This window comes from Bufo bufo, chromosome 4, assembly GCF_905171765.1.
Source record: "Bufo bufo chromosome 4, aBufBuf1.1, whole genome shotgun sequence".
NCBI classification, from domain to species: Eukaryota; Metazoa; Chordata; class Amphibia; order Anura; family Bufonidae; genus Bufo; species Bufo bufo.
The window spans coordinates 287,855,889-288,144,246 of NC_053392.1; the positions used below are offsets into that span (position 1 = coordinate 287,855,889).

General features: G+C 43.1%; 1 protein-coding gene across 1 annotated transcript; it reads right to left on the bottom strand.

The window, feature by feature from the left end:
- Nucleotides 1-19,627: 19,627 nt before the first annotated feature.
- Nucleotides 19,628-152,824, bottom strand: IMPG1 (interphotoreceptor matrix proteoglycan 1). Its single transcript, XM_040430042.1, has 12 exons — nucleotides 152,767-152,824; nucleotides 152,081-152,247; nucleotides 113,018-113,046; nucleotides 106,534-106,604; nucleotides 84,253-84,341; nucleotides 83,263-83,412; nucleotides 72,511-72,582; nucleotides 65,112-65,170; nucleotides 43,632-43,864; nucleotides 24,670-24,752; nucleotides 19,713-20,120; nucleotides 19,628-19,645 (listed from the first exon to the last, which is right to left on the bottom strand). Exons 1-12 carry the CDS (start codon nucleotides 152,822-152,824, stop codon nucleotides 19,628-19,630), a joined length of 1,437 nt encoding a protein of 478 aa, XP_040285976.1.
- Nucleotides 152,825-288,358: the final 135,534 nt, after the last annotated feature.

A 288,358-nucleotide genomic window follows, 5' to 3' on the forward strand; every position in this document is an offset into this window, starting at 1 on the left:
GTGCAGAAGGTCAACCATCACTGCAACACTCCACCAATCTGGGCTTTATGGCAGAGTGACCAGAAGTTTGTAAAAAAAAGCCCCTAAATAACATGATTCTCTGGTCTGATGAAACCAAGATTGAACTTTTTGGCCTCATGTCTGGAGGAAACAGGCACTGTTCATTACCTGCCCAATACCATCCCTCAGTGAAGCATGGTTGTGGTAACATCATGCTGTGGGGGTGTTTTTCAGCAGTTTGGACAGGGAGACTGTTTACGTAGGGTTTATAGAACACTGTATGTAACAAAGTACAGCTTTCTGTCAATTCTGAAAACCTGATTCAGAGTGCTCTGAACCTAAGACTTGGCTGAAGGTTAACCTTCGAAAAGTCACACAGCCAAGACAACACAGGAGTGGCTTAGGGACAACTCTGTAAATGTCCTTGAGTGGCCTAGCCAGATCCCTGACTTGAACCCAATTGAACACTTCTAGAGAGAACTGAAAATGTCTGTCCACCGACAGTCCCCATCAAACTCATCAGAGCCTAGAAGGATTTGCAGAGAAGAATGACAGAAATCCCCAAATCTGGGTGTACAAACCTTGTGATATCATATCCAAGAAGACCTGAGGCTATAATCTGTGTTAAAAGTACTTCAATTAAGTGCTGAGAAAAGGGTTTGAATGTTTGTGAATGCAATTTTTCCGTTTTTCCTTTTCAATAATTTAGCAAATATTTCAAACATTCTGCTTAAACTTTATCATTATTGGGTACTGTGTGCAGAATGATGAGGAACAACTTTTTTTTTAAATTTTAGCGCAAGGCCGGAACACAGCAAAATGTCAAAGTCTGAAGACTTTCTGAATGCACTGTAAATACTGATGCAGCAAAACATAGAAAATGCTCCTCTCTATTGTTTAGTCTTTTTAGATGCCACTTTTAATATTAATTGTGGCATTCAAAGGATTAATTAGCCAGATTCTGAGTTTTGCCTTGTGAATGCAGTTTTCAATCATCTCAATCGCTCTACAGTGTTTGATCACATAGGCATGACCACCTGCTCCATTCGCAAGACTCTGCTAACATCTAGGAGAAGAGTCTATGAGTAGCAACATTTCAGCATCATCCAAATGGGGGTTAACCCTTCTACTTACTGGTCACTTTAACCACATATTATATATGTGGTTACAGAATTTGTAAATACTTTTAAGGTCTTTAACCTGGAGAGACAAGTAGGTAGGACAATGTTATACCTCGGTGCCTTAAATGTAACACTTACTACAATTAACGAGATATTAAAAAGATAATAAGGGACAAGAAAGACAACCCTGAGCCGAAACTTAAAGGGGTTGTCCATATTGCTTCCTTTGCTGGCTTGATTCATTTTTCCATCTCATTATACACTTCTAGTTTCCATAGTTTCAACTCCCCTGCAATCCAGCAGTGATGGTCCTGCTAGCCCATTATTGGAAAAATCACCAGCCTATGTGCATTCCCGCAGTCCCAGCCACCAGCCCAAGCATGGCCACCATTGATGGATCGCCAGGTGGCCATAACTAGAAATTAGCGAATTTATGAAAAGTTCGATTCGGCTGATTCGCCGAATTTTACTAAATATTTGCTTTGTGCCGAATAACTTCGTAAGTAGCGGGTGCAATGACAGGGAGCTGTGATAGTGCGGCCCCCCATCATTGTACCCCTCAGATGTCGCGTTCATACATGATCTGATGACATCTTGCTTGAAGATCTGTAGCGAAATCTCGCGCGGCGCGAGATTACGTCACCATGCACAGGATTTCGGCCAAGATCTTCAATCAAATGGAGGCTGGCGGCCCATCGTGAGCAAATAGGGGAGGCAAGTATGAATTTTTTTAGTTTTTTACACTATTTCAGGTTAAATCTATTTGCTAACACGAAGCACGAGGAAATTCAGCTTCGAGGCGAATCGAATTTATCGTGGGATTTGATTTGCTCATCTCTAGTCATAACCATGGAAATGAGAAGTATATAATAAAATGGAAAATCATAATATATTAAGTGGCTTGTATTAACTTTCTCTACATGATAAATGCCATTTGTTGAAGGGAGACAACCCCTTTAATAATGTACTTAGATTAACCTAGTAGTTCCCCTATATTAACTCTATCTACTTGTGGTTGCAATGCATACCATCAGGAAATTTAGACTGACTGATCTGGGAGCAGTATAACTTAGCATTCAGAAGGTGTACATGATAAATAAGCATACTTTCCCAGCTTAGTGTAGGAGTCTCATCCTTACGTGCCGTTCCTTCTTATCATGATATTTCATGGAAGCCTCAGTATTTTCTCTGTAAAGTTATATTCTATTACCTTTGCGTGTAAATGTGTAATGTAGAGGAGAAAATACTCATCAAGCAGACTGTATACCTGGTGCATTAGCCAGATTACAGCCACGGCTTCCAATGTTTTGTGACATATTTTCACTTGAGTAGATTTTTCCTCCCAAGCTTGCAAACCCCTGACAGATCAGTCTGTCAGATGCAAAATACAATCTGTCAGTTTCCATCTTGCTTATAGGTTTGATGAATATAATAAAACTGATCATTTCCTTCAACATCTTATGGAACCAACATCACATATTCTCATTTACTTCTGGAGTCAGATGAGATTTTTGTGCTATGCATTTCTCATGCAGTTCGGTCTTGTGGCAAGGAGAGCATCCTTAACGTTTGCTCGCCACGGCTACAGTTACATGATATTGAATTCTCTGAATGTATATTATTTCCAGGCTCCTATATATTCAGGAAATCCACAAGTCTCTGTGTTTTTATCAAGGGTTCATTCATTGCGTGATTTTGGAACTGGACTTTACAAATACACAACCATTGATAAACAGATTAAAATACGGTAAGTCACAAATTGTGTCAAAAAGTGGTGGAATTTGGTGTATCTAGTGTGAGACAGTGACAGATCTCACACAGGTTAGAGGCAAGGAAGGGGTGGATAGTGTGATCCACACCCCTATTCCATCACAGGTGAGACCAGCTGGAGGTACTCAGACAGGCATAAAGCACCTCCCAAGGTGTCAGTAAGGAGGGAGTGTGTTACCCGTGGACCTAGGCCTGGAGGCTCTGTGAATGTGGTCTCAGCTGGACAAGGCTGAGGGACCAAGAGGCTGGGAGATAGCCTAGAGTTAGACTGACTTTGTTACAGCCTGGAAGTGAGTTGGACTACTGGCTAAGAAAGCCGCACCTGAAACAGTGTGTGAACTGTTAAGGTATACTTTAGGTGAGTCAGGTTATTATATATTTAGTTAGAGCCCAGCCAGGCAGGGGTTTGTTTTGTATTATGCTTTGTTTTTGCTGAGGTGCCAAATATAAGCAATGTTTGGACCTTAAAACTTGGTGTCCGTGAAGACACGTGTGTGGTTGCAACCCCCGAAAAAGGGCTAACCCCCCACACTAGGTTTAGAGTAAGTTTCTGTATCTGGTCTCAAAAGGGGTGTACCTTCACTGGAAAAGGAAATGGCCCAGGATGTGACTTTTGCCCCCAAATTTCTCCAACTAAAAAAACCAATAGTTAATACAGAGTTAGACAAAAGTGTCTATCCTTGCACCACGTCTATAATCCAGCCAGCCACTGTGATTAATCTGGTGCAGGTCTAGACAGCCTGCCTTACTTTATCTATAGGATTCAAATATCTGTCCCATGTTATCCAGGTTTTAAGAGTTGATGGCCTATTAGGGTAGGCCATCATTATTACATCAGTGCTGGTCTGACTATAAGTGCCCCCACCGATCTGTTGTGTGTAAGCTGTGCTGCTATTTAAATTATTCCCTTGGTCTGTACTACACAACTTCATACTTTTCATAGTGGAGGATCTTAGTATTGTAGTTTCTTCAAATTCACTGCAATTATTAAAGCATGTAATATTTCTATTATATTACAAAGTCCACCTAGCCGCAAATTCATTTTTAATTTCCCAGCGATAAGAAGGATAAAAACTAGGAAATATATTATCTCTGCCATAAACAGAATTCATGATAAAGTGCGAGAGGCATCACAAATTGACACCGGTAGCGACGGACAGATTCCACTGACTCATAATGGGGTCTGCTGCAGTGGTGTCCATTCGACAGGAAAAGTAGGGCTAAACAAAATGCTATGAAATATGAAATAATGGAATCCACAATGATGCCAACACAGATGGGAACTACAGCAAAACTGACTGTAGAATACATAAGAGAGTGTCTAACATATATCAGAAACATACACTGTTGATAATACACTAAACACATGAAAGAAAAGATTCTCTTTTTGAATTATTTAAAGGCTTCATGGAGATGATCTAACATGTTAAAGAAGGCATACATAGCTGAGAGGTAAACTGAAATACAGGAATTATACATACAACAGGACCTCAGAGGAAGGATTAGCACCTGCTAACTAATCATAGTACATTTTTAGGTCAAACTGGCAAAGGTGAAGAATAGTTAACAGGAGCTTAGTTGTTTCCAGGCATTTCCATCGTGAAAAGATGAAAGCAGCAGACACCATATAACATAAGGCTTTTAGTTATGCCCAATACTCAGAGATTGTAGCAGCATCTACTGTTAATCCAATGCAACTCCCATGGACAGTACAGCTTAACTTCATTTTTATAGCCAAAAGGTTTCTACCTAGAGAAATGCTAAGAAAGTGTGGATGATCCATCATCTACATAAGATGCATGGTATGTCCTGATAAGAATAAAACTTGATGGTGAACAAATACACAAGTGTAAAGAAAGGATAATGAATGTGGAAATACCTACAGAGTCAATGCAAGGTTACTGACTGTAGCTACTGTATGTTAGCATAATTATGAGTTCTACATAGATATTGATAGCTATTGGAATGGATATTTTATCAAAATACTCAATTAAAGGGGTTCTCTGGGAATTAAGAAAATAAAAATACTTAAATATTACTTTATTATAAATATATTCCCAAATACCTTTCATTAGGTATAATGGCTTGTTTTGTCTAGGGAGTAATCATTAGGAGAAATAAAATGGCCGCCTTTCTATTAGTACACATAAAACATGTGCACACAGGACGACAAGTTACTTCCCAACACTGAGGTAAAGAGCTGCCTCATCCTCCTCTCCTACTTGTCAGGGATTATGATCCTGAATACAGATCCATCTCTGCAGGAATGGAGTTTATGAGGAGACATGAAGTACAGAGAGGAGGTGGGGATGTTGTCATGGCCTATGGTGTACGCTGTGACACTGTTGCCACACTTGCAGTTGCCTGCGGCAACGTGTTGCTGTTAGAGCATGCGATGGCAGTGTCTCGGCCTTCTGGATGATTGCCGTGACATGTTTGCCACGCATGATGTTGCCGGTGGTAACGTGTGGCTTAGTTTGCTTGTGTGTGCACTTCCCCTTTAAGTGGCTTCCTTCCTCTGTCTGGTGTTGGAAGGGTTAACTCCCTTCCTAGTGTTTTGTGAACACTGGGTTTTTGTGTTTGTGGGTGTGGCTGCTTGGGCTATTTAGTCTCTGCTGGAAGCCTGTAGCTCATTTGTTCCTCCAGGCTTGGTGTGTGCTGGTGGTTCACTGCTCCTGGCTTTACCATCTTTCCAGTGAGGGCCACCCTTGTGGTCATAGATGTTCAATGTTATCCCGGTGTCTCCTTCCCTTCCTGTCCTTATTTGCATGGAGTGGGTTATGTTCAGGGTGTTGGTATGTTTAGTTTGGTATTTCATGTCTGGTGATGTTTGGTGTCCAGCATGTTTGGCTAGACATTCCCCTGTCTTATGTTTATTGCAGCTATGGGTGTCCTGGGTCCCTGTGTGGTTTGTGGTGTGTGCTGTGTCCTCTAATGTTGGTGTGGACACGAGCACTTGTAAACGGGTTCCAGTCAGTGTGTCTGTGGCAGGTAAGTGTGTTATAGGTTTCGCTTACCTGCCATCTCCATAGCTGTATGTGTTCCCCTCTCCTTGCAGCCTGGCCTCAGATAGAGACTCTTGTTCCTCCATTACTGGAATGAACAGGTCGTCTCTTCCCTGCTCCTTGGTGAGGGATTACCAGGGCGACTTAGGGTCTCTAGGAATCCTGAGTATGAGTCGTCCTACCATCGGGGTCCGCTCATATGGTGAGGAGTCAGGGAGAGGATTAGGGACGCTGTAGGAGGTGACCTGCTCCCTTATTACTCCTTTTGGCCAGGCTGATCCCCTTTTACCCTTTGACAACGCATGGTTGGGGGTTTCCCCCACTCCCCACTGTGTCAGATGTGACTAATGAGCAGCAGCACTTGTATGCAGTCTCCATTACCACAGCCCCAGTCTGTCCAGTCCTTCCTCTCTCTACTTCATGTCTCCTCATGAACTCCATTCCTACAGAGATTTATCGGTAGATCAGCTATATTCAGGATCATTTTCTCTGACAAGCAGATCAGAGAGGAGGATGAGGCAGCTCTTTAGCTCTGATTTAATTTGTCCTTATGTGTGGTTACGACAGATTTTGTGTTCACTGGAAAGCAGCCATTTTATTTTCACTAATGATTGCTTCTTAGAAAAAACGACCCATTTTAACTAATAGAAGGTATTTGGGAATATATTTATTATAAAGTAATATTTAAGTATTTTCATGTTCTTAATTCCCACTTTAAGCTTTGCTTAGGATAAGGCAACATAGCTTGATTTCAAGTGAATGAGGCATATACATTTCGAGTATTAGAGCAATTCTTTTAGTTCCCATGGTAGAAAAGTAATACTACATGCAACTATAATGCTCAGATTTATTATCAAGATGTCAGACTATTAGGGGCATATATTTGGCATTGGTTATATCAGATCAATTGTACATTTTACTAATCTATCAGCTTTGATCTCTAATAAGATAGTGGGTTTGTAAATATTTAAAAATAAGAAATTCATGACCAAACTTCTTGTTGAATTACAAAGATATGAGATTTGTAATAAAAATATAATCCATTTCTGTATAAACAGGTGGAATGACAGATTTAAAGTAACAACGTAATAAATTGAAGTAAATCTGCCATCTTAATGCAGTGAAATTCAATTTTCAAAACAGTCACAGTAACATCAAATATATATGAGTCATGGATAGTTTCTCATAGCAGCAGCTTTCTTTATAATCAGGTAGCCCTAGAGGTCCCACATTGTACTGATTGCTCTTTGTATATCTACTGCCTGTTTACCCTTTTATGCTCATCCACAAATGAAATCTAGCCTAATCCATCACTGTCATTGGTGCTCAATAAATAAGATCATCCTAAGATACAGTCTTAGTAGTGATTTGAAGCCGTCAATTGTAAGTTTCTTAAAGGGCAAGTAAAACATCCATATGGAATGCAATTAGTGCCAACTATATTTCTATTGCATTTCTGTTATTGAGCATTTTCACCGTAGCATCACCTTTATGTAGAAAAGGCAATTACTGTTACCTAAGTCTTACTTAGCTCTTCTTGCATGTCAAGGAAACACTGTTATTCCCGTTGTCTTAGGACTCAATGTTTGCCATTCTATTGTTCCTATGAGAGGCTATTATTATTTACTTTGATGTATATGTATTTACTGCCCAAATGACTTTTAAAAATTAAGAATTAAAAAGCTAGAAAGTTTACATTTTGCACTGGATATATTGAGTAAATGAGTAATATTTTCCCTCAGTAAGGCACCTTTAATGAAGGAACTTCTGTATAACAATGATTAGCAACATATTGTTTGGCATTCAACACTTGTGGCAAAGAATATGAGTTTGGATTTGGTACTGGAGAAGTCAGAGAGACAGAGATGGACTGGTCCATCTGGTGGGCCCTGTCTCTGAAGCCATAGTGAGCCCCAAAGGTCCAGGAGAAAAATCCCAAAATTTGACCTGCCTTTGGAGCTAATCATTTAGGGTCTATTTCTTTGATTCCAAACCTATTAGACTTTATTGATGATATAGGTTTGGGCCCTGAGAATAATTTCCTCTGGTGGGCCCAAGGAACCCTAGTCCAACACTGCAGAGAGGGACTGCAGACTGAGCTGTCACAGAGCTCATCTGACAGATTTAGCACAGAACAGTAGTCTGCATTGTGTTGCATTACCTTCAAGCTCTGCAATGATAGAAACATTTTTATAAAAACTTACAGGGTCATTTACTAACAGAAATTTGCCTATTTTTGGCGTATATTTATGGTGCTATTTGCGCTGCAATCTGCGATTTTAGACCCCACTCACACCAAGTCTAAAAAAGAGAGGGGGGGGGATAGGGGACTGGCCAGCAGGCCCATCTCATTTATCATTTTGTACTCCTGTTTTAGGTTAAAAAAAAATGGTCTAAATTTAAGCCAGCAAGGAGGCTGACTTACATTTAGAGCGTCACTAGATGCGCCAAAGTTATGTAGAGGCTGGTGCCTCTTCATAACTTTGGCAGATCCACCACCACTGCATGGGGCTATTAAGACCTGCATCTAAAATGACCCCCTTAATTCTAATCTATTTTATTTGAAATATAAACAGTGTTCAAAGGTGATCATAGCCATAAAGGATTGGGGTTAGAAATAGGAGGATGAGGAGGGAAGTAGAAAATACATTTCTATCTGGCTGATGTTTTGGTCACTTTTGAATGCTGGCGGTGCTTTCACTCTAGTGGTAGCATGAGACGGAGTCTACAACCCACACAAGTGGCTCAGGTAGTGCAGCTTATCCAGGATGGCACATCAATGTGGGCTGTGGCAAGAAGGTTTGCTGTGTCTGTCAGCGTAGTGTCCAGAGCATGGCGGCGCTACCAGGAGACAGGCCAGTACATCAGGAGACATGGAGGAGGCCGTAGGAGGGCAACAACCCAGCAGCAGGACCGCTACCTCCGCCTTTGTGCAAGAAGGAACAGGAGGAGCACTGCCAGAGCCCTGCAAAATGACCTCCAGCAGGCCACAAATGTGCATGTGTCTGCTCAAATGGTCATAAACAGACTCCATGAGGGTGATATGAGGGCCCGACGTCCACAGGTGGGGGTTGTGCTTACAGCCCAACACCGTGCAGGACGTTTGGCATTTGCCAGAGAACACCAAGATTGGCAAATTCGCCACTGGCACCCTGTGCTCTTCACAGATGAAAGCAGGTTCACACTGAGCACATGTGACAGACATGACAGAGTCTGGAGACGCCATGGAGAAAGTTCTGCTGCCTGCAACATCCTCCAGCATGACCGGTTTGGCATTGGGTCAGTAATGGTGTGGGGTGGCATTTCTTTGGAGGGCCGCACAGCCCTCCATGTGCTCGCCAGAGGTAGCCTGACTGCCATTAGGTACCGAGATGAGATCCTCAGACCCCTTGTGAGACCATATGCTGGTGCGGTTGGCCCTGGGTTCCTCCTAATGCAAGACAATGCTAGACCTCATGTGGCTGGAGTGTGTCAGCAGTTCCTGCAAGACGAAGGCATTGATGCTATGGACTGGCCCGCCCGTTCCCCAGACCTGAATCCAATTGAGCACATCTGGGACATCATGTGTCACTCTATCCACCAACGTCACGTTGCACCAGAGACTGTCCAGGAGTTGGCAGATGCTTTAGTCCAGGTCTGGGAGGAGATCCCTCAGGAGACCGTCCGCCACCTCATCAGGAGCATGCACAGGCGTTGTAGGGAGGTCATACAGGCACGTGGAGGCCACACACACTACTGAACCTCATTTTGACTTGTTTTAAGGACATTACATCAAAGTTGGATCAGCCTGTAGTGTGTTTTTCCAATTTAATTTTGAGTGTGACTCCAAATCCAGACCTCCATGGGTTGAAAATTTTGATTTCCATTTTTTTATTTTTGTGTGATTTTGTTGTCAGCACATTCAACTATGTAAAGAACAAAGTATTTCAGAAGAATATTTAATTAATTCAGATCTAGGATGTGTTATTTTTGTAAACTAAAAGCCAAACAAGTGGAATGTTTATATCAAAAGGTATCATTTATTATAAAATATAAATAATGGAGAGCAACAGGATGTAATACAGTACACGGAGAAGCACAGGGTAAGTAAATTCAAAGGAACCACCGTAGGACTGCGCAAGATAAGGCACAGTTCTTGCGCAATGTAAACCTGACGAAGCCGTTGAGGTGAAACGCGCGTCGAGGTCTCGCGCCCAGGGCCGGTCATTCATCTTGCCACCATGTCTTCAGGTACGTCCTGTACTTAGCGCGGTCCCATTCTATGTGCGGGGTACCCCTGTATGTATCCACGCTGGGTCCCTTGTACTTAGGCGCACGTTAGTTATGGTTTAATTTCAGCCTAGTGATTTTGTATTTATCATATTACTGTTTTTGGCTGATTGTGATATCTACATCATACCGCGTATGTTAGCTACGACTCTGGGGTTACTATATTTGGTCTGTGGTACTTGTGTACCATACCCTTATTGGGGAGACCATACATGTGATATTCATCTGGTTTCCCAGAGTCTTAGCTTTTGCTTTATTGGTCGTACCTATTTTGTGCTTTACATTGCGCAAGAACTGTGCCTTATCTTGCGCAGTCCTACGGTGGTTCCTTTGAATTTACTTACCCTGTGCTTCTCCGTGTACAGTATTACATCCTGTTGCTCTCCATTATTTATATTTTATAATAAATGATACCTTTTGATATAAACATTCCACTTGTTTGGCTTTTAGTTTACTCTGGATGTGGTACAAGTGGTTATTATAGCTGTCTAAGTTGACATAGCTGCCTTTTTGTAGGTTAATGTGTTATTTTTGTGTTCCCTTTATTTTTTTGAGCAGTGTATTTTGTCACTGATGGCTTTTTATTTGTATATTATATATATCTTTTATGTGTGTCTTGATATGCTTTTCTGTCAATACATTTTTTTTATTGTTGAAAATATATATATATATTTCAGTGCATATCTGAATTTTATTTTAAAGATCTCATACTGTACATGCTCTTATGGTCCTAAGAGGTTTGATGTACTGCACTTTTTGTAAGAATTGAGGTGAGCATCGATGACACCTTATGACTCTGATAACATAATGCAAAGCAATATCTGCTCTGAACCTCTGTACTCCTGGGAAAGTGGAGGTCATGCACAGAACCTCTTGCACAATCCATTTGCTTGAAACATTTTAATGTCAAAAGTTTTTTTCTTTTTGAACTGTGCATAAAAGGGTTGCTTCCCTTGACTCTTCACATGTCCTGCTTTCCACATACAGCCTTGTGGTATGTCATTATGATTCTGGTTGTCCCAGAATTATATGTTACATTTGTGACTGTCCCTGTTGATATTCAAATGCTTTACACATGAAAACAAATCTCTTCATAATATAACCATTTATTTTCTAATACTAATATGTATAGTATCGATTACTTGGCTGCCTTGTGCAAATCAATTTACAGTAAGATATAGGCCAATTACAGAAAATACCAGAGTCATCCTCCCTCATTCTCTCTTGTTGCTAACATCTGGTTACAAAAATATAATGGCTGATGAGATGATATTACATGTTAATTACTGCATACACCTTAAATAGAATAAAACTTGGGTATCCTGTTTACGAATAAGCTAAACAGCAGTACTCAATGTCAAGCAACAGTTGCAAAAGCAAATATTATTTGGGGGTTAATAAAAATAGACATAAAACCTGTTTGGGTCATTCTCTGCTTCTGATACCTAAAACCCTGGCGTGGAGATCAGTTCTAATAAACTGTGCACAGTTTGGGTCCTAGTTCAAACAAACCTGAAAAAATATCAATGTTTTCAAAATAAAACTGCTGATAGAAAACATTCTGCTGGTCCTTTGTTTACTATGAAAGAGAAAGTATGGTTGTCTACAAAACATTTACGTCTAAAAATTCCACCACATAAGTTGTCATTATCATATTGTAGAAATCATTAATCCTGTGTCTTTCAGATTATGTCTGTCGTCTTCATTTAAAATTCATGATGTATTTCACATATTCCTCAAGAAGTATATTTCACCTGTCACTCCACCTAAGGAGCCGCCTCCTCCTGTCCAGGTGGAGGAAGAATTAGAGCATGAAATGCAAAGTATTCTTGACTCTCGTAAAGTTAGGGGTGCCTTTCAATACCTTGTAAATTGGAAGGGTTATGGTCTGGAAGATCGTTCCTGAGTACCAGCTCGATCCATACATGCGGATCGTCTGGTCAAATCCTTTCATAGAAAGTTTCTGCTCAAGACAGGTCCTAAGTCTAAGGGTCCAGGGGCCCCTCTTAGAAAGGGAGGGGGCACTGTCAGGAGCTCTCCTTGTATTGCTGTGCTTGGTCCATCTGAGAGGGTTGCTATGCCTTTGCTGCTGGACCGGTCAGTATGGTTGGAAACTGAGCCAATCAGGGTTCAGTCTCTGTGTCCAATCATAGATCGAGGCTGGGTATTTAAATCAGCTGGTCTCAATCATCAGTGCCTGGCATTTTGTTTGTCTAGGCTCTGTACTGTGCAAATACTATTGCTTTCTCTGGTTTTGACCCCGTGGCTTGTTTTTGGATTATCCTCTGCTTCTGATTTGTCTCTTGTTGAATCTCCTGGCATTAACTCTGGCTTGTTCCTGGATATCCATTTGTTTGCTGTGTCTTTTCTGGTTTTCTGACCCTGCCTGCTAACACTTCTTATCCATATCTAGTCAATCTTAGTGTCCTGCTACTAGTGTGCCTGCACCAGTAATCTGTTATCTGGATCCGCAGATGTATCCTGCAGCAGCCAAGTCCATCTTGCCTTGTGATGGGCTCTGGTGACCACCTAAGGGTAGCCTTAGTTTCATACCAACCGGAGAGGTTTCGGAAGGCAGGTATCAGGTTTTTGGCACACTAGCAGTGGTCTGGACCATGACTGCAGTTTCCCTAGCATAAGCCTTTCTTCAGTAAAATACACCAAAAAGTTTGCAAAAAGAATTAAAAAATCTAAAGGAATCTCAGCCTGTGAGACAGAGGATTTTCTGGTCTGATGAAATCAAGATGGAACTTTTTGGCCTCAATTCTAATTGTCATGTCTAAAGTAAACTAGGCACTGCTCATCACCTGCCCAATACCCTCTCTATTGTGAAGCATAGTTGTGGCAGCATCATGCTGTGGGGGTGTTTTTCAGCAGCTGGGATAGGAACACTGGTCAGGGTTGAGGAAAAGCTGAATGGAGCAAAGTACAAAAATATTCTTAATGAAACCTGAGCTAGTGAGCTCTGGATCTCAGGCTGGGCCAAAGGTTCATCTTCCAACAAGACAACCCTAAGGACACAGCCAAGACAATGCAGGAGTGGCTTAAGGACGACTCTGTGAATGTCTTTCAGTGGTCCAGCCAGAGCCCTGGCTCGAACCCAGTCGAAAATGTCAGACCTAAAAATGGCTGCCCAGTGATGGTTTCCAACTTGAGCCAACAGAGCTTTCAAAGATCTGGAGAAAAGAATGGCAGAAAAGCCACAAATCCATGTGTGCAAACCTTGTGGCATCATACCCAAAAAGACTGGAGGCTGTAATCGCTGTCAAAGGTTCTTCAACTAAGTATTCAGTAAAGGCTCTCAATACTTATGTCAATGCATATTTTAGTTTTTCTTTTTCAATAAATTTAGCAAAGATTTCAAACATTCTGATTTCACTGTCATTATGGAGTCATTATTGGAAAAGCTTTATTTTTCACCCCACTCAAGGCTATATATGTATATATGAATCCAATTGAATATGTCTGGAAAGACCTGAAAATAGATGCCCACTGATGATTCCAATACAATCTGACAGAGCTTCTGAGGATCTACAGAGAAGAATGGCACAGTGCAAACCGTGTGGCACCATATCCAAGAGACTGGAGTGAAGAATTATAGGGAAAAATTTGAAAAATGCTAGTACAAGACTGTTCCATAGATTTTTTTTTTTTAAATGGGGTAGAATTGGAAAAAAAAAATAATTCTACCAAAGTTTTATGAGTTCTATTTTAAGGTTTTCCCTATGTGATAAAACGTACCCATGCCCTTCATTCTCTGGGCCCGTAGAAGTACAACTATAAAACATTTATATAATTTTTCTTGTATTTTAATACTGAAAAAAACTTTGGAAAAATTACATTATTTTTGGACTCCCCATAATTTTTTTTTTAAATATGTCCACACACATGTGTGGGGCTTATTTTTTGTGGGATGATATGTGGTTTATATTGATACCATTTTGGAGTGTGTATGAATTTTTGATGACTTTTTTGGTGAGGTGAAGCAACAAAAAAATGGCAAATCATTTTTTTTTTTCTTTACACCTTTTATCGCATCGGACAAATATTTGTATATTTAAATGTTCCCGGCATAATGTTTATTTTTTTTTTTTTAAAGAGGATTGATTTGAATTTTATATATTTTGAATTTTTTTAAAGTTTTGATTTGTATTTAATTTTTTTAATTTTTTTTAAGCCCCCAAGGAAAAAACACCAGGCAATTATTAGAATGCCATTTCTATTTAGTAATGGATTTAAATATATTGGTAAAATTCTGTATATTCCAATGAAGGGATTTCACGTGCTGGCCTATATTGGAATATACCTGTAAAATGCCTGTAGACTCAAACCTTTCACAACAAATGAACAGCTCTCCCAATCATTGTGGGGGAGAGCCATTCCAGGCCAGGAAGTGCAGCACTTCTGGGTTTTCAGCTCTCAGATGCCATGGTTACATTGGAACACTGCATCTGAGAGGTTAACTGTTGGCGATCAGCATTATCACCGATCACAGACATTAGCTCTAGGTATCCATTGTATAAAACATCAGAAACCCGGTGACTATGGGGCACCCGCTGCACTCGAGTGGGCACCATTTTTAAAGACCAGACTTGTATGGCTGAGGTCCACAAAGGGTTAAATTTAGCAGTAATCTCAGAGGGATAGCAATGTAATCTCAAGTTATGACTATGCTGCACATTGAACTGTTTATCTGCAAGTTAAAGAGACTTCAATGACAGCTTTATTGTCCCCCTGATTTACCTAGATAAACATGCAAACAGAGGAGCATTGCATTACGAGAAGCCCTGATTGGCCACACTACTAGATTTGCACTCTTTTCTGGATGGTCTGACAAAAAGTGTTATGCTAAAAGTCCAAACAGGAAGTTAAGGAATCTGAATAGGAACAAGGAATGACTATAAATTATATATATATATATATATATATATATATATATATACAAAAAAACACTAATTTTTCAATTAAAAAATACATAAAAATTCACATATGGGTTGTTTGTACTTAAATGGTGAAAGCATCCCTTTAACATTTTAAAAATGCATTATTTAGAAATTCATAGCATCATATCCATCTGTTTGTTTTCTAATATTTATTCTCTGTTTCTGTTGCTCCTTAATGTTCACTTATTAACCACATTAAACATAAAGGTCTGTCGAAAAATATAGACAATATCATGAACAGTCTCACAATAAAAGTGATGTGACTCCAGATCATGATACACTCCTACGTTAAACATTTAATAACATTCATATTGTTTTCTATAATTCATTATGTTATGTAAATGTTTAAGATGACAGGATGTCATTAGCTTTTAATTCTTTTTAACCTTCATATCTATCATTTACATGTGAGCACTGTGTTGCATTCCACAAACGTGCACAGGGTTGATGCAAACAGCAGAACATTTCAGATTTATTTGCTATTTGGAACAATCAACCAGATGCACAACACCAAAAACAGTATGTCAGCTGAATGCTATAAAAGTCAGTGAATGTGTATAGACTCTTAACTAAAAGCAAGCCAAAAACGTGTTTTTACATTGTATCTTTAACCCTTTCTTTGAGAATATAGGATATGATTAGGTTATTAATAAACTAGTTTAAAAAGCTACTTTTTTGTACAAAGATATTCCATGTAGAAAGTGATTGCTCAACAGGATTCTTATAGAACAGATTTCATAACTTTACTGAAGTTAAAAATAAGCAGCATTTTACATGCAATGCTGAATAGAGGTGAATAAATTCAAAAAGGTTCAAAGATCAGTAGGAAAGATCAGGGAGGGACATGGCTGGCCCAGTAGCAATGAATTGATTTCTTCTGGAGCTGCCTTTACTGGCATGAATTGGCCTATGTTTCAACTTATTTTAGAAAGATCAGTTCCTGTGAGTGGAGCATATTGTTGCATACTGGGTGAACCATCAATATGTACTAGAGTGAAACTTCAAAAACCAGCAATAAAGATATTTTAACATTTGTTCTATTGACACTGGGTTACTTTAGAGGCTAGGGCCATGTCAAAGGCCAATAGCTGAAGAGCTATGCTGGGTTGGCCAGTTGCATCACACATATATTTTGTTATTATAGAACCAATCCTTACTTTGTGGAATAAAACCTTACAATTCACTATAATGGAGTTGTCTTTCAGTTTTCTTACATGCTACAATCATGGTCATAAGATTGGTTGGTTGATGAAAGAGTAGGTCATATATATACACCAGCTTAGATGAAAGGGGTTGTCCCATGAAAATGTTCTCAATGTCTTCAAACCAGCACCTGGATCTAAATACTTTTGTAACGTCATGTAATTAAAATGTATTATAGTCACCGAGCTATTCAATAAAATCCATCTGCAGTGTGCTCTTTTTCTAATTGCTCTGTCCACCTTAATGAGGTGGGTGCACAAGCTCAATTCCATTCTTCAATTGCCACCAACCCTATCTTCAGTTAGAATTTGTGAGAGCTAGGCCAATTTCACAGGAGCATATTCAGTGGGAGAAATACACCCCGTGTGTCAGAAGTGTTTCCCATCCTGAGTGCTGCTCCTATCACATCATTATAATAGTTTATAATGCTGTGTCTTCCTGCCTGATCTGAACTGACATCATTATGTGAGTACAATTCATTAGAGCTGATGTCAGGCAGAAACACACAGCATTATAAATGATTACAATGCTGTGGGTCCATGTGGGTCCATGCTTAACCTGCGTCTCTCCAGCTGTTGTAAAACTACAACTCCCACCATGCCCTTCTGTAGGCTAATAGCTGTAGGCTGTCTGGGAATGATGGGAGTTGTAGTTTTGCAACAGCTGGAGGGCCGCAGGTTGAGCATGTCATGGTCCATGTCATAGGAGCACCACTCAGGATGGGAAATACCTCTGACACATGGAGCATACTTCTCTCACAGAATATGCTCATGTGAAATTGGTGTTACAGGGAGACAGCTGCAGCAGAAAGGACACGGCCCCTAAGCTGTAGCAGGGGGAGAGCTGCAGCAGAAAGGATGTACCCCCAATAAAGGACATGCCCCCATGCTGCCAGCCTGAAATAATTCTAGTAGAACAATTGGAGCTATGAATGGGGAGATCTCTGCATCCATGTCAGGCACAGGGATTTCTTTGTTAAAAAGAGATTGTCACGCTCTATATGATGGCTGAATATTCATTTTTACATTAATAATGGGATATCCTCTTTAATATTGGTCTGATTTAATGGAGCGTGGTCAGATTCCTGTATGTCTACATACGGTATATTGAAGGTGTATTGAATGTAATAATTTTCAATATTGTATCTTTTCTTATCTATCTGAAAACAATAGTTTGAAGGTGGCTGTCTCATTAGGAATTATTAGGATTATTTCCCCTAACACCTCCATGTAGGAAGAGAGACATATTAACACATGATCACTTGGCCTGAGGGACGGATGGAGGCACGATGTTTAGCCATGTCCACTTTACCATCATTGGTCCAAGAGGACAGCGCCTTCTCCTCCCTCTCCATTAGGGCGCAGCAGTATATATGGAGCAGAATCCGTAGGGTGCGCACGGCCACCAGAGTGCCGATGCGCTGCACATAGACATGTGCAGCGTTCTACCGCCAGCGCCAATTTAGATACTACATCTCTACTCTCAGACCTCTGCCCTGCTCCTGACGAAGTGTTCGGCCCAATGGACACAAATGCGTCGAGCGGGCTGACGAGTAGTTATTGCTTAGGTAGTCATGCTGTACCATGCTCTGCTATCCTGTGAATGCCGGACTCCATTAGAGCTTTGTTACTGTGTGTCTCTCTTAGCGGCTTTACTTATACTGCAGTACAGAGTACACTGATTCACCTAGGATAGAGCATATGTCAGCATCTCACTGTGCTGCATCCCACAGTTTTTTGTTACTTTGGAGCCTAAGCATACTATTGGCTCCTAGGTTTAGGGCCCCCTGATAGCGGCTTATCAATACCGCTTGTGGGAGGCTTTACCCTTTTCAGTAGGAAGGCACAATAGACATACTGGACCAGTAGTGAAATCACCCCGTAATCATTGGGGGGTTGCTCTGTTCAGCACTGGTTTTCAGTTTATACTATGGGACAGGTGGTTACCGTTATACACACCTGCCCATGACCGCTAATTCGTGTGGGAATGCACCGGTCACAAAACACTGTGTAATAGAGCAATATATATCACACAGGTGGGGGTCTTTTCAAATATAGTTTTCCCTCAGTAGTGTTGTGACGGTGGTATTGCAAATTGGGTAATATATGATGTATCCCACTTTCCATACAATCACATCCCACTATTGCCTGTCTCTGTTATAAGAGAAACAATTGTTTTACCCTTTTATACTATAATTTCTAATAAAGATTTATTATTTTATCTTAAACCGCTTATCAGGCAGTGACACTTTAATATTAGTGCAGTGAATTTACTACATATTTGTCCGCTAGCTACTGTCTCATTAGGAACATCCGTGTTCCACATACCCTATTAGGGTATACAGACATTATAGAGGGAATTCCCTGCTGCAGATTGGGACCCCCCCTATGTGCTAGAAAAGGAGCCGTTTCTAATCTAGGTGATCCGGCACATCTTTGCTTTACATGGATGGCCATTCAATGGCTGGCTTGAAACGCTGCACTTGTCACTGAATTCCCCTGGTGATAAAAATTCATCACTGGGGTGGGACTGGCAATATATCAGCTGATCACCAAGTCAGCTTCTTTTGGAGAACATGTGTTGTCTACATGAGACAATCCCTTTTAAGTTGTTTACTTGCATAAAATAGCTGTCAGGCAAAAAAAGATTTTTAGGACATCACCACAACACCATATGACATGGAAGTAATGAAGGAGTAGGGCAAATACATAGTTAGCAGCATTAAAAAAAATATGTTATTCTAATATGATCAGTGATCATTACTATCTCATGGATTATTTTTGTGTATAGTCTCATTTTTTTCTGTTAATGAAGTTATTATTAATTACATTTTTTAGAATACTGAATGGTCTCCCTCAGTAGCGTTTTTTTTTTTGTCAATTTCTCCCATAGATTGCTATAGTTTGCTATGATTACAGCTTATTATAACCAATAGCCCCAAATTATTCACCTGGCCACTCATATGTACATTTAAGAATTACCAAATGCAAATGTTATCTATATAAGGACTATTAAATTAGTCTTCAAGATAGAAAGTAATAAGATTCATACGATTATTACATACCACCTTCTGGAAGACCTTCCACCACAGATGGCACTGTAGAAATTCTGGATTCTTCAATCTTTTCCAAGATTTGCTCATTTGGTGGTTCCACAGTTGGGGCCACCTTCTCAATCGCAAAATGATCTTCGTCACCCCCTGACACCTTTGTGACATAACCTGTTTTGAATATGTTTATAGTGGTTGTATTATATACAAATGCATTGGTAGTTGCTGTAGTTAGAGTCCCCTCTCTCTCTTCAAAGAGATTGTCTATTAATGGAACCTCAGTATCTGGTATAACAGTAGAAAAGGGTATAACAAGATTGTTCTCTTCTCCAGATGAAGGTAAAAATCCAACCCATATATCAGATGTTTTCTTACTTGATGTATCTATGACATTATTTTCTAGCATTGCTTCTAGTTCATTTTGACCTACTTTACTATTGGCATATGGAGTATCTAAAGGCACGGTAAAACCTTCGTTGACCTTATTATTAATGTCTTTAATTAACTCCTCCAACGATTGTGTTTGAAGATCGACATTCACTTCATGCTGGAATGAAGTAGTTGATGCCTCATATTCTTCTGCATAAGAAGTCCTATATGTACTTCTCATAAATTTAGTATGGGCCTCTGCTGCAATCTCATTTGCAATTGTCTCTTTGTCTAGTGGGAATGTAGTTGCAGTGAATCGGTAGTCTGTGGGCTGTAGCTCGATTTTTGCAGTGGGATTACCAGCTGGAACTTCAGGAATTAAAATGTTATCCTTAGAAAAGAAATAAAGGTGATAAATAATGTAAACTTACAAAATAATGGAACATCCCTTTCTCAAATTACTACCTCTCAAATCATAATACTGTAAATATATGGAATATTTCAAATTTGCAATGTGATTTCATTTCATACATTATTTCCTATGATCGAAAGTTCCTCAGATTTAAAAAGATTATACATTTAAAGATAGCTTTAACTTTTGGATACCACAACTGACTTAAAATAGCCAAGGCTCTGTAATTCTTTTTTAACCACTTCAGCCCCCCTAGCTTAAACACCCTTAATGACCAGGCCACTTTTTACACTTCTGCACTACACTACTTTCACAGTTTATTGCTCGATCATGCAACTTACCACCCAAATGAATTTTACCTCCTTTTCTTCTCACTAATAGAGCTTTCATTTGGTGGTATTTCACTGCTGCTGACATTTTTACTTTTTTTGTTATTAATCGAAATTTAACGCTTTTTTTGCAATAAAATTACATTTTTCACTTTCAGTTGTAAAATTTTGCAAAAAAAAACGACATCCATATATAAATTTTTCTCTAAATTTATTGTTCTACATGTCTTTGATAACAAAAAATGGTTTCGGTAAAAGTTTTAGCGTTTACAAACTATGGTACAAAAATGTGAATTTCCGCTTTTTGATGCAGCTCTGACTTTCTGAGCACCTGTCATGTTTCCTGAGGTTCTACAATGCCCAGACAGTAGAAAAACCCCACAAATGACCCCATTTCGGAAAGTAGACACCCTAAGGTATTCGCTGATGGGCATAGTGAGTTCATAGAACTTTTTATTTTTTGTCACAAGTTAGCGGAAAATGATGATTTTTATTTTATTTTTTTCTTACAAAGTCTCATATTCCACTAACTTGTGACAAAAAATAAAAACTTCCATGAACTCACTATGCCCATCACAAAATACCTTGGGGTGTCTTCTTTCCAAAATGGGGTCACTTGTGGGGTAGTTATACTGCCCTGGCATTTTAGGGGCCCAAATGCGTGCGAAGTAGTTTGAAATCAAAATCTGTAAAAAATGGCCGGTGAAATCCGAAAGGTGCTCTTTGGAATGTGGGCCTTTGCCCACCTAGGCTGCAAAAAAGTGTCACACATGTGGTATCGCCGTACTCAGGAGAAGTTGTGCAATGTGTTTTGGGGTGTCATTTTACATATACCCATGCTGGGTGAGAGAAATATCTTGGCAAAAGACAACTTTTCCCATTTTTTTTTATACAAAGTTGGCATTTGACCAAAATATTTCTCACCCAGCATGGGTATATGTAAAATGACACCCCAAAACACATTGCCCAACTTCTCCTGAATACGGCAATACGACATGTGTGACACTTTTTTGCAGCCTAGGTGGGCAAAGGGGCCCACATTCCAAAGAGCACCTTTAGGATTTCACAGGTCATTTTTTACACATTTTAATTTCAAACTACTTACCACACATTAGGGCCCCTAGAATGCCAAGGCAGTATAACTACCCCACAAGTGACCCCATTTTGGAAAGAAGACACCCCAAGGTATTTTGTGAGGGGCATGGCAAGTTCCTACAATTTTTTATTTTTTGTCACAAGTTAGCGGAAAATGATGATTTATTTTTCTTTTTTCTTACAAAGTCTCATATTCCACTAACTTGTGACAAAAAATAAAAACTTCCATGAACTCACTATGCCCATCACGAAATACCTGGGGGTGTCTTCTTTCCAAAATGGGGTCACTTGTGGGGTAGTTATACTGCCCTGGCATTTTAGGGGCCGAATGTGTGAGAAGTAGTTTGAAATCAAAATCTGTAAAAAACACATGTGGTATCGCCGTATTCAGGAGAAGTTGGGCAATGTGTTTTGGGGTGTCTTTTTACATATACTCATGCTGGGTGAGAGAAATATCTCGGCAAAAGACAACTTTTCCAATTTTTTATACAAAGTTGGCATTTGACCAAGATATTTATCTCACCCAGCATGGGTATATGTAAAATGACACCCCAAAACACATTGCCCAACTTCTCCTGAGTACGGCGATACCAGATGTGTGACACTTTTTTGCAGCCTAGATGCGCAAAGGGGCCCACATTCCTTTTATGAGGGCATTTTTAGACATTTGGATCCCAGACTTCTTCTCACGCTTTAGGGCCCCTAAAATGCCAAGGCAGTATAACTACCCCACATGTGACCCCATTTTCGAAAGAAGACACCCCAAGGTATTCAATGAGGGGCATGGCGAGTTCATAGAAATATTATTTTTTTGGCACAAGTTAGCGGAAATTGATTTTTATTTATTTTTTCTCACAAAGTCTCCCTTTCCGCTAACTTGGGACAAAAATGTCAATCTTTTATGGACTCAATATGCCCCTCACGGAATACCTTGGGGTGTCTTCTTTCCGAAATGGGGTCACATGTGGGGTATTTATACTGCCCTGGCATTCTAGGGGCCCTAAAGCGTGAGAAGAAGTCTGGAATATAAATGTCTAAAAAAATTTACGCATTTGGATTCCGTGAGGGGTATGGTGAGTTCATGTGAGATTTTATTTTTTGACACAAGTTAGTGGAATATGAGACTTTGTAAGAAAAAAAATAATAATTTCCGCTAACTTGGGCCAAAAAAATGTCTGAATGGAGCCTTACAGGGGGGTGATCAAGGACAGGGGGGTAATCAGGGAGTCTATATGGGGTGATCACCCCCCTATAAGGCTCCATTCAGATGTCCGTATGTGTTTTGCGGATCCGATCCATGTATCCGTGGATCCGTAAAAAACATACGGACATCTGAATGCAGCCTTACAGGGGGGTGGTCAATGACAGGGGGGTTGATCAGGGAGTCTATATGGGGTGATCACCCCCCTGTCATTGATCACCCCCCTATAAGGCTCCATTCAGATGTCCATATATGTTTTGCGGATCCGATCCATGTATCCGTGGATCCGTAAAAAACATACGGACATCTGAATGCAGCCTTACAGGGGGGTGATCAATGACAGGGGGGTGATCAATGACAGGGGGGTGACCAATGACAGGGGGGTGATCAGGGAGTCTATATGGGGTGATCACCCCCCCTTAAGGCTCCATTCAGATGTCCGTATGTGTTTTGTGGATCCAATCCATGTATCCGTGGATCCGTAAAAAACATACGGACATTTGAATGCAGCCTTACAGGGGGGTGATCAGGGAGTCTATATGGGGTGATCACCCCCCTGTAAGGCTCCATTCAGACGTCCGTATGTGTTTTGCGGTTCCGATCCATGTATCAGTGGATCCGTACAAATCATACAGACGTCTGAATGGAGCCTTACAAGGGGGTGATCAATGACAGGGGGGTGATCAATGACAGGGGGGTGATCAGGGAGTCTATATGGGGTGATCAGGGGTGATTAGGGGTTAATAAGGGTTTAATAAGTGACAGGGGGGGTGTAGTGTAGTGGTGTTTGGTGCTACTTATTACTGAGCTGCCTGTGTCCTCTGGTGGTCGATCCAAACAAAAGGGACCACCAGAGGACCAGGTAGCAGGTATATTAGATGCTGTTATCAAAACAGCGTCTAATATACCTGTTAGGGGTTAAAAAAATCGCATCTCCAGCCTGCCAGCGAACGATCGCCGCTGGCAGGCTGGAGATCCACTCGCTTACCTTCCGATCCTGTGAACGCGCGCGCCTGTGTGCGCGCGTTCACAGGAAATCTCGCGTCTCGCGAGATGACGCATATATGCGTGACTCTGCGCAGGGCTGCCGCCTCCGGAACGCGATCCTGCGTTAGGCGGTCCGGAGGCGGTTAATCCTGTGTAAAGGTGATAACAAATAGTTCTGTCAGGGGTTCCTCTGGGATTTCTGTTACTTTTGACAACAGAATAGTACAGCATTTGGTGCTATTCTAGTCATCAAAATGGTGAAAACTTCAACAGAATTCCAACAAATCCCATTATAAATCAATGGGGTCGGTCAGCTGCTGCTTGGGTCTGTTATAAGAAATAAATGGATGTCATTTACAGTTTAAGCCAATTGTAGAACAGATAATAATACATTAATTAAACTTCATATTTTTAAGTTCCACTAGAGAATGTATGAGCTTGTCTGTTCGTATATTACAATGCAATATTTTTGTAAAGCAGTATGTCTGACATGATCATTCAGGCAGACATCTGATTACAACTAGCCCCACGGCCTAACAGTACAAAGACAACAGATCTGGGGCCTTCATTAGACCCCTGACTGCCATGACAACCTATTGGCACTTCATGATCATGTTATAGGGAGTAAAGACATGGCAAAAAGTGCCCCCTCCCACTGTCCAACCACTCTGATGCCATGGTCACCATTGACATTAACATCTAAGAGGTTAGATGGCTGGTATCAGGGATGTAGCAGAGTGTAAGCTATAATATACAGCTGAAACCTATTGTGGATGATGTGATTTCAGCTATTTAGTTATCTCCATTCTTGTGTCATAAATGTACGTTGTATGGTGTTATCTACTTGGTGCCAAAGGGTTAAGGTTCAGGACATGTACAAACTATTAACTATTATGTATTTAAATTGTGCACTTACCAAATTAGTCTTCATTTTGGATGTTACCACTGTGACTGGAGGACGAGTGCCACTTTCAACTTGATCTAAAGGTATATCTGGGTCTATGGAAAGAAACAAAAAAGATTTTTAGCTAAAACAAGAATTTAACTGCTCAAACTTTTCAATTAAATACAATTTAATTAAAGGATTTTTATTAAGAAATTTGTTAGAAGATATATGTGCATAGAAATATTTTTAACCATTTGACTTCGCAGACAATTTTTCATATCTTTCTTTCTGCCTTCAAAGAGCCATAGCTTTTTTACTTATAATCACCTGCTCTCTGCAGTTGTTACAGCTTCCTAACTCCCTTAAGTGGTCTTCTGATCCTCATCCTTATGGATTGATGGGGTGACATGCCACTACAGCCAATGATTGGCATCAGTACTGCTGGGTCATGTGCTGATTTGGGACATGTCACCACTGAAGCCAGTCATTGGCTGCAAATAAACTAGATATCTTACTTAAAGGGTTTCTGTCATGAGAAATAACGTTATTTAGCTGACTGACATTAGCGATGTGCTAATGTCAGCAGTACATAACCCTTCACTCACTGCGCCTGCGCCAAAAACTAAAAGGGACGGTGCAGGTGTGGGATTTACAGGTCATTGAGGAGGACTCGAAAGTAAATTAACTGGACCTGGGCATGCCAAAGGGTGCGTAGACTAAGCCTCTAGGTGCTGATGCAATGCCCTAATACCACCTTATTTTAAGAGGACGGCGGCAGGCAGTGAGTTATAAAGCACACTGTTATGTACTGCTGACATTAGCACATCACTAATGTCAGTCAGCTACATAACGTTATTTCTCAAGACAGAAACCCTTTAAGCCACTTTCACACTGTCTGTATCATTCATCAGTATACGAAACCTTACTGCCTATGAATATGGCCTGGCTACTGCAAGCTTGACCTGCTTGAGAAGCAGGGATCTCCTTCCCCAGTGGCTGGCTGCCACCTCCGTTTGCCCATGGGATGGGGTGATGCTGCTTCTTGTGGTTTAATAGAGCTGTGGTGCCTACGTTTGTGTTTTCCTGCCCACGTTTTATTTTGCTCTTGCACAACTTGCACAACGCAATGCTTTTGTCTTCCAGCAGTGTGAAGAAAAACTGCCACATGGGAGATACTTGCACAGAGAGAGGCAGCAGGGCTCGGCTTAGCTCTGGCATGTTTGGGACCTAAACCACCCACTACGTCAGTGGCATTACCAAATCCCAAAGCGGTTATGGCGCAGGCTGATTTTTGGGAGGTATATAGCCTCCGCTCTTTACTGCTGCCGCCATCACCCTCCTCCTCCGATGTTGCCTCCTCCTAAGAACCCTGATCCAACTCCCAGGACCTGTCCAGCACACAATCATCATCGGAGTTCTCACCCTCCCTTTCGCTTCTGTCAGACTGCAAGATCACGGCTATGCCTGGGGTCTGCAGCCTTCTCCTCCACCTCCTCCTCAGGTAGTACAAACCCTGACTGCTCTCACATAAGCCATCCACAGGGAGACAATCTTTACTATCTGCTATAGGGCGTGGTAGGGTTTTCTTTTCACTTCTTAGGAAAAAGGAATGCGCCCCTCTAGGCAGGGACAATGAAGCCTGGGAGGACTGCACTGAAAGACTTCTTTGGGGCTGCAAGGAGGAGGAGCAGGAGGAACACTGTAACCCCCGGCTTCATGGCACACTGTTGGACTCTGAAGTCATCTCCACGTCATCCTGATGTGACTGAGAGGAGGAGTGAGCCATCCAATCCACAATCTCATCCTCTTTCTCCTCACCTATAATCTTGTGCCTTTTCCGTAGCCAGGAGGGATAACTGTGGCCTACTACTATCACTACATCTGGTCGGATAGATGGTGCTGCTAATACTACTCACATTCTGGCTCTATTTTTTTTTGTTTTAAACCCTTCTGTAGCTTGGACATTTTTGAACCTCTCAAATAATGTTGTACACTACCATGTGTATTGGTGTAGTAAACATGTATATATTGAATATAATCAACAAGCCCAAAAAAATAAAAAAAAATATAAAAAATGTGTGAAATAGGGAAACGGATTTGGGCCTAAATTTGTTATAACTCCCAGATACGTTTCTGTGCTATTCTGTCTATTGGTACTAATCACGCATATATGCTGCTAGTTTGAATATAAATCAGTACCGAATAATTTTTTTTTATTTGAAACATGTTTGCGCATGCATAAATAAAAGGGAAACTGATTTAGGCCTAAATTAATTATCCCTAACAGATACTTTTGTGTGCTGGCCTGTGTATTGGTGTTGATCACCTATATGCTAGTTTAATTAAATTGAACAAGTGTCAAAAAACATTTTAATTCCAACTGTGTGGAAGTAGAATTAACAGAAACGGACAATTAAGGACTGATGCTCAATTTCTTATCATTCACAGGTAGATTGCTGCCCATATTTTGTAGTAATCACATATATATACTAATTTTATTACATTTAACAATCCAAAAAATATATACATTTCAACTGTGTGGAAACTAAATATAAGTAAACAAAACACTCAATTTCAACTTCACACAGGTAGATTGCTGCCACACTGTGGATGTTGCTGCAGTAATCACGTATATATGCTGCTTAATTGAATTGAAAGACCCCCACACACAAAAAATATCAAATTGCGACCGTGTGGAAACTGAAAATACATAAATGGACTACTGAGGCTGGATGCTCAATTTCAACTTAATACACACAAGTAGATTTCTTCCACACTGTGGATATTGCTGTAGTAATTAATATATCCTATATATATGTGTTGATCGAGCACCATAGTGCTCAGGGCGAACACATCGGGATGCTCGGGTGCTCGTTAGAGTATAATGGAAGTCAATGGGAGAACCCGAGCATTAAACAAGACTAATAATCTTGTCATTAGACTATGAATCCAATAGATGGCGCTGTTCATGAGTAGTGTACATTGCAAATTTTCCATGCAAATGGTTTTTCAGCTGAAAAGCAAGGCAGATTCTGCATGTCTTTCCCATATGCCCATGAGTTTTTACATGACAAAACTGTATAGAAAGGTTATTGAATATTATGTTAGGACAATCAGAAAACTTTTTGTCATCCTAATGATATTGATCTAGGTGCGCAGGTCCACCCAAGCCATCCAACAGATGTGAAGCTACTTTGAGGCTTACTGGCTCTCAGTCAGATGAGAGCTGGTTTGGAATGTCTCATAGTGCACAAAGCTGCCATTGTAAGGTATGCTGACTGTTATCTGTCTCATGGATAGATTGTTGGCTTCCACATACCTGGCTTTTGGCGTATAGCCTTTGTGTGGTTGTCTATTGTAGGTCATAGATAATAGGAGTCCAAGACACATCCAGCCATCCTCTTAATGCTGTTTCCAAACCATTTTGATGGGGTTTCCATCAATTTCTAATCTTTTTTTGTGAACCAGACACCCTCTCTTTTTCAGAGCAGGGGGTGCTTGGTTTAAAGCTCGGGTCTCCCATTGACTTTCATTGTATTAAATTGTACTCGAGCACCCGCAGTATTCGGCCAAGTACTGCAATGTGCCGAGCGTAGCGATGCTCGAGCCGAACAGCAGTTCGGCCGAGCATGCTTGCTCAACACTATTCATCAGCTTTCTTCTGGTGGAGTCGGGAAGTCATGGTCAATCCAGGCCTTGTTTATTTTTATAAGAGTCAACCTGTCAGCATTTTCAGTTGACAGGCGGATACGCTTATCTGTTTATAATGCCATCAGCAGCACTGAATACCCACTCAGACAAAATGCTGGCGGCAGGGCAGGCCAGCCCCTCAAATGCATAGAGCGCTAGTTCATGCCACGTGTTCAGCTTAGAAACCCAGTAGTTGTAAGGCACTGAGGGATCATTGAGGAGGCTGACACGGTCTGCTATGTACTCCTTTACCATCTTCCAAAATGTTTCCCTCCTTGTGACACTGGGCCACGCATCAGGGTGAGGGTGCTGGCGGAGTCTCATGAAACTGTCCCAGGCTTTGGAGAATATTGCCCTGCCTCTCTTGGAACTGCTGTGTGTTCCCCTTGTCTCCCCTCCTCGGTTGGCCAAGGAAGTACAGACTCTGCCACCAGCGTTGCCAGCTGGAAATTTTTTAAGCAATTTTTCAACAAGGATCTTCACCAGAGGAATGAGAGATGAGACGTTCTCTTTGTAGCGGGGGTCGAGAAGAGTGAACAACCAGTAATCAGTGTTGTCTAAAATGCGTATAACGCAAGGGTCGCTGGAAAGGCAGCCTAACAAGTCAGTCATGTGTGCCAGAGTCCCAACAGGCAAGACTTCGCTGTCGTCATCAGGAGGATCACTCTCCATCTCCTCATCCTCTTCTGCCCACCGATGCTGAACAGATGGAATTAAACTTCCATGGGTACTACCCTCTGTAGCAGAGGCAACTGTCTCCTGCTCCTCCTCCTCTTCATCGTCCAATTCGCGCTGAGAATACGAACTGAGGCTGGTCTGGCTATAACCCTGTGTAATGTCTTCCCCCAATTCCACCTCTTCCACATGCAAAGCATCATCATTAATTGTGAGCAGCGAGAGTTTGAGTAGACACAGAAGTGGAATGGTTACGCTGATCGCCGCTCACCATCTGTGTTGATTCCTCAAAGTTTCTTAAAACCTCACCGAGGTCAGACATCCATGCCCACTCCTCGCTTCTGAATAGCGGAAGCTGACTGGAAAGGCGATGACCATGTTGCAGCTGGTATTCCACTACTGCCCTCTGCTGCTCACAAAGCCTGGCCAACATGTGGAACATCGAGTTCCAGCGTGTGCTCACGTGGCAATTTCAAGCGCTGCTGCAGCGTTGACAGACCGGCTGAAGCTGTCGAAGACTTGCGGAAATGGGCACACACGCGGCGCACCTTCACCAGTAGCTCAGGCAAATTGGGGAAGGTTTTGAGAAACCGCTGAACCACAAAGTTTAAGACGTGGGCTAGGCATCAGATATGTGTGAGCTTGCTGAGCTCCAAAGCCGCCACCAAGTTCCGGCCATTATGAGACACAACCATGCCTGGCTGTAGGTTGAGAGGCGAGAGCCACAGCTCAGTCTGGTCTCTTATCCCCTTCCACAGCTCTGCGGCGGTGTGCTGCTTGTCTCCTAAGCATATAAGCTTCAGCACGGCCTGTTGCAGCTTCCCCACTGCAGTGCTACACTGCTTCCAGCTACCGACTGAAGACTGACTGGTGCTGCACACGGATAATTCGGAGGTGGAAGTGGAGGAGGAAGCGGAGGAGGAGAAGTGGGGGTTATGCTACTAATGTAGGTGCTGGCGGAAACCCTGATCGACGTAGGGCATGCAATCCTGTCGGTAGCACCTGTGCCATCCCAGGGTACGACTCACTCCCTGCCTCCACAACATTCACCCAGTGTGCCGTCAGGGAAATGTAGCGTCCCTGGCCGAATGCACTTGTCCATGTGTCCGTGGTTAAGTTGACCTTCCCCAGTAACTGCGTTGGTCAGGGCACGTGTGATGTTACAGGACACATGTTGGTGTAAAGCGGGCACAGCACACCTTGAAAAAGAGTGGCGGCTGGGGACTGTGTAACTCGGGACGGCCGCCCACATAAGGCTGCAGAAGGCCTCAGTGTCCATAAGCCTAAATGGCAACATTTCCAGGGCCAGTAATTTGGAAAACTGCGCATTTAGTGTTATGGCCTGTGGGTGGGTGGCTGGGTTTTTGCGCTTGACTTCAAATCCCTGAGAAGGGCATTTGTACGCAGCGCTGGGACACAGAAGTGGATGTGGTCGCTAATAGTGCTTGCGAAGGTACAGGTGCAGGGCGGGAGGCATTTGGGCCTGCGCCTTCGACAGAGGATTGGCCAGCACGTAACACAGGGGAAGAGGAGGCAGTGGTGTGCCCCGCAGACACAGATTGTGGACCCAGGCGTTCGGCCCACCTATTAGGGTGCTCTGATTCCATGTGGCGGATCATGCTGGTGGTAGCACGTGCATCACACATGCTAATGTTCACGCCCCTGCTCATTTTTGTATGGCACAGGTTGCAAATTACAATTCTTTTGTCGTCCGCACTTTCTTAAAAAAAACGCCAAACTGCAGAACACGTACCCCTTGCCAAGGGAGATTTCCGCAAGGGGGTGCTCCGTGGAACAGTTGCGGGCCTGTTTGGTGTGGCCTGCCTTCTCCCTTTTGCCACTCCACTGCCTCTTCCAGCCTGTCGTGGTGCTGCTGATCCCTCCCCCTCTGTACTGCTGTCCTCGCTCGGCTTTCCACCTTCCCAGGTTGGGTCAGTGACTTAATCTTCCACCACCAACTCTTCCACTTACTCACTCTGTTCATCCTCCTGACTTGTCGACCTAACCACAACCTCAGTGATTGACAACTGTGTCTCATCCTCTTCCTCAACCTCTTGATACAGTAATTGCATTTGAGTTATTGCCAAATGTTTCTCATCATCATCCACCTCATTAAACAGTAATTGCCATTCCCCAACGTCATGTTCTTGTGACTGTGGATGCTCAAGAGTTTGGGAATCAGGGCACATGATCTGTCCCTCTTTAAGCATGCTTGGCGAGAGGGCCAAATCAAGGAATGGCGAGGAAAAGATGTCCTCGGAATATCCGAGTGTGGGATCACTTGTTTGGCCAGACTCTCCATGGTGGGAGGAAGGAGTATCAAGACTGGACTTGGTGGAAGACAGGGTGGTGCTTAACCAACTGGAAGCATTATCTGCTGCAATCCAACCGACCACCTGGTAGCACTGGTCTGACTTCAAGAATGGTGTCCTGCACAGCCCTGCAAACTGAGACATGAAGCTAGGTATCGTGGAAGACTGTTTTTCTTGTGCTCTGGCAGCAGGCACAGTTCAACCCGCCCAGGGCAATGGCCTCTGCTTGCACCATCAGCATCACGGCCACTTCCCCGTCTCTTACTGCTCGCCTTCTTCATTTTAAATGTGATATATTCTTGAAAGTATGTCACACGTACAGTAGCATAGGATTTGGAAGTGTATGCGGCAAAAAATTTAAAAAGGTATTTGGGATGTGGAAACGTCACACAGGAGATATCCCGCAGATAATGTCAATGCTGTCACCAGCGGTGAATAAAAAATTACAAGAAATGTCACAGGTATTTGGAATGAGGAAACGTTATATAGGAGAGTTACAACCGGTAATGTCACTGTCCAAAGCGTGTACGTAAAAAGTACACTGGATGTCACTGATATTTTAGGAATGCGCACACTCTACACAGGAGATGTGGCGCGGATAATTGAACTGTCCGCAGGGGACACCGTCTGTGTAAAAAGTACACTGTATGTCACTGATATTTTAGAGATGCGTACACTTTACACAGGAGATGTGGCGCAGATTATTTAACTGTATGCATTAACCTATTAGACTCTATTTAGCACAGCTCTCCCTAGGACTGAGCAATTTAGCGCAGGTTGCGCTACAAACATATATTGCTGCTATTACACATAATAGTCCTTAAAAGGACTTTTGGGTCTCTAAAAAGTTTTTGTAATAAAAATCTTCCAATAACACTCACTACACTGTCTTTACCTTCCTTTGCTCAGCTCTCTCTGACTAAGACTGAGCCGAACACGTGTCATTGGGTGCTTTATAGCACCCGATGACGTGTTCCGGACAGCCAATCACTGTAATGCCAGTAGCCAACATGGCTACGGCATTACAGTGCGTGCTAGTACCTACCTGCATGTTTATTGGCTGCGAGTATCGCCATGTGCCGAGTATCGATATGCTCGAGCAGAACAGGTGTTCGGCCGAGCATGCTTGATCATCACTAAGATATATATTGTGACACAGTGAGGGGTTGGTTTTCAGCCAGGTGAGGTCAAATATTAGGCCGGAGTTTAAGTGCCGTTCCGCGTTTTGGCCGCACCTGGCTGTCCTTAAATAGGCAGCTGGGCTCAGCAGAGAGGTCTCTGTTTTTGGGATCTGAGGCTTTGTGCCGTGCTGGAGGGATGAGAGCCACACGCTGGGTAAACAGGCCCCCTAAAGCCTGCTGTGGACTACTGGAGGCAGAACTGCCAGCAAGGTGACTTGTGTTACGGCTGTAGCAGGGTTAACACACATGCTTTATGAGACATGTTATCTAAACTAAATGCAACTAAATGCGTTAAGCAATTGCTTTACAATGCCTTTTGTTTCAAGATAACGCGATGAGTTGAGAAATTTGAGTTAAGAGTGTGTGTGTTACCCCTGCTACATCTGTATATGAATTTCCATTGTGTGTGAATTAACACCAAGACTGCAAAGTTACGTGCTGTTTTGTGTAATTGCCTCAAGTGTGAATAAACGCTGACGTTTTGAGTTAAGAAATTGTATTTTGCCTCTGTACTGCGCCCGCTTACCCTATCTACCAGAGCGAAACCCCACAATAAGTGGAGAATGCGGGCAAGAGCAGTGAGGCTGGCGTGAACACCGATATTTTTGGTTTCTGCATTTTTCAGGCACGGTTGTATGTCGTACATTATACTAGCTGTATTACAACCAGTGCCCCACGACAAAATGGAGCCTGTTGTGAAGGCCCTCATGAAGGCTTATCTGCAGCAGCAAGAGACAAACCTGCAGCAACGTGAGGCTAATAAGCAGCAGCAGGAGACTAACCAGTTGCTGCTACAACATGTGATGGCTTTGCAGACAGCAGGGGCAAACCGCGAGCATCCACGATGCCAGAAAGCAGTCCATGCCGTGATTCCTAAGATGACCCCTGGAGACGACATCGAAACCTACCTGGCAATGTATGAAAAAGTGGCCATCAGGGAAAAGCTACCCCGTGACCAGTGGGCTGAGGTCATCACTCTATTCCTGGGATCCGATTCCCGGCGGGTGTATTTAGACTTACCGGACGATCAAGCGACTGACTAACAAAAAGTAAAGGGTGAGATTTTGGCAAGACTGGAGGTGAATGTGTTGGTCTGGGCCCAGCGGGTATATCAGTGGGGGTTTAAGCCAGCTGAGCCTGCGAGGACCCAGTATTATGACTTACTCCACCTCTTGCAAAAGTGGCTACAGCCTGATGTGCTGAGTCCCACGGCTATGCTGGATAGACTATTGGGTCATATGTTCTGAAGGGCTCTGCCACCCCCTCTACAGCACTGGATCAGCCAGGTGTCTCCTGTCAATGCCCTAGAAATGGTAGACCTGGTGGAGCGCTATGAGGCTACTAAGACTGTTACAGTGGGTTATTTTGGGAGGGGGGGGGTGGAGTCAAACCCCGTAAATCTCCATCCCAGACCCGGCGACTTGTGCCAACCAAACCCACCCGAGGTGTACCCTCTATGGACCTAGCTCCGATAGTCTGCTGGTGGTGTCAGGAGCCTGGCCATGTAAGAGCTGACTGTCCCCATCAGGTGAAACCCATGGATACTAACTATGGCTACCGTCAGTTACTATATGCCAGGAAGCTGTGTACAGCAGGTACCCCAAAAATTTTAGGCGGTAGGAGACACTCCAGCAGAGGCTCTGCTGGACCCAGGGAGTCTGGTGTCCCTAGAAAGGGCTCCCCTGGTTCGGTGAGCGGAGTATACTGGCCGGAGAGTCGGGGTCATGTGCATCCATGGAGACCTAAAAGACTATCCCACCGCCCTGGTGTCTCTAACCACAGGGGCTGGCATATGGACTCACGGAGTGGCAGTTGCCACAAATTTACACTACGAACTTATAATAGGGAGATACTTCCCGGCACTGTGGCCTGCTATGAGAGTGACTGATACACATTAGACAGGGGTAACCATAGCAGAGTGGCCCGGCTCAGGGGGGAGACCAGAACCATGGGAACCTGAGACCCAAGGGCCAGCGGTAGGGGTGACCGCCACTTCAGTGGAAGAGGGGGAGACAACCCCGCTAAGTGTGAGGGTGGGAGATATGGAGGACTTGCCGCCGGGTACTGAATTGGCAGACCTCAATGTCTCCGGGGATAATTTTGGTACTGCCCAACGTCAGGACCCAACCTTATGCCTCGCCTGGGAAAATGTGTTAATAGTAGATGGTGAACCACAACAACCTGGGGCAGAGTCAGTGTTTCCTCGTTTTGTGGTTCATCAGGATATGTTGTATTGGTTAAGCCAACTACATGAGGAGCCTATTGAACAGTTGGTGGTCCCCAAGGCTTATCACAAGCTTGTATTAGATCTAGATCTAGTTCTCGGGGGTCACCTGCGGCTGCAGAAAACTCAGGATCGTATACTACATCGGTTTTACTGGCCCAGTATATTCAAAGAAGTGGAAGAGTTTTGTAAGTCTTGCCCGACCTGCCAGATAACTAGCTCCCAGCCACATTTCTGTAGTCTCCTAGTACCTCTCTATATTATCGAAGTACCGTTTGACTGAATAGCTATGGACCTCAGAGGCCCAGTACCGAAGTCCGCCAGAGGGCATCAACACATCTTAGTCATTGTAGACTACGACAGTCGGTCCCCGGAGGCGGTGCAACTGCGACATACAGTCAGGTCCATAAATATTGGGACATCAACACAATTCTAACATTTTTGGCTCTATACACCACCACAATGGATTTGAAATGAAACAAACAAGATGTGCTTTAACTGCAGACTGTCAGCTTTAATTTGAGGGTATTTACATCCAAATAATGTGAACGGTGTAGGAATTACAACAGTTTGCATATGTGCCTCCCGCTTGTTAAGGGACCAAAAGTAATGGGACATAATAATAATCGTAAATCAAACTTTCACTTTTTAATACTTGGCTGCAAATCCTTTGCAGTCAATGACAGCCTGAAGTCTGGAACGCATAGACATCACCAGACGCTGGATTTCATCCCTGGTGATGCTCTACCAGGCCTCTACTGCAACTGTCTTCAGTTCCTGCTTGTTCTTGGGGCATTTTCCCTTCAGTTTTGTCTTCAGCAAGTGAAATGCATGCTCAATCGGATTCAGATCACGTGATTGACTTGGCCATTGCATAACATTCCACTCCTTTCCCTTAAAAAACTCTTTTTGGTTGCTTTTGCAGTATGCTTTGAGTCATTGTCCATCTTCACTGTGAAGCGCCGTCCAATGAGTTCTGAAGCATTTGGCCGAATATGAGCAGATAATATTGCCCGAAACACTTCAGAATTCATCCTGCTGATTTTGTCAGCAGTCACATCATCAATAAATACAAGAGAACCAGTTCCACTAACAGCCATACATGCCCACGCCATGACACTACCACCAACATGCTTAACTGATGAGGTGGTATGCTTAGGATCATGAGCAGTTCCTTTCCTTCTCCATACTCTTCTCTTCCCATCATTCTGGTACAAGTTGATCTTGGTCTCATCTGTCAATAGGATGTTGTTCCAGAATTGTGAAGGCTTTTTTAGATGTCGTTTGGCAAACTCTAATCTGGCCTTCCTGTTTTTGAGGCTCACCAATGGTTTACATCCTGTGGTGAACCCTCTGTATTCACTCTGGTGAAGTCTTCTCTTGATTGTTGACTTTGACACACATACACCTACCTCCTGGAGAGTGTTCTTGATCTGGCCAACTGTTGTGAAGGGTGTTTTCTTCACCAGGGAAAGAATTCTTCGGTCATCCACCACAGTAGTTTTCCGTGGTCTTCCGGGTCTTTTGGTGTTGCTGAGCTCACCGATGCGTTCCTTCTTTTTAAGAATGTTCCAAACAGTTGTTTTGGCCGCGCCTAATGTTTTTGCTATCTCTCTGATGGGTTTGTTTTGTTTTTTTCAGCCTAATGATGGCTTGCTTCACCGATAGTGACAGCTCTTTGGATCTCATCTTTAGAGTTGACAGCAAAAGATTCCAAATGCAAATTGCACACTTGAAACGAACTCTGGACCTTTTATATGCTCATTGTAATTGGGATAGTGAGGGAATAGCACACACCTGGCCATGGAACAGCTGAGAAGCCAATTGTCCCATTACATTTGGTCCCTTAACAAGTGGGAGACACATATGCAAACTGTTGTAATTCCAACACCGTTCACCTGATTTGGATGTAAATACCCTCAAATTAAAGCTGACAGTCTGCAGTTAAAGCACATCTTGTTCGTTTCATTTCAAATCCATTGTGGTGGTGTATAGAGCCCAAAAATTTTGAATTGTGTCGATGTCCCAATATTTATGGACCTGACTGTAGCTCGGCCAAACTCATACCAAGGAGTTAATGGAGATGTTTTCCCGAGTAGGACTACCTAAAGAGGTTCTGACCGACCAAGGGACCGCATTAATGTCCAAGGTGATGAGGGAACTCTGTAAGTTGCTGCCCATAAAACAACTATGGATGTCTGTTTACCGTACACAAACGGACGGTCTGGTAGAACGGTTTAAAGGGTTTCTGTCAGCCCACTAAACCGTTTTTTTTTTTTGTTTATTAATAATCCCTACACTGCGAGCTCTGCATACATAAGTTAAATAATCATTTTGGTCCTGTAGAATTTGATAAAAAGCTATTTTTAAAATATGCAAATTACCTTGCTACCAGCAAGTAGGGCGGCTACTTGCTGGTAGCAGCCGCATCCTCCGATCCTAATGACGCCCCCTCCGCATTAGGATTGACAGGGCCAGGGAACGGAATCGTTCTCTGCTGGCCCTGCCTGTTAGCATTCAAAATCTGGCGCCTGTGCCGCGGTCGTACGTATCTTCAATCTGCGCAGGCGCACTCACTGAGAGGCGGCCGCTCGCTCCTCAATGCGCCTGCGTCGGGTGTAGATGTGACGTCATCGGCGCAGGCGGATTGAGGATGGAGCGGCCGAGCGAGTGGCCACCTCTCAGTGTGCCTGTGCAGATTGAAGATAGGTACGGCCGCGGCGCAGTGTAGGGATTATTAATAAACAAAAACAAAAAAAACGGTTTAGTGGGCTGACAGAAGCCCTTTAACCAAACATTAAAAAATATGTTGAAAAAGGTAGTGTCTAAAGATGAGAAGGACTGGGACCTCCTTCTGCCCGATCTCATGTTCGTAGTGCGAGAGGTATCCCAGGCCTCTACTGGGTTCTCGCCCTTCAAACTTCTATATGGCAGACACCCTCGCGTTCTCTTGGACTTGGCCAAAGAAGCGTGGGAACAACAACCCACTCCACATAAAAGTGTCATTGAGTACGTTACCCAGATGCAAGATTGGATAGAGACAGTGTTGCCTCTTGTTTAGGGAGCAAATGGAGGCAGCTCAGCGAGCCCAGAGTCGGGTCTATAAATCGGCAGGCTCGGGTCCGGATCTTTAACCCGGGTGATCAGGTTTTGGTTCTGGTGCCGACCATGGACAGTAAGTTACTGGCTAGGTGGTAGGGGCCCTACGAGGTACTAGAGAAAATTGGAGAGGTAAACTACAAGGTACACCAGCCAGAGCGGCGAAAGCCAGAGCAGGTTTCCATGTGAATTTACTCAAACCGTGGAAAGAGGGAAACCTGTACAGAAGACAACCCGCGGCCGGGTTTTCTAGGAGAAGAGGTACCAGCCCCTCTGATACAAAAGAGGCGGCTGCCACAGAAAAAATTGCTGACAGCCTCTCCTCTAAACAGAATCAGGAGGCCAGGGAGTTCATTAGTCGGAACACGGATGTGTTCTCAGACCTCCCTGAATGCACTTCCATAATCCAACATGACATTGTCACTGAGCCTCAGGCAAAAGTCTGATTAAAACCATATTGGGTACCCGAGGCTCGGCGACAAGCCATGTCTGAGGAGGTGCAGCTAATGTTGCAGCTAGACATCATTGAGGAGTCAAAAAGTGGGTGGGCCAGTCCAACGGGACGTTGCGGTTTTGTAACGACTTTCGAAATCTTATCGAGGTTTCCAAATTCAATGCATTTCCAATGCCCCGGGTGGATGAGCTCATCAAGAAGTTAGGACAGGCCCGGTATTTTTCTGTTTTGGACCTCACGAAAGGGTACTGGCAGGTACCCTTAATGGAGGCTGCAGTAGAGAAAACTGCCTTCATCACACCTGAGGGGCCGTATCAATATAAGGTCTGACCATTTGGTCTGCATGGCGACCCTGCCACTTTTCAGCGACTAATGGACATTGTGGTTCGTCCACATCATTAGTACGCTTCGGCTTACCTGTACAATATTGTCATCCACAGTACCGACTGGGAGAGTCACCTACCCAAAGTGAAGGCTGTAGTGGACTCCCTTCGAAAAGCTGGCCTAACCGCTAACCCCAAAAAAATGTGCAATAGGGTTAGAAGAGACTAAGTACCTGTGGTATGTCATTGGGCGCGGAATCATCAAACCCCAAGTGAACAAAATAGAGGCGATACGGAATTGGCCCCGACCTGTCACCACTAGGCAAATAAAGTAATTCCTGGGAATGGTGGGCTATTACATGAGGTTTGTTCCCCACTTTGTTACTCTAGCCACTCCTTTGACAGGGCTCTTGAAGGGACGAAAATCAGTGATGGATGGGGTTATATACTATTGATGTCCTCCTGAGGTAGCTTTCAGTATAATACAGCTTTTATTCAATAATGAAGTAAATGAGAAAGGCGCATGATTTATATCGCATAGATGGTAATAAAACGCATGAGAATATGTTGCTGCATATGTGATGGTATTACAGCATATAAATAGATAGTCTCTCTGTAGTATTTCCGACATGATACAGTGTATTGGATATTTTACTCACTGTTTCAAGCTGGCTCTTGTTTCTGTGGCGTCCCACATGTAAGTGCTCTGTGCTCCAAATCGTTTGTCGGTTACGAATTTTTTTCGAAGTTATTTTCGGATACGAAAGTTTCTTTAGATTTTTCGATAGTTTCGCAATGGAGTTAATCCGGGCGTTGTCTCAATCCCCAGCTGTTGTGCTGTATACTCCAAATATCGTAAACATAGTCTCTACAGAGGACATTGAATGTAGAAGTCCTTATTCAAATTTTCATATGGATCGCATGGCCATGCTCCAAGGACTTTGTGAGCGAATATCTCTCGACTTTCGAAGTAACTACCGCGTTTCGAACTACTAAGAAGTAGTGATTACTTTGAAACGCATCTGGGAAAGTCGAGAGATATTCGCTCACAAAGTCCTTGGAGCATGGCCATGCGATCCATATGAAAATTTGAATAAGGACTTCTACATTCAATGTCCTCTGTAGAGACTATCTTTACGATATTTGGAGTATACAGGAAAACAGCTGGGGATTGAGACAACGTCCGGATTAACTCCATTGCGAAACTATCGAAAAATCTAAAGAAACTTTCGTATCCAAAAATAACAAGAAACAAGAGCCAGCTTTAAACAGTGAGTAAAATATCCAATACACTGTATCATCTGTCGGAAACACTACAGAGAAACTATTTATATATATGCTGTAATACCATCACATATGCAGCAACATATTCTCATGCGTTTTATTACCATCTATGCGATATAAATCATGCGCTTTTCTCATTTACTTCATGATTGAATAAAAGCCGTATTATACTGAAAGCTACCTCAGGAGGACACCAATAGTATATACTTGGACTTATAACCCCAGCCAGTAGATTCCTACTGCTATATTTGTTTTATATGCATTTTTTATCTATGTATTGCAATTTTATTATTGTATGTTATAAATGTTATTAAATAGTGTATACCTTATTTCAGTTGTCCCACATTACTCCCATTGTTAGAGTGCTAGTCATCCTTTCTTATTACATATCTGCTTTTGAATAGGGTGATTCAAATTAGACCAGAGCACCTGACCCTGATTACAAGGAGTGAGCCGTCTGAACTCTTCTATGAAAATCAGTGATGGTTCGCTGTGATGATCGGGCGGAAGAGGCTTTTGCTGCTTTGAAGTCAGCCCTGTGTGGGTCACCGGTTTTGGTGACGCCCGACTTCAAGAGGGAGTTCGAGGTACAAACGGATGCCTCTGAAATAGGCCTCGGTGCTGTACTGTCTCAGGAGGTCAACGGGGAGGAGCATCCCATTGTCTTCCTAAGCCGCAAGCTCACCCCAGCCGAAACTAGGTACAGTATAGTGGAGAGAGAGTGCCTGGCTATCAAGTGGGCACCCGAGTCTCTCCGCTACTATCTGTTGGGAAGAAAGTTTCGCCTGGTGAGCGACCACTCCCCTCTCAAGTGGATGAGCCAGGCCAAAGACAGGAATGCCCGTGTCACCAGATGGTTTTTGTCTCTGCAGAACTTTAAGTTCTTGGTAGAACACAGAGCAGGCCGGTTGCAGGGAAACGCGGATGCCCTGTCCTGGGTGCATTGTCTGGAGTGTGTCCACCCCCTCAGGGTTGAACAAAGGGGGGGGTATGTGACACAGTGAGGGGTTGTGTCTGGCAAGGCAGGTATTTTCCTCCCAGCATGTGCGGCTGGGTTGGTTTCCAGCCAGGTGAGGTCAAATACTAGGCCGGAGTTTATGTGACGGTCCGGGTTTTGGCAGCACCTGGCTGTCCTTAAATAGGCAGCTGGGCTCAGCAGAGATGTCTCTGTTTTGGGGATCTGAGGCTTTGTGCCGTGCTGAGACCCCCACGCTGGGGAAACAGGCCCCTGTGGACTACTGGAGGCAGAACTGCCAGCAAGGTGACTTGTGTTATATGAGCTTTCCATTGTGTGTGAATTATTGCCAAGACTGCAAAGTTACGCGCTGTTTTGTTCAATTGCCTCAAGTGTGAATAAACACTGACGTTTTGAGTTAAGAACTTGTATTTTGCCTCTGTACTGCGCCCACTTACCCTATCTACCAGAGCGAAACCCCACAATATAATTATATATATATATATATACAGTACAGACCAAAAGTTTGGACACACCTTCTCATTCAAAGAGTTTTCTTTCTTTTCATGACTATGAAGGCATCAAAACTATGAATTAACACATGTGGAATTATATACATAACAAACAAGTGTGAAACAACTGAAAATATGTCATATTCTAGGTTTTTCAAAGTAGCCACCTTTTGCTTTGATTACTGCTTTGCACACTCTTGGCATTCTCTTGATGAGCTTCAAGAGGTAGTCCCCTGAAATGGTCTTCCAACAGTCTTGAAGGAGTTCCCAGAGATGCTTAGCACTTGTTGGCCCTTTTGCCTTCACTCTGCGGTCCAGCTCACCCCAAACCATCTCGATTGGTTTCAGGTCCGGTGACTGTGGAGGCCAGGTCATCTGGCGCAGCACCCCATCACTCTCCTTCATGGTCAAATAGCCCTTACTTTCAAAGTTTTCCCAATTTTTCGGCTGACTGACTGAACTTCATTTCTTAAAGTAATGATGGCCACTTGTTTTTCTTTACTTAGCTGCTTTTTTCTTGCCATAATACAAATTATAACAGTCTATTCAGTAGGACTATCAGCTGTGTATCCACCTGACTTCTCCTCAACGCCACTGATGGTCCCAACCCCATTTATAAGGCAAGAAATACCACTTATTAAACCTGACAGGGCACACCTGTGAAGTGAAAACCATTTCAGGGGACTACCTCTTGAAGCTCATCAAGAGAATGCCAAGAGTGTGCAAAGCAGTAATCAAAGCAAAAGGTGGCTACTTTGAAGAACCTAGAATATGACATATTTTCAGTTTTTTCACACTTGTTTGTTATGTATATAATTCCACATGTGTTAATTCATAGTTTTGATGCCTTCAGTGTGAATCTACAATTTTCATAGTCATGAAAATAAAGAAAACTCTTTGAATGAGAAGGTGTGTCCAAACTTTTGGTCTGTACTGTATATACACTCACCTAAAGAATTATTAGGAACACCAGTTCTAATTCTCATTAATGCAATTATCTAGTCAACCAATCACATGGCAGTTGCTTCAATGCATTTAGGGGTGTGGTCCTGGTCAAGACAATCTCCTGAACTCCAAACTGAATGTCAGAATGGGAAAGAAAGGTGATTTAAGCAATTTTGAGCGTGGCATGGTTGTTGGTGCCAGACGGGCCGGTCTGAGTATTTCACAATCTGCTCAGTTACTGGGATTTTCACGCACAACCATTTCTAGGGTTTACAAAGAATGGTGTGAAAAGGGAAAAACATCCAGTATGCGACAGTCCTGTGGGAGAAAATGCCTTGTGGATGCTAGAGGTCAGAGGAGAATGGGCCGACTGATTCAAGGTGATAGAAGAGCAACGTTGACTGAAATAACCACTCGTTACAACCGAGGTATGCAGCAAAGCATTTGTGAAGCCACAACACGCACAACCTTGAGGCGGATGGGCTACAACAGCAGAAGACCCCACCGGGTACCACTCATCTCCACTACAAATAGTAAAAAGAGGCTACAATTTGCACGAGCTCACCAAAATTGGACTGTTGAAGACTGGAAAAATGTTGCCTGGTCTGATTAGTCTCGATTTCTGTTGAGACATTCAAATAGTAGAGTCCGAATTTGGCGTAAACAGAATGAGAACATGTATCCATCATGCCTTGTTACCACTGTGCAGGCTGGTGGTGGTGGTGTAATGGTGTAGGGGATGTTTTCTGGGCACATTTTAGGCCCCTTAGTGCCAATTGGGCATCGTTTAGCTACCTGAGCATTGTTTCTGACCATGTCCATCCCTTCATGACCACCATGTATCCATCCTCTGATGGCTACTTCCAGCAGGATAATGCACCATGTCACAAAGCTTGAATCATTTCAAATTGGTTTCTTGAGCATGACAATGAGTTCACTGTACTAAAATGGCCCCCCCAGTCACCAGATCTCAACCCAATAGAGCATCTTTGGGATGTGGTGGAACGGGAGCTTCGTGCCCTGGATGTGCATCCCTCAAATCTCCATCAACTGCAAGATGCTATCCTATCAATATGGGCCGACATTTCTAAAGAATGCTATCAGCACCTTGTTGAATAAATGCCACGTAGAATTAAGGCAGTTCTGAAGGCAAAAGGGGGTCCAACACCGTATTAGTATGGTGTTCCTAATAATTCTTTAGGTGAGTGTATATACACACACATATAATCATATATATTTATATGAGGAGGATTTTGGGAAGCAGTATGGTTATTTTTTCTTAAGGAAATCATTACATATTCTACAGCCAGGAAAATGGCAATATGCCTGTTTACTCACCATCTGAGAACATGAGAGTTTGTAGGTCCACCGCCAGAGATCGATCATCATGCAGTGCCATGGCAACCATCTGCTGTAGTTCTATCACAGTGTATGACATTTCTCTTGCCTCTTCATTGTTACCATTCTCAACTTTGTTAGATGCGATAGTAGGTGTCTCATCAATTTTATTTTTAGATTCAGAGCTGCCTCTTTCAAAGACCACAGCATAGCGCACTACAATGCTATCAGATCTGCAGCATGAAAAAAGCAAGTATATTGAGTATATTGAGTTAGCTTTACATTCAACTGCTGTTATCTCTTCTCCCCAAATGTTCTACTGTAACCAGTGGAACAAAGAGGGGACTAAAATATGATGTTAAGTATTCTAAATAGAAATCATAAAAAAAAACAATGACATGACATTGTTACAAATTTGTTAAAAGAAATATAATAACACAAACTTTTATTGTAGGACTTGTGTAAAATTCTTATTGGTTTATTTGAATGCCTATAAAAAGTGCTTTCAAAGTTGCAAAGTTTTAGCTTAATACTACTCATAGTCAGTGCTGTTACTCTCTCAAGGAGAGTTCACATCACTGTTATTTTTCCGTTCTTCTGATCTATCAAAAGAACAGAAAAAAATTGATCCTGTCCACGATTTCCATCTGAGATCTGTTGTTTAGATGGGAAAAAACTCCTTTTAAAATTTTGAAAAGTGTGTTTCATCTTTAACTTTATGCCTTTTGGAGATCATTTCATCTTCAACTTACTTAAAGGGGTTCTCTGGGTTCAGGGATAAACCTGGATATAAACTTTTCTTTTTTTCCTGATTACATAAGAGTGAAGCATCAGAGCATTTCCTTGCTCCCCCTTGACATGAAGCATCACGCAAGGCTTTGTTGTGTGCTGGTGACGTATCAGTCTTTGCATCACTATGCTAAGCTGATACTTCCACCAAACAGTGAACCTGTTGATGTCACTGACACAGATGGGTGGTCTATAGCACTGACGGAGGCTGTTTTGGAGGCGGGAACTACACTACTTTGCATAGTACCTGCCTTCAAAACAGCATCCAGCAGTGCCATAAAGCACACTTCTGTGTCGGTGACATTACCGGACTCACTGCTAGGCAGAAGTCTCTGCTTAGCATAGTGATGCAAAGCCTGGTATGTCACTGGCACACAACAAACAGAGCCTTGCGCCACGCAATGTAAAGGGGAGCATTGGAGCAAGGAAATGCTCTAAAGCTTCACTCATATGTAGTCAGGAAAGAAAAGTTTATGTGCAGGTTTATCCCAGAACCTGGAGAACCCCCTTAACTGTTCACAGTAACTAATTTTGACCAGGGGTACCCAAGTTTTTGCAAGTAACTGTACCTACCACATGTATAAACCTACCCTAAACTGGCTGCAGGAAATGTTATAAAATAAACAAAATATTAATTCCCCTACAGCTGCAGTGTCAATGCTTTGATGGTTCCTGATGGTCCTTGATTATATGCCTGGAGCCATAACTTGCTGTACTAACTTGTGACTAATACACCCAATTATTGGCCTGATACAGCATGTCATCACTGCAGGAGGATAAGCAAAGACTGAGGGGGACCACCAGAGCATTGGTGCTAGAAAGATTGTTTTTCAACATTTCTTACTCCTTTAAGTATGCTTTTATTTCTATCTGTTTTTTAGCTATATTTTACAAAAGGGACAACTCGAATTGAAGCCATACTGGGGATAACTTTTAAATTACCTACTCAGAAAAAGATTATAAGCTGTCATTTGCTAAGCATGTCCATTTACTAACAAAATGACATCCATCAGTTTCTGAGAAGCTAATTCAAAGGTGGCAAGCAATATTGCCGCACTTCTTGCTGCCACATTTTCAAATAGTTGTCATAACCCAAAAAGAAGTATCCTGTCATGCATTTTGTTATCATAAGAGATTGCAGAAACAATTTTGCAAATTTTCTGTAAGTCATTAGGAAAATCAAGGATTCACTTATTTCTACAAACTGTAAATTGAAGTCGCACCATCAATTTGCAATACTTCTTACAGCCTAAAATTCCAGCTTTTACACTCATATAGGCCCACAAATCTGCATATACATATTCTTTGGTATGTTCTTATTCTTGGTAGTATCTGTTTCTTGCAGATCTCAAATCTACATTGATCCAACAGAAGCCAGTTATAACATTGAGACTATTGAGCACTACAAACACGACTATTCTACAGCAGAAAGTAATGTAATTGGCCAGAAGAGCAAAAATTGTGGACAAAGGGCTGGGTTAAGAGTAAGGTTAAAAAATGGAAGAAGAGATACTCATCTCAGCTTAAGAAAACACTGACCTGAGTCGGCATTTCTTGGCACTTCCTGTGTGTTTAATGGGACCAGGATATAAAGAACATCAGGGACCCAGTAAGGATAGAATGTTGGGGGATCAGTGGGATGAGTAAACAATAGTTTTTTGTTTTTTTTTCTTAACCCACACTGAACCCTTTAATCTCTATTTCTTATTAGAGACTACTTTATGCAGAATACTCATGAGTACCATGAGGTACAAACTTATATCGTTTGCTACAGTTTTAACCATTGGGTAATATCCTTGGGTAAGGATGGGAGTGATATAGAATGTGGAATGAATGAGAAGAATCAGTTATGAACCAGATATATGGTTAAATGTATGGTTATGCTGGGATCATGAAAAATGCACTTACCGTACATGAGTTAAAAATGGTGGATATATTATTTAATTTGTTGTAATATTGAAGAAACTATCAGGTATCCAGTGTTTAATATATGAAAAAATAATTTTACACCTTATCTTAAAAGGCAGCAACTCCATGAAAATACAAGATATTTGCATTTTTATAATTTACATTCAGTCTATAGCTAATATTACATCATCCTTCAAGTTTATGTAAAATGAAATTACCCATCTTTTTCCTTCTTCTGTCTTGATTTTCCACCATGAAAAAGAAGAGAAAACAAGATTTTTAAATCTCATAAATTTAGGGTGATCTCTTCTTAAAAACATTCCTCTGGGATTAGGTATCATGTCTAAAAATACAGTAATTAAAATAACGACAATAGAAATGCCACATGTCACTCATAATACCTGGTTCTGATGAACCTATTCTAAGGGTTTGAAATTATAAGATATACCCTTTTTTTTATTTATCTGTGTGAATCATGGAAATTGCCAGTGGTTACCTGATATATACCCACTGGCCAGTATCCTAGAGAAGAGATACCTGGTACCGGTGGTCATTGATGACCACTGCAGTGACGTCACTCACTGCTCCGAGCGAGCGCTAATCACTGTCTGTGTAAACCTCCACCTGCTGTAGCATCGCGCCACAGGCCAGGGCACGAGGCAACACGCCAAGCTACACAATACCTGGACTAATTCTGGATTCCAGCATCGATGATCCGGTGAACAACACACACCTAATGGACAATCACTGACTGCAGGAAAGCAAAACTTCTGCATCAAGTACGGGAGCACGAGTAAGAGCATCAGCGCACAAACAGGAGCCTACATTTCAGGTATACTGGTTAAGCCAGTTGAATACTTGTATATTGATGTATACCAATGTGCATAGATATAGCTCATCTGTGATAACTGTATATTAACCTCAACACGTCCCAAAGCGCAGTATCATAAAAATGTAAAACATTGCCTTTCCCTTTGCGGCAGTCTTTGTGGTTCTGCCGTGATACCGCTGCTGCTACACATAGCATTCACGGAGCGCCCCTGAAGCAACCCCTTGTTAGTCATGTTTTAGTATGTATTTTTAATTACATAGATGAAACATTCTCTTTATGGTACATCCATACAGGACATAATTTGAGGTAAGAAAAATCTGTGACAAATCCACCGAATTTATATTTGCACAGAAATCTGGGGTAACAAATCCACAGCATATCCATCCTTTGTGGACATACCCTTAGCGTTTAACATGTTCACGGACACCAAATAGTGAACCTGATATCCCTGCACAATTTTTCCTGTATTTTGCCTTTGATGATGGTGAAATGTTCTTTCCCCTAGACATAGTGGTTGCCTCCATTTTATAGTTATAGTCCTGTAACATCATTGAGCAAAATTTTGTATTATATATAAGTATAATTTCCCTGTAAACTAGCTTCTTACCACTAATTCTTCTTTTTATGGTGGCCTAGTCTAAGCGCTGCATAGGTCTTCCATGCAACAATGAGCAGAAGTCTAGATCTCATATGACAGCTGGGCTCCTGCTCTAATGACCCTAATCAGCAGAAGCAGCAATCTGGTCAGTTTAACCCCTTAGATGCTGCAGTCATAGTGACCACAGTGGTTTAGAAGGAACAAGCTTCCTCTGTCAGGCATTGACACTGCTGCAAATTACATTGCTGGGCTCTGATGTATTAGTACAGCTGGGGACCTAATGAAAGCCCCCCAGGTCTGCCTGCAGTGTATGCTTATCCGGCTGTGCCAGATAGTGCTTGTCCCACTGACAGTATATAGTGCACTATACTATATAAGTATAACCTATCCATAACTAAATCATGAGGGCACACCCAAGAAATTCAAATAAACCTACAATATATTATATTCTTTGTAGGTTTATTATACTATTTAAGTAGTACAGTGTACTACAATATATGAGCTATCAAAAGACCAAATATCAAAGTTCTCTTGTGGGACTAATACATTGTAAAAATAAAAGCTAAAGTTTTATCGCCATAAATAAAAATAAAAAATCCAAGTTCAAAAAATAAAAAGCGATCAAAAAGTGTTTTGTACCTCAAAATGATACCATTGAGAACTACAACTGCAAAATTCAAGCCCTCGCACAAATCCATAAAGAGAAAATTAAAAAGTTATGGGTCTTGGGAAGTGGCAATAGAAAACATTTTCTTTTTAAAAAAGGGTTTTAGTTGTACAAAAGTAGTTAAACAAAAACAAAACATATGTATTTGGTATAGCTGTAACCCAATGAATAAAGCATTGCTATTTTTCCCACCCTTCAGAAAGAGTTCATAAAAGTTAATCAATAAGTTATGAGTACTCCAAATTAGTGCCATTAAAAACTACAACTTGTCAGTAAAAAAAAACTAGCCCTCGTGCAGCTATATTGATGGAAGCATTAAAAAAAATTATTCTTGAAATGTGACAGTGAAAAGATGAAAAAATTGCTTGATCACTAAGGCACTGGGTAACCCTTTGTATCACCTATATTTTTTTTTATTGCTAATTGAATTAGATTGTGAAACACAATATTTTCTTCTAATGTTATTTTTTTCCCTTATTGTAGATTTTTTTAATTGTATTTTCTGTATATGATTATAGGGGCAGCCATCTTGTCTGAGCTGGACCATAGGCCACAGTGAACATGAGTTATTTATTGGCTTTTATGGGAGCGATTTCTAGATGCCCTGACCTGTCCAGAGGTTATTGTGCAGTGAGGGGGAGAAGATAAGCTGTGGTCATGCCCTTTTGTGAATATAGGAAGTAATTGTAGAAAGTAACACAGAAAATTAAAAATATCAACAAAAAAATTGTAATAAATACGTGCAACATAAAAAAACGATGTGAGCAAGAGTTAAGTAAAAGAAAACTTGCATCAGTGAGATGTGCACCTCTTCTCATTTCTACTATATTTTCAGAAATGATAAAACCCAAAACATGCAATTGGCTATATATTAGCAAAGCCTAATATGGTGACAGTTTTACTAAAAGTAATTCAACAGTAATTCCAAACTTTTTGCTGCCCATTTTATGTCTTGGATTGAAAACATATTTTTTTGTAAGCTGCAGTAAAACCTGTTACACTTTAGAAGGAGAATTACAAAGCAAGCTATGGGTTTACCATAAACTCATTTCTAAAGCTATAAGAGTGTACTACTGGATGTCATACTGGTATGAGATATTCATTAATTACAGTATTATTGGCTAGGAGACAAATTGCTCAGGCATGCATATTAATGTTCCCTTGAAACAGGACATCTACCTTCCCATGGGGTGTTAAGTACATAAAACATTTTCTATGAGGTGTAGGTCACATTTTGATTTGGAAACTCATTAAAATTGCTCTGTAATTACAATGACCTAAATAATTTAACAGCTCTTGTTACTGTAGTTATTTTATGGACAGCCTCTTGCACAGACCATTAACATTACGAGAATATAGATAAATTAAACTTTTACTTTCTATGTTATTTTAGTTATGTAATCTTTTGAAATTGATTGGTTCAAGACAAGATCCATAGAAAAGCAAATATTGATACTTTGGGGGACATTTATCAAGGCCAGTGTTTTTGTTGCCACTCTTGGTTTTCCCTGTGCAGCCAGAGGATGTACCTTATGTCAAGGTGCAAGCCTCATTATAGATTTGGCACCTCCTCCAGCAGGCAGTGCGCTTGACTGAAGTCATAGATGTCTGTCTTCATTCATGCCAGAAAACTCACGTGAATAAAGGTAAATAGGTTGTACCTACTGGCCCTGCTCTTTCCATGCCCTCACCACACCCCCTTTTCAGAATTTGGTGAGGGTGACATAGAACCTCCACTTGTGAAAACATTTTTTGCAGTGGTTTGCAACTTTTTTACGCCAGAAAACTGAAGTGGGAATGATTAATGTGTTTGTTGCCAGTACTGGTTATCTGGTGAAGGAGTTAGAGAAATCTTTGGTATCTGAGAATCAAAAAATATGCTCTCTGAACACTACATAAGTAAGTCAAAAGTTTCATAAACATTTGTGGATGAGAGGCTAAGTATGGGATATTCCCATGTTCCACCTCTAGGTAATATTAGCTGACTAGATCATTGGGTTGCTACAGGCAAAAATACAGATTTTATGCTATCACTGTGTCTCCCAGAGTGTATACAGATCTCATAGTGCCTCATAGCAAAACTCAGAGACTTGCCCGCAGTGAGATGCCTCAAAGTTACACTTTTTTTTATTAAAGGGATTGTATAACTAGAAAATGTATTGTTTAAATCCTGCAAATTTTATTTTATTTTTTTAAGAAATGTTGGTGATTTTTGCTTTAACACCTTAAGGACCCTTAAGCCCTATTTCACCTTAAGGACTTGGCCATTTTTTGCAAATCTGACCAGTGTCACTTTATGTGGTGATAACTTTAAAACGTTTTTACTTATCTAGGCCATTCTGAGATTGTTTTTTCGTCACATATTGTACTTCATAACACTGTTAAAATAGAGTTAAAAAAAAATCTTTTTTATTTATAAAAAAACCCACAAAATTTACCAAAATTTTTGAAAAATTTGCAAATTTCCAAGTTTCAATTTCTCTACTTCTATAATACATAGAGATACCTCCAAAAATAGCTATTAGTTTGCATTCCCCATATGTCTACTTCATGTTTGGATCATTTTGGGAATGCCATTTTATTTTTTGGGGACGTTACAAGGCTTAGAAGTTTAGATGCAAATCTTGAAAAATTTCTGAAATTTTTAAAAACCCACTTTTTAGGGACCAGTTCAGTTCTGAAGTCACTTTGTGAGGCTTACATAATAGAAACCACCCAAAAGTGACCCCTTTCTAGAAACTACACCCCTCAAGGTATTCAAAACTGTTTTTTAGAAACATTACTAACCCTTTAGGTGTTCCCCAAGAGTTGATGGCAAATGGAGATGAAATTTCAGAATTTAAATTTTTTGCCAAATTTTCCATTTTAATCCATTTATTCCACTAACAAAGCAAGGGTTAACAGCCAAACAAAACTCTATATTTATTGCCCTGACTCTGCGGTTTACAGAAACACCCGATATGTGGTCGTACACCACTCTACGGCCCCACGTCAGGGCATAGAGGGAAAGGAACGCCGTGTTTTTTGGAAGGCAGATTTCGCTGGACCTGATGCACCCCTAGAGTAGAAACTCCAAAAACGTGACCCCATTTTGGAAACTACGGGATAAGGTGGCAGGTTTTTTTGGTACTATTTTAGGGTACATATGATTTTTGGTTTCTCTATATTACACTTTTGTGAAGCAAAGTAACAAAAAATATAAATTCTGAAATTTCATCTCCATTTGCCATTGACTCTTGTGGAACACTTAAAGGGTTAACAAAGTTTCTAAAATCAGTTTTGAATACGTTGAGGGGTGTAGTTTCTTAAATGGGGTAACTTTTTGGAGTTTCTACTCTAGGGGTGCATCAGGGGGGCTTCATATGGGACATGGTGTCAAAAAACAAGTCCAGCAAAAGCTGCCTTTCAAAATCCATATGGCATTCCTTTCCTTCTGCGCTCTGCTGTGTGCCTGTACAGAGGTTTATGACCACATATGGGGTGTTTTTGTAAACTAAAGAATCAGGGCAATAAATATTGAGTTTTGTTTGGCTGTTAACCCTTGCTTTGTTACGGGAAAAAATGGATTAAAATGGAAAATTTGCCAAAAAATACCTGTTTTGGCACGTTTTAATTTTTTATTATTTAAAACGTTCATCTGACAGATTAGATCATGTACTATTTTTATAGAGCAGGTTGTTAAGGATGCAGGGATACCTAATATGTTTACTTTTTAAAATTTATTTAAGTTTTACACAATATTATCATTTTTGAAACAAAAAGAATAATTTTAGTGTCTCCATTGTCTGACAGCCATAGTTTTTTTTCTTTTTTGGGCGATTTGTCTTAGGGTCTCATTTTTTGCAGGATGAGATGACTGTTTTAATGGTATGATTTTGGGGTGCATATACCCTTTTGATCGCTTGCTATTACACTTTTTGTGATGTAAGGTGACAAAATTATGGCTTTTTTTTACACTATTTTGACTTTTTATTTTTACGTTGTTCACCTGAGGGGTAGATCATGTGATATTTTTTATAGAGCAGGTTCTTACAGACACGGCAATACCTAATATGTGTACCTTTTTTTTTATTTATTAAGGTTTTACACAATATCATTTTTAAACCCCAAAAACATGTTTTAGTGTCTCCATAGTCTGAGAGCCATAGTTTTTTTTTTTTTGGGTCATTGTCTCATTTAGCGGCTCATTTTTTGCGGGATGAGAAGACTGTTTGAATGGCACTATTTTGGTGTACATACGACTTTTTTGATCACTTTTATTACCTTTTTTTGGAAGTAAGGTGAGCAAAATTCCAATTTCATCATAGTTTTTATTTTTTATGTCGTTCACCGTGTGGGGAATGTAACATGACCGTTTTATAGATTGGGTCGTTACGGATGCGGTGATATATAACATGTGTAGGGATTTTTTTTTTTTTAATCAGGGATAAATGTTTTTTTTTTTCACTTTGTTAACATTTTCTTCTACCCAGACCCACTTGGTTCTTGAAGATCCAGTGGGTCTGATGTCTGTATAATACAGTACAGTACCCTATATAGTGTACTGCACTGTATTTCACTCACACTTTGTCTGAACAGATCTCTGCCTTTAGCACAGATCTGTTCATCACCATGGACAGCAGGATGCCTGAGAAGGTGTCCAGTTGCCATGGGAACCTTCCCCATTTGCCACAACTGAGCAGACGGGGAAGGGGAGGGAGGAGGGCTCCCTCCCTCTTCACCTCTTCCATACAGCGGTCCCTACGGACCGCGGCATGGAAGGGGTTAAAACGGCGGACATCTGCACAGATGTCTGCCGTTTGATTCAACCGCTCGGCCATCCTGAAAATAAACGGGGGGCGGGCGGAAGATCACGCACCCGCCCCCCACACTGCCGCACGCCTCCCGCACCACCCGCAATCCTCCCCCCCCGCTGCGCCCACAGGCACAAAAACACAGAGGGCTGCAGGGGGGGGTTAACTTTGGGCACTTTTAGGCTTCTGATCCCTGCGGTCACAGACCGCAGGGATCAGAAACTTGCATAAGCGCTAAAAACCGCAGGTCTGAATTGACCTGCGGTTTGTAGCGATCAGAAATGCGGGGGGGTCACAGGACCCCCTAGGCATTGTCACAGGGTGCCAGCTGAATGATTTCAACAGGCACCCTGTTCCGATCACTTTTTTCACTTTGTTAACATTTTCTTTTACCCAGACCCACTTGGTTCTTGAAGATCCAGTGGGCCTGATGTCTGTATAATACAGTACAGTACCCTATATAGTGTACTGCACTGTATTTCACTCACACTTTGTCTGAACAGATCTCTGCCTTTAGCACAGATCTGTTCATCACCATGGACAGCAGGATGCCTGAGAAGGTGTCCAGTTGCCATGGGAACCTTCCCCATTTGCCACAACTGAGCAGACGGGGAAGGGGAGGGAGGAGGGCTCCCTCCCTCTTCACCTCTTCCATACAGCGGTCCCTACGGACCGCGGCATGGAAGGGGTTAAAACGGCGGACATCTGCACAGATGTCTGCCGTTTGATTCAACCGCTCGGCCATCCTGAAAATAAACGGGGGGCGGGCGGAAGATCGCGCACCCGCCCCCCACACTGCCGCACGCCTCCCGCACCACCCGCAATCCTCCCCCCCCGCTGCGCCCACAGGCACAAAAACACAGAGGGCTGCAGGGGGGGGTTAACTTTGGGCACTTTTAGGCTTCTGATCCCTGCGGTCACAGACCGCAGGGATCAGAAACTTGCATAAGCGCTAAAAACCGCAGGTCTGAATTGACCTGTGGTTTGTAGCGATCGGAAATGCGGGGGGGTCACAGGACCCCCTAGGCATTGTCACAGGGTGCCAGCTGAATGATTTCAACAGGCACCCTGTTCCGATCACTGCCGGCCGTGCGGCAGTGATCAAAACTACACAGGACGTACAGGTACGCCCTGGGTCCTTAAGGACTCGGGAAACAGGGCGTACCGGTACGCCCTAAGTCCCTAAGGGGTTAAAAAGAAATCTAAAATCATGCTCTGCTCACCAGGCCTAATAATAACTTAACTACTCCCTCCTGACCTCTACATAGGTCACAGAGCATGCCTAGAAAACTCTCCCATAGATGTCAATGAAGTCTCCTCCTCACCATTGTGTCTATGAAAATTATGACTACTTTTAAAGAACAGGAAATCTTGACATATTTTATATCTAGTGGCCAGTATCAAACTGCATGATTTTGCATTATTTTTTAAATATGGATGGGGATATGAGAATTATAAAAAAATCATCAAAATTTTTTTGTTAAACAATAGGTCATTTTCCAAAGACACATTCTCTTTAAGAGGAATTTTTTAAATAAACAAAATAAATAAAATGCACTCTATGTTAACCACTTTGCCCTATTTATCACATCAGATAAAGTGGAACAGGTGCTTCATACATATGGCACTAATTCTGGACATTTATTTATTATAAAATATGTTGATAAATCTCCCCCATACAGCTCTAAATGCTCTGCTTCATTACACATAATTTATTACAAAACCAGCCACCAGCAGCGACGACAAGCTTGAGACAATTGCATAGGAATTTATACAGTTACCAATGCACTCAATGGAAGCTGTAAAATCTGTAAACACTGAGCTTTATCTAGTGTTGGCAGCAGTAAAATGCAGTGAATCTATGTTGGGAACACTTTAAAAGTCACACCTCTCCACTTACTTACTACAGACAGAGGAATCTATGACATGAGGTAGCAGCTGTGTGCACTGCAGGCATACAGCATGCATACTTAGGCGACAGGGAAACTTACTCATAGGGGAAGGGCAGCAAGGATAGTTACAACTCTAGGATAGGATCGTAGTAACCAGCTAACAGCTCTACAAAGGAAACAAAGGAAAGGGGTATCTAGCTAGAAATGTGAGAAATCCTGGAATACCCTACTGATCCCCTAACACTGATAGATAACATATAGGGGGGAAATGGTTGCCACGGCAGTGAATCCAAACTAGGTAGCATTTACATTGTAACCAAGGGGATATGCAGCAATATCCCCATAGTTATCCCCACACAAGTAAATATAGTACTCCAATTCGAGAGTAACAAGGATCAAGTTAGGTTACCCAGTCACAGAGTGCAGCCGTATATAATTTTAAATATTGATTCTCTTTCCTTTTGACTTAAAAAAAAAATAAAATAATGAAATAAATGTTATGTTTTAATATTGACCACAAACAGGAACTATCTAGCCTTTGGCTACTGAATTTAATAATAATCAATCTCCCGGGTCCAAAAGGGTCCTTGATGTGAAAAATGTCTGTGATCACCCTCCCTGCCGTGCTAAACACACGTTCGGACAATACACTGGCCACAGGGCAGGCCAGCACCTCCAAGGCGTAAAAAAGGGCAAGCTCAGGCCATGTGCCCAATTTGGAGACCCAGAAGTTGAATGGGGCAGACCCATCAGTCAGTACGTGTAGGCGTGTGCACACGTACTGTTCCACCATGTTGCTGAAATGCTGCCTCCTGCTAAGACGTTCCATATCAGCTGGTGGTGCTGGTTGTTTTTGCGTGCTGACAAAGCTTTTCCACATTTCGGCCATGCTAACCCTCCCTTATGAGGTGCTGGCAGTGCCCCAGTTACATTGGCGACTTCTTCCTCCTCCTCTGCCTTCGACTTCTGCTTCCACTGAGCCCCTGCTGTCAGGTGGGAATGCCATCAGTAGCGCGTCTACCAGTGTGCACATGTACTCGCGCATCTTCCTATCACGCTCCAGTGATGGAAATAAGGATGGCACATTGTTCTTGTAGCGGGGATACAGGGTGGCCACCCAGTAATAAGTACTGGTTAGAATGTGGGCAACTCAGCGATCGTTGCACAAGCACTGCAGCATGTAGTCGCTCATGTGTGCCAGACTTCCCAGAGGCAACAACAAGCTGTCCTCTGTGGGAGGTGTATCATCTGTGTCCTCCGTTTCCCCCCAGCCATGCTCCAGTGATGCCCATGAGCTGCTTTGTGTGCCACCCTGCTGTGAACATGGTTACTCCTCCTCATCCTCCTCCTCCTCCACATCCTTCAGAACTGTGCCCTGGCTGGACAGTTGTGTACCTGGCCTCTGTTGGTGCAGGAACCCACCCTTCGAGCCACTTGTGAATGACTGGCCTAATAACCGTGGAAATGATCCCTCTTTCTCCTCCTCTTCCTCATGTGCCACATCCTCTTCCATCGTCGCCCGAAGTGTTTTTTCAAGGAGACATAGAAGTGGGATAGTAATGCTGAGGACAGCATCATTGGCACTAGCCATGTTGGTGGAGTACTCGAAACAGCGCAACGCGGCACACACGTTTCGCATGGAGGCCCACTCGTTGGTGGTGAAGTGGTGCTGTTCCGCAGAGCGACTCACCCGTGCGTGCTGTAGCTGAAACTCTATTAAAGCCTGCTGCTGCTCGCACAGTCTCTCCAGCATGTGCAAGGTGGAGTTCCACCTTGTGGGTACGTCAAATATGAGGTGGTGAGCTGGAAGGCTGAAGTTACGCTGCAGCGCAGACAGGCGAGCAGCATCAGGGTGATAACGCCGAAAGCACGCAGAGACAGCCCCTACTTTCTGCAGCAGCTCTGACATATCGGGGTAATTTTTCAGGAACCTCTGCACCACCAAATTCAGGACTTGCACCATGCAAGTGATGTGCATCAAACCGGCCTGGCCCAGAGTTGCTACAAGATTTCGCACGTTATCGCACACCACCAGGCCAGGCTTGAGGCTCAGTGGCACCAACCACTCATTGGTCTGTTGTTTCATGCCCATCCACAGCTCCTACGTGGTGTGGGTTTTTTCCCCCAAACATATGAGTTTCAAAACTGCCTGCTGTCGTTTTCCCCTGGCTATACTGAAGTTGGTGGTGAAGGTGTTACGCTGACCGGATGAGGAGGTGGTAGAGGAGGAAGTGGAGTAGGAGGAGAAGGCAAAGGGAAATGTCCTGCAATCCTCGGTGGTGGAAGGACATGTGCCAAACTGCTATCCGCCTCAGGCCCAGCTGCCACTGCATTTACCCAGTGTACAGTTAGGGAGATATAATGTCCCTGCCCGTGCTTACTGGTCCACATATCAGTGGCTATGTGGACCTTGCCACAAAAGGAAGTTGCGCAGTGCACACCTAATTTTGTCCACCACTTGGTTGGGCAGGGATGGCTCGCCTGGAAAAGTAGTAGTGGCTGGGAACCACGTACTGTGGGACAGCCACCGCCATAAGGTTTTTAAAAGTCTCAGTCTCCACCAGACGGAATGACAGCATTTCAAAGGCCAGGAATTTTGAAATGCTAGCATTCAGGGCCAGGGATCGCGGGTGGGTAGGGGGGTACTTCCTATTTCTCTCCAGTGTTTGGGAGATGGACAGCTGAACGCTTCCATGGGACAGTGTGGAGATGCTTGGTGATGGTGATGGAGGTGGTGGCGTTGCTGCCACATCCTCAGTTTGCTGGGTGGCAGGAGCCACTGTCACTCCAGAGGGGGAGGAAGAGGCAGAGACTGCAGCAGAAGAGGGAGCAGGAGGAGCCTGAGAGCTTTCGTGGTTTTTGAGGTGTTTACTCCACTGTAGCTCATGCTTTGGATTGCATTTAGATGCCTGGTCATGCAGGTGGTGCTCAGGTTTAGAACATTTATGCCTCGCCTCAGGCTCTGATTGCACAGCGTGCAAACCACTTGCGTCATGTCGTTAGCACATTGTCTGAAGAACTGCCACGCCAGGGAACTCCTTGGAGTGTGGTGGGCAGTAGGAGGCGTACTGGCTGGGGGATGGCCACTCTGCTTTTGCACCCTGCTCCCTCTTTTGTTGTGTGGCTGGAACTGTGTGACCATTACCTCTTCCTCCGAATTGCACACGTTACTCGCATGACCTTGATTTCCTGTGGGGTCTAGGACCTCATCATCCTGCACATCATCTTCCACCCACTCTTCACCCCTGTCCTCCTTGCCGGTCTGCACACTGCAGAAAGCCGCAGCAGTTGGCACCTGTATTTCGTCATCATCAGAGACATGCTACGGTGGTCCTCCCATGTCCCCATCCTGAAACATAAGTGGTTGGGCATCGGTGCACTCAATCTCTTCCACTGCTGTGGCAGGGCTAGGTGGATGGCCCACGGAAACCCCCCTAACAACATAATGATAAAGCATAAGAGACTGCTGCATGACTTGGGGCTCAGACTGCTTGGCTGATTTGCAAGGGGGTGAGGTGAAAGACAGATGCCCATGGGCTGCAGGTGCTAACTCTGTGATTTCAGCTGGGGACTCGGTGGGAGACAATGTGAAGGAACTGGAGGCACTGTCAGCCACCCAATCTACTACCGCCTCTACTTGTTCTGGCCTCACCATTCGTACACCGGTATTCGGGACTAAAAAATAACGCTGAAGTTTTTGTCGTCTACTTGCACCTGAGGAAGGTGTATCATTTAGGCTTGTAGCTGGCACAGATCGACCACGTCCTCACCCTGCAACAGGAGCTCCACCAACACCAGCATCATCACGACCAGGGCCACGTCCCTTATTTGATGCTCAGTGCAGGTGTTCTTCACGCAATAAATGGGTATATAACTATATTAATTCCCCTGTCACGTATGCAATGCAGGTGTACCTCACCCAAAAATTGGGTATATTTCACCCACCGAACTAACAGACGAATTAACTATGTCAATTTCACTGTCACGTACGTATGTAGTGCAGGTGTACCTCACACAAAAATTGGGTATATTTCACTTACCGAACTAACAGACGAATTAACTATGTCAATTTCACAGTCATGTATGCAATGCAGGTGTACCTCACAGAAAAATTTGATATATTTCACCCACTGAACTAACAGACAAATTAACTATGTCAATTTTACTGTCACGTATGGAATGCAGGTGTACCTCACACAAAAATTGGGTATATTTCACCCACCAAACTAACAGACGAATTAACTATATCAATTCCACTGTCACGTATGCAATGCAGGTGTACGTCACACAAAAATTGGGTATATGTCACCCACCGAACTAACAGAGGGATTAACTATATTTATTTCCCTGTCACGTATGCAGTTCAGGTGTACCTCACATCAAAAATGGGATTATGTCACCCACCAATCTAACAGACGGATTAACTATTATGTTTTTGTGTCCGGGGTACAAAGATGGTGGATTGCCCCCACAAAAAAATCGCTATAGGTCACCCACAGAATTAACAGCCAGATTTAGTATTATATTTCTGTGTCAGGGGTGCAAAGCTGGTGTATTGCACTCACAACAAATCTTTATACTGGAGGTCACCTACAAAACAAATAGCCAGATTCCTAACTCTCTCCCTCAGTTCAGCTGCCTGCTTCCTGTCCCTGCAATACTCAGAGCTGATGGACGATGCTACACGTGATCCAGCTTTTATCGAAGCTGGGTCACATGATGCACCGACCAATCACAGCGATGCCATTAGTAGGCATGGCTGTGATGGCTTCTAAGTGCCTACAGCTTAAAAGCTTATTGATTGGCTGCCCTGCAGCCGTTCAACAAGCTTTTTAAATGCCCGAAACACCGAACACGAACCCAAACTTTTCCAGCAAACTTTACAGTTTGGGTTCGCTCAACACTGGTCCTTAACTCTTTTATGCCTTTTTAATGTGCAAATGTTTAAAGCAATATTTCACCTTTTAGAAGGTCAAATTCTTACTTTGAATATTTTTTTCGTTTAATACTTTGGCCATTGTTTTTTGCCTTTCTAGGGCACAGACATTTTAATGCAGTACCAAGTATTGCTGGTATACTGGGAGATTTACTGGTTTACGTATTTCCTGTCCAAATGCCAGTTTTTACCCTAGTGCAGGTCTGTTATATTTTTGAACTGGACACATGTTGTCAAACAACATGATGCAAGCTTTAAAACATCAAGTTAAACCTGGAAAAAGTTGAGCTTTCCCTGCTGATTACTGCTTGTTCCTAAAAAGTAAACCAAGCTAGACTTGTGGCTATCAGTTAATTGCCAGGACAACAATGGCACACTTCAAGAAGGAGTTATCCAGATGAGATAGCCTCTTTAAAATGATACTGTTATTTCATATTTGCAGAGTAATAATTGACAGGAACGCAGACTAACATAGGTTTCTGTTCTGAAGAATGTTTTTTAGCAGAGAAAAAAGTCCTACATGCAGGACTTTTCTTTCCACTGTTTTTGAAGAATTCTGTAATGGAGGCCCAGAATGGAGCCTCCAATACAGATGTGGATATAGGCAAATGCCAATCTAATACCACCATACATAGCTACATGACATTGGGAAGTTGTGGGTTTAATTTTAATGTAAACTTGTAAAAAGATTAATGAAAAAAATCCATGTTCATCTAGTCCAGCTAAATATTTTACTAAATACCTGTTCCCTTACGTCCTACCAGCAGCACAGATGGGTTAACTGCCCCTGTGGACTGGTAGGACCGGCGGAATTTTTAATGAGCCCAAGAACCAATAAACGATCTTCAGCTCCCTGAAAGGGAGGAGATCACCCCCCAGCCCACCGTGTTTTTCTGTCCTCTGGACAGGTGGACTGGCGGTGTCGCTCCCCCTCAGGGAGCTGAAGAGTTCTAGGGGCTCTATTTTTCTTTAAATCTAAAGTTTGCCCTCTATGGCCTCTCATTGCCTTTATTATAGGCTGGTCGGCGTTCTATTTGGGGTACCGTCAGGGTGAGGGGTGTCCCCTCCCCTCTTCTTGTATCCAGCTTGGTATCCCGTCCTCCCTCGCCGCATGTGAGCGGCGCTATGGCCGTCGGGTGCCGCTGGGGTACTGTCGGGGAGGGGGGTGTCCCCTCCCCTCTTCTTCCATCGAGTGCTGCGGTATCCCGTCCGTTCTCTCGCCGCATGTGGCGGCGCTATGGGCGCCGCCATCTCCGGAAGTGACGCGCACTAGGTGCGCTACGTCACTTCCGGTTTTTTCATAGCGATGCCGTGAGGGTAAACCTCACTGCTTCTATTAAAAGCTTTCTCCCTTTCTCACCCTGGGATCCAGGATTAGGTGGGGGAGACATTTAGGGCTTGCTGAGCCTGTTTAGGCTCTGTTTATCCCTCTGGGCTAATTCCTCCTCTTAAGCGCCCAGAGCCTGTCAGTCAGTGCTCTGGTTGCGTCGCTTTCACAAGTTAGCTCCAGAGTTCCCTGTGCCTTGAGATATTTTGTATTGCTTGGCTTGGGATTGTGGTTTCCTTTTTTACAGCTCTATTTTCTGCTAGTGCTGGTGGGCCCCCATAAGGTCTTGTTTCACCACCTCCAGGTAAAATTGTAGGTGTTATGACCTGTGTTCTTTCTAATTACAGAACTATGGCTTCCCCTAAGGATCCGGATCAGCGTAAAGCTGGGGCCAAGAGGAAGCATCTGGCGTGTTACGAATGCAACACCCCCTTAGACGACAGCTGTCCGTACTCTAGATGTGAGAGTTGTCGCACGGCATCCACGGAACCCACGATGCAGGAAATGTTTCAGTGGACGAAGACATACGTGGACGACTCCATTAAGGGAGTGGTGCGGCTGCTGAATGAGAGGCTACCAGGACCCTCTCAGACTCCCATGGAGGTGGTCGCACCGGTCGAAAGACCTACCCCCTGTTCTCCGGGGTCTTCTTCTTCTGAGGAAGAAGAATCTACTTCTTGCTTTTTTCCTCCAGAAAAGACGCAGAAGTTACTTAAGTCCATCAGGTCGGGGGACCATGATGTTGACATGGGGGAGTCCTCCGATCCCGCCGGACGGACACAGCATGTCTTTAGAGCGGATGAGACCCTTCTCTCCGTGATGCGCATCCGGAGATCTTCAGGCAGCTAGTTCACAGATGGGGTATGCCAGAAGTGGATCTCATGGCAACCAGGTTCAACGCCAAGGTGCTGAGGTTCTGTTCCCTCTACAGGGAAGACAAACCCCTGGCGATAGATGCTCTGTCAATACCGTGGAGGTTCAGGCTGGCTTACATCTTCCCTCCGTTTTCCATGATACCGAGGGTATTGATGAAAATCCGTCAGGATCAGGCCTTGGTAATAGCCATCATACCGTTTTGGCCCAAAAGATCCTGGTTTACCCAACTCATTCAGATGAGTCGGGGACAATACTGGAGACTCCCCCCGGAGCAGACCCTGGTGTCGTGGGACACTCACCTCTGCCCAGATCTGCACAGGTTCAACCTGACAGCCTGGAGGTTGATCAGTCCCTTCCCAATATAGAAGGGCTTTCCGAGTCGGTCCTGAGAACTTTGTCGCATTCCCGAGCAGAGTCTACAAAGAAGGCCTACTCCAGGATCATGAGAATCTTCGTGGCATGGTGTGATTCCAGACAGGTGGCGTCCGCAGATCCGCCCCTTCCTGCGATACTTCAATTTCTTCAAGATGATTTAGATAGAGGCCTATCTCCAGCTACCTTGAAAGTACAGGTTTGTGCCATCTCGGCCTGTCTCAACAGGCCACATTCTCGGGACCCACTCATCAAACGCTTCCTGAAGGGAGCTGAAAGACTAAAGCCTACTATACTGAAACCTATCCCCCAGTGGGATCTTTCAGTAGTGCTCAGGGGGCTAGCATCTCCCCCCTTCGAGCCCTTGGAGGAGGTAAATTTCAAATATTTGACTTTAAAGATGGTCTTTCTTCTGGCTATAGCTTCAGCCAAAAGAATTTCTGAATTGCAGGCTTTCTCTGCAGTTCACCCGTACATTATTTTTCTACAGGATAGAGTACTCCTGAAGTTTTTACCATACTTCAGGCCTAAGGTGCCTACTTTCCAGAATATCAATCAGGTAATCTCTTTACCAGTTTTGTTTACAGCCTCCTCCTCTGATACTCCAGCTAGAGACCCGCTGGATATTTCAAGATGCCTCCAGATCTATGTGGATAGATCTAGAGAATTTAGGATAGATGAGAATCTCCTTATCCTGTTTGCCGGTAAGTCTAAAGGCCATAAAGCGTCTAAAGCTACCATTAGTCGCTGGATCAAGGAGGCCATTATGGAAGCTTTCGTCTCCCAATCCCTAGATCCTCCGGAGTTTGTGAGAGCCCATTCTACTAGGGCTGTCTCCACCTCGGTTGCGGAGAGAAGACTCCTCCCCTTAGAGTTGATCTGTAAGGCGGCCTCCTGGAGCTCTGAGTCAACCTTCATCTCCCATTATAGGATAGATGCTAGGATGGCAGAGTTTTCGGCTTTTGGGCAGACTGTTCTTAGTTCTGCCAGGCATGAGGACCCTCCCTAGGGGATTCTTCTTGCTATCTCCCCATCTGTGCTGCTGGTAGGACGTAAGGGAATCGTTAATTTCTAACGATAATTTGTTTTCCCCCTAGTCCTAACAGCAGCACACAAATATCCCACCCTAAAATACATTATGCTTGTTAAAAACACGGTGGGCTGGGGGGTGATCTCCTCCCTTTCAGGGAGCTGAAGATCGTTTATTGGTTCTTGGGCTCATTAAAAATTCCGCCGGTCCTACCAGTCCACAGGGGCAGTTAACCCATCTGTGCTGCTGTTAGGACTAAGGGAAAACAAATTATCGTTAGAAATTAACGATTAGTGTAGGGATGTATATGTCTTCATGGATGTCTTATGGATGTCTATATTGGTGAAGGGAGATAATGGTACCTTAAATGATAGTGTAGAACAGTAGATGGGTTAATAATTCAATCTGTGATGGTCTAGTGTAGAGAAGGCAGTAACAAAGGCATCTTTTATGGTCTAGGGTAGTGCAGGGATTAATGCTAACAATTTTGGGTGTCCTGGTGGTAAAAGAGTTAGTGTTAAAGGGGTTATCGCTTGACTACTGTAAAAAATAAAAATCAGACATCATATAGTACATAACAATCTCTTTCTAACAAAGCTAGAACCAGCCCTGTTCCTCACATGAATATAGAGATCTACCCATTCATTGCCGTGCTAGATTTATATCAATCTGACAGCTCCAGGGGAGTGTCTTATCTGCTGCAGTTAAGGGGGCGTGTCCATTCTGCTGTAGCTCTCTCCCTATCACAGCTCAGGAGGCAATTGAAGGATTAAACTGAGCGTGTGCGGCCTTCTCAGTGAGCTGGACAAAGAAATAAGAAAAAAGCAAACAGCAGATGGCACTATACAGATACATTTTCAGTGGCTATGCAAAATTTTTAATTACATGTCGTTACAAAAGTATTCAGATCCAGGTGCTGGTTTGAAAACTGTAGAATATTTTTTTGTGGGACAACCCTTTTACTGTCACTGGTTGTCAAGGAAAGTAAAGTTATTGTTTAAATCCCTAGTGACAGTAAATGAGGTTAAGAGTATGGTTTCTACTGGTTGCCTATCTCGACCTAACCGAAATTAGCTCTTTTTATACTACGCTGATGAAAGTGAGAGTCAGAGAGGCAGAAAGGTGAGAGTTATGTGGCCAAATAGCAATGACCCCAAGAACTGTAGCTGGCAGTGAAACAGACTGTGTTTCTTCGCCACTGTCACGCTGCTGAAAGCCCCATTCTCAGGGCTCGCTTGGAACAAAAGTTTACTCTTCTAATGTCAGTCTTGATCAAAATACAGCTACAGAACAACAAACGACTCTTGTCCATGAAAGCCTACACTGTATGGGGCATTTATGATAATGAAATGCTAATTCAGTTGTATTTTTTGTAATTCCACACAGCCTTTTTTATTAATCTAAAAATACAGTAGGTATATATATGTTAAAATTGCACTGTATATAAATATTTCACTTACCTAAAGCGTAGAACCTGTATTTCCTTAAACCCTGGAAGATTTTCAAACACCTTTTGCATCTATTGCAAGAAACAAATAAATATATTTCTTTAATAAACTAGTATCAGGAGAGAAGCATCAAGACCAGAGAAAAGGTTTAGTTCACACATCAGCACTTTATATATTTTATTAATGTTCCATTTTTTTCCATTACATGAAAGTGTGATAGTTTATCAGATTTTGCTTCAGCTCAAGAACCATCTCATATTTGATGCGCTGTCCATCTAGTCATGATTTAAACTAAGTAATACAGAGCACCAGGCAATCAATAAAATGTGAGACAGGGCCAGGATAAAGAGTCATGACAGCACATTATAGAGATGGGTATTGACCTGAGTAAGTGGGCCAGTATGTCTATTGTAGTCCTTGATTTCCGTGCTTCTAAAGAAATAAGTAATTGTGTCTTGTTCTACATTGTATATGTACAGCTTAGCAAAATGCTCAAATTGGTAAAGTATAAGAGACTTGTATTAGCTTTTTTTCACTTGTGTTGGGGGGCTGGCTAGCATTGCTATAAATAGTTACGTAGCTACCAATTAGAGGTCATGCAAATGTACTGAACAAGGTGACAAATTGTCACCCACTGTTTGCTATGCTTGAAGCGTGAAGGTAAAATGGGTTCCACTGGCCATTAAAGGGGTTCTTTGTTTTAATAATGGCTTTTTGTTTATCTGCCCAGAGTACTCTGTATGCCTGTTGTCAGCACTTTCTTGCCCCTATGCCAGTGATGACTAACCTCCAGCACTCCAGCTGTGGTGAAACTATGACGCCCAGCATACTCCATTCATTTCTTTGGAGTTCTGAGAACAGCCAAGCAAGTGTGCATCTTGGGAGTTGTATGGAGGAGTGCTGCAGGTTAGCCATCACAACCCTATGCTCAGGATGTTTACATGCAGGACTTCCTATATTCATCTACCTCCTTTCTAACCATATCTAACTATATGAGGGCTTTCTAACCAAACCCAACATGCTTTGCTCTGTAATGTATCATAAGGCTTGATCCACTTAGCTAACATGGAGAGGGGAGGTGGAACAAGCCCTGAGAAAAATTACAAAGTAAAGCATGCTGTGTTTAGTTGGAAAACAGGAAATCCTGAATGTAAACATGCAGCCTAGAAATAATACAAGAAGGGGAAGGAAATTGCTGATATGAAAACCAGGTATATGGGGCAATAATACAAAGTTTTGGGGTACTCTGAGCAGATGAAATATTTATTATGAAACCTGAGAACTCCTTTAAGGGGCATTTGTAAGCAGATTTGTACATATGAAATAATGAGCCCCTAGGAGAAACAGGGGCATTGCCATTACTCCTAGAGGGTCAGCTCTCTCTGCAACTGCCATGCCTTCTGCACTTTAATTGAAAGGACCAGGCAGTATAAATGTGATCACATCTGGTCCTTACTTCTCCTAAAGTCAAAGCGCAGGGGTGCGGCAGAGGGAGATGAGTTTAAGGAGTAACAGCAATGTCCCCATTGTTCCTAGAGACTCATTTGCATATATTAAAGCATTTTTTTTTCCCAGCAATGTGAGCACTAGAAATGAGCGAATTTCATATTTTGAAATTTGTTCATGCTTCGTTTACTGGTAAAAAGTGAATTGCGTTATGGATTCCATTACCACGGACCATAACGCAATTCTATGACGGAATGCATAACGGAATGCATTAAGAGGCATTCTGTTATTCATTCCGTCATAATAGAAGTCTATGGCCTGCAAAATGGATCCGTTCCGTTTCCGTTATGCAGGAGAGTCCTAGACCACTGATAAAATGTTCACTGGTCACATGGCCTAAACGCAGCTCAGCTCCATTCAAGTGAATAGGGCTGAGCTGCCATAACAAGCACAGCCATTGTACAATGTTAGGCACTGTGCTTGGTGAGCAAGCAGAAGGCCACAGCACTCACTGGAGCGCCAGAACCTTCTCAAACAGCTGATTGGTGGGGGTCCTTGGTGTTGGACCCCCACCAATCAGATACTGATGACCTATCCAGAGGATAGCAATAAACAAAATGTAGAACCAGCACCACTCGGTCCTTGTTGATGTATCCAAATAGATGCAACATCGGTGAGATGGCCTTGGATCCAACGGCCAGAATATGTAGAAAAATGCAGACGGTATCAGCAGCATCTCACTTTATTCAGACTTCAAAGCAGTAATACAAATGGCAACGTTTCGGCTGATACACAGCCTTTGTCAAGTCTATTCACATTGTGTTACATACATAAAATTTATAATAAAAAACAAGTATTGAAGCAGTGAATAATAAATACTCTTTTGAACTGATGCTTTTGAATATAGATTTTCTCCAGAAAGAGGTGGAAAGCCTCAAAAAAGTGATTGGAGATCTGGATGCCCAAATCCAAGCCCTATTGTGTGGAAGATTATACCATATACAGGGATAAAATGTCTCAGCATGTGACTCGTCATAGAGTGGAGGTCGAGCGTGTGAAAAGAGATAAGTGGTACAGAGATCTTGATGATTACCAATCCAGTAAAGTATATAATTGGCAGTCTACTCAAACTCAGAGAAATAACCGACGGAGGAGAGGGAAACGCTTCGAACAGGGCAAATTTGGCTTCACTACGGGGGACTCTGACTCAACTGATGATTCAGGCACATTGAATTTTTTAGGAGCCAGCAGAGGTGGAGGGGAGGCGGATACCGAAGGGGCGGTAGGAAACACCACCGACCCCACAAAAAATCTACCACCGATTCAATCGGGCCCTCCGAAACATCATCAGGGCCATGTCACAAGATGGGGTCGGAAACAGTAGACCTGGTTTGTTAATATTTCCTCCATACAGCTAAGTGAAGTACAGATCCAAGTCTTTAATCGTGGACTAACTTTTTGCCCAAATACCCCACGGGACTGGTTTGAATTGGAACTGGACCTGCAAAGGTTCTTCAGGCGCCTTAGGTTGAAAGCATTTTTCTCTGGAAAAGAGAACATCAACAAGAAGGAGATTGCTGGTGACTCTGGGACTGCATTATCATGTCACAAATTGGGCTTAAAAAATAAGAGCCAATTCGCTCCACTAAAGAGAAATCATGTTGTGGAGGCATATATCGAGATCATAAAAAAAGTATTGATGTATTACATGCGGAAGGAGCTTGTGTAACAAACTATAATTTATCAGTGATTGAAAGACAGGCCATACAGGATCTAGAAAGTAACAGAAAGCTGACTGTGAAGCCGGCTGATAAGGGTGGTGCCGTGGTCGTGATGGACACGGACAAGTATTTGGGAGAGATTGCCAGACAGTTGGATGACAGTCAAGTGTATGAGGTCCTTGTAAAGGATCCCAAATGGGATCTAGTGGGTATCTTGGGAGTGATGTTGGATAAGGCTGTGGATGAGGGTATCATCAATGATGAGCTGAGTAATTACATCCCATCACTCCCGTGATATACGTGCTACCGAAGATCCATAAAAGACTAGTGGATCCCCCTGGCCGGCCCATTGTTTCAGGCAGGGGTTCCATTTTCAACACTGTCTCCATCTTTCTGGACAAGATCTTGCGTGTCCATGCGACCTCAGCCCCATCCTACATTAGGGATACGGGTCACTTTCTGACCAAATTAAGTGAAATCAGATTACCTAAGAAGTTTTTGCTAGTCAGCTTTGATGTTGTATCACTATATACATCTATTGACCATACATATGGGCTTAATGTCGTCGATGTGGCCCCAGCCAGCACGGGTCTCTCTCCGGGGGCATGCCGGCTGATTCTCGACCTCCTGGAGGTGGTCCTAAAGAGGAATTATTTCCTCTTTGGTGACACCTTCTACCAGCAGAAGCGTGGGGAGGCCATGGGGTCCAATGTGGCCCCGACCTACGCTAAAATCTTCATGGCGGAGGTCGAGGATCGACTGGTATATCACTCCAATTTCCATGAGAGAGTCCTGTGCTGGTGGCGCTACATCGACGACATCTTCATGATTTGGGTAGGCAGCGCCACTGAACTAGAGGCGTTTCACCAACATTTGAACTCTGGTGTCCGGGGACTCCAGTTCACTGTGACTATGTCAGACATGGAGCTGCAGTTTCTGGACGTCAGGGTGTATCTGCAGGATGGGGTACTTAAAACTGATCTCTTTCAGAAACCCACTGACAAAAATACACTGTTGATGTATGATAGTAATCATCCACACAAGATGGTTGACTCGCTGCCATGGAGCCAGTTGTTGTGGGTCCGCCGGGTTGTGTCGGAGGATGATACTTTTGAAAAACGTATTGATGAGATGTGTAGGAAGTTTACAAACAGGGGATATCCCAAGAGGTTGATTAGACGCACTAGAAAGAGGATTAGAGACACGGAGTGCAAGGACACTCTAAATGTGAGCCCCACAACAGAATTGAGACGAGGATCCCTTTTGTGTTCATCTATGGTGAAGATAGTGGCAAAATCGTCACAATTTTTAGAGAAGAATGGCAGATTCTACATCGTGGCCTGTCCACTATCAAGGAATTTGAATTACCTCCCATGATGGCATACAAAAGGGGCCCCAACATCCGTGATCGAGTCGTCAAGGCAGATGTTGGAGGAAAAAATCTAGATAGACAACTACTCCTGGCCCCCAAAAAATGTGGGAATTTCCCTTGTCTCTCATGCTGCAACTGTAGTGGCATCATGAGAGGTGATAGCTTCCCACATCCATACAGTGGCAAAATATTTAAGTTGAAGGGATACTATACATGCAGATCTAGAGATGTAATTTATATGATACAGTGCCCATGCAGCTTTATATATGTTGGTGAGACGACAATGGAACTAAGGGAGCGGATCAATAAGCATAAGAGCACAATAAGGAAAGGGATGATTGACAAACCTGTAGCAAAGCACTTTATTGAATGTGGACATTCCATAAATCAATTACGGTTTTGTGCAATAGATGGGGTAGGTTATCTCCGAAGGGGAGGGGACAAGAACAAGATTTTGAGAAAAAAAGAACTCAAATGGATATATAATCTGAAGTCACTCCAACCCTATGGATTAAACATTGAGTTCAATGTTGCCACAATAGATTAAGTTTGGGTTGAGTGATTTCTTTGTGGCTGTACAATGCTAGTATTGTTTTTACATACAGTGGCCCTTTCCCCATCCGTGATTATCTGAGGCAGTGTATTTGGCAATTCTGTTCTTTGACAATGGCAGAGCAGGATATGCTGATGCCCGCTTTAGTTGTTGGGGGGACAGAATTAGGTTATGAGGAGTGTGTATAGTGACATCAGATTATGCCTCTGTAGATTAGAACATATAGGGGTTACCCTGATCATATGCATATCTGACTTTATTATAATATGTAGATTCATCATCCGTACAGTGTGGGGGCATTATCCCATAATCCATACCCGTATGGATTGGGATCATTGATCATCTAGTTCCCCTTACGCATGTGATTTATCACAGTTTGCAGGTATGGGACTCCTATGGATCCCTGGATACCTTCAGTGTTTTTGTGTGTTGCCGTGGTAACACTGGGACGCCCGTTGTGAGGTCAGTAAGTTGCACGTCGACGCCAGGATGATGTAATCGGGAGCGCTTGTCGCGACTGGATGATGTCAGCAGTAGAGGACGGAGCAACATGATGCTTAGGGGCGGACCGACGGACGCAGCACGTAGGACATCAATGATGATGTGAATGATTAGACAGCTGGGTATACATGCGCACTGAGCGGTAAGGAACGCCGGACATAGCAGGTGTTATTTTGTTTTATATTTGAGATTTAGCAATTACAGACGTTATGTGATGATGGGGTTAACCTTCAGGAGGATTGTTGGAGACTCAGGTGAGGCACATAGGTGAATTAGACGAAGTGAACACACATTCTCATTGGTGTATTTGTGCCATTGCCTGAAATTAGATAATCTGGATGGGGGTGGCGCACTTGTTTTTTATTATAAATTTATGTATGTAACACAATGTGAATAGGCTTGACAAAGGCTGTGTATCAGCCGAAATGTTGCCATTTGTATTACTGCTTTGAAGTCTGAATAAAGTCGATGATGTGAGATGCTGCTGATACCGTCTGCATTTTTCTATCCAGAGGATAGGTCATCAATATATAAGTCTTGGAAAACCCTTTTAACCCCTTCCTACACTGTAACTTAATGCAGCCATAATATCTTTCCCTACTGTCCAGGGAGATATATAGCTATTATATATTTCTATGAATTTAGAAGTAGGAATGAATGAATGAATGAATGGAGTCTGGGCTAGTCCACCTATTAGATCACAATATCAGCACTGAGAGGAGAGAGCAGGAAAGCTACGCAGTACTGAGCATGTAAGTCCATCAGTGAATGAAAGAGGTAGACCAGAAGGATAATCAGCAGGTGGCGCTACCAAAGAGGAACATGTAATGTACATAAAAATTGAATAATATTTCAATGGAGTATATTACAGTAATGCTTCAATTAAAATGCCCTGTTCATTGCATAAGAAACATTTTTGTAGGATAACCCCTTTAAATGTGAACTTTACACTAACTACTAATAATTTGATAGTATTCACATTATTTCCACTTATAAGCAGCAGCTAAATGGTTATTGGGTGCTGTGGTAGACTCTCATACCTGAACTATGGCCTTCTCTCATGGGGGCACTGGGGCTGTTTTTGCCGTTATTGGGGTCAATGTGTTGTTTTTAAAAAAAGGGGTTGGTTCAAGATGCCTTGACAGCTGAAAAATAATTCATGGCTTGTGAAATCCCTGACACTCAGTTATCACTAGTGATGAGCGGCATAGGCAATATTCGAATTCGCAATATTTTGCAAATTTTTGGCCGAATATTCGCTATAAATTCACAAATTTGAGAATTCATGATCTCCAGTCATTGTTTACTTGATTGCGAAAATCGGCAATGTGATAAATTTGCGATAAATTTGCGATAAATATTTGTGAATTCTCGAAGTGGCGATATTCGCGATTAAAATTTGCGATTCGAATATTCGCGCTCAACACTAGTTATCACCTGGTTATGCATTTTCCCTGCAGTGAACAGGAGCTTCTGAGCTAAAGAAGGTGCATGCAACATGTTTTTGACCTTTATGACAGATACTCTTCAATAAACTTTTGGGTATGGCATGAGCCAAATTTAAGATGTATAGTTTTGCAGCTTCACATGCAACCTGTTACCCAGGAGAATTACTATGTAAGCAAATTGTAATAAAAAATATCCTCTTTAGTCCAAATACTCTAATATGCAAATACTTTCCAGCAGATGCCTGCTAATGAACTACAGTAGCTTGTCATTAAAATAATTGAAAGTTAACAAGTAGGCTCCTGTAAATATTTATATTTACATAAATAATTTATATTATAAGTTATATTATTTATGCAAATTCAACTTTACTTTCTTACGAGGTGTAACAAGTCGTAGAGATACTGAAATACTAGCATAGGTTTTCCTTCTGGCAAGTACCGACTGAGAACAAGATGAATAATATAAGTATCAATACCAACAGCAAAAGTTACTGTTTTATGGCAATATTTGCATGCAAAGGGGCATTTCTGAATTATAAAGTAAGTTTTTTTTTCTCCTTTGTGTTTTTGTAGCAAGTATTGCTTTACTTTAATATTACTGTTAATACAGTAGGCTTTGATTCAATATAAGGTAAACTGATGCAATTATCTTAATACATTTGTGAGAATAAAGTGTATACATTTGCATAACATGAAGCAATACAAAATAAAGGGCCTTACAAGGTTAAAGGGGTTTTCCAAGTGTTTTCTTGGCTGATGACCTATCTTCTTTGAGAAGGCACCCTTACCAAGCACAGTGTCATACATTGAATAGTGGCTGTGCTTGGTGTCCCAGCTCAGCTAAATTTGCTTGCACTTTCCTGGGCCAACCTCTTCCTGGGCTGGTGGGAAGACAACATCGTCTTTCCAGGTCACCACACTTGGTGGAGTGAGAAGGTGGCTTTCTGGACAAGATATATAGACGACATCTTTTTGCTTTGGAATGGGAGTAGGAGGGAATTTGCTGATTTTATAAATGCCCTAAACACCAATGACATAGGCCTCAAATTTACGTCTGAGGTACAGGAAGAATGTATCAACTTCCTAGATGTCACAATACATAAACAAGGCGAAAAATTGGTCAGCACAATTTTTAGAAAATCCACGGCAACAAATTCCATACTACACTGGGGAAGCCACCACCCCACTCCACAGAAAAGAGGTATCCCTAGGGGACAATATCTTAGGATTCGCAGGAATTGTTCAGGTTTAAACGACTTTCACTGCGAATCTAGGAAACTGTACAAAAGACTGACCGACAGAGGGTACCCAAAAAGTACACTAAGAGATGCTTTTCAGCAAGCCCTAGCAACAGACAGAGAAACTTTACTTGTCCCTAAAACACATGGGGATGATGGCGGGGCGGAGACACGTCTCATCTCCACATTTGACATGGCCAACACTGAGATAAGGACCATTCTAAAAAAATATTGGCCAATTTTACGGATGGACACAAGTGTCGCTAAAACATCTCATCCTACCCAAGCATAACTTATCGCAGGGGTCAGAGTCTTAGAGACAGACTGGTCCACAGCCACTATACGCCCCCATCCCCACCGGGAACGCGGCTCGATCGCCGCCCCATTGGCATGTTCAAATGTGGGACATGTAAAATCTGTCCATTCATCTCCACAGGCAAGTCGATCACATGCTCAGCAACCCAAAAGGTGTTTACAATCCGGGATTTCATTAACTGTAAAAGCAAAGGGGTAATTTATATATGTCGTTGCCCTTGTCCTAAGGACTACATTGGAAAGACCCTGAGGGAATTAAGGAAAAGAGTGGGCGAGCATGTAGGTGACATTAAAAAATAACAGAATCACACCAGTGGCAAGTCATGTACATGAATATCACTCAGGAGATCCCCGCTCACTCACCTTCTCGGCACTAGAGCTTGTACCCATGTCCCCGAGAAAGGGGGACTGGGATAACAAAGTTCTGCGCAAAGAAGCAGAGTGGATCTACAGGTGCCACTCACAAGCACCTGTTGGCCTTAATGAACGACTAACGTTTACTTGTTTTTTGTAAGGTTTCCTCATACCTCATGATTCTGAGAAGATAGCTTTGCAGGTTCGGGACCTCTCTTCCTTTTTTCCGATACTTGCCTCTATCTCTCACACAAAGTACCCAATATATGGTATCAGAAGGGTCTGCGCTATATCATGCCATACCCAGCTAAACTATCTTCTACCTAAAAACTTTATTTACTCTGATCAGCTGATAGCGTAGATTTTATACACGCATCTACTGATCGGATTAGCTATAACCTAGAAACGACTCTGTCCTGCTACTGTTTTGCTGTCCCTATAAACTTGGAGGGTTCTTTTACCGCTGGAGATCTAGGAATCATGCATCCAGTGAGGCAATACCTAATGACCCCATCTGGATGCCTCATATAACACCTAATCTGCTCAGACTAAAACTTACCATAGGAACTGTATTCCAAATATAACTATCTTCAACTCTGCCCCTATAAGATGTTTAAAGATTGTCTAACTATAATAATCAAACTGGAATAATAGGTTGCCACAAGTGGGTATACCTTATCCAAATCTTTATCATAAGGGGAGTACTTGGAGCGCTATGGCATCGCTATTCCGGAAATGACGTCGGCGCTTCAGCAGACAGGAAGCGATGCATGCGTTCCAAGGCATCGGAAGTAGCGGAGCGTGCATTCCACCGACCGGATATGCGGCTCCTTACAGAAAAAGGCGCCTTTCACCGATCATTTAAAAACAGCAAAAACACATAGATGCCTCACTGCCCCATCGGATACGGCAGGCGGCAGTCCAAACTACAAGGGGACATCTAACATGTAAGTCACCGCTACTTGGAATTCTATATGAACCCTTTTTTTCTATATAGTCACAATACTGACAGCGGGCTTCTGTATGATATCTTATTCCTAGGTGACATCTCCTCTTCTGGGGAACAAATGTGAATCCTCGGTTCCTCCTTAACGGCCTGCCCCATCATGGCATCAGTCAGGACACAGTAACTATATCTAGATTATCTGTTGTGTTTTTTTTTTTCATCTTGCCTGATGTTACTTATTATAACTATTATCCTCTAACCGACCCCCTGACGAACCAAAAGTGGGGAAACGCGTCGGGCTAAAATATATATATAATCTAAAAATTTCTGACATCTCTTGTAATAAATTCCCACTGTACAGGGTTGTACAGGGCAAGACAGGGTAGGTACGGGGACAGGGTGATCCCACCATTAGGGCTCATCCCTGGGCAGAGGACTATCTTAGGGCGGGTACAGGGAAAGAATCATCCCTAACACCCCCATCAATGTGCCCCACCCTCTACCCAACCCCAAGCCTCAAAAGTCACTAATGCTACGGGAATTTCGTACACATCTGTATTATTTTTGTATCTATTTTTCTTCACCAATTCACGGTGGTAGCTGGGCAACATCTTGTCCTATTATTATTTTGGATACCCAGTTATCAAAGGGTGTCTATACTTATGCTTTTTTAAAATAAAACGAATAAAAGCGAATTTTTAAAGGGTCCAACTCCAGGTTTAAACTCACGTATATGGACACTTATACTAACTGTTTATGTAATTCTATAATAGATACACTTTCAGTGCCGCTGCCTTCTCAAACAGCTGATCAGCGTGGGTCCTAGGGTGTCAGACTCCCACCGATCAGATACTGATGACTTATTTGGAGCATAGGTCATCAGTAAAAACACTTGGAAAGACCCTTTAATTTGTAAAAAATTGAAATAGCTTAAAAGCAAATTCTAGCTATGGGATATAAGAGGCATAATGTACCACAAATACAGTAGATGTATGTTGGGCATCATCTCATATACATGCATTGTTAAGATTTAGGGGATCTGATGCAGAACAGTCCGAGAGGCAGGCACAGCTTAACCAGTTCCCTACCACCACATCACTATATATAATGTGGTGGTAGTCTGGTAATTTAGAGCATCCATATAAATAAGCTGGCATCTTCACCTAATGCCCTGCACATGATGGTGCTAAAAATCCCTGCGACGTTACACAACCACAGTTACAGGCAAGGCTCTGGAGCAATACTGAAGTGCTGCCATGTCTTTAGCCCCCTGGATGCCACAATCAGTATTTTACACTACCACGTGGTCCGATCACTGAGTGCTGTAGCAGACTGAGGCCATATGAAGGCCACAGGGAAAATCTAATAGGCTGAGGGATAGGCAGTCATTATACACTGCTCTACATAAGTAGTATAGTTTATTATGTAAGTGGTCAAAATATCATTGGTAGTACTGGAACTAATGGATACAGTTAAAAAAAAAGTTTAAAAAAAAATGGTTCAGGTAAAAAAGTAAAAACAAATAAACAATATTTTTCACAAAAAAGACTATCATGGAAAAAACAAAAACATAACGAACTGCTGCAGAACACCATGCCCTTTTTCAGATGTGGCTTTAAGTTAACCACGATGTGTGTACATACCATAAAACACGGGTGTCCCCTTTCAGTGCAAGCCCCCATACCTAGCAAGCTCTACCTTAGGGCTCATACACATAACCAAGGTTTTTGTCCACACCTGATCCACATTTTTTGTGGATTTTTTAAACTTAGTACTTTTTCCCTGTACAGCTCTGCAGAGGAATTGACATCATAGGGGAAAGCACTTTCTTCTATAAAATGAATGCAAAAAAAAAAGTAATTAAGAATGCCAGGTGTAAAAAATCACACTAGTCAGGCTTTTTATTTATTTAAAAAAAAAAAAAAAACACTTTGTGAACAAAGCTGTGTGAGACCCTGAGACAGTTTCTAGCTTTTTTTTTTTTTATAGCAGCATTCTATGGGTATGAAAATGTCCAGATGTTTTTCCATAGACTTCTTTGTTAGAAAAAAAGGAGAGTGAAAGACCTAATGTGGCAGCAGCCTTAGTTTGGCTTATGAAACAGCAGTCCTAAAGGAGTTTTCCAGTAATTCTCCTGTTTTCAGTTGTGACCCACAGTGTGTATGAATTAATGAAAGAGTCATACTCATTTGTTGCCCACGGCTCTGGTCCTGCACCTTGGCTCCTGTTTGGCCATATTTTGGTCCCTGGCTTGTTTAATTCCAGCCATGGTATGAATAGGGTCATGTGTACCATTGGAAGTAAACAAGACAGGGAAGAGAATATGGCCTAATGGGAGCCAGGGCACAGGAGTGGAGAAACGGGCAGCACATGAATATGATTATTTCATTAAGTTTTACGCCCTACAAGGCATTAATACAAACTGAAAAATTCCTTAAAAACCTTTAATAATTCTGTCCTTTTATGTTGTACTATTAAGTCCTAGCTTTTTAATACCCTCTTTAGTTAGACTTTTATTATGGCAAACAGTCTTGTTAAATTTTTTCATTCAGACCATTTACTGCGACCAGAAAAAGTCCACTGTAGTGATTCAAGTAGACCGCCACAAATTACACTAATCAATGCAGTGCTCCTCTCTTTATTCAGGCCTTTAAATGCAGAGGGGAAAAAAAAACACTTCTTCTACCAGCCTGGGGAATGTCAGCTCCAGTAAGTAGGGGACCAGGGGTGCAGGATGGGCCAAAAAGGTACTGATAGTGGGTGACTCATTAGGGGTACAGATAATGCAATCTGTCACAAAAACCAGGATCATTGAACAGTGTGTTGTATTCCTGGTGCTGGAGTTCGACATATCATAGATCAAGTTGAAAGATTACTGGGAGAGGCTGGCGAAGACCCAGTAGTCATGGTTTTACATTGAAACCAATGACAAAATTAGAGTTAGGTGGAGAGTTCTTAAAAATACAAATAAGGGACTGAGGTCTCAAGATCAGGGCAAGGTCCTGCCTTAACCCCATGCTTTGGTAAGATATAAGTGAGGGAAATGAACATGTTAAGTCACTGTGGGTAGAAATTATGTGGAGGCAAAAAGAATAATAAAATACTTAATAGGAGTTTGTTATAAGCCACCTAATATACCAGAGTCCACAGAAAATCTACTACAAAGGGAAATGAAGCAGCAAATCTTAATGAGGTTGCTATCATGGAGGACTTTAGCTACCTAGATATAGACTGGGAAACTGAAACCTGTGGATCTCATAAAGGAAACAGGTTCTTGGCATTCACCAAAGACAATTGCCTTTCCCAACTAGTTCAGCATCCTACTAGAGCAGTGGTGGCGAACCTATGGCACTGGTGCCAGAGGCGGCACTCAGAGCCCTGTCTGTGAGCACCCGCACCCTGGAAAAAGTCTAAGGCATACCAATATGCCTTAGACTTTACCCGCCATTCATCAGCACAGGGCGCAAGCAGCGCACTAAATGTAGGCAGGTTATTATAGCCAAATGATAAAGTACATAGAAGATGTACTATATTGGACTGTAGTATTTAGGGTAAATTGCCGTGTTGGCACTTTGCGATAAATAAGTGGGTTTTTGGTTGAAGTTTGGCACTCGGTCTCTAAAAGGTTCACCATCACTGTACTAGAGGGATGGCCATACTAGACTTAGTATTAACCAATAGACCTGTCAGAACAACAGATGTGCAGGTTGGGGGACACCTGGGAAATAATGACCATAAAGTAATAAATTTCCAGTTGTCGTGTAAAAGAGTGTTTCTTCTGCGAGGCACAAAAACGACAAACTTCCAAAAAGCTAAATTTGACCAGCTAATAGGGGTCATTAGCCTCATTAACTGGAAGAATGCTGCCACAAAATGGGATATTTTTTAAAGTCATACTAAACTGTAACTGTGAGAGGTTCATACCTTATGGGAATAAAAGGGTGAGGAACAAGAAAAAAACTGGATAAATAGAAATGTAATGAAGGCAATAAATGAGAAAAAGAAAGAAGAGAGGCTCATTTCCAAAGAGAGTAAAACTAACCCTAAATGTTCTTCAATTATATAAATGGTAAAAGGTTTAAACCAGAAAATGTTGGCCCTTTACAGAGTGATGAGGGTGGAGTTGGCCCTTTACAGAGTTGGGTGGAGTTGATGAGGAGAAAGTGAATCTATTAAATATTTTTTTCTCCACTGTGTAAAAGTAAACTCCCCATTAAAAGTGGCATGGCTGACCCAGTAAGAAGTGCAGCAGCGTCTTGAAGAAATTAAAATAGCCAAATCACTGGATCCAGGTGACATATACCCCTGTATCCTAAGAGAATTAATGTCATAGACAGACCCTTATTTCAAATATTTAAGGACCCTATAATGACATGGAGTCTTCCAAAGGATTGGTGCTTAGAAAATATGGTGCCAATATTCAAAAAGGGGTAAAAAACTGAGCCTGACAACGAAAGGCCAGTAAGTCTAAGTTTTCTAAGATAAATTTTCATTGAGATACTCCAGGATAACAAGTGTATAACACTATATCAGCATGGCTTCATGGGGGGTCTGTCATGTCAAACTAATTTAATCAGTTTCTATGATGAGTTAAGTTCTAGACTTAACTAAGTTGAGTCAATAAATGTCATATATCTTGACTTCTCCAAAGCACTTGATATTATGCCACAAAAAAGGTTGGTACACAAAATGATAATGCTTGGACTGGAGGAAAATATTTGAATATAAGTAAATGGCTCAGTAATAGAAAACAGAAGGTGGCTTTAGCAGTTTGGGTCACCATCACTAGTGGGGTACCACAGGGGTCAGTATTGGACCCTATTCTCCAATATATTTATGAATGATCTTGTAGAGAGGTTGTATAGTAAAGTATCATTTTTTGCTAACAATACTAAACTGTGTTAAGTAATAAACATGGAAGAGGACAGTATACTGCTACAGAGGGATCTGGATAGATTGGAGGCTTGGACAGAGAAGTGGCAGATGAGGTTTAACGCTGAGAAATGTAAGGTTATGCATATAGGAAGGGAAAATGTAACTCACCAGTGCATACTAAATGGTAAAATACTGGGTAACACTGACATGGAAAAGGACTTAGGAATTTTAGTGTACAGCAAACTTAAATGTATAAACTAGTGTCAGGCATTTGCTGCCAAGGCAAATAAGACAATGGGTTGCATCAAAAGGGGCATAGATGCCTGTGATGAGAACATAGTCCTACCTCTTTACAAATCACTAGTCAGACCACACATGGAGTACTGTGTACAGTTCTGGGCTCCTGTGAACAAGACAGACGTAGAAGAACTGGAGAGAGAGTTAAGAGGAGGACAACTAAAGTAATAACAGGAATGGGTGGACTACAGTACCCAGAAAGGTTATCAAAATTAGGGTTACTTAGTTTAGAAAAATGATTTCTTAGGCGAGATCTAATAACTATGTATAAATATATCAGGGGTCAGTATAGAGATCTCTCCCAGGATCTATTTATACCCAGGGCATACCATGCGACGAGGGGGCATCCTCTGTATCTAGAGGAAAGAATATTTTTACACAAACATAGAAGAGGATTCTTTACTGTAAGAGCAGTTCGACTATGGAACTCTGTCAGAAGAGGTGGTGATAGTGAACTCCCTAAAAGAGTTCAGGAGGGATCTGGATGTATTACTGAAGTAATAATATTACAAGTTATAGTTACTAGAATTCTGGAGAAGGGTTGTTGATCCAGGTAGTTTATTCTGATTGCCTGATTGGAGTTGGGAAGGAATGTTTTCCCCTAAAATTTGGAAAATTGGCTTCTACCTCAGTGTTTTTTGCATTCCTCTGGATCAACTTGCAGCATAAAAGGGGGACCTGGATGGACATGTGTCTTTTTTCAGCCTTACAAACTATGTTACTAAATCAAGAACATTAGAGCTGTCATACTGTTATCCTGATTCTACACCTACTATTATCATGAGGATCACCCTTCAGATAATATCTTCCCCTCACAGCAGCAAAACCTGACAATGTATTACCTTTCTATATAGGTTTTATCATTTGATTTGACTGCTACAGAAAGACTGTTTTGCATTTTAAAATTTAATGGTATAGTCCTGCAATAATAAAAAAAAATTGATTTGTTTTGTTATTCTATGAATATTGATATTTAAAAAAACATATTTTTCATGGAAGCATTCTTTTAACAATGACTTATTTTTCATTCTTGATATTTCATGAGATAAATAATACCAATGATTCCAAGAAGAAATTATTTCAGGAATGCATGCATATAGTCTTCATTAAAATGTCAGTCCATGTCTCCTGCGTAATTGATTGTTGAGCTCACTTAAGACCATTATGAATGGCAGCGATATTTTCAGAAAAGGAAATCTATTCATTTACATCAAGGTAAAACTAGCAGTTACAGTTTTGTATGCAAAACACATCGGGCTGTTAATGGACCAATAATTCCAGATGGCTTTTAGGCTCTCTGACTAAAGTACTACAGTCTGCACAAGTGAAAATATTCTTATGGGTAGAAAGACTGAAAACTTGTTGTGTGGATTTATAAATGAGATTCTGCATGAAAGCATTTTGCTTTTTTCATCAATCATTTCAAGCATGCATTTATCTTGCTGCTTTACGTATCTCCTGTCTATGGCACTGTATACAACTCTATCATTCATCGGTGCTTGTTATCACTCACATTACAAATCACGTTCAAGAGCAGTTTACCTAACAAAAAGCCTAGAGAAAATAAAACTCATCAGCATTACTGGTGAAAGATGGCCAACTCTAATCATGTGGTTTACACAATAAACTATGGTAACCACAATTTCTATAGGTACAAGAGAAAATAATGTATTGATGTATGGCTGCTAGTAGGATATTCATGCTGGACCAGAGAATCTATGATAATGATGGTGACCCATTTAGGTTGGGCTTTTAGAGAAGCATATTGGATTTCAGTCCCGCTTTTGGGACCTTGTGATTATTAAAGCGGCTCTCCAAGAATGATTTAAAATGGCCCCCAGTAACCTGTCCTGGCATGTGAGCAGGACTGGTTGCCTCCACTTGCAGAGGTGCCTAGGAGGTTGAGGAGATATGACCTCGCTACACACTAAACTCAGGCGCTTCCATATACTACATATTGGTGAGTTTTCCTGTCAGGCTGCTCAGCCATGATGGCATATCATAGGCAGGATCACATCATTACCATTTATTGTAGAGCAGTGTACTAAGGACACGACCCCTCACCTCCCTAGGCAGCTCTACAACGTGTGGCAAGCAATCCTACTCACAGGACAGGTTGCTTTCTGCCATTTTATATACTTCCCAGAGAACCTAAAGCATTTGCCCTGTTTAGACAACCACAATTTTCTCTTTAAATCAATACTATAGGTATAGATACTTCTTTCTCCAAAAAGTAGATCTTTCACCCTACCCTATGTTGCATTGGCCTCTTAATGTCAATTGAGTGATAGAACCTGTCTTAAGATACTTTGACAGTATCGTTATTCTTTTCCGACATTGAGTTCCGTCCTAGGGGCTCAATACCGGAAAAGAACTGATCAGTTTAATCCTAATGCATTCTGAATGGAGAGCAATCTGTTCAGGATGCATCAGGATGTCTTCAGTTTAGTCTTTTTGACTTTTCAGGACGGAGATAATACCGCAGCATGCTACAGTTTTATCTGGAATGCCGGCATTTTTTCCTATTGAAATGCATTAATGCTGGATCTGGCCCCGAGTGTTCCAGCAAAACAGATCCGGCATTGCGGTCTGCGCATGCTCAGACCGCAAAAAATTAAAAAAATAAATAAATGCCGGATCCGTTTTTCCGGATGACACCGGAGAGACGGATCCGGCATTTCAATGTATTTGTCATACTGATCAGGATCCTTATCCGTATGACAAATGCCATCAGTTTGCATGCATTTTCACGGATCCGGCAAGCAGTTCCGGCAACGGAATCTCTGCTCTCTGACCTTATAAACACTCATTATAGCTCAGTTCTTATGTGACTGATAAGAATGTGGCTTATATAAGTGTTTATGACCCTTTGTGACCGTACAGCTCATTATTTTTAATAAAGGCTTTAACAAGTTGCAAATTATGGTGGACATATGACGTGTGCCATAGTCTGCAATTTTTTATGCCATACTAAAGGTGTAGAACCATTGTTAAATGTCCCCCACTGTGTCAGCTGGACAATCATAGTGGACAATTTACACCATGTACACTTATAGAGTTCTTAAAGTCATTGAAAGACATTGAAGAAAACACTTACCTGAAGCTGAAAATTTGTAGCAAGCTCTTGGTACTGAGGGGAATTTGGATCACTAAGCTCAGTTGTAAATTCTTGGTTGTTGAGGGTAACTGTGAACTCCACAATCTGCTGTTTTGGTTGCTCTGGTACTAAGTTGGTGACTTCTGTTTCCTAAAAGTTAAACAAATCTTAAAAGTTTGTTGAAGAATATGAACCATAATAATTAATGTGTCATACTTTACTCCCCTTCTTCTTGCTTTAGTGTTTTTGCCTGCTGCCAAGAGGTGATATGTGCATGGCCAATAATCAGTCACTCCAATGTCTGTACCTACCTAGGTGATATCTATCAGCAGAGATCAGCTCAAGGAAAGTGATCTTTTTCTTGTTGGGTGGTCACCAGCTGATCATCTCTGCCAAGCAGAATCTCAGCTGCTGTCTTTGTGAAACTTCATTCTCCCAACAGTATTACAGCTCTATATTGGAACATCATAGATTTTTGTTTAACTACATTAGTCCTCTGCTGTATGGAATCTGATCTCTTTATGCCTTTGAGATTAGAGACATGTGGAGACTATTTGGTATACTCTATCATCAGCATAGCTTTCAAGGGAAAACTTACTACCAAATCCAGCAAGAAATGGTGGGAAAAAAGGAAGGTTCTTAAGTGGCCAAGTCCAAACCAATATCCCTTCCAGATTCTGTGGAACAATTCTGTGCATGCAAGAAAATACTCAAACATTGCACTACTTAAAGTATGCCCCATGGAGGAGTCTGCAAAAATGTCTCCCAGTAGATGCCAGAACCAAGTTATAAGGAACACCTATTGGTGGTTGTTTCTGTCAAAGATGGTAAAACATTGTATTACAGCAAAGAGTTCACATTTTATTCACATGTATTTGAAATAAAATAAGAAATCTGACAATATCTATTGAATTTATAGCTTAAAAAAGTAACAGAAAAGTAAAGTAAAAGTAAAAAAAAAGTAAAAGTAACAGACACTATAGTAAATACCTGTAACAAATGTTTTGACTCATTTAGAATTTCATTCAAAGGAGTGTCATTTGTGGTAACAAAGAAAGCCGGTTCAGACTGAGGGAAATCTGTAATGTAAAAGAAATGTCACAATTCTTACATGTAGACTTCTTGGCATAAAAATTATAAATGTATGAATAACCATATTAACCATTAACCATGTTACCCTTACTTTTATGCAAGCTGTCCAACCCCAGAAAATTTGGTGTTCTATCCACTTTAGTGTACATTCACATGAGGCAGGTTTCCAGAAACAACTACTGAAGGAATAACTTTCAGATATATGGAATGCATTTTTCAATCTAAATTTCTGCAACAAATATGCTAAGTGTGAATATATACTAATGTCTCCTAATAGCACTAGTGAGGGTCCAAGTGGCCCGGCCTCTTCAGTCATACCTTTAGGACGATATTGACAATTGTTGACAAGCACACATTGACCAAGTAATGTACATCTTAGTGGATTTCAGTGAGGTAGAGATTGACAGCTTTTTCTCCTTTGCTGTATTGTATGTAATTATAGCAATTTACTATGACATTGCACAAATTTCCAGAATGACAAATTTTCAATCTTTTGGCTCATTTTAATAAATACAGGTTCCTAATCACAGGAAACATAATGTAGCTGATATACCAAACTGTTTAACATTCCAAGTATTGTGCAATGTTTAATTGTCCATTGTGAAATTATAGCTCCAAATACTGCATGATTATTGATTAACATTGGCAAATGTAAAAATCTGCCATCTTCCCACCGCTGTTGCTGTTTTCATTTAGATTTAGATTTTGTTGAATCGTGTTTAAAGACTTGCAACAAGCATGCTATCTTCAGCTAATGGCTTTATTTTAATTGTAATTTTGACTTGCTTAAATATCCAAAGCTACAGAATATTAAAATAGAATATCTAGAAAAGTTAGTACGATCAAACTGAGGCTTACAAAAGCATAAACTGCTTGATCACACAACCAAGCTGGTGCACAATTAATTTTGGGTTCTACAGCAGGGTATATATATTGTGGCATCATCACATTAATATTGGGTGCATCTCCCCTTTCTGCAATACATACTGCCACTCTGACATGGTATCAGTTAGTGTTGTGCTTCGGATCTTAGTTCCAAAGTAAATTTGTTTAAAACTTCCTTTGAATGCTGTACGGAGTTTCGTCTCCGTACAGCATTTAAATATTTGGGCTCCGGCGAGGCAAATTCGATATCACCAAAGTCTCACTGGACTTCGTTGAATAACTTCAGGATTTGATTTTTCAACTTTAAAATCATTTTAAAACATGGATCCGCAGTTGGCTTTGGTACCCAGGTACCAAATGGTACCGAAGATGACTTCAGATCCATGCTTTAAAATGGTTTTAAAGTTTAAAATTTAATGGCCAAAGTTATTCACCGAAGTCCCTTAAGACTTCAGTGATAACTCTGTTCACCTTGCCGGAACCCATACATTTTAATGTTGTATGGAGACCTGTTCCAGTTCAGCATTAAAACGAAGTTTGGAGCGAATCGACTTCGGATCTAGGATCGGAAGCTCGATTCGCTCAACACTAGTAACGGTTATACAGATGCTGGATATCTTCCTTGGACCCATAGTTCAGCAAAGCTGGTTGTTGCCCAATCCAGTCCAGAGGAGCTGCTGGGTAACCTGAAGAGCACATTGTGTAGATAAAACACCACAAGTCATAAAAGGCAATAGGACTGGTTCCACAATGCAGGGACATACAAAAGGTTGGTCAATGTTTCCTTCAAGAATACCAGATGAAAACATCCATGATAGCTAATAGCTAGTGTTGATTGAGCACCAAAGTCCTCGGGTGCTCGAGTAGAACACCTTGGGATGCTCGGGTGCTCTACCGAGCACCCGAGCACAATGGAAGACAATGGGAGAACCAGAGCATTATACCAGGCACCCCCTGCTCTGAAGAGGAGAGGGTGTCTGGTTCACATGAAAAGGTCAGAAATTGATGGAAACACCACTGAAATGGTTCGGGAACAGCATGGGGAGGATGTCTGGATGCCTCTTGGACTCCCAGGTCACTGGGAACGATGTTGTCCGAGTAGTACGCCAATTTTACAGACTGAGAATAATACGTACAAAGCCGAAGACAAAATTGATTTTAGAGGAAAAATTGTTAGGAAACTTTCTTTCCTGCATATTTACTTGTATATAAAGTGCAAGTGCTGCCAAAAATTACAAGGAAGAGGCACTCCGATACAACCTGTATATCACATAATGGAGGGCCTCATTCACATTGTGGTACAATTGTTCAGGTAGTGGGCTCCTACACTCATAAAGCCTATGCACTAAGTGAAAGGGCTGCCAAAAATTACAAGGAACCGGCACTCCAAATACACCCTTTATTACACATAAAGGAGGACATCACACACACCCTTGAAAAATTATGATTGCTGGCCTGCTGGTGACCCTAAAAAACATTAGGAGCAAGGGCCTGCTGCTGAGCTGAATATATCACCGGAATATTTTGATGGGTTGCAAAAATTTCATAACAATTACCATCACAGAATCAATGAATTCTCTTTAAACATAACTTTTACTGTCGTTAATATAAAAAATAGTCCCATAACAAAAATAAATAACCCAGGTACCAAATAGTACCGAAGATGACTAAGTGCAAGATAATGCACCTGGGGCGTAAAAACCGAAGGGCAGAATATAGAATATTTGACACAGTCCTGACCTCAGTATCTGAGGAAAGGGATTTAGGAGTAATTATTTCAGAAGACTTAAAGGTGGGAAGACAATGTAATAGAGCAGCACGAAATGCCAGCAGAATGCTTGGATGTATAGGGAGCGGTATAAGCAGTAGAAAGAGTGAAGTGCTTATGCCGCTGTACAGAACACTGGTGAGACCTCACTTGGAGTATTGTGCGCAGTACTGGAGGCCATATCTCCAGAAGGATATAGATACTCTAGAGAGAGTTCAGAGAAGAGCTACTAAACTAGTACATGGATTGCAGGATAAAACTTACCAGGAAAGGTTAAAGGACCTTAATATGTATAGCTTGGAAGAAAGAAGAGACAGAGGGGATATGATAGAAACTTTTAAATACATAAAGGGAATCAACTCGGTAAAGGAGGAGAGCATATTTAAAAGAAGAAAAACTACCACAAGAGGACACAGTTTTAAATTAGAGGGGCAAAGGTTTAAAAGTAATATAAGGAAGTATTACTTTACTGAGAGAGTAGTGGATGCATGGAATAGCCTTCCTGCAGAAGTGGTAGCTGCAAATACAGTGAAGGGGTTTAAGCATGCATGGGATAGGCATAAGGCCATCCTTCATATAAGATAAGGGCCAGGGGCTATCCATATCCATAGTATTCAGTATATTGGGCAGACTAGATGGGCCAAATGGTTCTTATCTGCCGACACATTCTATGTTTCTATGTTTCTATAATTCAGCACGTGCCAATAAATAAAGATGTGGAAAAGCCATATCCTTTATCTTGGATATGATGATTCCAAATATATTAGGCAAAATATTATAACTTACAGTTTTGAAGACAGCTGATCGGCACAACAGATAATAAAGAAGTAAGGTCAGGGCAGGAGTGGAGGGGGGAATTTAACCCTAATTTAACCCTCACAATACCCCTGCCTACAAGCAGAGCACCCGCCCCGAAAGGAGAGACCCCACTTCTCGGTGGCTAAGCCCTCCACTGTCACCTGGTTTAACCCTATGGATGACTAAGGTATTAGGGTGCTTTGATGCCATGTGGCGGATCATGCTGGTGGTGGTGAGGTTGCTAGTGTTCACGCCCCTGCTCATTTTGGTACGGCACAGGTTGCAAAGGACAATTCTTTTATCATCCGCACTTTCCTCAAAAAAGCGGCAGACTGCGGAACACCTACTCCTTTGCAAGGGAGATTACCACAAGGGGGTGCTCCGGGGAACAGTTGCGGGCCTGTTTGGTGTGGCCCGCCTTCTCCCTTTTGCCACCCCACTGCCTCTTCCAGCCTGTTGCAGTGCTGCGGATCCCTCCCCCTCTGTGCTGCTGTCCTTGCTCTGCTTGCCACCTTCCCAGGTTGGGTCAGTGATTTCATCGTCCTCCACCTCCTCTTCCACTTCCTCACTCTGGTCACTCTCCTGATTTGTTGACCTAACAACAACCTCAGTTATTGACAACTGTGCCTCATCATCAACCTCTAGAGACACTAATTGCCGTTGACTTATTGGCAACTGTGTCTTATCATCATTATCCACCTCGTGAAACACTAATTGCCATTCCCCACTGTCATCTTCTTGTGACTGGATGCTCAAGAGTTTGGGCATCGGTGCACACGATCTCCTCATGTCCCTCTTCAAGCGGGCTTGGCGAGAGGCCCAAATCAAGGAATGGCAATGAAAAGAGCTCTTTGGAATATCCAAGTATGGGATCACTTGTTTGGCAAGACTCTCCATGGTGGGAGGAAGGAGGGTCAGTGTGAGCATTGTGTTGACCAGACTCTTGGCTACTGAGACTGGACTTTGTGGAAGACAGGGTGGTGCTTAACCGACTGGAAGCATTATCTGCTGCAATCCTACCAACCACCTGGTCGCACTGGTCTGACTTTGGAAGTGGTGTAAGTGTATGCGCAAATAAATTAAACTGAATGTCACTGATATTTAGGATGCGCAAACATTATACAGGAGATGTAGCACAGGAAATGTCGCTGCTGTCACCAGCGGCTCCTAAAAAATTACAAGGAATGTCACTGATATTTAGGATGCGCAAACATTATACAGGAGATGTAGTCCAGGTAATGTCGCTGTCACCAGCGGCGAAAAAATTTAACTGAATGTCACAGATATTTATGATGAGCAAACGTTCTACAGGAGATGTAGTGCAGGTAATGTCGCTGCTGTCACCAGCGGCTAATAAAAAATTACAGGGAATATCACTGATATTTATGATGCGCAAACGTTATACAGGAGATGTAGCGCAAGTAATGTCGCTGCTGTCACCAGCGGCTAATAAAAAATTACAGGGAATGTCACAGGTATTTGGGGTGCGCAAACATTATTCAGGAGATGTGGCGCTGGTAATGTAACTGTCCGCAGCGGACATCGTCTACAGAAAAAGTACACTGGATGTCACTGATATTTTTAGTATGCGCACACGTTAAACAGGAGATGTAGTTCAGATAATGTCACTGTCCTCAGTGTCGATGGAAAAAGTACACTGGATGCCACAGATATTTTTAGGTTGCGCAAACGTTATACAGGAGATGTAGCACAGGTAATGTCACTGTCCGCAGCGTCTACAGAAAAAGTACACTAGATATCACAGATATTTTTAGAATGCACACACGTTATACAGGAGATATAGCGCAGGTAGTGTCACTGTCCGCAGTGTTTGCGGAAAAAGTACACTGGATGTCACAGATATTTTTAGTATGCGCACACGTTAAACAGGAGATGTAGAGCAGATAATGTCACTGTCCGCAGCATTGACAGAAAAAGTACACTGGATGCCACAGATATTTTTAGGTTGCGCAAGCGTTATACAGGAGATGTAGCGCAAGTAATGTCACTGTACGCAGCAGACACAGTCTACAGAAAAAGTACACTGGATGTCACAGATATTTTTAGGATGCACAAACGTTATACAGGAAATGTAGCGCAGCTAATGTCACTGTCCGTAGCGGACACCGTCTATGGAAAAAGAACACTGGATGTCACAGATATTTTTTGTCTGCAGCGGCCAAACAATTGCAAGCTATTTAGAGAGGGTTGCGCTAAAAATATATATTGCCGACAGACACAACAATAGTCCTTAAAAGGACTTTTGGGTCTCTAACACCAACCCTGCCTAACAAAAAAATGAAATTAAATTCCCTACACCATCTGTCCCTTCTACAGCACAGGTCTCCCTGACTAAGACTGGCTGAACCACGTGTCATCGGGTGTTTTATAGCACCCGATGACGCGTTCCGGCCAGATAATCACTGTAATGCCAGTAACCAACATGGCTATGGCATTACAGTTAGCGGCAATACCTACTTGCACGTTTATTGGCTGCGTAGCAGCCAACAAACGTGCGTGGAGGAGACTCGAGCATCGCGCTCGAGCTCACGCGGTATTCGGCCGATCACTGCGATGTGCCGAGCATCGAGATGCTCGATCCGAACCTGTGTTCGGCCGAGCATGCTCGATCAACACTACTAATAGCAACACACACCACAGCACCTGTTGTTGGTCCTGTGTGTCTCTGCATTATGCATGATGGCATTGGGCACTCTCCAACCCTGCTGCGAACTCTGATGTGGCCAGGATTGGTAAACAATAATGTTCAGTGCTGTAAGAAGGTTCTGCCTTGGTACTCATTTTCCGGTTGTGCATTAAACAGGACATGTTCACTCTCCTGACATGTCAATTTACTTGCATTCCCCATGTAATACCAATTCTGTATTCTTATCACTCTGTGGTATCCCATTCCTGTATTATTCCTGGTAGAAGTTTACAAATATTTACAAAAAAAGTTATGAATGAATTGCTAGCAGTCTGCAGTAAAAGTACTGCTGGGTGTTATTAGTAGCTGGCATGTCTAACTGTCAAATCAGTGCTGCTGGTGTCAGACTGTACAGGGCTCCCCCCACCCCCCAACTGGTAACACCCCTCTGTACCCTTACTGCAGACTGCTAGCAATTTATTCATAACTTCTAGCAGAAATAACAAAGCAATGGCAGAACATAAGATTAGATGCTCCAGAAATGTTTTTACATGGGGACATGTCTGGAGTGGTGACAGGTCCTCTTTATCCTCTTACCAACTACCCCATGTAAATTGACATTGGTGGTCGGGCATTCAAAAATGGCGCCCGCTCTTGAGCGGAGCGGGTGCCATAGCCTACGGGTGCCTGGAGTCTATGAAAAAAAGCAATCTAATGAACCAAGGAACTATAAAAAAAAAAGTGTAAAAAAACCCAAATATATAAAAATTCAAATCACCCCTTCCCTTAAAATAAAATAAAAATACTTAAATAATAAAAAAAAACTAACATCATGGGCATCGCTGCGTGCAAATACACTCGTTAAAATATAAAAATACTTATTCCATACGGCAAACGGTGAAACGGAGAAAAGTTAAAGTGGCCTATTCGCCACAATGAAAATTACAGATTGTTCTGCAAAAAAAAGAGCTCTCACAAACCTCTGTACACCTATTAATAAAAAAGTAATGGGGGCAGGCTCGGACTAGTCTCCAAATCCCTGCACAAGTGGCACATAACGCAGTAGACTTACTGCACTACATACATATATTCAATGTACAGCACCTCAACCAGCCTATGTTCATATAAAAAATGTGTTAGATTATTTATTATATTTGAATGTATCCGTACGGTGGGCCCCAAAATAAATTTTACTGGTGGGCCCTAGGTACCCCAGTCCGACACTGAATGGGGGTCAGAATATGGCAATTAAAAGGAAAAAGTTTTTAATTTCTTTTTTAGTATTAAAACGCAAGAAAAACTATACACATGTGGTATCTTTGGAATCATAGTAATCAGTAGAATTAAAGTAACAGGTCAATTATACTGCATAGGAAACTGTAAAAAAAAATAAAAATAAAATAAAATAAAAGCATAAAACTGTGGCAGAATAATGTTATTTTTATAATTCCACCCCATTTGGAATTTTTTCCCCGCTTCTCACCACATTGCATGCAACTGTAAATGGTACCATTAGAAAGTACATTTTTTCCGCAAAACACAAGCCCTCATACCGATATGTGAGGGCTGGGACCAAAAAATAGAAAATCACCTGGTCTTGAAAGGGTTAAAGGGGTCTTCCAAAACTTTAATACTGGTGACCTATCCTCAGGATAGGTCATCAGAATCTGATCGGTGGGGGTCTGACACTTGGGATCCCTGCCAATTAGCAGTAGTGCCACAGCGTTTCCTAGGTCAGTGACGACACGCTCATCAATCACATAAAAGTGAATGGGGCTGAGCGCGATACCAAGCACAGCCACCATACAATGTATTATGCTGTGCTTGGTAAGCAGGGAGAAGGCTGCGGCGCTCACAGGCACGTCTGTGCCTTCTCAAACAGCTGATTGTTGGGAGTCAGATCCCCACTGATCAGAATCTGATGACCTATCCAGATTATAGGTCATCCGTATTAGGCCTCATGCACACGACCGCTGTTTTGGTCCGCATCCGAGTCGCAGTTTCATTTCAATGGGGCCGCAAAATATGCGGGCAGTACTCCGTGTGTTGTCCACATCCGTTGCTCCGTTCCGTGGCACCGCCAAAAAAAAAAAATATAATCTGTCCTATTCTTGTCCGTTTTGCGAACAAGAACAGGGAGTTATATTAATGGCTGTCCGTGCCATCTGTGTTTTGTGGTTCCGCAATTTGCGGACCGCAAAACACACAACGGTCATGTGCATGTCGCCTTAAGGTCTTGTAAAACTCTTTCTTAATTGAAATGAATGGGTCCGCATCCGTGATGCGGAATGACAACGAAACGGTGCCCGTGTATTGCGGATCCGCAAATGCGGTCCGCAATACGGGAACGAAACACCAAAGGTCGTGTGAACGAGCCCTAAGGAAAATAATCTGAATAATAATAATATATGCATTGAATATGTGTTTGTCAACAAGTATAACTATATTTTAGATTTAAAGGCATCAGTCTTAAAACGTTAGTGTCGTAATGCAACGTTCTTGCTGCATTAAAATGCAGAGGGCACATTTTGTGAAAGTGTCATTTTGTAAACAGGATTTTGCTTGTGTGGGGATTCGCATCCCCACCTATCCTTAGGTTGAACTTAATGGACTTATGTCTTCTTTCAACCATATTAAGGCCTCATGCACACGACAGTTTGTATTTTGCGGTCCGTATTTCACGGATCTGTTCAGTTTTTCGTATCCGTAGTGTTTCCGTTCCGTATTTCTGCAAAAAATCTCTGTATGGTTTCCGTATGCCATCCATTTTTTGCGGAACGGAAACAGGAACTTGGTAATCATTTTTGGACACATCCCCTTTTTCACTCCCCCTATATAACTTGGTCATATGATTGTTGTTGCAGCATTGAGAGCTTAGAGAGTTGAGAGTTTCTGGCTACTGTTATCTGTTGTATCATGGCTGACGATTCGGAGGAACTGCTTTCTCGGGAACAGGAACATCAACCAACTATGCTGAACGTGGAACCGAGGAGGAGGAGGCAATGGGTTCACCCAATTGTCTCTCAGCGGTGCAGGAAGGGTCACTTCCACACGCTGTACATGGATCTGCGACAGCATCCTGAGAAATTTCATGGGTTTTGTCATATGTCTGTGAACAGCTTTGACTTGTTAGCAACTCTGCGCCCTGGCCTCACATACAAGGACACAAATATGAGGCGCTGCATTTCTCCTGAGGAACGGCTGATCGTGATATTGAGGTGTGTATTTTTTAAATTGTTTTCTTTTTGGTGAATGTGCAAACTATTAAATCTTACTCTTTTTGCTATTTGTATTATGTGTGATAGTGTAGCTACAATGTGATAATGTGCATTTTTAGATTCAGTGTGTATTTTTGGAGTGAGAGTATTTCTGTGTAGCAGTAATTCTTTTTTCTTTTCAGATTATTGGCAACTGGGAATTCATTTGCATCTCTGCATTTTGAGTTCCTGCTGGGAGTCTCAACTATCTCTTGGATAGTTCGTCAAACCTGTGATTTGATTTGGCAGTGACTCCAGGAAGCGGTGATGCCCAAGCTGAGGGTTTTTATGTCGATGCACAGTTTTTCAAACTGTATTGGGACACTGGGTGGAAAACACATACGTGTTGATAAGCCGCCTCACTCAGGCTCCCGGTACAAAATATTTTTCTTTAGTGCTTTTGGCCTTGGCTGACAGTACTTACAAGTTTATAATTGTGGATATTGGGGCCTATGGGAGCACTGCATGCACACATTTTCAGTTCTTCTAGAATGTGTGAGAGACTTCAAGCCAACATACTTGCCCTCCCAGAACTCAGAAGACTGCCAGGTTCTGCGGGACCTCTGGCTGCATTTGTAATTGTGGCTGATAAAGGGTTTGCTTTGGCACCACATGTCATGCGCCCCTTCCCCAGAAGCAACCTGGATGACAGCAGACGTATTTTCAACTATCGACTGAGTAGAGCGAGTCGGTGTAAGTGTGCGTTTGGAATACTTACAGAAAAGTGGAGAGTATTACTGTCATCTTTACAGAGGGCACCGGATAATGCCACCCTGGTTATTCAAGCATGTGTGATCCTGCATAACTTCGTCAGAATTCATGATGCTCCCTCAGAAGTTGACTTATTAGAACCTGGTACATATTATTCATCTGGAGGATTGGACCAGACCCTTCATGGATGACCTGGAACTGCAGGGCTTGCAGTTCGGGAACCTCTATGAAGAATATTTTTCAAGCCCTGAGGGTGCATTGCCATGGCAGATGGATGTGTAACATCCCAGAGTTATGTTACTAAACTCTTTTACCCCGCTACAACCTGTTAAGTGTATTTGTACGGTCATCTAATGTGATTTATCTTACATCCTCACTAATGTGCATTGAAACCCTTGTTGAATGTATTTGCTGTAATTTTCATGTTCACCAGCAGGTGGCAGCAATGTGTTTAGAAGGGACTTAGTTCAGTTTAGTATTTCTAGACTGGAATAGTACATTCCAGTTTAGCTCCCCCCTCTTTGAGCAGTGTGGCATTTTCCCACATCCTGCCTCATGGGTGGGGAAGGAAGTTAGAGTTAGTGTGCCAGCCACCTCGGCTAGGGGAAGGCTGTGCAAGTAGGAGCTCCCAGTTCTAGGGATCCAAGCCAGGATCTTGACTCGGTTGAGACAAAAGATCATTATTCCCAGCCTGAGCCTTCAGCCTCAGCTGGTAGAAAGCAAGCAGCCACCTCCAGAACTCCAGGAAGAACCATACCCTGTGAGCACAACTGTGAGTACCGTCCAGAGATCAGGAGAAGCCAAATTCCTCCTCAGCTAGTCAGTCCCCAATAGAAGATAGATAGTGCAGAAGATACTTATTCCTGCCATATTACAGAGCCACAAGCAGACGACTTATCCTGCAGAGAGCTCCAGGCACATGATAGAAGCAGAAGATATAGATTCCTGCCACATATTGCCAATACCTGCTGGGACCCAAGACTATTTCTGTATCTCACTTGGATGAAAGCTGCATATAGTAAAGACAAGTTTGAACTTTATTCCAAGTCTGGATCTGAATTATTGCGTCAAATCCCTCAATTACTCCTACTAGCAACACACTCATTTTATTGCAAGTGAGCCTGGATCCAGGAGTCCAGCCGTACCAAGGTAGGAGACACCGTTGACACTATTACCACACAGATACATTACACCACTCTGGCATTCCTAGCCTGGTACGTGAGCTACAACATCTTAAAGGGCCTTGTATTAGTAACACTGCACACGCTGCAATTGGCGTCACGAACAAAAACCATAGAGTATTATACCCATATTCTGACCCACTGCATAATTGGTGTCCGTGTAACTGCACCCACGGTCCGGCTCATTGCAGATGTAGTTCATGGCAGACTATGAAGTTATCTGGAGTCTGGTCATCATAGTTTTTGTTGTTTTCTAGTGAGTTTTCTTATTTTGGCGGGGGGGTTATATGTAGCTAGTGTAGGGACTTACAAAACAAAGAGGACCCTTGATTTGGGATTGTGGGCTGGGGTTAAACTATAGCCAAAACTTAAAGAACATCTGTCTGTGTTAATTCATGTTCATTTTAGAAATGTGCATGAGTATGTTAGTTTTTACTTTTTGCCTACAAAAACCCTCTAATACCCCTTTAATTATATCTTTAGGACCTATTTAACTCCTTTCCGACCGCCTAACGCACGGATGAGTCCTGGCGGCGGTCGATTTATTCCTCCTGGACGCATCCGTGCGTCATCTCGCGAGACACGAGATTTCGGTCAGAGCCGGCCCGCACATGCGCATCGCGGGCCGGCAAAAGTTAAATGAGTATTTCGTCATCAGCCTGCCAGCCAATGATCGTTGCTGGCAGGCTGGCGATTTTCAAAAAATCAAATCAGAAGCCATCTAACACCTTATATTTATAAATATAAGGTGTTCAATGGCTTCTGTGCTCCTCTGCTGGTCCTTTTCGTCGGTTGGTCCCAGCAGAGGAGCACACATCACAGTGAGTAGCCACCAAACACCACACTTAGCCCCAGATCACCCCCCATCACCCCAATTAACCCCTTGATCACCCCTTGATCGCCCCTGTCAATCACCTAGTGAAAGGGAAAAAAGTGATCAGTGTAAACTGTCACTTTTTTTTTCACTGGTATTGACTAATAGGTTTTAGGATAGTTTAGGCCCCTTGGTTAGGTAGTTAGCGTCGGTTAGTGCCCAGCCCACCGCACCGCAGTCACTGATTTGCTGATTAGCGTATCGCTAATCAGCTTTTGTACTTTTATAGTATCTGTAAGTGATCAAAACTGATCACAGTCAGATCTATAATAGTATTAGTGTCACCTTAGCTCGCCCTCCACCCAAAACGCAGTGTTTGCCCGATCAGGCCTGATCGGTCGCCCACACGTGCGTTCACCCACGCCCGCCCCACCGCAGTGACAAAAATTTTGAATTTTTTTTGATCACTGCACAATCACTTTACAAGCGCTGCGGCGATAAAAAAAAAATCAGTTTTGATATTTTTTATCAATCGCAGCGGCCTCCGGTACTTTGCTAGCCTCCCATTTGTAAGACAGGCTTGCTTTTTTTCTTGGATAGTCTCAGGAAATACCCCTAAATTTAGTAGTCCAAATGTCAAAGAGGGGGTATTCTTCTGAAGAGGCCTACAGGATTCTGACCCAGTCGGATGAGGAATGGGAACCCTCATCTGATGAATCTAGCAGGTCAGAATATGAACCTGTAGAAAGCAGTGGCAGTCTGACCCAAAGTTCGGACGAGGAGGTTGAGGTCCCTGATAGCACCAGGCGTACCCGGCCCCGTGTCGCTAGACCACAGGTTGCGCAGGATCCGTTTCAAGGGCAGCAGAGTGGGGCTGGAGCTGTCGGATTACGTGGTGAGGCATACACCAGCAGCCCATCCTGGACCTAGTACCAGCACTGCCGTACAACATGGTGAAGTGGCGAGCACCAGAAGGGCAGTTGAAGCTGGTACGGTGGCACGTGCAATAGTTACCCCGTCGCAGCCACCACACAGACAGGCCCGTAGAGTCCCTGAGGTGCTGGCAAACCCTGATTGGCAGTCCCCAACTTCAGCCGCACCTGTAGTTCCCCCTTTCACCGCCCAGTCTGGAGTTCGGGTTGAGACAGCTCAGATCGGTTCGGCACTGGGATTTTTTGAGCTGTTCTTGACTGCGGAGCTCTTGGACTTAGTCGTGGCAGAAACAAATCGGTATGCCACTCAATTTATAGCCGCCAACCCGGGAAGCTTTTATGCCCAGCCTTTCCGGTGGAAACCAGTCCAAGTTTCCGAAATTAAAATTTTTCTGGGCCTTCTCCTCAACATGGGTCTAACCAAAAAGCATGAATTGCGGTCATATTGGTCCACGAACCCAATTCATCGAAAGCCCATGTTCTATGCTGCTATGTCCAGGACACGATTTGAGACCATCCTGCGTTTCCTGCACTTTAGCGACAACACCACCTCCCGCCCCAGAGGCCACCCAGCTTTTGACCGGCTCCACAAAATTTGGCCCCTCATAGACCACTTCAACAACAAATTTGCAGATTTGTATACCCCTGAGCAAAACATCTGCGTAGACGAGTCCCTTATACATTTTACCGGGCGCCTTGGCTTCAAACAATACATCCCAAGCAAGAGCGCCCGGTATGGGGTCAAATTGTATAAGCTTTCGGATCTATGAGGGAAAAGATCAGACCATGGAGCCGGTAGGTTGCCCTGACTACCTGGGGAGCAGTGGGAAGACAGTCTGGGACTTGGTGTCACCCTTATTTGGCAAGGGGTACCATCTTTATGTGGACAATTTTTACACAAGTGTGCCCCTCTTCAGGCATTTGTTCCTAGAACAGATTGGCTGCTGTGGCACCGTGCGACCTAGTCGCCGGGGCTTCCCCCAATGGCTCGTTACCACCCGTCTTGCAAGGGGGGAGAGGGCTGCCTTGTGTAACGAAGAACTGCTCGCTGTGAAATGGAGAGACAAGCGTGACGTTTACATGCTCTCCTCCATTCACGCAGACACGACAATACAAATTGAACGGGCAACCAGTGTCATTGAAAAGCCCCTCTCAGTCCACGACTATAACCTTCACATGGGAGGGGTGGACTTCAATGACCAGATGTTGGCTCCCTATTTAGTTTCCCGACGCACCAGACGCTGGTATAAGAAGGTGTCTGTATATTTGATTCAATTGGCTGCATATAATAGTTTTGTTTCAGGAAGAGATCATCGAGAACCTCCTGTATCCAGGAGGCTCCGTGGCCCCATCCACCAGTGTAGTGAGCCGTCTACACGAGCGACATTTCCCCAATGTCGTTGCTGGTACCTCAACCCAACCGTCACCCCGAAAAAGATGTCGTGTCTGTAGCAGGAGTGGAATAAGGCGTGACACCCGCTATTTCTGTCCTGACTGCCCTGACCACCCTGCTCTATGCTTAGGGGAGTGTTTCCGGAAGTACCACACACAGGTACACTTAGCATAGGGATTGCATCTCACAGGACAGGCACACAGGGCTATTAGGGCCCTTACACTCACAGCTGCTGCAAACCTCTCCTTTCACCTGGGACAAAGTGCATAATGTACTTCGCCACATCTTTGGGCGATTTGCGCTTTGCCCATTGTCCCATGGGGAAGGAGAGGTTTGTCCTATAAAGGAAAAAAAAAAAAAAAAAAAAAAAAATCACCGGTAAGCAAAAAAGTTAACGTTCTGTTAAAAAAGTTAAAAAGTTAAATAAAGTTTATATGTTCCGTTCAAATTTTATTATAAAGTTAATAAATCTATTGCGTTGCGGCCTGTTTTTTTTTTGTTTTTTTTACCTTCCAGGTGGACCAACCGATCGAGTAGCTGCAGCACTGATGTGCATTCTGACAGAAGCATTGTGCTGCTGTCAGATTACACAGAAGTCGGTGTATGCGGCGCTGCAAGACGAGATTTCTCCTCTGCAGTAAAAGATACGCTTGCCGAGGCATATGAGCTGAGGAGGCGGCGGTGTTCATATACTTTGGCAAACACTTTGTATATAAAAAAAAATAAAAAAATCCCGGCAATGATTTATTCATTCACATCGATTGATGTGAATGGAGAAATCTGGTTTGCCAGGGCATACGAGCTAAGTGGGTATGGATGTTGGGTGGAGTTCCTATGTCTTGACAGACGCCTTTCCCCTCCTTTTTTTTTTTTGGCAGAGATTTTTTCATCCACATTGATCGATGCGAATGAAGAAATCTGTGCCGTTCATTTTTTCTTTCAGCCCTGAACGAAAAAAAAAAATCTCATTACCCGTATGCTCAATATAAGGAGAATAGCAGAAACTCCTAATGCTGGCCATACATGTAATGATTGCAGAGACCCTCAAATGCCAGGGCAGTACAAACACCCTACAAATGACCCCATTTTGGAAAGAAGACACCCCAAGGTATTCGCTGAGGGGCATATTGAGTCCATGAAAGATTGAAATTTTTGTCCCAAGTTAGCGGAAAGGGAGACTTTGTGAGAAAAAACAAAAAAAAAATCAATTTCCGCTAACATGTGCCAAAAAAAAATATTTATATGAACTCGCCATGCCCCTCATTGAATACCTTGGGGTGTCTTCTTTCCAAAATGGGGTCACATGTGGGCTATTTATACTGCCCTGGCATTTTAGGGGCCCTAAAGCGTGAGAAGAAGTCTGGGATCCAAATGTCTAAAAATGCCCTCCTAAAAGGAATTTGGGCCCCTTTGCGCATCTAGGCTGCAAAAAAGTGTCACTCATCTGGTATCGCCGTACTCAGGAGAAGTTGGGCAATGTGTTTTGGGGTATTATTTTACATATACCCATGCTGGGTGAGATAAATATCTTGGTCAAATGCCAACTTTGTATAAAAAAATGGGAAAAGTTGTCTTTTGCCAAGATATTTCTCTCACCCAGCATGGGTATATGTAAAAAGACACCCCAAAACACATTGCCCAACTTCTTCTGAGTACGGCGATACCAGATGTGTGACACTTTTTTGCAGCCACATTCCAAAGGTGCTCTTTGGAATGTGGGCCCCTTTGCCCACCTAGGCTGCAAAAAAGTGTCAAACATCTGGTATCGCCGTACTCAGAAGAAGTAGGGCAATGTGTTTTGGGGTGTCTTTTTACATATACCCATGCTGGGTGAGAGAAATATCTCGGCAAAAGACAACTTTTCCCATTTTTTTTATACAAAGTTGTCATTTGACCGAGATATTTATCTCACCCAGCAGTATATGTAAAATGACACCCCAAAACACATTGCCCAACTTCTTCTGAGTACGGCAATACCAGATGTGTGACACTTTTTTGCAGCCTAGGTGGGCAAAGGGGCCCACATTCCAAAGAGCACCTTTCGGATTTCACAGGGCATTTTTTACACATTTTGATTTCAAACTACTTCTAACGCATTCGGGCCCCTAAAATGCCAGGGCAGTATAACTACCCCACAAGTGACCCCATTTTGGAAAGAAGACACCCCCAGGTATTTCGTGATGGGCATAGTGAGTTCATGGAAGTTTTTCTTTTTTGTCACAAGTTAGTGGAATATGAGACTTTGTAAGAAAAAAAAAGAAAAAAATCATCATTTTCCGCTAACTTGTGACAAAAAATAAAAATTTCTATGAACTCACTATGCCCATCAGCGAATACCTTAGGGTGTCTACTTTCCGAAATGGGGTCATTTGTGGGGTTTTTGTACTGTCTGGGCATTGTAGAACCTCAGGAAACATGACAGGTGCTCAGAAAGTCAGAGCTGCTTCAAAAAGCGGAAATTCACATTTTTGTACCATAGTTTGTAAACGCTATAACTTTTACCCAAACCATTTTTTTTTTTATCAAAGACATGTAGAAGAATAAATTTAGAGAAAAATTTATATATGGATGTCGTTTTTTTTAAAAAAAATTACAACTGAAAGTAAAAAATTTCATTTTTTTTGCAAAAATTTTGTTAAATTTCGATTAATAACAAAAAAAAGTAAAAATGTCAGCAGCAATGAAATACCACCAAATGAAAGCTCTATTAGTGAGAAGAAAAGGAGGTAAAATTCATTTGGGTGGTAAGTTGCATGACCGAGCAATAAACGGTGAAAGTAGTGTAGTGCAGAAGTGTAAAAAGTGGCCTGGTCATTAAGGGTGATTAAGCTAGGGGGGCTGAGGTGGTTAATGTTTGATTACGCACCCACCTGTTTGGATAGGTTTAACAACATTTTTTGTTTCGTTAGGCATGCAGAACACTTCAAGATGCTGTCCAAACTCCCTGCTTTGGAGGTTATCCCAGCATTTAGAACATTTGGAAAATCATTTGGCATATGTATGGTTGTCTTAAAGTATATACACAGCCCTAGTTGTAATTAATAAAATAAAGTAATCTAAACTATGTACCGTATTTTTTGCCCTATAAGACGCACCGGCCCATAAGACGCACCTAGGTTTTTGAGGAGGAAAATAAGGGAAACTTTTTTTTTTTCCAACAGGTGTGCTTTTGGTGGGTTTTGAACTAATGGTGGTCTGTGCATGACACTTCTATGGGGGATCTGTGGATGGCACTGTTATGGGGGGATCTGTGGGTGGCACTGTTATGGGGGGATTTGTGGATGGCACTGTTATGGGGGGATCTGAGGGGGGCACTGTTATGGGGGGATCTGAGGGGGGCACAGTTATAGGGGGATCTGTGGATGGCACTGTTATGGGAGGTGATCTGAGGGGGGCACTGTTATGGGGGGGGGGGTGATCTGTGGATGGCACTGTTATGGGGGGTGGTGATCTGTGGATGGCACTGTTATGGGGGGGGGGGTGATCTGTGGATGGCACTGTTATGGGGGGGGGGGGAATCTGTGGATGGCACTGTTATGGGGTGGGGGTGATCTGTGGATGGCACTGTTATGGGAGGGTGATCTGTGATGTAAAATGGCAGCATTCGCCCCTTAAGACGCAGGGGCATTTTTCCCCCACTTTTGGGGGGCAAAAAGTGCGTCTTTATGGGGCGAAAAATACGGTATATTATTCTTTTAATGTTTGCATTTCAATAAACAAGTAAATGGTGTTATTGCTTAAATATTATCACATATTTAATAAAGGGGCAGACATTTTAGTTGACATACTTTTATATATGATAAATGAAAAGTAAAAAACAACATTGGCTTATCATTCAGCCACTATAAAAAACAACAAAAAATAAAAACAACTTATAAGTTCATAAGATCCCTGATGAAAGGTCCCGGCCCGTGTGCAGGAGGGGCAGCCACATTACTTGGGTGATGGTATGGCATTCTAGCGCCTTGAAAATGCGGCTGGGAGCCATATTCATGCTCCTGGGAGAATAGGGGCTGCGAATATGAGCTGGACTTAGCATGTTGTGACAACATGCTGGGCCCAGGTTGTGGTTCTGCTGACAACAATAAAGCCCGCTGCTTCAGGTTATCGACAGTCCACACCAGCTCCATAGGATCCATAGGTGAATCCATTATTGTGGCAACAGAAGCCATAATGGACACATATATGTGCTTTTTTTCAAGCAAAAATTTTTGTATAAGGTGAGCTAGCCCACTTAACATTCTCTCCTCCTTCCTTTCATTCCTTCTCTGGTTCAAATACTCAAGCACCTGAGTATCAATCAGGGCTCGAGTATTAGAGGCAGAAACAGGAATGTCTCGAGCCCCCCTTCTCCGCCGTGGCTGTCTCCTGGGTCTTTCTGGGCTAGATGGAAGAGTGGCAGCTCCATCCAAAGCCGACGACTCCTCCTGCCTCTCAGGACGAACCAGGTGCTCCACACTTTCTGCCTCTTCCACCACAGGACGAGGGGATTCCAGGGGACCAGCAGCTTGCCCTTCCTTGGTAGAGCTGGTTGCATTACCCCCTTGTTCCTTCAGGCTGTCAATGGTGCTGTGAATGAGATATAATTTTGAATAAACAATGTGTGTAAAGGGTATGACCATAAGACATGTAATAACCCACACTGGAACACAGGGGTCCAGCAGCCTTTTCAAATATTGATAAACTATTTTGAGTATTGCTTGTCAATATTAAAAGGCTGGAGAAGCTTTAAATAAAGTGGTTCTTTGGGTTCCAAAATGGCACCCCAAATAAAGCCTTCATATCTCATGTAGTCTAAGTAAGTACATTTTTGGTTAATGTCTTGGTCCATTGTTCCCATTAGCCATGTGCTACATTGCAGAGGGCAAGGTCTGTTTCAGTACTGGCAGTGATGTACTGTCCTTGTCCACACTGTGGTAGACACCGACTTCCGCCTAGCAATGTTGACAAACTGTTGACGGGTGGATGTTCCTTATTGCTCTCCTCACCTGTTTCAGGGGTCACCCATTTGTGCAGGTCATGTCAGGAGAAACAATGCTAGATGGAAGTCTTCTTCTAGCATGGTCTGGACAAGGGCAGTATATTACCGGCTGAGAACAACTTGTACCAGGCATGTGCAATCCAGGCCAAGGGAGAGCATTCCATCAAAAAATACTTCTATGCTGTTATCATTCATACAAAATAAAAGCTAAAATCAAGCTTTTATTTACATGTATAAAATTATAACAACCACTAAATACATTTGGTGTTCACAGCACAGGTCGCAAAAACTGTAGATGTTTAGTGTAGAGAGAGGGCTTCTTTCTAAGCCCCCCATCACCACTGTGTCCCTGTGACATGACCAGTTCCCGTCGAAACTGGTCTTGGCATGATTGCCAGCGGGTCTTCACTCGTTGCACTGTAGAAATATAACATAACAACCATTCCAAGGCTACTTTCACACTCGCGTTTGGTGCAGATCCGTCATGGATCTGCAGAGACGGACCCGTTCAGATAATACATCTGTCTGCATACGTTCAGAACGGATGCGTTTGTATTATCTTTAACAAAGCCAAAACGGATCCGTCTTGAACACCACTGAAAGTCAATGGGGGACGGATCAGTTTTCTATTGTGCCATATTGTCAGTGAAAACGGATCCGTCCCCATTGACTTACGGATCCGTTTGGCTCAGTTTCGTCAGACAGACACCAAAATGCTGCAAGCCATTTTGGTTTCCGTTTGTGAGATCCGTTCAGGGCTCTCACAAGCGGTCCAAAACGGATCAGTTTTGCCCTTAATGCATTCTGAATGGATAAGTATCCGCTCAGAATGCATCAGTTTGGCTCCGTTCCGCCTCCATTATGCTTTGGAGGCGGACACCAAAATGCTGCTTGCACTGCCAAACAGATCCATCCTGACACACAATGTAAGTCAATAGGGACGGATCCAAAGCGGAATGGAGGCGGAACGGAGCCAAACGGAGGCAAACTGATGCATACTGGGCAGATCCTTATCCATTCAGAATTCATTAAGGGCAAAACTGATCCGTTTTGGACCACTTGTGAGAGCCCTGAACGGATCTCACAAACAGAAACCAAAACGGCAGTGTGAAAGTAACCTAAATGTATATGTACACACACACGTATAAATGCACATGTGTACACATTGTTAAACAAAATGTTTACATGGAAAAACATTGACATTTTTTATGTTGATACCATATACAGTAATGTGTACTGTAATACAATTGTGCTACATGTTTTTTACACATTAGTTGGGGCATATACATTCAATGGCCTCTAAACAAACATTTCACTCTAATTGATTCTAAAGGGGTTGGGTCACCGCAGCCGATGAAAACATGAATAGAAGCCACTTTATAATATATTTTTATTACCCACATTTCTTCCTACTCTGGCCGGCTTCATGTTAAAATCACTTCCTAGACTTCTTGTTTCCATGGTTACGAACACCATGAAATCCAGCTGCGGTGACTGCGCTTGCACAGTACAGGAAAAAGAGAAGGACTATCCCAGCTCCAGAGAGGGTGGCACTTTTTCCTATACTGTACAAGCATGGCCGCCGATGCTGGATAGCAGGGTTGTTGTAACCAGGAAAACGTGCCAGTGCTCAAACAGTTGCATTAGTTACAATACAGTTATACGCAATATGCGGCTCTACAGCTGTTTATAAACTACAACTCCCAGCATGTGCAGACTTAATAAAGCGATCGGCCTACAGCAGGGCATGGTGGGAATTGTAGTTTCACTACAGGTGGCCATCCCTGATGTATCAATGTATAGGGCTGTTGAAGGTGACAAGGAATATAACTATTTTGGAACATCCTCAGGGTGCCCCTTCCCTAAAAAATAACCTAATTTCCCTGCTTCCCCGATATATACGCCAGTGCATCAAAGGTAGACATAAACAATATACATTTTCAGAGCAAGAAACATCCGCATGGGTTGGCTTACCTAATTTGCGCCGTTTGGATGACTTTGCCTTCTCCCACTCTCTGGCCAGCATCTCTCAAGTGACCTCCTCCCATGCCCGCTCATGATAGGCATCGCTGCGGGTGTCCCACAGCTGGGGACGCTCTTCAATGAGTAAAATCAGCCTCTCCACATCCATTCTGTCTTCTCATCCAAGGTAGATGAGTTGAGGCCGGTTTCAGCACCTAGCACATGTGCTCAGCTAATGTTGTAAACACCAAACACATGGGCTGGGCCTAGCATTTCTACAGCATGTATCTGCAAAATACGGATGGCATACGGAAGTGTATCGTATGCATTCCCTATTTTTTGCAGTCCCATTGACTTGAATAAAGTCACTGAACATTATTTGCGGACAATAGGACACGTTCTATTGTTTTGCGGAACGGAAATATGGAAACGGAATGCAGACGGATTGACTTTCGTTTTTTCTGCGGACCCATTGAAATGGACAGGGATATAAAATACGTTCGTGTGCATGAGGCCTAACTAGAATAAAAAGATAGCTCAGTCGTTTTCTTAGTTTTTTTTAGTTTGGACCATCTACAGAGAACCACTGATCTGACCATTCAATAATTTTCTGGTGTGAAAATATCCTGTGCTTTATAAATTTGGCAAAAGTGACAGCTTTTATAATTGTGTACCAGTGCTTCATTAACGTAATGGACTATTTTTAAACACACAATATTTTTTGTTGTCATTAAATATTCTAGAGTAGTAGCTGGCAGCTGCCATAGTTTATCTCAGTAGAAGAAGAAGTAATTAGTAGTAATGGCATAATCATCAATATTAGTACTGTAAATTGCTTAAGAAGACTTACCAGTTGTAGACACAAGAGGGTCCTCAATTACTACTGGAGAGAAAGTAGCTTCTGTAGACATCTCATCCTTCCTAGATAATAAGGTGCAATGTCAATCAAGTCTGGAAAACCTAAAATAACCACATATGGGGTTCTAATCTATTGCAAGTAATAAACCTTAATTGGTGAAGATAAGCGCTACTTTCTCAGTGTAGGATGCTTGTCTATCCTACTGTGAACGTTAAGTGGATTAATTACTGCTACCTTAGCAATTGTATCAGCGTTCACTGGATGTATGTACAGAGGGATAACAATACCAGTACATATTTAATGGCGGAAATTGACTTGATAATGGGTTTGCATCTTAGCCAAAGTTTCCTTAACATAGATAGTTTTCTTTCAGAAATGTACATGATAAAAATATGTATAGTCAATGCTGGTGTTACAGCAAGATGTACCATGAATAAAGAAAGTAGTTTAAGATGCTCAGACTATATTAGATTGAGTCATTATAGACATATCCTTGGAGTGTTTGGCTAAAGTTAGGATTAACCTTGGAGCCAAATAAGTTTAGTGTTATTCATTATTGCCTCCACTAATGCCTCTTTATAAGGTTAATAAACAGTTTGTTCCCAATAATTGCCTGATCATGAGGAGAGTTGAGAGCGGTAATTACATGAAGCAATCATCTCCACTACATAGGGACAACTGATCTCTAATGTATACAGATTAATTGTTTCTGGGTAGCAGATTCCTGTTTACACTGCACAATCTGCTGGTCAGAAGCAATGATTTTGCTGTCCGCATCAACAATACTTTCACTTGATGGATGAGCCTCAGATGATTGGTGGCACCTTTATATGGGACAATTGAACGAGCATTCATACATACTCTCATCTCACATAATTGTTTTGATCCTTGCCCCATGCAAAGGAACCTTTAGTCAAGGTAAAATTCTATTAGCGGAATTACCTCAATAAAACAACTCTTTCTATACGCCCTATTACAGAATATAGAAGCAAAGAGGTGGTCCCCCACTTGAGGCAACTCTCTATTAGAAAATACAAACACTAGAGCAATCACACTGAGTAGAGTACAACTAGAAAAGTACAATTCAATTTTCAATTGATAACCGTTTCCAGACCGGGCCATTTACCCCCTTCCTGACCAGGCCTAATTTTGCAAATCTGACATGTGTCAATTTATGTGGTAATAACTTTGAAACACTTTTACTTATCAAAGCCATTCAGAGATTGTTTTCTCATGACACATTGTACTTCATGTTAATGGTAAATTTGAGTCGATATGTTTTACCTTTATTTATAAAAAAATACAAAAGTTTAAGAAAATTTGAAAACAATTCACTGTTTTCTAAATTTGAATCTCTCTGCTTTTAAGACAGATAGTGATGCCTCATAAAATATTCATTAACATTCCCAATGTCTACTTTATGTTTGCCTCATTTTAGTAATGTCCTTTTATTTTTTAGGACATTAGAAGGTTTAGAATTTTAGAAGCAACTTTTGAAATTTTTAAGAAAATCAAGTTAACTTTTTTAAGGCCCAGTTCAGGTCTGAAGTCACTTTGTAGGACTTACATAATAGAACCAACCCATAAATGACCCATTTTAGAAACAACACCCCTCAAGCTATTCAAAACTGGTTTTAGAAATGTTGTTAACCCTTTAGGTATTTCACAGGCATTAAAGCAAAATAGAGGTGAAATTTCACAATGTCACTTTTTTTTGCAGATTTTCCATTTTAATATTTTTTTTCCTGGAACACATCGATGGTTAACAACAAAACAAACCTCAATATTTATTACCTTGATTCTGCAGTTTGCAGAAACACCCCATATGTAGTCGTATACCACTGTTTGGGAACACGACAGGGCACAGAATGCAAGGAGCGCCATATGGTTTTTGGGGGCAGATTTTGCTGGAACGGTCTTTGGGCACCATGTTGCATTTGAAGAGACCCTGAGGTAACCCCACAGTGAAAACCCCACAAAAAGTAACCACATTTTGTAAACTACACCACCTAAGGAATTGTTAAGGGGTGTAGCGAGCACTTCACTCAACAAGTGTTTCATAGAATTTTTAATACCTGTGTGTGAAAATAAAAAAATACAATTTTTTTTACAAGAAAATGGTGCTTTAGGCCCAAACTTTATTTTTCACAAAAGATAACAGGAAAATATCCCCCCACAACTTGCTACCCACTTTCTCCTAAATACAATAACACCCCAGTTGTGGTCGTAAACTGTTATTTGGGGATACGCCAGGGCTGAGAAGGGAAGGAGAGGCATCTGGATTTTCTAACATGGAATTTTCTGTCATGGTTTTAAGAGCGATAACTTTTTGTTGTTGAATGAGCTGCGTGAGGGCTTATTTTGTGCGAGATAAGCTGTAGTTTTTTATTGGCACCATTTTGGGGTACATTTGGCTTTCTGCTTGCTTTTTATCTAATTTTTTGGGAGGTGAGGTCACAAAAAAGCTGTTCGGTGTAATCTTTGTTTTTACACCGTTCACTTGATGGGGTAGATCATGTAATATTTTCATAGATCCGGTGATTACGGATGCAACAATACCAAATATGTCATTTCTTTTTTTTTTTTTATGTTTTACACAATAAAAACATTTAAAAAAAATTATGTTTTTGTGTTCCCATTTTCTGAGTCATATATTTTTTTTTTTTTCTGGCTATAGTCTTGTGTAAGGGCTTGTTTTTTGTGGGATGAGGTGACGTTTTTAATGTTATCATTTTGGGGTACATACGACTTTTTGATTGATTGATATGTTTTTGGTGAGGGGAGGTGACTAAAAAAAGCTGTTTTGGCATAATTTATATTTGTTTTTTTTACACCGTTCACTTGATGGGGTAGATCATGTGATATTTTTGTAGAGTTAATTGTTACGTACGCGGCAATACCAAATATGTCTATTTTGTTTATTATTATTTTTTTACATATTACACAATAACATTTTTTGAAACAAAAACGTTTTTGTGTTGCAATTTTCTTACAGTCATGGTCTTGTGTGGGGGCTAATTTTTTGCAGGATGATGTGATGTTTTCATTGCTACCATTTTGGGGTACATACAAATTTTTGACTGATTAACAAAAAAAATCTGTTTTGGCGCAATGTTTATTTAATAATTTTTAGAAACAAAAACGTTTTTGTGTTGCAATTTTCTTAGAGCCATGGTCTTGTGTGGGGGCTAATTTTTTGCAGGATGATGTGATGTTTTCATTGCTACCATTTTGGGGTACATATGAATTATTAACTAATAAACAAAAAAAATCTGTTTTGGCGCAATGTTTATTTATTCATTTTTTTACAGCATTCAACTTATGGGGTAGATCATAAGATATTATTATATAGCCAGTCATTGCGGATGCGGTGATACTAAATATGCCTATTTTATTTATTTTCTTCTATTTTTAACATTTTTTAAATAACGGATTTGGGGGGAATTTTTTTTTCTTAAATATGAAACTTTTTTTTTTTTTTACACTTTGAGTCCCCCATTAAGGTCATACAAGACCTCTGGGGGACATTTAACTAAATTTTCTATTTTAACTGAGTTCTCCTGTAACTGGGTCTAAATAGTAGCCACAGTTACAGTGGAAATACACCCCCCAGACAGGCTGTATAGCATAATACTACGCTGTATAGCCTCAGTGCGGGGCTGATCGAGGTTTGTGGAAGACCCGGCAGCTTCTGCACTCTCCTGACCCAGGCGGGCACATGACCACCGGGCCTGGAAAGGAAGTGGCAGATCGCTTCCTGATCTGTATACACAGCGCTAGTTGAATTTGTGAATCAGGGACTAATAGAGTGGCTTATCTATTAATCAATGTGGACATGCCACAAACAGTAGAGTGAGACAGGTGGATCACCCCAATTTGTGAATCAGGCCCTAATAGAATTGCTTATCTATTAATCAATGTGGACACAGAACAAACAGTAAAATGAGACAGGTGGATCACCCCACTTTGTGAATCAGGGCCTAATAGAATTGCTTATCTATTAATCAATGTGGACACAGAACAAACTGTAGAATGAGACAGGTGGATCACCCCACTTTGTGAATCAGGGACTAATCTGATTGGTTTTCTAATAATCAATGTTTACACCCCAGTGTGGACACCGTTCAATTAGATTGCTATGTGCCCTAAACCATGATTGAATCAACCTGCACTGTCCCTACAACGTCAGACACTGTCACTGCACTGTCCATTTCACTCTCGCAATTTAGTTTTCTTTATAACTGATTGTCAGCAAAACTATCCCTAGCGCAACAAGTTTAGGCTTTTAAAGGGCTGTTACATCACAGGGTGTGGATAGCTTCGCATTGGCTAGCTGCACAGCATTATCGGTGTCTCACATTCCCGGGCTATATATTTTCACTTTATAACAGGTGTAGCTGCCATTTTAGAAAGAAATTTGATTTGTTACCACGAAGCACCAGAAAATTCAGCTTAGTAACAAATCAAAGTTTTCCTGAAATTTGGATCGAATTCCATTTTAACTTTGATTTGCTCAAAACATAACCTATCCTGACAAAAGGTCATCATTATAATTTCCTGGATAACCCCTTTACAATAACTACCGTCCGATGCTGGCCATTTTTTCTATTCATAGTTCATACCAACTGTACATTGGCCTTTTGAATTGTGTAACTATATAGTTTTTAGTAACTGGCATAGTTTAAAGCTGACCAATTATTAGATGTTCTCGTCAGAGTAATTTCTCTGGTGTTTGCATATCGTAATACAGAACATTTTCTTGTAATCTTGTAGAAACCACTACATACCGTCTTTGGGTGTTTTGTCTCAACTCTATATTAGGCAGATACCAGCTAACAACTAGTGGCTCTGTTGAACTTGGCCCAGATGTAATTTTTGTAGTAGTTTATTGGCTTGTTTTGTTACATATTTTTTTTACATTTGTTTCAGACTTTTGTTATTTCTGATAGAGATGTCTTTGGACAAATGTCTGAAAAAAACGTTATGTAGTATGTGAAAAAAGGCATAGACCCAAAAATGTGACAATATTGACGAACACTGAAAAAAACACACTTTTAGTGTGTCTAATAATGTCCTATTGACTTAACAGCTAACTTCTGACCTTGAAAAAAAAAACACATTGTTGCAAAAACATAAAAACCTATGCATAAGACCTCCCATAGAATACCACATTTCAACTGCAGTGGCCATTGTGAGGGAACTGTATAACTCGTATACCTAGACACATCTTCCCCAGGCGTTAACCAGGTTTACAAACAGGACCTATAGTGATTAGCTGATCACTGGGGTGGCTTCAACGTAAAAAATAAATAAAATCAAGACAATCCCTTTAATAATACGTAGGGCTGCTAGGGAATTCTAATTCATTGTAGTGCTTACTTGTAAGCTGGCCAGCATTTGTAAATGGTTTTACAGCCTGTACTCTATAGTCCATTGACAGTAGTGAGTAATCTGCTGACCACGTGGTGTTTGTGTAATAGCTATTTTTGTGCTGTACTTATATGGAATTACAGTTTTGTAAATATAGTCTATCTTAGCCATTTGCATCCAAAATATTTTTATGCCTGCAATCATCACTGTGCATACCAATTTCTATACTAAGTGACATATTGCCTGTGTGAATTATTATATATATTTTTTTAATAATTTGTAAATTTGATATGTCAAGTTTTAGTTTTTCAACTTAATAAAAAAGCCCATCAACTTGGCAGAAATCCCATGGGGAGGAATTTTCTTTGGGGCTATGATATCTATGCAAAGCCTTGATTCCCACCTTTTCCTGCCCCCCAGTTTAACCTGAAATCTGTCAATCATCCGTGGAAGCAGGATGAGCCACCATTCATGAGTATATGATCTTCAGCGCTCGGGTTCTGGAGCCTTGTAATAGGAATTTTAAGAAAAAGGACTGGGCAAAAAAATAAATGACCCTGCATTAGAATCAGGATGTGTCACCAGTTTATACCTCCCTCAAATATCATATCATATGTTAATTAATCACCCATCTTGAAAATGAAGAATGTTAGAGCTGTGAGGGTCCAAACTGGGACACCCATGAGGACCTGGATTTACCTGTTCCCTCTAAATGAGACAGCACAAGAGGGGAGGAGAAGGATAGAGTGGGGGTATTCATGCTTGGGCATACCCCATTCAAATCTATACAATGCACAGAATCTGTTATTTTTATCCTCTATTATCATAGTGGCTCGGGTTAAGAGCTGAATTGCAATAGTGCAGTGCATGCAGAGAGGCTGACATTTCCAAGCTAATAGGAAAGAAGATGTGGTTACTGCTTCTTTTGACAAGACTATCGACAATAACAACCAGAGGTATATGTTAAGGATGATATCTGTAATGTTCAAGGGCAGTAAATGCCAACTTATTGGTGATGTAATCTAAAGAATGGGTAATGAGCCTATCAGTAGTGGACTACTTGAGCATGAGCAATGTATTTATCTTATTCATGCTGATTACTTACTTTTCAGGGATTCTCTTGTCTTTAACTCTCTAGATAAGAAGAGAACATACGTTATTCTTCATTATACAGTAATTAGAACCAAACCACGTAAGTTATAGACAGGCAGCAGAGGCGTGTGCACCACACATGAATTCTACCATGAATTATTTTTATAACTTTTCAATTCAATTATTTTGCTCATTTACATTATGCAAGTTCATTACAATAATATTGCTGATTAGAGTCTCCTGTTTGAAACATTCCTCATTTTAAGAATAATGCAGCCATGCAGTAAAAACCTTATTACAGAGCTGTAAAATGGTCAGCATTTTCCTGCTGTGCTATAAGAACTTGCCTTGTTTGCAATTATGTGCAATTATTCTCTGTAATACATAAAGTGGATCGTTTTTTGCTGAAAAGGTCCAACATTAATAATATGTATTTGATGGAAACAAAATCGCTTCATATTATGCCGAAAACAATATGATTTCAATCAACAGATGTTCCCTTTTGGTGACAGAGTACAGTAATAACTGAAATTGTGATCATCTCCCCTGATATGCAAATTCATAATTTGTCGGCAAGAATAATTTTGAATAAGGGTCATTTCACATGGGTTGGTGCCTGGTGATAATGACTGCTGTTTAACGATATCAGTCAACTGGCGCTCATTTAAAGGGCTTTTACACTGCCTGCTGTAAACTGTATGGGGATGAGCTAGCATAGTTCGGTCTGCATACAGGGGCAGATTTACTAATACTGTCACACTTTGCATTGTTTAAGAATAGAAATCACAGCCTTAAAATTAGACAAATTTACAATTCTGGCACAGACCTTTATAAATTTTGCAAGATTGCCGCTAGAATTGTGTCCATATGCCGAAAAAATGTGTCTGTGCATCACATTTTGTCTTACTCTTTTCTCCAAATAGGTGTCAGTGCACCAAAAAAACTGTCTAGTCTAACTTTATGCCACCTATAAGTTGAGATGTAAAAAGCTTAGAAAAGCGTGGAAACAGTTAGTGCTAGAATGCCAGTTTTTGGAGCAAAATGTGCCAAAGAGACGGACCTTTTTTCAATAGTAAATGTACCCCACTGTTTGCATGTTGTCAGCAGTACATCTGTTTACATGACTTCTGATTTTAGACCCACAAAAAAATGCGATTGGGCAACAAAGTGATTTCTTGACTAAGAATGAACATAATTATTGGTTAAATGGGCCCTAAAAGATTTACAGATTTACTAAAAATTTAAGGTTATGCACATGGGTAGGAAAAATGCAAGTCACCCGTACATACTAAATGGTAAAACATTGGGTAACACTGACATGGAAAAGGAATTTTAGTGAACAGCAAACTAAGCTGTAAAAACCAGTGTCAGGCAGCTGCTGCTAAGGCCAATAAAATAATGGGTTGCATCAAAAGGGGCATAGATGCCCGTGATGAGAACAAAGTCCTACCACTTTACAAATCACTGGTCAGACCACACATAGAGTACTGTGTAAAGTTTTCTAAGCAACTGGACTGCCTGCTCTCCTGGCCACATGTTCTGCGACTACTTTTAAAGTTCTAGCAGGAAATTTGGCCGCTATTATTACTGAAAGTACAACTTGAAGGTGGTATCTAGTCAAAATGAACATGTCATACTGTATGTCATAGATGCTCATGACAGAACATAATTAATTGCATTATAGGGAGCAAAAGGCTGTTAAGTAGTGTTGATCGAGCACCAAAGTGCTCGGGTGTTTGGGTTGAACACCTCAGGATGCTCAGGTGCTCTACTGAGCACAATGGAAGTCAATAGGAGAACCCGAGCATTAAACTAGGCACCCCCTGCTCTGAAGAGGGGAGGGTGTCTGGTTCACATGAAAACGTCAAAAATTTATGGAAACACCACTGGAATGGTTCGGGAACAGCATGGGGAGGATGTCTGGATGCATCTTAGACTCCCAGGTCGCTGTTGGGAACGATGTTGTCCGAGTAGTACGCCAATTTTACAGACTGACAATAATACGCATCAAACCGAAGATAAAATCGATTTTAGAGGAAAAATTGTTAGGAAACATTCTTAACTATATATTTACTTGTATATTAAGTGCAAGTGCTGCCAAAAATTACAAGGAAGAGGCACTCCGATACAACCTGTATATCACATAAAGGAGGGCCTCATTCACATTGTGGTACAATTGTTCAGGTAGTGGGACTCCTACACTCAAAGCCTATGCACTATGTACTATGTATATAAAGTGAAAGGGCTTCCAAAAATTACAATGAACTGGCAATCCAATACACCCTTTATTACACATAAAGGAGGGCATCATACACCTTTGAAAGATTATGATTGATGGCCTGCTGGTGACCCTCAAAAACATTTGGAGCAAGGGCCTGCTGGTGACCCTCTAAAACATTACGGGCGAGGGCCTGCTGCTGAGCTGACCATCTAAAACATTAGGAGTGAGGGTCTGCTGCAGAGCTGACTTTCGAAAACATTAGGGGCGAGTGCCTGCTGCTGATCTGAGCATCGAAAAAATTATGGGCAAGTGCCTGCTGCTGAGCTGACCATTGAAAATATTATGGGCGAGTGCCTACTGCTTAGCTAACCATTGAAAAAATTATGGACGAGAGCCTGTTAGTGAGCTGACCCTGTAAAACATTATGGTTGAGGGCCGGCTGGTGAGCTGACCCTCTAAAACATTATATGCAAGGTATGCGAGGGCCTGCAGGTAAGCTGACCCTCTAAAAGATTGTAGGTGACGGCCTGCTGGTGAGCTGACCATCTAAAATATTATATGCGAGGGCCTGCAGGTGAGCTGACCCTCTACAACATTAGGAGCGAGGGGAGACTAATAAGCATGTTGATATGATGGAAGAGGAGGAGGACGAGAAAAGGAAGATTGAACCATATACCCTCTTTTGTGGTGGAAGGGGTGCATGGGAATACAGTGTATTTAGTACATTATACAAAAAACATTTAAAGTGCCTTTATGTTCAGCTGCTTTCCTCTGGAGGAGAAGAGAAGTCAGGGGCAATCCAGGCCTTGTTCATTTTTATAAGAGTCAACCTGTCAGCATTTTCAGTTGACAGGCGAATACGCTAATCAGTTATTATGCCCCCAGCAGCACTAAATACCCGCTGTGACAAAACGCTGGCGTCAGGGCAGGCCAGCACCTCCAAGGCGTAGAGCGCCAGTTCGTGCCACGAGTCAAGCTTGGACACCCAGGAAATGTAAGGCACAGAGGGATCATTGAGGACGCTGACACGGTCTGCTATGTACTCCTTCACCATCTTCCAAAATGTTTCCCTCCTTGTGACACTAGGCTGCACATCAGGGTGAGCGTGCTGGCGAGGTGTCATGAAACTGTCCCAGGCTTTAGAGAGTGTTGACCTGCCTCTGTTGGAACTGCTGTGTGTTCCCCTCATCTCCCCTCCTCGGTTCGTTAAGGAACTATGCACTCTTCCACCAGCGTTGTCAGCTGGAAATTTTTGTAATCGGTGTTGTCCAAAATGCGGAAAACGGGTGGATCACGGGAAAGGCAGCCTAGCATAAAGTCAGCCAACAGGCAAGACTTCGCTCTTGTCATCAGGAGAATGACTCTCAATCTCCTCATCCTCCTCCTCCTCTTCTGACCATCCATGCTGATCAGATGGAATAAAACTTCCATGGGTACTACCCTTTATAGCGGAGGCAACCGTCTCCTGCTTCTCCTCCTCCTCCTCCTCATCATCTAATTTGCAGAACAAATTAAGTGGAATTTGGAGGGCACTCAAAAATATCAAGAGATCAAAAGGAGATCAGATCTTTAACTATCACTACGGCAATATTTGGAAGGTTTGAATAACCTCTGTCGAATAAATCGCAGAGTAATGATTTACCCCTACTGAAGGGGATTCTTGTACTGCAATTAGGAGGATTTTCTTGTTGCTTTCAGTTTTCATTTTTTCAACAATTTGGAAGAAATATTGTGCCACATTACAGCAGGACTTGATATCTACATGACCATTTGGAGGATACCTGAATAGACATTTGATATTCATTCCGCTGTGATTTTGCTGTAATTCTGCTGTGATTTTTTGCATCACTGTGATTTTTTTCATTTTTTCTTTTTCTCTTTCTTTCCTTTTTTATCATTATTATACCACTCTTTTTTTTATCATTGTTGTGTCTAGGCACATTGTGCTGTAATTTCTACTAATACCAATATATTGCAATTGAATTTTCCTCTGCGATTATTGCCAGTTGTGACGCTTCAGGTGGAAATAGTGCCCACCATAGCAACATCATCTTACCCCATATCAAAGGGGGAACACTGAGACCCACGTGGACCGTCCACACAGCAATTCACAGAAGGATTTATTTAACATAAGGTATAGGTACTATTTGGGGAAAAAATAATCTGTTGTTGTGGAAACACCATATGGATTTTTTATTTTATATTTTATCCTATATAGTGAATTTTAATAAATATATTCTTTTATACCAACAAATGCATCTGATCTCCATTTGATCTCCTGATATTTTTGAGTGCCCTCCAAATTCCACTTAATTTGTTCTACACGTTACTCGGGCTTGGGGTTTTGCCCTTAGCGGAGCACCATCTCAGGGTATTATATACTGAGCCACTGACCTCTATTTTGTAATCATCCAATTAGCTCTTACAAGATGAACTGAGGGTGGTCTGGCTATCACCCTGTGTACTGTCTTCCCCCATTTCCACCTCTTCCACATGAAAAGTGTTGGCCTTAATTGTGAGCAGCTAGCGTTTGAGTAGACACAGAAGTGGGATGGTGACGCTGATAACAGCGTTATCACTGCTCATCATTTCTGTTGATTCCTCAGAGTTTCTTAAAACCTCCCAGAGGTCAGACATCCATGCCCACTCGTCGCTTGTGAAGAGCGGAAGCTGACTGGAAAGGCGACGACCATGTTGCAGCTGATATTCCACTACTGCTCTCTGCTGCTCACAAAGCCTGGCCAACATGTGGAACATGCAGTTCCAGCGCGTGCTAAGGTCGCACAACAGTCGGTGAGCTGGCAATTGTAAGCGCTGCTGCAGCGTTGCCAGACTGGCGGAAGCTGTTGATGACTTGCATAAATGGGCACACACGCGGCACACCTTCACCAGGCAAATTGGGGTATGTTTTGAGAAACCGCTGAACCACTAAGTTGAAGACGTGGGCTAGGCATGGTATGTGTGTGAGCCAGCCGAAGTCCAAATCCACCACCAAGTTACGGCCATTATCAGACACAACCATGCCTGGTTCTAAGTTGAGTGGCGAGAGCCACAGCTCAGTCTGGTCACTTATCCCCTGCCACAGCTCTACGACAGTGTGTTGTTTGTCACCTAAGCAGATCAGCTTAAGCACGGCCTGTTGACACTTCCCCAATGCAGTGCTACACTGCTTCCAGCTATCGACTGATGGCTGATTGGTGCTGCAAGAGGGTAATTCTGAGGTGGAAGTGGAGGAGGAGGCGGAGGAGAAGAGGGTGTTGGAGCCACTAACATAGGTGGTGGTGTAAACCTTGATGGAAGTAGGGCCCGCAATCCTTGGTGTCGGTAGCACCTGTGCCATCCCAGGGTACGACTAGCTCCCGGCCTCCACAACGTTCATCCAGTGTGCAGTCAGTGAAATGAAGTGTCCCTGGCCGAAAGCACTTGTCCATACGTCAGTGGTTAAGTGGACCTTCCCAGTAACTGCGTTGGTCAGGGCACGGGTGATATTACGGGACACATGCTGGTGTAAGGCGGGCACGGCACACCGTGAAAAACAGTGGCGGTTGGGGACTGCATAACGAGGGACGGCCTCCGACATCAGGCTGCGGAAGGCCTCAGTGTCCATAAGCCTAAATGGCAACATTTCCAGGGCCAGTAATTTGGAAAGTTTCCCATTTAGTGCTATGGCCTGTGGGTGGGCGGCTAGGTATTTGCGCTTGCGTTCAAATGCCTAAGGTAAGGACATTTGTACACTGCGCTGGGATACGGAAGTGGATGTGGTCGCTGATGGTGCTTGCAAAGGTCCAGGTGTGCCTTCGACAGGGGATTGGCCAGCACGTAACACAGGGGAAGAGGAGGTAGTGGTGTGACCCGCAGACACAGATTGTGGACCCAGGTCTTCGGTCCACCTACTACTGTGCTTTGATGCCATGTGGCAGATTATGCTGGTGGTGGTGAGGTTGCTAGTGTTCATGTCACTGCTCATTTTTGTATGGCAAAGGTTGCAAATTAAAAAAATTTGGTCGTTCGCACTTTCCTCAAAAAAGCGCCAGACTGCGGAACACCTATCCCTTGGCAAGGGAGATTGCCACAAGGGTGTGCTCTAGGGAAAAGTTGCAGGCCTGTTTGGTGTGGCCTGCCTTCTCCCTTTTGCCACCCCACTGCCTCTTCCAGCCTGTTGCGGTGCTGCAGATCCCTCCCCCTCTGTACTTCTGTCCTCACTCGGCTTGCCACCTTCCCAGGTTGGGTAAGTGACTTTATCGTCCACCACCTCCTCTTCCACTTCCTCACTCTGGTCATCCTCTTGACTTGTTGACCTAACAACAACCTCAGATATTGACAACTGTGTCTCATCCTCATTATCAGCCTCTTGAGACACTAATTGCCGTTGACTTATTGGCAACTGTGTCTCATCATCATCATGCAACTCGTGAAACACTAATTGTCGTTCCCCACCGTCATCTTCTTGTGACTGTGGATGCTGAAAAGTTTTGGGAATCAGGGCACAAGATATCATGTTCCTCTTCAAGCGGGGTTGTCGAGAGGCCCAAATGAAGGAATGGCGCTGAAAAGAACTCCTAGGAATATCCAAGTGTGGGATCACTTGTTTGGCAAGACTCTCCATGGTGGGAGGAAGGAGGATCAGGGTGAGGATTATGTTGACCAGACTTTTTGCTACTGAGACTGGACTTGGTGGTTATTAAGCCGGCCTGCAAACTGGGACATAAAGCTAGGTATCGTGGATGATTGTTTTTCTTGTACTCTGGCAGCAGGCACAGTTTCAACGGACCCAGGGCCACGACCTCTGCATGCATTATTAGCATCATGGACACTTCCCTGTCCCTTACTGCTTGCCTTCTTCATATTAAATGTTAAATATACTTGAAAGTTTGTCACATGCGCAAAAACAAATTTAAAAATGTATTTAGGATGTGGAAACGTCATACAGGAGATATACTGCAGATAACGTCGCTGATGTCAGCAGCGGCTAAATAAAAATTACAGGGAATGTCACAGGTATTTTGGATGTGGAAATGTTACACATGAGATGTACCCCAGGTAATGTCACTTTCCGCAGTGGACACAGTCTACGGAAAAAGTACAATGGATGTCAGTGATATTTTTTGGATGTGCACACGTTACACAGGAGATGTAGCACAGCTAATGTCACTGTCCACAGCGGACACAGTCTACGGAAAAAGTACACTGGATGTCAGATATTTTTGGGATGCGCACACATTATACAGGAGATCTAGCGCAGATAATGTCGCTGTCTGCAGCGGCCTAACTATTGCTGATGTCAGCAGCGGCCAATATAAAATACAGGGAATGTCAGGTATTTTGTATGTGGAAACATCACACAGGAGATGTACCCCAGGTAATGTCACTGTCCACAGCGGACACAGTCTACGGAAAAATTACACTGGATGTCACTGATAACTTTTGAATGGAGGGGTTCCTCGCTTCTCAGAACGTCCACATCAGCCGTTAACCCGATGTAGTCGTTCACCTGTCGGTCTAGGCATTCCCTGATGCTGGATCCCGAGGGCGGCTCTTGATGGGTTGGCTGCAAGAATGATCTCATATCCGAAGTGACCAACACATCTTCAAACTGCCCTCTTCTTGCGGGCGCGGTAGGATTGGTACTCGCACCTATTGTGGGTGGGTGAAAAATTCCTTTGCCAGTGCCCGCACCAGCAGAATGCAGCATCTCTCGCAGCAAGGCCTGAAAATGATGCATTCTGACAGCCCTCTGAGATGCTGGTAACATGTCCGTCATTTTATGCTTGTATCGGGGGTCTAAGTACGTTGCCACCTAGTACTGGTCCTTGCCCTTTATGCTTTATATACGGGTGTCCCTCTTCAAACACTGGAGCATGAAGGCCCCCCTTTGCACTAAATTGGAAGCGGTGGAGCACTCTGGCTCCTGCTCATTGCCCAGGAGAATGTCGTCCTCGGTCTCCTCCCCCTCCCAGCCAAGGACAACACCAGTGATCCCCGAAAAGCCTGCTCATCTGACTCCTGCTGACTTGTTTCAGATGGAGTAGCCCCCCTGGAAATTCATTCAGCATTGCGACTTCCTCATTTTCCAGCTCCTGCTCCTCAACGGCTTGATCAATGACACAACGCAATGCATGCTCCAGAAAGAAGGTGTAAGGTACGATGTCACTGATGGTGCCCTGGCTGCGACTTACCAGTTTGTTGATCTCATCAAATGGCCGCAGAAGTCAGCATGCGTCGCGCATGAGCAACCACAGGCGCGATGAAAAGAAACCCAGCTCCCCAAAACCTGTCCTGCTGCAGAGTTCGTACAGGTAGTCGTTAACAGCATGTTGCTGCTGGAGCAGCCTATCAAGCATATACAAGGTGGAGTTCCAGCGCGTCGGGCTGTCACAAATCAGACGTCTGACGGGCAGGTGGTGTCATCGCTGAACGTCAGCAAGGCGAGCCATGGCCGTGTAAGATCTTCTAAAATTGTCAGAGATTTTCCTGGCCTGCCTCAAGACGTCCTGGACCCTAGGGTATTTGGCAAAAAATTGCTGCACGACTAAGTTCAGGACGTTTTGCTCTTTTTCAGCACGCTCAGCAGATTTGCACCACTGTCGCACACCACTTTACCAACTGTCAAATTTTGCAGGGTTAGCCACTGATGGGCCTGTGACCGCAGAGCTGAAAGCAGTGCAGGACTGGTGTGGCTCTTGGCTTCCAGGCACAACAGCTGCAGCACAGCATGGCAACGTCTCACCTGGTACGTCAAATAGGTTCTGGGGAGCTTTGGGGGTGCAGTGGAAGAGGCGGTAGCAGTGGAAAAGGAGGAGTCAGCTGAAGAGGAGACGGAGGATGGAGTAGGAGGAGGAGGAGGAGAAGAGGCAGGCCTGCATGTAATCCGTGGTGGTAACACCAAATCCACACGGGTGCCACGGGTTACATGCTTGATGGCCATCAGAAGGTTCACCCAATGGGCAGTAAAAGTTATGTACCTTCCCTGCCCTTGTTTGCTAGACCATGTGTCTGTGGTCAGATGTATCTTGGCACCGACACTTTGTGCCAGAGATATATTCAATTGTCGTTGAATGTGGTCATATAGCTCTGGGATGCCCTTCTGGGAGAAATATTTCCTTCCGGGGACCTTCCATTGAGGTGTGCCAATGGACAACAATTTTCTAAAGGCCTCCGAGTCCACCAGTTTATATGGCAGTAGTTGGCAGGCTAGCAGTTCCAACAAGCCAGCGGTCAGCCGTTGGGCAAGAGGATTTTCCCGCCTCATCATTTTTTTACACTCGAACATTTGGGCCACGGAAGCCTGCCTTCTGCCAGATGAACGTGACGACGGCACAGTGGAAGGTGGAGTGGAGGACAAATGGTAGGAGAGAGGAGAAGGAGAAAAGGCAGTACATGGAGCGCGGGAGTGTGGCTTTGTGGGTTCTTACGGCGTTGCTCCCACTGGGCTCGGTGATGGGAGGCCAGGAGCCTTCTTAAGGTGTTCGTCCCTAGGTGAGTGTTGGGCTTACCACGACTTATGAGTTGACAGCACAGGCTGCAGATGGCAACACTATTGTCAGCAGCTGACACGTTAAAAAAAAGCCCACACTGCGGAGCTATGTGTCGGCGTCCTGGGAGAGCAAGATGTGACTTTGCATTCCAGATACATTTGCAGTTTGCTTTTTGCCTCCTGTGCACTGTGAGTTCTGCCTGCTTCTCTTCCTTCTCCTACCTATCTGCTGCTCCGTCTCTCCCTCTGAATTCCCCTCCTATTCCTCTCTTGTGGGCACCCACGTGATGTCCATCGACACGTCATCATCGTCACCTTCACCACCACTGACATTAGAGATGTCAGAGTAGGCAGCAACAGCGGGGACTACGATCCTTGAGCTGAACTGGGTACTGTCGTCAGACCGCTGGGTGGTGGCCGTTGCTACCTCCTTTTCCTCATCCGATGCTAAGAATGGCTGCGCAACGGTAAGGTCTGGGAATGGATGGGAGAATAATTCCTCTGACTCAAGTGGAGGGGCTAGAGAGTGAGGAGGGTGCAGATACAGAGGATAAGGAGGGTGCAGAAGCGGAAGGCTGAGTGAGCCACTCAATCAACTCTGGTGCGTCCTTTGATGTAATCGCACGCACCTTCTCCAACTTCCCACTTAGGCTCTGGCCTGGTGCACCTGCCTGACCCCTACCAACACTGCGGAACAGCCTGCTACTTCCTCTGCCTGTCATTTTCAAAATGACCCTGTGCCGAAGTCCTTAGAGAAGAGCAGAATTTATGGAAGCAGGTATATCGCAGGCCTCAATCAGTATTTAGTGGAAGCAGGTATATCGCACCCCTCAATCAGTATTTTGTGAAAGCAGGTATATCGCACTCCTCAATCAGTATTTTGTGTAAGCAGGTATATAGAACCCCTTAATTAGTATTTTGTAGAAGCAGGTATATCCCACCCCTCAATCAGTATTTTGTGGAAACAGGTATATAGAACACCTGAATCAATATTTGTTGGAAGCAGGTATATCGCACCCAACAATCTGTATTTTGTGGAAGCAGGTATATCAAACCCCTTAATCAGTATGTTGTGGAAGTAGGTATATAGAACCCCTTAATTAGTATTTTGTGAAAGCAGGTATATATATATTTTGTGGAAACGGGTATATAGAACACCTAAATCAATATTTGGTGGAAGCAGGTATATTGCAACCCTAATTTGAGGGTATTTACATCCAAATCAGGTGAAAGGTGTAGGAATTACAACAGTTTGCATATGTGCCTCCCACTTGTTAAGGGACCAAAAGTAATGGGACAGAATAATAATCATAAATCAAACTTTCACTTTTTAATACTTGGTTGCAAATCCTTTGCAGTCAATTACAGCCTGAAGTCTGGAACGCATAGACATCACCAGACGCTGGGTTTCATCCCTGGTGATGCTCTGCCAGGCCTCTACTGCAACTGTCTTCAGTTCCTGCTTGTTCTTGGGGCATTTTCCCTTCAGTTTTGTCTTCAGCAAGTGAAATGCATGCTCAATCGGATTCAGGTCAGCTGATTGACTTGGCCATTGCATAACATTCCACTTCTTTCCCTTAAAAAACTCTTTGGTTGCTTTTGCAGTATGCTTTGGGTCATTGTCCATCTGGACTGTGAAGCGCCGTCCAATGAGTTCTGAAGCATTTGGCTGAATATGAGCAGATAATATTGCACGAAACAGTTCAGAATTCATCCTGCTGCTTTTGTCAGCAGTCACATCATCAATAAATACAAGAGAACCAGTTCCATTGGCAGCCATACATGCCCACGCCATGACACTATGCTTCACTGATGAGGTGGTATGCTTAGGATCATGAGCAGTTCCTTTTCTTCTCCATACTCTTCTCTTCCCATCACTCTGGTACAAGTTGATCTTGGTCTCATCTGTCCGTAGGATGTTGTTCCAGAACTGTGAAGGCTTTTTTAGATGTCATTTGGAAAACTCTAATCTGGCCTTCCTGTTTTTGAGGCTCACCAATGGTTTACATCTTGTGGTGAACCCTCTGTATTCACTCTGGTGAAGTCTTCTCTTGATTGTTGACTTTTACACACATACACCTACCTCCTGGAGAGTGTTCTTGATCTGGTCAACTGTTGTGAAGGGTGTTTTCTTCACCAGGGAAAGAATTCTTCGGTCATCCACCACAGTCGTTTTCCGTGGTCGTCCGAGTCTTTTGGTGTTGCTGAGCTTACCTGTACGTTCATTCTTTTTAAGAATGTTCCAAACAGTTGTTTTGGCCACGCCTAATGTTTTTGCTATCTCTCTGATGGGTTTGTTTTGTTTTTTTAAGCCTAATGATGGCTTGCTTCACTGATAGTGACAGCTCTTTGGATCTTATCTTGAGAGTTGACAGCAACAGATTCCAAATGCAAATAGCAGACTTGAAATTAACTCTAGACCTTTTATCTGCTCATTGTAATAGGGATAATGAGGGAATAACACACCTTGCCATGGAACAGCTGAGAAGCCAATTGTCCCATTACTTTTGGTCCCGTAACAAGTGGGAGGCACATATGCAAACTGTTGTAATTCCTACACCGTTCACCTGATTTGGATGTAAATACCCTCAAATTAAAGCTGACAGTCTGCAGTTAAAGCACATCTTGTTTGTTTAATTTCAAATCCATTGTGGTGGTGTATAGAGCCAAAAATGTTACAATTGTGTAGATGTCCCAATATTTATGGACCTGACTGTATGTGGAAGCAGGTATATAGAACCCCTTAATCAGTATTTTGTGGAAACAGGTATATCGCACCCCTCAATCTGTATTTTGTGGAAGCAGGTATATCAAACCCCTTAATCAGTATTTTGTCGAAGCAGGTATATTGCACCCTTCAATCAGTATTTTGTGGAAACAGGTACATAGGTATATATCACACCCCTCAGTATATCACACCAATCGATAGCACACCTATACCAGTCCTTAAAAGGACTTTTGTGGCCCTATTAGCTAGCGTTTGGTGTCCCTATCAGTCTGTCCCTGCTCCAGAAAGCAACCTCTCCCTACACTGGCAAAACACAGAATTTAAAATGGCTGCCAGATTGGGTTCTGTTATAGGGTGGGGGTGTGTCCATGTGCTGAAACGTCTCAATTGGCTGTGATGTCCCACCTGATGGATGTGTCATGGGTAGGGTTGACCGAACCTGAACTTTAGGATTTTTAGACCCCGGACCCGAACATTTCAGTAAAAGTTTGGGTTCGGTGTTCGGCTATTTTATGGCGCTTTTGAAAGGCTGCAGAGCAGCCAATCAACAAGCGTTTAACTCTGTGCCCTTAGAAGCCATCACAGCCATGCCTACTAATGGCATGGCTGTGATTGGCCAGTGATTATAAGTTGGAGTCACGTAGCGCTGCACGTCACACTGCTGTTACTAGTGTAGGGAGAGGATGCTGCTGCTGTGAGGGAAAGAATAGGAATGAATCTACCTAGATTTAGTTTTGTGGGTGCAGTGCACAATCTTTTTACCCTGCCCTGAGCCCAGTGACACTGAAAAATAACTTTTATCCGTCTGTTAGTTAGGTGGGCAGCGGCGGCCATTTTATGCAAGCTCAGTGCACCAGCACAGCATATGTGCTTTTGTGACATTCAAATCCAAGCTTGAAATACTGCAATAATAATCTGGCTTTAAAAAAAACACAAATTTTTGGCAATATTCTACATCTGGTGCCTTTGCAGCATTTGTCAGTGTGCAATTTAAGCTAGAAATACAGCAATAATTTTCTAGGTTTTAAAAAACACCCTTTTTGGGCAAAATACTCAATTTTACAGCCCTTGCTGCATCTGTACGTGTGAAATTCAAGCGTTATATACTGCTGTCATATTCTGGCATTAAAAAAAAACCATTTTGGGCAAAATACTTAATTTGCGGCCTTGTCTGCATCTGTCAGTGTGAGATACACGCTTTAGACACTGTTGTTCTATTCTGCTATTAAAAAAACACCTATTTAGGGCAAGATCCTAAATTTGAGAAATATGAGGAGAGTGTCAAATAAGGGACGTGGCCCCGGACGTGGTGCTGCTGGTGGAGCTCCTGTTGCAGGGAGAGGACATGGTCAATCTGTGCCAGCTACACGCACAAGTGAAACACCTTCCTCGGGTGCGAGTAGGTGACAGAACCTTCAGCAGTATTTGGTCGGGCCTAATGCGGCTCTACGAATGGTGAGGTCAGAACAAGTACAGGCGATAGTAGATTGGGTTGCTGACAGTGCCTCCAGTTCCTTCACATTGTCTCCCACCCAGTCTCCTACTGGAAGATCAGAGTTGGCACCTGCAGCCAATGTCCATCAGTCTTTCACCTCACCCCCTTGCAATTCAGCCAAGCAGTCTGAGCCCCAAGTCATGCAGCAGTCTCTTCTGCTTTTTGATGACTCTGCTAGCAGAGTTTCCAAGGGCCATCCACCTAGCCCTGCTGGAGAAGTGGAAGAGATTGAGTGCACCAATGCCCAACCACTTATGTTTCAAGAGGAGTACATGGGAGGACCACCGCAGCACGTCTCGGATGATGACGAAACACAGGTGCCAACTGCTGTGGCTTTTAAAAGTGTGCAGACTGACAAGGAGGGCAGGGATGAAGACTGGGTGGAAGATGATGTGGAGGACGATGAGGTCCTCAACCCCACATGGAATCAAGGTCATGCGAGTGACCTGTGTAGTTCGGAGGAAGAGGCGGTGGTCGCACAGAGCCACCAACACAGCAGAGGAGGGAGCAGAGTGCAAAAGCGGAGCGGCCATCCGCTAGACAGTACGCCTGCTACTGCCCACCGCAGCAAGGGACCGAGCACACCAAAGTCAGCTCCAAGGTAGGGATGAGCGAACCCGAACTGTATAGTTCGGGTTCGTACCGAATTTTGGGGTGTCCGTGACACGGACCCGAACCCGAACATTTTCGCAAAAGTCCGGTTCGGGTTCGGTGTTCGGCGCTTTCTTGGCGCTTTTTGAAAGGCTGCAAAGCAGCCAATCAACAAGCGTCATACTACTTGCCCCAAGAGGCCATCACAGCCTTGCCTACTATTGGCATGGCTGTGATTGGCCAGTGCAGCATGTGACCCAGCCTCTATATAAGCTTGGGTCACGTAGCGCTGCACGTCACTCTGCTGATTCAAGCATAGGGAGAGGTTGCTGTTGCGACGTTAGGGCGAGATTAGGCAGATTAACTCCTCCAAAAGACTTCATTCTGTGATCGATCTCCAGCTCATTGAAGTGCTAATATCGAATTGCTCACTTTTTTTAGGCTGCCCAGAGCGTTTTTATATCACTTTTTTCTGGGGTGATCGGCGGCCATTTTGGCTTGTGGTGCGCCAGCACAAGCTATCACCAAGTGTATTTAACCATCAATAGTGTGGTTATTTTTTGCTATATCCTACATCAGCTGCAGGCTGAGCCTGTGTCACTGAAGTGCATTTAACCATCAACAGTGTGGTTATTTTTTGGCCATATACTACATCAGGTGCAGGCTGAGCCTGTGTCACCCAAGTGCATTTAACCATCAACAGTGTGGTTATTTTTTGGCCATATACTACATCAGGTGCAGGCTGAGCCTGTGTCACCCAAGTGCATTTAACCATCAACAGTGTGGTTAATTTTTGGCCATATACTACATCAGGTGCAGGCTGAGCCTGTGTCACCCAAGTGCATTTAACCATCAATAGTGTGGTTATTTTTTGGCCATATACTACATCAGGGGCAAGTTGAGCCTGTCACCCAGCGCCTAAAAAATAGACCTGACATTTATATTCCTCCAAATCACTACTGTTTTAGCTGGTCAAGTTATTTAAACCTAAAAATGTTGCTAGAAAAACAACCATAGAATGCCCAATAAAAATATAAATATTTTATTAAATCATCAATTGATCAAAAATTATTTAAAGACATTTTCACAGAATTACTATGGAGAAAAATCAGCAAAACAACCTGGATACAGTAGTCCCCCCTGTCGGTGCCTCAAAAGCCCGCCAAATAGATGATATACATGTCCATGCAATATGCAGTGAGGTAATTCACAAGCAGCAAATATCAGGTAAATACCTGCTACAAGTGACTGTGATATTCACCTCACTGCACAGCCCAGTAGAGAGTAGTGTGTACTGATGAGGCCCTAAATGGTAGTATTCTAGAGCACATAATCACATACCATCCGTTAAATAATTTCAAATGAATATACCCCTAAACAACAGGTCATGGATAGCAGACTACAAAATAACAAGCTATTACACAGAAGTACCCACTGGGAACGTGAACATACCCATAGACATGATGAAGGGCTGAGACACCGAACACAGGGCAGGCAAGAACCCCGACGCGCGTTTCGCCTCAGCTTCGTCAGGAGGTTAATGAGAGTGTGGCTATGGCTCCCCCTTTATACCCCTCATGTGGCTGCACATATGTAAGTAATTGATATAACTCGGCTGATACCTGTTAACCGAGCGCTTGTGCCCGATGATGCACGCCGTGGACATCATGGAGGCGCCGCATTCATCAGGAGGAGGGGTGGAACGCAAGCATGCGTTCCAGCCCGCCTCCCAAGGAAACACAGCGGCGTCCCCACGTGACCCGGCGCACAGCGCATCCTGGCCAAGCGCTGCATCAGCTCATACAGCAGACATGCCATTAGACTCTGGAAATGTCAAACCCTCTTCAAATATATGGGAAATGGTTTTAGCCCTAAATAGAGTCTACATTGAGTGTATATGGTTCAAAAATGACAGAGGACCGCTGAATATTCAGAACTAATAGCAGAGAAGATAGAAAAGAGGGGTAAAAAAGAAGAGCGGGAGGAATCAGGAGGAATGAACAAAAACTCCATATCATATATTATAAAATTAGATTATGGATACACGTATCTATGGTCACATAATCATACAAGGGATCCTTGGTGTCGTACTGTATAATAGTAAATTAATACATCAGCAATAGCATGATTCTATGGACAATTGAGTGCCCAGATTCCCAACAAGAAAAACTATAATTCCACAGTACCATGATTTCATACAAGATTACAGCAAATTAGCATGATAGATGTATACAAGAAGAATACTATGATTCCACATCATTTGAATCCCATGATTTTTAACAATAAATTTATATATCCATGACACCATGATTACAACAATCTATCACCAACAGACATTATGTGCATAATTATGTGATACAATATATATTCCCTCTAAGACGTGATAAATGTACATCAATTATGTACATATATATATATATATATATATATATATATATATATATGAGGAAAACAATAATATTCCAAAAACAAAAGTGATGTTACTCTCATACCAATATTACCAGAGACAGATTTAAGTGACCCATCCAACAATTCATTCCATAGAGGTGTAGATCCCATTAAATAAAAATTGTGTCCTATCGAGCCCATAAAAAGGACATTTACATAAATTCATAAATAGTGTGAAGCACCGCAGGGAATGATCGATGGACCCAAGTGCAACTGGGCCCACCAAAACATAGTGGGTCCAGTGCAGTCGGGCCCACCGTAACACCCCAGCAACACTGGACACACACATAATTATTCCAAATCCATAATTGTGAAAAAATCTATACTCATACAAAAAATCATAGTGATCGACAAATCTTCTAATACGAGTTGTATTACAACTTATAGTGACATAGCCTATGCAACAATATTACCAGAGTAAAAACTCCAAAATCCCTAATAATAAATATATATAAAACTAATAATTCATACTCAGGGGTAATAGATGTGCCCAAGTCCAGCCGGGTACCATCAATAGTGGTTATACCAGCCCAGTCAGGCACATCATCATCCAAAATATATTATATCACTTTTTTCTGGGGTGATCGGCGGCCATTTTGGCTTGTGGTGCGCCAGCACAAGCTATCACCAAGTGTATTTAACCATCAATAGTGTGGTTATTTTTTGCTATATCCTACATCAGCTGCAGGCTGAGCCTGTGTCACTGAAGTGCATTTAACCATCAACAGTGTGGTTATTTTTTGGCCATATACTACATCAGGTGCAGGCTGAGCCTGTGTCACCCAAGTGCATTTAACCATCAACAGTGTGGTTATTTTTTGGCCATATACTACATCAGGTGCAGGCTGAGCCTGTGTCACCCAAGTGCATTTAACCATCAACAGTGTGGTTAATTTTTGGCCATATACTACATCAGGTGCAGGCTGAGCCTGTGTCACCCAAGTGCATTTAACCATCAATAGTGTGGTTATTTTTTGGCCATATACTACATCAGGGGCAAGTTGAGCCTGTCACCCAGCGCCTAAAAAATAGACCTGACATTTATATTCCTCCAAATCACTACTGTTTTAGCTGGTCAAGTTATTTGTAGTGACCGTAAAAGCACAGTTTTTGTTCTGGGTTGAAAAACTATTCCCAAATTTGCCATTCTCAAAATAAGTAGTTTATGCTATATCAGGCCTACTTGAAATCTATCCCAAAAAGGATATCTTAGATTCAAGGTGCTGATAGTGTCATTCAGAAAAACCTAACACACACGCTACCGTGCAGATACAAGTCTAATTCTGTGATTAAACGTATACCTGTCACACAGCGCAAAAAAAAATAGGCCTCACATTTCTATTCAACCAAATCTGTACTGTCTTAGGCTACTTTCACACTAGCGTTAGGGGCTCCGCTTGTGAGTTCCGTTTGAAGGCTCTCACAAGCGGCCCCGAACGGATCCGTCCTGCCCTAATGCATTCTGAGTGGACGGGGATCCGCTCAGAATGCATCAGTCTGGCACCGTTTGTCCTCCGCTCCGCTGAGCAGGCGGACACCTGAACGCAGCTTGCAGCGTTCGGGTGTCCGCCTGGCCGTGCGGAGGCAAACGGATCCGTCCAGACTTACAATGTAAGTCAATGGGGACAGATCCGTTTGAAGTTGACACTATATGGCTCAATTTTCAAACGGATCCGTCCCCCATTGACTTTAAATGTAAAGTCAAAATGGATCCGTTTGCATTATCATGAAAAAAAAATTAAATAAATGAACGGATCTAAGCGTTTGCATTATAGGTGCGGATCCGTCTGTGCAGATACCAGACGGATCCGCACCTAACGCAGGTGTGAAAGTAGCCTTAGCTGGTCAAGTTATTTGTAGTGACCGTAAAAGCACAGTTTTTGTTCTGGGTTGAAAAACTATTCCCAAATTTGCCATTCTTAAAATAAGTAGTTTATGCTATATTAGAGGCCTACTTGAAATCTATCCCAAAAAGGATATCTTAGATTTAAGGTGCTGATAGTGTCATTCAGAAAAACTTAACACACACGCTACCGTGCAGATACAAGTCTAATTCTGTGATTAAACCTATACCTGTCACACAGCGCAAAAAAAAATAGGCCTCACATTTCAATTCAACCAAATCTGTACTGTTTTAGCTGGTCAAGTTATTAGTTATTTGTAGTGACCGTAAAAGCACAGTTTTTGTTCTGGGTTGAAAAACTATTCCCAAATTTGCCATTCTCAAAATTGTGGTGAACGGGAACAATGAGGAAAACATCTAATAAGGGACGCGGACGTGGACATGGTCGTGGTGGTGTTAGTGGACCCTCTGGTGCTGGGAGAGGACGTGGCCGTTCTGCCACAGACACACGTCCTAGTGAACCAACTACCTCAGGTCCCAGTAGCCAGCAGAATTTACAGCGATATTTGGTGGGGCCCAATGCCGTTCTAAGGATGGTAAGGCCTGAGCAGGTACAGGCATTAGTCAATTGGGTGGCCGACAGTGGATCCAGAACGTTCACATTATCTCCCACCCAGTCTTCTGCAGAAAGCGCACAGATGGCGCATGAAAACCAAGCCCATCGGTCTGTCACATCACCCCCATGCATATCAGGGAAACTGTCTGAGCCTCAAGTTATGCAGAAGTCTCTTATGCTGTTTGAAGACTCTGCTGCCAGGGTTTCCCAAGGGCATCCACCTAGCCCTTCCCCAGGGGTGGAAGAGATAGAATGCAGTAACGCACAACCACTTATTTTTCCTGATGATGAGGACATGGGAATACCACCTCAGCACGTCTCTGATAATGACGAAACACAGGTGCCAACTGCTGTGTCTTTCTGCAGTGTGCAGACTGAACAGGAGGTCAGGGATCAAGACTGGGTGGAAGACGATGCAGGGGACGATGAGGTCCTAGACCCCACATGGAATGAAGGTCGTGCCACTGACTTTCACAGTTCGGAGGAAGAGGCAGTGGTGAGACCGAGCCAACAGCGTAGCAAAAGAGGGAGCAGTGGGCAAAATCAGAACACCCGCCGCCAAGAGACTCCGCCTGATACTGACCGCCGCCATCTGGGACCGAGCACCCCAAAGGCAGCTTCAAGGAGTTCCCTGGCATGGCACTTCTTCAAACAATGTGCTGACGACAAGACCCGAGTGGTTTGCACGCTGTGCCATCAGAGCCTGAAGCGAGGCATTAACGTTCTGAACCTTAGCACAATCTGCATGACCAGGCACCTGCATGCAAAGCATGAACTGCAGTGGAGTAAACACCTTAAAAACAAGGAAGTTACTCAGGCTCCCCCTGCTACCTCTTCTGCTGCTGCCGCCTCGGCCTCTTCTGCTGCTGCCGCCGCCTCGGCCTCTTCTGCTGCTGCCGCCGCCTCGGCCTCTTCCTCCGCCTCTGGAGGAACGTTGGCACCTGCCGCCCAGCAAACATGGGATGTACCACCAACACCACCACCTGCGTCACCAAGCATCTCAACCATGTCACACGGCAGCGTTCAGCTCTCCATCTCACAAACATTTGAGAGAAAGCGTAAATTCCCACCTAGCCACCCTCGATCCCTGGCCCTGAATGCCAGCATTTCTAAACTACTGGCCTATGAAATGCTGTCATTTAGGCTGGTGGACACACACAGCTTCAAACAGCTCCTGTCGCTTGCTGTCCCACAGTATGTTGTTCCCAGCCGGCACTACTTCTCCAAGAGAGCCGTGCCTTCCCTGCACAACCAAGTGTCCGATAAAATCAAGTGTGCACTGCGCAACGCCATCTGTGGCAAGGTTCATCTAACCACAGATACGTGGACCAGTAAGCACGGCCAGGGATGCTATATCTCCCTAACTGCACACTGGGTAAATGTAGTGGCGGCTGGGCCCCAGGCGGAGAGCTGTTTGGCGCACGTCCTTCCGCCGCCAAGGATCGCAGGGCAACATTCTTTGCCTCCTGTCTCCTCCTCCTCCTACTCAGCTTCCTCCTCCTCTTCTTCCACCTGCTCATCCAGTCAGCCACACACCTTCACCACTAACTTCAGCACAGCCCGGGGTAAACGTCAGCAGGCCGTTCTGAAACTCATATGTTTGGGGGACAGGCCCCACACCGCACAGGAGTTGTGGCGGGGTATAGAACAACAGACCGACGAGTGGTTGCTGCCGGTGAGCCTCAAGCCCGGCCTGGTGGTGTGCGATAATGGGCGAAATCTCGTTGCAGCTCTGGGACTAGCCGGTTTGACGCACATCCCTTGCCTGGCGCATGTGCTGAATTTGGTGGTGCAGAAGTTCATTCGCAACTACCCCGACATGTCAGAGCTGCTGCATAAAGTGCGGGCCGTCTGTTCGCGCTTCCGGCGTTCACACCCTGCCTGTCTGCGCTACAGCGTAACTTCGGCCTTCCCGCTCACCGCCTCATATGCGACGTGCCCACCAGGTGGAACTCCACCTTGCATATGCTGGACAGACTGTGCGAGCAGCAGCAGGCCATAGTGGAGTTTCAGCTGCAGCACGCACGGGTCAGTCGCACTGCGGAACAGCACCACTTCACCACCAATGACTGGGCCTCCATGCGAGACCTGTGTGCCCTGTTGCGCTGTTTCGAGTACTCCACCAACATGGCCAGTGGCGATGACGCCGTTATCAGCGTTACAATACCACTTCTATGTCTCTTTGAGAAAACACTTAGGGCGATGATGGAAGAGGAGGTGGCCCAGGAGGAAGAGGAGGAAGAGGGGTCATTTTTAGCACTTTCAGGCCAGTCTCTTCGAAGTGATTTGCAACACCAAAGTTTTTTGCAACACCAGAGGCCAGGTACAAATGTGGCCAGACAGGGCCCACTACTGGAGGACGAGGAGGAGGTGGAGGAGGATGAGGATGAAGCATGTTCACAGCAGGGTGGCACCCAAAGCAGCTTGGGCCCATCACTGGTGCGTGGCTGGGGGGAAACACAGGACGATGACGATACGCCTCCCACAGAGGACAGCTTGTCCTTACCTCTGGGCAGCCTGGCACACATGAGCGACTACATGCTGCAGTGCCTGCGCAACGACAGCAGAGTTGCCCACATTTTAACGCGTGCGGACTACTGGGTTGCCACCCTGCTGGATCCCCGGTACAAAGACAATGTGCCCACCTTACTTCCTACACTGGAGCGTGATAGGAAGATGCGCGAGTACAAGCGCACGTTGGTAGACGCGCTACTGAGAGCATTCCCAAATGTCACAGGGGAACCAGTGGAAGCCCAAGACGAAGGCAGAGGAGGAGCAAGAGGTCGCCAACGCAGCTGTTTCACGGCCAGCTCCTCTGAGGGCAGGGTTAGCATGGCAGAGATGTGGAAAAGTTTTGTCACCACAGCTAACTGCACCACCACCTGATACGGAACGTGTTAGCAGGAGGCAACATTTCACTAACATGGTGGAACAGTACCTGTGCACACCCCTCCACGTACTGACTGATGGTTCGGCCCCATTCAACTTCTGGGTCTACAAATTGTCCACGTGGCCAGAGCTAGCCTTTTATGCCTTGGACGTGCTGGCCTGCCCGTGTATTCAGCACGGCAGGGGGCGTCATTACAGACAAACGCAGCCGCCTGTCTACAGCCAATGTGGACAAGCTGACGTTCATAAAAATGAACCAGGCATGGATCCCACAGGACCTGTCCATCCCTTGTGCAGATTAGATATTAACTACATCCCCTTAACAATATATTATTCTACTCCAGGGCACTTCCTCATTTAATCCTATTTTTATTTTCATTTTACCATTATATTGCGGGGCAACCCAAAGTTGAATGAACCTCTCCTCTGTCTGGGTGCCGGGGCCTAAATGTGTGACAGTGGCCTGTTCCAGTGGTGGGTGACGTGAAGCCTGATTCTCTGCTATGTTTAAAGAATTTGAGAACCGCACTCTATTAGTTCAGCGTTTAGGTGCCAATCAAGGGCTATGAATAGCCGGTAAATATAGAAGTAAATTTGAGGCACACAATTTTTCAATTTGTAATAGGGGCATTTATTCATTAGCATATAATGCTGTCATCCATAGGCCCAATCTTTTTCAGATTATGCACATATTGGCAGAAACCGTACGTTTCGGTCGCGCAGGACCTTCATCTGCGGTTTTATCTACAATACAATAATGGACATGAGCTGGATCGTAGCATATATAGCAATGGAATTTAAATACATGGTGGTATTTTTTATATAAAAAAATCATAGAAAAAATCAAGTGTCATAGAAAAATTCAAACAAAAAAGGGGGGGAAAAATTCTTTGGAGAATTATCATACATTGCATAAGGGGTATGTGGAACACACTGTGCACATCAGATACATCAAACGATAGCAATATGGGTAAAGAGCATGTCATAGCCTTCTAATAGCCAAGTGGACCATGTCTATAGTGAAATTAGTATCAAATTAAGGTACTGATGTGTTACAATGTGCACCATTCACCCCTGCCCTATAATAGTATAACGTATATACAGTCACCACCAAAAGAGTAACCACATATAATAACATATAATCATAATCCCTCATAGTGTATAGCCTAGCCCTTTAAATATGGTGTCCTGATCGGTAGTAGTCCGGAATGTGGAAGAACATGCTGGTATAACAGCCCATGCTGAGGTCTTGTATAGCAGGCCAGTATATAAACATATGAAGAAGGCAGAAGCTGAAAAGAAAGACATCTTATTAGGGTTATATAACAGCAAACTGTACCTGCTCAGACGGATGTGAGTGGGTGAGGCGCTGGATGCATGGTGTGTGTTTGAAGCGACCGTGTTTAAATATGTATGGGCTGCCTGGAGGTTCCGGTCACATGAGCGGATGTCATGTGATGATAGGGGCAGGCTTATGCGTTCCACTCTGTTATTTGCGTTCCACTGGGAGGTTACTGGAAGTTCCGGTCATGTGACCGCAGGTCACATGATCGCTATGGGAAGTGTATGTGCGTTCCAGCTGGATTAGAACGCAAACGCTGTGTTCCATTGTATTTATCTCCACTGACCAGCCATAGAAGGGGATCGTTAGTGAATATTGGACTATATGGAGTTATAGAGGCTTGGCGATGCTATGTTGCTACTGTGGTCTAATTTTTAACTGAGATAAATAACATAGGAAATGTAATGTGGTACAAAATAAAGTTGTGTTAAATGTATAAGATGGGAAATATATAATCATAAATATAGGCAGCTATAACTATAATCGAGGGTAGGTGGTAGGTAAAGAATAATGGGAAGAGAGGGAGGGCAGGGAAAAAGGGAGGGAGGGGAGGGGGAGGGGGAAGTCAGTCTCACCCACACCCGTTGTAGACAAAAAACAATTTTCAGCGAGTCTGTGGAAAGAAGAAAGATATTTAGAACATCTCCAATTATAATAACGACAGATAATACATACGACATGGACATCAGATATTAGTAAGAGGACATGAGGACCAATTGAGTATTGATTCAAGCATTAATAAAAAAATCGCATTCCCGATTCAAGCCGTTCGGTGAAAGTGTTCCTAATTTATGGATCCAGAAAGCCTCCTTCTGCTTGAGGAGAAGAGTCCGGTTGCCGCCCCTCCTGGGTCGGTCCACTTGTTCCAAAATTTGGAACCGAAGTTGCGAAATTTGATGCTTCTTCTCAAGGAAATGGTGTGGAATGGGCAGAAAATTGTGTTGAAGTCTAATAGTAGACTTATGTTTACTTATTCTGTCTCGCACATGTTGGGTAGTCTCCCCAACATATGCGAGGCCACATGGACATTTTATCAAGTATACAACGTAACTGGATTCGCAAGTGTAAAACCCTTGAATGGCAAATGTCTGTCCAGTACGTGGATGTGTGACATATTCTCCCTTCGTCACGTTGGAGCACTGTGCACAGTGTAAACAGGGATATGTGCCGTTGCGCTTACTCCGTAGGTAAGTCTGTGTTGGTAGTCTGGTGAGGCTCCCTATATCCGCTCGAACTAGTTTATCCCGAATATTGGGGGGTCTTTTGTAGCAGGTCAAAAGAGGTTGTTGGAATTCCTCTATTCCTGGGTAGGATTTGGCTAGCACGGACCAATTTTGTTTAAAAGCCTGCTGAATCTTTGGCATAAGTGGATGGTATGTGGTTATGCATGCTACCCTCTTTTGATTTGTTGGGCGTGGTTTATGAGTCTCATTAAGGCTGTTAAGGGCTTTCTTTAAAATGGTGTCGGGATACCCCCTATTTTGAAATTTTTGGGTCATAGTCTCAAGGCGTTCGGTCTTGGCTACTTCCTTAGTGACAATTCGGTTGACTCGTGTATATTGAGATCGCGGTAGGGAGTCTTTTGTAGCTCGTGGGTGGCAGCTCTCATAATGTAACAAACTGTTACGGTCGGTGGGTTTGCTATAGAGATCTATAGTTAGTGTTCCTGCCGGGTCTATTTGGACAAGTGTGTCTAGAAAGCTAATTTCTTCTTTGCTGGTGTGAGAAGTGAAGCCTAGTTCGCTGTATACCTAGTTCAGGTTCTCCACAAAATTATTTATAGTTGCTATTGGTCCTCTCCAGATGCAGAAGACATCATCTATGAAGCGGTACCATACATCTGCAAATTGGCGGAAGAGGGGATTTGTATATACGAAGTCTTCTTCAAATGCCGCCATGAAGGCATTGGCATAGGGAGGGGCCACATTGGACCCCATAGCGGTCCCCCTCTTCTGACCATAGTAGGTGTCGCCAAACAGAAAAAAATTCCTTTTGAGTATGATCTCGAGTAATGTTAAACAAAATTCCTGCTGTTTAATGGTTAAACTGGAATTATTTTTTAATAGTCTTCCTATGGCTTTTATGCCTTTATCATGTACTATAGACGTATAGAGGCTGTTTACATCTAAAGTTAAAAGGGTACTACCTGGTGTGAGTGTTACGCCCTTCAATTTTTTGATGAAGTCAGATGTATCCAGTATAAAGGATCTCGATGTTTTGGTGAGTGGTGTAAGAATTTTTTCCAGATAAATGGCCAAGGGAGAGAATACTGAGTTAGTTGAGGCAACTATTGGACGTCCTGGAGGGTTAATGAGGCTTTTATGTATCTTAGGTAGTATATAAAATACCGGTGTAATTGGGTTATATTCAACTAAAAAATTGGCTGTTTTATTATCTATGATCCCTGCTTTGGAATTTGACTCTATGATGTTAGTAATTAATGCCTGTATTTGTGCAGTGGGGTCTCTTGGTAATATCTCGTATGTCTCGCTGTCTGCCAACTGTCTCGTGATCTCCATCATGTAGTCTCTTTTGTCCATAACGACCAGAGCTCCCCCCTTATCTGCAGGTTTGACAATAATGTCTTTATTACATTGGAGTACTTCAATTGCTAATTTTTCTTCATGTGACAAATTATTTGTATGTTTGAACTGGCCCTGTTTATTCTCTATTAGTATTTTCTCTATTAATTGTTGGGATAAGGAAATATACGTTTCTACCGGGTGTTTGTTTTTGGGCGGCATATAGGAGCTCTTGTTCCTCAGGCCTAAAGTATCAATAGAAAGAGGTCCTGGTTGGACAGTAATGTCCGGTTCTCTCATAGGGGTTTCTTCAAAGTGGGCCTTGAGTCTCAGTGTACGATAGAACCTCTGTAATTCCTGTTCCAATATGAATGTATTTAATTTCGGTGTGGGACAGAAAGACAGTAGGCTTTTAAACAAAATTGGTCCGTGCTAGCCAAATCCTACCCAGGAATAGAGGAATTCCAACAACCTCTTTTGACCTGCTACAAAAGACCCCCCAATATTCGGGATAAACTAGTTCGAGCGGATATAGGGAGCCTCACCAGACTACCAACACAGACTTACCTACGGAGTAAGCGCAACGGCACATATCCCTGTTTACACTGTGCACAGTGCTCCAACGTGACGAAGGGAGAATATGTCACACATCCACGTACTGGACAGACATTTGCCATTCAAGGGTTTTACACTTGCGAATCCAGTTACGTTGTATACTTGATAAAATGTCCATGTGGCCTCGCATATGTTGGGGAGACTACCCAACATGTGCGAGACAGAATAAGTAAACATAAGTCTACTATTAGACTTCAACACAATTTTCTGCCCATTCCACACCATTTCCTTGAGAAGAAGCATCAAATTTCGCAACTTCGGTTCCAAATTTTGGAACAAGTGGACCGACCCAGGAGGGGCGGCAACCGGACTCTTCTCCTCAAGCAGAAGGAGGCTTTCTGGATCCATAAATTAGGAACACTTTCACCGAACGGCTTGAATCGGGAATGCGATTTTTTTATTAATGCTTGAATCAATACTCAATTGGTCCTCATGTCCTCTTACTAATATCTGATGTCCATGTCGTATGTATTATCTGTCGTTATTATAATTGGAGATGTTCTAAATATCTTTCTTCTTTCCACAGACTCGCTGAAAATTGTTTTTTGTCTACAACGGGTGTGGGTGAGACTGACTTCCCCCTCCCCCTCCCCTCCCTCCCTTTTTCCCTGCCCTCCCTCTCTTCCCATTATTCTTTACCTACCACCTACCCTCGATTATAGTTATAGCTGCCTATATTTATGATTATATATTTCCCATCTTATACATTTAACACAACTTTATTTTGTACCACATTACATTTCCTATGTTATTTATCTCAGTTAAAAATTAGACCACAGTAGCAACATAGCATCGCCAAGCCTCTATAACTCCATATAGTCCAATATTCACTAACGATCCCCTTCTATGGCTGGTCAGTGGAGATAAATACAATGGAACACAGCGTTTGCGTTCTAATCCAGCTGGAACGCACATACACTTCCCATAGCGATCATGTGACCTGCGGTCACATGACCGGAACTTCCAGTAACCTCCCAGTGGAACGCAAATAACAGAGTGGAACGCATAAGCCTGCCCCTATCATCACATGACATCCGCTCATGTGACCGGAACCTCCAGGCAGCCCATACATATTTAAACACGGTCGCTTCAAACACACACCATGCATCCAGCGCCTCACCCACTCACATCCGTCTGAGCAGGTACAGTTTGCTGTTATATAACCCTAATAAGATGTCTTTCTTTTCAGCTTCTGCCTTCTTCATATGTTTATATACTGGCCTGCTATACAAGACCTCAGCATGGGCTGTTATACCAGCATGTTCTTCCACATTCCGGACTACTACCGATCAGGACACCATATTTAAAGGGCTAGGCTATACACTATGAGGGATTATGATTATATGTTATTATATGTGGTTACTCTTTTGGTGGTGACTGTATATACGTTATACTATTATAGGGCAGGGGTGAATGGTGCACATTGTAACACATCAGTACCTTAATTTGATACTAATTTCACTATAGACATGGTCCACTTGGCTATTAGAAGGCTATGACATGCTCTTTACCCATATTGCTATCGTTTGATGTATCTGATGTGCACAGTGTGTTCCACATACCCCTTATGCAATGTATGATAATTCTCCAAAGAATTTTTCCCCCCCTTTTTTGTTTGAATTTTTCTATGACACTTGATTTTTTCTATGATTTTTTTATATAAAAAATACCACCATGTATTTAAATTCCATTGCTATATATGCTACGATCCAGCTCATGTCCATTATTGTATTGTAGATAAAACCGCAGATGAAGGTCCTGCGCGACCGAAACGTACGGTTTCTGCCAATATGTGCATAATCTGAAAAAGATTGGGCCTATGGATGACAGCATTATATGCTAATGAATAAATGCCCCTATTACAAATTGAAAAATTGTGTGCCTCAAATTTACTTCTATGATTCTCTGCTATGACATGAAGACAGATTCTGTGCTGACATAAGGCCAGATTCTCTGTTACGGGACCTCTCTCCTGTGCCTGGGTGCCTGGGCCTAAATATGTGACAGTGGCCTGTTCCAGTGGTGGGTGACGTGAAGCCTGATTCTCTGCTATGACATGAAGACTGATTCTGTGCTGACATAAGGCCTGATTCTCTGTTACGGGACCTCTCTCCTCTGTCTGGGTGCCTGGGCCTAAATATGTTACAGTGGCCTGTTCCAGTGGTGGGTGACGTGAAGCCTGATTCTCTGCTATGACATGAAGACTGATTCTGAGCTGACATAAGGCCAGATTCTCTGTTACGGGACCTCTCTCCTCTGTCTGGGTGCCGGGGCCTAAATATGTGACAGTGGCCTGTTCCAGTGGTGGGTGACGTGAAGCCTGATTCTCTGCTATGACATGAAGACTCATTCTGTGCTGACATAAGGCCAGATTCTCTGTTACGGGACCTCTCTCCTCTGCCTGGGTGCCTGGGCCTAAATATGTTACAGTGGCCTGTTCCAGTGATGGGTGACGTGAAGCCTGATTCTCTGCTATGACATGAAGACTGATTCTGAGCTGACATAAGGCCAGATTCTCTGTTACGGGACCTCTCTCCTCTGTCTGGGTGCCGGGGCCTAAATATGTGACAGTGGCCTGTTCCAGTGGTGGGTGACGTGAAGCCCGATTCTCTGCTATGACATGAAGACTGATTCTGCGCTGACATAAGGCCAGATTCTCTGTTACGGGACCTCTCTCCTCTGTCTGGGTGCCGGGGCCTAAATGTGTGACAGTGGCCTGTTCCAGTGGTGGGTGACGTGAAGCCTGATTCTCTGCTATGACATGAAGACTGATTCTGCGCTGACATAAGGCCAGATTCTCTGTTACGGGACCTCTCTCCTCTGTCTGGGTGCCGGGGCCTAAATGTGTGACAGTGGCCTGTTCCAGTGGTGGGTGACGTGAAGCCTGATTCTCTGCTATGACATGAAGACTGATTCTGCGCTGACATAAGGCCAGATTCTCTGTTACGGGACCTCTCTCCTCTGTCTGGGTGCCGGGGCCTAAATGTGTGACAGTGGCCTGTTCCAGTGGTGGGTGACGTGAAGCCTGATTCTCTGCTATGACATGAAGACTGATTCTGTGCTGACATAAGGCCAGATTCTCTGTTACGGGACCTCTCTCCTCTGCCTGGGTGCCTGGGCCTAAATATGTGACAGTGGCCTGTTCCAGTGGTGGGTGACGTGAAGCCTGATTCTCTGCTATGACATGAAGACTGATTCTGCGCTGACATAAGGCCTGATTCTCTGTTACGGGACCTCTCTCCTCTGTCTGGGTGCCGGGGCCTAAATGTGTGACAGTGGCCTGTTCCAGTGGTGGGTGACGTGAAGCCTGATTCTCTGCTATGACATTAAGACTGATTCTGTGCTGACATGAAGCCAGATTCTCTGCTATGGCATGCAGAGACTGATTCTCTGCTGACGTGAAGCCAGATTTTCTGCTATGGGACCTCTGTCCAATTGATATTGGTTAATTTTTATTTTTTTAATTTTTGTTTTAATTCATTTCCCTATCCACATTTGTTTGCAGGGGATTTACCTACATGTTGCTGCCTTTTGCAGCCCTCTAGCTCTTTCCTGGGCTGTTTTACAGCCTTTTTAGTGCCCAAAAGTTCGGGTCCCCATTGACTTCAATGGGGTTCGGGTTCGGGACGAAGTTCGGGTCGGGTTCGGATCCCGAACCCGAACATTTCCGGGAAGTTCGGCCGAACTTCTCGAACCCGAACATCCAGGTGTTCGCTCAACTCTACTCCAAGGAGTTCCCTGGCGTGGCAATTCTTCAGACTATGTGCTGACGACAAGACACGAGTGGTTTGCAGGCTGTGCAATCAGAGCCTGAAGCGAGGCATAAACGTTCTCAACCTGAGCACAACCTGCATGACCAGGCATCTAAGTGCAAAGCACGATCTGCAGTGGAGTAGACACCTCAAAAACCAAGAAAGATCTCTGGCTCCTCCTGCTTCATCTTCTGCTGCAGTCTCGGCCTCTTCAACCACCTCTGGAGTGACAGTGCCACCTGCCACCCCGCAAACAGAGGATCTGTGCAACACCACCACCTGGGTCACCAATAGTGGCGTCGCTAGGGGGGGGGCGAGGGGGGCCCCCCCCCCTATGTTGTTCTTTGCCCCCCCGCTGATTCCTCCAAGTGAATACTAATGAGCGCTTCCATTATGGAAGCGCTCATTAGAACCGAGGGACCAGGAAGTGGTGAACGCTCTGTACTTACCACTTCCTGGTCCTCGGTGTCGGCTGTGCAGGGCTGCGCACAGCGTGAGGGCGCTCTGTGACCTCACGCTGTGCGCGCCAGTTCAGAGCACAGTCGACTGAGGAGAGGCAGGAGGCGTCCAGGAGCAGGAGAGGTAAGCGATTTTTTATTTTATAAAAAATGTGGCTGCTGGGGATGAGAGGCATATGATGAGGGCTAATGATGAGAGGCATATAAGGCTAATGATGAGAGGCATATGGGGGCTAATGATGAGAGGCAGCATATGGGGGCTAATGATGAGAGGCAGCATATGGGGGCTAATGATGAGAGGCATATGGGGCTAATGATGAGAGGCAGCATATGGGGGCTAATGATGAGAGGCAGCATATGGGGGCTAATGATGAGAGGCATATGGGGGCTAATGATGAGAGGCAGCATATGGGGGCTAATGATGAGAGGCAGCATATGGGGGCTAATGATGAGAGGCAGCATATGGGGGCTAATGATGAGAGGCAGCATATGGGGGCTAATGATGAGAGGCATATGGGGGCTAATGATGAGAGGCATATGGGGGCTAATGATGAGAGGCATATGGGCTAATGATGAGGCATATGGGGGCTAATGATGAGAGGCAGCATATGGGGGCTAATGATGAGAGGCAGCATATGGGGGCTAATGATGAGAGGCATATGGGGGCTAATGATGAGAGGCAGCATATGGGGGCTAATGATGAGGCATATGGGGGCTAATGATGAGGCATATGGGGGCTAATGATGAGAGGCAGCATATGGGGGCTAATGATGAGAGGCATATGGGGGCTAATGAGAGGCATAATAAGTGTCATCCACAGATGCCCCCATAACAGTGTGTCTTCCACAGATCCACCATAACAATGCGCCTGCGCACTGACGAGAGACAGAAAGAAGGGGAAAGAATCCGCGGAAGCAAGCAGAGGACGGCACAGCAGACGACGGAATAGCTTCTTTTGTAAGTAAATTGTTTTAATATAAATGTATCCCTGCATACCGCAATTCTCTCGTATTTTGTAATCTTATTTATATATACTTATTTTGTTTTTGCCCCCCCCATTTTTGACTGTGGTATCTTTGTGTTCCCCCTATATACTGTTCCTAGAGTCGCCACTGGTCACCAAGCATCTCCACAATGTCCCACGGCAGCGTTCAGCTCTCTATCTCCCAAACACTGGAGCGGAAGAGGAAGTATCCCCCCTACCCACCCACGATCCCTGGCCCTGAATGCCAGCATTTCAAAATGACTGTCCTTTGAAATGCTGTCATTCCGTCTGGTAGAGACGGAGAGTTTTAAAGGCCTTATGGCGGTGGCTGTCCCACAGTACGTCGTGCACAGCCGCCACTACTTTTCCAGGCATGCCATCCCTTCCCTGCACAACCAAGGGAGGGACAAAATCAGGTGTGCACTACGCAACGCCATCTGTGGCAAGGTCCACCTAATTACGGATACGTGGACCAGTAAGCACGGTCAGGGTTGTTAGATCTCCATAACAGCACACTTGGTAAATGCAGTGGCGGCTGGACCTGAGGCGGATAGCAGTTTGGCGCATGTACTTCCACCACCGAGGATTGCAGGGCGCTTCAGTTTGCCTCCTGTTGCTTCCTCCTCCTACTCCGCTTCCTCATCCTCTACCGGCTCCTCATCCTGTCAGTGTAACACCTTCACCACCAACTTCAGCACAGCCAGGGGAAACGACAGCAGGCAGTTTTAAAACTTCTCTGTTTGGGGGATAAACCCCACACCGCGCAGGAGCTGTGGACAGGCCTTTAACAACAGACCGATGAGTGGTTGGTGCCAGTCAGCCTCAAGCCCGGCCTGGTGGTGTGCAATAATGGGCGAAATCTCGTAGCAGCTCTGGGACTAACCGGCGCATGGGCTGATTTTGGTAGTGCAGAGGTTCATTAAAAATTACCCCGATATGTCAGAGCTGCTGAATAAAGTGCGGGCCGTCTGTGCTCGCTTTTGGCGTTATCACCCTGCTGCTACTCGCCTGTCAGCGCTGCAGCGTAACTTCAGCCTTCCCGCTCACCGCCTCATATGCGATGTGCCCACAAGGTGGAACTCCACCTTGCACATGCTGGCCAGACTGTGCGAGCAGCAGCAGGCCATAGTGGAGTTTCAGCTGCAGCACGCACGGGTGAGCCGCTCTGCGGAACAGCACCACTTCACCACCAATGACTGGGCCTCCATGCGAGACCAGTGTTCCTTTTTGCACCGTTTTCCACCAACATGGCCAGTGCCGATAACGCCGTTCTCAGCATTACTATCCCACTTCTATGCCTCCTTGCAATTATATTACAGAGAAAAAATTAAATTACTTTTTTATATGCAAGGTACTGTGCCACCCGATATGAGTGGTGGGCACTGACAGTGGGCACAGTACAGTCAGTGGGCCTGACACACACTGGCAGGCAACTGCAATTATATTACAGAGAAAAAATTAAAATACTTTTTTATATGCAAGGTACTGTGCCACCCGATATGAGTGGTGGGCAGTGGGCACAGTACAGTCTGTGGGCCTGTGGCCTCTCACACACGGGCAGGCAACTGCAATATATATATATAGAGAAAAAAAAAAAGCAGACTGATGTACCAGCCCTAAAAAGGGCTTTTTGGGGTGCTGTCAGGACGCTGTGCTTACAGCAGATGAGTATTTGAGGACTGGAGTGGACACAGAACACTGGCCTAGCTAACGATTTCCCTATTAATTCAGCAGCAGCAGCACTCTCCCTGCTCTAACTAACACTGCAGCTTCAGAATGAATCTAAGGCTCCATTCACACGTCCGCAAAATGTGTCTGCATCCTTTCCGCAATTTTGCGGAAAGGGTGCGGACCCATTCATTCTCTATGGGGACGGAATGTGCTGTCCGCATCCACATTTGCGGATCCGCACTTCCGCATCCGTGCTTCCGTTTCCGCAAAAAAATAGAACATGTCCTATTCTTGTCCGCAATTGCGGACAAGAACAGGCATATTCTATTATGTCGGCAATGTGCGGTCCGCAAAATGCGGAATGCACATTGCCGCTTTCCGTGTTTTGCGGATCCGTGACTCCGTGTATCCGCAAAACACATTGCGGAGGTGTGAATGGAGCCTAAGATGGATGCTGTCCTTGCGTTTTGATAGGAGGTGGGAGGGTCTGGGAGGGAGGGTATGCTGATTGGCTGGAATGTGTCTGCTGACTGTGAGGTACAGGGTCAAAGTTTGCTCAATGATGACGTATAGGGGGCGGACCGAACATCGCATATGTTCGCCCGCCGCGGCGAACAAGCGATGTTCGCCGGGAACTGTTCGCCGGCGAATAGTTCGGGACATCTCTAGCCACTGGTAACTGTCAATCATTAAAGGGGTATTCCCACTTCAACATTTGTGGCATATCATTAGAATATGTCACAAATGTCAGATAGGTGCAGGTCAATCTCCAGAACAGGGCCTCCAAGGTGAAGAGAGAGCAGCCCGCGCTGATACTTTCAATTTTATGGGAGTTCCAAAAATTGCAGAGCCCCGGCTTTCCTATTTTTTCCAGTTCCACAATGGTGAATGAAGAGGTGATAGTACTTGCATGGCATGCTTTCCATGCACTGCAACGGACCTTCCGAAAATAGCGGAAAATGTCAAAAAGTCCTATATCAGCGAGTTAAGAGCAAGCTACACATGCGCAGTTTGGTCTTCTTCACTTTGGGGGCCAGATGCTGGAGAAAGGAGTGAGTGGGTCCCATCCTAGTGATACGCCACAAATGTCGAGGTGGGAAACCACCTTTAGGCTTCGTGCCGTTATGTTTTCGAACTGTATTGATGTCTGTTAAGCTGCATCATTTCCAGGCCTAAAACAAGTTCAGCAATATTATCTGGACACAGCTTGCACTTACTTGTACAAAGAAATTAAAATGAATTAAAATTGAAATTAAAATAAGAAAATCATCTTTTAAATCAAAAAATTGGGCCCCTCCATCCTCCTCATACCTTAGTTCAGGGATCAGCAACCTCCGACACTCCAGCTGTTCTGAAACTACAACTCCCAGAATGCTCTTTTCACCTCTATGAGAGTTACAATAACAGTCAAGTTAGTGTGCATGCTGGGAGTTGTAGTTTCACAGCAGCTGGAGGGCCGAAGGTTGCTGATCCCTGTCCTAGATGTTGGCATTCTCTATCTTTCTCTGCTGATCACATCAGTTAATAATCTATTCTGCCCAGGAGGAAAAAAGTTCATAGAAAATGATCATTCCCTGCTCCTAATAATAAGAGCTTCTCTCTGATCACCATTTACACCTTTCAGTCCCCGTGACAGAGAACGAATTGCACTAGCTCAGGTAAATTGTGTTCCCTGAAAGGGAGTCTGACAGGAATTTCATTCTGCTCTATTTGTTCCTGCTTGTCAACGATTCTAATAAGAGTTTAATCAAATTTTTCAGAATGGCTATGTAGGTACAGTAATTCTCTCATTTATTTGTGTGGATTCACCAAAGGTAGGCCTTTATCCTCATTCTGTGGAAATTTTGAACATCTCATTTACTGCCTAAATAGGAAGCTGACCCCTGCTCACAAACCTCACTCGTTTCAGGATGGAGATTTTCAATCTATTTTTTAATATTAATCTATAATGTTAATGCTATACAGAGAGACACATAGAGCGACTGAAATGTATATGAAGGGTCATACTGGCTGTACAATCACTCCAAATTAACCCATACATGATACAGATACACATAATGTTAATTGCCGCAGGTGTAAATGACCCTTCTTTTTCTTCAATAATCCACTTATGACTGTAGTTAGCAGCCTCTCATGACCCTCAGTTCTTTGTTTGCCTTTATAATTCACCATTCAGAGGCAGTACATGACTAAAGAGGCTATTTTATCCTACAAGGTCATAAAACGAGTTGTGCTGATGTCAGTTCTTGATGTTATTGATCTTCTACATTCTAATAAAGGTAACCTTGGTGAACAAGTCGGCATACTACTATATATTATATAAAACAATTGAAATAGACTGTGGAGGCAAACAAAGCCAATGGATCAAGATCCACAGAACTGCATTGCCCTCCCGCCAGAAATCTTTGACATGACAAAACACTCATGTAATGACCTCTGAACACATGTAGAAAAGAGACTTCTTATCAGCGACAAGCAGCAATACCTGCATATATATAAGCCTACTTGAGAGACATGGATCAGAGGCACACAACTCGTTGGATGCAGTATATTCCTAGTGAAGACATTCAAAGAGTGGATTTATGTGAGCAGTTTTTGCCATGACATGGTTTTATGGTGACCATAAGTGCAACAAAATATTTCCTAATTTTTACATCATTTTTCATTGTTTTTATGGCTTGTTTTCAACCTGAAGCAATCTATATCCACCTCATATGCATCCATTAGATTTAATTTACGCACTTGTTATCTAATACAACTGATTGAAAAATGAGCCCCACACTGCAAAGTAAGAACCCAACCTTAGGCCATATTCAAATGGTCATAATACAATTAGTAATCTATGACAGATTGGATGCCAGGGACGCATTGCTTGTAAAAGGTTGCAGCTATCTGTAGTATAGTAGCAGCAACTAGGAGGGGTGAAAAAAAAAACATAAAGCTCCTGGGCCCCAATTCAAAAACTGTAGTAGAGCCCTCCTGCTACCACATGCCGTTTATAATGCTAATGTCCTCTTACGTGGCATAGAAGCCTTTTAGAGGACCTTCTGGAATGGTTTCTTAAATTAACAAGTGCCATCTATAGGGTAGGCCATTTATATGGATACACCTTAATAAAATGGGAATGGTTGGTGATATTAACTTCCTGTTTGTGGCACATTAGTATATGTGAGGGGGGAAACTTTTCAAGATTGGTGGTGACCATGGTGGCCATTTTGAAGTCGGACATTTTGAATCCAACTTTAGTTTTTTCAATAGGAAGAGGGTCATGTGACACATCAAACTTATTGGGAATTTCACACGAAAAACAATGGTGTCCTTGATTTTAACGTAACTTTATTCTTAAATTAGTTATTTACAAGTTTCTCTTTGTTTACAGCCATTGACATGTCACCGAGGTTAACACGTGAGGAGCGGATAGAAATTGTGTTGATGTCTGGTGAACGCAGTAACCGGGTCATTGCAGCAGATTTCAATGCAAGACACCCTACGAAACCACCCATCTCCCATGCTACAGTTAGCAAACTGCTTGCTAAGTTTCGTGAAACTGGTTCAGTGTTGGATTTGCCAAAATGTGGACGCATGAAATCTGTCTCTAATGAAGAAACATCAGTGGCTGTCCTAGCTTCATTCAGCAAGAGCCCACAGCGTAGCACTCGCCGCATGTCACTGGAGAGTGGCATTAGTCAAACATCCCTTCGGCGGATATTAGCTACTCACAAATGGCACCCTTACAAACTCCAGCTACTGCAGCATCTCAACGAGGATGACCCAGATCGGCGCACTGAATTTGAAGAATGGGCAAAACAAAAATTGGAACAGGACCCTCAGTTTACGCAGAAGATTTTGTTCAGTGATGAGGCAAACTTTTATGTGAATGGTGAAGTTAACAAACAAAACCACCACTATTGGTCTGACACTAACCCACATTGGATAGATCCCTCCAAGACTGTTGGAACAAAAAAATTGATGGTATGGTGTGGTATATGGGGTACAAAGATAGTGGGGCCATTCTTCATCAATGGAAACCTCAAGGCCACTGGATATGCGAAATTGCTACATGATGATGTGTTTCCCTCTTTATACACTGAAGCTGGCACGTTCCCTGAGTTTTTCCAGCAAGATGGTGCACCACCACATTATGGGTGTCAGGTCCGAGCATTCCTAGATGAACAGTTTCCTGGAAAGTGGATTGGTCGTCGTGGGCCAGTTGAATGGCCTCCAAGGTCTCCCGATCTGACCCCCTTAGACTTTTATCTTTGGGGTCATCTGAAGGCAATTATCTATGCTGTGAAGATACGAGATGTGCAGCACCTGAAACTACGGATACTGGAAGCCTGTGCTAGCATTTCTCCTGCGGTGTTGCTATCAGTGTGTGAAGAGTGGGAGAAGAGGGTTGCATTGACAATCCAACACAATGGGCAGCACATTGAACACATTTTATAAGTGGTCAGAAACTTGTAAATAACTCATGAAAGAATAAAGTTACGTTAAAACCGAGCACACCATTGCTTTTCTTGTGAAATTCCCAATAAGTTTGATGTGTCACATGACCCTCTTCCTATTGAAAAAACAAAAGTTGGATTCAAAATGGCCGACTTCAAAATGGCCGCCATGGTCACCACCCATCTTGAAAAGTTTCTCCCCTCACATATACTAATGTGCCACAAACAGGAAGTTAATATCACCAACCATTCCCATTTTATTAAGGTGTATCCATATAAATGGCCTACCCTGTATATTGTTTCTCTGCCTGAATAGCAATTATTTTCTGATGTTTAAGCACTGCCCTGTTTAAGTGATCATTGACAGATAATAGGGGTCATTTATTATGACCCCCCACACCAGTTTTTGTAATAAAAAAGACCACATTTTGTGACTTTTTAAAAGGACGTGCACCAAATTGAAGCACACATGATGTTTGTACGCCATCCTAACACTGGAGAATGGCGGGGGCAGGTGAAGGTAGATGCTTCTAATGTATGATGAGGTTTGCGCCTCATCATAAATTAGGCACACCCTCCAACAGCGCAGGGGCTTATCAGAGAAAAACAGTGTAAAACACTGGTCTTTGATAAAATTAACCCTGTTGTTTTCACATTTTGTGTAAAATAAAAACTGAATTTGCCTCAATAATGCCAACGAAAAACATCCTGTGGCTGCAGCGAATAGACATTTTAGGCCTCTCATATACGCTAAATAGGCCTCTCATATACGCTAAATAAGTAAGTAAATCTTATTGTCTTTCATTTACAAAAGAAATTTAAATTGAACGATATTTAACAGAGTTGCGTTGTATTCTGCCCCCTAAAAACACAACTGGCAAAGCTACAAAATTTACAGATTAAAAAGTTGTGACTGTTTTCCAGGGGCTTATCGGCTCCAACAACAAATCTAACCAGAGAGCAGTACTACATATACTCTACCTGTTGAATAATATCCAGATGTTCTTGAGAGCTGCTAAAGTTCTTTCCAATGTCAAATAGGCAAAAAGATTCTTGTTGACATGCATCAACCCAGTTCTGGTATTCTGTAGTTTGAGGAATTCGATCCATGAAGATCCGGAAGGCTTCCCATACTGCCTCCTGGCAGACTAAAACCAAAAGAATGAAAAATAGTATTATGAATTAATAACCAGATTTATTTTTAGGTACAGGAGCATTTACTAAACTTGACGTTTCATATGCCGTTCTTAGCATGAAGTCCACTGGTGTAAGATGTACTAAAATGTATTATTTTTAGCTCACTGCAGGAGGGGCAATGCTCTAGAAGCTGGTGTAGATTTCAGGATTCATTTTTAGTTATTTTCTAGGATTAGTCATAGGCCCCATTACACCTCCTGCGCTTTACTGCAGCTGCATCTGTTGTTGCAAAGTTCATGAAGATATTAGGAAGTCAGATCATTATATAGACTTGACACTGAATGCACTACTGTCCATACACCATACTGACTATATAGCAGACACTGACAAACATCTCAGGAAAGAATTCAACTGCATACTACTGTATCTCGGTCTGCTTTGATGTGTGGAGTCCTCATGCATAGATATGTGCAGGGAGAAAGAACACTGGACCAGCGGCCAGGTAAACATGAACCAATAGAACCTCTTACGCTTTTTAAACCATGAATGATTCTTAATCATAGGTCGTAAGCTATGATTAAGAACCATCTCACCGATGTTTGTAACCTATCTGGAATCAAACAATCAGTTTTTACCTTACCTGGCATGCCTGAGCAACCTTGGAAAATCTTTCACTTTACTGACAATTACTATACATTGCACTACTAAGGGGCAGTGGCAACTGTAGAAAGGCTAGATGTGTTGTATTTCAAGACTCATGATTCATGTTATGACCCCGTACTCAAGCATTGCATTTGTACCCTAGATGTTAGCTGCATAATATTTAATGTCCTGCAGTACTCCATTAAAGCTGGTATACTTAAACACTGTCAACACATTCATTTGATCATAGTCAAGTTTTGGGGACATGAAAGGTAGAATCAGTGGCATAACTAAAAAAAAAGACTGGACCCCATAGTAAATGGGCTCTCCCCTCCCCCAGCAGCTTCTTCGCAATCCCCTCCTCCTGTGCAACCCCCACTCCTGTGGCTACTTAAGATCGCTCTCTCAGATGAAGCCCGGCAGCTGCTCCGTCCATTTCCTACAGTGTCTCTGCATATAATGGATGTCAGAATTATGCAGTTTAGACTATGGCTATACAGAAACTTTGGCAGCGTAACATTGATTGCAATGTCACGCTGCTAAATGTACAATTAATGACAGCGCTTCGACCCACAGGTTAGAGAAACCACAGCGTAACAGTTCTCAGAAATCCAAACCTGCTGGATTTCAACGTGACTTCATTTACTATAGTTAATTGTGATTTAGTTGTGCAACAATACATTCTAAATGTTGCCTAGTCCTAAAAAAGTTAGACTTTTGACTGTGTAATGTCCGAATAGTGTTTTTTTAGCTCAGAATTCTGACTTAATATCTCAAAACTGTGTTATCAGAAGTCTCTGATGAGTATGAGTGGGAATCTCTTGCACAAGCAATGGGAGATAGTGAAGTTGATGTAATCAACAAGACCAGTTGCATGTAGAATTCCAATTAGGGAGACCTTCAGTAAGGGAGTAAGGGAGACCTTTAGGTCATTTATCTTTACCTTAAGAAATGATGATGGAGGTTAAAGTAAAATTCTCTCTCCAGCTCTGTGAAGCATGTCTGACAAACAGGAAAATATTGAAGGACACAGGATATGAGCTCACAGAGGGGGAGTTTCATAAACCAAATATAGCACTCAATATAGTGGATAACAGATATAACACTACAATTAATATGAATTCTAAATTAGAGCCATAGTTGGGACAGCCCAGCTTTTTGATATTGGAAATAAAAAAATAAAAATTTTTTTTATTGGTAACAGTCTTTCGTATATGTAATTTGTACAGTATGTTGGAAGTGATGGTTGCTATGTGTAAAATACATTATCTAATGTCTATGGCTTGTTTACAAAGCATGATATGTCTTAAAGGACAGTTTGATACCACTACAATGGTTATGAAATGAATACATTACAGTATACATTGCATCATTAAAGGGAAACTCTCGTAATACTGTTTGCCATTGTAAATACTGTAGATGCTAGGAAATCCTCAATACTATGAGCAACATTTTATCAGCTACAATATTTTATTTATTCAAGCTGCTGCTTAGTGATGAACAATGTGGCCCATGAGATTCAACGTTAGATCTCTGCACTAGTGTTGATCGAGCACCAAAGTGCTCGGGTGCTCAAGTAGAACATTTCGGGATGCTTGGATGCTCTACCGAGCACCAGAGCACAATGGAAGTCAGTGGGAGAAACCGAGCATTAAACCAGGCTCCCCCTGCTCTGAAGAGGGGAGGGTGACTGGTTCTTATGAAAAGGTCAGACATTGATGAAAACACCAATGAAATGGTTCGAGAACAGCATGGGGAGGATGTCTGGATGCATCTTGAACTCCCAGTCCGAGTAGTACGCCACTTTTACAGACTGACAATAATATGCACCAAACTGAAGACAAAATCGATTTGAGGAAAAATTGTTAGGAAACTTTCTTTCCTGTATATTTACTTGTATAAAAAGAGCAAGTGCTGCCAAAAATTACAAGGAAGAGGCACTGCGATACAACCTGTATATCACATAAAGGAGGGCCTCATTCACATTGTGGTACAATTGTTCAGGTAGTGGGACTCCTACACTCATAAAGCCTATGCACTAAGCGAAAGGGCTGCCAAAAATTACAAGGAACCGGCACTACAATACACCCTTTATTACACATAAAGGAGGGCTTCATACACACCCTTGAAAAATTATGATTGATGGCCTGCTGGTGACCCTCAAAAACTTTAGGAGCAAGGGCCTGCTGCTGATCCTCTAAAACATTATGAGTGAGGGCCTGCTGCTGATCCTCTAAAACATTATGAGTGAGGGCCTGCTGCTGATCCTCTAAAACATTAGGGCTGAGGGTCTGCTGCTGAGCTGCAAAATCATTGAATGCCAGGATATCACTGTGGGCAACTTCCTAAAACGTAACTTTTAATCTACATACAATTAAAATATAAAACATAATAATAGGTGCAGTCCAGACTGGGCCATGATACAAATAGTACAAAAAGCTGTCACTACAATGGACGGTTAGCAAGGAGAATCACCAGCGGCTAATAAAAAATTACACTGAAATAATGTCACTGATATTTAGCGGCCAAACAATTGCGCTGAATGTCAGATATTTAGGCTGCGCAAATGTAAAATAAAAGATGTAGCAGAGGTTGTGTCACTATTAGAAGTGGCACTAACAATTTGGCGCAGGTTGCACTAATAATATATATTGCTGTCAGATACAACTATAAAAGGACTTTTGTGTCTCTAAAAAGTTTTTTCACTAAAATATTACTATTTCACTCCCTCCCTATCTGTCTCTTCTTCAGCACAGCTCTCCCTGACTAAGACTGAGCCGAACACGTGTCATCGGGTGCTATATAGCACCCGATGATGCGTTTCGGCCAGCCAATTACTGTAATGTCAGTAGCCAACATGGCTACGGCATTACAGTAAGTGCCAGCCAACAAACGTGCGGGGAGGAGACTCGAGCATCGCACTCAAGCACAAGCGGCATGCTCGCCCAACACTACTCAGCACTTAAAAATATCAATGTGAAATGCTGGTAGTCTGTATTAATATGTGATCCCTGCACTTCTGTTCCCAGGGGTAGAGGATAATGGCTGGAAGCATTTCTGAATTATGTATAGTAAGATATATATTTTCTTATTTATGACCATGATAGATAGGGAGAACCAGCAGGAACATGTTTTCTTTTAAAGGTTTTGTTTCACCTAGGATATGCCACCAATCTCAGATAGATATGCGTTCCACCTATGGGATCTGCACCTATCTCCAGAATGAAGCTCCTAAAGAGAACAAGATCTCACTGCGCATGCGCGGCAGCCCTCCATTGTGCAGTGCACTCTCCAGTAATTTCTATAGGACTTCCGAAAATAACTAAGCGTTGCTTGGCTAGTTTTTGAGCTCCCATAGAAATTAATGGACGTCGCCTGCGCATGCACGGTGTGCTCTCCCCAACTTTGGGTGCTCTATTCTAGAGTTGAAGTCCGGTTTCCTGAGGGGAAGGAGGAAGCGGACCTCACCGGTGATACGCGTGGGGCGTGTTTTTTATTTTACCAGACCCACCTTGGTAGTCCTTGCATGCTTATTTGGTTCAGGTACCAGGGTTCTTTGATGCCACATCATTATTTATTGGGTATTAATTGTGGATTTGCTAGTCTATGTTTGTTGCACAATATTGGATGCTGCTATTTTGGACTACATACATTTTGCCCATATCTGTGGTTTTTGGTGGGAACTGGGTAGGTGTCTTGACTTATTTTCTACCAGCACCTGTCATATATTGTATACAATTTTTAATCATGTTTGTGTGTCTTTTGCAGCCTAATAAAACTTTTGCATTGCTTTTGCATTCAGTGGATGTGCATTGTTTGGGCCATGTGGCCAGTGTTTGTCAGTGTAGTTGTTTTTAACAGCCATTGCACTCCGTTTCTATTGTAGTGTGCCCCCCTTTCCACTCTTTTCAATGTATTTTTTAGTTCTGTGCTGCGCATTTGTTTAGATGCTGTTAGAGCTTGCTGTGGGTGAGAGTACTAGTGTAAAGCACTTCAGTTCCCATGATATCTATTCCCTCGCACATACATTGCTGCCATGCCCCTCAACTACAGTTTGTAAAGTAGTGCTATTCTTACTCCTTGTCTGCTTTGCTATTCGTTTACTCTCTGACACTGCATTATCTGCTGCCCAGTGTGCAAAACATGATCCCTCCAGAGATAGAGAGGGATAGGAACAACATGTAGCAGAGGCGATAAGAGGCAGGTGCTGTACAACTATAATACATCAAGGATTGGGAGAGGAGAATTAGGCATGTGTTGAGTGTATGGGATTGGATGTCAATCTGCATTTGACACTGGTTTTTCAGAGGCATGTCCGCTAGAGGCGGTAAACTTAGTGAATAATATTTACATATTGGGTTTATTTTATGAAGTACAATTTTTTTTAATTTTTTTAATTCACTAATCTAGCGCTGCTATATTCCGTAGCGCTTTGCAGACCATCAAGCTGTCGCGGATTGGGCTCACAAAGAAAATGTAATTCAACTTTTTTTAAATATGTAACAAATTTTGCTGAGATCATAAAATAAACATGTCATGCATTATTGAAAAAGTTTTATTTTTTTTAATGTGGTGGAACACAATTACATACTTATTTAGTATCAGTTGATAATGACAGTTTATGAACATAAAGTCGCCTTAAAGCAACCCTCCATTTCTAGAGAAAAAAAATAAAATAAAAAAATCACATTAACTGGGGAACAAAAAGAACACTTACCTTGTGACCTCCTTTTAATATTTTTAGCTGCAGATCTTTCAGTTCCCAGGCTTCCATTCATCCAAGATGGCCGCACCACTTCACAGACTATCTGGTGCACATTGTGCTCTTCTTACTTGTCCAACCCTTTTCTTGGACTTGACCAGAACTGTTCATGCAGGGTCATAATGGCCCACCAGTGGGCCCAAGCTCTGACAATAATGGACCCCTAATTAAAAGTAGTTAAGGTCTAGCAGTAGCCAATCTTGGAACCAATAATCAGAATACTGGATATCCTATTAAACTAACTGATTAACTTATTGAAAAAAACTAAAAACGTAAAAGTGGATGTGCACATGTCCTGTGTACACGGAGGGTGGGTCCTCAATCATTTCCTCTGGTAGACCCATGGGACTTCCGTCTAATGCTGTGTTCACGTAACCAATCCTGGGCAATCCATGAAGTGTTCTGGGCTACCAAATACAGAGTATACATCAGGCAGTCTGAGAAGTCGAGTAGCCAACTTGGATGACAGAAGAGGAGCCTGAGAACTGACCAATCTGCAGCTAAAAGATGAAAAGGAGGCACAATGTAAGTGTTCTATTCTTTCCCCAGCTAATGTGAATTTTTTTTCAGGAGGGTCACTTTAATTCCGTTAGATAAACTGATGCCATACTGTAACGAGAGGCGATGCACGCTTCCTTCGCAGCACCGCCAGCATCCTGCGCAAGGAGAGGGACAGGGATGTCGCATGACAGCAGGCAAGCTGCAGGAGAGCCGAGTGCCGATAATGATCGGTGCTCGGCCGAGTTGGGCTGCTGTGAGTGACGTGACGCCGGCCACATCATGTGACTCACCAGCCAGGACTATTTAAACAGGCAGTCTGCTGGCCACAGGTTGCCTGTGAATAAGGTCTTTTCATTTACCCAGTTCTCTGTATTGGTTTCCATTGTACCTTGACCTCGGCTCTGTTTCCTTCACTCCACTTCTGCTGTTTCCTCTGTATTGACGTGACCTCCTGGCATTCGGACCTCGGCTTGTGTTTGCTGTGATTTGGTTATTCCTTTGTACTGACGTGACCTCCTGGTACTGACCTCGGCTTGTTTTGACCTTGCTTACTCTTTTATATGCTTCTTTCGTCCTGTATTTTGACTGCTGCTTATATTTGTTGTTTGTGTATTTAACCCTCCGTGCCTGCCTGTCACTTTGTTTATTATTTTCTCCAGTTTTATTGTTCCCTTTAAGGCCCAGAACTCACTCAGTTTAGGGAATGTCATCCAGTTGTACACAGTCGCCTAGGGTGGGCCGTGCAAGTAGGCAGGGACAGAGGTGTGGGTTGAGCTCAGGGCTGTGCACGCTTTCCCCCTCTGTGACACATACTTTCCTTTTATCAACCACAGTATAAGGCAATTTCAGATGGCTGTGACACAGACTCATTTCAATGTCTTTATGATGGCTGCCATGTCTAGATTTTCCACGGTTCTATTGAACTAAATTTTGGTCTCCTAGGTATCCTATGGGGATCTAATTCGAATTCAGTATATATTTGGCTTTGTGGCCATAATATGATGGTGAGGCACAATCTTAGACTTTGCAATTTTATATGATTTTGCTGCTTCTAATAAAGATTTTTTAACATTTTATAAATATTGAGGGCGTATAGCCTCTTTTCCTTGTAAAGATTCCTTTGTAGGTTATGTGTTCTGAATATAGGAGTACCCTTATGATTATGATGATGTTTTTTTAGGTATCATGGCTGTATTAGGTCTACACCCAAAAGACCCTTTTGGTCTACACCCAAAAGCCCCTTTTTTACTATAAAGAAAAGGATTTAGATGCCTTCCTTAATGAAAGACTTTCCTGATTTTCCTGATCTTGTTAAATTGACAGCCATCCTGTCTTTGACATTGCATGGAGTCTGAATACAACCTGGTGCACCAAGCCTAAATTACATAATAAATTACTCAAAACGTATTATTCTATTATTATTTTTAAATTAAAATAAAGTTTTTGATTTTGCCATTATATTCTCTTGTGGTGGGGTATTCACCATTGACAATAAATGCTCTCTTCTTTCCTTATTTTACTTTACTGGTGGGAATGCATTGTGTAAATTATTTCCATATTGCATGCAATTTCATATCTACCGATGGATAGGAGCTCTTCAGTGCCCTGTGTTTCATTCTTTAATATAGTAATCATATGCATAGCTTTTTAGCTAAAATCATCTGTAGCATTTAATTTAATGTGGGGCTTGCAAAATTCTAGTCATTGAGATTCAAATTGTACTGGAGAGCTAGTCTGGTAAGTATAAAGGACTGGCCTTTAATTAATTTTTCTTTATAGGTTCTCTGGTGTGTTTCTTACCTAAGTCATATTGTAACTGAATAATGAAAGGAAGTTATATCTGCAAATTAGATTTACAAGTATGACACTATGTACATTGTGCTGGGATGTCTAATTTGAAGAAAAGCAGGGGACCCTATGACCCCCTTATGAAAAACCTCTAATAAAGGTGGGCTTTGCAGTTTTTGCACCCATGCAGTCACTAGGCTCTGTCTGTTTTAAAGTACCGTGCATTAAAGTGTCCCGGGCTTTGTTACCATTATATTATGTGGTCAGGATTTCTCTGGAATAGAAGGCACACCCAAGTACAAGAGGGTGCTAAGTAGGGTGCTATATTATAGCTCAGTATAACTTGGAGTTTTAAGGAGGCATACTACACTTATGTGTATGTGGCCTTAGCCAGGGCTTCTCAAACAGTGAGGGAGGCATCACTGGTGAGGTGCCCAAGAAGTTGTTGAGGTGCAGCTGGAGAGGCAGTTTTGCTAAAAGTGCTGCATTATGGCTACAACAATCTATGGTTTAGTAACTCCTTTTGTGCTTATTTTAATGCTATATTTGAATCAGCGCACAAATTAAAGATAAATGGACCAGTATGTTTAATGTTGACTGTGAGCATTGGTTAAGGCCAAGACATCACAGTGTGAAACCTGCTCAAAAATAAAACGGTCATTATTAACATGACTGATATAGAAATGTCATTAGTTGCTCTGATACAGATGCGTTTGAGTTTTTTCACCTCTGCCATGTGTTGCCTCAAACGTTACCATTAATTAAGGGAAAATATTATATTACTAGCATCATAATTATTGCTGTCATTCTGTTCAAAGTAGTATGTTTTGTCTGTTTGCACAAAACAATCTATGCCGTCTTTAGCATTACAACCAATGTAGTCATTATAAGGGCATCATATTTCATTCTGTTTTATCTGACACACAGTAAGGTTTTTTTTTTTTTTTGTTTTTTTTAGCAGGACAATTTTTGTTGCCAAACTAAATCTATTCTCTTGTCATTTCACACTATTTATACTTGGGAGATTTGTTGCCTCATCCCCTCACATTTTATTGTATATGACTATAAAGAGCTTATCTTTCCTTGTCAAAACAAAACTCTTGAGACTGCCGACAAGTCACTATTGATAAGTGAGCTGCATGCATTTTATAAGTTACTATGGCTAACTATGTAAGAGGTGCTGTTACAAAATCAGGACTGCACTGAGATTCTCCATGAAAACAATACAAAATCAAAATGCAAATCTCCTCTAAAAGAAAATGAATGTCTGTATAAGTATATCTGTTCTGCTGATGTTTTAGGGCTCATGCACACCACTGTGGCCTGTGTTGCGGTCCGCAAATTGCAGATCCTCAAAACACGGATATCAGCTGTGTATTTCATTTTACGGAAATTAATAGCTGGCCCATAATAGAACTGTCCTATCCTTTTCCATAATGCGGACAAGAATATGACATGTTATATATTTCTGCGGGTGCCACGGAACAGACATACGGATGTGAATAGCACATGGAGTGCTGTCAGCATTTTTTGCAGCCCCATAGAAGTGAATGGGTCTCCATCATACCCGCAAAAAATGCCTATCGGATGTGGACCACAAGTACATTTGTGTCCATGAGGCCTTAGCCATTAAGTTTTGTATGTTTCGTTCATGCTTTATGCATATACTGTCAATATTATTTGTAAGGAAGTTCTTTTACCGTTAAGAAAAGAGGATATCCGCAAAAAAATGCAATGAACATTTCTAAGTCCTCCTAATATACATTGTGTTTCAATCAGGACAGCAACAATTATTATTATAAAAGATTAAACCTAACATATACTCAGGAGCATAACTGGGGGATCTGTGGATGGCACTGTTACAGGGGGGATCTGTGGATGGCACTGAGAGTTTTGAACCAGACATAAAGCAGCTAGAGGTAAATCTAAAAATCTAAGCTTTAAAACCAGAATTGCAGTGATAGCCACCAACAACTAGAGACGGAGCCTTTAGAAAGTGGTGAGATCTGCATGTAATACCTGCAGATCTCATTCCTGGCCTGGTTTCTAAAAAATGTATTTCTGTTTGGTGGCTAGCACAGATTTTTCAGTTTTAAAACAATACCTGACTCATATCTCTAGCTGTTTTAGAGCCTGAGATAAAATAGGTTAAAGCAGCTATCATTTTAGCCCGCATGGAGAAGAGGGGCTCCAGTAGGGGACATCCCAAGGACAGGAGAGAGAGAGAGATATATACAGTAGATCCTCCTCTCCATGTGTAACCACTGTACTTGACCCCAGTATAAGGAGTAACAGACTTTTCTGCATACTATCCTGTCCTACCCATCAATAACAGAGCAGATTGCCCCAAACACTTGCACAAACATCAATAAAGTCTCTATCCTGTCCTTTTTCCATTAAATGTGCTAATAAATATAGTACAAAAGAGATAAAACATAAAAAACAACCACACATATCTGGTATTGAAGTAATCGCACTGACCTAGAGGATTACACATTATTTATGCCACATGGTGGGGAGCACATTCAAATGTTAGCATATTAAGTCTAAATTCTAATAATGTTCAAATGGTATATATCCAGGTATCTCAGAATAACTTGATATTTACCCATTGTGAGGGAAATATTTATTTTTGTCTATAAAATAGATGCATTAGTCAGTTATTTTAATTAGATTACTTAGCATTAAATATGGTTCCAGAACTTGTACTCAGCCATTTAATAAATGTTAATAAACTATGAAATATTCATGAGTCAATGTAAGAGTTGTTTAGTAGTTGCAGTAGCCGTAGTGGTAATTTGTGGTCTTACTGATTTCATTGTCAGCTGTGAAGTTACTATTATGCTTATTTTCTTGGTCCCTGTGAATAAGTGTTTACAATGTAATTGTTACAATGGCAGTTCGTGGTCTTTCCTGTCCTGTGCGTACAGCCGCTGGCCTTCAGTGTGTGAATTAGCACCTATATTCAATGTAACTCTGCCTTTAGTCTTCTTCTGCTCTGTGAAATGCTTTACCTTGGCTGTGTCCACCTGATAATCAGCTACCCCTATATGTACCTGGCTGTTTCCTTCAGTCCGTGCCTGAGGAATTGGTCTCTACAGATCTTTCTAGGTCTCTCTAGCTAGGTATAGCTTGTGAAAGAGTTATTATACATTTGTCTGTCTGATTGCTGGCTCCTGACTTATGCCTGTTCACTATACTGTTCCTTTGCCACCTGCCCTGACCTTTGGATTGTTTCACAGGTTCGCACGAACGCTGCCAGCCCTGACTTTTACCCATTGCCTGACAATGGGCATTGGCTGTTCCCATTGGTCAGCATCCAACCGCACTGGGACTTTTCCAAGAGGTAGATTCCTGGTGGCTCCCCTGCAGCAAAGTCCAGATCCTTGAATAGGCATTAAAGGGAGAATACAAGGGGTCCACCAGGATAACAACCTTAAAGGGAACCTGTCATCAACTTTATGCTGCCCATACTAATGGCAGAATAAAGTAGAGACAGGTGAGTTGATTTCAGCGGTCTGTCATTTATAAGGTAAAAGTAAGTGGTTGCCCAGAACCAACATCACAATCATTGCAGACTGGGCCTGGAAAAGAGTTCCGGCCACCTGAGAAGAGTCATGGTTATTCATAAAGTCCTGCTCTCCTGCCCACCTGCTGATGATTTACAGTCTTCTACCTAGTTTTCTCCCTTCTCTCTAGGAGAGAACTGCCAATCATCAGCAGATGGGCGGCGAGTGCAGGAGATTATGAATAACCAGGACTCTTCTCAGGTAGATTTGACTCTTTTCAAGGCCTGGGCTGCAATAATTATGATGCCAGTCCTCAGCAACCACTTACTTTTAGCTCATGAGTGATACACCGCTGAAATCAGCATTTCTGTCACTATTTTATGCTGCCCTTAGTGAGGTCAGCATAAAGTTGATGACAGGTTTCCTTTAAGTCTAACTGAAAGTCAAACCAGTTGGTTTGCACAGTGGTTCTACAACCATTTTCGTAAATAGATGATCACCAACATGCCAGAGGTTTTTTATGGCTCCTCCCCCAATGCGATAGTTGGTTATCATGTCCAATGTTATCATCATCATCAGCCTCGTCCTCCTACACAACTGACTCTTCCTCACCCTGCTTCTCCTCCTCCTCTAGTGGTATCTCCTTATCCTCCTGTTCCTTTATGGGACTTTCTCCTTGTGGGTTTCCAACAGTTACAGGGTAGCAAGAAAGAAATGGAAGCTGTTCTTCCTCCACCATCCCTTGTTGCATCATAGTGAGCATTTGCCATAATATAATTATCAGGGGGATGACATAGTTGATGCCACAGTTTTCCCTACTGACAAATCTGATGACTTGTTCATAGGGCCTGAGTACACGACACGCATCTGTGATCTGACCTCAAAACCACACATGCTCTCTGCTGAGGTTGTCTAGTGCATGAAGAAATCATTAACTGTTTTATACTTCTCATCCAGAAGCTCCAGCATATGCGAGATCGAGTTCCACGAAGTTCCTTGCTAGCCACAGTATTTCTTCAAAAGGCGTTGCACCACTAAATGCATCACGCACCATGCAGAGAGCATGTGTTATTTCCCCCAAATGCAGCTCAGCCACGATGTTCCTGCCATTTTTGCTGACCAATTTGGCCAGATGTTGTTGGTGGGCAGACAGACAGCAGGATGTTTGCTGCTTGATGCACTTTATCAACTGATCTGCAGTGTGGCTACTCTTGCACGGGCTGTTCAGCAATAACATCGCATGGCAACAATTTCCTTCACAGATATGATAAAAGGGAGGTGGGGTGTAAGCAACATTCTGCCTTCTTTTTGTTGGGGACAAAAAGATGCCCATTGAGGAAGATGTGGAGGAGATTGATAAGTGTCTGTTGTGGGAAGCATACCAACACAAATATGGAAGTGTAAATCAGACCTGGCCTTGTTGCTATTATTCTGCATTGTGGCTGCCACATAAAACATTGACCCAATAGCCGATGAAAGACATGTGATGTCACTGTCCATAACAGCTGCTCCAGGTGTCTACAGTGGTGTGCAGGTTGGCTTTTTTGGCAAAATAATAATGGCTTGGTACCTTCCATCGAGGCTGAGTGCACGCCATCAGTTCCTTAAAGGCAGAAGAATCCACTTGGCAGCAACTGCACCTCCAGCAACTGGGCCAGGTGGGAGTTAAAGGGGTTTTCCCATCTTGCTAATTCATCCTCACATGCAGCCAGCTCTGCTGTTCACTTCCTGGATTCATACTTCTAAGGTTGGGTGGGCTTAGGCAGTTTGAGTGAAGCCCTGCCACGCCCGACATCACACTCCTTGCGTGCTCGTTCATGTGACTCCTATGGTCACCGCTTCTCTCCCGAATCCCTGGGCCACGCTTGCGCAGAAGACATTTTTATTTCACCCAGCCAACCGCTCATTGCAGTCCTGAGAGCTCACGCTGCCGTGCATGCGCAAAGCTTATTTCTTTTTTGCCGCATCTCATACAGAGCTGCGCTGCATACAGGGCATGCACGGCTTTGCATGAGACGCGGCACTGAAGAAACAAGCCTTGCGCATGTGCGACAACGTGCGCATTCAGGACTGCAATGAGCAGCCGGCTGGGTGAAAATAAAGTGTCTTCTGCGCAAGTGCGGCCCATGCATTCAGGAGGCGAGCGGTGGCCATATCTATGGGATACCATATGACAACAATGAGGTAGGAGGGAAAGAAGGGTGGGAATTTGACAATACAATATATTTACAAAAATGATCACTGACATTCATTAACAGATTAAACAGTGATCATTGTGATGGGGATACCCCTTTAAGCTTGCACACCATCGGCTTGCTGGGCATATAGTTGTGTAATGGTCCGGGGTCTTTGATTGCAACTACTTGGGGTAACTGCAAGGCCGATAACGTAGTCAGGAGGAAGCCAGTGTCCAATGCACAAGATGAGCATCAGTATTAGAGGAGTAGACAAATACCGCAGTCAGGAGGAAGCCAGTGGTCGATGCGCAAGATGAGTATCAGTATTCGCAGCAGAGTAGGAGAGACTAGCTTGATTACAGGCTGAGAGCACAATAATCTCACAAGGCACGAAGTGCAACGCTGGGTTTAAATAGGATGCTCAATCAGGGAACAGGGTGGAGCAAGCCAGGGAGGCGGGAACTGAAACTAGAGGTACAGGGAACAAGACTTCAGTTCAGCACAGGAGCTGTCCAGAAAGCTGAATAGCTCAGTTAGAAGAGCTGCCGCCTGGGACACAGGAGTCCCTGGGTTCAAGTCTTGACAAGTTGTTTCCTGGCCACACATTCTGTTATCGATTGCTGAAGATGAAGCAGAATAGGAGGAGGAGGAGTCTTTGCGGGAGAAGCAGTAACTGATGATGGTGAATAGGTCACAGTACTGCATATGGATATGGGAGAGGCGATCTCAGGTTCACATGTCAAAGTACCCTTAGGGGACTTTAAACAAAGGGGAAAAAAAATTATTGAAATCCCCTAATAATAAACACTATTAGCGCCATCGAGTCCCAAAATGCCCATATAATTAAAATTTATTTATCCTGTACAGTGAAGGCCGTAACAGGGAAAAAAATCTGAATGGCCGATAACCTGTTTTTTTCTCACTTTATCTCCCTCCAAAAAAATTGAACAAAAAGTGATCAAAAAGACATACACACTCCAAAATGGTATCAAAATCTACAGATCAGCATAAATGAGCCGTCACACAGGTCCATAGATGGAAATATAAAAAACTCATTGGGGGTCAGGATATGGCCATACAAAGAAAGTTTTTATTTATATAAATGTAGTATCACTTTAATTATACTGATGACCACCTATTGGCAATTGGCATTATCACCAATCACAGACATTAGCTCCAGGTGTCTGCTGTGTAAAACAAATTTTACACCTGTCTAAAACTTTTGCCCAGTACTATATATCTCCATATATAATCAAGCTTGTGTTGCTACATTGGTATTCCCATTGCTGAATTACTAGAACTGTGTGTGTTTAGTGAATTTATGTCTGAGAAAACAAACCACTTTTCTTACAATCTACTGTATGTTACCTATGTTAGATGACACACTCTGAAATACCTTCATAATGGAATAGCTATTAGTGAAGTACAATGTTTAAGATCACTAATGCAATGAACTTACTTAACCCCTTAAGGACTCGACCCTATTTCACCTTAAAGGGCTTCTGTCACCCCACTAAAGTAATTATTTTTTTTTGGGCTAGTTAAGGCTACTTTCACACTACCGTTCAGAGCGGGTCCTTCTGATGTCTGCTCAGACGGATCCGCTCCTATAATGCAGACGTTTGGATCCGTTCAGAACGGATCCGTCTGCATTATAGTTTAAAAAAAATTCTAAGTGTGAAAGTAGCTTCAGACGTATCCGTCCAGACTTTACATTGAAAGTCAACGGAGGACGGATCCGTTTGAAGATTGAGCCATATTGTGTCATCTTCAAACGGATCCGTCCCCATTGACTTACATTGTAAGTCTGGACGGATCTGCTTGCCTCCGCATGGCCAGGCGGACACCCGAACGCTGCAAGCAGCGTTCAGGTGTCCGCTTGCTGAGCGGAGCGGAGGCTGAACGCTGCCAGACTGATGCATTCTGAGCGGATCCGCGTCCACTCAGAATGCATTAGGGCAGTACGGATGCGTTCGGGGCCGCTTGTGAGCCCCTTCAAACAGAGCTCACAAGCGGACACCCGAACGCTAGTGTGAAAGTAGCCTAAATTCCTTATACTGCGATATATGAAAATATAATGGTCTTACTTACTTTCCTTCAGCAGTTTCTTATAAAAACGAACTTTTATAATATGTAAATTAGGTCTCTACCAGCAAGTAGGGCGACTACTTGCTGGTAGCCGCCGCAAAAAACCGTCCCCTCGTCGTGTTGATTGACAGGGCCAGCCGCGATCTCCTCCTCCGGCTGGCCCTGTCAGCATTTCAAAAATCGCGCGCCTGTGTTGATTCGGCGCAGGCGCTCTGAGATGAGGAGGCTCGCCTCCTCAGAACTCCCTTAGTGCGCCTGCGCCGATGACATCACCGAAAGAGAAGACGTCATCGGTGCAGGCGCACTGAGGGAGTGCTGAGGAGACGAGCCTCCTCATCTCAGAGCGCCTGCGCCGAATGACCAGAGGCGCGCGATTTTCCACTAACTTGTGACAAAAAATAAAAAGTTCTATGAACTCACTATACCCATCACGAAATACCTTGGGGTCTCTTCTTTCCAAAATGGGGTCACTTGTGGGGTAGTTATACTGCCCTGGCATTCTAGGGGCCCAAATGTGTGGTAAGGAGTTTGAAATCAAATTCTGTAAAAAATGACCAGTGAAATCCGAAAGGTGCTCTTTGGAATATGGGCCCCTTTGCCCACCTAGGCTGCAAAAAAGTGTCACACATCTGGTATCTCTGTATTCAGGAGAAGTTGAGGAATGTGTTTTGGGGTGTCTTTTTACATATACCCATGCTGGGTGAGATAAATATCTTGGTCAAATGCCAACTTTGTATAAAAAAATGGGAAAAGTTGTCTTTTGCCAAGATATTTCTCTCACCCAGCATGGGTATATGTAAAATGACACCCCAAAACACATTCCCCAACTTCTCCTGAGTACGGAGATACCAGATGTGTGACACTTTTTTGCAGCCTAGGTGGGCAAAGGGGCCCATATTACAAAGAGCACCTTTCGGATTTCACTGGTCAGTTTTTACGTATCTTTTACTGCAGAAGAGAAATCTCGTCTTGCAGCGCCGCATACACCGACTTGCGTGTAATCTGACAGCAGCGCAATGCTTCTGTCCGAATGCACATCAGTGCTGCAGCTAGTCGATCGGTTGGTCCACCTGGAAGGTAAAAAAAACAAAACAAAAAAGAAAAAACCAGGCCGCAAAGCAATAACTTTATTAACTTTAGAACAGAACATATTAACTTTTTTTAACTTTTTAAACTTTTTTACTTACCGGTAATTTTTTTTTTGTTTAGTTTTTTTTACCTTTATAGAACAAACCTCTCCTTCCCCATGGGACAATGTGCAAAGCGCAAATCGCCCAAAGATGTGGCGAAGTACGTTATGCACTTTATCCCAGGTGAAAGGAGAGGTTTGCAGCAGCTGTGAGAGAAAGGGCCCTAATAGCCCTGTGTGCCTGTCCTGGTGAGATGTGATCCCTATGCTAGGTGTACCTGTGTGTGGTACTTCCGGAAACACTCACCATAGCATAGGGCAGGGTGGTCACGCCTTATTCCACTCCTGCTACAGACACAACATTTTTTTCGAGGTGGCGGTTGGGTTGAGGTACCAGCAACGACACTGGGGAAATGTCGCTCGTGTAGACGGCTAACTACACTGGTGGATGGGGCCACGGAACCTCCCGGATAAATGAGGTTCTCGATGATCTCTTCCTGGAATTTGAGGAAGGATCCTGTTCTCCCAGCCTTACTGTAGAGAACAAAACTATTATAGGCAGCCAATTGAGACACCTTCTTATACCAGCGTCTGGTTCTGCGGGAAACTAAATAGGGAGCCAACATCTGGTCATTGAAGTCCACCCCTCCCATGAGCGCATTATAGTCGTGGACTGAGAGGGGCTTTTCAATGACACGGGTTGCCCTTTCAATTTGGATTGTCGTGTCTGCGTGAATGGAGGAGAGCATGTAAACGTCACGCTTGTCTCTCCATTTCACCGCGAGCAGTTCTTCGTTACACAAGGCAGCCCTCTCCCCCCTTGCAAGACGGGTGGTTACAAGCCGTTGGGGGAAGCCCACGCGACTAGTTCGCGCGGTGCCACAGGCGCAAATCCGTTCTAGAAACAAATGCCTAAAGAGGGCCACACTTGTGTAAAAATTGTCCACATAAAGATGGTACCCCTTGCCGAATAAGACCGGCTCCAGGGTCTGATCTTTTCCCTCATAGATCCGAAATTTGTGGGTATAGCCTGTGGCCCTTTCACAGAGCTTATACAATTTGACCCCATACCGGGCACGCTTGCTTGGGATGTATTGTTTGAAGCCAAGGCGCCCGGTAAAATGTATTAGGGACTCGTCTACGCAGATGTTTTGCTCAGGGGTATACAAATCTGCAAATTTCTGGTTGAAATGGTCTATGAGGGGCCGAATTTTGTGGAGCCGGTCAAAAGCTGGGTGGCCTCTGGGACGGGAGGTGGTGTTGTCGCTAAAGTGCAGGAAACGCAGGATGGTCTCAAATCGTGTCCTGGACATAGCAGCAGAGAACATGGGCATGTGATGAATCGGGTTCGTGGACCAATATGACCGCAATTCATGCTTTTTAGTTAGACCCATGTTGAGGAGAAGGCCCAGAAAAATTTTAAGTTCAGAAACTTGGACTGGTTTCCACCGGAAAGACTGGGCATAAGAGCTTCCCGGGTTGGCGGATATAAATTGTGTGGCATACCGGTTTGTCTCTGCCACGACTAAGTCCAAGAGCTCCGCAGTCAAGAACAGCTCAAAAAATCCCAGGGCCGAACCGATTTGAGCCGTCTCAACCCGAACTCCAGACTGGGCGGTGAAAGGGGGAACTACAGGTGCGGCTGAAGTTGGTGACTGCCAATCAGGGTTTGCCAGCACCTCAGGGATTCTAGGGGCTCTACGGGCCTGTCTGCGCGGTGGCTGCGACGGGGTAACTACTGCACGTGCCACCGTACCAGCTTCAACTGCCCTTCTGGTGCTCGCCACGTCACCATGTTGTACGGCAGTGCTGGTACTAGGTCCAGGAAGGGCTGCGCTGCTGGTGTATGCCTCACCACGTGATCCGGCAGCGAGAGCCCCACTCTGCTGCTCTTGAAGCGGATCCTGCATAACCTGTGGTCTAGCGACACGGGGCCGGGTACGCCTGGTGCTGCCAGGGACCTCCACCTCCTCGTCCGAACTTTGGGTCAGAGAGCCACTGCTTTCCACAGGTTCATATTCTGACCCGCTAGATTCGTCAGATGAGGGTTCCCACTCCTCATCCGACTGGGTCAGAATCCTGTAGGCCTCTTCAGAAGAATACCCCCTGTTTGACATTTTGGACTACTAAATTTAGGGGTATTCCCTGAGACTACCCAAGAAAAAAAAGCAAGCCTGTCTTACAAAGGGGAGGCTAGCGAAGTACCGGAGGCCGCTGCGGTTGATAAAAAATATCAAAACTGATTTTTTTATCGCCGCAGTGAGTGTAAAGTGAATGTGCAGTAATCAAAAAACAATTTTTTTTTTGTCACTGCGGTGGGGCGGGCGTGGGTGAACGCACGTGTGGGCGACCGATCAGGCCTGATCGGGCAAACACTGCGTTTTGAGTGGAGGGCGAGCTAAGGTGACACTAATACTATTATAGATCTGACCGTGATCAGTTTTGATCACTTACAGATACTATAAAAGTACAAATGCTGATTAGCGATACGCTAATCAGCGAATAAAAGTGACTGCGGTGCGGTGGGGTGGGCGCTAACTGACGCTAACTACCTAACCAAGGGGCCTAAACTATCCCTAAAACCTAACAGCCAATACTAGTGAAAAAAAAAAAGTGACAGTTTACACTGATCACTTTTTGTCTTTCACTAAGTGATTGACAGGGGGCGATCAAGGGGTTAATTAGGATGATTGGGGTGATGGAGGGTGATCTGGGGCTAAGGTGTAGTGTTGGTGGGTACTCACAGTGATCTCTGCTCCTCTGCTGGATCCAACCGACGAAAAGGACCAGCAGAGAAGCCATATAACAGATCATATTTACTAATATGATCTGTTATCTGGCTTCTGATTTGATTTTTTGAAAATCGCCAGCCTGCCAGCCAATGATCGTGGCTGGCAGGCTGGTGACGAAATACTTCTTTAACTTTTGCCGGCCCGCGATGCGCATGCGCGGGCCGGCAATGCACGAAATCTCGCGTCTCGCGAGAGGACGCACCGGCGTGTCCACCCAGAACAACAGGACCGCCGCAAAGACGCAATCCTGCGTACGGCGGTCCTGAGGAGGTTAATTTGCCCTTTCTCTGATCCGTCAGAACAATAACCGACAAAAAACGGATCCTGTCTGTGGAGCATACGTCTTCACTCGGTCCGCACAGGAGTGGATGTACCGTAAAACAGAGATGACATGTGAATGGAATATTTTCATGTCTTCTGTGTTTTGTACCCGCTCCTGCTTTTGGCTACCAAATCAGAAGCCAATTCTGATGGGACCATACAGGCCTTAAAGCTGCTACACAGAGAGGATCTGTTGTGTGTCTAATTTTTTCTTCCTTCTGACAGATCAGAAGAAAGGTCAAATAAATCATATAAATCAAGATGTCAGCATGGCTGAAAGGCAAAATAGTGGCCCAGTCAATGAGGGAGAAGGGGGGGGGGGAACACCATGAGAAGTCCACAGAGTGGACCTATGACATAGTGGTGAGTTGGAAGCAGCATGAAGTGTTGTAGAAATATTAATAGTAGAAATTCGCTCTCATCAGACTTTGTGTAAGGACAGGCAAATCTCTCAACCGCAGTCAGACAAAGGTGTTTTCATGTTGAGTTCTCCTGAGCAACTGCCCCTCCTCCACAGTCTGCTCACCTTTTATTTAGTCACAGTAACAATAGAAAAGGGGCTGGCCCATCACCTGACCACTTACTTCATGTAACAAGGATCCTCATGCATGTTTATTTACAGGACAACGCCATTATCTGCAGCGGCTGATCAGGCGCAGTAGAGACAACAAACGCACGTTCCTTTCATATATTGTTCTCTTAACGAATGCATCCACGCCAAACCAATAAATCTGCGTCTTGCGCGGGGGCCCTAGCCGGTGTCCATACATCAGCCAACAAAACACTGCTCTGCTGAACACATCAGTCTCCCCTGGCCCACAGCCCAGTGCTCAGCACATGGACCATTCGCCGACGGAGACCTCTGCGCCCAGCAGCTGTGACAGGACATACACAGGAAGATATCCACTCCAATGGTTTACCTGACACTGAGAGACATGATGACAATACACAATATATTAGAAACACATCCTAATAAAATTTCCACAACAGAAAAGACCACAGAGTGGCCCAATAACAGGTTTTGGAGTAGGCAGCAGAATGAGGAGGCCACCGAGTGGCACAATGACCGAGTCTGGAGGTGGCAGCAGCATGAGGAGCATATCCATGAAGCAAACATGATTATAAAAACAAAATGGCTGCACACCATTATACATACAAACACTAGAGCTAAGAAATGGGGGTCATTCTAAATAAAAGTGGTACAATACCGACTATAAATCAGTTAATTCACTCACTAACTCATTTATAGTCGCTATTGTACCATTTATATTTAGAATGACCTATATTTCTTAGCTCTATTGTTTGTATGTATAATGGTGTGCAGCCATTTTGTTTTTAAAATTATGTTTGATTCATGGATATGCACATGTGATTCTGAAGGTTCTAGTCTAAATTATCTTGTGGCATATATTGAGGGTAGCGCCTCTTTTAGACTGAACACGCCTATCTACCTGGGACTTCTGAGCAGAGTACGTATGTAGCTGGTCTCTACACTGCCCTGAATATTGTAGGCTTAAGTAAGTCCAAAGTGAGGCAGTATATTTAGTGTTAGGGACCCATCTGCGGAAGCCACCTTGATGCCTGGTAGATGGGCCCGACACATGTTTTAGAAAATATGTGCGCTAAGAGCTTCCATTAACTCATTTATAGTCTGTATTGTACCACTTTTATTTAGAATGACCCCCCATTTCTTACCTCTATTGTTTGTATGTATAATGATGTGCAGCCATTTTGTTTTTATAATACTGTGGATATGGTGGTAGCATCAGGAGACCACAGAGTGGCAAGGTGACACAGTGTGGATATGGCAGCAGCATGAGGAGACCGCAAAGTGGCAAGATGACATATTTTGTAGGTGGCGGCAGCATCAGGAGGCCACAGAGTGGCAAGGTGACATAGTGTGGAGATGGCAGCAGCATGAGGTGAGCACACAGTGGCAAGGTGACATAGTGTGGATATGGCAGCAGCAGCCATAGACCACAGAGTGGCAAGGTGACATAGTGTGAAGATGGCAGCACCATGAGGAGACCACAGAGTGGCAAGGCGACATTGTTTGGACGTAGCAGCAGCATGAGGAGAACACAGAGTGGCAAGGTGACACAGTGTGGAGATGGCAGCAGCATGAGGAGACCACAGAGTGGCAAGGTGACATAGTTTGGAGATGGCAGCAGCAGCTGCATCAAGAGACCACATAGTGACCTGGTAACAGAGTGGGGCGGTAGGTGGCAATACCAGTACCCGCTGACTAAAGTGGGTAAAATATGGAGCACTTGGCATCTGATGTGTGCCATCAGGTGGGTTGCAGCATCAAAGTAGGAGCTGAAGCAGGTAGTCAGAAGAAACCGGTCTCTTGTATCAAAGTGTTGGTGTGGCACCATGGATTATCTAGTCTGATGCCTCAGGAATTGGTGGTTGCAAATCCTGGCTGATCCATGCCTGATTCATCTTGACAAAGGTCAGTCTCTCCACAATTTGGGTGGACAGGCGAGTTCTCCTTGGGGTAACTATGGCCCCTGCCGCACTAAACACCCGCTATGATGCCACACTACTGGCCAGGCAGGACAGCTTTTCCAGGGCAAACTCTGCTAGTTGTGGCCACAAATCCAGTTTGGCTACCCAGTAGTCCAGCGAATCTTCAATGTGGAGTGGCAGGGTGCTGTCCAAGTATGCCACCACCTGCTGGTTCAGGTTCTGCTCTATACGTCTAGCTGCTGCTGCTGGTGAGTAGTTTCTTCACTATGCGGGTGAAGAAAGCTACTCATCAGCGACTGAAGACTCAGGCTGATGGAGCTGGTACTGCTCCTGCCACAGCACCGCTCCCCAGCAGCCATGACAGTGGAATGTGATCGCAGAGGGCTACCCCGGTCAGACCTGCGAGAGGATGGATGATGGCGCATATAGGCAGCAGCCAACTAACTACATAGGATGTCTCTGTAGTAGTTCAGTTTGTCCTTCCTCTCAGTGGGTGTAAAAAAGGCCTCCATTGCCTCCATTTTGGACCGGTAGCGAGGGTCCAACAAGGTGGAGAGAAAAAAGTCATCCATCTGCCAAATGGTGACAATTCGGCTGTCACTATGCAAACAAGTGGGCATGCATTGGGCCATTTGTGCAAGTGACTCGGAGGGACTCCCTGCCTCCATCTCCACTGCAGACTGCCACGGTGTGTCCGGGTCCTCTCTCTCGTCTTTCTTACCGCCCTGTAGCTTCTTTGGCTGCTCCTGCTCCTCCTGTCCTGTCAGACGAGTAGAAAAACCAGCAGAAGATGGGATTGACAGACAGCTCCCTTCGGCTGAGGTGGTGGAGCCTTGACTGGCTGAAACTGGGTGCGTGCCACTGGGTGATGTAGCGGTAGCTGCGGCAGGCTGGACCACCACATCAGAGCCATGCTTCTCCCAGGCCATTTTATGGTGACGCTGCATATGTCAACGCAAGACTGTGGTGCCAACATTTGCACCCTGCCCATGCGTCACCTTCTGCCCACATATTCTACATATGGCCATGTTGACCTCCTCTGGTGGCTTCATAAAAAACTACCACACTGCCAAGTACCTGATTTTCTCCCCCAACACTACTCACTGGCTGACCTCTACCGCCGCTGCCTCCGTGAACCCCTGCACCACTGCATTTCTGGGCAGGAAGGCTGCTGCAAAGAGGGTGTTCTACCCCGTGCCTGTTTGGCTTCCGACCTCCCACTGCTGCCACCCTGCTGACTCCTGGCCACGCTAGTGACTTGCTGGCTCACTGGCAAGCTGCCACACTCTTCTCCTGATGATGACGAAGCCCCTTCTTCACCCGGCTCCCAAGTGCGATCGGCTTCATCATCATCGAGTAGTGTCTGCACATCACTGATGTCCTCCTCAACGGAAGTGAGCCCACAGCATGTAGTACTTTTCACGGTAAGGGAACAGAAAAGGCCAGAGGCAGGTTGAGGACAGGTGAGGGCACAGGGCCTGCTCCTGGGCCATGCCAACTAAGGGTTGTGTCTGATGAACCCACCGATGGTTGGATGACAGAGTTAACCAATTAAGAACCGCTGAGTTTCTGGTCAAGACACGACCACTAGATGACACCGGTAGCTCAGGCCTCTCACTGCGACTCCTGCTGTCACACCCCCTTACTCTGCTGCGACCTCTGTTTGCACTAGAAACATTCAGGCCTCTTCCACTCCTCTGTGCATGGCCTGGCACTTCTCTGCCTGACATACCGTATTTTTCGCTTTATAAGACGCACCTGATGATAAGACGCACCTAGGTTTTTGAGTAGGAAAATAAGAAAAAAATATTTTTAACCAAAAGGTGTGCTTTTGTAGCTTTTGAACTAAAGGTGGTCTGTGGATGACACTGTTATGAGGGGTCTGTGGATGACGCACTGTTATGGGGGGATCTGTGGATGACGCACTGTTATGGGGGGGATCTGTGGATGACGCACTGTTATGGGGATCTGTGGATGACGCACTGTTATGGGGATCTGTGGATGACGCACTGTTATGGGGATCTGTGGATGACGCACTGTTATGGGGATCTGTGGATGACGCACTGTTGGGGGGATCTGTGGATGACGCACTGTTGGGGGGATCTGTGGATGACGCACTGTTATGGGGGGATCTGTGGATGACACTGTTATGGGCGGATCTGTGGATGACACTGATGGGGGATCTGTGGATGACACTGATGGGGGGGGATCTGTGGATGACACTGATGGGGGGGGATCTGTGGATGACACTGATGGGGGGGGATCTGTGGATGACACTGATGGGGGGGGATCTGTGGATGACACTGATGGGGGGGGATCTGTGGATGACACTGATGGGGGGGATCTGTGGATGACACTGATGGGGGGGATCTGTGGATGACACTGATGGGGGGGATCTGTGGATGACACTGATGGGGGGATCTGTGGATGACACTGATGGGGGGGATCTGTGGATGACACTGATGGGGGGATCTGTGGATGACACTGATGGGGGGGATCTGTGGATGACACTGATGGGGGGGATCTGTGGATGACACTGATGGGGGGGATCTGTGGATGACACTGATGGGGGGGATCTGTGGATGACACTGATGGGGGGATCTGTGGATGACACTGATGGGGGGGATCTGTGGATGACACTGATGGGGGGATCTGTGGATGACACTGATGGGGGGATCTGTGGATGACACTGATGGGGGGATCTGTGGATGACACTGATGGGGGGATCTGTGGATGACACTGATGGGGGGGGGATCTGTGGATGACACTGATGGGGGGATCTGTGGATGACACTGATGGGGGGATCTGTGAATGACAGAGGGGGGGATCTGTGCATTACACTGAGGGGGGATCTGTGCATGACACTTATGGGGCTCTGTGGATGACACTTATGTCATCCACAGATCCCCATAAGTGTCATCTACAGATCCCCCATCAGATGCATCAGTGTGGAGGGAGGAGGCGGGGCCCGGTGTAGTGACTCTACTCTAATACACCGGGCCCTGCAACTGTTAAACATTCAATCTGATAGTATATGCTCTGTACAGGCGGCTCTTACTATAGTACCGTAAGTATAGCGCAGACCGGCATCTCCATCGGTCATGCGCCACCTGCCGCAGCTCCTTCTGTCATGCGCCGTCAGCCCCAGCTCCCTCCTCATGCGCCGCCTGCCTGCTTATCTCACTTTATGAATGAACAGGCAGGCGGCGCATGACAGAGGGAGCTGGGGCAGGCGGCGCATGACAGAGGGAGCTGAAGCAGACGGCGCATGAGGAAGGAGGTGCGGCAAGCGGCGCATGACCGAGGCAGATGCCGGTCTGCGCTATACTTACGGTACTATAGTAAGAGCCGCCCGTACAGAGCATATACTATCAGATTGAATGTTTAACAGTTGCAGGGCCCGGTGTATTAGAGTAGAGTCACTGCACCGGGCCCCGCCTCCTCCCTCTACACTGTCACTGATACTTCGCTGGCCGCGCTGTGCAGGATAGCGGCCAGCGAAGTATTCGCTTTATAAGACGCACGGCCATTTTCCCCCCACTTTTGGGGGGGAAAAAGTGCGTCTTATAAAGCGAAAAATACGGTACTTGTAGCTGAACTAAACAAATTAAACTGAAATTAAAACACCCCTAAAAGCGGCAAATATATTTTTCTTTTTGTACTGAAATAGTCCACTAAACGCTTTCACCACAATTAACTGCAGGAATGCACTGAGAATATATTTCACCGCTTTCACCAGAAATCACTGCAGCAGTGAACTGAGAATACAGTTGTGCTAAAAATAATAGCAGTCAGACATGACTAACCTGATCATTCACTGTTTTTGATATTTCTGCAAGGCAAATAATTTACTAGCAGGTGTAGTAGAGTAATTGAAACCCAACATTCATGACATGCATGTTGCTGATTCTCTGTAATTCAATCACTTATTGAAAGGGGCATGTTCAAAACAATAGCAGTGTGGAGTTCAATGAGTGAGGTCATTCATTCTTTGAATAACAGGTCTCAATTATTGTCCTTATTTAAGGAAGGAAGGCAGCAAATGTTGTACATGCTGGTTACAGTGCATTTCTCTCTGAAATTCTGAGAAAAATGGGTCATTCCAGACATTGTTCAGCGTACCTTGATTAAAAAGTTGATTGGAGAGGGGGAAAAAAATATGAAGAAATGCAGAATATGATAGGCTGCCCAGCTAAAATGATCGCAAATGCTTTAAAATGGCAACCAAAACCTGAAAAAGGTGGAAGAATTCGAATGTATAGAAGAATAGCCAAAATGGCAAGGACTCAGCCAATAATCAGCTCCAGGAAGATCAAAGAAGGTCTAAAGTTACCTGTGAGTACTGTTACAATTAGAGGACACCTATGTGAAGCCAGACTATCTGCAAGAAGCCCCCGCAAAGTCCCACTGTTGAAAAAAAGACATTTGCTGAAGAGCTTACAAATTGCCAAAGAGCACATTGACTGGCCTAAAGAGACATTTTGTGGACAGTTTGTCAGACGACCCCCAAACACAGAATTCAAGCCACAGTACACTGTGAAGACATTGAAGCATGGTGGCGCAAGCATCATGATATGGGGATGTTTCTAATACTTAGGTGTTGGGCCTGTTTATCTCATACCAGGGATCATGGATCAGCTTGAATACATCAGAATACTTGAAGAAGTGATGCTGCCTTATGCTGAAGAGGAAATGCCATTGAAATGGGTGTTCCAACAAGACAATGACCCCAAACACACCAGCAAACGTGCAACATTGCAGTTTCTGAGGCAAAACCAAGAAATAGAGAAGAACTGTGGAATGTAGTCCAATCATCCTGGGCTGGAATACCTGTTCACAGGTGCCAGAAGTTGGTTGACTCCATGCAACACAGATGTACAGCAATTCTTAGAAATAGTGGTTATACAACTAATTATTAGTTAAGTGATTCAAAGGAAAGCAAAATCTTCAAACATTTTTCAGTTTATATAGTGAATGTTTGAGTTTATAAAGAATACAAACACTGCTATTTTTTTGAACAGTCTAATATTCACTTTTCTTAAATGTTTTTAGTGGAACAATACAAATTTTATATATCTTTCTTCACATTTTGATTTGGAATAGAATATGTAGTGTTCCCAATGCATTTGTGTATGAAAATAAAAAGCTACAACTGTATATATTTATTTTTGGACGGAAATGGGCCACTGTACACTTTGACCAGAAAAAAAAATAAAGAATCTGATTGAAGTGCGTATATATATTTCTTGAAGTACTGAAATACGCAAGTATACGCTCTCAACAGAAATCGCAGCAGCAGTGCACTGAGAATATATATTTATTGTTGCACTGAAATTGGCTACTATACACTTTGATCAGAAAAAAATTAAAGAGTGAAGTGTGTATATAGTTTTCTTGAAGTACTGAAATACGCCCCTATACGCTTTCACCAGAAATAACTGCAGCAGTGAACTAAGAATATATATTTCTTGTTGGACGGAAATAGGCCACTATACTCTTTACGCTTTGACCAGAAAAAAATTTAAGAATCTGATTGAAGTGCGTATATATATTTTTGAAGTACTGAAATACGCAACTATAAACTTTCAACAGAAATAACTGCAACAGTGCAGTGCATATATATTTCTTTTTGTACGGTAATACGCCCCTATACGCTTTCAACTGAATTAACTGCAACAGTGCAGTGCGTATACATTTTTCTTATTTTACTGTAATCTGCCCCTATATGCTTTAACCAGAAATAACTGCAACAGTGCAGTGCGTATATGTATATATTTTTACTGTAATACGCCCCTAGACGCTTTTACCAGAAATAACTGCAACAGTGCATTGCGTATATATTTTTCTTATTTTACTGTAATAGGCCCCTATACGCTTTTACCGGAAATAACTGCAACAGTGCAGTTCGTATATATTTTTCTTTTTTACTGAAATACGCCCCTATACGCTTTCAACAGAAATAAATGCAGCAGTGCAGTACGTATGTATATATTTTTTTTACTGTAATACGCCCCTAGACGCTTTCACCAGAAATAAATGCAACAGTGCAGTTCGTATAGATTTATATATTTTTTACTGCAATACGCCCCGACATTCTTTCACCAGAAATAACTGCAACAGTGCAGTGCATATATATTTTTCTCTTTTTTACTGCAATACGCCCCTATACGCTTTCAACAGAAATAACTGCAACAGTGCATATATATTTTTCTTTTTTTACTGAACTACGCCCCTATAGGCTTTCAACAGAAATAACTGCAACAGTGCAGTGCGTATATATTTATCTTTTTTTGCTGTAATACCCCCTTTACGCTTTCAACAGAAATAACTGCAACAGTGCGTATATATACATATTATATATATATAATTTTTTTTTTTTACTGTAATACGACCCTAGACGCTGTCAACAGAAATAACTGCAGAAGTAAACTGAGAATATATTTTTCTTGTTGTACTGAACTATGCCCCTATACGCTTTAAGCAAAAATAACTGCAACAGTGCACTGCGTATATATTTTTCTTATTTTACTGTAATACACCCCTATACGCTTTTACCGGAAATAACTGCAACAGTGCAGTGCGTATATATTTTTCAATTTTTACTGAACTACGCCCCTATACGCTTTTACCAGAAATAACTGCAACAGTGCATTGCGTATATATTTTTCTTATTTTACTGTAATAGGCCCCTATACGCTTTTACCGGAAATAACTGCAACAGTGCAGTGCGTATATATTTTTCAATTTTTACTGAACTACGCCCCTATATGCTTTTACCAGAAATAACTGCAGAAGTGAAATGCGTATATATATATTTCTTGTCGTACTGAATAAGGTACTAAGACATAAGCCTCGAAAGGCTTTTCAACATAACATTTGCAGCCCAATAACAAATAGCTGGAATGACAGAGCTGTCTAATGACTATTTGGACCCCCAAATAATCGTTCCCTGCACTTGTAAATCACTTTTCTATTAATGTCCCTAGCACCTTCTGACGTCTGTCCCTGGACTAAGATTTGGTGAAATGATTCCTCCCTATCCTTTCCCTACACTTATAAATCATTTTTTCGTCTTATTTTTTTCTCTATAATCATTTTTCCACTTGCTGTCCCTAGCGCCTTCACACGTCTGTCCCTGCACTCTGAATGGTGGAAAATGGCAGAATCTAACATGGCTGCGACATCACAGGCTGGCTGCTGATTGGCTGCATGCAGGCATGTCAATCTGGGTGATCCCGCCTTCCCAGAGCCGACATTTTAGAAAAATTGCGATTCGTTAATTCGAAGCGCGAGGAAATTCGCATTCGTTGCTAAACAAATTTTTCCTGAAATTCTAAACGAATTCCACTTTGTCAGCTTTGATTCGCTTATCTCTACTTGTATGCAAATAAAATTTTCTAGGTGCACCAAAGTATATAACACAATAACCTGGGAGAACCATTTCCAATAATCTGCTTGAAGGTATAGTTTATATGTTAACACTAGTGTTCAGCGAACCCGAACTGTAACTTTCGGGTAAGTACCGAACTTTACGATTTTTGATACCCGGACCCGAACCCGAACTTTGCCGGAAAAGTTCGGGTTCGGTGTTCAGGCATTTAATAAAGCTTGTTGAAAGGCTGCAGGGCAGACAATCAACAAGCTTTTAAGCTGTGTGCCCTTAGAAGGCATCACAGACATGCCTACTAATGGCATGGCTGTGATTGGCCGATGCATCATGTGACCCAGCCTCTATACAAGCTTGATCACGTGTAGCCCTGCCCATTAGCTCTCAGTAGTGAAGGGACAGAAAGCAGGCAGCTGAAGTGAGGGGCAGTGTTAGTGCGATTTTTTGTGGGTGCAATATGCCATCTTTGCACCCCTGACACAGAAAGATAATTGGAAATCTGGCTATTAATTCTGTGGGTGACTTACAGCGATTTTTGTGGGTTGTAGGGATTTGCTCTGGTAGGCAGGGTAAGCGGACGCAATACAGAGGCAAGACCACGGTTGAAAAGCAAAAGTTCCGTGTTTATTCACACAAAAAGGCAGAAAAGAAAATATAAACAAAGTCACCTTGGTTTAAATCCTGGTGTTCCGTTCACACCTTGCTGCAGGTACCGCAATAGAAGGACAAGTCCTGGTGTTCACTTCATACCATGCTGCGGGTACCGCATAAAGAGTCCCAAACCTGGATGTCGTTCCCTTGTCCTTCCAGACAGGTTGCAGGCATGCATCCAGCACCAGCCTCACACACAGACACAGCCTCATATCCCAATAGAGAAACTCCACAGCTCCACTGTCACCTGGAGGATAATTCCACACCCAGCTGAGCTGCTGGCTGGGTTTTTAAACCCCAGCCCAAAACCTGGCCTGGACGTGGGGAACAACCACCCACCCTGCTCTTTGGCTGCTCCCAATAAGAACCGGCCTGGATCGGCTTTTCAGCCACACAAAAAAAAACTGTGTCAGCGAGCACTAGCTGCGGCTGACACACAAAATAACCAGTTCCTATCTCACCAAGGCCAGGAACCTCGGTGACATGTACCTTCCGTCAATGACGGACCCTTGCGCCTTCCTACAGGGTGCAATACACCATCTTTGCACCCCTGACACAGAAAGCTAATCATAAATCTGGCTGTTAATTCTGTGGTTGACCTACAGTGATTTTTTTTGTGGGTCCAATGCAACATTGTACTTTGTACCACTGACACACAAATAATATAGTTAATCCGTCTGCTAGTTAGGTGCACGTCATATACCATTTATTGCGTTAAGTACACCTGCACTACATACGTGACAGGGAAAATAATATAGTTTATCTGTCTGTTAGTTCAGTGGGTGACCTCAAAGAATGAGGAGAGCATCAAAAAAGGGACGTGGCCCTGGTCGTGGTGCTGCTGGCGCTAGTAGAGGTCCTGTTGCAGGGAGAGGACGCACAAATGAAACACCTTCCTCAGGTGCACGTAAGCGACAGAACGTTCAGAGTTATTTTGTAGGCCCGAATACCGGTGTACGAATGGTGAGGCCAGAACAAGTAGAGGCGGTAGTAGATTGGGTGGCTGACAGTGCCTCCAGTTCCTTCACATTGTCTCCCACCCGGTCCCCTGCTGAAAGCACAGAATTGGCACCTGCAGCCCCCTTGCAAATCAGCCAAGCAGTCTGAGCCCCAAGTTATGTAACAGTCTCTTATGCTTTTCGATGACTCTGCTGGCAGGGTTTCCGAGGGTTGTCCACATAGCCCTGTTCCAGAAGTGGAAGAGATGGAGGGCAGGGGTGAAGAGTGGGTGGAAGACGATGTGGAGGATGATGAGATCCTTAACCCCATGGAATCAAGGTCATGCGAGTAACGTCTGCAGTTCGGAGGAAGAGGTGGTGGTCACACAGCACCAGCCGCACAGCAAAAGAGGGAGCAGTGCGCAAAAGCAGAGTGGCTATCCCCAAGCCAGTACGCCTGCTACTGCCCACCGCACCAGGCACTGAGCACACCAAAGCCAGCTCCAAGGTGTTCCCTGGCGTGGCAGTTCTTCAGAGAATGTGCTGATGACAAAACGCAAGTGGTTTGCACGCTGTGCAATCAGCCTGAAGCAAGGCATAAATGTTCTAAACCTGAGCATCACCTGCATGACCAGGCATCTAAATGCAAAGCACGATCTGCTGTGGAGTAAACACCTCAAAAGCCATGAAAGATCTCAGGCTCCTCCTGGTCCCTCTTCTGCTGCAGTCTCAGCTTTACCCCCCCCCCCCCACCCCGCAAACAGAGGATGTGGCAGCAATGCCACCACGTCCGTCACAGTCATCAAGCATCTCCACAATGTCCCATGGAAGCGTTCAGCTGTCCATCTCCCAAACACTGGAGAGAAAGAGGAAGTACCCCTCTACCCACCCGCGATCCCTAGCCAGCATTTCAAAATTCCTGGCTTTTAAAATGCTGTCATTCTATCTGGTGGAGACGGAGACTTTAAAAAAACTTATGGCGGTGGCTGACCCACAGTACGTGGTTACCAGCAGCCACTACTTTTCCAGGCGAGTGATCCCTGCCTTGCACAACCAAGTGGCGGACAAAATTAGATGTGCAGTGCGCAATGCCATCTTTGGCAAGGTCCAGATAACCACCGGTACGTGGACCAGTAAGCACGGGCAGGGGTGCTATATCTCCCTAACTGCACACTGGGTAAATGCAGTGGCACCTGGATCTGAGGCGAATAGCAGTTTGGCACATGCCTTCCACCACCGAGGATTGCAGGACGCTTCCTCCTCTACCGCCACCTCATCTGGTCAGCATAACACCTTCACCACCAACTTCAGCATAGCCAGGGGAAAACAACAGCAGGCTTCTTTAAAACTCATCTGTTTGGGGGGAAAAACCCACACCGCGCAGGAGCTGTGGACGGGCATGGAACAGACCAATAAGTGGTTGGTGCCACTGAGCCTCAAGCCCGGACTGGTAGTGTGCGATAATGGGCAAAATCTTGTAGCAGCTTTGGGGCTAGCCGGTTTGATGCACATCCTTTGCCTGGTGCATGTGCTGAATTTGATGGTGCAGAGTTTCCTGAAAAATTACCCCGATATTTCAGAGCTGCTGCAGAAAGTCCGCCTGTCCAGCCCATCTGTGCGTGCTTTCGGCGTTCTCACCCTGCTGCTGCTCGCCCGTCTGCGCTGCAGCGGAACTTCGGCCTTCCCGCTCACCGCCTCATATGCGACATGCACACAAGGTGGAACTCCACCTTGCACATGCTGGAGAGACTGTGCAAGCAGCAGCAGGCGATAGTGGAGTTTCAGCTGCAGCACACATGGGTGAGTCGCTCTGCGGAACAGCACCACTTCACTACCAATGAGTGAGCCTCCATGCGGGATGTGTGTGCCGTGTTGCGCTGTTTCAAGTACTTCACCAACATGGCCAGTGCCGATGACTTAGTTCTCAGCGTTACTATCCCACTTCCCGTCTCCTTGAAAAAAACACTTCGGGCGATGATGGAAGAGGATGTGTGCACAGGAGGAAGAGGAGGAGGAAGAGAGATCATTTCCATGGTTATCAGGCCAGTCATTCACAAGTGGCTCGGAGGGTGGGTTCCTGCACCAACCGAGGCCAGGTACACAATTGTCCAGCCAGGGCACAGTTCTGGAGGATGAGGAGGAGGAGGATGATGATGAGGAACTGTGTTCACAGCAGGGTGGCACCCAAAGCAGCTCATGGGCATCACTGCAGCGTGGCTGGGGGAATACAGAGGACACAGACGATACACTTCCCACAGAGGACAGCTTGTCGTTGCCTCTGGGCAGCCTGGCAGACATGAGCGACTACATGCTGCAGTGCCTGCGCAACAACAACCGAGTTGCCCACATTCTAACCAGTGCTGATTATTGGGTGGCCACCCTGCTGCATCCCCACTACAAGAATAACGTGCCGTCCTTAATTTCATCACTGGAGTGCGATCAGAAGATGCGCGAGTACATGCGCACGCTGGTAGATACGCTGCTGATGGCTTGCCCTTTACACCTTGGAGGTGCTGGCCTGCCCTGCGGCCAGTGTATTGTCCGAACGTGTGTTCATGTGTTCAGCACGGCAGCGGGGGTGATCACAGACAAGCGCAGCCGCCTGTGTACAGCCAATGTGGACAAGCTCGCATTCATTAAAATGAATCAGGCATAGATCCCACAGGACTTGCCCATACCTTGTGCGGAATAGACAAGCATACCGGCCGCACCCAGCCATTGTTATACTACAGCGCACTTTCTCTTTGTTTTCTTCTTTATATTTCCCAATGTTTTGGGGTCTTCCCAAATTTATAAAAAATTAAAAATATTTTTTTATATATTTTTTTTAAACTACAACAATAGTGTTGGCTACTTCCTCCTCTTCCTCCACCAGCGTTTCGACCTACACCGCCACGTCCACCACCTCCTCAACCTCTGCCTCCTATCTCAAGATCATTAATTTTAACTTTTTTTTAAATTCTATGTTATTTTAATACATTTCCCTATCCACATTTGTTTGCAGGGCAATTGTCCTGCTCGTACCCCTATTTTGCTTCCTTTTGCAGCCCTCTAGCCCTTTCTATGACTTTTTTAAAGCCATTTTAATGCCCCAAAGTTCGGGTCCCCATTGACTTGGGGTTCGAGGTCGGGGTCAAGTTTGGGTCCAAGTTCCAAGTTCAGGTGTTCGCTCAACCCTAGTTAACACATATATTATCTCATATGAAATGCAGCTTGTATTACAGTTAACAATTCATATAGCAGAATGGAACTATCTTTCAAACCATTTTGTTTTTTACTTTGCACTACCACAGCATAATTGAAATATTGATCCCAGTAAAGACGGATGAAACTGTAAACCAGTCACTTTGTTTCTTTACAAGATAAATCTGTCTATTAACTACACCAAATTGAACATCCTATAAAGCTATAATTTACAGCCAAATCAAACATCAATCCTGAAGTAAATTAAGTTTTTGCTGTTGATATAATGCTTCACGTTCCCATTTTTGTTGTACATAACATTTCTTATTGAGGTAAATGGTCCCATCTGTGTATAGGGCTAATTTTATTATCTCGTAGCTCCTGACATAATAACATTTTACAGAGCAGTAAAAGGATATATGACACAAAGGCTCTTTGATAATCCTGCACTATAGCAAATATTACAAGGTTATTGAAAATAAGCCTATAGGACATCAGAGAACCTGAGAACTATAGTACTAAGTAAGAGAGATATATATTTGCAGCAACTTTACATTCATGTAAATTTTTGGTAAAGCAAGGTCTGCCTCATTAGTTAGGGGTTTACAGTAAGAGCCCATCTACAAGGGCATTTTTATATTTAAATAAAGCAATCATTACACTGTGTGGCAACAAAAGATCATTAATTTGATGATTCGTCCCCATTCAGTTTGCATCATTTCAGCAGCACATCTCCTGTGTATACAATGTTGACAAAAAGTGACTTATGTTCACATGAGAGATGTGATCAATAACACTTGAGGTTTGTAGATGTTACATTGGAATTGTCACACTATTTTAGAGTCCCTATGACAAAGCTGAGGTTATGTTTACTACAAGTGAGCCCTGGGGGTTATCAGTTGAGTTTACAAAGGAAAATTAGACGATTACTGTTGCTATCACATTTTTATATATATATCTACAGTAGCATTATTCTGTCTGTCAACTTCAGAGTTTTGCAGACTCATAGTATGGCACCCATGGAGGTCTAAAGGGACCGTTGTCTATTGGGCCCAACATTATCTCTGTGTGCCAGCAATTTTATTGTGCCTTGTTCCACTGTGCCTATGCTCTATTATGAAGCTATTTTAACCTATGGACTGTTTCTAGGGCAGAATGTCTCTGTGATGAAGTGCAGCACAGAGCTACTATTTGTCAGCATCAGGCTCAGTAGTATGCAGCTGCAGGGACTCTGGGTTCCTCTGCGCATGCTCAATTTATGAGGCCTAGTAATGGCATGGCCACATTATCAGGTTTTCCAATACAGTTTTAGAAGCCAAAATCTGGAGTGGATCATAAAAGGAGAGAAAGTATAAGGCCCCTTTCACACGGGCGAGTATTCCGCGCGGATGCGATGCGTGAGGTGAACGCATTGCACCCGCACTGAATACCGACCCATTCATTTCTATGGGGCTGTTCACATGAGCAGTGATTTTCACGCATCACTTATGCGTTGCGTGAAAATCGCAGCATGCTCTATATTCTGCTTTTTTCACGCAACGCAGGCCCCATAGAAGTGAATGGGGTTGCGTGAAAATCGCAAGTATCCGCAAGCAAGTGCAGATGCGGTGCGATTTTCACGCACGGTTGCTAGGAGACGATCGGGATGGAGACCCGATGATTATTATTTTCCTTTATAACATGGTAATAAGGGAAAATAATAGCATTCTGAATACAGAATGCATAGTAAAACAGCGCTGGAGGGGTTAAAAAAATAATAATAAAAAGTTTAACTCACCTTAGTCCACTTGATCGCGTAGCCCGACATCTCCTTCTGTCTCCTTTGTTGAATAGGACCTGTGGTGAGCATTAATTACAGGAACAGGACCTTTGATGACGTCACTCCGGTCATCACATGGTACGTCACATGATCTTTTACCATGGTGATGGATCATGTGATGACCGGAGTGACGTCATCAAAGGTCCTGTTCCTGTAATTAATGCTCACCACAGGTCCTGTTCAACAAAGGAGACAGAAGGAGATGCTGGGCTACGCGATCAAGTGGACTAAGGTGAGTTAAATTTTAATTTTTATTTTTTTAACCCCTCCAGCGCTATTTTACTTAGCATTCTGTATTCAGAATGCTATTATTTTCCCTTATAACTATGTTATAAGGGAAAATAATACAATCTACAGAACACCGATCCCAAGCCCGAACTTCTGTGAAGAAGTTCGGGTTTGGGTACCAAACATGCGCGATTTTTCTCACGCGAGTGCAAAACGCATTACAATGTTTTGCACTCGCGCGGAAAAATCGTGGGTGTTCCCGTAACGCACCCGCACATTTTCCCGCAACGCCCGTGTGAAAGAGGCCTAATGCCTCTTTCACACGGGCGTGTCCGGATTAGGTCCGGATGCGTCCCGGTGCATTGCGGCAAACCCGCGCAAGTAGGAACGCAATTGCAGTCAGTTTGTATTTATCGCGCGGGTGCAATGTGTTTTGCACGCGCGTGATAAAAAACCGACTGTGGTACCCAAACCCAAACTTCTTTACAGAAGTTCAGGTTTGGGTTAGTTGTAGTGTAGATTGTATTATTTCCCCTTATAACATGGTTATAAGGGAAAATAATAGCATTCTGAATACAGAATGCATAGTAGAATAGGGCTTGGAGGGGTTAAAAAAAAAATAGAACATGTCCTATTCTTGTCTGCAATTGCGGACAAGATTAGGCATTTTCTATTATAGTGCCGGCAATGTGCGGTCCACAAATTGCGGAATGCACATTGCCAGTGTCCGTAATTTGCGGATCCGCAGAACACTTACGGACGTGCAAATGGACCCTTAAGGACACAGAGACTTCCCTTTTTTTTTTATTCCGTCCTGGTTTTGGCTACTAAAACTGCATGCAGAAACCTGCCCTTAGGTGTCAGTTGTCTTTTTTCTTACCTCTGAGTCTGTAGTAAGCCAGGTGACTTGCAACAATTTGCTTCACTGATTCTTGTGGGCAAACTTTAACTCCTGTTGGAAAAACAGTAGATCTTTTTGTTCTCAATCTCTTCAAGTCAAATAGCCGTTTGATCGTTGAAGCTTTAGAAATCTTCTTAAGTACATCTGGTTGTGAAGGAATCGATGCAGGGCTATTTTCATGTTCTAATTTGTTAATTTCTGCCCAAAAAATAAATAAAAAAATGTTATTGTCACTTTCTGAAATGGTTTCATAAGCAATCATCATACTAGATGTAGGAGTTTAAAATAGGGTCCAACCACTATGTTTTCAGCACTATTTTGATTTTATCTAAGAAAATTAGTCAACAGTTTTAGAGCTGGTACTTTTTGCTAAAATGTCGCAATTGTTTCATAAAACCTTTGACATGTCATGGTAGCATGTCATACGTTTTGGCCAGTGCCAAGACCCCCACCAACCACTGAACTTAAGCGGCACAAGCACTTAGAGGAGCATTCCTGGGAGACTCTAATAGACCATACGACTCTCCCAGAAAACACCCAAAAACTCTGACAAAAAGCACACAACTAAATACTTCTTCCATTTAATTTCAGCATCTGCTAAAGTTTCAGCAACTGAACCCCCATCAATCAAAACAATAAGATGTTAGAAGTTTTTGGAGGTGGGTTGTATATTTAAGAAGTTCATTTGAAACAAGAGTAGACAAGACTGAATGTTGGACTTTTATGTATCTACCGAGTATTTACCTGTTTGCTCATTCGTAAATATAGATGTTCTTATTACTTTGGGACAATTCATATATCTGCAGCAGGATTTGTACTACAATTTGTATATACATGATGTAGTGCCCACTAGGAAACATGTACACGACATGTTATGTTATTGAACAACATGAGCTCATTTTTAGGCTTAATTTGACAATCATGCACTTGAACATCAAGGGCTAGGGTCCTTACCAATGACCACCATTGATAGTGGTCTGAATTTAGTTAGAGCTAAAACCAGTTATAGTGTTCTTAAAATGTTTGGTGTTCACCTACTACAAAAAATAATAGAATAAAATATGTTTAGTAAAGATGCAACTGGTAGAGAATAGTTGCCTCAAAAGAAAGTGAATTCACAGAGTAGCTGTAATAAAACGTAAGCTTTCATAATACTGTATGTATTAAAACCTGACCAATTAATGGCTCACTTATGAAAGAAGAAAATATGGAAAGGCTAGGGGAGTTTTGGGGGTGGTTCTCAACCTGCTTACACCGTAATCTATATTGGCTGGTTCCCATGTCAGAGCCTCTATAGGGCATTCAGGAGGTTCCTGATACGTGATCCCCCTTATTGGGGCAACTATTCAGTCTGTTGCTAGGCAGGGCTAATATAAATTAAGGCGTAATCAAGGTGAGAACCCCCATAATTGAGCCATTAATGGGGCTAGTTTTAATACATATTATAAAAACTTACATTTTAGGACAGCTACTTCTGTGAATATCATTCTCTTTGCTTGTCATTATCTGGATTTTCTGACTCCTGCCCCAAAACAGTCTTCCCTATTATCAGCCCCTCTTTGTATGTTACCATTGAAATAAATGTAGAACCATCCATCTGGCTTGCAAAGGGTTAAGTATATGTTTCTGAAATATATTATGTTGTCAAGTCGAGAAAGTATTAGCATTTGTCGGAAACAATCTAGCCAACTAGAAATGCCGTAAGCAGGTAGTATAATATTTTAATTTATATTATGGTTTCTGGTACGTTGCTTCCCTGTCATGGGCGTCACACATTTCAAAACTGGCATGCAATGCAGGGCATGGTGGATAGATAATTTTACAAGCTGGCAAGAATAATAACAGTTTGCAGCCTGAGGTATAAGAAAATAAATTGTATTTTGAATCTTGCATTAAACATCACTGTTATTATATATGAGCCATGGGTCTTAGGAAAGTCTTGCTTTGCTATTACTCTCCCTTCTTCAGGGCTTCCTGATTAGGCAATGAAGCAAATACTTCTATTTGTGCCCCCATTTGTGTTTCTATGATGCACGGATGTCGCAGAGCTGATCATTGTCATTTAACTCTTACATTGTTCGGTCAATATGATAAAATATTTAGTTAAAAAGGAGTCTGTCAGCAGTTTTACCCCCCAAAACTGCTGTTAGTAGTGTTTATTGTTGGTGTACAATCAGGAACAAAAGTTGTAACATTACGTATGTCACAATCGCCCACTGGGTTATTCCTCATGCTGCATTGCCTTCTGTTCTCTGCATTGAGCTGTTCCACAACCCCAGCCTCTCATCTTTGAGTGATGGCTGTAGCATATTCCTGATCGGATGCCTTGACCATCGCAGGGGGGATATTGTGGAGCAGCATTATGCTGTGAATGGAGGGCCCTGCACTTCAGAATGAGGGATTATCAAAAGGAAATGAACAGGGGTCAAAACTGCCTTTAAGATATTGCATTACATGGTTCCTGTAGTTCTACATGAAACTCCTTATAACACACTGTGTAAATGAATGATGTGAGAATGACATGTCAAAAAGAGTGATAATACTGTAGATAAATAATATATAAAAATATAATTTTACATGAGTCATTTGCTAACACATCCATATGAAGGTGCAGTTTGAAGGACACATGAATACAATGATAAACCAATATAACAAACAGGGTTGGACTCTAATAGGCAGAAAACAGCTCTATGTGCAGCCTTGACTCTAGGATCTTTTCTTATGAGCTGATATACAGTATAGATAACATATTTGATCTTATTAATTATTTGTCTTGTGTGCAATGATAGATAGACAGTTTATACCATGAGAAGATATATTAAAGACATTTGTAAATGTTTTAATACTCCTAATAGCCTCTTGAATCTTGAAACACTGTTGACTTTATTGTTTACCATGGGTCTGCAGGTAAGAAGTCAGAAATATAATATAAGATCTACTGTATGAATTAAAGGGGTTCTCAGGGAATTAAGAAAATGAAAATACTTAAATATTACTTTATTATAAATAATATTCCCAAATACCTTTCAATGGTTATAATGGAATGTTTTGTCTAGGAAGCAATCATTAGGAGAAATAAAAGGGCTGCCGTCCTATTAGTACACACAAAACCAGTCCTAATCACACAGGAGGACAAGTTTTTTTCACAACACTGAGCTAAAGCGCTGCCTAATCGTCTTCTCTGCGCTACTTGTCAGGGATTATGATCCTGAATACAGCTGATAAGAACTTTATCTGAACCTCTGTAGGAATTGAGTTCACTAGGAGACATGAAGTACAGAGATGACAGACATGACAGACTGTGGTAATGTGGGGCTGTGGTAATGGAGACTGCATACAAGTGCTGCTGCTCATTAGTCACACCTCACCTCCTCTCTGTACTTCATGTCTCCTCATGAACTCCATTCTTACAGAGATTCAGCTGAAGATCATATTAAATAGCAATCAGGACCATAACCCCTGACAAGTAGGAGAGGAAGAAGAGGCAGCTCTTTACCTCAGTGTTGTGAAGTAACTTGTCCTCCTGTGTGATTAGGACAGGTTTTGTGTGTACTAACAGGACAGCTGCCATTTTATTTCCCCTGATGATTGCTCCTAAGACAAAATGAGCCATTATAACTCATGAAAGGTATTTGGGAATATATTTATAATACAGTAATTAAGTATTTTCAGTAATTTTAATTTCTTCATTCCGGGAGAACCCTTTGAAGGAGGGGGTGCACCAGAGTACAGATGGGTTCCATCTTGTAGGATGCGTCATGATGTCCCTTATGTCGCTCCTATGAACTTTATTATAGATTTATAGTCGGAGAACTGCTATTACTAAACATGTTTAATAGAAAGGTAAAGACATAAATATGTATTTCCTTTGTCAGTCAGTTGGACAATGAGGAACTACTGAGGGAGTTGTGGCTGGGGTAGTAGACATTTCAACAGTGTACAAAATATAAAGTAATTTAACAATAAAAAGCTGTACATTTTCTCATACCCTAAGTCTGAAAGAGGCTCTTCAGTAGCATCCAAGTCACCCAGAAAGCAGTCTAAACAGTTATGGAATTTAGTGCCGTTTATAGTAACAATGTGTACAATGTGCGTGTTTGATTGGGAAACATTTATGCTTAAAACCTCCAAGAAAATTCTCATGAGGAACCTTATCTTTATAAAGCACTCCCACAAAAATGTTTATTCTGTGGTCCATGATGTAAACTGTAGTGAAAGTAAATTTTTTTACCAGTAGGTGAATTTGTGATTCTTCTGGTCCTCACTGTCTTATGTGTGGACAGGAAGTCAGTTTCCCTTCATTCCCAGGAAGCCACTGTCATGCTTCGGAGTGGGAACGAAACACCGCACCTAGCATAAGAGGTAGGGGGGGGGGGAAATCAGGCCTAAGAACTAGGGAAGGAAGATGGACAGCTCCTAGTAAAACCCTAGCCAAAATCCTGACTGACTACCAGTATGAACAAACCCCAGAGGTAGGTGTGTTCATACAGAGGAATACCTAGAGTCCTATCTAGCTCTACATGACCCTGGTACTAATGGCAGGGACGAGACTACCTGTTCCTCCAAAAGGAAGGACGAACAGGAGTTTCCTTCAGGCCTAATACAAACGATAGGGAAATGCGACACACAGAACCCAAACAAAATACAAAAAGGGAAAGGAAAGACTTAACTTCAAAGGAGCTATGGATGCACCAGGAACTCAGCCGAGATCCACACACCAGAAATCCACAACTGAAACTGAAGCTATAAACCGCACAGCATTGTGGGAGAAGCAACAATAAATAAGGAATGTTTAATGACCACATTAGCAACACCTGAGGCAAGGGGTGTGGCGATGCCAGAAACAACACAGACGCCTATTGATCCACAGGGAAAACCTGTCAGATCAAACCACGTGTTGCAAGTCTCACCGATTACCTGCCGCGGGAACATCCGTGACAGCCACAATGTCATTCTCATTGGAATGAATAGAGAAACTGACTTCCTGTCTACACATAAGATGCTGTGTTAGCTGGAGAGTCAGAGTGTCAATCACATGACACGGCAAGAACCAGAAGGGAGTGGATAATTCAGAATTACAGCCACTGGATGTAAACTTACACTACAGTTTACATCATGTGATTTTCATACCGGCCAGAGAATAAAAATGTTGTAGAAATACTTCTTTAAGCTACCCACACACAATAAATGTCAGATGATCCAGCTAGCTATCTGCTAGCAATCTTTTGTTTATGGAGGCATGCTGTCCATTCAAGTCAGGAAAAATGAGATTTCAACATGCCCAATCCTTTGTTTTGCACATAGATAAAGTCAGTGTCTTGTATTCCTCTCCTCCATTGAACAGACACACACACTCGGCTGAGCGAAGTGTTCAAGTGTATGGCAAGGGTAGCAGACAGTTGTCATTTCGGGGAACACAATTTTGGAATTGCTGTACAGTACAATGTATAGTATATTAGAGCGTTGCCACAGTTAGTTTTTTTTAGGGGAGCTATTTTTTGGCTTGCAAAAAACACAATGTAAAGCCTCATTCACACGTCAGTGTTTTGGTCAGTGATTTCCATCAGTGATTGTGAGCCACAACCAGGAGTGGAGGCCACACAGACAGAAAGTATAAGGCCTCTTTCACACGGGCGTTGCGGGAAAATGTGCAGGTGCGTTGCGGGAACACCCGCGATTTTTCCTCGCGAGTGCAAAACATTGTAATGCGTTTTGCACTCGCGTGAGAAAAATCACGCATGTTTGGTACCCAAACCTGAACTTCTTCACAGAAGTTCGGGCTTGAGTTAGGTGTTGTGTAGATTGTATTATTTTCCCTTATAACATGGTTATAAGGGAAAATAATAGCATTTTGAATACAGAATGCTTAGTAGGTGATCAATTGAGGGTTAAAAAAATAAAAATAAATTAACTCACCTTCTCCTCTTGTTTGCGTAGTTCCCGGTCTCTTCTTTACTTCTTTAATGATGAGCTGTGGGCTAAAGGACCTTTGGTGACATCAGATCACATGCTCCAATCACATGGTCCATCACCGTGGTGATGGACCATGTGATTGGAGCATGTGACCTGATGTCACCACAGGTCCTAGCCGGAAGTTCATCATTAAAGAAGTAAAGAAGAGACCGGGAACTACGTGAACAAGAGGAGAAGGTGAGTTAATTTTTTTATTTTTTTTTAACCCCTCCAGCGCTATTGTACTAAGCATTCTGTATTCAGAATGCTATTATTTTCCCTTATAACCATGTTATAAGGGAAAATAATACAGTGAATAGACTGTCACCTAGCAACCATGCGTGAAAATCGCACCGCATCCGCACTTGCTTGCAGATGCTTGCGATTTTCACGCAGCCCCATTCACTTCTATGGGGCCTGTGTTGCGTGAAAAACGCAGAATATAGAGCATGCTGCGATTTTCACGCAACGCACAAGTGATGCGTGAAAATCACTGCTCATGTGAGCGGTAATCACCGCTCATGTGGGTCGGTATTCAGTGCGGGTGCAATGCGTTCACCTCATGCATCGCATCCACTCGGAATACTCGCCCGTGTGAAAGGGGCCTAAGGCAAAGATCTGTACCTGTTCCGTTTTTAGAGCCACACCAGGTTTTGGCTCACAATCACTGATGGAAATCACTGACCAAACACTAACGTGTGAATCAGTCATAATTCATGAGTTTTTTTTACAAGCTTTTTTGGGGGGTGACCTTTTTTAGTCACACAGCATTTTGCTTCCATATTTTTCAGACCTCTATCAAATAGATAAGTCTATCAGATAATGCTTGCAAAAAATACCACACCCAGAGCATGCTGCAATGTAAAAGAGACTCAAACGTACCAAAAAAACTTAAAATATATCACTCCAAATAAAGGTGTGTTTTGTGGAGTTTATCATTTTCTATTGGGCAACATAGATTTAGAATAATCTAACATAATTGCTTAAGGAAATTGTAGAATTATGGTCTCACTCGCATCACTTCTCTTAATTCACATGCTTGCCCATCCCTTGGTAGTGATGGACGAACATCTGCCGGGACGGTTCGCGATCGCGCGATCAAATGTTCGCGAACCGCAAGTTCGCGGCGGGTCCTATTCATTTTAATGGCAGACGAACCTGAAAAACCTTCAGCTGATATTTGCAACCAAGAAATAATTACTAGAAGTGCACAAATAGTCCCACAACATGGACAGTGACATACCAGATGTATTATTTGAATTTGCGATCTCCATTCATTATTTTTTTCAATGCGAAATATCGGCAATGTAATTTTCGGATACGCGCATGCGCAAATGCACTGTACAGTACCCAAATGCACTATAAAGAAAGTATATTGGTATATAACACCCTGCTTCAATCAGTTTTTTGGGGGGATGACTGGTATATCACACCAGTAGAAATTATTTGTTCCAATAACGCTTGTCCCTCTATATACCTGCAGTATCGCAGCAGAACCGCACACAACTGCCGCACAATACAAATGCACTATAATATACTTTCTAACATAGAACATGTTCTATTTTTTGGCGGAAACTGAAGCACAGATGCGGAAATGCGGATGTGGATCCACAAATGCGGATGCGGACAGCCCCATGGAAAATTAATGGGTCTGCACCCGTTCCTCAAAATTGCAGAATGGATGCGGACCCATTTTGCGGACGTGTGAATGGAAAAGATATCCCTCAAAATGCAAATAAATGAAATTATTAAAGTTAAGCAAAAAGCATAGATGTGGTAGGCAATAACAAGTGCTCGGCGGCACTAAATCAGAAACCATATGTCCTACCACAATCCGGGGGGTTCCAGTGCACATCGATGAATCCAGGAGGGAAAGCAAAAAACATCTATCCCTGGGCTAGATGATGATGTGGTATTGAAGGACAGGGTGGGGAAAGAACTGTCCCTGATATTGCCCTACAGGGGGGTGCTATTCTGGACCTGATAGCCTATCCACAGACCACCCGCACTGATAAGAGCGACCCCGTCCGGAACCTTACCCTATATAAAAATGGTCCTAGTAAGCCCCTAGCCCCTAGGCCCCTGACTTCCAGGTGATCACTATAAAGATCTATGTGTTTTTTTCTCATTTTAAAAGTATATTATAAGTATATCGCACCCCTCTGTGTATCACACATATCGATAGCACACCTATACCAGTCCTTAAAATGACTTTTGTGGCCCTATTAGTTAGCGTTTGGTGTCCCTAACAGCCTGTCCCTGCTCCACACAGCAACCTCTCCCTACACTGGCAAAACACTGAATGTAAAATGGCGGCCAGATCAAATTTATTTATAAGGTAGGGGGTATGTCCATGTGCTGAAACGTCTCAATTGGCTGTCCTGTACCACCTGATGGATGTGTCATGGGTCAAAGTTCTTCACAATGTAAAAGAATATGGCGGGGGCAAATTTCTCCATATGTTCGCATGTTCGGCGAACACGCAAAGTTCGCCGCGAAACGCAAGGCCATCTCTATCCCTTGGTTGAACATTATGGACGTTTTTTTACTGTATTATGTAACTATATAGCGAGCAGAGATATAAATGAATATATATATATATATATATATATACATACACACACACACTGTATATATATCCGCACCATCGCATTTACAATCACGGAATTTGGCACACAGGCACAACAGGTTTTAGACTAGGAAGGTTTTAGACCGGGTCTCAGCTCTCTAGCACGTACCATTCCTGAGATATTCCCAAAAAAATCATTAACCAATAGAAGCCTGGCCAAAAAATGAAGGTAAAAATCAACTTCTGTCAGCTGCAGGGGTGGGAGGGAGGGTGACTTTCTCCCTGCAGTTCACGCTCAGAAAACAGAGTGCTGTTGTCTGAGAGTGAGCTGTTCAAAAGGACATCCCTGTGTCCGTCTAGGCCCTGTGCCGGACGTAGGACAGGGAGTCTAAAAGCCGGACCTCTGGCCACCCTAGGGGCAGGCGGCTGTGGAGGTCACAGTTAAGGGGACGATCCGCTATAGAGGTCAGTGTTAAGGGGGCGGGGTGTTGTGGAAATCACTGTTAAGGTGATGGGGTACTGTGGAGGTCACTAATAAAGGGGCGGCTGCTGTGGAGGTCACTGTTAAAGGGGTGGGCCACTGTGGAGGTCACTGTTAAGGGGGCAGGGTGTTTTGGAAATCACTGTTAAGGAGATGGGGTACTGTGGAGGTCATTAATAAAGGGGCGGCTGCTGTGGAGGTCACTGTTAAAGGGGCGGGCCACTGTGGAGGTCACTGTTAAGGGGCAGGGTGTTTTGGAAATCACTGTTAAGGAGATGGGGTACTGTGGAGGTCATTAATAAAGGGGCGGCTGCTGTGGAGGTCACTGTTAAAGGGGTGGGCCACTGAGGAGGTCACTGTTAAGGGGGCAGGATGCTATGGATGTCACTGTTAAAGTGGCGGGTTCTGTGGAGGTCTCTGTTAAGGGGGAAGGGAACGATGAAGGTCACAGTTAAAGGGACGGTCCGTTATGGAGGTCAGTGTTAAGGGGCGGTGTGCTGTAGAGGTCACTGTTAAGGGGGCGGGGTGTTGTGGAGGTCACATTTTAAGGGAACAGAGCTCTTTGGAGGTCACTGTTAAAGGGGCAGGATATTGTGGAAATCACTGTTAGGCTACATGCACACGAACATTGTTTATTTCCGTTCCGTTTTTTTTTGCGGACAGGATGCGGACTCATTCATTTTAACGGGTCCTCAAAAAACACGGAGGAGGGGACTGTGAAAGACACTATTAAAGGGGCAGCGGGGTACTGTGAGGTCACTGTTAAGGAAGCGGGATACTGTGAGGTCTCTGTTAAGGGAGCGGGGTACAGTGGAGGTCACTGTTAAGGGAGCGGGGTACAGTGGAGGTCACTGTTAAGGGAGCGGGGTACTGTGGCATTCACTGTTAAAGGGGCTGTGGAGGTCTCTGTTAAGAGGGCGGGGAATGGTGGAGGTCACAGTTAAGGGGACTATAACCTATGGTTAGTGTTAAGGCGGGTGCTGTAGAGGTCATTGTTAACAGGGCGGGGCCCTGTGGAGGTCACTGTCAAGGGAGTGGAGTGCTATGGAACTCACTGTTAAAGGGGCAGGCTGCTGTGACGGTCAAAGTTAAGAGGGTGGGCTGCTATGGAGGTCCCATTTTAAGGAGACGGGGCACTGTGAGGGAGTCAGTGTTAAGGGGTGGGGGCTGTGGAGGTCACTGTTAAGGGGGCAGGGTACTATAGATGTCACTGTTTTAGTGGATACTGTCGATATCTTTTAAAGACACACATGAACATTAGATTAAATAGATGAAATACACCCGTGCGAAGCCGGGTCCTTCAGCTAGTATATATACACTCACCTAAAGAATTATTAGGAACACCTGTTCTATTTCTCATTAATGCAATTATCTAGTCAACCAATCACATGGCAGTTGCTTCAATGCATTTAGGGGGGTGGTCCTGGTCAAGACAATCTCCTGAACTCCAAACTGAATGTCAGAATGGGAAAAAAAGGTGATTTAAGCAATTTTGAGCGTGGCATGGTTGTTGGCGCCAGACGGGCCGGTCTGAGTATTTCACAATCTGCTCAGTTACTGGGATTTTCACGCACAACCATTTCTAGGGTTTACAAAGAATGGTGTGAAAAGGGAAAAACATCCAGTATGCGGCAGTCCTGTGGGCAAAAATGCCTTGTGGATGCTAGAGGTCAGAGGAGAATGGGCCGACTGATTCAAGCTGATAGAAGAGCAACGTTGACTGAAATAACCACTCGTTACAACCGAGGTATGCAGCAAAGCATTTGTGAAGCCACAACACGCACAACCTTGAGGCGGATGGGCTACAACAGCAGAAGACCCCACCGGGTACCACTCATCTCCACTACAAATAGGAAAAAGAGGCTACAATTTGCACAAGCTCACCAAAATTGGACTGTTGAAGACTGGAAAAATGTTGCCTGGTCTGATGAGTCTCGATTTCTGTTGAGACATTCAAATGGTAGAGTCCGAATTCGGCGTAAACAGAATGAGAACATGTATCCATCCTCTGATGGCTACTTCCAGCAGGATAATGCACCATGTCACAAAGGTCGAATCATTTCAAATTGGTTTCTTAAACATGACAATGAGTTCACTGTACTAAAATGGCCCCCACAGTCACCAGATCTCAACCCAATAGAGCATCTTTGGGATGTGGTGGAACGGGAGCTTCGTGCCCTGGATGTGCATCCCTCAAATCTCCATCAACTGCAAGATGCTATTCTATCAATATGGGCCAACATTTCTAAAGAATGCTATCAGCACCTTGTTGAATCAATGCCACGTAGAATTAAGGCAGTTCTGAAGGCAAAAGGGGGTCCAACACCGTATTAGTATGGTGTTCCTAATAATTCTTTAGGTTAGTGTATATATATATATATAATGAGCACAGATATACTGGATGCAGCATTTTTTGCTAAAAAAAAAAGTATATAAATAAACTGTTGTGAAACTACCCAAACAACACAGATCTTACATATAATTTAAGGTCATAATGCAGAGGGACCAGGAGCAAGGTAGAATTAAAGGGCGTTTGCAGAAGTTCAATATCCATGGCCTAGTCTCAAGGTAGGTAATAAATATCTGATTGCTCTGGGGATTTCTATGGTCTCTTCACAGTTGACCAAGCATAGCTTCATACATTGTATAGTGGCTGTTTTTGGTACTGCAGCCCAGGTCCATTCACTTGAATATGAGTAAAATGGGCTTTGTGACCAATGAACAGGGCGTCACTGTCCTAGGAAGAGGCCTTCCAGGAGTCGAACTCCTACTTATCAGATATATATGACCTTTCATTAAGGCAGGTCATGAATATTGAACTCCTAGAAACCCCCTTAAATGAAGCTCACTATTTAATAGTCTTGAGCGCAAATATTCGAATAGCGAATTTTTATCGCGAATATCGCCACTTCGAGAATTCTCGAATATTTCAAATATAGTGTTATATATTCGTTATATCGAATATTCTGCTTTTTTTTTCCATCTGAACACATGATTCCTCTCTGCTTCTTGCTTGTGGGCCAATGAGAAGGAAGCAATGTCAAGTTCTCTACATAACTTAGTGCACCAATCAGTAATCTGTAGTCAGACCTGCTAAAATGTGAAGTTGCACGTAGTGCGAAAAAATATTCTAATCACTGCCGATTAGTGCAATCTCGAATATATTGGAGCACTTGACTCTATCTGCATATAAATCTATTGTGATGTTCTGCCGTGCCAACCATTTTCTCCAGTCTCAGGAGAAACTCATGAAACTTCTAGCAGCTTGAAAAATGTAGCCAAAGTGACCCACGCCTGTATTTCGCATTACGAATTTGCATTATGCGATTTTTACATTGGCAATTTTTCGCATTCAATAAAATAATCTTGAATTCTCGAATATATGACGAATATTCTACAAACCGGATTCCAAAAAAGTTGGGACACTAAACAAATTGTGAATAAAAACTGAATGCAATGATGTGGAGATGGCAAATGTCAATATTTAATTTTTAATAGAACGTAGATGACAGATCAAACGTTTAATCCGAGTAAATGTATCATTTTAAAGGAAAAATACGTTGATTCCAATTTTCACGGTGTCAACAAATCCCAAAAAAGTTGGGACAAGTAGCAATAAGAGGCTGGAAAAAGTAAATTTGAGCATAATGAAGAGCTGGAAGACCAATTAACACTAATTAGGTCAATTGGCAACATGATTGGGTATAAAAAGAGCTTCTCAGAGTGGCAGTGTCTCTCAGAAGCCAAGATGGGTAGAGGATCACCAATTCCCACAATGTTGCGCAGAAAGATAGTGGAGCAATATCAGAAAGGTGTTACCCAGCGAAAAATTGCAAAGACTTTGCATCTATCATCATCAACTGTGCATAACATCATCCGAAGATTCAGAGAATCTGGAACAATCTCTGCGTAAGGGTCAAGGCCGTAAAACCATACTGGATGCCCGTGATCTCCGGGCCCTTAAACGACACTGCACCACAAACAGGAATGCTACTGTAAAGGAAATCACAGAATGGGCTCAGGAATACTTCCAGAAACCATTGTCAGTGAACACAATCCACCGTACCATCCGCCGTTGCCAGCTGAAACTCTACAGTGCAAAGAAGAAGCCATTTCTAAGCAAGATCCACAAGCTCAGGCGTTTTCACTGGGCCAGGGATCATTTAAAATGGAGTGTGGCAAAATGGAAGACTGTTCTGTGGTCAGACGAGTCACGATTCGAAGATCTTTTTGGAAATCTGGGACGCCATGTCATCCGGACCAAAGAGGACAAGGACAACCCAAGTTGTTATCAACGCTCAGTTCAGAAGCCTGCATCTCTGATGGTATGGGGTTGCATGAGTGCGTGTGGCATGGGCAGCTTGCATGTCTGGAAAGGCACCATCAATGCAGAAAAATATATTCAGGTTCTAGAACAACATATGCTCCCATCCAGACGTCATCTCTTTCAGGGAAGACCCTGCATTTTTCAACAAGATAATGCCAGACCACATTCTGCATCAATCACAACATCATGGCTGCGTAGGAGAAGGATCCGGGTACTGAAATGGCCAGTCTGCAGTCCAGATCTTTCACCTATAGAGAACATTTGGCGCATCATAAAGAGGAAGGTGCAACAAAGAAGGCCCAAGACGATTGAACAGTTAGAGGCCTGCATTAGACAACAATTGGGAGAGCATTCCTATTTCTAAACTTGAGAAACTGGTCTCCTCGGTCCCCAGACGTCTGTTGAGTGTTGTAAGAAGAAGGGGAGATGCCACACAGTGGTGAAAATGGCCTTGTCCCAACTTTTTGGGGATTTGTTGACACCATGAAATTCTGATTCAACATCTTTTTCCCTTAAAATGGTACATTTTCTCAGTTTAAACTTTTGTTCCGTGATTTATGTTCTATTCTAAATAAAATATTAGAAGTTGGCACCTCCACATCATTGCATTCAGTTTTTATTCACGATTTGTATAGTGTCCCAACTTTTTTGGAATCCGGTTTGTACAAAATATTCGTGAAATTTTGCAAATTCTAATATAGCCCCTGCCGCTCATCACTACTATTTAATACTATAGTTGGTAGATATCATAAAGGAGAAACTAAATATGGTTGAAACTGGCAATGAACATTTGTTTTCACATGAAGAGATTAACTGAGTGAGCTGAAGAGTTTGTACATGTAAGAAAAAGAGACACAAGACAGATACGCGAAGATAAAAGAATTAAGAGGATGGAGGAGAATGAATCATATACTGTAGCTCCTGCAGCTAGATAGTGATGGATGAGAGATAAAATAGAAAGGATGGATCTAGAGAGAGAAAAGATTAACACGAGGAGTTAATGCAAGGAATTTCTCACAGACCGTTGAAAGGGCTGACCAAATAAGTGTGGGTCATCATGAGCTGGACCGCTTGTAATGTACAGCACAGGTCCACTTGAGATAAAAGGTAAAAAATGCATTATATTTGTAAACCATAGTGTTGACCATCCTAGGTGTTTAACCCTGGTTCTTGGCATCAGGAACTGAGATACAAATGGAGAAATGTAAATTTTTTAATACACTAAACTGAATTAAGGTTAAAGGGGTTCTGCAGTTTTTCAAACTGATGATCTATCCTCTGGATAGATCATCAGCATCTGATCGGCGGGGTCCGACACCCGGGACCCCCGCCGATCACCTGTTTGAGAAGGCAGCAGCGCTGGCAGTAGTGCCGCGGCCTTCTCGCTGTTTACCGCAGGCCCAGTGACGTCACGACTAGTATCAATGGCCTGGGCGGGGCTAAGCTCTGTTCACTTGAATGGAGCTTCGCCCCGCCCAGGCCATTGATACTAGTCCTGACGTCACTGGGCCTGCAGAAACAGCTGATCAGGGGGTCCCAGGTGTCGGACCCCCGCTGATCAGATGCTGATGATCTGTTTAAAAAAACTGCAGAACCTGTTAGCGCCCCTTTAACCCTTAATTCACTTCAGTTTAGTGTATTAAAAAATGTAGATTTCTCCAATTGTGTCTCAGTTCCTGATGCCAAGAACCAGGTTTAAAAAAACTGCAGAACCCCTTTAAGCAGGTACAGTGCTCACATGAGACAGAAAATCATTAGCAGCAGTTCATTCATATATTGTTAATAGTGGAAACTTACATTTTATTGCTAATATAAAAGGAACTTCAATTTTAATTTTCTCCTTAAGGGCTTATTCAATTTGTATTTTAAAGATATGTTTGACTTCTGGTATATAGCCCAGAAACTGCAGCTGTCAAGCTCCTGATACTAGTGCATGTGCGCCTTTTCTATATCACTGTGCCATAATACGGTAAAATGTGTGTACACACAACATTACTTTTAGTACCAAATAACCTCAGCTCTACACATGGCCTGTAGTTAAAGGGGACCTGTCACCATGAAAATGCAGTGACAAATCGTGCACATTTTTTGGTCGCACCACTTGATGGTGTGTGCAGGCATAGCCTCATGCTGTCATTTTCTTTTTTAAAGGGAACCTGTCACCATGAAAATGCAGTGCAATCTGTTATCGAGCATGCTACAAACATATTACACGTTATAGAGCAGGAAGAGCTGAGCAGATTCATATATAGTTTTGTGGCAAATTATAAAAAAACATGTATATCATGTATACACATTTAGGGTCCATTCAGACATCAGTAGAAGGGGTCTGGATCCGTTCCGCAATTATGCAGAACGGTGCGGACCCATTCATTTTCAATGGGGCCGGAAAAGATGCGGACAGCGCACAGTGTGCAGTCCGCATCCGCATTTCCGGTCCGCGGCTCCGGAAAAAAATAGAGCATGTCCTATTCTTGTCCGCTGCGGACAAGAATAGGAATCCTCTATTAAGTGCCGGTGATGTGCGGTGTCAGTGCATATTGCGGACCGCAAAACACTGTGGACGTCTGAATGGACCCTTAACCAGATCCCAACCTCTCATAGACTATAAACATTTGGGCATTAAAACTTCATCTCTGCATGCCGCATGCCCGAAGAGAAGACAGAAGTGGTTTACCTTCTCCTTTACTCGGTGCATAGCGCTCAATGAGCACTATGCAGTGAATGGGGAAAGCAACTTCCTCTAGTGGACCTGGTGATAACATGTCACAGGCTAGGTGGGAGCGCAATACTATCTTGCCAAGGATGCTGGCAAGCCCCAGCCAATAGATAATAGACACTTTAGCTTAACCACCTCAGCCCCCAGTGCTTAAACACCCTGAAAGACCAGGCCACTTTTTACACTTCTGACCTACACTACTTTCACCGTTTATTGCTCGGTCATGCAACTTACCACCCAAATGAATTTTACCTCCTTTTCTTCTCACTAATAGAGCTTTCATTTAGTGGTATTTCATTGCTGCTGACTTTTTTCCTTTTTTTGTTATTAATCGAAATTTAACGATTTTTTTGCAAAAAAATGACATTTTTCACTTTCAGTTGTCAAATTTTGCAAAAAAAAACGAGATCCATATAGAAATTTTGCTCTAAATTTATAGTTCTACATGTCTTTGATAAAAAAAAAATGTTTGGGTAAAAAAAAGATGGTTTGGGTAAAAGTTATAGCGTTTACAAACTATGGTACAAAAATGTGAATTTCCGCTTTTTGAAGCAGCTCTGACTTTCTGAGCACCTGTCATGTTTCCTGAGGTTCTACAATGCCCAGACAGTACAAACACCCCACAAATGACCCCATTTCGGAAAGTACACACCCTAAGGTATTCGCTGATGGGCATAGTGAGTTCATAGAACTTTTTATTTTTTGTCACAAGTTAGCGGAAAATGATGATTTTTTTTTTTTTTTCTTACAAAGTCTCATATTCCACTAACTTGTGACAAAAAATAAAAACTTCTATGAACTCACTATGCCCATCACGAAATACCTTGGGGTCTCTTCTTTCCAAAATGGGGTCACTTGTGGGGTAGTTATACTGCCCTGGCATTCTAGGGGCCCAAATGTGTGGTAAGGAGTTTGAAATCAAATTCAGAAAAAAATGACCTGTGAAATCCGAAAGGTGCTCTTTGGAATATGGGCCCCTTTGCCCACCTAGGCTGCAAAAAAGTGTCACACATCTGGTATCTCCGTACTCAGGAGAAGGTGGGGAATGTGTTTTGGGGTGTTATTTTATATATACCCATGCTGGGTGAGAGAAATATCTTGGCAAAAGACAACTTTTCCCATTTTTTTATACAAATTTGGCATTTGACCAAGATATTTATCTCACCCAGCATGGGTATATGTAAAAAGACACCCCAAAACACATTCCTCAACTTCTCCTGAGTACGGAGATACCAGATGTGTGACACTTTTTTGCAGCCTAGGTGGGCAAAGGGGCCCATATTCCAAAGAGCACCTTTCGGATTTCACTGGTCATTTTTTTCTGAATTTGATTTCAAACTCCTTACCACACATTTGGGCCCCTAGAATGCCAGGGCAGTATAACTACCCCACAAGTGACCCCATTTTGGAAAGAAGACACCCCAAGGTATTCCGTGAGGGGCATGGAGAGTTCCTAGAATTTTTTATTTTTTGTCACAAGTTAGTGGAAAATGATGATTTTTTTTTATTTTATTTTTTTCATACAAAGTCTCATATTCCACTAACTTGTGACAAAAAATAAAAACTTCTATGAACTCACTATGCCCATCACGAAATACCTTGGGGTCTCTTCTTTCCAAAATGGGGTCACTTGTGGGGTAGTTATACTGCCCTGGCATTCTAGGGGCCCAAATGTGTGGTAAGGAGTTTGAAATCAAATTCAGAAAAAAATGACCTGTGAAATCCGAAAGGTGCTCTTTGGAATATGGGCCCCTTTGCCCACCTAGGCTGCAAAAAAGTGTCACACATCTGGTATCTCCGTACTCAGGAGAAGGTGGGGAATGTGTTTTGGAGTGTTATTTTATATATACCCATGCTGGGTGAGAGAAATATCTTGGCAAAAGACAACTTTTCCCATTTTTTTATACAAAGTTGGCATTTGACCAAGATATTTATCTCGCCCAGCATGGGTATATGTAAAAAGACACCCCAAAACACATTCCTCAACTTCTCCTGAGTACGGAGATACCAGATGTGTGACACTTTTTTGCAGCCTAGGTGGGCAAAGGGGCCCATATTCCAAAGAGCACCTTTCGGATTTCACAGGTCATTTTTTTCTGAATTTGATTTCAAACTCCTTACCACACATTTGGGCCCCTAGAATGCCAGGGCAGTATAACTACCCCACAAGTGACCCCATTTTGGAAAGAAGACACCCCAAGGTATTCCGTGAGGGGCATGGAGAGTTCCTAGAATTTTTTATTTTTTGTCACAAGTTAGTGGAAAATGATGATTTTTTTTTTTTTTTTTTCATACAAAGTCTCATATTCCACTAACTTGTGACAAAAAATAAAAACTTCCATGAACTCACTATGCCCATCAGCGAATACCTTGGGGTCTCTTCTTTCCAAAATGGGGTCACTTGTGGGGTAGTTATACTGCCCTGGCATTCTAGGGGCCCAAATGTGTGGTAAGGAGTTTGAAATCAAATTCAGTAAAAAATGACCTGTGAAATCCGAAAGGTGCTCTTTGGAATGTGGGCCTCTTTGCCCACCTAGGCTGCAAAAAAGTGTCACACATCTGGTATCCCCGTACTCAGGAGAAGTTGAGGAATGTGTTTTGGGGTGTCTTTTTACATATACCCATGCTGGGTGAGATAAATATCTTGGTCAAATGCCAACTTTGTATAAAAAAATGGGAAAAGTTGTCTTTTGCCAAGATATTTCTCTCACCCAGCATGGGTATATATAAAATGACACCCCAAAACACATTCCCCACCTTCTCCTGAGTACGGAGATACCAGATGTGTGACACTTTTTTGCAGCCTAGGTGGGCAAAGGGGCCCATATTCCAAAGAGCACCTTTCGGATTTCACAGGTCATTTTTTTCAGAATTTGATTTCAAACTCCTTACCACACATTTGGGCCCCTAGAATGCCAGGGCAGTATAACTACCCCACAAGTGACCCCATTTTGGAAAGAAGAGACCCCAAGGTATTCGCTGATGGGCATAGTGAGTTCATGGAAATTTTTATTTTTTGTCACAAGTTAGTGGAATATGAGACTTTGTATGAAAAAAAAAATCAAAAAAAAAAATCATCATTTTCCACTAACTTGTGACAAAAAATAAAAAATTCTAGGAACTTGCCATGCCCCTCACGGAATACCTTGGGGTGTCTTCTTTCCAAAATGGGGTCACTTGTGGGGTAGTTATACTGCCCTGGCATTTTCCAGGGGCCCTAATGTCTGGTAAGTAGGTAAATGACCTGTGAAATCCGAAAGGTGCTCTTTGGAATGTGGGCCCCTTTGCCCACCTAGGCTGCAAAAAAGTGTATCTCCGTACTCAGGAGAAGGTGGGGAATGTGTTTTGGGGTGTCATTTTACATATACCCATGCTGGGTGAGAGAAATATCTTGGCAAAAGACAACTTTTCCCATTTTTTTTATACAAAGTTGGCATTTGACCAAGATATTTATCTCACCCAGCATGGGTATATGTAAAAAGACACCCCAAAACACATTCCTCAACTTCTCCTGAATACAGAGATACCAGATGTGTGACACTTTTTTGCAGCCTAGGTGGGCAAAGGGGCCCAAATTCCTTTTAGGAGGGCATTTTTAGACATTTGGATACCAGACTTCTTCTCACGCTTTGGGGCCCCTAAAATGCCAGGGCAGTATAAATACCCCACATGTGACCCCATTTTGGAAAGAAGACACCCCAAGGTATTCAATGAGGGGCATGGCGAGTTCATTGAAAAAAAAAATTTTTGGCACAAGTTAGCGGAAATTGATTTTTTTGATTTTGTTCTCACAAAGTCTCCCTTTCCGCTAACTTGGGACAAAAATTTAAATCTTTCATGGACTCAATATGCCCCTCAGCGAATACCTTGGGGTGTCTTCTTTCCAAAATGGTGTTATTTGTGGGGTGTTTGTACTGCCCTGGCATTTGAGGGTCTCCGCAATCATTACATGTATGCCCAGCATTAGGAGTTTCTGCTATTCTCCTTATATTGAGCATACGGGTAATGAGATTTTTTTTTTCCGTTCAGCCTCTGGGCTGAAAGAAAAAAATGAACGGCACAGATTTCTTCATTCGCATCGATCAATGTGGATGAAAAAATCTCTGCCAAAAAAAGAAAAAGGAGGGGAAAGGCGTCTGCCAGGACATAGGAGCTCCGCCCAACATCCATACCCACTTCAGCTCGTATGCCCTGGCAAACCAGATTTCTCCATTCACATCAATCGATGTGGATGAATAAATCATTGCCGGGATTTTTTTTTTTATATATATACAAAGTGTTTGCCAAAGTATATGAACACCGCCACCTCCTCAGCTCATATGCCTCGGCAAACATATCTTTTACTGCAGAGGAGAAATCTCGTCTTGCAGCGCCGCATACACCGACTTGCGTGTAATCTGACAGCAGCGCAATGCTTCTGTCCGAATGCACATCAGTGCTGCAGCTGGTCGATCGGTTGGTCCACCTGGAAGGTAAAAAAAACAAAACAAAAAAGAAAAAACCAGGCCGCAAAGCAATAACTTTATTAACTGTTGAACAGAACATAGAAACTTTTTTTAAACTTTTTTAACTGAACGTTTAACTTTTTTACTTACCGGTATTTTTTTTTTTGTTTAGTTTTTTTTACCTTTATAGAGCAAACCTCTCCTTCCCCATGGGACAATGTGCAAAGCGCAAATCGCCCAAAGATGTGGCGAAGTACGTTATGCACTTTATCCCAGGTGAAAGGAGAGGTTTGCAGCAGCTGTGAGAGAAAGGGCCCTAATAGCCCTGTGTGCCTGTCCTGGTGAGATGTGATCCCTATGCTAGGTGTACCTGTGTGTGGTACTTCCGGAAACACTCACCATAGCATAGGGCAGGGTGGTCCGGACAGTCAGGACAGAAATAGCGGGTGTCACGCCTTATTCCACTCCTGCTACAGACACGACATTTTTTTCGGGGTGGCGGTTGGGTTGAGGTACCAGCAACGACACTGGGGAAATGTCGCTCGTGTAGACGGCTAACTACACTGGTGGATGGGGCCACGGAACCTCCCGGATAAATGAGGTTCTCGATGATCTCTTCCTGGAATTTGAGGAAGGATCCTGTTCTCCCAGCCTTACTGTAGAGAACAAAACTATTATAGGCAGCCAATTGAATTAAATATACAGACACCTTCTTATACCAGCGTCTGGTTCTGCGGGAAACTAAATAGGGAGCCAACATCTGGTCATTGAAGTCCACCCCTCCCATGAGCGCATTATAGTCGTGGACTGAGAGGGGCTTTTCAATGACACGGGTTGCCCTTTCAATTTGGATTGTCGTGTCTGCGTGAATGGAGGAGAGCATGTAAACGTCACGCTTGTCTCTCCATTTCACCGCGAGCAGTTCTTCGTTACACAAGGCAGCCCTCTCCCCCCTTGCAAGACGGGTGGTTACAAGCCGTTGGGGGAAGCCCACGCGACTAGTTCGCGCGGTGCCACAGGCGCAAATCCGTTCTAGAAACAAATGCCTAAAGAGGGCCACACTTGTGTAAAAATTGTCCACATAAAGATGGTACCCCTTGCCGAATAAGGGTGACACCAAGTCCCAGACTGTCTTCCCACTGCTCCCCAGGTAGTCAGGGCAACCGACCGGCTCCAGGGTCTGATCTTTTCCCTCATAGATCCGAAATTTGTGGGTATAGCCTGTGGCCCTTTCACAGAGCTTATACAATTTGACCCCATACCGGGCACGCTTGCTTGGGATGTATTGTTTGAAGCCAAGGCGCCCGGTAAAATGTATTAGGGACTCGTCTACGCAGATGTTTTGCTCGGGGGTATACAAATCTGCAAATTTCTGGTTGAAATGGTCTATGAGGGGCCGAATTTTGTGGAGCCGGTCAAAAGCTGGGTGGCCTCTGGGACGGGAGGTGGTGTTGTCGCTAAAGTGCAGGAAACGCAGGATGGTCTCAAATCGTGTCCTGGACATAGCAGCAGAGAACATGGGCATGTGATGAATCGGGTTCGTGGACCAATATGACCGCAATTCATGCTTTTTAGTTAGACCCATGTTGAGGAGAAGGCCCAGAAAAATTTTAAGTTCGGAAACTTGGACTGGTTTCCACCGGAAAGACTGGGCATAAGAGCTTCCCGGGTTGGCGGATATAAATTGTGTGGCATACCGGTTTGTCTCTGCCACGACTAAGTCCAAGAGCTCCGCAGTCAAGAACAGCTCAAAAAATCCCAGGGCCGAACCGATTTGAGCCGTCTCAACCCGAACTCCAGACTGGGCGGTGAAAGGGGGAACTACAGGTGCGGCTGAAGTTGGTGACTGCCAATCAGGGTTTGCCAGCACCTCAGGGATTCTAGGGGCTCTACGGGCCTGTCTGCGCGGTGGCTGCGACGGGGTAACTAGTGCACGTGCCACCGTACCAGCTTCAACTGCCCTTCTGGTGCTCGCCACGTCACCATGTTGTACGGCAGTGCTGGTACTAGGTCCAGGAAGGGTTGCGCTGCTGGTGTATGCCTCACCACGTGATCCGGCAGCGACAGCCCCACTCTGCTGCTCTTGAAGCGGATCCTGCATAACCTGTGGTCTAGCGACACGGGGCCGGGTACGCCTGGTGCTGCCAGGGACCTCCACCTCCTCGTCCGAACTTTGGGTCAGAGAGCCACTGCTTTCCACAGGTTCATATTCTGACCCGCTAGATTCGTCAGATGAGGGTTCCCACTCCTCATCCGACTGGGTCAGAATCCTGTAGGCCTCTTCAGAAGAATACCCCCTGTTTGACATTTTGGACTACTAAATTTAGGGGTATTCCCTGAGACTACCCAAGAAAAAAAGCAAGCCTGTCTTACAAAGGGGAGGCTAGCGAAGTACCGGAGGCCGCTGCGGTTGATAAAAAATATCAAAACTGATTTTTTTATCGCCGCAGTGCGTGTAAAGTGAATGTGCAGTGATCAAAAAACAATTTTTTTTTTGTCACTGCGGTGGGGCGGGCGTGGGTGAACGCACGTGTGGGCGACCGATCAGGCCTGATCGGGCAAACACTGCGTTTTGAGTGGAGGGCGAGCTAAGGTGACACTAATACTATTATAGATCTGACCGTGATCAGTTTTGATCACTTACAGATACTATAAAAGTACAAATGCTGATTAGCGATACGCTAAACAGCGAATAAAAGTGACTGCGGTGCGGTGGGGTGGGCGCTAACTGACGCTAACTACCTAACCAAGGGGCCTAAACTATCCCTAAAACCTAACAGCCAATACTAGTGAAAAAAAAAGGTGACAGTTTACACTGATCACTTTTTGTCTTTCACTAAGTGATTGACAGGGGGCGATCAAGGGGTTAATTAGGATGATGGGGGTGATGGAAGGTGATCAGGGGCTAAGGTGTAGTGTTGGTGGGTACTCACAGTGAAGTCTGCTCCTCTGCTGGATCCAACCGACGAAAAGGACCAGCAGAGAAGCAGAGAAGCCATATAACAGATCATATTTACTAATATGATCTGTTATCTGGCTTCTGATTTGATTTTTTGAAAATCGCCAGCCTGCCAGCCAATGATCGTTGCTGGCAGGCTGGTGACGAAATACTTCTTTAACTTTTGCCGGCCCGCGATGCGCATGCGCGGGCCGGCAATGCACGAAATCTCGCGTCTCGCGAGAGGACGCACCGGCGCGTCCACCCAGAACAACAGGACCGCCGCAAAGACGCAATCCTGCGTACGGCGGTCCTGAGGAGGTTAAAGATGTTGTCCGATCCCAAAATCAAAATTCTTTTTATGTGCACCTAACACCCCTCTACATGCATACATATGCCTCCAATACCTGTTTTTCATGTCTGAGATTTCCTTCCCCCCTGGAAGACATCAGACTATCCTGGCAGATCTGTTTACTTCTTGTTTTGTTGAATACATAACTTTATTGCTACACAAGCCTGGCTGCACTGCACAGAGATGAGTCACAGGCTGGACACGCCCCCAACTCTACTCTGCCTGCAGCAGCTACACTCACTGCAACACCTGTGTCCATCTTTCTACACTCAGACATGAATCTACTTCTCACTCAGTGTCTAAATCCCATTACTGACTGTCCATAGGCTCTGTCCTCACATGTGTATCTAATCCTATCCTGTGTGATACAGCCTGCTGAGCTGTGTATCTAATCCCATCACTGACAGTCCACAGGCTCTGCCCTCACATATGTATCTAATCCTATCCTGTGTGATGCAGCCTGCTGAGCTGTGTATCTAATCCCATCACTGACCGTCCACAGGCTCTTCCCTCATCATCTCCAGAGTGTGATAAACAGCTGGAATCAGCAAGCACATCCAAACACATCTGTATCTAATCCTAACATGTATGTGTGCCTGATACACATCGTGTCGTGTGCGATACTGTCTGCTAAAATGTGTATCTAATCCCATTTTGTATGATGCTGCCTGCTGAGTGGTGTATCTAAGGGTACTTTCACACTAGCGTTTTTCTTTTCCGGCGCTGAGTTCCGTCCTAAGGGCTCATTACCGGAAAAGAACTGATCAGTTTTATCCTAATGCATTTTGAATGGAGTATTTTTGCCTTTTCAGGACGGAGATAATACCGCAGCATGCTCCGGTTTTATCTCCGTCCAAAATCCCAGAACACTTGCCGGAATGCCTGCATTTTTTTCCCATTGACATGCATTAATAGATCCGGCACCGAGTGTTCCGGCAAAACGGATCGGGCACTGCGGTCTGCGCATGCTCTGACCGAAAAAAAAAATAAAAAAAATAAATGCCGGATGCGTTTTTCCGGATGACACAGGAGAGACGGATCCGGCACGTCAATGCATTTGTCATACGGATCAGGATCCTGATCCGCAAGACAAATGCCATCAGTTTGCATGCGTTTTGACGGACGGATCAGGCAGGCAGTTCCGGTGATGGAACTGTCTGCCGGAATCCTCTGCCACAAGTGTGAAAGTAGCCTAAGCCTATCTTGTATGATCCTGCCTTCTGAGCTGTGTATCTAAACCCTTATGTACACGACCGTATCCATTTTGTGATCCACAATTTTTGCAGTCCCATTGAGTTCTATGGATTTGAGGTCCTCATTTTGAAGAACAGAATAGGACATGTTCTGTCTTTACTGGAACTGACATACGGATCTAAAAAAAAACGCACTGATGACGTCCATGTGCTTTCCACATCCGTATGTCAGTTCTGCAAAAGATAGAACATGTCCTATTCTGGTCCTCATAATGCAGATCTAAAACCGATAGAACTCAATGGGACTGGGAAAAAATGTGAATCGCACACGGACAGTTACCTTATTTAGTGGATCCGCGACTTGCAGACCGCAAAACAGATACGGTTCTGTGCATGAGCCCTATCACTTATACTCAGCACCCATAACAATGACATCCACAGTTCCCCCATAACAGTGACATCCACATTGCCCCCCATAAACGTGACATCCACATTGCTCCCATAACAGTGACATCCACATTGCCCCCCATAAACATGACATCCACAGTGCCCCCATAACAGTGACATCCACAGTGCCCCCATAACAGTGACATCCACAGTGCCCCCCATAACAGTGACATCCACAGTGACCCCATAATAGTGTCATTCACAGTGCCCCCATAACAGTGACATCCACATTGCTCCCATAACAGTGACATCCACAGTGCCCCCATAACAGTGACATCCACAGTGCCCCCATAACAGTGACATCCACAGTGCCCCCATAACAGTGACATCCACAGTGCCCCCCATAACAGTGACATCCACAGTGCCCCCCATAACAGTGACATCCACAGTGACCCCATAATAGTGACATTCACAGTGCCCCCATAACAGTGACATCCACAGTGCCCCATAACAGTGATATCCACAGTGCCCCCATAACAGTGATATCCACAGTGCCCCCATAACAGTGATATCCACAGATCCCCCATAACAGTGACATCCACAGTGCGCCCATAACAGTGACATCCACAGTGCCCCGATAACAGTGACATCCACAGTGCCCCCATAACAGTGACATCCACAGTGCCCCATAACAGTGCCATCCAGTGCCCCTAGTGCCATCCAATGCCCCCTTGTGCCATCCATTTCCCCCATGTGCCATCCATTTCCCCCCTTGTGCCATCCAGTTCCTCCTGTTTGCCATCCAGTACCCCCTTGTGCCATCCAGTGCCCCATGTATGCCATTAATTGACACTCTTGTGCCATTCAGTTCCCCTATTGTGCCAACCATTGCCCCCTTGTGCCATCCAGTGCCCCCATGTGCCATCCATTTCCCCCATTGTTCCATTCATTACCCCCTTGGGCCATCCAGTGCCTCCTGTTTGCCATACAGTAGCCCCTTGTGCCATCCAGTGCCCCCTTGTGCCATCAATTGACCCCCTTATGCCATCCAGTTCCCTTATTGTGCCAACCATTGCCCTCTTGTGCCATCCAGTGCCCCCTTGTGCCATCCAGTGCCCCTTGTGCCATCCAGTGCCCCCTTGTGCCATCCAGTGCCCCACTTGTGCTATCAATTGACCCTCTTTTGCCATCCAGTTCCCCTGTTGTGCCATCCATTTCCCCCATTGTTCCATTCATTACCCCCTTGGGCCATCCAGTGCCTCCTGTTTGCCATACAGTAGCCCCTTGTGCCATCCAGTGCCCCCTTGTGCCATTAATTGACCCCCTTATGCCATCCAGTTCCCTTATTGTGCCAACCATTGCCCCCTTGTGCCATCCATTGCCCCCATGTGCCATCCATTGCCCCCATTGTGCCATTCATTACCCCCTTGTGCCATCCAGTTCACCTATTGTGCCAACCATTGCCACCTTGTGCCATCCAGTTCCCACCTTGTGCTATCCAGTGCCCCCTGTGACATGCACAGCATAGCGATCAGCCTCTGTGGAGCTGTGCAGAAGTCAGTACAGGCTTCACATAGAAGTCTGTACGATACAGAGAGCGGAAGGCGGTCCTGCACATGCGCACTAGCATTCAGCCTAGTGTGCTGTGAAGACTGCCGGCCAGTGCTTTCTCCAGCAGGAGGCGGTGACGTCACTCGTGACGATCTGTCTCCTGCTGGAGAAAGGAAGAGAAGATAGAAAGATAAGAAGACGGACTGAAAATCTATCTGGAGGGACCACGTGACTGGAAGGCAGATCTCAAGAACAGTATATGCTGCACTCTGGAAGGTAAGTATGGGACCAATAATCTTTCCTCCACAGGTTAGCATGTATTAGCCAAAAAAAGGTTAAGCCCGGAGAACCCCTTTAAATCAGATACTCATCCTGTGTATAGGGGATACATATAGTTTTTTTAAAGGAACATTTATTCAATAAAACAATAGGACCATAGAGCACACAAAGCAGATTCAGGGATATCAATAAATGGTGTACAGTTACGAATATATATATATATTACAAAGAAATCTTTGCAAACAAGCAAACTCAGTAATGTGCAGGGTATTGATTATATAGTAAATGTCAATAAACCTACAGCTTTTAAGCAATTCTAACATAGATTATCCCCACCACAGATAGTCTCACAGCATTTTATTATATTAAGGAACTTTGACTAAATAACCTCAACATAGGGAGGAAGAGACAAATCTCCATACAGCATTCAAACAAGTATTAGTTAGTTAGTACTCAGTATTAAAGGCAGGTGTCATATCGCTGTGTGCATCACGTTCTAGTGCACTGACATTCAAAGTTAATCCATTATTTTAGTGGTTTGTTCACAACTGAACAAACCACTAAAATAATAGATTAACTTTGAATGTCAGTGCACTAGAATGTGATGCACACAGGGATATGACACCTGCCTTTAATACTGAGTACTAACTAACTAATACTTGTTTGAATGCTGTATGGAGATTTGTCTCTTCCTCCCTATGTTGAGGTTACAGAGTCACACTGTTATGAAAGCGGGTGTGGACCCACTGCGCCACTGACTGGCTATACCCTGGAGGGGAGTGACTAAGTAACTACCTGGTCTTCACTAGAGCCCTTTGATGGTGAGGATAGGCTTGGGCCGATAGGGTATTTACCAAGTGCCACTCTGAGTCAGTGGCAGCAGACCAGGGGGTCAGAGATACCTGTGCAAGCACCAAGAGGAAGGATGTGGTCAGGAAGTCCAGAGACAGGGCAGGCAGTGATAAAGCAAAGTCCGCAATCAAAGTCCAAGGTCAGAGGCAGGCGGCAAACAAGAAAAATCCATTGAATCAAGAAGCAGGGTCTGGTACACAGAAAAGCAGAACTTAAAAACAACTTAACACCAGGAACTAGACAAGCTAGTGACTAAGATTGCACAGGCACCTTCCTGGGACAGGAAGAGCCTTTAAATACTTTCTGCAACCCAGCAATAGGTTGGGGAGATAGAGGGTGTGTATGTGCTGCCTGACAAGAGAGGGGAGATGCCTGTGGACACCCAAACAACAGTTTAGGACTCACATAGGAAGTAAACTCTGGCACGGAGCACAGATACAACAGTTAAGCTATCGGCTGCCTGCACTTGTCAGTAGGGGTGCATAGCAGTAGGAGGGAATGAGGGAGCCCGGCATCCGTGCCTGCATGTAGGACCAGCAGCGCAGGCACGGAGCACAGGGCTAACACACACTAACTGTATTACTAAAATAACGGATTAACTCTGGATGTCGGTGCACTAGAATGTGTTTGTCACGATCAGTGTGGGGGGGGAAACTCCACACTGAACACAGGAGGGAAGGGGAACAGTAACTGGGCCTGGAAACTTGGGAAGGAACAGGTCACCTCCTAAACAACCCTAATCCGGGCCCTAACTACCTATCAATATGAATAGACCTTGAAGGTAGGAATATTCATATGCAGGATACCTAGGCCCTTATTTCCCTGTAAGGCCCTGAAATAAGGTTAGGACCAGAGACAACCCATTCCTCCCAAGGTGGACAAATGGAAGTATGGGGAAGGTAAATTACCAACAAGCAAGACCTTAAGCAAGGGGTGTGGTATTCACCAAAACACAGAAACAATAAGCTCCACAAGGAACTTGTCAATTTAACCCATGTCTTGCCAGTCTTTCTTATCCCCTGGTACACTGGCTAAATGTAAGTCACTTTCTCTTCCCCATGGTCAATGTGACCTTTTTTGCTACTTTTTAAAAAACATATTTCATAAATGCGTCTAATTGCTGGCCAAACAAATTGTTAATAAATATGTCCCACACCAGAGAAGACACTGGAGTAAAATGCACCAGAACAAACATTGAAAAGGGTTACATTGATAAATGAGGGCCACAGTGATAAAGTTGTGTCTACCTGCAGTCAGTCACCACTAAAGGGGGCTTAAGAACGTACTGTAAACTGTTTTATAGTTGTATGCAGTAAGTTCCAACACTCCCTCTAGTGGTGGCTGTAGGAAGACAGAAATTTATATATATATATTTTATTTTGTTTAAGAAAAGAAATCAATTCCAACAAAGTGTGTCATACACACCATATATGAAAACAACATTTTTCATTACACAGCAAAGTATAAATTAAACAATAACTGTATGTAGCCACATCTGAAGTAACCGCTCCAAGGGAAAAAAAAGCATACAGCGATATCAATGTGTATTTTGCGCTTCTCCTCTATGTGCCCCAGCCTCTTTCAACTCCAACATTTTGTTTCAAAGGTCCCAAGGTGCCTTTCTAAGCCTCTGTTTAATACCAGTTGGTTGGCTATTTTCTTGCGGGACAGAACCATGATAATAAACTGCCTCCTACGCTTGAAAAAGCCTTTGGTTTTGATATGTTTTCTACATTCTACCTCTAGTGTCTCCCTCAACATGTAGTCTTTCAAGTGTGAATTGAGTGCTAGGGGACAACCAATGTTGTAATAACCGCCACTTAGCTGCCATCAAAGCAATGTGGATCAAAGCTGAAAACTTGGCCCCCTCCAGTGCAGTATCCTCCATGGGAGCTGCACAGTGAAACAAAAGGGCCATGGGAGCAAACTAAAGGGGTTCGCATCATCATTTATGCAAGAGAGACAACAGGTCCCTCCAGAAGAATTATATTTTATGTCTGTAATGTGATTTGGAGCTCTGGATCTGAAAACAGTCTTCGACCACTATAAGATATCATCATGGGCCTGTTATTTTGTTAAAAAAATAGGGCTCAATAGTGAACATTCCTTGGGGTACAGTCATATGGAGTGGTCATCTGTCAGTAACGGCGTGGCTGCACTGGGGTCAAGTACTGTATGGCCTTACAGGCTGCAGAGAGCTCCTGTTAAACTAATGAGGACTGCACCGTTTAGCCGGTCTGTAGGGTTAATGACCACGTGATATTAACAATGCAGACGGTCCTCATTAGCTTAACAGGAGTCCGATGCAGTCTATACAGCTTCACAGTACTCGACCGCGGCACGCCCCTGTCCCAACCACACTGTATGTTCGTACCCTTAAAAAACACTTCATAATGGGTTGTTAATGCCACGTAAAATTGTGTGGTCTGTTGGGAAAAAAATACCATTGGTATAACATAGCGATGTAACATGACACTGGAATGAGCAGCTAAATATTCTAGCCCTCCTCCTTCCATATATTTCAGCATGGTATTAGAAATGAAAGAAGTAAATCACTGCATAATTTGATCATAAAAAAAACTGGTGAATTGGCTGCTCTCAGAGGAGCAGTATAGTGAAGACGTTTCTGTGTTCTCAAGGCAGCTTTTCTCCTTTTGCTTCAGGCTGTGCAGGTGAGAAGTTTTCATCACTACTAAAATGAATTATTAAAACTATCTCCAGACATTATTCACAGCAACTTGGAAACCAAAGTATGCAAAAATATAAAACATATTGTTTCTTTTCTAATATATAATGGCTATGACTACCATGAAGGAACGGAGAAAAGGAAATGTGCATCCTTGCAGGAGATGGGTATAGAAATACATTTTTTCATGGACAGATGATCCGTGTATTTCTTGTGCTAATTTAAAGGGCTATTCACAAATATTCTCAAATGTCTGATACACGCTTGGCTGTTTCTGTAAGCCAGGTGAATAGAGAGAACCTGGGGCATTAGCTTCCACTTCCCCATTCACACTCCACCTGGATGCAGTGGCCAGTGCCAGCCTCACCAGATGGGACTGGGTTTGGGGACCCCATCCCTATTCTCAACATATTGAAGATATGTGTCCAAGACCTGCATTTACCAGTGGAGCTGCATCTACTAGGCATTTAGGGCATAGATATGACATATACTGTACATATGTCTACGTTGGGAATATGCCTTGAAGGATCATTTGAAATCTCACATTTAGAGTATACAGCAGGAAAATCCACATGGGTCCATTCACCCGCTGGAAAAAAATTGTCTTCTCTTTGCCCTTCCTTTTTTCCTTTATAGAAAGGCATTGACTGTTTTCTATTTAGAAATATATTTTCTATGCAGAGACAACCTATAAAAATGTATACTATGGCAAGCATTTTTGCAAGAGACTTCATGGGGAACGTTTTCTACTGTGTGCTTATACAGAGTCTTTCAAAGGTATACTTTGAGCAATACTCCCGACATCTGCCTTTGATGGAAAGCTCTAGAGCAGGGGTAGGCAACCTCCGGCACTCCAGCTGTTGTGAAACTACAACTCCCAGTATGCATAATTGCTCTGTTCATCTCAGAACTCCCATAGAAATGAATGGAGCATGCTGGGAATTGTAGTTTCACAACAGCTGGAGTGTCGAAGGTTGCTGATCCCTGCTCTAGAGTGATAGGAACCGGAGTCACCTAACCCCAATAGGCACTGTAGAAAGCAACGCAAACACCACAACTAAAGGTCCAGGTGTGTGATCACATGACTGGATTGTCATGGTGTTTCCTTCAGTACATACATCTGCACGTTCCCTGTCAACTGTATGGATACATAAATGTGTGTACAGGACGAGAGGCCACACATGTTATGGTCCACCCTTGACACCACTTCAGATAAAAACATATACTGTATGTTAGGGAACTGAATTAACAGCAATTCTCTAATGGAATTACATTCTTGGAGTCACTCCTGAAAAAGTACTAAAAAAAAATAGACTTGCAACAAATTGTATGACATTGTGTATTTGCAGTTTACTGAATATTCTGGAGATGGTGAAGCATGTTCATGTTTCAAATATGAGAGCTTAAAGACTATGTACACCTTTGGGGGCATTGTTTTAAAAAACAGCCTGTTTCAGTTTATTCGTTGTTTTCATTAAATTGAATGCTCCAAAAATGTTTTGTCTCACTCCCATTTCTTCTTGTTGCATGTTCAAGCTCTACTTGGAACCTTGTTAAGATCCAGCTATGCTAAATATGATTTTTTGCCATTTTTCAAGTGGTCTTAAACTTTAGATCAGGACTGTACCAGGAAGTGAAGAGCAGCTAATCCCTGGAAAACTTCTTAACTTTTATGACCCCTCTCAATATAATAATTGATTAGGGTAGAATCAACTCAGACCCAAATCAAATTCAAATTTCTCAAATTTGACAAATTGGAGAAAAAACAAATTTCAAGAAATTTCCTAGTCTTGGTGGCTAGCCCTTCAGTTCAGTGACAGGCATGTAAAACTACATTTCACCTATAGAGGCTGCCACAGTGGACATGTATGGCCAGCTGCAGCCTCTTACTTGATAGGGTAACCCTTTTAAATTTAGCTTCTGTGTATTAACCAGCATTTAAAAAAGGTTGTCAGATCACGTATGAATGCATTATGAATTGTGATTTGATGTGATATGTAATTATTACAATCCATGAAACCCTTTAAATAGAGCAAATAAAGCATAGTCATTTAATAATGTAAAGTTATACAATACCCGAGTATACTTTGTAAATCCATTCTTCATGGTTTTTATAATCTCTGATGGTGAGTAATGAATGAGGTTCTTCACTGGTAACAAACATTGAAGATTTCCATTCAGCGACTAGAGGCAGCTTGTAAAAACCATGGGGAATTTATACACAAAAGACTATGAGGAAATGACATACCTTTTCATTATTTAATGAATAAAAAGCTTTGAAAACTTTATTTGCTGAAACCAGAATGCTTTACAACATGTGAGAGGGTTGCCAACTGGATTTTTTCTTTTTGTCTGGACAACGTATTCAAAACTTAAAGACAGCTAACATTTTCTAACAAAAAGAAAGAAAGCATGGATTGCACAATGCACATTGCTTGTCAACATAATTAATTGTATACCAAGCGGTAATCTATGTACTATACTCAAGGCATTAATATACATTTTAATCAAAGCGCATAAGCCCACTCACCATGCCAAGGTTGCCACTTTCGAATGGGACCTACTCTAATTTGGCACAGCACCACGTGGAGCCTACTGCTGCCAAAACACAGCATAGTATTGCCTTGCCTTTTTTTCTCATGGTATCAGCACTCCTCCCATTTGGACAGGTGTTTTTATTTAGCTGGAGACCACATATAGGTTGAAGGCTACTTTGTTTCAAGTTCTGAGACCACATAGACAGATGTGTTCTAGACATCTGTTCATATGGTGTAGTATTGTGTGGTTGCTGCTGTGGCTCTGATGCTTTGAATGTGGGTTAGTAGGGCCTCTGTGCCAAGGGGGCTTAATCTGACAGCCATTGGACTGCTTGGTCTCCACCTACGGGTGCTGTATTTTGGCGGCAGTGGTTGTCACTTGGTGCTGCACCAAATTAGAGTAGGTACCCACTTGTAGAGGCAACCTTGATGTGGTGATTGAGCTTATGCAATTTCATCAAAATGTATACTAGCGCTTCATGTATAGTACATAGATAATAGCTTGGTATCCAACTAACTTGAAAGTCAATCTTCTACAAATTACTCTAGTTAACGGTATTTCTAGACTTTTGCAGTCTATATGGTGTATTAAAGGGGTTTAGCAAAGTTTAGACCAGGCATCCTCAAACTGCGGCCCTCCAGCTGTTGCAAAACTACAACTCCCAGCATGCCCGAACAGCCTACAGGTATCAGCCTACAGCAGGGCATTGTGGGAGTTGTAGTTTTACAACAGCTGGAGGGCCGCAGTTTGAGGATGCCTGGTTTAGACGCACTATCAGATCTGGGGAATAGGACCCCTGTTTTGAGGATTGATGGGGTTCCCAGCAGTTGGACCCTCAACTATTAGTTGGTTATCTCCTATCCTATGGATAGAAGATTACCTATGTATATTTTAATTTAATGAATATTAAAGAGGTATTCCAGGATTTTACTATTGATGGCCTATCCTCACACTAATGGAGCAATGTGTAGTACCTCAAACCTGGGGCTACTACAAATTGTTTATTGTTATGTATTATGTAGTATTGTATGTATTATGTATTTAGCGGTTTTCTTCTTGCCAGCAAAGAATGGTTGACAAAGGTTGGCAGGAACAGGGCTAACCACCCTGTTCCTTGCCTCTTGGTAGGAGTAGGCTGGACCTGCTCCCTGCCAAGGGAAGGAGTTCTTGAGTGACCTCAGAGAGGAAAGGAAGCAACCTGCAAAGCTCCTGCTCCTGTCATCTAATCTCCAGAGAGATCAAACTGAAAAAAGCCTCAAGTAAATCATTGAAGATAAAGACAGCAGAGTGAGTGGCTACATAAGCATATACAGATACTGCTATAAGGTGAGGGACTATGGCCAAGGCACCCGTCACCCAGAGCATTATAAAACCAGTACAACCTCAGTGATTAACAGCAGCAATCTAACCTGTGTCCAGATTCCTTACTAGTGCCTAAAAGAATTGCACTTGGAAATTGCTGCTCCTGTGTGTATTTCAAGTTCTACTTTGCACGTAGTAAAAAAGAGCAACGATCTGAGGGAGTACATCACTAGGATATGCCCCCATTGTCCCAGAGGTGGGACCCGCACCTATCAGACAAGCGATATGCTCCCATTGTCCATGATGAGACAACCCCTTTAATGTAACTTGTCAGAAGTGAATACTATGACCTGCTGATTTCACTTCAAAATTCCTGGCTTGGAGGAAAAATAAGCCTAGTAAAATATGATTTAAGACTGGCAAATGATATATTAACATGATAGATATTATTCTCCAATAAATTACTATGTAGGAAGTGAACATGGTATTAGAAGGTTTAAATTACACCTTCAGCGTTGGTAAAACTACCCTTGTATGATAAAGAATTGCAAAAGTACCATTTCCATGATATAGTTATCTCCTGTCTCTCCCTTTAAACAGCCCTGTCTATGCTCTAAAAGGAATGTAGAATAGGTACTCGGTGTATGAGTAAACAATTGTAGCCCTGTCAGGGGTAGTCAGGAGCAGTTTCTCTGGCAATACTAAGACAACCTCACAGCTTGGAAATGCAACACAGTCTATCGACAGCCTTTTTTAGAGCAGGAGAAGCTGAGCAGATTTATATGCTGTTTTGTCAGTGTAACTTGATTTCATTCATTGATATCTCTGCTTTATCTATGCTTAGGAGTCCAGAGAGTTGTTCTACTCAGAGATTGACAGCCCTATAAATAGCCTCAGCCATCTTGGATTCTGCCATTTTCCAGTGTGCTAAGTGCAGGGAGAGACGTCAGCAGGCGCCAGGGACAGTGCTAGGAAAGACTTCATTGTGCTGAAAAAACTATTTACAAGTTCAGGGAAAGATTATTCAAGGTGTAGGGAAAGCATAGGGAGGCATCATCTACACTATAAAAAGAGAACAGGGTACAATAGGAGAGTGTACAGACCTGGGTAATAGGAGCAATTCTATTACACCTTGCTGCGCTAATTGGGGATCCAAATTGCAGTTATACTGCTGCTTTTAGGTTGTTTGCACTATATGATACATCACTAATTCCAGCAAACCTTGCTTGTGATTGGGGTGAAAGGTCTGTGTGATAGAGCCATTTACGGGATGAATTAATAGGATAGATATGTAGTCCTATTAGCTGTTCTGCGTTGATTTTACATTGTTTTACTTTTTTGGGGGGTGTATTAATAGGAAAAAAAAAGGGAAAAATATATGTCATAATTGCCGTTCAGCAGTGAAGTTACATTGTACTACAGCCATTTACATGGTGTATTAAAAGGAAATATACGTACGTCCCATTAACCGTTCTGCGGTGAATTGTGATTTTTATATATTTTTTTGGGGGTGTACTAATAGTAAAAAGAATACATCTTAATTGCTGTTCTGCGGTGAATTGTGATTGTAATTTTTTTTTTTTTTTTGGGGGGGGGGGAGTTTATTAATCAGAAAAAATATATATGTCTTAATTGCCGTTCAGTGGTAAAGTTACATTGTACTTCAGCCATTTGCATGGTGTATTAAAAGGAAATATACGTTCATCCCATTTGCCGTTCTGCTGTGAATTGTGATTGTTATATTTCTTTTTTTGGGGTGTAGTAATAGGAAAAAGAATATGTCTTAAAGGGTTTCTACCACTTCGTTTGACATATTTAGCTGTCAGACACTAGCGATCCGCTAGTGTCTGCTCTAACAAACCATCCTAATATAATAGGTTTTGGGGCAGCCGTTTTGCTAAAAAAAGAACTTATATCTATATGCTAATGAGCCTCTAGGTGCTATGGGGGCGTCATTAGCACCTAGAGGCTCCGTCTACCTTCATAAACTGCCGCCGCCCAGCGCGTCCCTCCAGCCCGCCCATCTCCTGCTGAATGCGATCCTCCCCGTGCGCGTCTCTGTTCGGCGCATGCGCAGTGAATGTCTGACCGCTTCCCTGCACAGACATCTCCACTGCGCCTGTTCCTCGGAGCACTATGATGTCATCGGCGCAGGCGCAGTGGAGATGTCTGAGCAGGGAAGCAGTCAGACATTCACTGCGCATGCGCCGAACAGAGACGCGCACGGGGAGGATCGCATTTAGCAGGAGATGGGCGGGCTGGAGGGACGCGCTGGGCGGCGGCAGTTTGTGAAGGTAGACGGAGCCTCTAGGTGCTAATGACGCCCCCATAGCACCTAGAGGCTCATTAGCATATAGATATAAGTTCTTTTTTAGCAAAACGGCTGCCCCAAAACCTATTATATTAGGATGGTTTGTTAGAGCAGACACTAGCGGATCGCTAGTGTCTGACAGCTAAATATGTCAAACGAAGTGGTAGAAACCCTTTAAGACATATTCTTTTTCCTATTACTACACCCCAAAAAAAGAAATATAACAATCACAATTCACAGCAGAACGGCAAATGGGATGTACGTATATTTCCTTTTAATACACCACGCAAATAGCACCTAGAGGCTCATTAGCATATAGATATGAGTTCTTTTTTTAGCGAAACGGCTGCCCCAAAACCTATTATATTAGGATGGTTTGTTAGAGCAGACACTAGCGGATCGCTAGTGTCTGACAGCTAAATATGTCAAACGAAGTGATAGAAACCCTTTAATTGCTGTTCTGCAGTGAAGTTACCTTGTGCTACAGCCATTTATGGGGTGTATTGAAGGGAAATAAACCTACGGTACTTCCTATAATCTGTTCTGTGGTGAATTGTGATTTTTTTTTTTTGGGGGGGGCGAGTTTATCAATTAGAAAAAAAAATATATGTGTTAATTGCCATTCAGCAGTGAAGTTACATTTTACTATAGCCATTTACGTGGTGTATTAAAAGGAAATATATGTTGGGGGGGGGATTTATTAATCAGAAAAATAAATGTCTTAATTGCAGTTCAGCTGTTAAGTTAGGTTGTACTACAGCCTTTTTTGGGGGGTATTATTTAAATTTAATCATTTTATTATACAGTATGTCAGACAGACAGGTAACAGGCCCTTCAAAGGGAACGTGTTTCTGTCGCAGGCAGCAGAAGAAGGGGGGGGTGGCAGCAGGGGTCGCAGCGAGAGGCCTTAACTCCTGCTGTCATCTAGCGGTCGTGTCTTGACCAGCAACCCAGCGGTGCTTGAATGGTTGACCCGATTTTCGACTTTGTCGCAAGTGACATCAGACATCCCCGGCCAAGAGTTGGTGGGTTCCTCTGACATGACGCTTAGTTTGCATGGCCCAGGAGCAGGCCCTGTGCCCCCACATGTCCTCAACCTTCCTCTGTCATTTTCGTAGGCTGGGCTCCACTTTTTAGAGAGGACAAGCTACTAGAAGACAGTCAGCAGCTACTGCCCAGCCAAGATCTGGAGAAGACATCCGCCTCTTCCTCTGGTAGGCGGGCAAGTAGTGGTGATGAGAGTTGCGTGGGAGCAGGTGTTGCGAGCGGTCAGGCTTCTAGCCCTGAGACCGTTGAGGGGGACATCAGTGATGTGCAGACAGTAGTCGATGATAATGATGTAGCCGATCGTACTTGGGAGCCGGGTGAAGAAGGGGTTTCATCATCATCAGAAGAAGAGGGTGGCAGCTTGCACATAAGGCAGCGGCTGAGCCAACAGAGTGGTAGCGTTTGTTGGACCGATTGTATGAACAGAGAAGGCCATAAATGATTTCTTGATGATACAGGCGGACAGAGGTACTCCCCTGTGTAGCTTCAATATTAGTCAGTGGCAGCTAATACATGACACCTGCCGTTTGCTTGGGCCCTTTGAGGAGTCCACTTTATTTGTCAGTCACCAGTACTATGGAATGAACAATGTCATTCCACTGATTCATGTCCTAGAACAGATGCTGCTAAATATGGCTGACCAGGGCACAGGACAGCTGGCGACTACATCTTATGGCCACATGAGCCCTGTGGGGGCTGAAATAGAGGAGGAGGAGGAGGACATTCGAGAACAAGCAATGTGTAGAGAAATGGGTGGTTTTTCTACACAGGTGACAGGAAAGGAGGAGCAGGAGGAGCAGGAGCTGCCGGAGGAGCTATAGGGCGATGAGGAAGACGAGGCATATGACCCAGACACACTGTGTTAGTATGCATTGGAGATGGAGGCCGGGAGTCCCTCCGAGTCACTTGAGAAAATGGCCCGATGCATGCTTACTTGCTTGTGTAGTGACAGCCGAATTGTCACCATTCGGCGAGAGATGACTACTGGCTCTCCACCATGTTAGACCCTCGCTACCAGTCCCAAATGGGGGCCTTTTTTACACCCGCTGAGAGGAAGGACAAACTAAACTACTATCAAGACATCCTATGTAGTCAGATGGCTGCTGCCTATGTGCGCCATCGCCCATCCTCACGCAGGTCTGATCGGGAAGGCCCTCTGCGCTCACGTTCTACTGCCATGGCTGCTGGGGGGGTTGGGCAGCAGGAGCAGTACCAGCTCCATCAGCAGCAACTTAAGTCTAGAGTTCTTCACCCACCTACTGAAGAAATTACTCACCAACCTCAGCAGCTAGATATAGAGCAGAACCTGAACCATCAGGTTGTGGAATACTTGGAATGCACCGAACCACCCCACATTGAAGATCCACTGGACTACTGGGCAGCCAAACTCGATTTGTGGCCGCAACTGGTCGAGTTTGCCCTGGACAAGCTTTCCTGCCAGGCCAGCAGTGTGGTATCAGAGCAGGTGTTTAGTGCGGCGGGGGCCATAGTTACTCCAAAGAGAACTCGCCTGTCCACCCAAAATGTGGAGAAACTGACCTTTGTGAAGATAATTCAGGCATGGATCAGCAAGAATTTTCAAACACCAGTTGTCACGTTGGGGAGCGGGGGAAACTCCCCGCCAAACATCGAATTTAAACAGGAAAAGAAACTAGGCCTGGACACTGGATTAAGGTAGCTGCTCACCTCCTAAAGCAATCCTAATGCAAGTCCTGACTAACTATAAGTATGAACAGGCCTCGATGGTAGGGAAGTTCATACACCGTAACCTAGGGCCCCAACTTACCATGTAGAACCCTGGCTATAGTGTCAGGACTAGAGACGACTGGTTCCTCACCTAGAAGGATGAACCAGAATCTTCCTCAGGCCTAGAAACATAGAGACATGACAGTGAGCAGCAACAATGACTGGAACCCATGCATCTATACTGGAACCCAAACACTAAACAGGACGCAGCACAAAACAACAAACACAGAATCCTGCAAACCAGTAACTGCCTGGACCGCAATGCGGACAGGGTGCATGGTGGCCCCCGGAAGAGCTGCTCACTGACTTGTTGTTCCCCCTCTGGGGAACCATGGAGGCCTCTCACCGAAGGCACAGGCAGACAGGGGAATGTCTACCATCCATGCAGGACCGTAAACACCACAGACAGGCCATACATGGAACAACAACTAGACATACAAGACCAACCCAGAACAAAAAGTAGACATGGGGGAGACATCGATGTCCCACTAGGTGGCCCACAAAGACTGGGCAGATGGAACACCCAGGACAGGAGCAAGGCTCCAGCACCAACAGAGACTGGAGGACAACCGACTCCAGCCTACGAGCAACAGGCAATATAAACACCAAGTGACCACACCCAGCCAGGTAGTTAACCTCTCCAGCACCAGACAGGGAAGGAACCCGGAGGAAGGAGCAAAACACAAACATGCTGCAAAACAACACGTTTCCCATGGCAACCAGCTTGCATGGCAAACGTGTCACGGCGCACAACAACCAGACCGAGACACAGCTGTGACACCAGTTCCTGATGCATCAGACTAGATCATCCATGGTGCCACACTTACACTTTGACAAAAGAGACCTGTTTCTTCTGGCTACCTGCTTCAGCTACTATTCTGATTCTGCCACCTACCTGATGCCACACCTGCTGCCAGGTGCTACTACTGCCACCCACCATCTTCAGCTTGTACTGGTATTGCCCCCCACCTACCCATTATGTCAATATTGCCACCTTACCACTATATCATTGGGCCACTCTGTGGTCTTCTCATGCTGCTGCCACCTCACCACTCTGTGGTTTCTTCATTCATGTTGCTGCCACCTCACCAATATCTCACTGGGCCACTCTGTGTTCTCCTCATGCTGCTGCCACCTCAACACTCTGTCACTGGGCCACTCTGTGGACTTCTCATGCTGTTCCCACTCTCCTCACTCCATGACTGGGCCACTATTTTGCCTTTTTGGCCTGGTTGACATCATCATTTATTTGACCCTTCTTCTGATCTGTCAGAAGGAAGGAAAAATGTGACGCACAATGGATCCTGTCTATGTAGCAGCTGTAAGGCCTGTATGTCCCTATTTTTGGCTTTAGCAACACTTATGGATTACTGACCAAATGCTGACCGAGTTAAGGCGGTTGCTCAACAGACAGGATCCTTTTTTGGGGGGTTATTGTTCTGATGGATCAGATTAAGGGCAAAATAATCAGTGACGTCAACACAAACTTACTGCTGACACCCTCTCCACTCTGTCAGTGGGGCTCTACTTGTATAAGTGTTTAATAGAACAGGTTCTGTAGACATGTATGTGGAATCAGCTGACGACGGTCCAAAAGGAGTGCGCTCTTTCACGCTATAGTAGGATCTTGGGCCTCTGCATGATCTCACACTTAAGTTATTTGGTCAGTTTTGGCCAAATGAGTGAAGTGTGAAGTGATTCTAAGGCTACTTTCACACCTGTGTCTTGTAGCTGCACAGAGGGATCTGCACCGATAATAAAAACGCCTGTATCTGTTCAGAACGGATCCGTTTGCATTATTCTTTTTAAAAAAAGTCTGTTGAAAGTCAATGGGGGACAGATCCGTTTTCAATTGCACCATATTGTGTCAGTGAAAACGGATCCGTCCTTATTGACTTACATTGTAAGTCAGAACGGATCAGTTTGGCTCCGCATTGTATGACGAGCAGCGTTTTGGTGTCCGCCTCAAAAGGGGAACAGAGACCAAACGCAGCCAAACTGATGCATTCTGAACAGATCCTTATCCATTCAGAATGCATTGGGGCTGAACTGATCCGTTTTGGGCCACTTGTAAGAGCCCTGAAACGGATCCCACAAGCGGACCCAGAAATGCCAGTGTGAAAGTAGCCTAAGAGCGATGTCTGTTATCTGTGTCGTACTGACTCACAGTATTGTTTACCTACCACAGCAGACTCTCTATGCGTTTTCCTGCAAGACACAGTGTTCTACACCACTATAAAGGCTCTCTGCAGCCAGGAGATAGCTGTTTTTAACGTGATTCGCCACCAATAAATTTGGTTCGAATCGATTTTTTGGGGAAAATTCGGCAAACCGTCCGAATCAAATCATTTAGAAATTCGCTCATTTCTAGCAACAATGCATAATATTAGCAAAGAATTAAATGAATAATAATAAATTAGTTGTAATAAGCTATATATTCTGCTCTATAGCATGCTGCCGGCAGATTCTACTGCATTTTTAATGTGACAAGTTTGGAGTGTAGCGGTTGGCAGAAGGCATATGGAATGAAACACCAGAGAAAGCAGAAGAAACTAGAGGTCTTGGTTACTATAGTGTGAGGATTGGCTACAGGGGTGTACATGGCAAAACTTATTATGAGCTCCCTGCTCCAACCAGTTTCCTAGTATGTGTGCATCAATCACCCCCATGCAAAACACAATGCAAAGCGCAATACCCCTGATGAATTACATTTTTTTTTTATTCGGCCCCTTTCAGACAAGCAAGTACCATGCATTGGACTCACAGCGTGAGTATCAGGCAGCACCCGTCCTTACCTCCCAGCACTGATGGGGTTACATAGCATTACAGTAGATTGATGTGTGATGCTATGTAGCCCTTACAATTCTGGAATGTATTGGATAACACTGATAGCATCATATCATTGGTATACAATACATTCCAGAACTCTAAGACTTACATAGCATCAAGTCAACATAATGCTTTGCGACCCAGTCAGTGCAGGACGGGTACTGCCACATACTCACGCTGTGAGTCCAATGTGTGGAACTCGCTCATCTGAAAGGGTGCTTAAAGAGGACCTTTCACCTTGGAAAACATTGTGAACTAAGTATGCTGCCAGGGAGAGCAGCGCCCAGGGATCTCACTGCACTTACTATTTTCCCCGGGCGCCGCTCCGTTCTCCCGTTATCCCCTCCGGTATCTTTACTCACTAAGTTATAGTAGGCGGTGTCTGCCCTTGTCCTGTGGGCGTCTCCTTCTCCTAGGCTGTAGCGCTGGCCAATCGCAGTGCACAGCTCACAGCCTGGGAGAAAAAAACCTCCCAGACTGTGAGCTGTGCGCTGCGATTGGCCAGCACTGCAGCCTAGGAGAAGGAGACGCCCACAGGACAAGGGCAGACACCGCCTACTATAACTTAGTGAGTAGAGATACCGGAGGGGATAACGGGAGAATGGAGCTGCGCCCGGGGGTAATAGTAAGTGCAGTGAGATCCCTGGGCGCCGCTCTCCATGGCAGCATACTTAGTTCACAATGTTTTTCAAGGTGAAAGGTCCTCTTTAAGTGGACAAAATTTTATTAAAAAATTGTAATAAAAAAATCACCCTTGGCCTCACCCACTTTATCTGACTTTTATGTCTGTGAAGTGGAACAGATGCTTCATAAATTCTGACCACCAAAAATAAATTCTGACCACTATAAATACATGGCATAAATATATTGATAAATCTTCTTCCCATCTATTACAAACTAGCTGCCTATAGCCACCAATAAGTGCACAGTGCACAGGAATGTATGCAGTTACAACTGACTGAAAAGGAAGCTGTAATAATTTGTTTGCACTTAGCTCCCTCCAAAGGTGGCTCCATAAATATGCAGTGTGTTTACATCGGAAAGAGGAGTTCAGTGCTCGGCTTCCCCTCAAGCCATGGCCCATAGCAGTCACGTGGTCCACCTCTATTAAAGGTATGCCATTGGTTATTATATGTGGAGGATTGTTGCAAAACCACAGAAATAAAGCACACATGAATGCTGGCAGAAATCAAGACACAAAGAAACTCACTGGTGGATGACAGGAACTGAATGCTGAGGATCAGGCTCGGACTGGCCCACAGGGGTACAGGTGAATCCCCCGGTGGGCCACTAGTCCCCCACCCCCTTCACAAGTGGCACATAACACAGTAGACTTACTGCACTATATACACATATTCAATGTACAGCACCTCAACCAGCCGATGTTCATATAAAAAACTTGATAGATTATGAAACTTCCCAGTTTATTGTTATAGACACGATCAGAGTTGAGATGACTTTTAGGTATAAAGGAAAGCCACCAGTATCCTCTTCTCCCAAGGATATACAGTGCCTTCTCAAAGTTGCTGCAGGGATCTCTATATTCAATCATTTGGTATCATCTTGCTGCTGTGTGAGCAGGTAATATTTGAAAGTATCCGTATGGTGAGACCCCAAAATAAATACATTTTACTGGTGGGCCTTAGGCACCCCAGTCCGACACTGCTGAGGATCATGGAAGGAGGAGACAATCTACCAACAAAGTGGACAGCAGATGTATGGCATACGGGTAGATAGCAGAAGAATGACACTGGGCAGAAATGGAGCAAAACTGAACTGTCCCTATCTGAATTCTACTAAGCCAGGACAATATAAAAGCAGAGCAACAAGCACATTCCAAACAAAGCAACACTCTGAACTCTTTGGAACTACAGATTCTCAGAAAACACAGTACTTAGTGAGGTTACAAATACCTGAAAATACTGAATATTTACATAGGACTGAGGGCAGTGTACTCAACCTTTGCCCCAAGTCAAGGGAAAACTATGTAAAACACTAGCTTACAATAAACCAATATGGAGAGTCCTGTCAATCAAGACGAACAGGGCAGGAAGGATCCAAAAGGGAACTTCCCAGCAGATACTTCTTTCCGTGCCCGGCTTTTTTTAAACTACAGTATGTTTTCTCTTAAACAACACAATTTTAAGACTAAATCATAGCTCTGTTGCTATTTCATGCTGCCCATGGTTAGAACAGCATTTAACTGATGACCTATAAAGAGGTTTTCTGTTTTTACAATGGTATTAGCAGATATGCTTATATAGTTGCTTACGTCCTGTACATCCTCCCCATGCTTTTTTCAAATTTGGACCCTTCCTGACCTTTTTTTCGCCATATAAAAAAAATCACTGGATTGTTGACCTCCTGTCTGTGGCACTTCCTGTTGCTCTATCCAACCAAACCCAAGATTCGCGTCTCCTTTCTCTGTCACAACTCTAGTTCCGCCCCTAACACCCAGATAGTTTATAGCCTTCTCCCCCCCCAGCTGGTTACATAGACACTCTCCTATGACTGCCCCTCAGTGTGGGGTGCTTAGCGTCTACCAGAAAAGATCATTCTGCACACTGTACAGCTGCATGCAAACATTACCTGCCTCCATTGTAAAATCCTTAAAACTGCACCAACAGACTTTTCCTTTCAGTAGTAGCCTGCTGCCTAGCCTGTGTCTAAGACTAGACCCTTGACTTGGACTAGGGCTCTCTTAGCTATGTGAGACAGGAACAAATGCTCACCCAGTGCCCAGCAGCAGCAAGACACTGCTAAATAATCTGGTAGTGTTAGATAATCTATCGAGGTTTTTATATGAACACACAGGCTGTTTGGGATGCTTTACACTTATCTATATGTATTGCAGTGTCCTGTGCCATGTGCCACTTGAGCAGGAGGTGGGGGACTTGGGGCTCACCGTAGGATTTGACCGTTCCTCTATGGGCCAGTTTGAGCACTTTTAAAGAGGTTTTCCAGGATTTAGATAGTGTTAACCTATCCTCAGGATAGGCAATGATTATTGGATCAGTGATAGTCCGAGATTTGACATCCCCACTGATTAGCAGTAGAGATGAGCGAATTTATGAAAAGTTTGATTCGGCTGCTTCGTCGGTTTACAAAAAAATCCACTTTGTGATAAATTACTTTGTCACGAAGAGCGTTTCTTTGTAAGTAGTGGGTGCAATGACAGGAAGCAGCGATTGGGTTGCTCCCCGTCATTGTACCCCTCAGATGCTGCGATTATGTATCTGATATAAATAAACGAGTTAAAATAGAAAAATTAATAAAAAAATCATACTTACCTGCTCCATTTGCTCGCGACAGGCCGGCTGCCACTATCTTGCTTGAAGACCTGGCGTGATGTCATATGTCACTGCGCACAGAATTTTGTGCAAAAAGATGGCGGCATCCGGCCCGTCACGAGCAAATGGAGCAGGTAAGTAGGATTTTTTTAAGTTTTTACACAATTTTAGGTTAAATCGATTCACTAACATGAAGCACAAGCATTTTCTTTGTGGTGAATCAAATTTATCCTGAAAATCAAAGTGGACTTGGATTCGCTCAAAACTAATTAGCAGTGCCTCCAGTGCCGGAAACTATACAGTGGACAGAGCCTTCTGTTTCTGACTCCATCCTCCGTATGTGGTAGTTTCTGGTGCTTTGTATTTGTATACTCCACTCCGTTCCCAAGCTGCCCCGCTGCAAACAGATAATGTAATACATTGACAGGACTGATGAGCACACGCTAAGCAGATTCTCTCCATTGTTTGTGCATGGCTTATGAGTCCTTACAAAGTATTAAAGCAGCAGTAAGTGGTGGTACAGCAGGGGTACATGGGGGAGAATACATACATAAAGCAGCGATCTTCATTCAGTGTCAGAAGTAGCACTCATGTAGTACTCCAGTTAATAGTGCTTCAGGGAAGTGACAGACTCCCTTTAAGATCTACTTACGTAAGTACGAAAGAGATTTTCTAAGGAATAGAAAATCTGTTTACTTCGTTTGTAGTTAATAATAGAAGGCAGTAGTGTAAAGTCCATTAGCAGGCACAGTAATCAAGTTCTTAATGTGGATCTGTCACCTACACATAATAGAGGCATCCATTTTGTGGATTGAGCAACTAAGTAGCTTTGATAATAGTTTGCTGTGAGCGAGTTACATCACCTTACGTGACTAATATTTATGAGACTTCACTTAACTAAGTATTTTTCAGGGAACACACTGATGGGAATTGACAGACTTAGAAAATGAACAAAGCAGATTGGACAGATGATACATTTCTTCCATTGTCTATTGACATTAATGTACAAAGGAAAAGAAAACTGTCTTGAATATGGAGCTATTATTTACTGTAAAAAAAGTACACTTTTGTTCCAGGCCGATTTTACATAACTGTCTAAGGACATAGATGCAAAGAATAACATGCAAACATATACCATAAAGAGTTAATAGGAAAAAACTGTTTTACTTCTGCCAATCAAAGACCTGCACAAAATGACAACCTCAGTTCAGTTACTTTCCTAAAAAGGTCTACTCAGTTATACCATGGAACAGACAAGAAGTCACTTTGGGACTAGGACTCATTTTGGGGCTAGATGATTAAACATGCCACTCATTTACGAGGCATCTGCTGAGGACAAGATCCAAAAAGAAATTTAAACTCACCCATTATATTATAGGTAGTATGTCATCGAGAACTGCCCATCAAACTGTTTAAAAAGACACATAGCTGTGGTTCATCTGATTAAAACGCTGTTTTTGTTTTGTTGACCTGTTCCTGAGCATGGTTGCTAACTGTCCAAAAAATTTTGGGACGGTCTGTAAAAATAGGTGACTTTTTTCCTGTGTCCGTGAAAAAAAATCTACGTGTCCATGAATTTTTTGAAGGCTGATGGTACATGACTAGATTCTTTTGGTGATAATTATCATCATTTTACAGCTCACAGTAAATGCTGGTAATGAGTTCTTATCAGTATATTGAGCTATAGACATGTATTTATAATCTTTATCATTCATTATAGTTTTCCAATTTGTCAGTAAAAAATGTTGGCTGTTTGTAATTTTGGGATAAGGTGTCCATAAAAAAGAAAAATTCTGGTTGGCAACCCTGTTCCCAAGTTATGATACTTGTTCTGAATATGTAAATTATGCCTTTGGTGCAGTGAAAGTGTCAACGTTGCTCTTGTTGCGCCCAAGCTCAGCTCCTTTCTGTGGCCTGCCCCTAAGTGGGTGCTTTGCCACTGCTTGACCCTGTCATCAAAGCAGCCAGGGAGGGACTGGCCACAGAAAAAAAACAAAAGAAAAGGTTTTTAATCAGGTGAACCACAGGTATGTGTCTATGCACCAAGTTTGATAGTAAGGTAGCTGGGGACAGATTCCCTTTATACTGTGTATGGTAACGTTATTTGGGAGTTGAGTTATGATATTTTATGGGTTGTATGTGCTAGTATTAGGCTACTTTCACACTAGCGTTTTTGCTGGATCCGGAAGGGTTCAGCAAAAACACTTCCGTTACTGATAATACAACCATCTGCATCAGTTATTAACAGATCCGGTTGAATTATCTTTAATATACCCAAGACGGATCCATCATGAACTCCATTGAAAGTCAGTGGAGGACGGATCCATTTTCTATTGTGCCAGATTGTGTCAGAGAAAATGTATCCGTCCCCATTTACTTGCATTGTGGGTCATAACCGTTTTGCTCCGCATCCCAGGATGGAAAGCAAATACTACATATTTGATGAACTAGAGTGTCTACTTTAGGGTAATATGTTGTGACTGATGTTGGGGATTATTTGTCCCCATTTAGTGACTGTATATTTTTTTATTCTATTACTGATAAATAGGATAATACTGTAATATCATATTACATGTATATGTAGGTGAAAAGAGGGTAGAGTTCTACTTGTGTTTTAGGAGTTATTGTGTTATTTATAATGTAAGATAAGATATTGGTTGATACTGTATATCTTTGTGATTGACTATTTATTTGTATGTATTTCTGTAGAAGGGCTTGGGAGAAGATCCCTTGATTAGAGAATGTTTAAATGTCACCCAAGCAATGAAGTAAGAAGGGGGGGGGGGGGGGTAACATCATTGCAGGATGGGCAGAAGCTACTACATGGAGTAAAGGAGGTGAAAGTGAAGGAGGTGAAAATGTCAGTTAGTGGAGGCAGAGTAGTCATTTGGACAGTGAGACTGTGGGTTGACAGACTAGATGTTTATGAGAGAGACATAAGAGGTCTGAGTATAGCAGAGACAGATTAGGGAAGTCTCTTGAGTGGCCAAACTGACCATTGAGAAATATGTAAAGAAAAAGAGTGGATAGTGTCACATTACTCAATATGCAGAGGTTTACAATGGTTTAGAATGGTTGTACTGCTCAATTGGATATGCGTCTTCATCTTGAAGAAGAAGTTAAGATTCTGTTTCAATACAAGAAGTTGTTTGTGAATTATTAAAAGTAAAGATCCATGACGGAGTGATATAACACAGAACAACCGGTGCACTTCCACAGTATGGTCATCTATCTATTCACAGTATTGATCAGCCTAAATCACTGTTTTCATATTGTGTGCAACTAGAGCATTATTGTTTCTATGACATCTTTTTGTTGGTATGGTGGTGCTGTCTCTATTAGGGACCAACAGGTCAGCTTCCTCTACAGAATCGTCCTTCTCAGGGCGGGCGCTCTGTATGTAGGCAGTTTACATATATAGTGCATATCAGGGCAATTTACTCTGCTTCCCTTTCCCATAATCCTGTCTTCGTTTATGCATGCAGTGATCTTATCAGTTTGAGCTATTGAGCTATTAAAGGGTACATTTTAATGGTAGTCCATCTGTAAACTAGTACTATGAATACGCAGGGAGCCATTCCTTGTTTGTTACCTAAGGTCCTATTTTTTAAAAAACCACTCCTGCATGAAAGTAGATGCCTCAGGATGCACACAGTGGTATGATATGGGCCCCTAACAGTGCATAGACCTCTTATTACAGATCTATCAACTGAAATCCATAACAAAGCTATTTGCATAGGCTCTAATGGTTATATTTTTTTAGTAAACTTAGCAATTTTATGGACAATTGTTTTGCTTGTGTAGACAAGATATTTTCCCAATTTAATCTATTGATCAAATTATATCTCTTGCCATTTCAGCAATTATATAAAATTCTATTTTAAATGGTGTCCTGTTGTTTAGTTGTAGATTCTAGCCAAATTTCCCCAAGGACATATATTGACTAGAGTTGTACTGCATATACGTACTAGTTTTTGTAAACAGCTCTATAACATATTAATATTGTACAGACTTAATAGAATACATCTAGAAAAACTGAAAATAAAACTGCAGGTTATTAAGTATAATATGCTTCCAGTAACAACATCTCTTTCTCAGTTCTTTCCCTTTTATGTTATTGCAAAAGATTGTAGTTTTCCCAAGTGTCAGAGTTCTATTTTTATGTTTTCTTTGTTCTTTATTGACTTGTGTTGCTAGCATCTTTTTGCCTTTGGTAAACTGAGAACTGCTCAATCAGTTCTTCAAATGGCTGTGTGAAGTCAATTGTTCTTTCATTTATAATTAGTGTTGGACTAGCAATTTAAAACAATTCTTGCAAGCCTGAGATTTTTTTCAAAGAAATATCTCAGGAACCTATACAGCTTATCTACCTAAAAGCAGCTCTGTCAGTTACTTCTGTTTATTGGTAATGCATGAACTGGATTTCTTATAATTTAAAATTCTTCTTCCCTAAATGATAAACCACGTACTGTAGGTTTTGGCAATGTTTACCACCACAAGTCAGATTTTTTTAAAAACCTGGAAAAAGTTAATAAATCAATCACAGAGGGAAAATAAGACCAAAATGTTACAAGCGACAGGGATTTCCCTGTTGCCTCATGTTCGTCTGTTTACTTTTATTTTTGGGGCAGTTGTCTTGCACCCAAGTCTGGGTCCGGTGATTGTCCTTCTCAGTCTGGTTAATTTAGGGAGGAGTTTTTGATTAACTAACTTTCCTTTAAACGTTCATGTTTTCTTCTGCATGAGCTCTGTCCATCTGTATCTAGAATCCTTGCATTCATAGTATCCTGTTCGAGTTGATCTGGTCACCATCATTCGTCTCATCTCAACTGGTATACCATCACCATCTTCCATGTGTTTCATTGTTGGACTACTGTACCATCTCTTCATCTGTTTGCCATCATAATCATCATAACGTCCGGTCAGCTATCATCTTCTTTGTACTTGGTGTCTATGCCAGTGTTGATATGTGCTTCATAATATTATTCTTGTGACTGTCCACTTTGGCCCTACTGTAAGTCCTGGAGGTATTGCAGGGAGACACAGCTAGCACCAGAGAAAGGCGACTGCTGTAGGTGAAATACAGTTCTGCAGTCTTGGGAGCAACTGACATTGAAACAAATTAGTAATGAAAACTGGAGTGTTGTCTTTCATGGAGTGGCTAGAAAAATCTTCAGATCTTAAAGGGGTAGTCCCATCATTACCTGACATATTTATTTTATAGGTCATAATAAAATGAATCCATTTACATGCTGCAGTGAAGAGTTAAGACATATACTTACTTCTCAGTGTTTGTTTTCTAAATAGTGTAAATGGGAGATATGCTTCATGTTTTATGATCCAAACAATAAATTTGACATGTAATAGTGGGACAATACTGCACTTTTCTAAGACAGGCTTCAACTTTATGTGTACCTCCTGGCAGGCATATTCTCTCAGCCAATCTGATATTGGGAGTGAAGGAACACAACTGGACGTTGGTCAGTCAGACCTCTGGAACAGCTAAAAAAGTGCAAATCATATCTATCTTGAATATATATTTTTTATAATGTTAGGCATCTCCAAAGCTATCACAAATGTTGGAATTTTTGATGAATGTAGTTTTATATATACAGTTTATATGAATGGCTAAATAAGATATTATGAAGTTAGTGTATTCACTATAATTTCTGGTTAATTTGCTTGTATATTACACATAGCAGATATGTTGTAGACAGTACTGTGACAGTCCAATTCTTCAGTATTTTTGCAGAAACAACCCCATTCACATACGGAACTGAAGTTTAGATACTTTTACAACAAATCTGCCTAGTGTGAATATGCCATAAAATAACCTAAACCTAAAAGTATAAATGTTTTTTTTTTTTTTTTTTTTTTACATTTCTAGATATGGCCTTATTTAGCTACTTACTCGGCCACTGTGTCAGAAAGGGAATTGCAAACCAGTTTGTTCATTTGTATTTTTGTTTCCAAAAATTTCAAAAGCATATTGTTCTCTATTCTAACAAATGTAGCTGCTCATGATCTCTTGAGAGTGCAAATCACCTTGAGAGAATGCTTTCCATAAATGCATGTGCTGTCTATGATTATGAAAATTATGCTAAAATAAACTACCACATGAATACTAAAGAGTAATTACCCATATAAATATACAGTACAGACCAAAAGTTTGGACACACCTTCTCATTCAAAGAGTTTTTTTTTATTTTCATGACTATGAAGGCATCAAAACTATGAATTAACACATGTGGAATTATATACATAACAAACAAGTGTGAAACAACTGAAAATATGTCATATTCTAGGTTCTTGAAAGTAGCCACCTTTTGATTTGATTACTGCTTTGCACACTCTTGGCATTCTCTTGATGAGCTTCAAAAGGTAGACCCCTGAAATGGTTTTCACTTCACAGGTGTGCCCTGTCAGGTTTAATAAGTGGGATTTATTGCATTATAAATGGGGTTGGGACCATCAGTTGCATTGAGGAGAAGTCAGGTGGATACACAGCTGATAGTCCTACTGAATAGACTGTTAGAATTTGTATTATGGCAAGAAAAAAGCAGCTAAGTAAAGAAAAACGAGTGGCCATCATTACTTTAAGAAATGAAGGTCAGTCAGTCAGCCGAAAAATTGGCAAAACTTTGAAAGTAAGGGCTATTTGACCATGAAGGAAAATGATGGGGTGCTGCGCCAGATGACCTGGCCTCCACAGTCGCCGGACCTGAACCCAATCGAGATGGTTTGGGGTGAGCTGGACCGCAGAGTGAAGGCAAAAGGGCCAACAAGTGCTAAGCATCTCTGGGAACTCCTTCAAGACTGTTGGAAGACCATTTCAAGGGACTACCTCTTGAAGCTCATCAAGAGAATGCCAAGAGTGTGCAAAGCAGTAATCAAAGCGAAAGGTGGCTACTTTGAAGAACCTAGAATATGACATATTTTCAGTTGTTTCACACTTGTTTGTTATGTATATAATTCCACATGTGTTAATTCATAGTTTTGATGCCTTCAGTGTGAATCTACAATTTTCATAGTCATGAAAATAAAGAAAACTCTTTGAATGAGAAGGTGTGTCCAAACTTTTGGTCTGTACTGTATATATATTGGGAAGATTATGTGTTTAAACAAGAACATATGCTTAAATAATTTTATACTGGATATAATCCATTGTCTTTGATCACTTAAACATTTAGTAATGATGTCAACCACATGTTAACATCTAATTTCAGCATTGTTAATCTGATTATTATTGAAAAACGTAAAAGAACTTTCAGGAGTAGATGTTAAACCTGAAGTTAGAATATTCAACAAACATGGCTTACAAGAATCTTGATTTCTCTGAACTTACGCTCAAAAGTTGCCTTTGATGTCTTTCTGTGATGTTTGGCTATCCCTTGCTAAGGACTGTAGCATTTGCATCTGACTGACTTTGAACTATTCATTGATCACAACTTGTTAAATGTAAAACTGTCTGTGGAACGGTAACTCTCCAGCCTATTCTTGTTTCTTCTACCTCTTTCAGTTTTCCTCTTTTTTGACACCAAGATGAGATGTTTGAAGTAATATGCTTTCTCATGAATGAAGTGTGTAAATATTAGGATATGAATGAATAATTCATTTACTATAATAACTTTGTTTTCCTGTATATGTTTTTCATTCCTCTACCTCTTGGAATTTTTTTTTTCACACCAAAGAGAGATGTTTGAAGTAATATGCTTTTTATGAATGAAGAGTCTAAATATTAGGAACATAATTTATTCACTATAATAACTTTGTTTTCCTCTATATGTTTTTAATTCTACAATTCCAACACTTCATTTCAAGCACCCCCTTATAAAATTTTTGATCTTTTTGTATGGATACTGAAGACAACTTTTATATTTTGGAGACACTGCTAATAAAACTGAACTATTTAATTAATATTGGTATCTATAGTTTTCTAAATTTCATTATTTTGTGAGAATTAAAGACTTTCATGATCCATACTTCTGTTCTATTATTTGCTACTTCAACAATTATTATACAATAAATATCCAAATCAATGTTTTCTTCATCAAATTGTTTAATGAACCCAAGAATCATTAAAGGGGTTCTCCTGGAATGATTTAAAATGTCTGCCAGCAACCTGTCCTAGAATGTGATCAGGACTGTTTGTTTCCACTTGCAGAGCTGACTTGAGGGGCATGGGATAGAGCTTCACTAGACATTATGCTGGCATATCGTAGGTAGGATCACATCATTACCATCTTTTGTAGAGCAGTGTCACTACACTGCCCAATTACATCCCTAGGCAGCTCAGCAAGTGGTGGCAACCAGTCCTACTTATATTCTAGGGCAGGTTGCTAGATGCCATTTTAAATAATTCCCGGAGAACCCCTTTAATAGTCTGATGAAAATATCAGGTTTGCATGTCTTACTATGACTTATTAAAAGGAGTCTGCCAGCAATTTTGACCATACTAAACTGCAGACAGCACTAAATAGGAGATGGGGAGAGCAATACAAACATATCTTTTATGGAGCTTTTACTATAGTGTGAATAAGAACTTTTGTTTTGTCAGATTGTGCTCCTGAAGTGCACTGCAGGTGAGGATTCAAAGTGGGTGTTCTCTGTTCTCTACACTGAGTTGCTTCACAGCCTAGACCTCTACTCCGAGTCACAGCTATAGAATCCAACCAGGAGACCATTACAGTTGTCACTGAGAGTAGAAAGGAGAGGTTGTAAAGCAGTAAAAATGAGGAGAGCAGATAGTACTTCACTGTGAAGCTCTACATCCAGTGTATATGCATGAGCAGGGCCAGACAGAATAAATGTTCATATTCACACTACTCGAGATAATATAATCTCTCCTTGCACTCTAACTAGTGCTGCCAGCAGTTTAGCATGGTCAACACTACTGACAGACTCCCTTTAAGCTATCAAGTACCATGCAGCCTACATGTACATTACTCAGTCTTTAAAGCTTGGCCATAGCAAACATAGGCATTAAGGTTGGGTCAAAGGTTGGGTGCCTGTTCTTGATACCGGGACCCGCAGTGAAAAGGACAGGAGTAGTTTATTGCATAGTGCCTAATGAGTGCTGTGTTGAATAGTAGAAATATTATTGGTTCTGCTGTTCACGTGACTGATTAGCTGGTAATTGATCAACAAGGATAATAATATCTTGGTTCTTGGTGAATTGCAGCTTATTTAAGATTTTGACACGATTAAAAGTTTATGGGAGATGGCTTAAATACAGGTTTAATTCAGTTCCGGTTGCCACAAATATATCCAGCAATATGTGACATTTTTATAAATATATATTGTAGCATATTCAGATGCAATGCAATTAAAACAAATGTGTTTAGAACTAGAATATGATTTCAACATAGTACTTCATAATTTAAATAGCATGGGCCATATGGTGTATGGTAATAGCTAGCCTATTAAAAATGCTATGTGGCATTCTAAAAAACAGCTCTTTCTACACGATCTATCATTTCCACATGATCTATTACCTCCTTTAGATATGTGGTTGAACTATGTACTATAATAGCCTGACCTATGTGTCCTGAGTGAGTGTGGTTGACTGCATATGAACAAAGAGAGTGCTCAAAAGAACACGAAAGTCTCTTTATTTCGATGATAAGTGAGGGTCTCACCAGCCTGAATTCCAGTCATTTATAACATAATTTTAATGTTTTCATCTAATCTTTTCAAGGCACCCATTTATTTCTAAGGAGTGCAAACTTTGCAACCATGGAGTCAGGATCAGAATGTGTTTTCTGATTCAAGAATTGAAAAGTAGCTCTCCTCCAGATGAATGAAAATGGACGCTCTATGGTCATCTAATAGATAGTTACCCTGTCGATCAATGTCCAAACTAGCTACCCTGTCTATCAATGTCTACTCCTTGTGGTGATGCCAGCTGATTTAGGCAATGTTTTCTGGGGAAATATAGGTACCAGAACCCAGAAACTGCAGTCTTCACATACAGTGAGCCCAGGAGAAGTGAGTGGAGGATGGGAGTGGTGCTAAATCTTGTAATGGTAGCTGTACATACGGATCACAGTGGCAAACCCTCACATTGATGTTTCCTAGGGATTGGAAGTGACCCTTTCTTCCCTCTGGGCATGCTCTGATGTTGGGACTCCTGCCTAGTGGTAATTGGGTGCCCTTGAAGTGAGGTGCTTTGGTAGGGTACAAGGCAGGAGTGTGGATGAAGTGGTCAGTGCATGGTTAAGGAGTCAATAACCAGGCCAGTGGTAATAAATAAATAAGTCTGTGGTTACTAAAGTGCAGGATAGGAGTAGTAGTACTTCCAACATTATCAAGGCACAGTTCCGAACAGTTCACTGTGAAAATCTTCCCCAATAGCAATGTATAGGAATTATTGTACTCCTTCTCTCTGTCTTTATAAAGTCTTTCTGTAGAACCTAGTAAGAACCTATGAGGTTCTTACTAGATGTTTTGGAAATTCCCTGGCTGAACAGTACAGAATTAAGAAACAGCTGGCCAAAATGTGGAAGGGTTTGTTAGCAATATTCCTTCTCACCACTGTAAAGTCTCTTTTTCTGCCATAAAAAAGTATAATACCTTACTGGCTGACTCCAGTGCACAGCCTTGTAGATTCTGGACCTTATAACTTTTCTTTTGCTGAAAGTTGTCTGAGCTTAGGCATAGCTTTGAGGAGTAAGCAATGGTATATCCTCTCTCATGCTCAGCTAAGCTCAGACTCTCTACAAACTAGAGAAGGAACCAGGTCCATCTTCTAGCAACCTCAAGGTGTTAATACTGACTTAACCATAGAATGCTATTAGGTGTACAATTAATGTAAATCAGAACATTTCACTGAACAATACAAAATTGTAACAATTTACCCTTTTAGAGTATCATTTTCAGCACATATGAGTGTTTATTTCTTATGAAAAAGTCTCTGGTTTGGCTGATAAGTCCTTTTTTGAGGTTCTTTAAAGAGTTGGACATTGATGTACAAAGTAGCTAAGTATCATGGCATTAGAGAGACAGCTTTCTTCATAGTGAAGGGGATCTAATTTGCATAACTTTTCCCAGGAAGTATAGTGTGGTGTGTAAGACTTCCTACGCCAGCTGGTGTCTCCGCAAACACAGTACCCCGAGAGAGCTTCTGAGTCAAGAGCATTCACATTAACATTTTTCTATACCTTTACTGTGTTAAAAAGTAAAAAAAAAAAGAGATTGAAGCACCTTATGCATTTTGATAGGATGATTCAGTTTTGGCACAACAGGGTACATTTTTGGGTGCTTAAGATTACTTAAACAGTTATGCAAAATGCCATAGATTTATATGTACACTTCCAATCAATTGCCATTGTTTTACCAAAGATTTTAAAAAACATGAAATAATAAAATACAGCGTGATGCTGAAACTGATCGAAAAGCAATGGCAACATGCATTGGAAAAAAGATAATATTTATTTTTCATTTAAATAGATACTATTTAATATATTGTTACATAATATACTAGATATTACATAATTTGACATCTGTATACATGGAGGCATTTGATCATCCTAATCTTGTTATGTCACTTCCCTTATTATGCCATTCATGATTCTCCTGTTCTCGAGTACTATTTGCCAGCTATAGATCTCATTCATTACTATGGAACTGAAATTGAGGTCAAAGTACCATCAGTCTATAAGTATCATCATAATCTGTTTTGTTTTTAATTACTGAGGTCAGAGGGTGACAGAATGAAAAAATAAACCCTGTGGCAACTGATACAATCTGTCATAATTTTTAATCAGATTAGATGAGGTGCAGCGAAAAACAGAAATAAGAACCCAGACCTTTAGATTATGTCTCAATCATATCATTCACTTTTTTGTTGGATATTAATAGTCTTCTTAGTATGTAAGTATCTAGCAATATCTTTAGATGCATATCACTCTGCATGATGATTCCCTGCAAAGTCTAACTATCAAAAGCAAAGAAGTACCACAAACAGTGAAAAGGTCTCACCCTTTTAGTATTCATTCCATTTACAGTCCTAATGTCTTATTAAAAAAATATAGTGAAACAGATTTAAATCGGGTTTACTGTATACTGCAAGGATGTAAATGATTCCTCTTGGCTCATTAACTATGCTTGCATAAAGAAAGAAGGAAGCTAAACGTGAAAACTAAATCAGCCTATTTATTTATCAGATATTCAGCAAGTTCCTCCTAGTTCTTGGGCATACTTAATAACTACTGCTTAGGTCCTGTTCCGGAGAATCATGGATTTTGCTCTGAAGAGCCATTAAAAGTTGCATTAAACTGGTTCTAATGTGTGCTGTATAATGATTAATAAACCTGCATGTCGCTGAAGGAGAAATAAGTATTTACTGAGTGGTTCACGTGAGCAACTCATGTTTCCATATACAATCAATGTATAAAAATGATATCTGTGATTTTAATTAATGCCACTTCAGTAAATAATTTGTCTAGGTTCTTTTTAGTTTTCTGTTTTTGTAACATGTCATGGGTAGACATCATTTTAGCAGTATCTACCTAAACTGTGTTTTAGGCCCATTCTGTGGAAAAAAAATAAAAAATATCATAAAATATAACAAGCTCTCATTGGATTCAGCTTTTCATCTTCATTTCAAAATAAATTCCTACACTGTATGTAATTGGTGGAGAAGGTTTAGTAGAGTGAGTTGAAACATTATGAAGGCTGCTCAACTTGCATATAACTATTAGTGATCTCTACTTTTCTAGGATGTAGAATAAAGACATCCATAATACGTACACTAAATAATAACAAACCACTACAGATCTGAATAGTCACTTACCTTTACTGTCATGATACTGAATAAATATGAAGGCAATCACCAACAATATTCCTGTCTTACAGTTCATTTTTGGAGTGTCAGCTTCTTAGGTGGAGGATCCAGAAAATATAAAAATGCCCTTCAGCTACAAAAAAATACAATTTGCCTCTTCATTAAGAAATTTGCTACCATGCATATAGATTTGTGAATTGTCTATGGAACGGTAGAGATACTTCTTTTAATTGTTCTCTTGTATTTGAAACTAAAGTGACAACATTACAAAACACTGTCTATCTGGTATAATCTATTTATCTACTGCTCAGACATAATCCTTCTTATGGGACAGCTGGAAGGGCTGTCTGCATCTCATTAACCTCCTGCAGTGACATGTGTTAATTCTAATCAAAGAACACTAGTTACTGGTAAAGGCCATATTGAATAATCATTGCTTTCATGTAGTCCATTTTCTTTGTAGTGTAGAAAATGTACGATGAAGAAATAGAGTATGCTAATGGATCATGCATGATCAGAATTACTGTGAAGCCTTAATTCTGTTTCCAGAGCTGACAGGTTGCCCTAACCAAGAACCTATCAGACTTAACTACTTAGGATAAATCTAATTTGAGGAAATATAATCAGGTTTAACAACCCTACGTTTCTGGTAATGAGGGTTAAGCGACTTTAGGTAAACAACATGTTATAACTTTATTACCTTCATTTTTAGGTTTAATAATCAAATCACTTAATTACTTTTATGTACCATACTGTATTGCATCATAATTCAATTTAGTAAAGTTTTTTTTTACAGGTTTCCTCTATATGTAGCTAAATAATTATTGTGAAAATTTAGTAACGTTACCTAATCTCTAGGGTGGAAATATCCAGGATAGGTCATCAATCTCAGATATGCAGGGGTCTGGCTTCAAGCAACCCTGCCAATGTTTGAAGCGGCAGCGGCACTCTAGTCAGCCCTATGGCCTCTTCCTAGGCCGTTGATGTCACGTTTATCAGTCATGTGGCCTCGGCATAGCTCAGTTCCATTCAGATGAATGGGGCTGAGCTGCAATATCGAGCACATTCGCTATACAATAGACAGAGCTTTGCTTAGTAAGGAGGAGGTTGTGGCACTCATTGGAGACCCTGCAACAGTTGATTAGCGGAGGTTGGATCCCATCCTATCTGATGACTTCTCCTGAGGATTTCCAGTGGGCACAGCACATAGCACCATGTCAATGACACCATGTCAATGTCCTCTTATTTTCAGGGGGTTATGTGTGTGTGACAAAATTGTATTTTTAGGAGCACAGTGTTTGCCATGTTTGTATTCAAGGGAATTGGTGCTTGAGACAATCTGATACTGTATGGCCCCTTTCACACAGGCGAGAATTCCGCGCGGGTGCAATGCGTGAAGTGAACGCATTGCACCCGCACTGAATCCGGAACCATTCACTTCAATGGGGCTGTGTACATAAGCAGTGATTTTCACGCATCACTTGTGCGTTGCGTGAAAATCGCAGCAATCTCTATTTTGTGCATTTTTCATGCAACGCAGGCCCAATAGAAGTGAATGGGGCTGCGTGAAAATCGCAAGCATCCGCAAGCAAGTGTGGATCCGGTGCTATTTTCACGTATGGTTGCTAGGAGACGATCGGGATGGGGACCGGATCTTTATTATTTTCCGTTATAACATGGTTAAAAGGGAAAATAATAGCATTCTTAATACAGAATGCTTAGTAAAATGTCCATTAAGGGGTTAAAAATAATAAACAAATTAAACTCACCCCATCCACTTCACTGCGTCACTGCACTCATCACATGATCCATCACATGGTCCATCACCATGGTGATGGACCATGTGATGAGCGCAGTGACGTAATCAAATGTCCTTTACCCAGGTCCTGAAGAAAGTAGAAAGAAGAGGAGATCCGCTACGCGACCAAGTGGATGGGGTGAGTTAAATTTGTTTATTATTTTTAACCCCTTAATGGACATTTTACTAAGCATTCTGTGTTAAGAATGCTATTATTTTCCCTTATAACCATGTTATAAGGGAAAATAATAAAATCTACAGAACACCTAACCCAAACCCGAACTTCTGTGAAGAAGTCTTGGTTCGGGTCTGGGTACCAAACATGCAGATTTTTCTCATGCGCATGCAAAACGCATTAAAACGCTTTGCACTCAGGTGGAAAAATCAAGCTATTTCCCGCAACGCACCCGCATCTTGTCTGGCCCTCACACGCGATGCCCGTGTGAAAGAGGCCTATCTCTACACTTTTTCATTTGGGAGTTGTGGCAAAAAGCAGCATACAATGCATAGCTATCTATCCTTCTCACAATGCAAAACCTAACTAAATGGACTGCCCAAACCAAATGTATAGTGCTGAATGTGCACATGCTGTAAAGGTCTGTAAGCAATGGGCAGTTTAATATAGCAAGTGGGAGTAGTTAGATACGGTACTTTCTATATGAATATGTACGCAAATAGTGATGGACTAACATCGGCCGGGATGGTTCGCAAACGCAATCGCGATCAAATGCTCGCGAACTGCCAGTTCGGGACGGGCCCCATTCACTTTAATGGCAAGCGAACCTGAAAAACCTTCAGCTCATATTTGCAGCCACCAAATATTTAGTAGAAGTGTACAAATAGTCCCACAACATGGACAGTGACATACTAGTAGGGGATCAATGACAAAAAGTCCAACAAAAAATCTGTATCTTAATCAAGGGAGATTTTTATGCTTCTTAAAGGGAAATTCTCTGAAATGTGCCCTGTTTGATCTTAGAAAATTTATATTTTAGGCCACAGGAGTAAGAGCCTTAAAAATTTGGTATTCTCCTGACATAAAATAAATTGTGATTATGTGGCTCTAGGTACATTATGTGGTCACTGAATAACAATTTTACTGCAACCCACTTTTTCCCCCACTTTTTTGGGGGGCAACTGGTATATCACACCAGTAGAAATTATTTGTTCCAATGTCGTTTGTCACTATCTGTAGCTTAGGTAACTCAGCTAAACCACAAACAAATGCTGCACTACCCAAATGCACTATATAGAAAGTACAGTCGTGGCCAAAAGTTTTGAGAATGACACAAATATTCGTTTTCAAAAAGTTTGCTGCTAAGCTGCTTTTAGATCTTTGTTTCAGTTGTTTCTGTGATGTAGTGAAATATAATTACATGCACTTCATACATTTCAAAGGCTTTTATCGACAATTACATGACATTTATGCAAAGAGTCAATATTTGCAGTGTTGGCCCTTCTTTTTCAGGACCTCTGCAATTTGACTGGGCATTCTCTAAATCAACTTCTGGGCCAATTCCTGACTGATAGCAACCCATTCTTTCATAATCACTTCTTGGAGTTTGGCAGAATTAGTGGGTCTTTGTTTGTCCACCCGCCTCTTGAGGATTTACCACAAGTTCTCAATGGGATTAAGATCTGGGGAGTTTCCAGGCCATGGACCCAAAATGCCAACGTTTTGGTCCCCGAGCCAAAGTTATCACTTTTGCCTTATGGCACGGTGCTCCATCGTGCTGGAAAATGCATTGTTCTTCACCAAACTGTTGTTGGATTGTTGGAAGAAGTTGCTGTTGGAGGGTGTTTTGGTACCATTCTTTATTCATGGCTGTGTTTTTTGGCAAAATTGTGAGTGAGCCCACTCCCTTGGATGAGAAGCAACCCCACACATGAATAGTCTCAGGATGCTTTACTGTTGGCATGACACAGGACTGATGGTAGCGCTCACCTTTTCTTCTCCGGACAAGCCTTTTTCCAAATGCTCCAAACAATCGGAAAGAGGCTTCATCGGAGAATATGACTTTGCCCCAGTCCTCAGCAGTCCATTCACCAAACTTTCTGCAGAAGATCAATCTGTCCCTGATGTTTTTTTTGGAGAGAAGTGGCTTCTTTGCTGCCCTTCTTGACACCAGGCCATCTTCCAAAAGTCTTCGCCTCACTGTGCGTGCAGATGCGCTCACACCTGCCTGCTGCCATTCCTGAGCAAGCTCTGCACTGGTGGCACTCCGATCCCGCAGCTGAATCCTCTTTAGCAGACTTTCTTGGACGCCCTGAAGCCTTCTTAACAAGAATTGAACCTCTTTCTTTGAAGTTCTTGATGATTCTATAAATTGCTGATTGAGCTGCAATCTTAGTAGCAACAATATCCTTGCCTGTGAAGCCATTTTTATGCAATGCAATGATGGCTGCACGCGTTTCTTTGGAGGTCACCATGGTTAACAATGGAAGAACAATGATTTCAAGCATCACCCTCCTTTTAACATGTCAAGTCTGCCATTTTAACCCAATCAGCCTGACATAATGATCTCCAGCCTTGTGCTCGTCAACATTCTCACCTGAGTTAACAAGACGATTACTGAAATGATCTCAGCAGGTCCTTTAATGACAGCAATGAAATGCAGTGGAAAGTTTTTTTTGGGATTAAGTTAATTTTCATGGCAAAGAAGGACTATGCAATTCATCTGATCACTCTTCATAACATTCTGGAGTATATGCAAATTGCTATTATAATAACTTAAGCAGCAACTTTTCCAATTTCCAATATTTATGTAATTCTCAAAACTTTTGGCCACGACTGTATATTATTGGTATATAACACCCCTGCTTCAATCAGTTTTTTTGGGGGCAACTGGTATATCACACCAGTAGAAATTATTTGTTCCAAAGACGTTTCTCACTCTGTGTAGCTGAGGTAACGCAGCTAAACTGCAAACAAATGCTGCACTACCCAAATGCAATATATATAAAGTATATAATTTGTATATTGGTATATAACACCCCTGCTTCAATCACTTTTTTGGGGGGGCAACTGGTATATCACACCAGTAGAAATTATTTGTTCCAATGGCGTATGTCACTCTGTGTAGCTGAGGTAATGCAGCAGAACAGCAAACAAATGCTTCACTACCCAAATTCACTATATAGGAAGTATATTATTGGTATATCACACACCTGCTTCAATCACTTTTTTGGTGGGGCAACTGGTATATCACACCAGTAGAAATTATTTGTTCCAATAGCGTTTGTGACTCTATGTAGCTGAGGTAACGCAACAAAACCGCAGACAAATGCTGCACTACCTAAATGCACTATATAGAAAGTATATAATTGGTATAAAATACCCCTGCTTCAATCACTTTTTTGGGGGGGGCAACTTGTATATCACACCAGTAGAAATTATTTGTTCCAATGGCGTTTCTCACTCTGTGTAGCTGAGGTAACACAGCTAAACCGCAAACAAATGCTGCACTACCCAAATGCACTATATAGAAAGTATATAATTGGTATATAAAACCCATGCTTCAATCAGTTTTTTTGGGGGTGGGCAACTGGTATATCACACCAGAGTAGAAATTATTTGTTCCAGTAGCGTTTGGCACTCTGTGTAGCTGCAGTATCGCAGCAGAAACGCACACAACTGCTGCACAATACAAATGCACTATAATATACTTTCTATGTTAGAAAGTAAATTATAAGTATATTACACCCCTCAGTAAGTCACACCTATCGATAGCACACCAATACCAGTCCTTAAAAGGACTTTTTTGGCCCTATTAGCTAGTGTTTGGTGGCCCTAACAGTCTGTCCCTGCTTAACACAGCAACCTCTCCCTACACTGGCAAAAGACTGAATGTAAAATGGCGGCCAGATCAGGTTTATTTATGAGGTAGGGGATATGTCCATGTGCTGAAACATCTCAATTGGCTGTCCTGTACCACCTGATGGATGTGTCATGGGTCAAAGTTCTTCAGAATGTAAAAGAATATGGTGCCAGTGGACATCGCCATATGTTCGCCTGTTCGACGAATCGCGAACGAGCAAAGTTCGCCGTGAAAAGACCGCCGAGCGAACTGCAAGGATATTTCTACTGTTAAGTACAAAAATAATTAAACTGTATTTGGAATATTCTAATTGCTTTATTTGAATAGAAATATTTGTTCTATATGCTACCAGTGTCGGACTAAAGTCCTTTAGGCCCACCAGAGTAAATTATTCTTTAAGCTCAACCCCTACATAATAAATCATCAATAAAGTCTAATATATTTGGAGTCAAAGAAATAGACCCTAGTGGCAAGTGATTAGATCCAAAGACAACTCCAAATTAAATTTTTCTCCTGGACCTTTGGGGCCCACTTGGTACTCTGGTGAGTCAGTCCAAACTTGCATAACACACCATGGGCAGCCTGCTTGTTAAACCTTCCCTGGCAATCTGATTAAATGTTCTCCTATTCTTTATACCAATAGCATGTTCTGCTGCTGAAGATTCCAAAAGAATAAGTTCAGTTATGCTAGCCCATTTGTAGCACTGGAGTGCTAAAGCTAATCATTGGTCTCATTGGTGCACTGAAGAGGCCAATGATGTCACTGCTGCAGCTGGGACAACAACCCTGTGTCACGGTCCCTCAGGTGACTGGTGTCAGGAGATCAGGGAGACTGGCTGAGCGGGGAGGAATCTAACAGCCTCCTTGATCTCTCTTGATTCAGTGTTGATAGGGTAATGACCACTTCCCTTTTCTCAGCTGTTGCTCAGTGGTCATCACTTCTACCCTTTATAATCTGACCCCACCCTTCTGACTATGCGGTAGATAGCTTCATTTGGGTTTGGCTGAGCTGGTGTGAGGTCGTCTCTGGTGTTTCTGTTCATCCCTCTCTACAGAAGTTAAGTGTTGCGTTTGTTTGTGTTTGTTATATTCCCTGTTGTTGTATCTGGGCCTGAGACAGAGACATTCGTCCATCTGGGGAGGAATGGGTTGTCTCTGGTCCTAACCTTATTCCAGGGCCTTATAGGGAAATCAGGGCCTAGGTTTACTGCATATGAATATTCCTACCTTCAAGGTCAATTCATATTGATAGGTAGTCAGGGCCCAGATTAGGGTTGTCTAGGAGGTAACCTGTTTCTCCCCTAGTTTCCAGGCCCAGTTACTGTTCCCCTTCCCTCCTGTGTTCATTGTGGAGTCCCCCCGTCCCCCCCACACTGATCGTGACACCCTGCTGGTATAACCAGAACAGTGGCATTGGTTATGAGCATTTTCCCTACAGCAGTATAAAGGCCCCTTTACATAGGCCAGTGATAAGGGCAATAATTAAGAAAGAATGCTCTTAGAAATGCTCGGTCCTGATAATTGCCCTGCATAAAGGTTCCAGAAACAGAAATCTTCTGCCCAGAAATAATGAACTTGTACAAGGGCAAGCATTCGCAGTAGTGATCACTAATCACCAAACAGTGGAGATAATTGTTGCATCTAAGTGTTGCTCTCAGCTTCACTCATAATCATGTCACAATCAGGAAATTATTGTGTAGGAATGGTTTGTTCCTGATAATTGCCTGGTTAGTCAGCTTGAGTAAAGGGGCTTTAAGATGTGACCACCTTTAGACTATTCCTATATTGTTGTCACAGATCAGTGTATGTAGACCCACTGTGCCAACCAACTGGTTTGACTTAGGGCTAACCCTAAGGGCTTTTTCATGGCATTTAGGCAGTATTCACCCTTTAACCTCCGTTTAGGCATCTGGACTTCGATGCAGGGGAAACAACTAGGCTGCTACCTCCTGGGATTGTTCCGGTGTGGTTGGGAGCTGACCCACTGGGGTGCAAGCATGGGAGCTCAGGATGCAAAAAAAACACAGCAAAACCACAGGTATCTGTGAACAGGAAGTTAGGTTTTTGGCAACTTAGGGTTGTGGTTGGAGACAGACATGAAGACACAAGTATAAGCTTGCAGGCATAGTGGTGAGCAGACACAATCAAGGCAAACAGGCTAGATACTTAGCAGGAGCATGGACCATACAGATGAACTAGGTAAACATAACTTGACTGAAAAGTAGAGGTACTGGAACACACAGGTACAGCAGATAAACACCGGAGAGCTCACAGGAACACATGTGGGAGATAATGCAGAGATAAGGCAGGAAATATCCAAGAGAACAGCTGAAGCACCAAGGGATCAAGCAAAGCATAGTCTGAATGCAGTCCAAGGTCAGGACAGGCTGAGTAAATGTATATTCTAAATAGCAAATCCAGGGTTGAGGCAGGCAGCAAAGAGCAGAATCGGTAGACAGGCAAGGTCTACAAGGGTAATCACACCTTCGCTGGTAACTAGACACTAGAAAACCCAAAGCTCAGGCACCCTCCCCTTGGGGAGGCTTTCTCATATACCAAGAAAACTTTAGTCATTGGGTAGGGAAGGATTGGCCTTTTAAGAGGCCACAGGTGAGCGTGCATTCAACCTAAGGAACAGAGACTGGAGCAATGGACACAGCAGCTTTCCAAGGTCGCTGGGTGTCATGGTAAATAGCAGGACAGCTGTGGGCACAGACCACTGACCTAACAATTGTGTTCTTATTCTAGAATGTGCTAATTTGGTCCATTGTTTATTACACGTGCATGCCTTATAGCCCGTGATCTATCTGACAATAATGTAAGTTCCTAATTCGGAAATCATAGTTCATCTCTTAAGTAGTTCTTCCTTCTGCCCTTTATCTTCTCCACAATCCTTGTTCCCTAGTGCACTTTATATGGATCAATGCTTGCACAGATGCAATCTGGGTGACTGCTTCATGCTGCATTATTTAGAAATCACTATTGTAATCACATACACCCGGTCCACTGAACAAGATGTGAACTTTTTTCGATTGAGAGCTCTAACAAACTGAATTTTCTGAGCTTTTCTTAAACTGCTTGTTGTGCAGCTCTGGAGATTAGACTGGTGCAAATCACATCAACCATGATGGCAATGATAATGAAATCCAGTGATATAATAAACAATCATTGGCAATAGATATGCCTTGAATTTATCTGCCTTTTAATTGCACAGCCTTTTTGGACCATTCATACAACGTGCATTGTAACGAGGCAATGAGCCACATACTGCTATATATTGGCTTTCTGCTCACGTCCAGACCAAACACATATCTCCATTCTATGAATCTTGTATTTAACATTTTTCCTCTCTGCATGGAGCATTAAAATTGTATTGTGTGCTATCATGTTTTTCTGTAATACAGCAAAATATCTAAACTATTTGGAGGCATTATTAGTCACAAAAGCCTATGAAAAGACTGCAGCAGGGAGCTCACATGTTCCAGGCAATCTTTTAAGTCATGAATAATTTAAAATGATTATTCTCCCACCAGACAAATTCATTCTAAATATTTCTTTCTTCTTCTCTCTGTTCTTTGCTCAAACTTTGATAAAAAGATAGTGAAAACTATTAATCATAAACACTCATTATGGTCAACAAAGAATTATCAAGAGATGGCGTGCTTCACAGTTCTGTTTCGTACCGTAATTATAGGTTACATGTAATTAATCTAAAATAGCATGTCTGTCATAAATAATTATAGGTCCTGAAAATATTAATCTGCTAATTGAAAGGGGAAAACAGATAATTGAAAATACAGTGGGGAGAACATAGGGACAGTTGGCGTACTGGGTTTGGGTGTCTTACAGTGAGGACAGCTGCTGGGGCTGTTCATATTTTGCACTGCCTGCACAAAGATCCTGATCAAAGATCTTTTTTTTTTTCTGTGTGTGAGCCAACCTTTTTCCCCCCAAAAACTTGTTACAAAACTTCTACAGGTTATAAGTGTCTTATAGGCATATTCCTAGCACCACCAACATATATTTTGATGCATACACTGTTCAATTGCACCTTTTTTTTTCCAAAAAGCAGCTGCAAGTTTGCTACCATTTAAAAGTGGGCAATTCAGCTAATTTTAGTGTGTCATTACCTGTGCACTATATGTTCATAGCAGGGGTCATTTATTTTCACCTGAGTTTCTTAATAATAAACTCCAAAAGAAAAGAAGAAAACATGGTCTAGTGCTTTTCAGCATAATTTACATTGCTTCTCAGCATAATCAATTGCATACAGCGCCATAATTTATAAGTTGTACACAAGGCCATTTATATTGTACTTTTTGATCAAAATGCATAAGCCCATTTACCACTTCAAGGTTGCCTCTTTCGAGTGTGTTCCTACTCTAATTTGTCACAGCAACACATGGCAGCCATTTCTACTATGACATAGCATCTGTAGGCTCTCAGAAACTTAACTGAGAAAAAGGGTTTTAACCCTTATGCAGTCTCCTCCTAATTAAAAACACCTGGGCCGAATGGGAAGAGTGCGGACGCCATGAAAGAGAGCAAGACACTAAAAGTCAAATTCCAAAAGAAAAGAAGAAAACATGGATCACGCGTCCACATGCTAGGCATTGATCTAGTGCTTTTCAGAATAATTTACATTGCTTCCCAGCGTATAATCTGCATACAAGGCCATCATATGTATATGTATAGGCCATTTGTATATGTAAATTGTGCTGAGAAGCAATAGATCAATGCATAGCATGGGGATTTGCAATCTATATCCTCAAAAAAATAAAAATAAAACTGTTGCAATTTTGCTACCGTTTATAAGTACACAATTCTGAATATTTGAATGTGTCATAATGTGTCAATATCACAGTGTATTTGTATCAGATTTACATTATATTGTTTTTTTTGCAAACTTTCTACCATTTATAAGTGGGCAATTCAAAGCATTTCACATTTCATTGCATCAATTCTAGTGTAAAGTGTGTTCGTAGTAAGGGGTGTTTAATTGCACCTGTTGCAATTTTTCTACCATTTATAAGTGTACACAAAAACATATTTTCCAGAATCATTGACTGCATACAGTTTGGTTGCAGACTGTGTCCAATTGCACCTTTATTTTTTTTTTTTAAGTAACTGTTGAAAATGTAATTACAAAAATTCTATTTAGCACAGACCAGTGTACCTAACCTGACATATTGGTACATTAGTACAGTACATTTTGGATAGCTGTCAAATGTATATTATTTTTTTTTGCATGCAGTTACAAGCCTTCACCAAAATTTACTTCTGGTCTATGGTATTGCGTTTGGCCAGTGGCCAATTTTTTAAAATTTTCTTGCGCTAAAGAATTGCAGAAAATTATCTTCCAGTTCCAAGTCTTAACCAAAATTGATAAAAATTGACAGGTGTCCCCAAAAATCGGTTTTCTTCAGTGTGTTTTCATATACTAAATCATCAGCATCTGCAAGCTCTCTTTTGTCCACCTGAGAATTTTTTTTAAATTGTCTTGTATTCCATTATTTCTCAAAAAAATCCATTAGTACCTTGTACTCTCATGTAGTAGAGAATGTGGGATGCTCCTAGGAATTGCTGCTATGCAGGAAGGTGCATGCCACTATGGACACATGGAGCAGCTGTTACGTCCAGGGACTGTACTTGTCTTTCAGGGCCCACTTTGTCAATGTTATGCACGACTGCAGCCAGGGGAGGGCTGGCAGCCTTAGTCCTGTGGGGCAAATCCAGTCAAGTGGCCCATTTTTATTTTGCAGACTTTTATTTTATTTTATACAGGAACATATTGCATTTACTGCCCCCCCAATGTGGCATGTGTAGCGCGCTGTAGCAATTCTTTTGCCCGCCCATTTTTCAAAGCCCCCTTCAAATAAAAAAATGCGGCACGCATACTCACGCGTACTCACAGCATCAGTACATATGTTGATAACCTTTTACGTCCTTTTGTGTCAGCCTCACCCTCTTACATAAGAGACACGACAGATCTACTACTTAAGATCAATAATATCCATGTAGATGATAACGTCCTGTTAGCTTCTATTGATGTGGAGGCCTTGTACACCAGCATCCCCCACGAGTGGGGTATTACAGCTGTGGAATACTTCCTTAGTACACAAAGGACCCAATATAAGTCACACTCTGATTTTGTCATCCAGTCACTTTAGTTCATATTGATGCACAATTATTTCATCTTTGGGACACGTTTCTTTCACCAGCTCAGGGGTACGGCAATGGGTAGCCCATGTGCGCCCAGCTATGCCAATCTATTCCTGGGCTAGTGGGAGGATACCATTGTGTTCAATGAGCCATGTCGTCAATGGGCCCCGAACATATTATTTTGGGCGAGATATATTGACGACGTGTTTATCATATGGGATGGCACCAGTGACTCCTTCTCAGAATTTGTTACTTATCTCAATGTCAACACTATAGGTCTCAGATTCACCCATGAGAGTAACAGGGACAGCATTGCCTTCCTGGACATGCGTATTACGAAACATCAGGGTGAACTGCAAACTGAAACATATAGGAAACCGACGGCCACTAATAGCCTGTTGCAGTGGGACAATTATCACCCTGTGAGTTTAAAACAAGGTATCCCCAAGGGACAATATCTTAAATTTAGAAGAAATTGTTCCTCGTATGAATCATTTCATCATCAGGCAGCCGATATGTGTAAGAGATTTCAACAACGGGGAAACCCTAATCATGTCCTGAGGGAAGCTTTCCAACACTCTAGCAAAACTGATCGCCAATCTCTGTTAGCCAGTAATACTCAGAATGCCAAAAAAAAGTAATAATGTCATTAGAATCATTGGCACATATGATTGTGAAAACCAGAAAGTTAGGGGTATCCTAACAAGATACTGGGATGTTCTCCTGACTGATCCAGACATTAATGATGTCCCCCCCCCACCTCTGCCGACAATTACATACAGACGTGGATGGTCCTTAAAAGACAGATTGGTACATAGCCATTACCAAAAACCGATAGGAACAACCACATGGCTCAACGCCAAGCCGATGGGCACCTATAAATGTGGTGGAGACTGTATTTGCTGCCCTTTTATTTTAAAATCCAAAGTGTTCACCACCAGTAATTGCATGGGGATAACATATACCATACGGGACTTTGCTAATTGTCGTACACAGAGGGTTATCTACTAGTGTTGAGCGCGAATATTCGAATATCAATTTTTTTTCGCGAATATCGGCACTTCGCTAATTTGCGAATATTTCGAATATAGTGATATAAATTCGATATTTCGAATATTCTTTTTTATTTTTTTTTAATTGTTATATTTTTTTCTTTCCCACTTCCCTAAAGTTGTTCTTACCTGTCCTTTGGATTCCTGGCTGCTCCAGTCAGTGCCCGTTGCCGATTCTGCCAACTTCCGTGCTCATGGAGCGTCCCCATCACCATGGGAACGTCTCCATATACTAGAATGTACTGTCGGATTTGAGAATTACGTTGAAATCGCAATTCGATTATTTCAAGTTATAATAATCGAATTTTGATTTTAACTTAGCACTGCTATATTCCATATTCTAGCCTAATATGGAATATAGCAGTGCTAAGTTAAAATCGAAATTTGATTATTATAACTTGAATTAATCGAATTGCGATTTCAACTTGGACCTGGTTTACTATGGTTGGCTTGGTAGAATTAGCGAATATGACGAATGTATTCGTCATATTCCACAAAACGAATATAATGAATGTATTCGTCATATTCCACAAAACGAAGATAACGAAGTATTCTGCATCTTCGTTTTAGCTACCTATTCATCAACTTTGCTAATTCTAGCAATCATATAGGAAAGTTTACTATAGAGACAGCTAAGTTTAATTCGCTATGCGATTATATTACTTAGCTTTTTTTAAAATAAATTATAATAATTATCAGGTATTATAATTATTCTATTTATTTTTAAAAAAAAGCAGTCATATAATCGCATAGCGAATTAAACTTAGCTGTCTCTATAGTAAACTTTCCTATATGATTGCTAGAATTAGCGAAGTTGACGAATAGGTAGCTAAAACAAAGATGCAGAATACTTCGTTATCTTCGTTTTGTGGAATATAACGAATATATTCGTCATATTCGCTAATTCTACCAAGCCAACCATAGTAAACCAGGTCCAAGTTGAAATCGCAATGCGATTAATATAACTCGAAGTAATCGCATGGCGATTTCAACATCCGTCTCCCATTGACTTTTAGTCCCCTATTAATATACCATCAGATCGGAGTTTTCTCCAATCCGATGGTATATTTTAACTTGAAGCGTTCCCAGCGTCGTGAAACTCAGATCCGACAGTATATTCTAACACAGAGGCGTTCCCATGGTGATGGGGACGCTTCAAGTTAGAATATACTGAGAACTGTGTACATGACTGCCCCCTGCTGCCTGGCAGACCCCCCTCCCCCCCCCTGTATTTAACTCATTGGTGGCCAGTGCGGCCCCCCCTCCCTCCCCAGTATTAAATGTGACCAGTGCGGCCCCCCTCCCTCTATATTTATTGGTGGCCAGTGCAGCCCCCCCTCCCTCCCCAGTATTAAATGTGACCAGTGCAACCCCCCTCCCTCTATATTCATTGGTGGTGGCCATTGCGGATTCCCAGTATTAAATTAGACCAGTGCGGCCTCCCCTCTTCCCCCCCCTAATTAAAATCATCCCCCCCATCATTGGTGGCAGCGGAGAGTTCCGATCGGAGTCCCAGTTTAATCGCTGGGGCTCCGATCGGTTACCATGGCAGCCAAGACGCTATTGCAGTCTTGGCTGCCATGGTTACTTAGCAATAAATAGAAGCATTATACTTACCTGCGAGCTGCGATGTCTGTGACCGGCCGGGAGCTCCTCCTACTGGTAAGTGAAAGGTCTGTGCGGCGCATTGCCTATAGCAGTGATGGTGAACCTTTTTAAGACCGAGTGCCCAAATTGTAACCCAAAACCCACTTATGTATCGTAAAGTGCCAACACGGCAATTTACCCTGAATACAACAGTCCAATATAGTATATCTTCCATGTACTTTATCATTTAGCTATAATAGCCTGGCTACATTCAATGCACTGCCTGTGCCATTCATAGTGTGCCCTGCACTGATGAATGGCAGGAAAAGTCTAAAGCATATTGGTGCACCATAGACTTTTTCCAGGGTGTGGGTGCCCACAGAGAGGGCTCTGAGTGCCACCTCTGGCACCCGTGCCATAGGTTCGCCAACACTGGCCTATAGCAATGCGCCGCACAGCAATGGTAATTCTACCAAGCCAACCATAGTAAACAAGGTCCAAGTTGAAATCGCAATTCGATTAATTCAAGTTATAATAATCGAATTTCGATTTTAACTTAGCACTGCTATATTCCATATTAGGCTAGAATTAACGAATATGGAATATAGCAGTGCTAAGTTAAAATCGAAATTCGATTATTATAACTTGAATTAATCGCATTGCTATTTCAATAGGAGAGTAGCCTTTAAGTTAAAATCGCAATACGCGATTATTTAAATCGCATATTAATCGCGATAACAAGAATAATGACGAATATTCGATTTCGACGAATATAAAACGAATATTCTATCGAATATTCACGAATTTCGTTGAAATCGAATATGGCACCTGCCGCTCATCACTATTATCTACTTATGTACATGTAGCTGTCCCCTAAGTTATGTCGGCAAAACCAAACGCGAACTGAGGAGACGGGGTTGGGGAACACCTAGGGGATGTAAGGAATCGTAGAGATAAACCGATCACACGTCATGTGCTTGATGTACATGATGGCGATGTGAATACACTTAAATTCCAGGTTATCGAAGTTATACGGCAGTCACCAAGGGGTGGTGATTGGGACAATGGAATTCTTCGCAAAGAAACCCAGTGGATATACCCTCTTAAAACTGTGTATCCCCTGGGACTTAATGAACAGATTTCCTTTAGCTGTTTTATTTAGTTTTCTTCTCTCTCTTATAATAACCGCACTCTATGGTGATCTTCTAAGTGTGAGTTTAAGATTTATCTGCATATTTTCGAACCGGGATTGGTTCGTTGTAATATAGCATTTCATGGGGACATCTGTTTGGGAGATTATTTCTTTGTCCCCAAAGTTTATTTATCTTTGTCCTCTAAAACCCCTTCAGAAGTATGTGATAATATGATAATGGTGCACTAATGGAAATTATGTATTTATGTCACATCTTTTATTTGCCTTCAATTTCGTTATTACTGATGCATTAACCACTCCCTCCCCTTTAGGTCATGTAGCCGACACCTCCGGCTCCTTCTAGTTTATCCTCTTACACTCCTACATGCGTTCCATAGAAAGGAAGTGTTGGGGAGAATAGCGCTCAAGCACTTTCGGTTTTGGAACCACATGTGAGTTCCATACGCATTGCGTGCATTCCAAAGACCGGAAGTTGCGTTCATATCAGTATTCAAGTTGCTACTGTATTCGTTGAACCAGGAGGCAGGGTATCGTTTTAATCACCAAGTATAAGGTATTTAAGTCAGTGGTACACTAACACAAGTGCACCTTACCATACTAGGAGGTCTTTGATATAATTATCATAATTTTTGCACAAGAATATCGGATAGGCAACTATCTAAATTGATGCCTGCAACAATTGATTTTTATCCTGCAATTATCAGGATTGAAGCTCTTTAACATCTGATTATTCATCTTCCGTCCCCTGATGAACCAGTTTTTACGGACACGTTGGAAACGCGTCGGGTCAAGCCGCTAAGGAGGGACAAGTACCTTAACTTCTATTGGCAGGGTTTAAGTAGGCGACAGTGAGGGCTTAGCCACCGAGAGTTGGGGTCGCCCCTTTCAGGGCGGATGCTCAGCCTGTAGGCAGGGGTATATTGAGGGACACATTAGGGATTTTTTCCCCCCTCCCCCTGTCCTGACTTCACCTCTCGTTTATCCTCTGGCCAGGTCCACAGTCTTCAAACTGTAAGTTGCCATAATTTTCTTTATCGGATTGTACTATCCTGGATACGTCCTAAGTAAGGCTTTGTCAAAATATCTGACATAGTTTATTATTATTATTATTATATATATGGGGTAATATTTTAACAATTGACAGTAAAAGTTATGTTTTATATGAAAAGTAATTTTTCTCTGTGATATTCTGTATTGATACTTTTCAAACCCTATAATTATTACAGTGATATTGTTTGTATTACCAACAGAAACAGGGCAAAATGTTGCTTCCACTTTTGCTCCCTCCTTTCATATGTGTAAACTGAAGTGTTGTCATGCCTGGTGAGCCTGGGCAAGGGGAGCCACACAGCAGATACATTGCTAATCCTGCTGGATGTCTCCCTGCCAACTACAACTGGGCAAGGTGGTCAGCAAAAATGGAAGGAATATTGTGGCTGTTCTGCATTTGGGGGAAATAACACATACTGATACACAAGAACACCAGCACAGGAAGCATGCGTTATTTTCAGGGAGGCATTTCAATGAGGCCACCATATTTGTGGGTAGGGACAACAACAGCATCAACGATGTCACCCTCATGATATATTAGCATAAATCCTCACACTGAAGCAACAAGTTATGGTAGTAGAATAACAGCTTCCATATCCTGCTGGCTGCTTTGTATCTTACAATGACAAAGTCCCATGGATGAAGATGTTGTAAAGGAGGATGAGGAGTTACCACTGGAGAAGGAGGAGCTGAGGGAGGAGAAGTTGGGGGGATGCGGCTGATGATAGTAGCAATGACACTGGCCAAGATGACTAATCATCACAGGCAGGGGTGGAGCTAGAAAGAACTTGGTCCTCAGGTATGCTAGCAAACAGGAAAAACTACAGTGCCTTGCAAAAGTATTCACCCCTTTACTTTTTTCATGTTTTGGTTCCCCCCAAAATGGAATTAACATGCATTGTTTGAGGATTTGCATCATTTAATTTACAGAACATGCCTACAACTTTGAAAATGTTAGTTTTTTTTTTATTGTGAAGCAAACAACAAATAGAACAAAATAACAGAAAAAGTCAATGTGCATAACTATTCACCCCCCTAAAATCAATACTTTGTAGAGCCATCTTTTGCGGCAATCACAGCTTCAAGTTGCTTTGCATAAGTCTCTATGAGCTTGCCACATCTTACCACTGCTCCAGCTCCTTCAAGTTGGATGGTTTGCGCTTGTAAACAGCAAACTTTAAGTCTGACCACAGATTTTCTATTGGATTGAGATCTGGCTTTGACTAGGCCATTCCAACACATTTACATGTTTCCCCTTAAACCAGTCAAGTGTTGCTTTTGCTATGTGTTTGGGGTCATTGTCCTGCTGGAAGGTGAACCTCCGTCCTAGCCTCAGATCACACACAGAGTGGTACAGGTTTTGCTCAAGATTATCCCTGTATTTAGCACCATCCATCTTTCCCTCAACTCTGACCAGTTTCCCAGTCCCGGCTGCGGAAAAACATCCCCACAGCATGATGCTGCCACCACCATGTTTCACTGTGGGGATGGTGTTCTTTGGGTGATGTGATGTGTGGGGTTTGCGCCAGTCTTAGTGTTTTCTTTGATGGCTGAAAAGTTCAATTTTAGTCTCATCAGACCAGAGCACCTTCCTACAAACATTTTGGGAGTCTCCCACGTGCCTTTTCGCAAACTCACAATCTGCCTTTTTGTTTTTTTGCTGAAAGTAATGGCTTTCTTTTGGCCACTCTGCCATAAAGCTGAAATCTATGGAGTGTACGTCTTATTGTCGTCCTATGTACAGATACTCTAGTCTCTGCTGTGGAACTCTGCAGCTCCCCCAGGGTTACCTTAGGTCTCTGTGCATACTATCGGATCAATGCCCTCCTTGCCCGGTCCGTGAGTTTTGGGGGGCGGCCGTCTCTTGGCAGGTTTGCTGTTGTGCCATGTTTTTCCATTTGGTTATGATAGATTTGATGGTGCTCCTGGGGATCATCAAAGAATTGGATATTTTTTATAACCTAACCCTGACTTGTACTTCTCAACAATATTGTCCCTTACTTGTTTGGAGAGTTCCTTGGTATTTATGGCAGTGTTTGGTTAGTGATTTGAGATGGCCTTGCGGTTCGCCCAGCGGTCGTTTCACGGCAAACTTTGCTCGTTCGCGATTAGCCAAACATGCAAACATATGGCGAAGTTCGCATTGGCCATATTATTTAGCATTGCACTAAACTTTGACCCATGACACATCCATCAGGTGGAACAGGACAGTCAATTGAGACATTTCAGCACATGGACACTCCCCCACCCTATAACAGAACCCGATCTGGCAGCCAATTTTACATTCTGTGTTTTGCCAGTGTAGGGAGAGGTTGCTTTGTGGAGCAGGGTCAGGCAGAGAGTTCCATAGTCTTACTGCTCTTACCTTAAAGAATCCTCTTCTATGTTTGTGTACAAACCTTCTTTCCTCCAGAGGCAGAGGATGTCCCCTCATAACAGTCACAGTCCTGGGGATAAATAGATGATGGGATAGATCTCTGTACTGACCCCTGATATATTTATACATATTAATTAGATCTCCCCTCAGTCGTCTTTTTTCTAAAGCGAATAACCCTAATTTTGATAATCTTTAAGGGTACTGTAGTTGCCCCATTCCAGTTATTACTTTAGTTGCCCTCCTCTGGACCCTCTCCAGCTCTGCTATGTCTGCCTTGTTTACAGGAGCCCAGAACTGTACACAGTACTCCATGTGTGGTCTGACTAATGATTTGTAAAGTGGTAGGACTATATTCTTATCACGGACATCTATGCCCCTTTTGATGCAACCCATTATCTTATTGGCCTTGGCAGCAGCTGCCTGACACTGGTTTTTGCAACTTAGTTTGCTGTTTATTAAAATTCCTAGATCCTTTTCCATGTCAGTGTTACCTAGTGTTTTACCATTTAGTATGTACGGGTGACTTGCATTATTCCTTCCCATGTGCATAACTTTACATTTGTCAGTGTTAAACCTCATTTGCCACTTATCTGCCCAAGCCTCCAATCTATCCAGATTCCTCTGTAGTAGTATACTGTCCTCTTCAGTGTTAATTACTTTAAACAGTTTAGTGTCATCTGCGAAAATTTATATTTTACTATGCAAGCCTTCTACAAGATCATTAATAAATATATTGAAGAGAATAGGGCCCAATACTGACCCCTGAGGTACCCCACTAGTGACAGTGACCCAATCTGAGTGTGTACTGTTAATAACCACCCTCTGTTTTCTATCATTGAGCCAGTTACTTACCCACATACAGATGTTAGAAACTGATTAAATTATTTTGGCATGACCGATCCCTCATGAAGCCATGCTGATTAGCCCAAGGAGGTGGTCCATGCTATTGCTGCCTACTCTGAGATCTCTAATGCCAGTGGTGGTGAAGGTGACGATGATGACGTGCTGATGGATGTCACGTGGGTGCCCACAAGAGAGGAAGAGGAAGGGAGTTTAGAGGGAGAAACGGAGCAGCAGATAGGGAGGAGAAGGAAGAGAAGCAGGCAGAACTCGCAGTGCAGAGGAGGCAAAAATCAGACTGCAAATGTATCTGGAGCGAGCCATCCACCATGCACAGTCACATCTTGCGCTCCCAGGACGCCGACACATGGCTCCGCAGTGTGGGCTTTTTTTAATGTGTCAGCTGCTGACAATAGTGTTGCCATCTGCAGCCTGTGCTGTCAACGCATAAGTCGCGGTAAGCCCAACACTCACTTAGGAACGGCCGCCTTAAGAAGGCACCTGGCCTCCTATCACCGAGCCCAGTGGGAGCAACACCGTCAGAATCCACAAAGCCACACTCCCGGCGCTCCACGTCCTGCCACTTCTCCTTCTCCTCTCTCCTCCCATTTTTCCTCCACTCCACCTTCTGCTGTTGTCGCGTTCATCTGGCAGAAGGCAGGCTTCCGTGGCCCAAATGTTCGAGGGTAAAAAGTTCATGGTGCCGGATAACCCTCTTGCCCAATGGCTGACCGCTGGCTTGTCGGAACTGCTAAACCGCCAACTACTGCCATATAAACTGGTGGACTCGGGGGCCTTTAGAAAATTTGTGGCCATTGGCACACAGCAAGGGAAGGTCCCCAGAAGGAAATATTTCTCCGAGAAGGGCATCCCAGAGCTATATGGCCACGTTCAGCAGCAAGTGAATATATCTCTGGCACACAGTGTCGGTGCCAAGATACATCTGACTACAGACAGCAAGGCAGGGAAGGTACATAACTTTTACTGCCCACTGGGTGAACCTTCTGATGGCCGCCAACTATGTAATCCGTGGCACCGTGTGGATTTAGTGTTACCGGTTTGCATGCAGGCCTGCCTCTTCTTCTCCTCCTCCTACTCCATCCTCCGTCTCCCTCCTCGGCTGACTCCAACTTTTTCACTGCTACCGCCTCTTCCGCTGCGCCCCCACAGCTCCCCAGAACCTATTCGACGTGCCAGGTGAGACGTTGCCTTGCTGTGCTGTGGCTGTTGTGCTGGGAAGCCAAGAGCCCCACCGGTCCTGCACTGATTTCAGCTCTGCGGTCACAGGCCTATCAGTAGCTAACCCCGCTCAATTTGACAGTTGGTAAAGTTGTGTGCGACAATGGTGCCAATCTGCTAAGAGCGCTGAAACAGGGCATAATGACACACCCGCAATGCATGGCACGCGTCCTGAACTTAATCGTGCAGCAATTCATTGCCAAATACCCCGAGGTCCAGGACGTCTTGCAGCAGGCCAGGAAAATCTCTAGCCATTTTAGAAGATCTTACACGGCCATGGCTCGCCTTGCTGACGTTCAGCGGCGACACTACCTGCACGTCAGATGTCTTATTTGTGACAGCCCAACCCGCTGGAACGCAACCTTGTATATGCTTGATAGGCTGCTCCAGCAGAAACGTGCTGTTAACGACTACCTGTATGAACTGTGCAGCAGAACAGGTCATGGGGAGCTTGGTTTCTTTTCACCACGCCAGTGGCTGCTCATGCGCGATGCATGCAGACTTCTGTGGGCATTTGATGAGATCACCAAACTGGTCAGTCGCAGCCAGGGCACCATCAGTAACATTGTACCTTACGCCTTCTTTCTGGATCGTGCATTGCATCATTGATCAGGCCGTCGAGGAGCAGGAGCTGTAAGATGAGGAAGTCACAAAGCTGAATGAATTCTCAGGGGGGCTACTTCATCTGAGACAAGTCAGAAGGAGTCTGAAGAGGAGTCAGAGGAGGATGGACCCTGGGGGGAGGAGGAGGAGGAAGAGGAGGAGCAAGAAGAGCAGGCTTTCAGACGGACTTTAAACTTTTCGGGAATCCCTGGTATTGTACGTGGCTGGGGGAAGGAGACCGAGGATGACATTCTCCTGGGCGATGACCAGGAGCCAGGGCGCTCCACCGCTTCCAATTTAGTGCAAATGGGGGCCTTCATGCTCCAGTGTTTGAAGATGGACCCCCGTATAAAAAGCATAAAGGTCAAGGATCAGTACTGGGTGGTAACGTACTAAGACCCCCGGTACAAACACAAAATGGCGGACATGTTACCAGCATCACAGAGAGCTGTCAAAATGCAGCATTTTCAGGTCTTGCTGCGAGAGATGCTGCATTCTGCTGTTGCAGGTGCTGGCAGAGGAATTTCCACCCACATCGAAACAGGTGCGGGTACCAATCCTACCGCTCAAGAAAAGGGCGGTTTGAAGATGTGTTGGTCACTTCGGATATGAGAGCATTCTTGCAGCCAACCCATTGAGAGACGCACTCTGGATCCAGCCTCAGTGAACGCCTAGACCGACAGGTGTCCGACTACATCGGGTTAACGGCGATGTGGACGCTCTGAGAAGTGAGGAACCCCTGGACTACTGGGTGTGCAGGATTGACCTGTGGCTAGAGCTGGCACAATATGCCATGGAACTCTTGGCTTGCCCCTCGTCGAGTGTCCTGTCCGAAAGAACGTTCAGCACAGCAGGGGGGATCGTGACCGATAAGCGCACTCGCCTAGCTCACAACAGTGTGGACTATCTCACATTTCTAAAAATGAATGAGGCATGGATCTCGGAGGAATTCAACACCTGTGACGACTATGTGGAATAGAATTTTCTCATGCCAGCCCACACATATACGCCAGAACCCAGAACAAAGAATGTTCCTTGTCATATGTATATACAGTGGCATAAAAGGCCTTTTCTGTCAGGTGAATGCCTAATTTTTGGGGCCTCTACTCCAGTGGCCTACAGTAAAAATGTTTTCCAGTGACCGCCTAATGTACCTCCAGCCACATCATCACAAATTCTTTTCTGTCAGATGAATGCCTAATTTTTGGGGTGTGTACTGGCCTACAGTAAACATTTTTGCCAGTGACCGCCTAATGTACCTCCAGCCACATCATTACTTGTTCTTTTATGTCCAGTGAATTCCAAATTTTTGGGGCCTGTACTCCACTGGCCTGCAGTAAAATTGTTATCCACTAACTGCCTAATATACCTCCAGCCACATAATCACTTGTTCTTTTCTGTCCAGTGAATGCCTAATGTTTGGGGCCTGTACTCCACTGGCCTGCAGTAAAATTGTTATCCACTGACCGTCTAATATACCTCCAGCCACATAATCACTTGTTCTTTTCTGGCAGGTGAATGCCTAATTTTTGGGGCCCGTACTCCTGTGGCCTAATATGAACATTTTCTAGTCTCCAGCAGGGCACATTTTTGAGAGTTTCCCTTTAAGACGCATAAAAATGGCCCCTGATTAAAATACATATTTTTTGGGGGAATTTTTGCCATTGATCCTCCTCTGGTATGTCACTGTCCATGTTGTGGGACTATTTGTGCACTTCTATTAAGTATTTGGTGGCTGCAAATATGACCTGAAGGTTTTTCAGGTTCGCTTGCCATTAAAGTGAATGGGGCCCACCACAAACGTGCGGTTTGCGAATATTAGATCGTCCGCGAAACGTCCCCGCCGATGTTCGTACATCACTATTAGTGATGCCTCTTGCTTAGCTGTTGCAGCCTTTGGAGCCTTTCAAAAAAGGTGTGTATATGTAATGACAAATCATGTGACACTTAGATTGCACATAGGTGGACATCATTTCACTAATTATGTGACTTCTAAATGTAATTTGTTGCACCCGAGCTTTTTATGGGCTTCCTAACAAAGGCAGTCAATACATACGCACATGACAATTTTCTGTTTTCTATTTCTAAACAATAGTTTTATTTATATATTTTTCTCATTTCACTTCACCAACTTAGACTATTGTATTCTGATCCTTCACATAAAATTCAGATTAACAAAACATTGAACTTCAGGTTTTAATGTAACAAAACATGAAAAAAGACAAGGGAGGTGAACACTTTTACAAAGCACTGTACATGCTTGCTTGTTCATGTACTGAAAAGCCTCTTGTTAGGTTAAAGCAAACTGATGACTACTGAATATAGATAAGCAAAGTTTTCCAAAATTTATTCACTTTGCCGAATTTCTCCAAGAAAATAGCTTTGCAACAAATTAATTCGACATTAAGTGTGTTAAATCAGGTCTATCTCGGGCTGCAGGTAAATTTTTGGGAGAATGTATCTAGGTGTATATTACTGTATAGTACTGTGCTGAATTTGGCTCACAAAAACTGATGAAAATAACTGATAAAACAACTGAAGTGTTAACTCAGCCTTACAGGTCAATGTTAATATCAGGTCTAATTTATCGGCGTGGACTGAAGCGTGCTGTTGCTCAAGATACAAGTAGTGGCCCCATGACAGTGGGGAGGGTGTCAGCAGTAAGGCTGTGTTCACATCACTCTTTAGTTTTCAGTTGTTCTGATCTGTCAGAAGAATAGCCCAGAAAAAGTGAATCCTGTAGTTTGAGCATCCGCCTTCAAACCGTCAGCATTTGGTTAGCATTTGATCAGTATTTGTAGGGCAAAAACAGGAGTGCGTCAAAAGCATAGATAACATATGATGGACATCGTTTTCTGTGTTCTGGACCCACTACTGCTTTTGGCTTCCAAATCATGAGCAAATCCTAATGCAAAATATTGACCATGGGATAGAAGCCTTATACTCAATTCGCATGAGTTTTGGCCATTTGTGTCTGAAATCAGTTTTATTCAGATGGAAAAAGAAGTCCTGAATGCAGGACTTTAACCACCTCAGCTCCCCTAGCTTAAACACCCTTAATGACCAGACCACTTTTTACAATTCTGCACTACACTACTTTCACGGTTTATTGCTCGGTCATACAACTTACCACCCAAATGAATTTTAACTCCTTTTCTTCTCACTAATAGAGCTTTCATTTGGTGGTATTTCATTGCTGCTGACATTTTTACTTTTATTAATTTGTTAATTAATTTGTTATTCAAGTAGACACCCTAAGGTATTCGCTGATGGGCATAGTGAGTTCATAGAACTTTTTATTTTTTGTCACAAGTTAGTGGAAAATGATGATTTTTTTTTTTTCTTACAAACTCTCATATTCCACTAACTTGTGACAAAAAATATGGTATCGCCGTACTCAGGAGAAGTTGGGCAATGTGTTTTGGGGTGTCTTTTTACGTATACCCATGCTGGGTGAGAGAAATATCTCTCTAAAAGACAACTTTTCCCATTTTTTTTATACAAAGTTGTCATTTGACAGAGATATTTATCTCACCCAGCATGGGTATATGTAAAAAGACACCCCAAAACACATAGCCCTACTTCTCCTGAGTACAGCGATACCACATGTGTGACACTTTTTTGCAGCCTAGGTGGGCAAAGGGGCCCAAATTCCTTTTAGGAGGGCATTTTTAGACATTTGGATTCCAGACTTCTGCTCACGCTTTAGGGCCCCTAAAATGCCAGGGCAGTATAAATACCCCACATGTGACCCCATTTTGGAAAGAAGACACCCCAAGGTATTCCGTGAGGGGCATGGCGAGTTCATAGAAGTTATTTTTTTTTGGCACAAGTTAGCGGAAATTGATATATTTTTTTCTCACAAAGTCTCCCTTTCCGCTAACTTGTGACAAAAAGTTCAATCTTTCATGGACTCAATATGCCCCTCAGCGAATACCTTGGGGTGTCTTCTTTCCGAAATGGGGTCATTTGTGGGGTGTGTTTACTGTTCTGGCATTTTGGGCAAGGCGAAATTGTGAGCAACCCTGTAAAGCCTAAAGGTACTCGTTGGACTTTCGGCCCTTTTACGCACCTAGGCTGCAAAAAAGTGTCACACATGTGGTATCGCCGTACTCAGGAGAAGTAGGGCAATGTGTTTTGGGGTGTATTTTTACATATACCCATGCTGGGTGAGAGAAATATCTCTGTAAATGACAACTTTTTAAATATACCCAGCATGGGTATATGTAAAAATACACCCAAAAACACATTGCCCTACTTCTCCTGAGTACGGCGATACCACATGTGTGACACTTTTTTGCAACCTAGGTGCACAAAGGGGCCCAAATTCCAATGAGAATCTTTACGATTTCACAGGGCATTTTTTACGCATTTGGATTCCAAACTACTTCTCAAGCTTTAGATCCCCTAAAGTGCCAGGGCAGTATAAATACTCCACAAGTGACCCTATTTTGGAAAGAAGACACCCCAAGGTATTCCGTGAGGGGTATGGCGAGTTCCTAGAATATATTTTTTTTGGCACAAGTTAGCGGAAAATTATTATTATTTATTATTTTTTTTTCTCTTATAAAGTCTCATATTCCACTAACTTGTGACAAAAAATAACATTTTACATGAACTCGCCATGCCCCTCACGAAATACCTTGGGGTGTCTTCTTTCCAAAATGGGGTCACTTGTGGGCTATTTATACTGCCCTGGCATTTTAGGGGCCCTAAAGCATGAGAAGAAGTCTGGAATATAAATGTCAAAAAAAATTTACGCATTTGGATACCGTGAGGGGTATGAACTCGCCATGCCCCTCAAAAATGATCTTTTTATAGCGCCGCAGCAATTTTACGGTGTTTTTGCAGTGATCAGAAAAGAAAAAAAATTCGGTCACTGCGGTGAGGCGGACTGAACGCAAGTGTGCGCACAAGATCAGGCCTGATCGGGCAAACACTGCGTTTTTTGTAGAGCCTATAGAACATGTCCTATTCTTGTCCGCAATTGCGGACAAGAAAAGGCATTTTCTATATAGTTCTGGCAATGTGCGGATCCGCTAAATGCGGAAAGCACATTGCCGGCGTCCGTGTTTTGCGGATCCGCGGATCCGTGGATCCGCAAAACACATACGGACGTCTGAATGGATCCTTACAGGGGGGTGATCAATGACAGGGGGGTGATCAGGGAGTCTATATGGGGTGATCACCCCCCTGTAAGGCTCCATTCAGACGTCCGTATGTGTTTTGCGGATCCGCGGGTCCGCAAAACACATACTGACGTCTGAATGGAGCCTTACAGGGGGGTGATCAATGACAGAGGGGTGATCAGGGAGTCTATATGGGGTGATCACCCCCCTGTAAGGCTCCATTCAGACGTCCGTATGTGTTTTGCGGATCCGTGGATCCAAGGATCTGTGGGTCCGCGGGTCCGCAAAACACATACTGACGTCTGAATGGAGCCTTACAGGGGGGTGATCAATGACAGGGGGGTGATCAGGGAGTCTAATATGGGGTGATCACCCCCCTGTCATTGATCACCCCTCTGTAAGACTCCATTCAGACGTCCGCATGTGTTTTTCCACGGATCTGTGGGTCCTCGGGTCCGCAAAACACATACTGACATCTGAATGGAGCCTTACAGGGGGGTGATCAATGACAGGGGGGTGATCAGGTAGTCTATATGGGGTGATCAGGGGTTAATAAGGGGTTTATAAGTGACGGGGGGGTCTAGTGTAGTGGTGATTGGTGCTACTTACAGAGCTGCCTGTGTCCTCTGGTGGTCAATCCAAGCAAAAGGGACCACCAAAGGACCAGGTAGCAGGTATATTAGACGCTGTTATCAAAACAGCGTCTAATATACCTTTAAGGGGTTAAAAAAAATCGCATCTACAGCCTGCCAGCTGCAGATCCACTGGTTTACCTTCGGTTCCTGTGAACGCGCGCTCCTGTGTGCGCGCGTTCACAGGAAATCTCGCCTCTCACGAGATGTCGCGCCGGCGTGTCCAGGAGGAATGAAACGACCGCCTCCGGAACGCAATCCTGCGTTAGGCGGTCCGGAGGCGGTTAATGGCCTCTATGACACAGTCAGTATTTGGTCAGTTTTTTGCATCTTTATTTGATCAGTATTGGTAAGGCAAAAACAGGAGTGGGTCAAAAACAGAGATAACATGTGATGGATTTATTTTGGACTCACTTCTGCTTGTGGCTTCCAAGTGATGATCGATTCCTGATGCAAAATATTGACGTGTGATAGAGGCCTTATGGACGCTCAAATGACATGACCTGTTTTTTCTGATGGATCAGAAGAACAGAAAAATAAACAGTGATATCAACATGACCAAACAGGGTCCCTAGTGTCCCTATAAAAGAGTGATGAGATTGGCAACAGCATGAAGAGTCACAATAGTGGCCTCGGAACAGAGTGGTGAAGGTGGCAACAGCATGAAGTGTCACAATAGTGGCCCTGGAACAGAGTGGTAAGGGTGGTAACAGCATGAAGAGTAACAATAGTGGCCCCAGAACAGAGTGGTGAGAGTGGCAACAGTATGCAGAGTTATAATACTGGCCCCGGAAGAGAGTGGGTAGGCAGTAACAGCACAAGATGGTGGCAGATCACACTAGGAGTAGATTGCAGTAGAGGCAGCAGGAATTTGGCATCGGGTAAGTGGAAGAATAGTGGCAGCAGCACATGGCCAGCAGTAACGGATGATTTGTCACAATGTTCTGGTGTGGCAGCACACTGCAGTCAGATCATTAGTGTCCCCACTATGCCCCCCACTGCACAAAACACTCACTCTGATCCCAAATGACCGGCCAGACAGGAAAGCTTGCCCAGCGCAAACTTGGCTAGTTGCAGCCACAATTCAAGTTTGGCTGCCCAATAGTCCAGGGAATCTTGTATCCAGTGTGCAGTCCAAGTATGCCACTACCTGCTGTTTCAGGTTTTTCTCCATGTCCTGCTGCTGCTGGGTGGTTTCTTCACTAGGCGGGTGAAGAAAAGTGCTCATCAGAGACTCCAGATTTCAGTTGCTGATTGAGATGCTCCTGCCCCCTTCCTCCAGCAGTCATGGCAGTGGAGCGTGAGCTCAGAGGGTCACCCCGGTGAGACCTTCAAGAGGATGGGTGATGGCACACATAGGCAGCGATCAACGGACTACAAAGTATATCTTGATAGTAGTTGAGTTTTTCATCCCTCTCAGAAGGTGTAAAAAAGGCCCCCATTTTGGTCCGATAGCAAGGGTCTAACATTGTGGAGAGCCAGTAGTCATCCCTCTGCCAAATGGTGATAATGCAGATGACACTATGCAAGCAACTCAGCAGGCATCTTTCAATTTGTGCAAAGGACTCGGAGGGACTCCCCGCCTTAATATCCACTGCATACTGCTACGGTCTGTCGGGATCATCTGCGTCATCTTCTTTGCCCCTCACTTGTTCCTCAAGCTCCTCCTGCTCCTCTCCTGTTTATTGGGCAGATAAACCGCCTAGCTCTGTATAGAATTCCTGGGCGTTTATGTCCTCCTCCTCATCCTTCTCCTGTGCCAGTTCAGCCTTCACAGGGCTAGGGTGGCCCTCATGTCCTCTCATCAGTCAGATTTATCAGCATCCCCTCCAGGATGTAAAAGCGTGGAAAGACCTCATTCATCCCGTAGTCCTGGCGACTGACATATAAAGTGGCCTCCTCATAGGGCCTGAGCAAATGGCAGGTGTCACGCATGAGCTGCTACTGTCTAACTTCAAAGTCACACTAGAGAGTTGTCCTGTCCATCTGCATCTTCAAGAAATGGGTAACGGGTTTCCTCTGCTCATACAGTTGGTCCAACTTGTGGAGGGTGGAGTCCCAACGTGTGGAAACTTTGCATATAAGCGATGTAGGGGAACACCATTCTGCCTTTGCATCTCAAGGGTGGCACAGTTTGCACAGTAGAAGTGGCTGAAATGCATGCACAGTTTCCTTTTCAAGATGTCTTGCAGTTGAGTGGAAGACTTCAGGAACCGGGTAACAAGCAGATTGAAAATGTGCGCCATGCTGGACACATGGGTCACCCCTCCCTGACCCAGCACAGACAAAATGTTCTTCCAGTTATCGGTGACCATGGTTCCTAACTCCAGTTTATGAAGACAGCCAGGATTCGATTTCTTGGTTGATAACACGGAACAGTTCCTCCCTGTTGTGACTCGCCCAGGCTGACCTGATGCAGAGCCAGATGTGACAATGCCGTGCTTTGCATTGGTGGTATGTGGCTTTTCCCAGTGGGCTTTAAAGGGCATATATTATCCTTGACCATAGTTATAGCTCCACACGTCAGTGCCGGCATGTACTGTACCAGATGCCGACAGGCTCAAGGACTGGCCCACCTTCAGCTTAACATAGGTGTGCAGGGCTGGTACAGTTTTTTTTAGAGAAGTAATGGTGGCTTGGGATACTACACCACTCAATCAGTTCTTAGAAATGTTCAGAGTCCACGATATGGAAAGAGAGGGGCAAAGAGTCAATAGTATGCAAGTAAGCATCCAACAGCACAGAAGCTGAATGCAGTCAAGGTATTAGTACTACATAGTAACTTGGCTGCATTCAGCTTCTGTGCCGTTGGATAAGCACTTGCATACTGTTGACTCTTTGCCATCGCTTTGGTAATCAATTGCTGATGAAACTAGGTACAAGGAGTAGGAGGAGCATCATTAGCAATAGATGATGCTTCCTTCTGCTGAGGTTAAGGAGCCCTGACTGCTGGAGAAGGCATGCGGGCTGCTGGGAGATGCAGCGTTTGCTGCATTAGGCTATACCACCACATTAGTGCCAAGGTTTTCTGAGGCCATTTTATGGTGATGCTCTATGTGTCGACACAGGGCCATTGTGCCAATATTAGCACCCTGACTGCGCGTCACCTTCTGCCCACATATCCTGCATACCGCCGCACTAACATCCTCTAGCGACTTGATAAAAAAATTCCCACACTGTGGGTGGCATTTTACACCCACCACCCTGTGCTGACTGCCAACCAATAGTTGTTCACTGACAGGTAAGCTCTTGAGTAGCAGACGGTCTACCCCGGGTGCGTTTGGCTCCATATCTCCCATTGCTTCCACCCTGCTGGTCTATCGGCATGCAGCCACCCTGCTGCTGTCTCACAAGTCTGCTGATGATGATGATATCTCCTCTTCACTGGGCTCCCACAGGAGATTGGCTACGTTATCATCCATTACTGTTTGCTCGTCACTTAAGTCACCATCACCAGCCTCATTGTCACGTCCCTGACCGCTCGCAACACATGCTTCCACCCAACTGTCATCAATGCTAGTTGCACACCTAAGGAGGGGGGGGGGACACAGCAAACCTCCCCTTCAAGTCTGTGCTGGCCTGTAGCTGATGACTGTCCTCACTAAGATCGTCCTCGCTGAAAGGCAGATCAGAGCCAGCAGCATGCGTTACTTCCTGAGCAGATGTAGCAGCAAAAGAGAGAGTTGCAGAACAGGTGAGAGCACTGAGGCTGTTCCTGGGCCATGCCAACTATGTGTGGTGTCAGAGGAACCCACCAATGCCTGTCTGTGTGTATCAGTTGTTACTTGATATGATGTTGAAGAGCAAGTCAACCCTTCCAGTGCAGCTTTATTGTTGGTCAAAACACGACTGCTGGATGACAGTGGCAGCTCTGGCCTCTTGTTGCGGCTACTGCTGGCACCCCCCTTCTGCTGCTACTTGTGCCAGCTACAGCAACATTTCTGCCACTACTTGTTCCTTTTGAGGGCCCAAGCAACTGTCTGTTGGCCATAGTGTCCAATAAGTAATTTAACTAATGAAGTGTGAATGGCACAGCAAATGTTCTAGATAAACACGCCTATATATATACACTGCTCAAAAAAATAAAGGGAACACTTAAACAACACAATGTAACTCCAAGTCAATCACACTTTTGTGAAATCAAACTGTCCCCTTAGGAAGCAACACTGAGTGACAATCAATTTCACATGCTGTTGTGCAAATGGGATAGACAACAGGTGGAAATTATAGGGAATTAGCAAGACACCCCCAATAAAGGAGTGGTTCTGTAGGTGGTGACCACAGACCGCTTCTCAGTTCCTTTGCTTCCTGGCTGATGTTTTGGTCACTTTTGAATACTGGCGGTGCTTTCACTCTAGTGGTAGCATGAGACGGAGTCTACAACCCACACAAGTGGCTCAGGTAGTGCAGCTTATCCAGGATGGCAAATCAATGCGAGCTGTGGCAAGAAGGTTTGCTGTGTCTGTCAGCGTAGTGTCCAGAGCATGGAGCCGCTACCAGGAGACAGGCCAGTACATCAGGAGACGTGGAGGAGGCCGTAGGAGGGCAACAACCCAGCAGCAGGACCGCTACCTCCGCCTTTGTGCAAGGAGGAACAGGAGGGGCACAGCCAGAGCCCTGCAAAATGACCTCCAGCAGGCCACAAATGTGCATGTGTCTGCTCAAACGGTCAGAAACAGACTCCATGAGGGTGATATGAGGGCCCAACGTCCACAGGTGGGGGTTGTGCTTACAGCCCAACACCGTGCAGGACGCTTGGCATTTTCCAGAGAACACCAATATTGGCAAATTCACCACTGGGGCCCTGTGCTCTTCACAGATGAAAGCAGGTTCACACTGAGCACATGTGACAGACGTGACAGAGTTTTGAGACGCCGTGGAGAACGTTCTGCTGCCTGCAACATCCTCCAGCATGACCGGTTTGGCATTGGTCAGTAATGGTGTGGGGTGGCATTTCTTTGGAGGGCTGCACAGCCCTCCATGTGCTCGCCAGAGGTAGCCTGACTGCCATTAGGTACAGAGATGAGATCCTCAGACCCCTTGTGAGACCATATGCTGGTGCGGTTGGCCCTGGGTTCCTCCTAATGCAAGACAATGCTAGACTTCATGTGGCTGGAGTGTGTCAGCAGTTCCTGCAAGACGAAGGCATTGATGCTGTGGACTGGCCCGCCCGTTCCCCAGACCTGAATCCAATTGAGCACATCTGGGACATCATGTCTCGCTCTATCCACCAACGTCACGTTGCCCCACAGACTGTCCAGGAGTTGGCAGATGCTTTAGTCCAGGTCTGGGAGGAGATCCCTCAGGAGACCGTCCGTCACCTCATCAGGAGCATGCACAGGCATTGTAGGGAGGTCATACAGGCACGTGGAGGCCACAAACACTACTGAGCCTCATTTTGACTTGTTTTAAGAACATTACATCAAAGTTGGATCAGCCTGTAGTGTGTTTTTCCACTTTATTTTTGAGGGTGACTCCAAATCCAGACCTCCATGGGTTGAAAAATTTGATTTCCATTTTTTTATTTTTGTGTGATTTTGTTGTCAGCACATTCAACTATGTAAAGAACAAAGTATTTCAGAAGAATATTTAATTAATTCAGATCTAGGATGTGTTATTTTTGTGTTCCCTTTATTTTTTTGAGCAGTGTATATCAGACCAGCGTGTTGTGACTAAGTCTGATGCACAGTAAGTCTATGTATAACAGAACAGATTAAGTGTTAATGGCGCTGTAAGTGTACTAGATAAATGTGCCTACATCTTAGACCGCCTGTTGACAATGAGTCTGACGCACAATAAATCTACTGTATGTGTAACAGAACAGACTAAGTATTAATGATGCAGTAAGGGTACAAGATAAGCAAGCCTATATATTTGACTGCCTGCTGAGACTAAGTCTCATTCACAGTAGGTTTATGTATAACAGAACAGATTCAATATTAATGGTACAGTAAGCAAACTAGATAAATGTGCCTATATATTATTCCACCTGTTGACAATGAGTTTGATGCACAGTAAGTCTATGTATAGCAGAACAGATTAAGTCTTAATGGCACAGTTAGTGTACTAAACAAGTGTACCTTTATATTAGACCGCCTGTTGACAATGAGTCTGATTCACAGTAAGTCTGTGCATAACAAAGCAGATTATGTATCCATGGTGCAGTAAGTGAACTAGATAAATGTAGCTATATATTAGAGCACCTGTTGACAATGACTCTGATGCACAGTAAGTCAATGTATGACAGAACAGATTAAATATAAATGGCACAGCAGTTAAACAAGATGCACAGGGCAGTTAACCTGAGACTGCACTGTCCCTGCGGTCTCCCTATGCTCTCTCTACAGTGTATAAAAAATCTCCCTACGATCTCCCTGCACTGTTCCTATCCAATATTCTACAATTAAAAGCTTTGTTAGCCACTGTCCCAAGTGCCTGGCACGTCCGTTCCTATGCTTATCTCACAATAAAATGGCAGAGACCAGGCGTGATAAAGCTTTTATAGGGCTGTGACATCATAGGTGATGGGCCATCTGCTGATTGGCTAGCTGTACTGCATTATCAGTCATATCGCGTTCCTGGGCTTCTTTGTTTCACTTTGTAACACATGTAGCCGCCATTTTAAGCTAAAAAAATTATTTGTTACCACAAAGCACCACGAAATTCAGGGCGAATAGAATTTTTTTCAGAAATTCGTATTGAAGTCGAATTGTTTCACTTCAATTCGCTCAACAATAATTATCAGGATACACTATGTACACAGCTTTCCACAAGTTTCGGCGAGCTGATGTGTGCAACCCACATATTTGACCAGGAGGCTCCGTCCGTCCCCTGCAAAGTCACCATCCTCTCATTGTCTCTTTTTTTTTCATTTGCTGCGCCAGTCTGATGCAAATCAATGGTTACGCCTGAACAACCAGGTTCACTCCTACCTGGATTGTAGCCTTTCTCCGGCATATACCCTGTTCCCTGACCCTCTGGACTTCTGGGCTGGCAGCTTGGAACAGTGACTAGAACTGGCCCAGTTTGCTCTTGCTGTACTGTCTTGACCAGCCTCCAGTGTCATCTCAGAGAGGGACTAAATTGCCTCTTCAAGTGTACAAAACATCACAATTGTCAAAATAAATGAAGCATGGATCTGTGAGGATTCGCTGTCTGCCTGCCAGCATTTTCAATACTGTATGGCTACTACCGCTGCCAAGACTGCTACTTCCTCTACTGCCACTGCCATTATCCTAATACTGCACAAATCTACTGTCTTGCCTTCTAGGATTCATGCTGTGTTGCTACTACTGTCAATATTAGCCCTTCATAGCTAACCGCTTCCACATCTACACTGTACTGTTGCTTCTCCCAAATAATAGGGGGAATTTTTGGATGCTTGTTCAGAACAAGCTATTGCCTTTTTTGATACTGCCATTTGTGTGTGCAAAAACATTGACAAGTATTTCCCCTATTAAGGCATACATTCTGGACTACTTGACTTGACTTGACTTGACTTGGACTCTACCGTTTATATATAAACACTACAAGAAAGTTTAGACTAGAACATCCAAAGTCACAGATGCACATCCATAAAGCTAACATACAAACCTTGACGTCAAACCACCTTGACATTAGTAGATGGCCTGACACACATTTGTGTTGTGCATAAGTATAAATGGTACACAGTTCCATACAGCCCTATTCTACATTATTCTACATTTAGCCCTATTCTACTACTGTTCTAATAAACATTATGGCAACAACCACTAAACTATGTAAACAGAAATGACAGTCCATCATTACTTTAAGACATGATGAAAATCAGTCAATCTGGACATTTTCCAGAAGTTGGTATCCTCCAATTCAATAATGAAAGCCATCAAATGCTATTATGAAACTAGCTCTCATGAGGACTGTCTCATGAAAGGAAGAACAAGAATTACCTATGCTACAGAGGATAAGTTCATTAAATTTATAAGCCACAGAAAATGGAAATTATCAGCACTTGAAACTAGAGTCTATAAAAATGTTTTACAGAGATTACCGTAAGTACTAGACACATTTCAATACAAATTTTTCAGAGGAGGCTGTGAGAATCAGTTGAATTGCTGTGAGAAGCCACTACTGAGGAACAAGAAGAAGAGAATAGTTTGGACCAAGGAACACAAGGAATCGACCTTAGACTAATGGAAAATGTGCTTTAGTCTAATGAGTCAAAAATAGAGATTTTTTTTGTTCCAACCACTTTTTCTTTGTGAGATGCAAAAAAAAAAGTGAGAGGATGGTTTCTGCATGTGTGGTCCCCACCGAGATGCATGGACGAAAAGTTGTGATGGTGTGGGAGTGCTTTGCACAAGACACTGTTGGTGATTTATAAAAAATTCAAGGCACGCTTAACTAGCATGGCTGGCTACCACAGTATTCTCCAGTAACATGCCATCTTATTTGGTTTGCAATTACTGAGACCATAATTTATTTTTCAACAGAACAATGACCCCAAACTCACCTCCAGTATATGTAAAGGCTATCATCTGACCACGAAGAAGAGTGATGGAATTCTGCATCAGATGACATGGTTGTCATGATTACTTAATATTAACCCAATTGAGATGTTTTAGGATGAGTTGGATCACAGGGTAAAGGAAAAGTGATACGGATCCACTGTTACGGATCAAGACAGATCAATCGTAGTCTGGAATCCCTGTTCCAAGTAACCAATTTACTGCTGGCCTAAACCATCAAGGGAACCAGACAGCTACCTCCTGGGATGATCCCCTATACTTGGAAGCTGACCCTCGGACTCAAGAACTCTGGTGCAAGCACCAGTGGCATGGGAAACGGTAAACACACAAAAAACACAGTCACGGTCTGAACAGGAACCAAGACTAGAATGCAGGTCTTTGGAACACCAGACTGGATAACAAAACATGAACAGAACTAAACTAAGACCAAACAAGCAGAGTATGACAGACTAACTCAGGATTACAGGCAGGATCATGTCAGACACGACAATAGACACAGATCATACATACAGACTGGCAAGGACTGGACAGGCAAACAGAACAACAGAAGCAGATACAAAAACTGTTGCTGGTGCTCAGCCATGGAGCATGATAAACAGACATAACATATACTTAAGATCATTATTAGCCCAAAACACATGCAGATGCACACAAACAGAACTCATACAATGCACATAGAACACACAGCAAGCAAGAGTTAATTCATCCCTGCCTTACTGAACAGAGAGGGGATACAAACACAATGGTCATGTTTAGAAATGAGCAAATTATTCAAAAATTTGATTCGGCTGCTTTGTAGAATATTACAAAAATATTTGCTTTGGGACGAGTTACTTTGTCACAAAGTGCATTTCTTTGGAACTAGTGGGTGCAATGACAGGGAGCAGCGATTGTACCTCTCCCCATCATTGTACCCCTCAGATGCTGCGTTCATACATGATCTCAACATTTGATATACATAACAGAGTGTAAAAAAAAAAAAAAGCTAAATTAAAAATCATACTTACCTCATCCATTTGCTCTCGATGGGCGGGCCGTCGCCATCTTGCTTGAAGATCTAGTGCAAAATTTTGTGCAGCCCATGATGAAGTCATCACGCTGGCCAGCTTGGTGACGTCATACCTCACCGCACATGGGATTTCGTGTGAGATCTTCAAGCAAGATGGTGGTGGCCGGGCCATCACGAGCAAATAGATGAAGTAAGTATGATTTCTTTTGTTTTTACACTATTTCAGGTAAAATAGATTTGCTAACACAAAGCACAAGGAAATTCGGCTCCGCAGCTAATCAAATTTATCTTGAAATTCGGGTCAAAGTCCACTATGTGGACTCTGATTTGCTCCACACTAGTCATGATCACACCCACAAATATCCAAGGTCAGTACTCACAGCATGGAAACTAGCCCACAAGACATACAATGGAATACGGTGAGCAGAAATTGTAACAAAAAGCCCAGCAGTCCTAAGGCTACTTTCACACCTGCGTTAGGTGTGGATCCGTCTGGTATCTGCACAGACGGATCCGCACCTATAATGCAAATGCTTAGATCCGTTCAGAACGGATCCGTTTGCATTATCATGAACAAAAAAAAACAACAAAAAAAAACAAAAAAAAAACATTATTTTTTTCATGATAATGCAAACGGATCCGTTTTGACTTTACATTGAAAGTCAATGGGGGACGGATCCGTTTGAAAATTGAGCCATACTGTGTCAACTTCAAACGGATCCGTCCCCATTGACTTACATTGTAAGTCTGGACGGATCCGTTTGCCTCCGCACGGCCAGGCGGACACCCGAACGCTGCAAGCTGCGTTCAGGGGTCCGCCTGCTGAGCGGAACGGAGGCCAAGCGGAGCCAGACTTCGGGGCCGCTTGTGAGAGCCTTCAAACGGAGCTCACAAGCGGAGCCCCGAACGCTAGTGTGAAAGTAGCCTAACCTGTCAGCTCAGCTTTGAGAGCTGCCAGCAGGGGAATAAGGGTGAGTAGCAAACTAAAAAATGGCATTCTCAACGCCTTACATATGGTACAACTCATGAATTACTGCAGATAATAGTCCAGAATCGTGGAGACAGATTCCATTTAACGTATCATTTCTAAATCAATGTTATCCATTTAAGTGCTTTTCTGGCTCCATAGTGTTCACATAAATGTAGTTTGTATATAATTACCATGATTCAGTTGATTCAGTAATTTCCTGAAAAATAATCTTACCAAAAGCCATATGTAAATTAGGATTTAAAGGGAATGTGTCATCAGAAAATGACCTAATGTTTAAATCTTGTTTTTATGTTTAACATGCTTTTAAATAATTTTTGGGTGGCTATTTTCTATGTCAGTATAAATATTTAAACAAAAACAATAAAATCCTGCAATTTTCTCTCTGGCCACTAAGCCTAATAATAGGCACCACTTTTTGGTCTGTACAGTTTACTTTATTGCAGTTATATATTATTTAGAATATATAAGGAAATATCACCTCTGTATATAGATAAGACAGGATCCACTATTCACAATGAGTGATTTTCAAATCGTTTCTATTCCTTCCTTGTACAGATCACAGAGCATGCCTCGAAAATTCTCCCATTGGAGTCTATATGGTCCCCTTCTCACCATTGTGTCTATGTGGCTGCATTAAAGCAATTTTTTTATGCTTTGTAAATGCTGTTAAGATCAGCTCAGGCAAAATGCACTCCCCCATAATCATGTGCAGGAAACAGAATAAAAAAAATCTATATTCAGAAAATTAAAAAAAATTACAAAAAAAGAATATGTGCTACTATCTGGTTTTAACTGTCAAAAAAATATGTTCGTGACTGTAAAGGGGGAATATTAATCACCAATATTTATGCAAATATCGATAATTAATATTCATAAATGGGAGGAGCCATCTACTGATAACTCCGCCTATTTATGCCTTTATATAATAATAACAATACCTTCGCTATGCTTTACACTAAATCACTACGCTAGCTGCATGCGCCTTACTAAACTATCGCCAATAACTACACGTTACACAGATAGTTACAAGTAACACAGTATTTATTACATACAATACACAACGCACGCGATACACTAGCAATACAGCACTAAATATACAATCCTAAACTACACTACACATTCCCATATTCCACCCATAAACTAGCTACTTAATCCTTCCAGAGTAGGCCTCTTCCAGGCGGTCATCATGGAGCTCCTCTCTCCCATGCGTCTCTGAATCTAGTAGATATAGCGGTCGGGGGTCAGGGGATATACTTAATCCTTCCAGAGTAGGCCTCTTCCAGGCGGTCATCATGGAGCTCCTCTCTCCCATGCGTCTCTGAATCTAGTCTGGTTGCAAGAGAGGGCACCTCTGTCCGGTTTGGGGTTTTATAGCCCAAAAGCAACCCCCTCCTCCTTCCTCAGGCATGTGACATCATAGTGTGCCTTAGTCCCCCCTCCTAGTCCCAAAAATGCTGGGAGTAATGGGCATGGCCATGGGGCAGAGGTGTGGAAAACAGGTTATGATGTCTCTGGTTAGAAGGCCCTAACGGTGCCAGAGAGTCTGATTGTAAGGGGCCTGAACAAAAGGGGACTAGATGCTAATCAGCTGTTATCCTACAGGCTATCAGCACAAGTTTTTCTCTAAACAACTCTGTTGATAACAGTTGGAATTGCATATATGCATATATATATCCACAGATGCTTGGGGCACATCTATAAACACATACAAAACCGGGGGTATGAATGGGCAGCAATAAGCCCACATACATACTGTCATGCTGACATAAGTGTATATACATAGACACGTGTGCAAATACATACACACATATCTATATATACACACACCCTCGCATATATCTGGGGCATCACATACAGGGGACATGCATATGTCCCCACTTGCCATACAGGGCCAATATATACACGGTCATACAGGAAATATATACTAACTATAAGGGGACACATATAAGGGGGCACATATATATACTAATATAAGGGGGATTATAAGAGGGCACAGCTTCCAGGGACCACATATTTCCCACAAGGGCCACCATGAGCCCCTGGGGATCACCATGGGCAGACGTGCGCAGATGCTGGGCACATCTGCGCACATCGTCCCATGATGCTGTGGTTAATGTATGCAGATATATACCATACATGACCGCACGTGTTTGCAGGCATGCATGGATATATGCATACGTCTCAACCGTTCCTCAACAATCCCCCTGTTGTCGGTCTATAATACGACAATATCTTGGGGGAACGGGTTGAGATATATTTGCCCCCCTTCAAACCCATCTTTGGTGGAAGTTCAGGAAGAACTGTAGTGC

Bases quoted from the DNA above. Each gene is read 5' to 3' on its own strand.
- IMPG1 (XM_040430042.1), bottom strand. From the start codon at position 152,824: ATGGTTCTTAATCATAGCTTACGACCTATGATTAAGAATCATTCATGG. The intron at 84,342-106,533 runs GTAAGTCTTCTT...TTTACATTACAG, and splicing joins CCCTCTTGTGTCTACAACTG to ATTTCCCTCAGTCTGAACCG. The intron at 24,753-43,631 runs GTGAGTAAACAG...TTCTTTCCATAG, and splicing joins AACTCTCATGTTCTCAGATG to ACCCAGATATACCTTTAGAT.